The sequence below is a fragment of the Struthio camelus genome, chromosome 4, assembly GCF_040807025.1.
Source record: "Struthio camelus isolate bStrCam1 chromosome 4, bStrCam1.hap1, whole genome shotgun sequence".
Taxonomy (NCBI): domain Eukaryota; kingdom Metazoa; phylum Chordata; class Aves; order Struthioniformes; family Struthionidae; genus Struthio; species Struthio camelus.
Window position 1 is genome coordinate 56,766,353 of NC_090945.1, and position 225,643 is coordinate 56,991,995.

Here is a 225,643-nt window from a genome sequence, read left to right on the forward strand (position 1 = left end):
GGAATGAAAACAAGGTAATGCTGCACTAGAGAGGAAAATGCAAGAAAGAAGTGGTCAATCCGGTTAGTGAGAGGCTACTTAAAATCTGATTCTAAACAGGAACTTGTGATGCAAAAGGAGAAGGAAACACCTCAAAAAGTATGGTCAGTCATGGCATGCACAGTAAAGATAAGAGCAACAAAAAGAGAATCTGTGCAAGGCAGGTGAAAGAGATCAGCACCCAGAAATGACCTTGGACATTTTGGGTGGGAGGTGAGGGGGAAACTCCCTCGCTGCTTCTCCTCTGCACAACTCACTCCAGAGCCTGGCTACTCCCCTGGTTCCAGTGCCAGCCCGCACCTCCCTCTGAAGAGTTGGTCTACCTCTGCCTCGTGTCCTGAAATCTCAGCAAGCATTTCAATAAAAACACCTAAGGATCTGGGAATTTGAAGAGGGACAGGAGTTGCTCCTGGCTTTACCAGGCTCCAAAAAAACAGAAAGAGGCAAAGAAAGGAATCCAGACAAAACAAGCTCAACAAACAAAATCCTAGGAGGAAAAAAAAAAGATTGAAAGAAATAAGTGATCTATGCAGTTGTTATCTGCCAGATTTAAGAGGTGATTTATGTTGGCTATTATCCAACTGATGTTGTATCTTAGAAAATAATGGAGTATGATTAAAAAAAAATTCCTTAAATCACCTGCCTCCGGTCACAGCCATGTAAACTGTTCACTGAACAACCGGCAAATGTGGGTTAAGAACAGCAGTGGGAGGAAAGAGGTATAATGTTGCTTAATTTCAACTGGATTTTCATACCATAATGCACAAAATCATATCTGCTAAATGACCAGATGCTAGTTTACTTTGCATGTAAGTATTGCCTCACGAATGGAGGGAGACCACATCTAAACAAAATGTAATGGGAACTAGCTCTGCTTCAGTAAGGCCCTTAGCGTAACAGCACAGGCATAGTGTTAGGCCTGGTTTTATTCATCATATTTCATTATTCATGATCTAGAATTTTACAAAAGAGTCAATTAATTACAGTTGTTGGAAAAACAAAACTGGAAGGTACATTGATATGCTGCTGCCAGTAGTTGAAATAAGGCAACTACTTCTTTGCCAGGAAGACTTTTTTTTTCCTCCCAGCCAAAATTACCCGTCGCTGGCACTGTCAGTTAGAGTGGTCTCCTGGCACAGCTCTGGACCCTGCCAGCCAGGCGAAGCCCTCCCTCGCAGCCCACCACCTCTCCCACCTTCACCACGCTGCCCACTAGCCTGGCTAGCTGCCCATCTGGGCAGCTTCTCATGGGGCAGTGGATAGGAGAGGTGTCCCAATGGCCAACTGGGGTAGCAAGTCGTGTAGCTGCCCCTGATCCGAGTCTGGAAATCACCAGTGTGGACATATTGAAGAAGATGCTTTGGCAGGAGCCGTTCTGGTAGCAGTGAGCATCTTCAGGCATGGCTGGATGTTTTAGCAAATCTCTAGTCACATTCGTGGGCATTTGGTACAGCAGTTCTCTTTATGGACTTCTCCACAAAGATAATCACTTTCTTCACGACAAAAGGCATCTGGACACCAGGATAAAAGGCATCACACAAAGGCTAGGTGAAAGAATAGTGGGAATTCTGAACTGTTTCTTTTTTTTTTAAGGTCCACAGGAAGTCTCTCAGTGCAGGTGTGTATAACGACATAGACTTATAGTTGTCTGTCATAGTAGCACTGTGCAGCCAACTTTTTACACCTGGGGTAAAATGATAAAATATATTGCAAAAACATTATTTTCGATATATCTGCTTGTAAGTGATGGAGTCTTTCTGTGGCGCTCCTGATGTTTGAATAGTCTTCTCGAGTTTATGTTCAGCTGGCTGGGAGGATTTGGACATTATTAGACAAAATGAACCATATTCATGCGGTATTTATAAAACATGTTTGCTTGTTATCTCCCACCACAACAGATGGTACCCAAAATAAAAAATGACCTGGAACCTCATTACTAACTGCGCAAATCTGCACAGAACTGCTCAGGGAAGTAGGCAGATATTTGATCAGCTTTGTTTTGAAGAAGCTCTTGCTTACTTTCAGTCGCTTATAACAGAAAGTTCATGGAGGATATTCATCACAAATATCCACTGTGACGCTAGGCAGAATGGAAAGTTAGAAGAAATGTCTAACCTCATGCTGCAAGGTACCAGCCACACAATCATTGCCTTGGCTTAGGAAGACACACCCCCACCATGAGGCGATTCCCAAACTGTGTGTTATGGGTGATTTGTCTCAACCTTCTCTGAAGCAGCTGATGGAGCTGTTGTCCAAGGCTACAACACTGCATGCTAGCATTAATTTTCCAGGCAAATGGCTAGGGGTCTCAAATGTAGCTAGGTAAGTGTCATAGTGTTATACAATACAACCATCCTTTCTTTCCAGCTGTGAGGACTCTCAAGGGATGCAGATAAGGGTAATTATCTGAAGATCCAAAACTCAAGAGGGTGTCCATTTCCAACACTTCCCTATATTTGGCATCGTGCGTTGTAGATCTCTGCAGTTTGCAGCAAAATGCACCGTCTCCCATTTCCATTTGTTTCTACCCCTGTCATGAGTTAATAGGGACAAGCACAGGCGCAAAGCACAAGGTTGAAACGGTGCCAAAACAGAGTGCTAAGTGCAGTAGGGTGCCGACAGGGAAGGAGCCTGAGACTTGGCAGTGGCCTTTGAGGACTGCAGTCATGGGACAGCCAACATCTAAAGCTCCTTGTTACCATTTGCGCCTGTGTTTGCCTGTATGAAGACTGACCACAGCCCTGCCTGATAAGCTTTTAGGCTAGATGTCTCATGTATGGCCTCTTTGTTCAACATCTAACACAGCAGACCCCATCCTTGGGATGGCCTTTATGGCTTTGCCATAGTGTAGGGATGAATGACCTTGTTGGGGGAGTTCTTCACTCCTGCAAAGCTCTGCTGTGTGCCGTCCCCGTTCACATTTTACAAGGTTTACAAGAAGCCTGCCCTTCCTCCCTTCCCTGCTTCACCAAATTGCAATGATCTTCAGCTAGGCTAGATTTAATAGGGCACACAACTGCCCCGATGCTGGATGCTCATCTGGTTTGTCGAGGATGATCCTTCCTGCTCTAGGAGGGTCAGCTTGGCAGGGGGGTTTGGCTTGGGTGCTGAAAAGCCTGGCCTTCCTCCTCTTCTTTCCACTTCTTGGCCTGTTGTGTGATTTAATATTTTGATATGAATTTGAGCCTAGACAAATGTTTGTCAGTATGTAATTCAGGCTTAATCTGCCAGCAGAAATATTGCGCTCTTTAATTCAAAATAACCATCTATCTGAAGGTCAAGCTATTCAGTAGTTATAACTGGAGAAAGATCTGTCCTAGAGGATAATAATATTTCAGCGTAGGAAAGTTGTTTTTGACTGCTTTCTAAAACTTCCACTGACTCCTGAGGCTGTTTTTTGTCACAGAGGAGAAACAAAACAGTTTTTGTTCCAGTTCCTTGTGCTAAGAAGCCGAGACGTTTCCTTCTCCAGCTGATATGCTGTAGATCAGCCTTAACCATATTTGCAGGTATCGCTGTGGTTAGGCTTGTACATAACCACAGATTACAATTCGGGTGCCAAACAATCTAGATAGCTCGTCATATGACTGCAACGATCCCACAGCGCAGAACAAGTGGGGCCCACCGTTTTCTGCACCATCTCCTTCGCGCTTGCACTGCGCAAATGGCGAGTTGGAATCTGTCACCTTTTCACCTCTATTCTCCCGTCGCAACGAAGAGGGCTGGTGGGCAAAAATTAGGCTCTGCTCCACAGTGACTTTGGCTATCATAAAAATAAACTTTGAAAAGACAAAGATTCTGCTCACTGAACACCGGCTGTACGTTGCTCCAATATTTATAGGCATCAGCTCAGAAAATATCTCTGGTGATATCATGAGGTTATTTCTTAAGATATTTCTCATATAATGTAGGTGGCTCCTTGGACTGCTCAGATGCTAGATGATAAATGAGAAGTTTGAAATTCTTTCCTTCCAACTGGTTAACAGATATTTTCTTCATTTATAACTTTATGCTACTACTGCACAATAAAAAATGCTTCAAACTTCTGTTAGGACCCTCATTTCTCTCTTCTCAACCCTGAACTAACGGTAGTGCATGAGAAAACAGGTGTAATGTATTTAGTCTTAAATCATTTTCTGCAGTGAAAAATGTGACAAAACATGGTTCTCCTTCAGCCTTCCCCTTCTTCCCCTCCTTTTGTTCAGGAAGTGAAGTTTTTAAACACTCACTGCTTTGAATAAATGATAAGAACAGGTCCAAACCACTGTCATATGGCCCTTCACACATGCGTGGCTCAGGGCAAAACTAACAGCCCCGGTTTGATCCCATGGAGGTAGATCAATTTATTATTTGTAAACACAAAAGTGCCAGGGCGGTGATGAGCACGCATGACTACCACATGGCCTGTGCATCTTAGGCAATCACAGCAATAGTTTATAAAGATGATTAAAGGGAGATTTGTTTCCGAGGCCACTGAAGACGAGGCTGAAGGGGCTCATATGAAAACATGCAGCCGTTACCATCAGCTTGCTTGCCTGTAGGACCAGCCTTTCTGAAGCTGCGATACCTTAGGAAGCAAACTAAGACAGCACAACGCTGGAGCTGAAGCCTGCCTTCTGCTCAAAAAAGGCATCTTTATAGGCAGTTTGCCTAAAAAATGATATCTTCTCCAATCTTGTATTGTTAGGCCTTAATAGAAAAATCAAAAATGTTAATCACAGCAGGGTCCTAGGCTTGTGAGGCAACTTTATTAAGCTGCAATAAAAGAAAAAGAAAAAAGTTTTACAGGTCACTAAAAAAATTCCTCTTCCCCGCTATTTTGGACAGAGCCTGTAAGGAAGCAGGTAATACGCTTCCTGCTGGGATTAACCAGCAGAGTAACACAGGCCACCTGCAAGGCCAGTCCTCCGGCTTAACTCCTACCACTCCTAGGGAAGTGTGTCTCCGGGGAAGCAGACTTCTCCCTGGCTGCTCTTCCCCGTGCCGGGGCTGCGCTCCCAGCTCCCTGTGCCCGCCGTGCTGCCCGCGCCGGAGCACCGAGCGCAGTGTGCTGTCCTCGTGCAACACGCTGCTCCTCCTGAAACACAGCCCCGCTTGCCCTCGCAGACAGAGAGCAGAGAAAACAATGGGACACAGAGTTGCTTGAATGAGCTTGCAATAATATTTTAATGGTAAAAATACTGGGTTGTTTTTTTTTTCTCCCACTTATATGGGCAAAATCAGCTTGGCTCTTTTTGCCTCAAGTTCACAAACAAGAGCTGAACGACAGCTGTCCTGCAAATGAGCCTGAGAAATCTCAGAAAGTCTCTAAGGAGCTGGGAGTCGAATGCTGGAGGGGACATGGGGACACCCTGCTCTTTGGGTGTCAGTCGTGTCCCCTGGGCTGCTCCTTGTCGCCAGCTGCACTGGCCATTGCTGGTCTAGGGCATCCCCAAATGATCAAAATCTCAAGCCTCAAAAATCTTAAGCAGCTTAACCATCAGCTTTTTAAAAGCAATTGTAGTCCGGAGGTTCTATTAATTTCCTTTGGGGATTTTTACTGGTACTGTTCATGTTTGTGTACTCTCTCCATGTCCATAAAGGCTAGAAGCTCCAAAGGAAGAGAATAAAACTTCCTAAATGATTTCACTACTAATTGTAGTGAAGTGATTTGATTTTATCCTGGTTAATTAGTTTCATCAAAATAGTTCAAAGGATGCTAACAAACATACTTTGCATACATTTATTTCTACTATTAAAAGAGAAGGTATTTTAAAATCTACTTCTGTTTCTTTTCCCTTTACTATCTCATTTTTCTCAGCTTGAATAGCTAAAGTAGGTTAGAGCAGTTTTACTCTTGTGGTGATTTCAAATCTTTTGTGTCAAACTATGAGGGGGAAGTCTGCTATTAGTTTTAACTGGAATTTAAAAATAAAATGGTGAATATATTTCTTCTGCCTTGAAGTGCTATAAATATAGCTACTTCTACAGCTACCTCCTGAGGCGTGACTGGTCCCTTCCTCTTCCTCCGCCCTGCAACATGCTATAGAGAATTTTATCTTCTGGCCATAGTAGATCACCTTAAAATAGAAGGCTGCAAGTTTTTGTGCACTTAATGGCTTCACCCCATTGGCATAGCAAAACAGCTGACTTCAAAATATTACAGAACTGGGACCTGGCTGGGAATTACAGACTATGAGTTTACTGAGATAATCTGGCATATCATCTCTGAGACTGGAAAAATCAAGAAGGGGGGAAGGGGATGAGGAAAGGTAGGGTGCCCAGGGAGAACAAGTGACTATGACCAATCCCTCTCGTCCCCGAAAGCAAAGCCACTCGCAAACATAGGGCTAGCATGCCAGCACCTTGGCAGTCCCCTGCCAGGCCTTAGCTGAGAAGGGATAGATCAGATGTTTCTTCCTTCACGGGCTCGGCCACGTGCTGGTTTCCAGCACTGGGGAGGCTCCGCTGGCTCTGCTGGACCCTGCTAAGTGCAGGCACAGCAGGGGCTGGGAACACCATCTCTGTGCAGCGCCCGGCTCAGCTCTCAGCTCTCACCCCTGCTTTAGCCATCAGCCAGGAGTTGTGCCTCTGGAGCCCGCCCCGCTCCCTGAAAAACCCTACCACTGCCCAGCTCAGTCACGTGGAGCTGTCTGAGCCTCTGATGTGGTCTGTCCTATTCCTCAGGGGCTTTTCTGATGCTCTTATCAATGTGGCATCTCCAAGAGATCCTCAAGTCACGCAATTAGTTACCGATTTTGGTGGAGCAATTGCCATCTTTGGGCTGCTCTTTCTTGCTCAAGGAGAAGCTGGCATGCGGTACGGCACTTTGCTTTCAGAAGTCGGTTTAGTGAAGTTCTAGCTACCAGAGTGAGTTGAAAAACTAAATCTGTATTGCATGGGAATTTTGGAAATTTCTGAATAATATTTAATCCTGGAACAACACGACAAGGTAATATTTGGTAGTTGCCTTCCAGCAAAAGAAGAAAGAGGCTTTTGAACGGAAAATGCTTTTGAACAGAAAATGACTGAAAGGAAATGCACAAAAATGTTTTCCTCTCATAAATGAATTGGAATTGTTTTGATATTTTGACCCAGAAAGGGAAATACAAAAATTAGCTTCTTTTTTTTTTGGGGGGGGGGAGGGTTGTTATTGCCTTTTTTTTTTTAATGCACTGAGGGGCCTGCAGCATAAGGAACCTCTTTCACTTCTTTTGTCCCTATACACACAGGCAAATGCATCACCCAAAAAGACCCCAGACATCATCTCTGCTGCATCCCTCATGAAATGATGGGAGCAGGAGGGGAAAGAAGGAAGGGAGTGTGCTTGGGGATGGAGGGGAAAGGAGTCGCAGCACTCCCTGTACACGGCAGCAGTACTGCAATGCTGAGCACTCAGTACAGCCTGCTTTTCATTTATTCATTTCATTGTTGGTGAGAGGTAAAGCAAGCAAGCACAGCTAGGTCAGGGCAGGCTGGGGTCCGCAGGCAGGTTACATTGTCGTGGAGCCATGCAGCCAGAGGCCATGCAGTGACCCAGCCGGCACTGCCCACCAGGCAGCCAGGCAGTGAGCATAGTGCCATTTGGCCACCCCGCTCAGCAGCCCTTCATCCTCTGGCAGGGACGTTTCAAACATAACAGGTCCTCTGCTGGAGATTAAATCTAGAGTATGTGCCTCCTGTGCCTTCTTCACGAGCATGTCGAGGTCACACACATCCCATACGCTCTCAAGGACCGAGCTGAAGCACACTGAGCAAAATGAGGGTGCCTCCACCATGCTGTCCCCGGGCAGACGTCATGTGCCAGGCAGTAGTTCCGTTACCAACAATGAGCGTGTAGGTGTCCAGCCAAGCCAAATTCTCTAAGCAACATCCTTTTTTGATGATCACACCAAAACCCACCTTATCAATTGCACACAATTCTTTGCTTTCAACAGCAAGACCCCCTGTTTAGTAATGATACTTAGATCATTCAAGAGCACTTGCAGTATAACTTGTGAATCAACGGCAACCAGAAATTTTTTGATGTTTGTTCTTCAGAATATACATATTTGCAGGACACCAAAGATTATTTTGCCCTTTCTGCAACTGGAGAGAACATAACTTGGATGACACACTGGCTTTCACTCTCTACAGGAAGTTTGCCTTATGGCAACCTGATAATTGGACAACATTAAACCTGCCAAGAGAGCCTTAAACACGTATCTGACACTGCTGACACCGCTTGGAGAGGTATGCGCATGCCAAGCCCCATAGGCCACTTAGGGTCAGCTTGTTTCTACTGCTATCAAAATCTAGCTAAAATGACTTCCAGGACAAGGACAGAAAATTAAGTCATTGGAGAAATCACTGCGAGTAGAGTAAATCATCTTTATTACCTGGTTGGCAGTTGACAGATGGAAATAACCATCAGAAAGAGTGATGGATAATCAATTTAAGAAATATGGACAATATTTCAGAAAACATAGCCTCAGAGGGACTTTTTGGAGATGAACTTACTTGTAGAGTTATATCTTAAGAAATTAGTGCTCAGGAAAAATGGCAATGGAGGGCCATCCGCAACCATTATGTATAGCTACAGATGCTTCTGGAAACCACAATAGAACTGTAGAATATATTCTCATATTTTTATTAGATTGTATTTTCAGTCCAAAACCGGGGACTAAAAAGTCTGTGCAATGGCTTATTGCCTTTTCTGGAGATACAGAACTGTATCTGGAGACACAGAACCCCCCACAGAACAAGTAGGGAGTTTTCTAATACACGTGCAGGCAGTGGGAAACTTTTCACTGTCTCAGTTTCAGACTAAAACACCGTACAATTCACAATGCTGTTGTCTGACTTGTGGAGTGACTGCTGTAAACATTTCAGTCTAGGACATGACTGGTCATTCCCTGGCAACTTGGTAAGGACCATCGTGTCTCCATTTACAGGCAACCCCACAAAGACCTACACAGGGTCCAGGTGTGAAGGAGAACCTTAAACAAAAAAAAATCTCGAGATTTGGAATGATCAAAGCTTGGGGTTTCGTCTCATCTCTTAGTTGGTTGGCCTGCCGTTAGCTATCAATTTTCCATTTTCATGCTGACATCTCTCTCTCGGCATCCTTTTGCCAGTTGTTCTTATACCCAGCATGCCTTACAAACGTCCCCTCCCGACCATAACATCTACCTTTGGCTGTCAGAGCCTACGAGCAGATGAACTTCATTTTGCCTAAGACATTCAGTTATGGGTAAGAATGACTTAACAGTTATTTCTGACCTGTTGGCTCAGGACATTGGATTAACTGAATTATTTTATTTTCACAGCTCTCAATTGTTTAAGAGAGAGATTCTAGGTAGACCTGGTCGTGAATTCATCGTTTCTCCTGCTTCCACTAAACAAAGATGATGTACCATATATACTCAGCACTCAATTTCTTACTGTATCAGTTAAGCCTCCAGTTTGCTGATTGCAGAACTGATGGTGGAGATGCATCTATAATATACTGCTCAGTAACTGCACATAAAGCATAGTGTTTCCACTATCATCTTCTCTCCCACAGAGCCTACAGCTATTTTCTCCTCTCACTTGTAAAGAAAAGGAAGACTCCTACTGTTCAGTAAAAGAGTGGGATGTTTTTTCTTCTTTTTCCAGTCAAGTGAATGCTACAGCTGAGAGTCCCCAAAGTCCCCTAGCTGATGGTCCATGGAGAGCTGCTGGTACCATGGTGCCAGTTTCTCTTTCTTTCTGGGTACAAGCATGCTTGGAAGACAGCTAAAATACATATTAAATGCCCTCCTGAGGTCCCTTTTCATGTAAGCAATTGCTTAGAGCTGGCACAGTAGAACGATTCGGTCACCATTAGGAAGGGAAAACGGTGTAGGTGACTATGAACAGGAATGGAGGCAGTAATCATTGCAAGCCTTGCAATAACAACATAAGAGAATTATTTTTTTTTCCAGAAGTTAGACAAAAAAGTGCTCTATACCTACTGTTAAATCATGCATCAACCAGGCTGATGCAAAGCCTACTGCAGCACAGGGCCAAGTGTGGGCAGATTCCCAGGAGAAATAAAAGCAGAGGGTCTCCCATTAAGATGCAGTGTAGCTGGACCAGCAAGGGAAGCATTACTTTTCCCGTTTATGATCCCCCCCCCCCCCCCCGCAACAACCCAAGTTTGCTGGGTGTATATTACAGTTGCTACTCATTTTTCAGTTTAAGCTTAATGGACACTTCTTCCAGTTTTCATTTCACTAGGACAGACATCCCAAAATGTAGGCCATTAATAACACCCCTTTATCAGTGGGAAAACAGCATGATGCAATGGAACTGACCCATTAAAGAAGGTAAATTGATAAAATTGCATGTTCTCCAAAGCAGTTTAGCACCCGAAAACACCTGCTGAAACGGGGCTGAGCTCAGGCTCAGAGAAGACTGCTCCCAGTGAAATGGAGGAGGCAGTTTTTGCAAGTGGTTCTGGCCCTGCCAGATTTTCCCACTGCACCTTGCCTCGCTACGCTCCTGGTGGCAGGTAGCACTGCATATGGCCAGCCAAGCACAAGCACTAGTGCCAGCGTACAGGAGGGCATAAGGGTGCGTGCGTGCATGTGTGCATGTGTGTGTGCATGCAAAGAGGGAATATTCAGCAGTACTGTAGTCTTCAAATGGCTCCAAGTGCTTTTAAGACCATACTCTTAGTAACATTTAGATATTTTAGTTCCATTTTAAATACTCTCATTCATGTCATACAGACCGCATCAGCAGGCTACTGGATCAGTCTTCTGGTTGCAAATTCTTCCAAAATAAAGCTGCACCCAAACTTCAGAGTATTTATTCCATACACTCACGGGTAAAGAATACTCATAAAGAATAAACATCGAGGTTTTCCCAGCACACATTTGCAAAACGTTTCAGATTTCTAAACTTTAGCTCTGTGTGGCCAGACAATGAGATTTTGCTTCAACCCAAGAATTTATTAAGACTTACATGAAAATATTCCATCTTAACATAGTACACAGCAGCATTTGAATACATATTTACAAATTTATTTGAACTTTTCTGAACTGCAATTCTACAACTGAGCAACATATCCATAAGTGTTTCATAAACTTTCAAACACTTACATATTTATACATATAGTTTTTGCATATATATATATATATATATATAAAAATATTTTTGAGACTCAAGGACTGAGAATAGTCAAAAGGACATTATTGCTACATTTCCATATTTACAAAAACAATGCATAAAACCATTCAAAACACCAAGCCATTGCAAAGTAAGTTTCAAAAATCCCCAAATTATAAAAATATAAATTTCAAGAACGAAAAAACCCAAAACCTCTTTCAGCTAAGTTTCCGTAAAGTACCGAGACATCTATAATTATAACAACTAGTTTGTCTACAGTTGCTCTGAAAGCCAACACACTACGAAAGAGCTTTTATAGCATTAAACTGAAAATGCTCAACAACAAGTATGCATAAGAGTGCCTCCAAACAACTGGCTAACTTTGGGAAGGTGCAACAGCCTAGGTAAGTTCAGTGCAAATGGCTAATTTTTGACTAGCTCTGAAAGACAAATTTCTGTAACAATAAACCAAATGCACAGTCATATAAAGAGTGTGGTATCCAACATAACCTAAAATATACTACCAGTGTGTGTATTTACAACTATCTTGCATTTGGGCAGTTAGTTACACATTTAAAATGAATGTAAACTCAACCAAAATCCTGGTAAAGTATAAATTACAGAGTGCTTAAGTGCATTGTAAATAAATAGGTACTTAACTAGTACTCTGTCTCTGAAAAGCTCCTCTCAATGCATTTCCTAATTTATAGGTGATGGAAACAAAGGAAGAAAAGAACTAGCAGTGTTTCGGATGGGAAGGAAAGGGGTTATAAAATACTTAAGCACAATCGTGGGCACAACACATAACTGACCCCAACGCCTCATGTCTGTAAAACAAGACTGAAGGTATACTTCGTTTTATCCTACTTAAAAATTCAATGCTTCCCAGTTAAGCTCCTCTTCTCCGTTATGGTCCCAGCGCTACGATAGAGCTAGAAAGACGAAACGACTGGGGTGTGGGAGGGAATAGCCCTTTCCAGTTAGCGCTATCCATGCCTGTCTGTGGGAAATATTCACCTGGGTACAAAAAGATAAACAAAGGGCCCTCAGGAGAGGATTTTCTGCTTCTGCTCTCCTTTAGATAAGATGACTCGTTAAACAGTCTCTCCTCCATACACGCCGTTTATTACAAACGGCCCTGCTGTATTGTGACCAAGCTAGCAGAGCCCATCTATCTTTGGTGACCACTTTTGGATACGACAATCAGCAAAACAAGTTTCTAAGCCCGCGCGCTCCCACGGTTGGGGCGCTGGCACGCTTGCGGGCTCCCGGCTCCGCAGCTGGAGGAGACCCAGGAACCGGCAGCTCCTCCTGAAGCCAGAAACTGGGCAGACAAAAACCGGGCATACCCCTGCAGTACGGTGGCAACCGGTCTGCACAGCTGACAGCACAGGTGGGATATAACGGCAAAGGTCCACACTGTCCTCCCGGCATCCGGTTCGAATCGCGGGGCGCCTGGGAGGGTTTGCTGCCGTACGGACCGAGGCGCTGCGGCAGGGATTCGTTCCCTTCCCCTGCCTTGCCCCGGTACATCCGGCACCCTCGCTGGCCTCCAGCCTGCAGCAATTGCCCGGGAAAGGTTCACAGGCATGGCTGGATGTGGAAAGGGGGTTGTACAGCAACTGGCTTTATATTAATTTACTTCTTAAATTCAGCACAATAAAACTAACTAGAAAATGACTGTATGCTTTCGAGGCACAGATCCAGAGCAGGACCGCTGCAGATTTGGTTTGATCTGTAGCCATCTCATTCCACACCCTGGCTCAGGATTTCTGTGTTTTTTTTTGTTTTTTTCCTCCTTCAGATCTGGCTCTCTACTGCAAATACACACAATATAGCAACATATATACAGCTTCAGTTAACATTGCAATGATGCCTGTAACCGTGCTTGGCAGATTAAGTTTATGTGTAACAGTGTGTGGTAAAGGACAGTATTACAACAACATTTCAGCTACACAGTGTAGTAGTAGTAGTAGTGAGTAAAAGTAAGAGAAATTATTGAAGTCATCCCTCTCTCACCCCCTGCAAAACACAAACAGCAAATCCATCTGGGCTCCTCTTCTTCCAGGCGCCAACTCCTCTTTCAAACATCTTCGCGTACCAGGAGAGGCTGAGTCGATGAAGCGCTGCTACCCACCGAATTAATCCTCACAGAGTGATCTGTAGCATTTCCTTGACTGGAAGGTGGAGTTGAAAAGTTTGCGTAAACCTGCAGAGCCCAAACACAGTTGTCAATATTGTACAGAGTGCTCCTTTTATATATACACTCCGAATGCGCTCCTTTGTTAGCAGTTTCCCAGTTCACACTATGTATATGCATGAGATATATCCAACTTGGATGTTTTCGCACAAATATAAAAAGGAAGTTTCAGAAGGTCTTGGGTATAACTGCTCTTTAAATGGGTCAAGAACCTCAGTCTCAGTTACTGAAAACACTGCAGCTTACAACTGCACACTAACTTTAAGTTAAGTTTGAAAAAACGCAGTCCAGGTTATTGTTAAAATTACCCCAGTAACATCACTAACATTTTCTTCACGTTCTTGCTTTTGTTTCAGTAATGCCTGCACCTGCCAAAAATATTCTACAGGATGCAATTGAACACCAACAGCTTTCGGTTTCCTCTTTTCTCAAATTGTCAGGAAGCCGTGTACTTTGTGCCCAAACACGGCATCTAGAATGTGCAAGGTTTATTTTTAAGCCAGATTTTAAACCTTATTTTTTAAGCCCAATAACGCACGGTGTTATGGTGAGAGAAAATCCCAGTCTCTGACATGCCCCGACTTTTTCTTAGGACAGTTTTATCCAGTTATCCTCTCAGAAAAGGTTTTACTAGCGAATGGCCCAAAGCACAGTGAATACAGAAACTACTTTGTCGCAACATACCTCCAAGGTTATCTGCATATAGCTAAGTGAAGTAACCAAGTAGTGACAGAACAGCAGAAAAAGCTCAACTCCTTTGTCCAGAAAGCTTTTCAAATAAAAGCTAAATAGTCTTAATTTCTGAGAATTCTCCCAGAGAAATAGAGGTTTTCATGTTTCAGGACATGATGAATTTATGAGGTACCACCGTATTTCGTATCATCAAAATTGTTGTGGCAGGTGTATTTCGAGTGTAAAACATCAAACTGTGCAAAGACCGTTGTCTAGCCGGTACCTGTTTCAGTGCATGGGCCCAGACAACTACTGACAAGAAATGGAGCAACAAAGCAGAAGTGAATAGCACAGGGATCGCTCCTGCCACCCAAACTTGCAGTGCAAAAGTACCGGAATAATAGTGGAAAACTAATGAAGTGCCTAGGACCTGTGCTTCCCTCAGCTCTAGTCTAACGTCTTGTTTGAAACAGTTTTGACCCCAAAAGAGTGATGAGCCGTATGGAGCCCACACTTACCCGGGGGGCATTATCTGAAAGCTGCTGCTCAATCAGCTGGACAATTTGTTTAAATGTGGGTCTCTGTAAAGGATCAGCATCCCAGCAACTCTTCATTATGTCGTACCTGCAAAGATACTAAAATTAAGTACTGCTGATGAGGAAATTCTGAGAGTCCTTGTCTCCCCTCTATTATTACTTGTAGAGGGTGAACAGACAGAAGTGTGTGACACGGCCTCACGATTTAACATGTTTAAATGACTTGTAAGAATAGAAATAGTACTGCTAACACCTACGCTTATGACAACAAAGGACTCAATACCAAGGAGAGGCTCTGGACACAGTTTCCTTTGACAGCTTGCTAAGCGCCAATCTGTTTACGAAACAGTGAGTAAGGGATGGCTCATAATGAAGATACGTGGCCAGGCTCCTTGCAGTCAGGACATACAGTACAAATGCAGATGTTGTACGCTTTGATGCTACATCTTCCTGACTGCTTTGTCTGAAATAAAAATGTTTAGTATGTTCTGTGACCTGTCAATACTTGAGAAACATGGAGCAGATGCCACGGCAAAGTGATCAGACAGTAAAAGGCGAGAGTGTGTTACGCTGTATGCAACAACACAGGAATGTACACTAGCTAGATTACGTGAGTTATTTAAAACGGGAAAGGAACTTAAAGACAACGGAGCACTGTGAAGAGTCTTAATGCAAAGACGGAAGCTTCCCCTCCTTTGCATCATCACTGGTATTTGCTGATTAGAGGTGCTGGCTGCTTGCTTACATTTCAGGTGGTGCACACTCGGGGCTGAACATCCTGTACCCCTCCTTGATCATTTTATAGAACTTGGAGTCCACGGGCATCCCTGGATACGGGCTGCTTCCTGTTAAGAGAACAAGTGAGCAATGTCATCTCCGCATCAGGAATAAAACCAAGATGAACATGAGTCTCCTAAACCACAGATCTCGAAGCGGCTTACCTAAAGAAAAGAGTTCCCACAGCAATATTCCGTAAGACCAGACATCACTCTCAAAGGTGTAAACGCAATTAAAAATACTTTCAGGTGCCATCCACTTCACAGGAAGTCGAGCCTTCCAGGGAAAAGGTATTCAGTAAGACAATGGACATAAAGGTGTGAAATGAACTTCTTACACTTATTATGGGCTTTAAACACTTGTTTAATTAAATAACAGAAGCATCCAACCAAAAATGGACATCTCCGCATTTTAGAGAGAAGCACAAGTGCTTCACAGTTACTGATCCATCCTTCTATGGTCGACCAAACTCGTGCAGTTCCTTGCACTCTGATTTTCTGTATACTCTGCGATTCCCTTTGTCTGGTTACAAGGGATGGCAGGAAATCAGAGCGTAAGAGTATGTATAAACATGGCATAGTTCCTTATGCAAACATACAAGTCTCCTTCTGTGGACTGCTATCATAGCTATCACTGAAAAGGTCCACATATTCAGTCAAGACATCTGCTTTAGCTCCTCAGTGTATCGGAAAAAACTTGAAAATTCACATGAAAAAGAATACATATTGACAATTTTCATACGTTCATGTGGGAACAGACATCCCTCAGAAATGCTAATTGGAGCAGAGGAAAGGGTAAAAAGCACAGAAAGCCTTTGGATTTGCTTCCATTTTCCTCTCCTTACTCTGTTGTTTTTCTTGTCTGACTGTGGGAGCCCGTTAAGCTTCTGCCCTAAGCACTTGTCCTGCAAGGGGAGAAGCTGGTCCCCTTCCTTTTAAGTGATCTTGCAATATAGGTGTGTTACAAACACATACATATCAACCATACCACAGGGAAGAGCCTTGATGTCTTGTAAGGGAAGGAGACAGATTTGGAAAGGAGGTAAACCGAAAAGGGAAGAAATGAGGTGGAGGAAAGGCAGGCTTTTTCACCAGCTGCCTACCGTTTCAGGTAAGAACGTGCAGCTCAACAGAGTGGCAACCAGAGGTCTTGAATAACACGGATAAGAAAGCCCTCTCCTTGGCCAAGTCCCCAGCTGCTGTCACGGCACTGCCACCCAGCAGTGTCTGGGCCAGCAATGCCCCAGTGCTCCTGACCTGGTTTAAGATCAGGCCATATGCTACCAGATGCTCCCTGCAGCCACTGCTTCCTCTCTCCCCAGGTGGCTGCAGCCTATCCTCTTCTGACCCTTTCAGGCCAAGTAAAATCCAGTAAATTTAAAGTATAGTCTAGACAAGTAAAACGTAATTGCTTACTGCCCACTTCCCTCATAAGCAGCTGGTCTCTACTTCCCAATCCTAGGTGCATTGCTTGATCAAGTAGCTCCTGACCTGACACCGAACCTGAAAACAGCTTTCTTAACACCAGGAGCCCAAATAATTCAGGAATGGCTCTGCTGGCAAAATATTCAGCGGCAGTAAGTGCTCCCTAACCTCAACTTCCAGGCACACAATGGCTGGCACCAACGCTGGTTTTGAAGACAACAAATAAAAACTTCCCTCTGCCCCCTGCAGCCTAAGATAGGGTTGCCCTGGTTGCCTAGGACCTGAGGGACGGCTGGGGGACAGCAAAGATATCTGAGATACCTGAGGTGCCGTGAACTGAGGTTAACTGAGTGTGGCAAAAAAAGTCAGTGAGAAATGCTCAAGCATGGGACTTTCTTTCTTTTTCAGCCTGACAAAAGCCCAGATGGGTAACCTGCGGTTTGTGTTGTCTGTGTTGTCAAGCCCTTAACGAGAGGTCAACTTCTTCTGACTTTCCAGCTGCTGAGCAATCAGATGGGGGCACTGAGGGGCTGCTTTGCTGAACACAGATCTTCATTTCTTTTAAGAACTGAACAAATCAAAATGTGTGTGCTCTGAAGGCAGTGGAGGGGTGCACATATCTGAAGTGGAATTAGAACAGTAACATAAACGGCAAAAATCAGTTTGAGATGCAAAGTACCTATGGGCAAATCACCTTCCCAGCACACTGCTCCAGCTTAACCATAGGCAAGCTTACTTTTCTTCTGCAGTAAGGCTCTTTTTACTGCTCTTGCATTTTAAAGGGGACTTCAAGCACTGCCAATATCATCTGCATCACTTCAAAGTGTCTTTGTACCTCTGCGAAGATCTAGCAGGTACTAGTGTAATTGATACCCTTCTGCATAGGAGGTTTTAAACCTTTCTCATCAAAATATTGTGTCCCATTCCAACTAATGTTTACCTATTACAGGGCAGGAACTATAGCTGCAAGTTAAAGCCATATATATTACATATAAAAGGCTAGAGTAAGTATACGGAATCAGAGAAAAATCAAGGCTTATTTGCTTCCCACCATGCCCTAACCAACAAAGTCACACTTCTAGAATCCTGTTTCTCTTGTCTGAGTAACATGCTATAACAAAGAAGAGGATGCAAACCCCTGGTTATTTAGATATTTCTAAAATACATTTTTTTCAGTAACAGACAAAAACAGCGATGCCCAGAGGAAAGGTCTCCAAATAATTACTCTCAGGATTAGCCTACCAGAATATTTCCCGTGGCAAAACTTACAAGTCTTCACAGAGATTTAAGTTTTAGTTTGTTCAGATAATAACAGAAAGGCTACACTTTATATTGGTGCAACAAAAGCATCTCCTCCAGTATAACATACATTCAGTTACAAGTGTGATTTTTCAATTACAAGAGCATGTATATACTACATATTTGTTAGCACACATATCTAGGTCAGGAACTGTCTCTCTTCACATTTCTCGCCCTGGTCAGCACAGATACATACCAGAATCGGGAAGTCTAGATACGGTCTAACTAAGAAAGAGATTTCTTTGCAAGTCAAGACAATATAGAGGAACTCTCCTAATGTAAAACTGGTGGATTAAGTAACATATATACTTACATTTCCTTTGACCACATAATTTGAATCATTCCTTATGTCTCTTGCCAGGCCAAAGTCACAGATTTTTGTTATTCGACCATGAGTGAGAAGAATATTTCTTGCTGCCAGATCCCTATGAATGCACTAAATAACAAACAGACAAACAAATGAAGTTGTTTTATAATATCCTTAACGCACTGCTGCTTGGTCACATGTTTTCTTAGCTATATACTTAGTGCATTATGCGTTTTTGGTAAGCTGAAAGTCATAATGAAGCCATGTGTTGAAAAGCTTAGTCAGATGATTAAAAATTCTTGCGTAGTATCTTTACTATCATGCCATTGCTGCATGTAGTTAAGGCTGTCTATGCATTTCTTTTAGAAAAGACCACTTGAAGTCATTTTACTTTTTCCAGCATTTCACATTTGCAGCTAAAGTTCAACATACTTGTTCTATGCTGGGGATAGAAATTTTTTTTGAACTTTTTATCAAAAAAATCTTTGACTTGTTTCCTAACATTGGACCAATAAGGGGGAAATGTGGTTTGATTTTAAAACAGTTCCAATCCTTTATTAAGCCACTGTTGTGACTGAGGAGGAAGCACTGAAAAGCCGAAAACAGGGAAGATTATGGTCCAATTTTCAAAGCACACAAGTTAGGAGACTCACTTTCAAACACACTCCTCTGGAAGACTTAAGTCACCACTTGCCTAGGAGAGCTTTATGAGCAGATCTAAGCCTTTGAAAATACCTGAAGTTTTCACATGCCATTATGTTTTAATGAACATTGTCATGTGTTCAATGACCTAGCTAGCTTACCTTCCAGTTTTCATTTGAGAAGTATGCACCTGTTTGTAACTACACCTACAGAAGGGTGGTTGAGTTTACCACATTTTCTGTCTTTGCGACTGTGGAGTGCGTTTATGTGCATTTATGAAAAGCGGTAGCTCTCTAACAGAACTGTCTTTCTCCATCTACTACAGAAAGTAAGCGCTTGCTTTACTGATCTTTTATTATACGCAGGACACAGCTGCCTATAAACAGCTGAAGATGCTTCAATTTTTCTCTTCATTTTTTGCTTAAAATACAAAATTTAAGTAATTCCATCCAAAAATGACTTAAAATATCAGCAGAGTTGATCAATTCAAAGTCAGCAAATGATAACTGCAGGCTGCATAAGCAACCTAATCTCTATCCTTTTGCATGCTTACACTGAGGAACTATCTTCAATGACAGTTACCTTCTCAGGGGATTCTCATTCAAATCCCAGTCCAACACATTGTTCACTTTGCATATGGATGCTAACAGCGTAATTGCACTGAGGCAGTAAAGTGAAGGAAGGGCCAAGTATCCAGTGAGTCTCTGTTTTACTCCTCCAAACGTAGCGCGGTTTTTATTGAATACAGACTTTGTCCATTGGAGGAAGAACTGCCTCGCGGCTTAGGCACTGGGCACTCATTAATGGAATCACACGTCCAGGAAAAACTCATATCCTGACTATCCTGACCCCCGCCCCGAGACACTTTAATGCCTCCGAGTCCTGATGCACAAACACACTGCAAAAGAGCAGCTGGGTACTCTGGGTACCACTGCTGGTCCGCATAGGCCCCCGTTCTCTGAGGACTGGCTTTGGTGAACCTGAGGCAACCTACGCACCCACCGAAATGACTGCGTGTTTACTAGTTGCTTACTTCAGCTAAGGGCATGTATGAACACAACAACCAAAGAGGACCAAACACAAGAACGTGTTACCACAGGGTAACTTAGTTTTGTGATAAAGCCCTGAATTCTACGCTGTCAAACAGATACAGAGTGTTATTTCCCAACCTCACTGTGATGTTGCACTCATTATTGCCTTTGCTACTCATTGCTACAGTGGCTGTTTGCATGAAAAGACTGTAAGGAAAACGTTCACCGGGAATGATGCACAGTGAATTTCTGGGGCTATTCTACCGGAAAATAAATAAAGAATATGTGTGCTACGCACCACCTGTCCTGAATAGTGAAAAACGCAGGAGTCTAGTGAAGACCATTAAAATCTGTAACGTAATGCAACTGCCTGCGAGGCCTGTTTTGAAGCTGACAATAGCTGAAAAATAAGCTAAAGTGCTTGGAAGGAGGAACAGCAGAAAAAATAGAACGCTCAACTTTTTAAGTGCCACTTTCAACATGGTCTTCTGCCGGAGCAGATTTAGGGCCACACTTCCCACTATTAACACAGGATCGCTGTATTACCTTATTTTCCTTAAACTGGCTAAGTTTATTTTTGTTACTGTATCCAAGATACACCTATACGATCCTGTCTCTACATTGGTTATAATTTTTATATGTTAAATGGCATTTTTCTTCACAGGAAGATCACAATTATGCAGTACAAGTACTGCACAAGTACCTTTCTGATATGCAATACACCTCCTGTGAAACCCAGAGAATGCCTATCACGCTCAGCATAGGCAATGAAAATCATTTGCGAGTCTCTAGACTAATTTTACCTTCAAAGAAAACGAAAAAAAACCAAGACGCATTCTGCATATTAACCCGTAACACTAAAAAAGCACATTGTATGGTAAGTCCCTTCTCTAAAGCAGCATTCTGCAGGAAATAAGTACTGACTGTGGCATTGCTTAAAACTTAACAGAAACTCAAGTTTTTTGTGCAAATAGACAGTTTTCCAGCTGTCTGCATACTGTTCTTTAGTTTGCAAACTCTTCAGAGGTGCCACAGAGAATAAATCTTAAACTTTCAAGACTGAATTGCTTTTGAAGACATCCACACATGTCTTCGTGTAGGGATCTGATTCTTTCATGAACTCCATCTAATTCCCACACACCAGAGGAGTCTCTGAAAACACAACTCCTTGGGATTTGTAGGGGTTTCAATGTCTCCCAAGTCATAAGGAGTTCTCAGGAGGCTATCTGCGTGCTCCAGGAAACAAATGAAGGGCTGAAGATCAAACCCGTAAGAGGTACCACCCAAACTAGGAAGGGTAGCTGCACCCGCTGTCTCCCAGCACATGACGCTATTAATCACCGGCGTTTCAGGGTGCAGCAAACATATTTCACTGCAATTTCTCTCATCTGTTTCCTCTCTTGACATCTCTATGCCCACTTTCTCTTCACGAACGAGGCCTGTAATCCTGCTAGCCTGAATGACGGATATGCGGTAGCAATGCTTCATGTTGACTACTGTATGCCCTGTGCTCTGCTTTACAGAAGGAAAAATCACTTTTTGCAGATGAGCACCTCTCAGTACAAAACTTCAAGACTAACTGAAGCTTCACAAATCAGAAGCAGCATCTCAGCGCTTGTTACAAAGAACACAGTGGAAATATTTAGCATTTAAATATATGGACTACATTAAAGTACTGTAAGTGATGCAAAAGGAAATCAGAAATCTAGATTTCTGTCCAGCTCTCAAAAATTTTCAACTTACTTACATTTTTAGAGGCAAGGAAGCTCATGCCCTTTGCCACCTGGTACGAAAAGCTTAGTAGATCTTCAACATCTAGAGCAAGTTCGTCATCTTCCAGCATAGAAAGGGTAACATCCTGATCCGTGTAGGATCCTATGCAATACAAACACCAAGAGCTTTTGAGTGGACTGTGTATAATCATATAGAAACAGATTTGTTTTACATTAAACACAACAGTGATCTAAACAAGAACCAGACTGGAGCTAAACAAATAATCCATTGCCAAAGACTGAAAAATAATTCTGGTACTCCATATAACTGTGGAAAAATACAAGACATCATTGTAACTTAGCATATCATTCTTTTCAGTCCTTCTCATACAAATGGATTTTAATTGTCCTCATCCAACAGAAAAAAGTATTTTAAAACTGAAAAAAATCCATAAAGGACTCCTTTCTACACTCCAAGTGGCAGACAGGATTTCTTGATATTGTACTTACCAGACTTAACTGGTCTTTTTTTATCAGCTTTTGGTGGGACTGCATACGACACTCCTGGTTTCATGTCCATGTACTCATTGACAACATCACTGTAGAGGCAGCAGACGAAATGAAACATCATTTCGTAAGTAGGTCTCAAAAAACACCCGAAGAAAAAGCCAACACTAAGCCAACATTCTGAATATGCTCTACAAATTAATAATACTGTAAAATCATGCGTGTGTAGAAAAGATGAGAAAAGGCCTGTACAGGAGGAGAGGATTGTCAGTAGAATTTGCAATGCATCTCAAAGTTTGGAGTTTGGCTCAGGCAAGCAAACAAAACCTTTCACACATACACCGCTTATCGAGACTACAGTCTCTATAAATTAATGGCCAGATGTTCCACAGGCTCTGCTCATGCTTCCCTCTTTTACTTAGGCCAACTTTGATCACAGTATTTCAGCAATTCAAGGGTCATTTGAAAGAAGATAAAATGATTAAAAAAGAAAAAGTTAAATTCAGAGCTTTGTGTGTTGGAAAGGGGATTCACATATATTCCAAAGAATTAGCCAAGGCTTGGGACAGCAATCTGCTACGTTTTTTAAGTTTAAGTTTTCTTATTGCTTATTTTCTCACTTATAATTCGTCTGTACAGATTCTCATACTATATGGTTCATAAATAAAAAGCTAGGCACCTTTAGAAACAACAGATACAGTAAGGCCTCTCATACAGTAAGGCACTGTTTTTGTTGTAAAAAGTCACTTCTGAAGGCAGGAACTTACGAGAGCTCAGAATATTAACGCCACAACACTGGGGGAATTGTCATTCAAGCTGCTAAATAAGTGCTGCCAACGACTAACAGTAATGATAAACACAAAAACATATTAACATTAGAGCCAAGGAGTTGCGTGAATTAACTGCAGGAAATTCGATAAAGAAGTCAAACACATAGTGCATACAATGAATTGAGCTCTGTTAAGACTAAACCACCCACTGTACAAATGATCTTTTTAATTAAATTGTTTTCTTACACAGCAAAGACTCTCCAAAGCCTGCGGCAGGAAAGGTTTCTTCAGCTTTCCTGTCACTAATAAACTTGGATATCCCCTCCTTCTGCATTTTCTCGAAACGCAGGTACATTTCAGCAGGTCATACTTACGCTGCAGGCTCTGCCTGATGCAAAAGGTTCTCGTAAACTGCCGTTTCTGCATGTTCTTCATGTTTTGGACAAATAAACGAATCTCGTTTCCGCCTCAGAAAATTTAAAAGATCACCGTAACAGCAATATTCTGTAATCACCAGAGTGGGACCTGTAGAGATATATGGCAGGTTGAGAAAGCAGGTGAGCATTGTTTTCAAAGCCTAAAACCGTATATAAAAAATAGCATTCAGCTAAGCACACAAGCTGGAGTATTCAAAATCACACTACCTAGCACCATCTAGACTTGAAAAGTTATAGAAAAGTAACCACCATATCCTCCCTTTCACAGATCCGTAACTATTGTCCAGCTAAAGCTGTGTCACTCCCAATTAATTTTTCCCTCCTCAATAGTATTGCATTATACAAAAATTAAACAAATAAGTCTTTTTCCCTCTCTTCATGTGATAATGTTGCTGGCCAGACACATCTGTTTGATTTTGTTCACTTCCTGAAGGAAGTTATTTGTTCCAAATGTTAGAGTAATTCAAGCTTCAAACATTAATCCTTTTGATTCACTTCTGTTTACAGTAGAGCTTCACACTCCTTCAGTAATGTTTTGGAAATGATGTAGAGTGTTATATTCTGCAGTATAATAGGAAAAATCATTCAAACAGAACAGCCTGCTGCGACAGAAAACTACATTGCACAAGGTCTTAGAATATTAAAATGAAATCTAAAAGGAGAATCAAGTCATCTCCAGTGCGGATGTTTATAGATCAAATATACGTTTTCTGAGTGAACGACTACAGCTATGACACTTGATTATGTAATCATGCTGAATGTTATTTCTTCTGTAAGGTTATTCTCTGCCACCATTTCCTAACCTCTACAGTTTATTTCTATTTTCTGCAGTTAATAATTATAGGTGTTGTAATCGCAAAAACAGTGTTTATGTCAGGATTTTCTTAAAGAGTCCTCATGATTTTGCAGCTGTCTGAAACACATACGGACTTAGGCCAGTGACTCTGCTTTCTTGATCACTTAAACAAAATTGCTTCATCCTATTTTTAAACCATTAAATGTGAAAGGGAGAAATATTGTGCTTCTGTCTAAAGCACTGAATTTTTATAAGCTTCTTTACTTGGAAAAAATGAAATAAAAACTCGGAGAGCAAACATTTGTGCAAGAAACAATGTCATTTTGTTATTAAAATGCACATAAATTAAAAATGAGTGCTATGGTTCTTAAGGAACAGGGCTGTATCTACTCTGTATCGACATTTCAGCTGTTTCTTAGCTTTTATTATATCAGAAAATAAACTTATTAATGTTAATAATGTTAATGTATAACGTTATAATGCTAATGCCAATATTCTTAAATATAAAACATTTGGGTTCTGCAACACCTATTTTTTTGGGAAATTCTTTCTCTCAACTTTTTATTGTTTAGATTTGTAACTTCAAGGGTGCATTAACAAATACAGGGTTTACGCAGAACACTGGAGGACAATACAGGATGAGCCTGCAGACTTCATCTTGGATGCCAACAAGCAACCAATTCATGTATCTTCTCTCATTCCTGAGAAACAGGGTGGTGGAGGAAAAACTTAAGCCATACATGATGATAGCCATGACGATCTGTGAACCAGCTAAGCAAGTATTTAAGATTTCTCCACTTAACAGTACTGGGTTCTTCTTCACAAGGCTCCTCCTTCTGACCACAAACAAAAAAGGAATAGAAAAGAAATCAACATGCTGTTGATAACCGTACCTCCAATAGTGCAAGCTCCAAGCAGATTCACAATATTAATGTGGTTACCGAGGTAACTCAGAACTTTAAGCTCTGACATCAAAGCTTCTCTTTCTGTTAAATGGGCACTTGCTGCAAGGCAAAATACAACGCTCAGTAAGTAAGACTCCTACCAGGAGGAAGTCAGAAATAAATTGTACAATATATTACAGCAACTTACGTTTCAACATTTTTACTGCTACTGTCATAGCAGCATCAGATTTAAACAGACCATAAGCAGTGGCTTCAACAACCTTTCCAAAAGCTCCCGCACCAAGAGTTTTACCTAATAAAGCCAAACAAAACACTTCTTTACAACTCGGAACACTTCTTCACAGTAGGTTCAACATTTTACTTTATGGTATCAAGGAAGCTATTCTACATATGCCTACTAGCTTTTTCTCTCAAGGTAAGTACGAGCAATTATCACTACGTGCATTACCGCACAACATCTTTTTGACAAAAAGTCTGCTGTGTTTGACCATGATGTCATTTTATGAGACCTGAAGGCTTCACCTTACAGATGAAGGTAAATAAATCTAAACAAACCAAAACTCAGCCGGTTTCTTGGAAATTCCCATTTGTGATCATAAGGAAGTTGTGTCGGGTCTATGTAAACATAGTTGTTTCCATTTATTTCTTCAACAACTTTCCACTGAACTTCGTATTTGGGTTTCTGGAAAGGAAAGGAAACGGTTGTCACTACTAAAGCATCTGCAGTCGCTTCATACGCTTCAGTAACTCTGGCAAAGGAGCTTCGGATTTTACCTGCAAATATACGTACACCAGAATCATGACTATGATGCACATCAGTCCTGCGGCTGCTCCAAATGCAATCAGTAAAGGTGTGAAAAGGGTATGGGTACGGATTTGTTCTGGAAAGAAACAGAAAATTCCGCTTAAATACTGAATAAGAAAAACAGTATTAAAAACAGTCAGGAGAAAAATCTTTTCCTGATTCTTCCGTGTTGAACAAGGTTTGGGGTTTTTACTTTCCCAGGTGTGCTCCAAATATATCAGAATCCCTTTCTTGAGTGACCTCTAAGGAGGCATAGAAACCATGCAGTTTGTTTCTTCACCAGTCCCAGCTTCGTCAGGTCAGAAGTCATGAAACCAAGACCAACCAATGCAGGGCTTTCGCATGATCACAGTCAAGATGGATTAAAGACAGAAGCTTATGAGTGGGACTCTTCTTAAAATCCAGTTTTCACACTTTTTCCAAGAACGATCTCTACAACATATTTCTGGCAAGTAGAGGTTGTGCAAAGTAGCAAAGGAATATCATTGTAATAAAATCAGTACGCCCCAAATCTGGCTTAATTGTTTGTGTGTTATACCTGCATGTAACAAAACGCAGGGAAAAAAAAAGCAGAACATTTGATTTTGCAAAGAAGAGCAAATATTTACAAACACATTTCAATTCATCTGTGTTCTAGTGTTTTTTAATTTTCGCAAACCCACAAATATTGCTTTGGATGACAAAACTCTTTAAGTGCTTTTGCAGTACGCTGCTGTTACTTCTTTTACAAGATCAGGGCCTTCAGGCTCCAGTCAAGATTGAGACTCTATTTTACCAAGACATCGTAAAAACAGAAAAAAACGCCATCTTTCCTTGAAAGAGCCTAAGCAGTCAATACGGACAAAGACAGGAAAAAAAATGGGAGAGAGAGATAATGTAACCTGCTGTAATGCTGCAGGAGGTTTGTCTCTGTGCTAGATCACACTGCAGACAGAAGAAGATCAGCTAATGTTCATGCTGCAGTTCTGAAGCAGTTAACAGATTATACCACAGCATTTACTGAAAAAAGAAAAATAATGCTTTGGCAAACAGAAAATGTAGTTTGGTAAGTTATCGTGCACTCACCACCGTACCATAAGCTTTATCACAGCAAAGGTAACATACTGAAAATATTAATTCTCTTATCATGGAAAGAGCTGAATGGCACCAACATTAACTGTGGTTTACGCAGTAGTCTCATTCGCTCTAGCCATTACCTTTAATAGCAAAGTTGAAAAAAGCCGAACTTTTGTCACCGTTGCTGGAGGCCTCGCAGCACACGGTGCCAGTGCTCCTGAACATGCTGACGTTAATGGTGCTCTCAACCAGAATTCTTTCAAAGGACGGCACTGAGGAATTGGTGTCACTGATTTTCACGTCCATGGGGGATATCGTTGGTGAATCAAAACACCTGCCAGAAACAACACTGACAGTTACCTGTTCTGAATTACTATCTGGAACGAACGACAGGTCTTGCTGTTAAGTTAGACGGTCCCTGCCAGATCATCAGCTAAGTAATGCTGCTCCACAAAAGGACTGAGCTGAAGTTCTTATCCTCGATGCTCAGCCTACTCAGGATGTCTCATTTTCTTCTGCCCAGTGGGTAAAACAGATACAGGAAACCTGACCTAAAGGGACACCACAAGTCCTTACGTTCTCCTTTCGCTAGAGGTTGCAACAGCTACAGGTCCGCAAGCCCACTATGGCCTTTCTGCTGTTGAACCTGCACCTTCAGCTCCAGTTTCAAGCAGTTGTGGTCTATCTCCTACTCTTGAACACTTGCCCCAAGCATTGTTTTATTACAGTGCAAAATATCCGTGACCTACATGTAGCACCATCATGCCTATATGCGGCCAGAAAATGGCCGGTTTTGTTCTTTCAAGCTGCTGCCCACCACCTCTTTTTCCTAAGAAACAGCCCATAAACTAGTTACAAGTATGCAGGTATGCAACCTTCTTTGTTAAAGTAACAACTATATGAGCACACAGTTAAGATAAAAACTGTACGGTCTACTCAAAAAGCTATGAAAATAAAAATTATTTTAGGCGTTAAGATAAATTAGGTAGGTGGGAAATCTCTGACTTGCTAGTATGAGATCTTGCAACCACAGTGGAAGTCAAAGAAAATCTTAAAACATGTTTTAAAGATATTCACTTCACTGTGAAACTCTACAATCTTTCTCGAAACCTGGTAACTAGACATTAGGTTTTATTCTTAATAACTCCAGACTTGTTTACCCTGTCATATGCTTCATGTGAATAGAAATCTAATTACTTTGTGTCTTGAAAAATTACATCATTATACAATAAAACAAAAGATAACAGCCATATTCACAAGTGATCCTGTAACTGTCATTCCATGAAATTACACGTAAAATGTGTGTCATGTGGGGCCAAACCGATATAAACGTTTCAAAGTCAGTTGGCATACAGCAGAGAGAAAGTTTGGCTTTTGCTTTTCCACAGCAGAAAATGTTGATTATTCCTCCTTCAAGGAGAGAATGCAATGAGGAGTAATGAAACATACGCCTCCTTTCCCCTCAAACCACTGTAAATAATGCAATACCTAAAATGATGAAAACGGTGATGCAACATTTGAACACACCTGCTACCAAGTTATTTTACGTTCTTTGTTTTCAATTATAAATCGGGTGTGTGACATCTAGAATGATTCTGGAGACTCTAGTTACTTAACTCACCTCTGTTCAGTTCCTGGGCAAAAATACCAATAGATGGTGGGGGCTGGAAAGCCAGCTGCTACGCACTGGAGAATATCATTGCTAAGTATATCCAAAGTGAGAATCTCTGGTTTTGCTGCAATAAACACAAATGACAGTCATATATTAGGGGAATACAAAATTTGCGTTGCCACTTGTTCTTCACCTCAGCAACTTGTGTGCGTTACCATCCACGGGATTACTGAAGTGAACCGAGTTTTACACATTCAAGGGTGCCTGGGCCTGAAATGTCTCATCCGCGCCATTGCTGCCAGCAGTGACTACCTGCAAATTTGTGAAAATATATTCAAATTCTTATACTGAATGCTTGGGTGGGGTTTCGGAAGAATACTTTACCTCCACTATATATTGGTTTGATGAAAGATCCTAAAAAGGCCCAGTTTAATATACCGAAGAAGTATGTGTTTTTGAATGATAATGCAGTTCCAGTTCCTGTGTCAGGTGACTTTACTAATAAGTATTAAGGATAGTTTCTTCACAGTTGTAAGCGTACTAAATCTATCAAACCGCAGCGCCCCTACATCTGCCCTTTTTGTTAAACACTACCACCAGAGCCAGAAAAGGAACTAGTGCTACGCGACTAGTGCTTGTACAGATTCACCGTACATCCAAACACGCTACACGTTCCCACAGTCACGGCCTGTCCCCATCCCCGCAGCAGCGCCCGATGCTGGGGCTGACCCACGTCCCAGGGACATACCGCTATGTAAATGCCTGACTGACTAATTTTCTGAAACGTTGCATGTTCAGGAAGCGAATATTTGGAAGAACATATTGGCTGTCTAAACTGTAATTCATGACTGCGCTGCGAGTCCACAAAACAACTCGGCCAGCCGATTGCCCACCCGGCGATGGGACGCTCTGCTTTACCGCATTGGTGCTATTGCTGCCCTTGTTTTAGGAGCTGACGTTTTGAGTGAGACAGGAAAACAGAGCAATAAAACAGACTTTACCGACACTCGTCCTACGGCACAGACCTTTAGGAAAAACAGGTGAACCAATATCACAGTTGTGACCAATATTAGGAAGATTTATTTCATGGAGAACTTGAATTAGCAGCCTGATTTCCCAGAACTGTCTTAGATTACTTTCAAATTATGAAAAATATACTAATGGAAGAACCAGACTGTATTCCAACGGTATTGTGCAACTGACAGGTACAGATTAAAAGCTCATTATCAGTTAATGTAACTTTACAAAAATGTAAGATCAACTTCTAATGTCCTGGAAAATTGTGGAGCTGCACTGACTACAGTGGAGAAAAGCAGATTTACCTCAGATAAAATCTGCATACAGAGGCTTGTTTGCACTGCGCGGGTGAGTTTTTAACAAAACCTCTACTTGCTGATCAAATTAGAGGCAATAAAACACGCATACATTCTCAATCACGTACCATCTATGTCTATGCATGACTCATGTTACAGGAACCAAATGTTCCTTCATTTCTAAATCTGCATGTTGTGTTTTATGCAAACCATCAAGAAACAGACGTTGCTGCAAAATGTTGAGATGGATTTTCCCCATGACCCATCAGGGGCAGCACTTTCGACAACGCACATGTCAAACACTGTGAGAGCCCACGCGATACGTGTACGCCGACCTTCTGAAACTCGGATAAAAATGGCTGAACTCTGCAAGTTTAATTAGCCTGTCTAATACCCTCGTATGAACGATTACTTTAGGTCTGTGCTATGTAACAGGCAACGTAACAACCCCACTTCACTCGAGAAATGAGAGAAATCAAAGGTCAAACAGGAGAGAAAAATTAAGTCCTGGGAAAATATCATGCCAGATCGGGGCTGCATCCAACATCTCCCGACTCTGAGCGAACGAAACCAAAAACCGCCCCCACCAGCCAGGCGCTTTGCCGCTGCGAGAACCAAGCGCAACAGAAGCCCTGCCGACGCAGTCCGAACGAGCGGCGCGAGAGCGAGCGCGTCGCGCGGGCACGGGTCCACCCCCGAAAGCCGCCCGACGGCAGCCAGCCCCAGAGCGAGCCGCCACCGGCCGCGGAGGGGAGCGCGGGACGGCGAGCGCGGGGCCACGCTAACGCAGCCAAAGCGGCTCCCGGAGCACCGGCAGGGAGAGCTCGGCGGCGGGAAGCTGCCGAGCACGGGAAGCTGCTTTGCAGAAACCTCGTGAGGGCAGCTGACCCGAGACCGGCGTCCCCGCTGCCATCCCTCGCCAGGGGCTCCGATGCGCCGAGGCGCGTGACGAGCCTCTCCTCGCCGCTCTCGCTAACCTCCTTGGCTAAGGGGAATGACGGGATGCATTTTCACTTGTAGCCGCAAAGAGCCCAGCTGAGGCATTACTCAAGCCAAAGGAGGAGGCTGCTACCTGGTCACCCCAACCGGTGCCGTTTGCCGGCTCAGGCCACGCACAACTCGCTGCACCTGCACCAGCAGCGGGGACTCGTCCTCCCGCTACTAGCGCAGGTGCCCCAGGCGGAGCGGGACCAAAGACGGACTAGCGTTGGCAACCTGAGGTGCAAAGCTGCCACTAAATGATCTCCTCTGAAAGAGATTTTACTATGCTAGGTTTTATGATTTTCACTGCCTAATTGTCCCTGGTATTAGACAGGCCCTTAATGACTATTCATTGCTTACTGCTCTGGCTTTAACCCTTTAAATATTTAACGTTGCATTAAATTGCTCAGTATATATGCATATTCCCTTCCATAATCAGGCATTAGATGCCTTAAACCTCTAATTTCATTAAGCTTATTAACTGCTTTTCAGCATTTACTGGTGTAGAGTATGAACGAAGCAAAGAGGATTTTAAGAGGCTGCTCCTATTTTAACTCAACGCTCTGTTCGATAACGTTGTTAATTTAATTACTTTTTATTATCAATTTCCTTTTTTCATCATTAACATAGGGAAAATAAATGCCTAAAAAGTAACATTTAACTGCTCTCGTCTACCATTACAGTCAAAGAGAGGCGGTTTTCTTCCTGGAGCTACATTTTCCGGATTGGAAGGAATCTTTCTATAACATCACGGTGACTTTGCATATGTTCACTATATATTTCAATGACAGGAAAAATGCTGAGTTTGGCTTCAGGTGATCTATAATATTGCAATTGTTCTTCTCTTTGCAGCACGAGCCTGAACTGCATAGATAATATTCTGTTGATTATAATTAAGCCCAGATACTATTTTGCACTAAACTCAGATACTACTTTGACGAATCCTCCACTAATTGCTAGATGCACTGTCGCTTGCCACTCTGGAGATTTCTACAATTTCTTGACGGTTCTCAGTTCAGAATGCTGTTTGTCAAGTTGTAATTTTATTTTTGGCTCCTAATTTTAGAGCTCCTTCCTCGCTTACTTTATGTCACATTTACTGTGACTATTTTTTTTTTTTGCAATTTAGTATTGTTTCAGATTAACATAAGCAACTGCTAAAGGTCTTTAAAACCAAGGCAAGTATTTCTGCACAAGACTTCAGCAAATGCTTAGCATTGATTTTTGTTTATGTGAAGACAGTCTCCTCCTGATTAAGAATCCTGTTTTACCTGTTTGATTATCTTCTGCTGATTACTTGCAAAAGCCAGATGTGTAAATATCAGAAGCTACATCCCGCCAGCTTATGCAAAATCCCTACTGACTACAGTACCAGGTCAGGACACACAATTAGATCAGTATCTGACCCACCCACACATGACTCGCCTTTGGCAGTTACTCCGCTATCTCAAATAATAGGCTATGTTGTTAGGCAGTTTGTGTTTTATACCTAAATGATGAGCATCGTATGAGCCACTGAAAACAGGAGGATATTTTTTTTAAAAACAAAACAGTAGAAGGACCAATCTATTTCACCTCCTTTTTCAAAACCAAAAAATATTTGCAGTTGTTATAGTTAAAATGCCCAAAGAAACTGCTATTGAGTCAATAGCATCAAACTATCCATTTTAGCAATGTCTGCAATCCATCCAGGGATGCAGTGCATGGTAACCAGGGCTCTACTGAAATGGCTAAACGTCCTCCTGCCTTTTACGACTGAGCCCGTACTATTTACAAGAGCAGTAACTGAAGGAAGAAGGGAGACGTGAATACTGCTGATTGCCAGCACAAACTGTTCAGGAAAATTAATTCATTTACGCTCTCTCCTGCCTCGGCTGTTCTGCTGTATCATGCTGTTCCTAGTCTGGTTTGCTAACCACGACCTACAGGGATTTTCTGCTTTTATCAATTAGCAGATTCCTAAAAAGTGGCAAGAAGGACCTCTGCACAGAGAACTGATACCTGAGGACGGCAAAACTGCTTTTCTTAGTTATCCTCCCCAGACCGCTCCCAAGCAGCCTGCAGAGCCTGGGAGAGCTGAGACGGACTACAAACCACCCGTGGCACTCAGTGCCCGCAGCCCTCGCTGCGTGGACACATATGAGGCCTCAAGGCAGAAAATGCCATCCAGTCTCAGGGGAGCTGATGGCCCCATTGGCAACTACTTGCAATTCTTCTCATTCCTTCCCAGAAAATAAACTCTTGTATCCTCTGCATAATCCCATACCCAGAGAAGGATATATTGCTGCTGAAGTGCAACACCGTGGAACTGCATTTGCCGCATATTCACTTATTTCCTATGCGGTTCCTCCTGCCAGGCTTGAAGGCATCACTGCCTGCCTCACCTTACTTTCTCCAGCTTGCTTGCAGGCCCCTCCTGCTTTAATTTTTCTTAAGCTTGGCCTTTAGCAGCTACCAATATTTGTCTGCTGAGAGCATGAAATTCTCTTATGGGATGGCTTTTCTAAGAAGGATAGAGATTCCTGAAGGTTTCACTTCATTTATTTTGAAGTTTAGCTTTTGTCTTGAAGAATGCTGTTTGGAATTGATACTGACGCTCCTCTTTTAAAAGCATGTCCTAAAGATGACAGCCTGCTCATTTCTAAAGCTATGCTGACTTTATAATGCAGATCTATATTATTGTATAGATGTATTCAGAGGCCAAAAGGCACAAGTGAATAATCCTCCTGACAAGCTTTCAAACTCTGCATTCAACTCAGACAAATTAAAGACAATTAATAGCTTAACTTGGCTGCCAAAAATGCAAATTATGTATCTAATCCCTGTATATCCTGCTCCACCTTAAATGATCAAAGGTTTTTGGTACATGCTTATTTTTGAGACTATCCTTTTGGGTGCTACAGTTTTTTCCCCATATAAACTATCTATCTGCTCTCCAGTAACCTCTGGAGCACACTTGCTAAAACGCAAGGTCATGCTGGATAGTAGGCGGATCTCTGTAAGTACTCCACACTTTTATATCCTGACATTTAAATAGTTTTACAGAGCGTGCTTCACGTCAGATATCTTCTCATATGCTGAACCACACTGTGACATCTTGTGCATACATTATGTTGTATAAAATACAATGACTGTGATAATGAAATATTTCAGATTGTTCACTTTACTTACTTTTCACATAGACATTAAATGTTACAGAGGAGCTGGCATCAGAATTGGACACAAAGAACGTGTAAATGCCTCCTTCTGTTCCTTTTAATCGGGTAAGGTGAAGTTCACTTGTGTAGCTGCGAAGAAGGAATTAAGCATTACTGATGCTCACAACTTGCAGTGAACATATCAGCCCAGCGTACTCCCACAGAGAAAGCTAAGATGTGAACTATTAGTGTGCTGTCGTCTTCTGCACACATCATCCGTGCAGACACTCCTACTAGGCATTATGGCTGTCTTTGTTCTGCAGTGTAGAAGAAGTGTTCCCATACCTAAGGTCCAGCTGCGTGGGCTGACTGTGTCACAGCTCTGTACCAGGCTGGGACTGCAGGCATACACCACTCCTGTTCCTTTCCTTCCTGAAGGGGTACCTAGACACACCATCCAGGCCACACATGCTATGTGTTTCACTGGATTTCTGGAGGACCAGGACTGAGAAGAGAACTACAGTGCACAGCAGAAATAAAAACATAAGCTTTTGTCCACAGCATGGCACTCTGGTGGTAGAGTGAGTCTCCCCACATGAACAACTTCAAATCCGCATTTTTGCTTATTGGGCAGCCATGTCATCATGTGGACAAGTCATGACGTATATGGTACGCTGGTCCCTGAAATGGTGTGGTTAGTTTAATGCTATTTCAAATCTAAGTTAGCTGACTTTGCACCACGCTTCATGCGCTAAGCTGCATGTACTTCAAGATCTTTTAGACTCAAACCTCGGCCTTGCACACCCAGATGCACAAAGAGGGAACCAAGCACAAGGAGAGCCAAAATCTCTGCGCAAACCTTAGGGCATGCACGGCAGACACTGGGAGCGTACCCAGCTGGGTGCAGAAGAGTAACACAGCCACCGCTCAGGCACAGACTATACACACAGACCACAAAGGGCATAATTACACCTGCCCTAAAGAGCAGCCACGCTGCCAAACACAGTCAGACAGCACCAGGGGCTGATCCTGGGCCAAAGACCCAAACAGGGCCCTCTAACACACACGGACTCAGACCTTGCGGCCCGTCTTTGCGTCTCTTCCTACTGCATCCAAAGCATTTCTCTGGCATGTCGCTCCCTGTGTCTCAAACTGAGGAGGAAGGAAGCAAGGGAAGGAATTACAGCTTCTTCTCCATCGCCACTTTAATCTTTCCAGAGCAGACTCTAGTTTGCTGTTCCAAAGTGAAATCAATAGCACTTATAATCATTCTTATTACCTGTTATTGCTCACAGTCTTGAATTTGACATAATGATCTGATGAATTCTGCAATGTTTCGTTCATGTACATCCACACTTCTTCCTTCGGTTTTGGATATGCCTCATATTCAACTGTTAAATTTCCATTTTGTCCTGCATTTATATCTATTGTGGTATTCATTGTGGCAAGCAAACGGACAAATCCTTTAGCTGATGGTCATAATAGGGAGAAAAAAAAAAAAAAAAAGAATATCAGAACCATTTAGAAGACTGTCAGTGCTCTAACCACATTTGCACTACTTCAAGATCGTGATCAAACATCCAGCTGTGAAACAGGAAACTTTATCTAGGAAGCAGAACTTGAACTCTCACCTGCTATAACCAAGACCACTAGCTAAATATAGTAAATGAGGCACAGAACTTAAAGCAGCCTTGAGTGCTTTAACAGAAATAATTCCACCTTCTGCTGACAAACAGCCTTTATTTGCTTTTGGAAAAACGCAAGCACGTGCTTGACTCTTCTCCTGTATTTTAATTTTTCCAAAAATCAGAGCCACTGACTGTATAGTAGGAAAGAAACACTAAGAACAAAATCAAGATAGATTGATAATGTATGCCAATATACTAGAGTATTTAATATTTCTTTGTCAAATGTAGTTAAGACAGACATTACAAATGAAGCTATTAAAAACTTTCATTAGAGAAAAATGTGCTAAGTCCACAGGCCTGTATACCAATTGTCTTAAACTAAGGCATTTCTGTTCACCTACTGCTGGGTCTTAATTTTTTATTTGGCAGATACCATTTATCACTGTGTACTTCCATTCCAAAATATCACGTGGTGCAACATCCTTACTGCAGTGAGTTTAATTTCATTAATAAACTTCAGTCCTAGCTTATTTGAAAGACAAATTCTTCAGTCCTACACAAATTCCCCGGAATCACCAGTTTGACACACAGACTGGAACTACAGGGAAACACGTTTACTCAGAGATCTTGAATTTAGACCAAAATCTCCACCTCAGACCTCTGCCTCTTCCCACTTTCTAGTAATCAAACTGCTGGGGCCAGCTAGTCACCTCAGCTCGTGAAAACTACAGCCAGCAGACCTTGGTGAAAGCACATGGAGTTGCCAGAGCACTTGACAGATGCTTCGGAGGAGGATGGAAGACATTAACTCACAGCAGGCAGGTACGGTCTAAAAAAACCTCTCCATCATTAAAAAAAAAAAAAAAATATTTAAAATCTGGAAACGTAAGATTTTTAGTCCCTTTGCAGACCTCTTTTCTATATGCTGTATAAACACCGAATTTCCCACTGAACCTAAAACAAGATTGTAATCAAGAGCCTGCAAACAAAATTTTACGATCATGCTATCAGTCCTCAAAACAGAATTTCAGAAATTGCTTACGGTTAGATAAACCAACTGTTAAGAAAAGTAATTAGGAAATTTATCACAACACCCATTATTTCTCATAAACCTTGTGGCTAACATTAAAGCCACAGTAATTTAGAATCTGATACAATCTCAAGGATCTCTCCAGTACGTTCTGTATACCACTTTCCATGATTCTGGGAGCTGGCACAGTTAAGATAAATATAGTCAATTTGACAACGAATGGTGGAAGGAGCAAAGAGAGATGGTTTATTTTATTTTAGGTGAAATGTAAGAGGGTTACGGGAGACAATTATCATGAAAATGAAAGACTTCAGCTTTTCTCTGGTATTTTTTATAAAACTGAAACTTGGAATTTCACTACATACAAACTTGTTAATGCATTTTCTATTTTTTAGAATGTTATGCTCATTATATTTTAGTCATCAGGCTTTCCAAAGTGATTCCTTTTTTAAAATCGCATTTGCATACGTAGTAGTTCTAAGAATCTCTGCAGTGAAGAACTCTTCCCTTATAATAGAAGCTTTCACATTATTCCCCTTGGATAAAAGATTTTCTTTAATACTTAACACTGTTTCACTATTTTACATATGAATTTAGTCTCCTCTGTAAAAAAAAAAAAAAAAAAAGAGGAAAACATCACCAATGGTATGAGCCTTAGCGCCTCAAATGGTATAGCACTCAAAGCACTTGCGCACACTCAAACCTCTGAAGCTGTGCTGAAGATCTACCCACATAAGTCAGATATATCTGTTTTCTTTAAATTACTAGGCAAAGTTGAACAAGCAATCGTGAAGGAATATTTTTGCAATAGAAGAATAGTTTTGAAAAGGAAAAGAGTATAAGGACCACCACACAGAAACCCAGCAGTTTCACAGCTACACTTCCCTCAGCTTCTAGGTCCTTGGAAGATGAGGAACTGAAATAGCTTTAGCCAATTACACAGACTTGTCCAGAAGTATCCAATTAAGTACATCAGTATGTCCCCAACTGGTTTAACGAATTATCACTTTTTGGCGGCTTTTAAAAAGCAGTGTGTGTCATACAAGTTAGTACATAGCAGTGAGGTCCACATGAGCCTGCTATTAAACAAGAAGAGGAAGGGAGCTCGCTCTTTGTTAAGGGACATAATCCAAAACCTACGGGTAGAAGTGATGAATAGTGGACTTACTACTGTGGTGAGCTCTGGAGCAATTTCATGCTGCCTGTGCATACTGCAATGCTGCTCACAGTATTATTTTAAATAGAGATAAATATGCAGCCTCTCCAACACAAAAATCACTGACATGTCAACGTCAGTGAAATTTCTCATGCTTGGCATGCAGGTATTAAAGATACACTTTGTGCTTGTGCTGCCAAATTACTTAAGCCAAGGCATAATACCAGGCAAAGGTAAATTACTTGCTTCATTAAGACTGGATTAAATTTAAAATTAAACCAAGAAGGATGACACAAACCAGAGAGATGGAAACACTGCTAGGTGGTTCTTCTAATATCATATTCCATTAGCGTGCAAGGGAGTAGAGAAATTAAGGCAGTTGTACACACCACAGCACTTGTCGCACCATTCCAGTGCAGTACCAGTCAGCAATAACCTTTTAACAAGAAACTTTACTGATTCAGGTTTTCGGGAAAGGAAAGAGAGGGAAAGGAAGGCTACCCAGTATTCTCATTTTCCACCTCCCATTCTTAGAAATAGTACATTTCTACAAGAACTATTTACCTAGTGCTTTCAAGGTTACTCTGGCATTGGTTTTTCCAAAAGGGTTTTCTGCTTGGCATGTGAATTCTCCAGAATCATTAACTCCCACTGAACGGATGTTCAATGTTAATTTCCTTTCGTATCCATAATCACCCAAATTTCTGCTTTTGCTTGTAACAATCTGTCGGTAAAAAACAATTAACATCTAAAATACTGTGTATGCAGCATCTTTCCTAGATAAATTAAAAATAGAAGTAATTATAACTTTGCTATATTAATATTCATAACTTTATACTGGAATAATAAGCCATCATGACAAACCTGTCACTAGAATCTCTCCACGCAAAACAAGTATATGATCAGCTCTCTTTGAGCGATAACATCCTTTCCTAAGCTGTAAGCCCTCCCCTTAGCCTTTATTGTTTTTCCTCCTCAAAATCCACTCCAAAGCATTTATTCTGCTGCATTTCACTAACCAACTGTCCAATCAACCACCTGGCTTTTTAAGGCATGGAGCTTTTATTTGCACTAACAATGCTTCCAGCTGCAGGGCTTGATGCAAGATGTCCACAGTGCATTGACTTTGATAACGTTCAGAAGCTACAGCTAATGTAAAAAGCGGCTGTAACCCTGAAGTGTGGTTCATCACTCAGGCAGGGTGTAAAATCACAAAACTCTCCAATGGCTGTAACGGTTCCCAGTGAATTTCAAGAGAGAGAGAATTTAAGGTGCTGGGGCTTAGCTTTAAAAAGGGTCATTCTATGCCACAACTCTGTGGCATTTCCTTCATTGCAAACACGTGGTAGAGAGAACTGCTGGTGACCTGCTTTACATGGCATCCTCCTGCTGTTCTCCATCCATGACAATCCAGATTTATCAACCCTACAGGCAACTGGAAATGCCATTCTGTTCCCAAAGCACTTAGTCTATGATGATTATGTCTATGTATGCATGCTGAAATTAAGGAAAAATAAATGCTTTGAGGTCTTGACTTTAGGTTCTGTGAGAATGTTCAGTTTGGTTGTAAAGACTGATAAATCTACACCGATTAATCCAAACACAGACCTGAACTTGTTATGATTTCCTAGTCTTGAAGGTGCCAAGAGGTTCTAGGTAAATTTCATCTGCTCAACACAGTTTTGATTCCTTGTGAACAGTAATAATCACAAACAGAAGTTTGTTTTGTATGGATGTGCTTGCTTATAACAAATCTAATTTTCAAAAGCAGTAATAACTTCTATCATAAAAGGAGAAAGTAAGCTTTGTTTTGGGGTTTTTTTGTTTTTTTTTTTTTTAAACTTTGACCTATTCAGGACAAAATGTAATTCTGCTTCTATTTAAACATTAATTTTATGTATTCTGTTTCAGTACAAAATTTAATTTGATACTCGATATATTTAAAAGATAGCATCCCCTGCTATTTACCAGAAGGGACAGAAAGGTCAAACTTATTTGGTCAAAAATATTTTCCTCATGCCTTTTACTCATAAAATGAAAAGTGATAGAGCATAAAAACCGAAGGGAAGACTCCAACTTTACCACACTGTAACAACGAAAAGGGAGTAAACAAGGGAAAAATGAAGTTTTCGAACGAAAGATTTATAGCTGACCTTGGCACAGGACCAAAAGCCCCATCTGCAGGTCCCATACTGCCTCCATGTCATTTAGACCTCTTTAACCCTTGAAGCTGCGAGGTGGGATTTCTCGAGCAACGAGCACTTAGCGAGAGAAGCTACGCCAGAGCCGACGGATCAGCTAAGTATGGCGTACTGAACCCAAGGGGACCAGTCTCCAGTTCGCTATTTGCCTGAGGATATGTGATTTATCTGAACATCACAGCATCACAGAAGCCTTTTTCCATACACACATGGACTGCAAATTATGTATTCCAGTCATTACCATTAACAGTAAAATACCAGCCAATTAGCATGGGAAGGTATATGGCAGGAGTTACTAACAAGTCCTCAGAGGAGCTTTTAATTCATTTAAATTCCATGGTATACCCAGAAGACTAAAAAGTGTTCTTACAAGCAGACCAGTGTCTGCTGCTGTTTGGGCCACTCTTACTATTTTTCAATACAGAGTCTGCATTTCAAACACGGAGCTGGCAGCGCTCTGGGCGACCAGGGCAGGGGATCGCGCTCCCTCTCCCTTTTCTTCAGAATAGCTACACTGTCAGTAACAAACACTCCTGGAGTATTTAGCTTGCCAATAGTTTAATTCGGTAATGTCAGACAGTAACTTAAGCTATCATTACAGACAGAAGCCAGTTCATCGGTTTCATCGGTTCATTTTTGAGAACGTTCCCAGCTGGTAAGGCACACCGTGTAATTTAAGTGAATTAATCATTCCTGTGAATGCTTACTACTATTCCTGTCACATACAATCCCATGCTAATTAGCAGGTATTTTACTGTTAATGATAACAACTAGAATATGTAATTTGCAGCCCATGTGTTGATATTTGCAGCTCCCATTGATTGCAGTGTGATGTGTAGGCACTCCGTGCTTTCATATTCAGGCAGCCCCACAGAGGTCACCCAAACTTCACATTGAAAAGCCTAACTTTAATTTCTACAGTTTGGGAATAGCAGCCAGGCAGACACTGTCCCTCCCAGCCACGTTCAACGATGCCGCAAGTCCACCTTGGGGCACAGGAAAGTTGCTGCTAGCCCCTCATCAGTCTGTAGGATGCTGAACTTGAGGAAAGAGCAAATCGAAACGGACCCGGTGTCAGGCATGCAGGATAAGCACGCGGATGCTTAGAGGCACACTTTGTATACTGTGCTCTGGAGCATACAAGACACAGTTAAAGGAACTCACCCCGCTTTTGTGAGAAATCCAACTTGCTTGTACGCTGCTGTCCACGTCCGTGATTATGCATGTAACCTCAAATTCTTCCCCTTCTTTGAGAAGCTCGTACGTTTTGGATAAGGTAATGACTGGAAGAGTTTTGTGAACTGAAAAACAATTCAGAAGTGCATTACTTCTCATTACCTTCAGAGCTTCCAAGGGGATAAAAAAATCAACCGTCATTATCTTTCCAATAAAATATCAGGCCTCCAAGAGGTATTCAAACTTCTTTAACAAATTACAAGCACACTTTATAACAAGCACAATTCTGCTTCAATTCCCCTTCAAAGTATGCTTAAAGTTAGATAATGCTTATTAGAGCTCAGCCACTTGCATGAATAAACTTAAACAATATTGAACCATCAATGAGACCACTCATTCCGTGACAGCGATTAAAATATTGCACTCTGTAACTAAAAATATAGTGACAATCAGTCACTGAAGAACTGCAGCCTAAAATGAACTGCAACTTCTAAGATTTAAATTCTAAAGTGGATGTCACATACTGTCTGAGAGGTACTGAAAAGACCCTGACGGACAACCTTGAAGGCCCTAGGAACAGTATGGGATTTTTGAGCACAGGAACAGCTCGGGGATTTCAGCACGCCAGCATCTGAAAGCACAATGAACTTTGCTCATGATGATCATTCACAGAGAGGCAGTGGTGGCCAGAGCCAAGACCGTTGACACGTTCGTCACTCAAGACGCAGGCGGTTACAAGCAACCCAGCAGAGCCTTCGGGGATATGCCACAAAACTAAAGTGCTGCGGGCTTGCTACATCACTCTTCTACTTCATGGTGTCTTTTGGCAATAGACAAGTAGTGCTGGCTTGCACTATTTGAGCACTGGGTGGCTACATGTCTCATCTCAGCAAAGGTCTTTAAGTTATTCCTTTGTTCCTGCCACAGTTTGCTTAGTTGTTTTCTTAATCCTTTCTTCAAATTTTCCTCAGGTATGAGACTCCAATTTTGTCTTAATAGAACTGAACTTCCCACTAGGGTTTTTATGCAAGATAGATCACTTTCAAACTGCGAATGCAACAGATGATTGAAATAAGGGATTCCAGACTCTCTTCCTGCTTCTGACATATAATTTGGAGTTATCTTAGGTAAACTAGTTAAAACTTAGGAAAACGCCATGCTGCTCAGCTATTCATCTTTTAACAACAATATTTTCTTCATTTGGCTGCAAAGAAACGTTTGCTTTCTTCAGACATAAACGCTCACATAAAATCACACCTGGGCATTCAGCAGTACCCGAGAAACACAAGGAAGCTGGTGCAGATTTGCCCTGTGTCCTCACCCACTAAACACACATAAGGACCGTCACAAAGCCACAAAGAGCCTTGCTGTTTGGAGGAGGGTTGTAACGCTCTCTGTGTTACAGAACTGGTGCACGTCTGAGCGTGTGCTCAGGGGGAGGCCTTGCGGTGTTCCCCACTTCATGGATACCTGTTCTGCAATTCTGCACCAGAAGCTCAGGCATGGGGGGCCACAGTTATGATTATAAAAATATCATCTCTCAAAGGTGAACCCAGTCTCCAATATAACTAAGTCTCCAGCGGAGAAAAGATGGAGTTTTACCTGATGAACTCAAGGAGGTTTTAAATCTGCAGCACAGTAATTACAGCACTGAGGGTGACAATGTTGTGGCACTGTTTTACTGTTGATTGTCTTTGGCAAATGCTTCCAGTTACAGCACACTTCCCCCAAAACGGAGAACATGGAGAGCACACCCAGGGCACAGGTCCCGCATGCAGCCGACTGCTGTCTACAGTCAGGAGGCTGACGGATGTCAGCTCATCACCCTCCCATTTGAAGGCATCACTCTTATTGAAGCAAGCACGGACTTCACCCAGTAAAAAAAAAAAAAAAGCTCAATAGTCCGGTACTACAACTGCCTTCTCCCACATGAGAGAAAAGCCAATAATGTCAGTCAAGCATTAAACTGTCTCTCTCTCTTTGACCATCCCTGACAAAGCACTTGGAAAAAAAACTTGTTACAAAACACCAGAGGCAGCAAGAATGGACTTGATCTTTTTTAGTCAAGGGAGAATACCAGAGATACCTCTAGTGCCTGTAGTTCTCTTCCCATTAATTAAAGTTTGCTATTATTCATTAAAATTCTATTAGAATTCCCAAATCGGCAGGAAAGAGATTTCTTCGATTTGGCACAACAAAATGCAAACTTGACGAAGGCTTTCTGTTGCCCGTGCCCTGTCCCACCACCACCAAGTGCGCCAACGGCACGTCACACAACCGAGCTGGGGGCAAACACTGAAGCTCCCCCTCGGCAGACTGCTTAGGAGCCACCTCGCTCACAAGCACAGAGCAAAGCTCCCAAGGGTCCAGCCTCACTCTGCTCCTAACAGCACCCACAGCACGGGCAGGAGGGGCCAAAAATCACACCAGCCTGCTCTCCCAGCCTGGGCGAGCCCCCTCCTCCAGCAGCAACCTTTGGTAGCACCGCAAGCACCTCACCTATAATGACCGGATGCTCCTCTGGAAAGGACAGAGCTGACCGCTACACCCTGCATCAGGCTTTCACCTCAACACGGGGAAACTTCAGTCCTTACAAGCTGGCCGGAAGAGCAGAAATGCACTTGTAAGCAACCAGAAGCACCAGACAGGTAACCTGCACGTGGAAAGCGGAGGGAGACTCTCCCTCAGCAGCTCACTACTGCCTTTGCCCCATGCACACGCGTTAGCGGGGACACACTCTTGCTCTTAACAAAGCAAGGCATAAGTTAATGTGAAGGGGCCAGGAGCTAGCTACAGGGAGAACAAACTCATTTCCTTGCCCCTGGGGAAACACCAAGCTAGCCTGGCTTGCTAAACCGCTCCCTCCACTCCTCTCCTGAGTATTTCCACCGTGGATTAACAACACACAACATAAACCGTATGCGCCGAACCGTCCAAACAAAACCTGTTGTCAACACGCTCGGCAGCCACGAGGCTGGGCTGCTTCTCCTTCCCAAACCCACTTACCACCCTACCCTAGGGCACGAGGTCCCGGCAGGTCAAAGCTGAGGTTTCGACAACAAGCTCCAGCAACCAGAGGCGCAGAGCAGAGGTAAGCCGTACGTTTGGCAGCCCGGCCTGCAGCACCCTCCTCCTCCAACCTGGCCACACGCTTGCCGTCCTGACCGTCTTCACCCAGCACGGGACAAACAAGGGGCCTCGCGCGCCCTCAACGCTCTGCCTCTCGGCCAAATCCCTCTTCTTTCACACCCTTCATCACTTCCTCCCGCTGGCGCTCTTGGGCAACGGACGTGGGAGACAGGCACCCAAATCAACAGCCTTGGCTGCACACATCTCTCCTAACCCCAGGAGCATGGCTTTCTCCTCAAGGCCTAACAGCACAACCCGGACTTCTTAAATGGGGAAAGGAACGCCTCAAAGACCCCACAGATGGGAAATAAAACCGATCATGGCCAACCCTGCCCAACACCGCCACAACACAAGTCTCACGAGACTACCTGCTCCCCCACACCACTGACCCACCACAAGCTTCCTACACCCGTCGCCCTCCTCTGCACACCTCGAAACGGCCACGGACGCCACAGAGCGCTCCCCTGCTTTGGGAGCAGAGCTGCCTTGGAGTAGAAGAATCCAAAAGCCCCCACAGCAGACCGTCGGCTCCAGCCTCCCCAGCGACAGCACTGGCAGGGCAGCACACAACAGGAGCCGTCTGTTCACTGCACCTGCCATCAGCTTCCTTTGCTCAGAAGCCTTGCCCGTCTACCCGGTGGCGAGAACCGAGTGCTACCTGGCCTCACGTTCAGGAAAATATGTTCCGAAATCTTCTCCACTCCATTCTGCTTTGCCAAGCACTGGTAGCACCCCCTGAACGACCGCTGTACGTTCTTTATAACGATGCCTTTCTGGGGATTGGGAATGAACGTCATGTTCTTGGGGAGAGGTTTGCCATCACATTTTCTCAGTGTGAAATTTGCCACGTCTGGATCTGTTAATGGGCACACCAGCAGGATGTCATTGTCTTCTTTTCCATATATCAGAGAATCAACAAGGAAGAGCACATTTGGATCTGGAAGAAACAAAGATCTGTAAGAAAAGCTGATATTGCATGGGGGCCTTCTCATAACCCTCGCTCTGTCACTGTGCACTTTTGTCAAAGGAAGCTTTACATTCAGCCAGTATGGTTACTCTTTCTTGGTATACATGAACTGGGTAATACCATATTTTCCAACAGTCTAAAAGTGCAAGACAGAAGCGTTCAATAATAAGCACATTAAAGAATCATGTGCATTAAAAATAACCTTACTGGTTTTTTATCTGAAGAATTTTTTGTCTTGTTTAGCTCCAACCTGTGCCACGCAAACAACAGTAAACAGATTTTCATAGACCATTGGAAATAATTTGTCTTTAGGTAGTGGCAGAGCTGTATGGTTTCATGTTCACAGGAGGATTTTAAAGAAATTTATGAGCACATGGTAGTCGAACAGCACCTAAATTACGGTTTTCACTTCTGTAAAATATGTAATCTAAATGAACACAGATTGCTGCCAGAGGAAGCACCAAACAACTTCTCTTTGTCTCCTCCCTGAAAGCATGGGGCTATTTTTAGGCTCTTAAAAAACCCTAGGCACACAAACAGCACATTTGTGTGAAAAATCAAAAATCAGCACAAGATAACTTTTCTAAAAATTTTTTTTCTCAGTCAATCACAGCACACAAACTCACAGTATTTCAAATACTTCTACAAAGTTGCCCATGCTAGCTGATGACTTTGAAACGCTAAGAACCCGGTCGTTAATAGTGAACACAAAAATAAAGGATAGTGCAGTGGCAAACAGTCTGTATTAGTTTATTTCAGTTCCCATCTGCTCTCCCTAAAGAGTAGTATGAATCAGAAAAATAGAGAAGAAAAACTTTTCTTTCCTCTTGTAAATTGGCCTAGTACCACCTGAGTGATAGAGATCTCCAGACCATGACCTAAGAGGAAAGACTGAGAGAAGTAGATTTGGAGGAGTGATAATGCTGTGCATTTGGTTTGCACTAAAATGAAGCATGAGATGTTTAGGGCACAAGGAAACGCTCTCTCATTTGAAGGTTGTTCATCACTGAACTGAAGGTTACATAGCAAGCTGCAGAACTTTTCCTACTTGAGAAGTTAGTAACACTTTAGACAGAGGGCCAAGAATATTTCAGGCATAGCTGATCCTGTTGCAGGCTGGACAGACAGACTGGACAACCTTCAAGTTGCTTTCTAGTCTTTTTTTTTTTTTAGGGCTTCTATTATTTGCATATACTACTGAAATGCTGAAATCACACGTAAAACTTGTAAAAAATAAAGAGATTCAAAGAATAAGAAGGAAGCACAAAAGCATTTCTTTCACGCAAGTAAGAACATAATTATTTTTTACTCTTTTTTTTTTTTAAGTTGAATGTCAAGAAATCTGCAGTCAAAACCAAAACAAGAGAGTATGTATGCGCACTGCGCTGTTTGTGAAACAACATCACAGCACACAAGACACGGTTTCCAGCTTGGAGTAAGAATGTAGTCGTAACCGAGTTCGTTACTGTTGCCCCAGAAAGCCCTCACAGACTAAAACCTTCTGAAGGGTCAGTCTAGATATACAGAATGGAGACTCCTAACAAACGCATAAGTAAAGTGTGTCTGAACAGAATGAAAGGGTGATGTTTTGAACCTGGAGATACATGGAGCTATATTGTGAATAGCTGTCAGTCCTGAGCTGGAAGAGCTCATCTAAACACCCCCGCTGACTGGGACTTCTGATTTGTTTCCTCACAGTCCACTTCCTCTCAGACATCGAAAGAGCCAAGATATCTTTGCTCTACAGAACACATGGCTCCCTAGGAAAAAAAGACATTCTTGAAAAGGGAAGAAAGGAACAAAGACCAATTTAACCAATAGCTGAAATCAGAGGGAAGGCCTTGTGAGAGTAAGCAGAATTGCTAATGTGCAGCCCTCCTACCTTCCATCACACTTGGGAAGGGAGACGTGATGGTGAGAAGACATGAAAGGATTTCCCAAGGGAATCCAAGCACAAGCAAGGCTGCTCATAGTCACAGCTTTCTGCTCTAGGTACGTCTTAGGAAGCACTTGCCTCCTGGGCGCACCTGCGGTTTCCAACACAAGATGTGTAGGTGGTTATCACTGCTGCCTGCTAGCCTGCCCCTAAGAGAGCAGCCTTGAAAAGTCAAATCCATTAGCTAACCGCCTCAATAAATTAAGAGCTTGAGGCTAAACCTTACACGACTCCATACTGATGGACAGCATGGGATTAAAAGGACATTTCTCCACATACTGTGTATTTCCTCCCAGTACAACTGACTCACACGACTGATTTGGGTCACTTGAATGGCTCCTAGAAAGAGAGCTCAGGTATCAAACCTCACCACAGAACAATAGGAGTGTAAAAAGAAATTCATCTGCAACTTTGCTCTGGTGACAAAGGCCTTTGAAAGTAAAGGCGGGAGTAAGTTTTCTTTCTACTGAACAGGAACGATTTCTCCTACTGGACTGTGCTCTTCCACACCTCACATTCATTCCCTTCCTAGGACTTACTGTTGTATTATTTTCAACAGGAAGTAACAGCCAGGAGGATTTATTTTCTCTTTTTCATTTCAAACTTTCACTCTTTCTGGGCTTATCTGACTATCTATGAAATAACTTTTGAGTCTTTCTGTGCTAATACAGTGATTCCACATAATGTTTCAAGCTAATTTTAAAAGCATTATTTCAGCTTCCGAGCATTCACAAGCAAAGGAACATCCAGTATTTGCCCAGGCCCAGCCTTCTGAAGATACCCCCTGAGAATGAGAAAGAGGAGGAAAAAGTCAAAAAAGAAAAAAAAAAAAAAAGCCTTCCTTCATATTTACCTTTGACAAAAACATAAAAAGAGGTGACAATACTCCCTTTGCTTTTGCATATGTATCTGCCTGTGTCTCTGGTTGTTGCATTTTTGGTGTACCACTCCTTCTCATTGGAACTCCTTGCTTTTGCCAATGGGTCAGAGTTCTGAAAATTCCAAGTCACGGGTCCATCCTCGTTGCATTTCAGTCTTAATTCCTCTCCTTTATTCACAACAAGTGAAGATTCTTCATGCGGCAATGAACCACCTGAAAAAAAAAAGACAAAATTCAATGTGTATCAATACAACACGCTCTTTTTTTTCCTGCAGCAAAATCTTTATCAATGATTGCATATGTGCAGTTAACATTTTTGGGTTAGCTTCTTAAAAATACCAAGCTGCAATTGCATTCATTTCATGCAGCTCTACAGACACCTTTTGGCTTATAAGACCTTCTGAACACAGAGCAAATAACTGGCCTTTAAAAAAACATTTGAAACTAATTTCAGATACAGCAGTTTCCGCAGTGATTTGGCTTTTGAATGGGAACAGACCCAAGCTATTTAAAAATTAAATTCAAGGCTGTATGAGCCTGATTCTATACGGTTGCACTCTTAACCATTCTTTGCCATTTATTCAGCATGTTGCCAAGAATTACAGATCTCTTGCTCTTTTTTAACTGCTCTCTCACGCATTTAGAAACTCCAGTCACACTGTAAGAATAGAAGTGTCCAGTTTAATGAAGGCATCTGCACATACTTTCCACAGCATGGCTTACTTTTTTAGTTGAAGTGGTAACTTGCCATTTTTTAACCAAAAAAATAATTACATGCAAAATATCCTTCAAGCTCCCATCCCAACACGACTAAGTTATTGCCACTGGGATGCCCATCTCCCAGTCAGCAAAGCCACTTTAAATCTGTTCTTAGTACCTCTTTCACTTAACATGCCATAACACAACTTTTTAAAAGATCTGAGAAAATAAAACTGCATAAATTTAATTAGCAGCCTCAGCTCACAGTTCCCAACCGTTTCCCAACTTACATTGAATACTTGGGAAAAAAAAGCACATTCAGGTTTCTCCAGCTCCAAACCCCGATATGAAAGTCTTAATGAACCTACAAAATGGAGTTCATAGCTTAAAATTCAGAGAAAGTCTTACTATGGTGGATCTGCTTGTACATCAGACCGATGTACACAAATACTGAGGTGGTCTTGAAGGAATAAACCCTTCCCCTTCCCAAGAGTAGCTCTTTAGTCCTACAAGTAACCCTTAGCTCATAATAACTGTGCCGTTAGCTAACGTCACTCTCAAATGAAGCAACATTGGACTCACTGTTCAACCTCCATGCGTAGCAGGAGAGTCATGCCACAAAAAAGCAATACTATTTGCATTCAAAAACGAGTATTGGAGTTTCCTGTCAGAGGCTGAATTTGCCTACCCACAGGGATAACAACAGATACAACTGCAGAACAACTGGATAATTAGTTGGGACAAGATTATATATTCCAGACTTCATTCACTTATCTCACAGCTTTAGTTGTTTTTAAGGAATACAGTGGATTAGGACGAGCTCAGGTAACTGCTCCTCTTCTGGACAAATCCAACAACAGTGACAAAGGAGGAACCAAAGGACAGTCCGGCCACCCACAGAGCCTAATTACTTTGTTTGTGGTCTGGACTTTGGAGAGAACCTCTGTTCTCACACCATCCTCCTCTGACTAAAATGTATTTATCACTGTCGAACCAAAAAGACAGTCATTTTTCCAGCACTGCCAGAAATTTTCCACATGAAGAACACTAACCCTGCATATACCCTTCCGTGACTGAACATATAAACAAGCATCTGAGAAAATATAATTGCTAGAAAAAAGTAGAAAAAAAAATCACATTTCAAATTCGCCATATCAGAATGCAGATGCAAGCCTGAAGCGTGACACAACTGCTCAGTTGAGTAGAGCAAAAGCCCAGCATCTCAGGATCTAAAGTCCACCCAGCAGTGGCTTTGCAGACAGGAGTAGGGCACGAAAACCCCACAACCGTGGGCGGAGGAGCACCTAACGGCAGAGTAGAGACAAGGAGACCTCCGCATCTGCAAGCCCCTCAGTCACAGCCAGCACCGTTCAGCAGCTGCAAAGGCATAGGGCGAAGACACAGATGAGAAGACCTCTGTGCTGCTTCTCAGAGACCACACGCTGTTTCCAGTCACGAATGCCGTCAACTTCATAGAACGGTGACAGTGCAAATCTGTTCCCCCGCTCGGACACTGAGTCCGCAAGTGAGTCAGGAAGGCCAAGAAAGGAGGCAGCAGGCATATCCTCGGCTGGAATAACCCCCGCGTCAGGCGCCCGCCTGCCCACGTGCGAAGGTCACAGCCACTGCCACGAGGTGAGCGACTCTATGGTCTCATGGGGAAGGGGATCCGTTCCCCTGCCTTGCCCCACCACCGCCGAGTGTGGCAATGGGCACATCACACGACCAAGCTGGGGGCAAACACTGAAGCTCCCCCTTTTCACAGCACACAGCAAAGCAAGGCATAAGTTAATGTGAAGGGGCCAGGAGCTAGCTACAGGGAGAACAAACTCATTTCCTTGCCCCTGGGGAAACACCAAGCTAGCCTGGCTTGCTAAACCGCTCCCTCCACTCCTCTCCTGAGTATTTCCACCGTGGATTAACAACACACAACATAAACCGTATGCGCCGAACCGTCCAAACAAAACCTGTTGTCAACACGCTCGGCAGCCACGAGGCTGGGCTGCTTCTCCTTCCCAAACCCACTTACCACCCTACCCTAGGGCACGAGGTCCCGGCAGGTCAAAGCTGAGGTTTCGACAACAAGCTCCAGCAACCAGAGGCGCAGAGCAGAGGTAAGCCGTACGTTTGGCAGCCCGGCCTGCAGCACCCTCCTCCTCCAACCTGGCCACACGCTTGCCGTCCTGACCGTCTTCACCCAGCACGGGACAAACAAGGGGCCTCGCACGCCCTCAACGCTCTGCCTCTCGGCCAAATCCCTCTTCTTTCACACCCTTCATCACTTCCTCCCGCTGGCGCTCTTGGGCAACGGACGTGGGAGACAGGCACCCAAATCAACAGCCTTGGCTGCACACATCTCTCCTAACCCCAGGAGCATGGCTTTCTCCTCAAGGCCTAACAGCACAACCCGGACTTCTTAAATGGGGAAAGGAACGCCTCAAAGACCCCACAGATGGGAAATAAAACCGATCATGGCCAACCCTGCCCAACACCGCCACAACACAAGTCTCACGAGACTACCTGCTCCCCCACACCACTGACCCACCACAAGCTTCCTACACCCGTCGCCCTCCTCTGCACACCTCGAAACGGCCACGGACGCCACAGAGCGCTCCCCTGCTTTGGGAGCAGAGCTGCCTTGGAGTAGAAGAATCCAAAAGCCCCCACAGCAGACCGTCGGCTCCAGCCTCCCCAGCGACAGCACTGGCAGGGCAGCACACAACAGGAGCCGTCTGTTCACTGCACCTGCCATCAGCTTCCTTTGCTCAGAAGCCTTGCCCGTCTACCCGGTGGCGAGAACCGAGTGCTACCTGGCCTCACGTTCAGGAAAATATGTTCCGAAATCTTCTCCACTCCATTCTGCTTTGCCAAGCACTGGTAGCACCCCCTGAACGACCGCTGTACGTTCTTTATAACGATGCCTTTCTGGGGATTGGGAATGAACGTCATGTTCTTGGGGAGAGGTTTGCCATCACATTTTCTCAGTGTGAAATTTGCCACGTCTGGATCTGTTAATGGGCACACCAGCAGGATGTCTCTGTCTTCTTTTCCAAGATTAAAAACATAGCAAACATACAAACTACAGTGTAGATTTGTCTGATATACACACAAAATTGTGATGCACGCAAATGCTGAGGACATGCAGCAGCAAGAAATTCCCCCCGTTCTAAAGAGCACTTCCTTGTCTTCATCTCATGCCACTCTAACATGTAACAGAGTATTGCACAGTTGGACCTGATGTATAATATCCAATTATACGTGAGGAAAATACTTCACAAAAAAACAGTACTTCTTGCATTGAAAAACACATACAAGGGTTCCTTTCAGAGGCTGAATTTCCCCACCCACAGGGATAACAACAGACATTCAAGCAAAGCAATTGGATAATTAGTTGGGACAAGATTAAATTCCAGACTTAATTCACTTATCTTATAGCTTTAGTTGTTCTTATGGCATTTAGTGGATTAAGGCCAGCTCAGGTAACTGTTCCACTTCCTGACAAATGCAACAGCAGCAGAGTAGGAAGCAAGGGATAGTCAGACCCATAGAGTCTAATTATTATGTTTTTGATCTGGATTTTGGAGGGAGTCCCCATGTTCACCACATCTTCCTCCGATTAAAATGTATTTATCAGTGCCCAATCAAAAAGGCAGTCATTTTTCCAGTACTACTATAAATTTTCCACGTGAGGTCCACTAATCCTCTATACAAATTCACATGACTGCACCTAAAAACAAGCATCCTAGATATAATAATTGCCAGAAATATTAAGAAAAACATAATTTCATATTTTTATGCCATGTTTGTGATTTTTACCTACTCTTTTCCCTAGCAGTGCATCATAGCCATTCAGGTCGGCAGCTCACATTTTGTGACTTTTTAAAGCAGACTACAAGCTCTCTGCACAAGAATTTCCAAACTAAATTAATGCCTTGTCCAAAGGATTCTCACAACCTAAAGTTTGTCTGACATCTTCTGAAAACAATGTAGTATCTTCAAGAGAAGGGGATATGGCAGTGTAAGAATAATAGGTGGTAAAAGTAAGGACTACTAGATGAGTTTAGTATTATGCACCTAAATATCTCCTGTCTTTTAAAAAGAAGAACTAAAACAGTAAATGGTGCTTAGAAAGATGGGAATGACATTGCATACATGCTTTCTGGGAGAACAATTAAGTAACCAAAATCTGAGATTTTTACCAACAATTTGTAATCCAGTCTACTAATCCCCAGTGTCCATCTGCTATGTCTTGATCTTCTCTCAGATTGCTAATGCATCACATCAGGGACTGTTCTGTTTGTACAGCACCTGAGATGTAACGGGGTTTCTCCGGGTCCCCTATTGGTCTTGCACACTCCAGTAATAAAATCATAAACCAAAAAATCATAACTATAATTGTTAAGGCTAATACCTTGGGAATCAGGTCTGAAGGCAGGGGATAGTAAGAGATCTCCAAGTGGGGAATCTCATGGGATACGGAGTCAGTGGTCTCCTCCCAGGACTGCATATTCACCTCTGGCACGGCCACGACTTCACTACCAACTACCCGTCACCAACAGGATTGTATGCTCTCTCGGCAAGAGGATGGAGGAATCCATGGCTCTACCTCCACTGAAGATCTCCAGATGTGGGTTTGCATCCCTGCTCCTTATCCTGATCCACACCTGGGCATGCTCCCCCCTCTACCTCCTTACACATGGAAAAGCAGGTGGACCACAACCTCATTATTTAGCTGTGTGTCCCAATCTCAGGGAAGCCCACCTGATCACAGGTCAGGACATTGAGAAGAAAGGAAACTCAGCCTCTGCCTCCATGGCTCCATTAATAATACAAAAAAATGCCTATAAAATATTATGCAAAACTCAGAATTGGACAACCCAAGCCGCATTCTGGATATTCTAAATTTGTGTCCGGCAGCTGAAAACAGTCACTTCCGCTACCTTACTTTCTCCTTGTAATTTATCGAATTTTAGTTAAACACTACATCACTGGTATCACTTGTGAACAAAGCTGTGTAACTGACAAAAGAAACAGAATATATGAATATACTGCAAGCAGCTTCCTAAGCCTTAAAAATGGAGGGAGACGGAGGAAAAAGGGGGAGTACAGCAGTGGTGTCTTCGGCAGCAGAAGGAACATCTGGAAAACTGGGCTGAAGGAATTAGAAAATGAAGCGGCTCTAGATAACACTGATAGGAAATGCAGGTCAAATTGCAGGGATATGATTAAGGACAGCAGAATGTTCCTGTAACAATAAGGGGATGTGCAAACAAACAAGCTCTGGCTAAAGAGTACACCATCCTGGAAAAAAAACCATTTTCTGTGGAATGCTGGTCTGCCTCAGCCACCACACTGCTGTAGCACGGAAAAGCATGTCAGGTGCAAATCAACACTACGCTCATAAGCAACTGGAGTTTGTCTCCCGCTGCCAAGCAAACGAAGGACATGAGACCGCCACTGAATAAGACGAAGAGTCAAGCGATGTGGCTTTTATTCCCCATTCTGCCACAGATTTCCTGCACAACCTTAGGCCAATGGCTTAGTACCTCTGTGGCTGTATCTTTTTTCAACTCTTAGCTAAACATTACAAGCAATAAGAAGCTTGTGATAACAGAACAGATTACTTTCAGAGATGACTTAAAACTATGCCTTATCCAGCTCCCTTCCATGTTACTCTTATCTCAAACACCTACCAAGAAAGGGGCACAGTTCAGCTTCACAGTACAGCCACCATGCAGAAATACCTCCTTGTGAAGACCCCTATTTCTTTGCCTACGAGCATGCTCTGTTTTTGCTTGAAGAGCCCCAGATACAGGTGTGGACACCCTGCCCCTCTACTGACGTGCCAGAGCGGCGTGCAACGGACCAGGGGACGCTCCCGGGGCTGCGTGGTGGCCGCGTGTGGACCCGCTGCCTGTCCCCATGCAGTGCTGTGGTGAGGGCTTCCCACCTCCCACACCTAACCCCCCTCAGAAACTCCCAGACACCAAGGAAATCAGAGGCAGCTACGGCACCAGCACTGCCAGCATACAAAAAGCAGTTGCTTCCCTTGTCCCAAGGCCTTCAAGGGCTACACTAAAAAGCACCTTCACCTTCAGCGCATAATCAAAAGACAAGCCTGGACAGAGGTATGAAGATCACTGCCGCACCTGGGCTCCCGATGCCCCCTTCTCTGCCAAGCCCAGGGGACCGGCGGTGAACTGCCAGCAGGTTCATCACTACCCAACAAAAATAAGTCCCTTCTCCCAGCGCAGCGTGATGCTAGGCTGCCCTCAAAGTGCACGGCACGTCCATGAGCCTCTTCCTCATGCTGTTCTCCATGACCCTGATAGTCCCCATGGAAGCTGTACTAATCCTACACAACGAAAACAATTCTCTGTTCATCATTTCCAAATTATCAGTCCTGGATTTCTTGAGTTACGAGCACTGAACCAGTTGATGTCTCCCTATGATGAATGCACTTAGGAGCTAAGCTTCAAGGGACAAAATATTTCTGACTTTCGTGTTAAGGCTGTGCTAAATGGATGCAACCAGAGAGACTGCTTTAGTTTTGGTCCCTATTCATTCTGGGCACTGACTTCATTTCAAGGGATATCACACAGACCTTACTCACCACATTTTTCAGTTTCTCATCTATAACAACACAAGAGAGCAGAAACAAGAGATATGCTTTATCAGTTAAAGTAGTGGTACTGCTGTAGATGCAAAGGACCAGGGATATCAGCAAGGCCTGGCTTGCAGGGAGGTAATATCCTCTTTTAGCATACCCAGTACTGCTGAAAAAAATGAACATGTTTTCAGACACACAAGTCTCCTGCAGGTCTGAAAAAAGAGCAGAAGCAAAAGCTGCTTCTTTTACACAAATGCAGAAGTCGTAACCAGAAGCTTGCCTGTTTTTCTTTGCAGTATTAGTTGATCTAATTGAAGAATATTACCTTCCCTTACAAACTCTGTCTCCTATTTGTTACAGCCGCTATGCACTTGACATATGTTACAACTGAAGCGGAATTCAAGACCTTTTCAATTAGATTTTCTTTGTCCTCCCATTTTATCCCCAAGGAAACAAATAAAGTGTAAACCTCACATTTTAGCCACACTGAGGCAATTTTAATTTGCTTTGATGTATAAAATCTCCCATCTCTTTCAAAGGAGAGATGCTATCGTAACGCTTACTTGCTTTGTTCCACTTCGCCGAACAAGACACTCTCCCTTATACTCGATGAAAAGTTTAGCAACGGCAAATGTCAATTTTAAATAACTTGATCTGAAAGCTACATCACATAGCATTTCAGCTATGCTGCGGGGAAAAATAAGGCAAGCAGTATAGCCTCTTACTTTGCACAAACAACCCATCCACGCCAACATCCAAGCTAGCGTCTTCCTCAGAGACACAGACGCACTTTAGTGAAAGCCCAAAGACAGAATTATCATCCACAAGCATCACAGGGGCTCAGCACAGATGAACACCACACCTCCATGTTGACAGAAATGCTGACCTGCCTCTCTGCCCCAACTTCCTCTTGGAGACTGAAAAATAACTTAACAGTCATCACCCACATACTATAGGAGCTAAAGTGATTAGGCTTCCCTGCAGAACTAAGCGTTTTGTTTTCTAACTCATCTAACAGAGTCAGTGCCATCTGCTGACCGACTGCCTCTCTTAAATGCTGTATGTATTTCAAGGGGAAATGCAATACTCCCAAGCTCCTTGTACTAATACTTGTGCTGAAGTTTTGAATTCTCAAAGGCTCCAAAGTTCCTACGCAGAAAACAATGGGATGATGTTTACCAAGCTCCGATGCCAGCAATCACTGTCTCCTGACACAACTGCCCCTCTCAAACCTGGTTGGGAAGGTAAGCAGAACTGGGAGGGCAGCAGGCACGAGCTCACAAGCCCAATGCTCACAAGTGACAGCCTAATCCACCTCTTCTGTACACAGCGTAGAGGAGAAACGGGTATCTCCCAACACAAAGAGCAAGTGTGGAGCCAGCCTGCTCCCACCCATGGCAAACTCAAGAGAGGAAGTGGAAGGAGCCTGGAACAACGGGTTTCTTTGTCCTCCGTGGTGGCCTGAGCATGAGGAACCGCAGAGACAGCTGGAGCTGTGCTGTGGCTGCGGGACACCCCTGCCATGCCACCGTGCTGGTGGTGACGTTCCACATGAAGGTTTCAACTCCACAGTTACGGAGTGCTCTTATAAGACCTGCCTGCCTCACTAAGCAGCTCATGCCCTGGGAGGGAACGCCACAAGACAAGTAATAAGTGCTTGATATTTGCCCTTTCCAGAAAAAGCAGGGAACAACATGCATTCTCGCTGGGAGCTATAGCAGTTAAGTCCAAAGGACAAAATGGCTCAGACAACTAACCCTGCTGAACAGACACCTGAGGAGGGGTTATGCATCCTTCCAAATGAGATATGGCTAAGCAGAAAGAGCATCTGAGCCAGGTGGCAACACAGGACTGGGCAGGAACACAAATCCAGCCAGTATGCTAGTCCCCAGCAGATCTCACCCTCTAAGAGAAACATTCACAGGATCTTCAGGCAGGACAAGCACGAGCACCCTGGATGATCCCCTATTTGTGGGTGGAAATCAGCAGGTCCTGCTGTAGCAATCGGCTAATAATACTTTGCTTACTTTAGAAGCAGGCTTAACAGACAAGATTCTGCATGTGACCTGTAAAACAAATACGTCAGAGCCGGTTTTATGTGTTAATGCAAAACTCAGGTAGATGTCACTTACCCAAGGCAAAACGCTGGAGGAAGTAACTGTACTTCCAGAGAGAGAAGACTATACTCCTTTTCCCCAAGCTGCTTTGCTTTTCCTTGCTAGGAAACTCAAGACACGCGAACAGTACACTTTTCCTGTCTACCAAGAAGCTTGTCCTTTCTCACTGACAGGACTTAACTCTGCTATAGAGGCATTTTCGCAAAAGCAAGCATGTAGCTAAAAACCATTCCGGTTTAGAACACATACTAAACAATCACAACAGGATTAAACTCCATGCTTTTTTCCTTGGTTGGATATGATACATTTCTGAATCTTCTTTTCCTGGGAAGTCATGGTTTTGGAGTATTCTTGGTTTGGGGGTTTGTTTTTTTTGAAGGAGTATTACATACACTATGAAGCACTACGAGCAGCAACATATTCCTGGTGCACAACTCACTATATTACAGCATGCTGATACGTTATGGTTCCTTCTACCAAAACTTACTACCGCAGAAGGACTTTACAAGCAATGTGTTAATGAACAAAACAAGATCCAAAGCAGGACTGATCTACAAGGGTTTTTTTTAACTGAAATATGTTCTGAGCTTAAAACAATAACTACTAACTCTTATTCAAAGAGAAATACACAGTATGGATAAATACATATGCATACACATATATGCAGTACTTGCACAGAGTACTGCTGCTACAATACTTGTCAGCTTTGAGATAAGTCTTTTAGACTGATACTTATTCCTGCAGAACTATTTCCTTTTTCCTTCAAATTTCCAAAATTGCTTATTAACCAGTTGTTCCCACAACGAGTTTTTGCAGCTGTTGCACACATAAATAAACAAAATACAAGCAAATATAGAGAACAATTAAAAGAAATCTAAAAGTGTGCTAACGCATATTCAAATTCAGCTGTCATTCATCTTGTCTATTTATTTAATGGCTTTTCCTTCTCAGTTCTCTTTGGCGACATTTACATTAAAAAGTGCAATATCTTTTCACTTCCACTTTAAAGGAACGTTCCTTGTAATGATTAACATGGGCTTGAAAGTATGTTTTCTGAAAAATCAGTAAAAAGGTAGCTTTAATGAAGATAAATGAGAAAACTGGAGAAAAGTGAATCGTTTTGCCATCTGAACTAATGTCTAGTTGGAAAAGGCTCAACTGAGGAAGGAGATGTAAGACTTTTGGCAATGCAAATTATAATTATTTCAAGTCTTGGCAGCAATTTTATCAAATAGTAGCAATTTCATTAAAAGGTGCACTGGTAATCATCTACATAAGGCCTCCAGAGGGGAAAATATACCAATAATTGCACAATTATTTTATCATTGCTCTTATGATGGACCACATTAAATACCACGAAGAGGAGCAGTGCTTTTTACTTTCTCTAGATATTTAGTTCAGTTCTTTTTCCTAGAAGATTACAGCAATAAATAAGACTTTCAGATTAAGATCATACACACATTCACCAAATTTTGGAAGAAGGGACAGTTATCTTTTATTACTTTATTACATAATACTTTGTATTCTTTCTCCCTCACTGAAAGGACTGACAGATTCACGAGAATCTGGTAATGAGGTTCTAGCAATAAGGTAGCTAAGGCATTCACTCAGCTCTATTACTGAAATATAAGTCATTGCAATCAAATGTAACGCACCCACACGCCAGTAAGTTTTTGAGTATTTCCATTTTTGCCCATATAAATGAATTTTATACATTCAATGTTAATTAGCCTGTAACAAGTTAGATTTGCATTGTCCAACTACTGCACAAAGTTTGCTGCTAATTAGAATGCTGTTACAAATTTCTTGTAAAAGCATTAAGTCTTATAGAGAATAATGTATCTCATAAATGTGTTTTCAATGGAGACATATTTTCTGAAACTGAAATGCAAAGATATTTCTCCAATGCTGTGACTAGGAAAGACTGATTGGCCGGTTCTTCAGAATATCCCACGGTGAACAAAACTACTCCCATGTAGTCATGCTAATACCCAGTGAGATCTGTGAAAAGCTCCATCTTGGATGCGCCCTGAAGACAGAAGTTTGCATGCATTTCTGACGAGCTGTATTTCTGTATACATCTTAAAAAGAGATACATAACTCGCCCTTTAACTTCTCTCCAGAGTCAGCAGAAGTCCCAAGGGGTCATGTATATATTTTGCTTTCAAATTTTATTTTGTAGTTCATTACTACAGCCCCATCATGAATTGCATATACATGGCTCATATATAGGTAGCTGCTACCTGAAAAAGCTATTCTTACTGCCCCAGGGGAGATTCATGGAGAGACGAGAGAGGGTATCTTGTTGTGCGGACAGTCTAAACGCCTGCCTAAGCAGGGAATCCCATTGCAGCATCTTGTATGATGGTAACTAGTTTACAGGAGGAGACCAGATAGACAGAGTTTACATCTGCTCCTTCAGTTTGACCTCTTTTACCATGCTGCATACCCCAAATCCTATGTAGGTGTGACGGTATTAGCGTTATTGCAAAGTCAGCAATTTTATGTAGAATAGCTGGAAGTCAGACGTGTTACGGAATAGGAAACTTCAACAGCTAGTGTTACAATGAACTACTTCAGGGGGGAAGCTTTTATGTTGTTGAATATAGCACAATTTCTTCTCCAAGGCAAAAAGTTATGCTCATCCAGGCACAGAAAGCACTTCCACGCTATACAAAATAGCAAGCAAAGAGTTCAGGAGCAAAAGTAAAGAATTTGGCAGTCACCAAGTAGCAAAAAGTGAATGTGTCAACAATATGGTGCTAGTGCATAAGAGCATCTACAATTCTCAGGCATAGGAACACAGCCATGGCAGGTTAAGTATAGCATATAAAATGCGTATTTAATTTAAGATTATATTAAAAGTAAAAAAGTAGTATTTTTATAACTTAAGCATATTTTCCTTTTTAAAAATAAAAATACTCAAAATTCAATTTGAAAATACAATAACAAAAATTAAATCTTATACCTCATTTAATCATTAAAAATTTAAATGCAAAATATCACTCAAGCAGAATGTTTGCTGCCAATGTTTTAAAGACAATCAAGCAACTAAATTCATGGAGGTCAGGAGCTGAGCACCTCTCTCCAGGTTGCACTGCAGCAATGAACCAGCCTTTGCCATTTGGAGTCTCCTAGCAGGTGCAGAGAAAATATCTTCTTCATTTCGGTTCATTCAGTACAATTCAATAACTAACTAGTCCATTCAAAGAGGAGATACTGATCAGGAGTTGAAAAACATGAATGCTTCTTTCCTTTTTCGTTCTAAGAATAAAAACTTGATAAAAGAGGATGAAATCTACTAGTCCTAAAATTTTTGCAGCATGGTGATTAGATACCACTAATTTTGATTACAGATAGGCCTTTCAGACATTAATTCTTTATTTCAAGATATTTCTCAGTAAGTTTTTTCTTCTGAAGTGGCTATCTTCTCTGCGGTGCTATTCCTCTAACAGAACACTTTGGAATTCCAGTTTCCTTCATTTTAATCGACGCAAATCGTAAGTAAAAAATTAATTATCCAATACCTAAGAACTGTCAACACTTTCTATTTTCATACTAAAACAAACACATGAAGAATCAGAATAAGCGTACATATAATAAGCTACGTAATTGCTTAAATACATGCAGAGTGATTAATCAAACTAAGTATAACACTAAGTGGAAAGGCTATATTTAATTAAAACTCTATCTCAATGGTAATAAAGGAGGTTAAACCTTTCTTTACTAAATCATTAAGTACAAATGCAAAACAGTTAAAATGAGGCTTACGGTTGCCTGATTTAAATCATGATTAAAATCGGATTTAAAACGCTTTGAATCAAATCGGGGCACACTACACAGGCAGGCACCCATTTTTTTAAATCTGGCAGCACTACGCTTCTCATCTGGAGTCAGGTGTCAATTTTACACATCGTACCTCAGGGGAAATGCAAACAAGCTGGTGAGGGATGAGAAGAACAAGAGGAGAAAGAGTTAGAAAAGACGCACCAGGAGGAAAGACTGAAAGAACGGTTTAGTGCATTTTTTGGTCAGCACAAAAAAGAGACGCCAAACATGTGGTGTTAGCTGTCAATCAGGAAAATGCTGTTAGAAAGAGGATGGTGATCGCCTGCCCACTCTATCCACCAGAGCTGGGCGAAAAGGAATGGAATTCACAATGGCAAGGGAGATTAGCTTAGCTGTCAGAAGGAGCTTTTGAACTTTAATAATTAGTTAAGCACTAAAAAAATGCATGGTAGAACCTCTGTTCTAAAACAGACTTACGATAGATTAAACACAAATCAACTTGGGAAGGTCTGCTATGCCTGACCCCATTAGGCACAAGCTGACTAGACGGCCTGTGAAGGTCTCCTCTAGGCTTACTCTCACAGTTCAGTGGGAGCTTCCTAATGTTTGCACCGTTTCTCAGAGACCCAGCTGCTGGAATCAGGCGAACGTGTGAGAAAGTCAGATTTCATTCAGCAAAGTAAGTTTCCAGTCCTCTGAGCTGCAGGCAAAGCTTCAACGTGTGATGCTGGTGCACCCATTAACTTCTGAACAAAAAACAAACTGAGAGCACTAAGTTTCTAATCTCATGATACTGTCCAGTAGGAACCTACCAGTTAATTATTTCAGAATGATCTATGCGAATACTTAAAACACTCCTTACTATTTTAGAGTTCATTCAGCTCTTTTTCTGTCCTCTAAAACAACCAAGGGCAGGTTCTGAATGACAGGAGGACATTTGTGAGGTTTCCTGCAGAACCAACTAGTAGGATTTATTTTTCCAATGTGGCCTTTGCATAAAGCTCTTCTTTAAAAGTCATGAAGAACGTGTTCACCTAGCATGAGTAGCATGGGGGAAAAGAAGGAAAAGTAGGACTAAACTGGCATTTGCCAGGCTTCCAAGGAACTTAATGCCCGGAATGCATCTGTCCGTCTTTCAAATTTCCCTTCCGTTGTTTTTTAAAAGCAAATGAGATGTCTCTCCTCTTAACTTAAATCAGCCTTCATCACTGAGATCTACAACTGCTGGTACCTAGTTAACTCCTGAATTCTTCTCGGTATCAGATATTTAATAGTTGTGTTATACGATTATGAACTCAGCTGTCCTAAGATATTTAAAATCGTAGACATTTAATGTTGTCAAACCCCAACCACAAAACGATCTGACCACGTTACTAAATAATGCTTAATTTGAGTTATGGTCTCCATTTGAGTTATGGACTGATAATGCAGCACAGAGTTGCACAGCACGTTAGCAGCGTTAGAAACTTTTCTATTATTTACATGCCTGTTCACTGTAAAAGGCAATGTGACCAAGAGCCACACATGCTGTACGAAAATTTCTCCTGTGACATTAAAAAGATCATTAAAAATCCATTTAAAGGTATATCTGAAAACCTATGTTTTTAGAATAAACCAATATAATCCCCAAGAGCAAATCCAGTAAGAGATTAACATTTACTGTGCTTTCTAACTGGTATAACCTAGAAAATACGAGTTGCATTCTCTCTTCAAACACTGATGTTTACATTCCTCTTGCGCTTTTATCACTAACTGCAGCAATCTTGGCCAGTGGACAAACAATACACTTCAGTTGCCATTATGTTTGGCAACAAGCCAATGAAGCTACTCGCATGCGTAAAATTACGTTCATTTATGACTGTTTGCAAGTCTCATTGTAATAGAAGGTCACGCACCTTTTGTAAAATCCCTTCTAGTTTCCTAAAAACCATTTAAAAAGCAAAGTGCAATACTTCTGGAATGAAGTAATATAGAAGAGTAACAATAATTTAAAAAATTCTCTTTATATCAAGTCCTAGTAATTTGCATGTGCATTCTCTTCAGTTTCTCTTTAATAAATGTCCAAAACATATAACATACGGAAATCTGGGTCACCACTTTCTAATATGCTTGGCCTTTAGCACTAGATCTTTTTTCACAATGAACACCTAAAGTCCTATCAAGACTGAAGAGACTCAACCAGGGGACTTGAATTTCTGACAGACAGAAGTGAAAGTAGGTTATTTCTTGTGCAGGGGAAGATTCAGAACATTCACAAATTACAAAAAAGCAAATGTTTTCACTTAAAGTGAGAAGGTACTTACAGTAAATGTAATGCATTAGGATATTAGATCTCATTTCCTCCAGCCATTCTTTAAACAGCTGAAAGAGACTTAAGGAAATGAGTCAAAATCCTGGAAGATGTTTGTACTACATTAAAAAGAAAAAGAAAACAACATCTGCAAAATAACGTGCGTGTAACACAGAGCAAGACAATGTGCAGTGGTTGATATCTGTAATGGCATTTATATTCATGGACAGAGAGAAAAAGACAGCCGAAACGTAGCTTAACCTTGAGCAATTACTGTCTCTCGTTTGCAAGACCAGTATCAGATTAGATTGGCTGTCAAGTACTGCAGACAAACATATATGTTGTTAAAACTCTTTGATGCTGTGCTGTTCCTGCTTTGTCCAGAATCCGTCACTCCTTACCTTCAGATTCCTTCAGTGTTTACTGTAAGTTCAGGCTAGAAAGAAACTTTCCTTCAAAATAAAAATACACAGTATTTGGTATTTGGTCTGGCAATTACAGATTTGCCTTAAATTCTTTTGAATAGCTTTCACTAACCAAGAATTACTGTTAATAACACAGCAGCATGAAATGCAAAGACAACCAGAGGCATCACTAGAGTCTCTTAACACAGATCAGAGAGAGAAAAGGACAAGCGGTACAATGAGAAACATCGACTCGGATGTGACTCCTACGATCTGCCCTAGCCTTTGCTACTGGCCGGTATTGACATGTGGATAAGACATATCCGTGTTGATTCCACCTGCGTACTGGCGTACGGCCCTTTGCGAGGTGAGTCAAGATCCTCTACTCAATCTGTGCACCTGCAAAGAAGCGTTATTGTTTCAACAACCAACAACAGCTTTCTGAGAATGCTGAAGTGAAATGAAAAGCCCATGGTGAGCCAGCGTAACCAAAGAGTAATGCAGCTGGGCTAATCTGTCAGTGAGAGGCACTCTGCTGGAAAAAGAGCACATGGAAATGCTTCCAGTCTCTATGAACAGTACTTAAGCTGGATGCAAATGTGCATCTCACTCTTTGCCAAATTTATCACATCATTATAAAGCTTGAAGAAAAATCACTTACACACTCGCTCCGAAAAGCTTCCCAGTTGTAACGGAAGGAAAAGAGTCAACTATTGAACAATCCTTCACATTTCCATTCTGCTCCTGGCAGTGGCCTTGGGCCACATTTATGCACAGGACAATCCGCAGGGCTGCAGGGGAGGGAGGAAAAGACGCAGGAGACAACAGGGACAGGCAGAACAAGGAGGCCCAACACAACAAACGGGGGAGGAGGGAGGGCGGGATATCTGAGGGGCCAAGACAGCGACTCAGTGACAGCAGTCAGAATCGTTATCCAGTTCTATCTTCCGCCTTCAGTCTTCCTCCCTCCAGGCTGGCAGGTACCGGGAAGCAAAATGAACACAGACATGCTTCCCCCCGGGGAAGAGGGAGAGCCTCCCATTACCCTGCAGCTCGCTGGGAAACGGTCAGGAGGGGCAGTGAAAGGAGCCACCAGGTCCAGCCTTCCTCGGCTGCAGGGCGAAAACCCTGAAAGAGTACTAGGGGCGGGGGGGGGGGGTGAGCCTCGCGGGAGGATAGGGAAAAAGCACAGAGAAAAAGCTTATTCCAGAATATTCCATCAAAGGAGGACTAGGCAACCCTCAAATGGATGGAAAAGTGCAAGCATGTGTTCAGAGACAAGGGGAAGGGGGAAGGGGGTGGGGACAGAGAAGAAGAATGGGTTCCTCTCCAACAAGTTACATTCAGCTCTGCTTTCTACATTCTCCCTCCTTCCTTGGTTGCAACCAAAGGAAAAAGCTCTTGACTTAAAGGCCAAAAAAAGATACTTAATATAAGCTTGTATATGAATAAACAACAAACACGGCAGGTCTGAACGGGGCCTGCAGGAGATCATCCAGTCCACGGGTCTGCACTGCGGCAATCCCAAAAGCAACATGGGGTCAAGCCAGCTCCAGAAAAACCCAGCACAGCAAAGCAGGCTCTGTCAGGCCTGTCGCTTTCAGTGTGCCCAGCGCCCCTGCCAGGACATGAGCCACCTTCTGACACCCCTTCCAGCACAAAGCTAGCCCTGAATTGCCCTACACCTATGTGATACACAGACGACATACGGAGGGACCTACAGACCCTTGCCTTTTGCAACGGCAAGTCATGGGTGCCTATGACTACACTATGAATTTCTGTCAACACAAGTTTGCCTAATGTGCCACTGAAGGGAAATACCTCCCACAAGTGTCTGAACCTAGAATCAGATGAAGGATCGAAGGGTTCCCACCTCCCCTTACCTCCTCGCCCCACAGTAGTCTAGAGCATGCACCTGGTGGCCTCCACGAGATGCGGACAGTCTGACGTGTTTCCCAAGCTTTTCTTAAGGACAGTCCAATTGGCAGATGAAGGATAAGCTTCAAGCGCAGGGCAAAACAAGTATGAAGTGGAGACGTTTGTTGGGATATTAATCACTTCTATATACTTTTTAAGAAATTCCAGGGAATAACACATTGTTAGGAGAGTTCTGTATCTCTGTGACTACTGCACTAGCATTTGGATAGTCTGTGGATATTCTGGTTATGTGCGGATATATCCCTACATGTGGATATTCTGAACAGCAAAGTCCAAATTGTCGGGTACGGCGCTCTACTGGAACTAATCAATAAACAAAAGGGAACAAAACACAAATGTTACCAAAAAAAAAAATTTAAAAGTGTTAATAAATCAAATACTGCCCTTTCTCACATGCCAAAATAAAGTGCTTACAATAAAGAATCATAAATTGTCACTACTGTTCGGTTTTTTTTAAAGTTTTATTTGCTTCCAGCACGGGAAAACTATGGCCCAGAAGACTTCCACAGCCCTCCCCTGTCTCCTCACACACAGAGCACTCTCCAAGTCTCCTCTCTGTTGGTGGCAGCACTCACAACACCTAGCAAGTGCACTGCTTCCCTTAATGCTTAGCTTTCTCCTGCAGAAGAGTAGGAAGATAACCTTTCAAGTTGTCCACTTTCAAATTTTGGTGCACTGGTCCAAACTGTGTGCAATTCCACAAACACTAACAGCCATCTCCCTGTGGCACCCGCAGACACCCCCCCCCCCCAAAAAAAAAAAACTACCCCGTTTCTTAACCCACCAAACAGCGCAACTCGAGACACGGCGGCTCCAAAAGCCTTGCTCGAAGTTATCCAACACCGCAGCCGGATGCCGCGTGGGAAACCGCCAGCCCCGCGCGCGAGCACCAGCCCCACGCAGGTGGGGCCACTGGCACCTCCCTGGCACGAAGCAAGCGGCGGGCGGCCGCGCACCGACCAGCGCGCACCCCACGGCCCCGCTCGGGTCCGGCCGAGGGCACCGAGCCGGCGGCGCCCCGCTGCCCTCGGGGGCGCTGGGCCCCCGCTGCCGGCGCCTCCCCTGCCTATTGTTTAGCGCGCACCTCACCGCGGGCACGTTTTGTACCGATTCCGAGAGTTTGTTGGCAAAACAGCCCAGCCCGGGCAGCGGCGGGGCGGGGGCGCCCTCCCGGCCCCTCTCCCTGCCCCAGATAACCGCCGCTTGCAAACAAAGGAGTTTTTTTTTTTCCCGGCGGAGCGTCCCGCGCAGGCGGAGCGGGGCCGCGCCGGGTGCCCGGCCCCGGGGTGCGCTCGCTGCCGCGCTTGGCAGGGGCCGCCCGCGGCCGCTCCGCGCAGCCCCCGCGCCGGCGGCGAGGCTGGCCCCGCGCGGAGGGCACCGCACCGCACGGCTCCGCGCCGCTCCGCCCGGCCGGGACGCCCGCGCTGGCCGCCAAAGTTTCTCCGCGCCACCGCCACGCGTGTCCCGGCCCCGCCGCCCCGCGGCGCTCCGCGCCCGCCCGCGGCTCCCACCTGCGGGCAAGAGGCTCAGCAGCAGCACGGCGTGCGCCAGCTCCCAGGCGAGGTACGCGCTCTCCATGCCGGCCCCCCCCCCGCCCCGAGCCCGGCCCGGCGCCTGCTCCCGCTCCCGCTCCCGCTCCCGCTCGCACCGCCCGGCGCGCAGAGATGCCCGAGCCCCCGCGGCAGGGCTGCCGAGTACAGCCGGCCCCGCCTCCGCCGCCCGCCCCGCGCCCCGCCGCGCCGCGCCGCGCCGCGCCGCGCTGCGCGGCCCCCCGCGCCCCGCCCCGCCCCGCCGGGGCTGGCGCAGGTGAGAAACTCTCCCGCCTCCTTCCGCGGGAGGTGGGGGGGGGGGGTGCCTTCGCCTCGGTCTGAAAAAACAAACCATCCCACGCACCTCTCCTTCCTTCCCTCCCCCCCCGCCCCCTCCCCCCCCAAACAAGGGAAAACTGGAAAAAAACCCAGTGAGCAAATACGCGCTCAGTGCCGCCGCTAGAAATCGCCTGCGGGCCGCGGCGGTGCCCGGGGTGGGCGCTGCGCGGGGAGCGCAGCTGGGGCCAACGCCGGGGTTGGCAGGGCCGGCGGGGCTCGGCGCGGAGGCAACAGCCCCGCAAGGACAGGTACAGCCCAAGCCGCGGGCTCGTTTCTGGCTGCGGGAGGTGTCGCAGCAGCCTCGGCGAGCCGCGGAGGTAGCGCTGCGGCCCGCGCAGCCCAGCTTTCCCACCGCGGCCGCTTTGGGCAGTCGCGCTTTAGCAGCAAGGGAAGGGCTCGAGTATGCCCTGTGACACACAAGGAAAGAGTGAAAGAACGGGCTAGTTTGGTACGGAAAAGAGAAGGCTGACAGGGATCTTAAAACATGGAAAAGGTTCCCACAAAGAGGGTTGCGAGCAATTGTTTTTCATGTCCCCCAAGGGCAAGATAAAAAGTAATCCATTTAGTTCTCAGGAAAAAAAAAACTTAAATGTTAGGAAAGCACTTGCAAAGAGCAAGGAGAATTTATTCTGCAAATGCATCGTGGAGGGCAGGTTGTGGTATCCCGTATGGGGAGATTTGTAAGCCCCGATGAGGCAAACGGTTCAGCAGGAGGATCTGGGAGCACTGGCTTCTGTATCGGCAGAGCGAGAGGGAAGCTGCCCGTCGGGCAGAAATAATACAAACTGCAGAAATAATTCTGAGTGCAGAAATGTCTGTCTTCAACTCTCCTTTGTGTCACACACAGCTGAAGGGAAAGAAAGTTGGATGTAACATGTGATACTGGATGTTGGAGGCAGAGCAGTCGTACATGCATTCCCCTGCTGTGCTCTGACCAGAGAGCCAAGGACAACACAGTCTTTTAACAGGCAGATGGGGAAAGGACGCATAAACTGTCAGAAAACCCCAAACAACGCTTTTTCAATGTTCATAAGGATGTAGAGGACTCATGGCCAAACTCTTACCAGTGGAAAAGCAACCAGAATAAATGTAGACTTTTTGAAGCACATCAGTACAGATCAGAAAAGTTATTGAAGGCAAATTATTCATTTTTTTTCTTCATCTTCTTTCTTTGCTTTTTCAGTACTGTCAGTTTTTTTCCGAGGTTAATAGCACTGTCCCATATGGTCCAGTGTTAGATGAAAGTCTTGTCTTATATGTTTAAAATGGCTCTCCATTTCTTTACTCTCTTTCATCTCCCACAGCTAGTCTCTTTTGATGGGTGAATCCTTCCTTTGCCTGCAAAGCAGAATGCATTTTTGTTAGCACACTGACAATTTCAAAATCAAACATCATTTTCAAATCATATTTCTCACTAGGTGTGAGCCTCACCAAATTAATTCTGGGTAGAGAAAAAAAACCAGCTAAAATACTTAAAATTTTAGTGCCACCTAGATTTTCCAGGTGTCTCTGTGCTTCTTTTTTTCAGGAGAAAAAAAGGGGCTTGGCAATTTTTTTACAAGGGCTTAGAGCATTTACAGTTTGCGTTCTTAAAGATGCAAAGGAGTGCACAATATGCTGCAGGAGGTTTCCACTGCAACATTATCAAGGAACATGTGATGTTGCTGTTATGACAGGTTTCTCCCTGTTCTTTTTGATTAGTGTTATTTCAGTTAGTGGCCTGGCTTTATGCTCTGCACATCCCTGATCACATGCAGCCCAACTGCATTGCCCTGCATCTTGCGCCTTTTTTTGCCCAACCTTAGCTGAATGTTAAACATCTCAAAATCAGAATGGCAACAATGTGCTTTGGCAACATGCACTTTGCATGGCTATAAATAGCTGCAGTAAGTGGGAGGCACAGGTGAATTAGGTGTAGCCTTGCCACTTCATTTATTTTTAATAATCATAATGACAAATGTAGTTCTGCTTTGTCCAACATCTTGCATTGAAAACTGCATGTAAGGCAGAGTTGTCTCGTCCATATTCTGTTTGCAGTATAAAGGGAAACAAGCGTTTCCCCTTAATCAGTGAAGAGGACTCCCTTGGGTCTTTTTACTCTCTTCCAGAAGATATGACCATATGACCTTAAGCCAAAACAGGTCTATTTTGCATTTGCAGCCAGACAAGGTAGCCCCTCACATGTTCCTGTGTTCAGTTACTGTGGTACCATGGCAATATGTTAGGATAGATAATGCCATTTCTTCTGATTGTCTGCTTGTACCAACTTGCAGCAGTTTGACATCTGGGGGGGGGGGGGGGTGAAGCTCCGCAGACTCCAGAAACAATGGTTTTGAAGATAAAAATGATAAGCTTGGAGAAATATATGAAACCTTCTATTTGGAAAACTCACTTCAGTTTGAAATCCTTCAGGTGATTTAACCATAAATATGGACTGGCGCCTTTAAACAGCCAATTCAAAAGACTATATTTACTGTCATCAGCGGTCTTGTCCACATCCATGGAACTGCCTACTGGAGTAAACATTGTATAAATCGATAATATTGGTAAGATTATGCTCATGTCATTGAACAACTGCTGAACTAATGAAGGACTTGCATAATTTCTGTATCTGAATGCAAATGCGTCTGGAAATTATCTCAGCTAGTTTGAGAGCATCAAACGCTGTATTCGTTAGGTCTGTGAACACCTTTCTATACTAAATCTTTTCAGTATAAATAATCTGTGGAATCTATTTTATCTCTGGCAAGGTATATCTAATGAGAAGAGAGGAAAATACTCTTCTGATACAGCCAGTCAATGCCTGCTAGAATTCCTCCTGATAAACTGTGTGACGATGAATTCTTCTATAAGACTGCACTCTCTTTTTCTAAATTGTAGACTAAGAGATATTACTCTAGGACATTCCTATTCCATAGAAAAGGGAAGCCCCTGCAATCCGGATGACTCTGGAATTAACTCACCTCTAATACTTGAAGGCTTTGAGAAACTATGAGTCTTTGAAACATATATTGATTTACAAGTGTTGTAGTTGCTATCTCATCATTGCCATAAAAGTTTGTTACAGTTTGTAAAAGTGAAAAGTAGTTAAATTTCTGCTTGATGCATTCATCGAAAACAGCAGTTCTGAAGCGCAGCCATCAGGAATGTCATATGACTACCATGCAAGAACACATACTCATCACTGTGCTGTATCTTAATTTTAATCGACAAAACCGTGACTATGAGTTTTCTAAGCCTCTTGTTTACTAACACAAAAAAAGGGAAATCTGCTGGTCTAGACTTGGTATGCCAAGGTGTACCAACTGGAACCATCTGGGACTGTTTCCTGCAAGGCTTTAGGTTTCAGGACATCCCTTTGCCTTTATTTTTATTAACTTTGCAGTCTCCTGCATCCTCCTGCTAGAGTAGAAGGGGGATTGGGTGGAGACAATTGAGGGTATTTGATAGACTTGTATCTTAAGGTTTCATCTGTAAATGGGAGGATTTTAAAGTCTTCCATGCAGCTTAACTGAAGAGTTTTCCATTACTTTTAACAGGAATGACTCTAAAATTAATGCAGATAAAGTGGACACCTTTATGTTGTTCCCCTCTAGAATATGAACTTTCAGATGGACCATTCAGTCTTACTAAAGTGGAAAGTATCTCTTATTTCCTTCTAATCCAATTTTGTAAAATACTCACTGAATCCCATTGTGCCTGTGATCTTACATCACTATTGCTAGCCTAGTTAATTAAAGAGTTTTCTAGCATCAAATGTCAAGAGCCAAGATATAATTGCCATTGAAGCTTGAAATATTACACTATTTTTAAAGATATCTCGTGTTATCACATGCATAGCACACTATTGTAAAAACTGTCTTATCGGTGTAAGCTTAAGTGGAAAATAAAGGCTCTAATCTTCCTGATAGCATTTTTGTTAGTTTATACCCTACAATCTTGCTAAGAAAAGAGATTTGTCTTTGTGAAGTGCAAAGTACTGTTCTGCCCTTTATCGCTTGCTACTTTACTTGCAGAGGCCACTGTTGAAGGCCGGAGCTGCAGGATTCAATTTGTAAAAGTTCTGTAACTCCATTCAGTGACTTAGCGCTAAAGGGTTTTTTTCAAGTGGGATTTTTCTGGGTCTTTCTTATTTTAGTTTGTTGGTGCGTTTTTTTTAAGCAAAGCACCAGACAAATTTAACATTCCAGAATAACTGTAGAGACACATCCGACTTGGCTTTCTCAGGAGTGTTCTGCTACTCTTAGCTAGCTGCTTTTTGCACTGTTCCTCAGTTTCTCATGAGTGGTAGCTGTGGTCGTCAAACCCGAAGACCTCTGCTTTGCGCTCTCTGTCTCCTCTGAACAGGATATTAATTCCTTGGTTGCTGAAAACATATCGAGGCTCTGCATCTTGTGACAAGAACTAACTTTGCTTTATGGCTCATGAAGAATTCTTCTGTGTTTTCTCACAGTACTTTGCCATATCTGAAATCTAAATAAATGACTAGAGAAAGTTTTTGTCAGGCATTTTTCTTCTGAGGTGATTAGCCATATGAGAACCAGCTGACTCCTTCGGTATTTTTGTAAGCTACAGTATTTTCTGAATTAATTAATTTGAAGGTCACATGAGAAGACAATTCCACCTGCATATAAACTGAAATGAAAGCAAAAAGAACCCTCTTGACGGAGGTGATCTTCATCAAAAGTGGGATTTGGAGAACAGGGTGTTTGTCTTGCCTGTATTCTCTGAAAAACTTGTTTGTTTTATCACCTCTTGTTTCTTACATCGCCTCTCAAAGTATCTTCTTAAATGTATTTTAATTTTATCATTATTTGACTGGGTCGTAATTTCTTTTGATCCCTTTTAGCATTGCTAGGCGTCTTCAAAGTTTTCTAGGTCCTATTTGTTTTACATGTTTGTGTAGTTTGTAGAAATGTATCAGTTCCCCTTTATGCAGCTTTAATCTTGTTACTAACCTGGGTTGTAGTTTATGGGCTAATTCCTCTCTGACTCCTTCTCGCAGTGCTTCGCTCACATGTCTGGCCCGAAGCGCTCGCCCTTTGTCTGAGTGGGATCATATGAGCCTCCTGCTCACTCCAAGTCCCATCTTCGGGGCCTTGTCTATCAGTCTGCTTGTGTCAGATTTGTCACAACCCCTCAACCTTGTACGGAACAAGGATATCAGTGTCCAGCCTGAAACCAACTGTCATTTATTAGCATCAAAGGGCTTCAGAGGAGGCAGTTCTTAAAATAGCAAAGAGGCTGTACATGTGACCAGTTTACTATCTTTCATAGAAAGACCAAGACGTCTGGTCTGGTCCTCCTAGCTCCCCTACCACAAAGCGTGTCCGTGTCTCAGTTCCTGCTTGGTTTTGTACAGTTCCCAGGAGAGTGACAGGCAACTAAACTTCTTAGACGCCAAGGTGCTTTTCAGTTAGTGTATAGGCCTTTGGGCTGGTAACTCCCAGCTTTGGTAAAACAAGGCTTGAAGTTTGCTGTAGGCAGATGAAGTATCCTCAGAGCTAACAGCTCCCCATCGCCTCTCAGTTCTGCCCCTCAAATTTTTTGAGTAACCCCTCCTAAATTAAGACGTTATAGGGCAGTACTGTACATATTAGTGCCCTTCTGTACGTGCCCTTAACAAGGCAATGTTGCAGTAGTCTTAGAAGACGACATAGCAGGTACGTACATTTGTACGCATTTATTGCAATCTGTCCTCACAATTCCTGGTAACCAAAAGCCTCCTAGAGAGTATTTTCCTGTCAGTCTTATTCCGTTTTCATACAGCTATCTTGTGCTGCCAGAGGCCTTTTGGGTTTTTTTTTTCAGCTATGCATGTCTCCTAATACGGTGTGTATTATAATCCCCAAGCCCACATTGCTGGTGCACAGCAGCCCTTCTTGATGGACAAACACACGCACCACCAGCAGAGTAAGTGGTAGTCACAGGTGCCTCACCACTTGGAAAATGAGGCCCATCATGTTTACCATCCAATCCTCTAATCTTTTTACCTGTAGAAGTGCTTTTCAGCCTGTCTGATATGTGCATCCATAAGAGTTTTCCAACTGAGATGCAGTCACCTTCAGAAATCTCCATATGCAGCCTGTTATTTAGTGCAAGTGAAATTTTGCAGACACTTGCAACCACCTCTCCAAAGGATGTAGACTGTGCCGGCCTTCTTTGGAAGGCCTGGAATTATACCCTGGTGAATTTGCATTTTGATGACTTAGTTTGTCTTGGCTGGATAACCAGACAGAAAAATTTAGTTCATGAAGATGCTGAGGAATAAGAGTGGTATTTGTCATTATGAGACAGGTGTTGTAAAGCCTGCTGATATTAATGAAATCACCTAGTTCTAGAAGGCTTGCGAATTTGGAATTTAAGGGGTAATATTCTATTAAATAGGATGGCCGCTTCTTTTTTTCTTCCTGTTCTGAGTTTAAGCAGATTTAGTGGAGCCACGTAAGTTTAGTATGCTCAAATTCAAGTCAAAAGAGTTTTAAGATATATTTTCTGTGACCATTTTCCTATTTTATCTCAGTTTTTTTAGGGTCAGTATTGAAATGGTGCATTAACCAGGTGTGCAATGTTTATCCAGAAGCTTTTGCATTTTTTCTGTATGTATCTGTCTGATATGGAATATAAACCACTGCATTAGTGTAAACAATATATTCTGAAGACGATTTCTGGGTTTTTTTCTCTGATATATTAGTTAGTTCCCTCTTCTTGGAGGGAACATACATTAGGCCACGCGCTGGCTTCCATGTTAGTTCCCGAGCTCGAAGGACTCTGCTTTTAGGGGGTGATCCTGAGCTGCTGCACCAAGTTGTGTTTTAAGAGTTCACCAGGTCTTTGCATTTGCAGTGTAAAGGTCCGGCCTTCAGTCCAACTTGCCTTAAACTTGACAGACGTTTATATGTGAGAGCCTCCCTTCTCTGCCCCAGGGTCCAAAGCTTTTTATAGACCAAATATAGTATATAGAGTTGTCCACCACAGCTGCCTTGGAGGAGGAAGCTGTTGGCACTTAGCACTGCAAAGAACCAGTTTGGGACAGGAAATTCTCCAGCTGGAGCTGAGAGTTAGGATTCTCTGAGGTTCACGTAGCAAAATGGAGTGTCCCTTTGCCATGTCCCCCTTGTTGGAAATAATGCAAATGTAAAAGTAAGCATATGGCCTTTTATGCTGAGGGCTTGTGCATCCACTGGGAGCAGAATTTTAGAGTTCACAGCCAGGTTTCTGTGTTTGCCTCCTTTCTCAGCTCCTGTGCCATTGAGCCCCGTGTGTCACATTGGTTTACAAGGCACTGGCTGCAAAATAGGCTTAAGAAGGTCCTGGCCCTTCTCTCCCTAATTCTGTTCCCTGCTGTGGTACTCAGGCTTGCTAGTTCTTGGTTTTGCTGCTACGGCTATTCTGAGAAACCACAAAAAAGGTTATTTTTCACCCCTAATCAGGTCTGTGATCTCGTTTACTGTGCGGCCTTGCGAACAGTCCTACTGCCACGCTGAAGGAGGAAAAGTGATGAGAACGAGCAAGTAGAAAGAACTTTTTAAACTGGCTTGCTGCCCAAGCCAGCACCTCGCAAAAGTAAATCCTTTTACTACTCAACAGGAGTCAGCCTTTTAACACTAAAGTAAATATCTTGATACCTCTCTCTGAAGCCAGGTGTGAAGGTACTTACAGGTGATTTCCCCTTTCTGAATTTACATCTAAATAGCCAGGGGAGCTTAAACAATGCAAATGCGGTAGCCAGCTCTTCCTAAGTCTGGTTGTCTTGGCTGTTCCATAGCTATTGCCCTCATGTCAGCTGGCCAATTGTTCTGTGCCCAGTTCGGACTACTGCATTTATTTATCCTTATATTAAATGCTATGCAAGATGTCAGTTATAGGTACAACCTGTTAAATGCATGATCCCTGGTGTGTTCTCAGCCCCCTCTGGACAGACCACATACGGTCCATTGTTAACACAGATGTCAAACCAGCAGCAGCTTGCTTATCTAGCTACACCTCAGAGAACGGGGAGTTTTCCCCTCCTGGCTTTTGCCGGAGTTCATATGTCAGGAGGGCATCATCTGTTTGGGGCTTCAGGAGTGAAATTAGTATACCAGTTAGAATGTGTCTACAGCAAATGTCCACTCATTAGTCAATGACAGTGTGCACAGGATTTATGACCATGACAAGAAGTCAAAATAGCATGGTAGGATAGGTCCTTTCAAGGATAAATTTAACAGGTGCTGTTCACTGAATTTGAGTCAGTCTTGACCTGGGGTTAAATCTTGGGGCATTATTATATGTCGAACCCTGATGACATGTTACTAATTCTCACTGCACAAACACTGCACAGTTGATAAGCAGAAACATGCAGAAAATGTTGTAAATAGTATTTAGAATTCCTCTTTGATCTTCTTTCACAGGTGATTTCTCAGTTTCTCTAACATGATCATATGATGAAGCATGTGTCCTTTTGACCCTTGAGAGCCTGCAAGAACATTAGCATCTCAAGTTTTTTCTCAAGCAATTCAGAAATCCTTCCACAGACAAACATTTGGAGATGTCCAGAGCTAGCAGCACATCACAACTCTTGGGTTAATAGTTGGCTGATGGTATCAGCCACTGGTAAAGTAGAAAACTGTAGCCTAAATCCTAGGCAATAACAGGAATCTGGATCAGTACATCAAATACCCATTTGTTCTGTAGTCATGACTTACTGCCTGGTGGTCAGCTACATGGGATAAAACATTACTGACTGATTGACAGCTCATTGAGTTTTACTTCTCTTAGTCCTTTATTGAAGACAGGATCCCCATTGTAAACAGGTAACTATATGCCTTCTATATCTAGTGCAAAAGTAGAGGCACCTCAGGAGTGATAGGCACCCAGCCCGGAACAGGTTAGGTGAATCCCCCTCTGGGGATGTCTTTCTCCTCCTCAGAGAAAAACTAGACAACTGGTTTAGACAGATATCTCATTTTTAGGTGGCTGAAATTACGTGCAATGGATCCTACTCTAAGTTGCATATGCTTTTTAGTCTCAAAGGTTACCAGTATGTTCCTCTAGATGCCTAAACACCCAATAAAGCGGGCGAATATGGCCAACAAGGCGTTTCCTCTGTAAATAAAGCCAAAATAGTACTACAACATATTTAGACGTGGAGACTCCTAGTTCATGACTAGCAACGTATTTAGACATGGAGACTCCTCGTTCATAACTAGCACAGATCTAGATCTAGATCTAGAGGTATTACCCTACCAAAACAGTTACTGAGCACTTCCAGCATGCCGTGCTGTGCATGCCACGTTCATTTGCAGTATACTTTTGGGCCTCGCTAGCAGACTTGTACTTTCCATCTATGTTCCAACTTGTATTCCTCCTGAAGCTCCTCTCCTTTCTTTGCATCAAACCAACATAGCGCAAAGGCTGCAGGTTGCAGACACCCTGCCACTCAAGTTGGTTTCCCACTGCTACTCTACCTGAACTTTCGTCCTTCCTTTAACAAAGACGTGGAGTGAAGAGTATTGCCTGACACAGTCAGCAAGCTCAGCAACTGTATTTTTAGGAAAACTCCTCTGTTGGTACATACTGCCATGCTTAATCCTCTAGGAGTACTTGTAAGCTAGTGGAACAGAGTGTAACTGTGTGTTTGTAAGCTGGACCGGATGCAGCAGTAGACACCAGAGCTTTTTGTTTCGCTGCATTACTAAGATATCTCAGCAGTACATATTCTCAAGCTGGCTGTGCTGTCCTGTCTCCTATAACTTGTTTGTACTCCCCTCTAGCCGCTCCATTGTACTAGGGGAAGGTGTGTGGCCACACGATCTAGTCAGGGGCTCAACTTAGCTGAAATGTAGCTAGCCAAAATAGAAAAAAGGGTGGTGGAGAACAGGGCTGCCTAAGCTACTGTCAAGCTTAAGCACTGTCAAAGAGGTGCATAGTGGACTGCAGCCTAGACAATTGTTTTCTAGATCTTAGTTATTTCGTAGAGTTCACAAGTTCTAGCCACTGCCTCTATTATGTTCAGTTCCTTTAGCCAGACTGTGGTTCCACATAGATTTTTAAATTTCCTTCTATCAAAGATGTTTGAGATAAATTGCATCTCTTCTTTCGTAGATATATTAAAGGAGAAAGGAGACACAAGAAATACTCTTCTCAGCTCATCTGCACTGAATCTCCTGCTGCCAGCAAGTGCAAAGCATCCCCGAGCAGGGATGGACTTTGGGGGCTGTGGAATGGGGGATGGGGGTGGCTCCCCTAGCATTTGGAAAGGGCACTGGACTACCTTTTCTACAGCTAGAGCAAGGGTCTGATCTCAGAAAGCTCTGCCCAACAGACAAGGCGCATTAAACATTTCAAAGATATATTTTTTTCCTGGCCATAGCTGTTCAACGCACTCCAACATATGCCCAAAGCTCCCACATGCATATTAACTCCCTGGATGGCTGGGAGCAGAGGCTTTGTTCTCCTGCATTGTCTGCCTGATCCTCTTTGCAGGAGGTATTACCAGAAAGCTGTTACCCACGGTTGTATGACCTATGCATGCTGATGTCACTACATTAAGTAGCATCATCATAAGTAAGCCCATCTTGGAAGACAGCAGAAAGGAACCATTTGTGCACAAATTGCTGGTAGACGTTAGTACATTCTAGGTATAGTGTTTTCTGAAAAGGCCAACCTATACGTTATGTTTCCCTGAGGCAACTTTAATTCATATGCATTCATAGTTTTCTTGCACTATTTGATTGACTGCAGGTGGAGAAAAAGACAAGTGTTTGCTAGCTCCTTTTTAGCCAAATACGCAAAAGATAGAAGAAGTATTTCAATTTTAAAAGCAGCCATATCTTTACAGAGCATCTTTTTGTTAAGTAAATTATTATAGATTTTCTTAATCTATAAAAGAGCAGTTTTACTGCTCTTGTGATTCTTTTTTACTTTTATGATAATCTGAACATTTATAAGACAAGATATGGTTTAGATGTTCAAAATAGAATCTTATTTTTGGACCATGACATCAGTTTTTATGCCATTTCACTCTATTTTGAGCTACAATTAAAAGTTCTTTTTTAAACAAACTGTATCTAATTTCTGTGCTAAATCAAACCAGGCAGCAGGGAATGTTTTTACTTTTAACTAGAATGTCATTAGAGTCAAGACATGCAAGTACAATGCAGAATTGTAAGACATCTCTGCAAAAAATGAATTCACTGCAAAGTCTTTGTCTGCATTAGAAGTGTTTTTTTGGTGGAGGCACGCTGGCAAACTCTCCAAAGAACCACTGCTTAAACCAAAATAAAGTGATTCCCCAATGGGGCTTGTTCCAGTTTTCTAAGCAGAATAAGCAATACCAAAGACAATTTTGCCAGCCAAGCAGCATTTGCTGGCATAATTGTGTTGCTTAGAGCTGCATATTATTGACTCCTCCTTGACATAATTTTCCCAGCCAAAATTTTGGACCAGGCTAACGCTACGATTAGAAGCTTAAACCAACAGAATTGTTGCACAAGTTACCCTAATTTTTACACATGCAAAGAGTATGCAGAAAATGTGCAACAAGTTTTTTTTTCTTGTAGAAATTTAAATTTTTAAATTGATCATTGTTCCAGTTATTTTTACAAAACTACATGCTGGGCCTAAGCTCCTTTACAGTGTGCTTTTGAAGGCCACACATTGCATATGTGCAGCTTTGCTATTTCTTCAGACGTATCATTGTTCTCTTTGCGCATACTGCCTATCACAAAACTGAAGTTTTGAAAAGCAACTTGCTTTTTGGGTTTGCTAGACAGAGAAATGTCATATGACTTGTCTCCCCTGCTGTAAAAAGCACTACAGTTTTCAAACTCAGCTAGCACAGAGTGATTAAACTGCATTTAGCTAAAATCCTCCAAAAATTGTTTGTGCAGATTGCTCAGCCATTGATGACCCAGGTCGAAAACTGATCCCCTGTGGAAGTATTGTCTTCAGCATAATGCTAAGACCTCAGGGCCCAAAAAACAGTTAAGTGGTGAATTCCTCCCCCGCATGGTATTAAAGAAATGGAGCATTACCTATGACCCAGGGGAAGGCAGTGACAAGCAGTGCTGGCAAAATCTGGGACTTTGATGTCTCTGGTACTAGTCAATGTTGATTGAAGAGTGGATATGAGCAAAATGAGAGGCATATGACTGTGCTCGGGCAGCTGTAGACAGGGTCAAATATTCAGGGCCCCAAATTATAGTCTTAGATGTCTGCCATTAATTCTGTCATCTATGACTCATGGGGAGTCTCTCAGGGTCATTGCAATCTCTCTTGCATTTCCCCAGGTCTGTCTCGCTGCGGAAATACATCTCATGCTGAGTTTGTCTATAAAAGCTTCTGCTGCCTTGGGCTCGTGGCGTCTGCGGTGGAGCGGGACTGACTAGCTGCCCCATTGCTGCCCTGCCTGCCCTGCCGCTGCCGATACCAGCGCCAGCCCCAGACGCAGCAAAGCCACCAGCTCCAGCACCAGCTCTTTCTCTCGGGGGTCACCTCGCACCAGAGGGGGGGCTTCCCCTGCCGGCAGGCTTGCTCCCCTTGATTGCTTGGACTTACCCGTTCCTCTGCTCCACTGCTGGCTCATTTTATTTTGATTTTTCTTGTTGCCAGCCTTCTCCTTGCCCATCCCCAACTTCCTACCCACTTCTCCAGCCCCTTCTGTCCTGTTCTTTCACCAAGGATTTTTTTTTCTCATTCCTTTCTGAGACAGCCGTGAACCCAAACCTATGTTTAGGCAAACATAGGTATCAGCAGTCCGGTCACAGACATACCTTGTACTTGCCCCTGAAAGCGGCACCACTGCAATTACCAGTTAGCCAGGGTCAATGAAGCGCGATATCATAATCAATAATAACTTTCAAAAGCTGGAAGTGGTGATGATTTTTCCCAGGTTATTTCATCTCCTGATAAATATGAACAGTCCTTTAGGCATTCAGGGCTGGATGCTCCTGTGAGCTGAATATGAGAGACTGTTCCCCATCCGGACTTGTGGTGTATGTCCAACTAGGAGAAAGTAAACCTCTCTATTTCTTATATTCCTAGCAAATTTGTATTTCTACTAACCCTAGAAAATGTCTCCCAGACAAACGTGAATTCATTTCTTTGTTGGACTGATTTCCTATCTGTTAAGTTTCCTATCCTCTGGTTTCTTTTTGGTCTCTTTCATCTTTATTTTTTCAGTTTCTGTACTCCATTAAAAATAAGAATTTCATAATTATTTCTAATCTAACCCTTGAAAAGTTTCATGTGATTATGACACAGTAAGGAAATGACAGAAGGAAGATATATTTGTGAATTGATCCGGTTACCCCCAGGTTCTGAAGGGGGAAAAATTTACGTCTAGGCAATCCATTTCTGAAATAAACACTTCAGTCACATATATCTGGAGCCCCCGTTAGTAGAAGAACAATCTGTCATAGCCTCTCCCCCTAGATGAGATGCTTTGTGTCCTTGTTCTGTGAAGAAAGAGTTGTAAAACAGGAGGTGACTATTAAATTAACAGAGGGAATCTCTCTTTTCTTTTTTTTAATGCAAGAAGGAAACAGAGGTTTGTTTTTATTGATATCTGCAAGATTAAAAACCCCAGCTATTAACTCTTGAGATGATAAATATATTTCCTTGCAACACGAGATGTGTAATTCCATGGAAACAAACACACAGACATAAATTGCAAAATGCTAGGGGGCATTTTTAACTTATCAGCATAGGAAAAAGGGAGAGTAAGTATAAATGTCACAGAAGCTATAAGCGAAATTAAAAGAGCAGGCATTGTGTTTAAATCTTACGGATAATGTGCTGAAGATTAAGTTGCATACTAATAACACAGCACACTTTAAAGTGGTAACATACAAATCTGATGAAAAAGAACAAAATATAATTTAGGAATATAATATAAATTATCATCGTATTGATATAGATCTGTATCTGGTGAAATTCCTGCTCACATTATTAGGAGGCTGTTAATTAAGAAACTCCGGTACGCTTTAGTCACATTTTTGTAAATTGCAAACAAAACCCGAGGCCGCAGTTGTGTGTGAGAAGGATTTAACCTCTGCAAAATCCCGCTGGGCACTTCAGACAGCCAAAGTTTACTAAAACTGATGTCAGATTATAGAAATAATGATTCTAGCAGATACTCTTCTCCGTGCTTTGGCAGCATTGTTTCATTGTTAGTATCAGAGGGCAGAGTTGGAGGAACTTCCCTCTGGGAATCCCACTGCAACCTCAGATATTAGCATAAACAGCTGAGTTTCTGCCAGGTTTGGTGACCCTGCAAAGAACGGCTGCAAACTCACTCGAGCTTGGAAAACAGCGCTGTACTGTAAATGAGCTGCTGAGTGTTTGTGCTGGCCTTTCACACCGCTGAGGGAAGGCAGGAATAAAGGAAGCTAATAATCATATGTACTCCTGCAAACGTGACTGCGAAGCCTGTGGGCAAGCGTATTGCTTGCAACTCATTTATTCAAGTGCATTTAAATTGGATGGGGCATCTTTAATGAGTAGGACTGGTGGCTGCTGACAAGAGCATAGATGCATATATGTGAAGTAATTACTTGGTGTATTACTTCATATGGAACCATGCAGGGTCTTTCCCTATTTTTCTCTTTAGTCCTGTACTGGAAAGGCCACGTTTTGAGAGGCTTCCCAGAATTCCTAGATAGAAACTACTGAGGAGAGACTCTTCCCAAAAAATGTCAGCCCTTCTCGGAGCTTCAGCACAAGCGAGCCGGTGTGGTGCTATTCAAAGCTTCCTCTGCTGGGTCCCTGGGCCCTGTCAATCTTGCAAGTAAAGCATTCCATTTTCCTAATGGAAAACGGAAAACTCCTAAATTTTATGGCTATTAAGCTATCGTACATCCTGGGCAGATTGATTCTGCAGCGTGTGTTTCTTGCAGAAAACTTTTAAGAAGCTTGAACGTCAAGTTACCTTTCTCCTCCACTTGTCCAGAAAAGGCACTGAGCTTCTGACTCAAACCTGTCCAGCATTGCAGTGTGCAGTGGAAGATCCTCTGGGCACTCGCAGCTTCTTCAGGCGCTGTCTGTCATATTTGGATTCAGATACGCCGTAGTTTATTAACTCTTCCCACAGCGTTTGTTGTGTCTCCAGCAGACATCATTTTGGAAGAAAACTTTACAATACTTTTTGGCAGAGCTTTTCTGACAGATCCCTTTAAAATAATAAGACACTTAATCAAAAGAAAGTGATTGTGAAGGAAAAGGTGGGAGAAAAGTGAAATTTCTACAAAGTTCAAAGTGTTTCCAGCAATTATTAGCACTTTTCCAAAGCCTGTAGGTGTTGCAGGAGGAGTTATGTTTTCAGGCAGTTTTTGAGCCTTCACAATACAGATTTTCAGATATATTTGTTTATGACTGAGGCTTACTGCATAATACAAATAATGTAGCAATACAGCAAGCATGAAGCATGACAGAAAAAATACGATTAATGTCAAGCTCACAAATCCAGTGTCTGCATGATGCGTCCTCAAAGCACCCTTCGCCTCTGAGTTACACATTTGAAATCAGGAAGACGTATCCTGATTTTCATTATCTTCGGATGCTCAGCAGTGTTTAATATGAATGAAACGTATGCAAGCATTTTCTGAGAGAGATCAAATCTCACTTGGGGAACTTGATAGCTTTTTGTGGGCGGCTCTTATTTCTTTTGGCAAATTAGCAACTGAAGAACACATGGCAGTTGTAATTTGAATTAAAAACAACAACAACAATGTTTGATACAGTGCCTTATTACTCTCAGAATTGATTCAGATTAGCTTGGACGTAAAAATTGTTATGCAAATTGAAAACTGAAAATCTTAAGCGTAACCAATCCAGACATTTATAACGCTGCCACAGCCAAAAAGCCTTTCCTCCTCTGTGGGAAAAACTATCCGGAACACAATAATTATTTGTTCGTAGAGCTGTGGCCCTGGCACAAAAATTCAGGACTTTTCTCAAAACTTGTACGCCCTGTAACTGATCTATACAAGCAGTCACAGTATGGATTCCTATTCTGATGAGTTCAGCCAAATTAATATTGCCTGACTTCTTGAGAGATCTAGATTTAACCAGGATTCTCTTCTCTGACAACCTTCAGGTCTCTGCCAAACAGATTATTTTTATTCACTTTTACTGCTATTTCAAAATCCCGACATCAGATTCCTCTGCTTGATCCGGTATGAGTTGAATAGCATTATTGCTGATTCCATTTATGATTAGTATAAATAAGTAAATAAAAATGTGCAAAGGGTGCTGGCAATGTTTAGGGTTATTCTTCTCTGCTCCTGTCTACATGCCTGAAGAGAAGACCTAATTTTCAAAGGAAGAGCTTTCCCAGCAACCCCCTTTGAAGTTTGCTAAGGATACTTTAGAAATGCAGGTATTATTAATCATTATTATGTCACTGGACTACAGAGCATTTTCTGCATCTCCAGAGCCTGTGGCAGTAAGGTTCAGATGTTCTTCCAGTAGCAATTATGCCTCTAGTTAAATACACTTCATTATGAACATATATCAAATTAGATATACGTTTTCAGGTATAGTTGTTTACGACTGTGATTTATTGCAACGCAGTAATCATGACCTAAGCCCATAAAAGAGGTATTCCTTACCTTTGAAATATCTGAAGAATTACTCAACCCCAAAATCTGTTGTCTAACTCTTACATGTTCTGTAATGTAAATAAACAAGGCAAGAGGTTAAACAGATAGTCAGTGCTCCAACCTGCCACGGGGTGCAATGGGGCAGATCTTCCCAATGCCAGGAAAAGGGCAGGTTGCTTTTAACAGACATACAGTGACTGATATTAACAGCTTGCATTAAAGAGGCTTTAGCTAGAGAAAAAGGCTGTTTTATCTGGAGAGGTGAGAAAACAAACACTATGTTCCTGAACAAGTATCCTCCCAGACAAGAGAGGAAGAGAAGCTGTCAAGAGGACAATACTACTGCCCTTGCATTGTAAGGACAGAGACCAAAAGGGTCTGCTCTTCCTGAAATTGAGAGCTGACCCTTTGACCTCCAGAAGTAGTTCAGGGCATTAACTCCCCCTCTCCCCCCAGTGCCCTTATTCGTATTGGTACAGGATGCGTTTGGTGAGGCCGGGCATGGAGCCACATCCTACCCCCTGCCCATCTGGACACCTAGCCTGGGGTCAACCCACTTCTACTCAGATCAGGGATGATGCTGTCTCAGGAAACTGGAGTTTGTTTATGACTGTGTGATTTAGCAACAAGGAAGGGCATTTATTAGTACCACTGACTGAAGTGTGTTCAGCGGCGAGAGTCCACATGGGTGAGAACCAACTGTGGGAAAAGTTACCCATGTGGTTTATCCCAGTTTGCATGTAGTTTGAGACTTGCTGGGATCAAGACTGTATAAACCTGCAGCCTTTGGTGCTTTCTATTCCTAAAGTCTTTGCTGCAAGGCTTGGAGGAAGGCTTTGAACATGGATTTTTCCACAGCTCTAGTTTGTATCGGAAGGGCCTCATTACACAGAAGCCCTTTGATGAAAATGTTTTGGCTTGCTGGCTTGGTGAGGGCAGACAGTCATGCATTAACTCCGCCTGCACCCTGGGCTGGCAAGGCACAACCCAACTCAACTACCAAGGTCAGTCAGACATCCTCTAGACTCTCGGATGGACTGGTTTGCTCAGGCACAGTCCTGGCTCTGCCGTTGGGGCTGGAGCACTGGAAGGGCAGTGCACTGGCCCCGAGGTGCCTGATACACCGTTTATCTTCCATGGCTTCCTCCATGGCTACAAGTGGTTCATGGACCGGTGGCAGGAATCAGCGTGCCTGATTCTAGATCAGTGTGCTCTGGTTGGAGCAGGAGCTCGGTTTGATGAGTCATGGCAAAGCAGAAATAATAACTTGCTTCTTCCTCCCCTGCCTTTCCTAAAGCCTCCCCAGTGATATTCATTTTTACGTCTTTCTGTGAACACCTTCAGTCACACTTCAGTGATTCTGGTCTATGGTTCTTAAGCTCTATAATATACAGCCTCTTTGATGTGCTACTTATATAATGGTATTTGGTTGAATAACTTGCAAATGTGGACAAGAAGTGCATTATAGCTTTATTGCAGGTGACAAACCTTATTCGACATGGTAAATTTCCCTAGCCAGGATAAGGCCAGCTGCTTATTCTCTGTAAGTACTCAATAATGCTTACCATCACCAAAATTCAGTTGTCAGGCCCAGAAATGTACCTACTGCTGATCAGCAACATCCAAAGCCGCTTCTGTACTGAAAAACTTTAATTGTCTGTCCAAAAATTTTACCTGCCATTTCCAGCACTGAACAAGCACTTCGCTGTGCTGACACTGGCTTAGGTACACTGAGGATACTACCTGAAAGACTCATCCCTCACATCCCAGCTGAATACTTCACCCACTTGTGGATGTCTCCTTCTGACCTAGAATTTCTATCCTAACCCTAAATGATCTTCTTGCCCTGTAAGCTGCCATGAAAAATTTCCGTGTTGATGAAGCTACATTTTCTCATGAGAAACTGCTTCATCAAAACATTCCTATCAGCTCCTGTTGTGTTTCACTTCAAAGGCAAACGATATGGCAAGACCTGCATGCTGGGAAATTTTTAAGTCAGATGTCTTGTCTAGAATGTTAAAAGGAGCTATTTTTTGGTTTTGTGCATAACACTTAGTACCCAGCATTAAGTATTTGAGGTAAACCACATTAAATTACAGTAGCATCGACAGCATGTAACATTAATCATTGCCTGAACTATGACCCTGAGCCCTGTTGTTTCTTCTCTCATCACAGACTATAGCATCAACAAAGTGTTTACTGATGCTTAAATGCACATATTTATTAAGTTCCTCTCGTTTACTTGCTAGGGAGGAGTAGTTCTTCAAATGCTGGTTTGTTAACATATATGTCTGACTAGAGGCAATGCAGAAGCTATTGAGCTGTCTGGAAGCCTGGATGTGGCTCTGTTCTGGACACGTGCTGGTTCACTATTCGTGTTGCAAACAGGGCCCGGCCGTTCGACTGCAGAAGCAAAGACAGTCGCGTGCAAGGTTGCCCGCGTCCTCACTGGGTCCTAGGTGAAAGTACACCTGCCAAGGTAGGCATGAAAAGCAGGTGGGGGAAGCACGATGTCGTCAAAGAGGGTAGAAGTCAGTGAGGTACCCCTCACTCCAGATCAAGGCAAGCTTTTCCTGTTTTCATTGGCATTTAAACACTCATTGAAAATGTCTACTCAGAGCTCACAGCTTTGTGGCTGGAGACAGCTCCAGAGAAGACAGTCTTTGGACCATAAAGCTTTGGGTACGTTAGGGACATAACTCTTGTACAGCTTATCTTCAGGAAAAGCTACCAGGATTAACACACTGACATAAGCGTGAACTCTTGAACTCTCACACTTTTCCAGAGTACTCAGGAGCAAGTTCATTACCAGTGCTGAGATAAGGATTAGTGTCCCTCGCCGCCGGAGTTAGCACCTGAGTGTGACTGTTTAAAATTCCTCTGGCTTCTCCAAGCAGTTGTTCAAGGCTCCCTGCAGATTCAGGCACACATCTATTTCATATTCCTGGGATTTTCTCTCGGCTTTCACGGCAACAGGTTTATTAGCTTATAAAAATGAAATACGATACGTTTTGAGGTGTATGTGTTGCTTTAGGTCTGTGTACCAGCGCAATTTGAGCCCTCAGAAATAGTGCTAATCCTTTTATGTCTAAAAGGGTCCCTCTGATAAAGGTATGAGGAACCTCTGATAAAGCTTTTTGGTCTAATCTGCAATTGTATTAGTTTAAATATGGTGAGATCACAGCTCTGTGTGTGGATTGTCGTTCCAGGTATAAAGCTAGAAGACATAAACCAGCAGCTACTAAGATTAAGCATTTAAGATCAGTAGATCTGAATAACCTGCACCTGTGATTTTTAAGACAGCCGACTGAAGAGAGCTCTGAACCAGAAATGGTGATTTTGAGCATCCTGGAAAACTTCCATTAGTTTCCAGAAGACTGGAAGAAAGTCAACGGCATGTCAGTATTTTAAAAACCTGTAGCAGGAAGCATGGATATTACAAGTCTATCAGAACGATTTGGAACCAAAACAAAATGTTGTATAGTAAGTATAGGACTTGTCTAAGGATAGAAATAAACCTGATGCCAATTAAAATTAGTTTATGGAAAACAAATCTTGCAAATTAAAATAATATCTTCTTATAGTCAGACAACTGACTATTGCTGGAGACAAGATTTTCTGATTAAAATTGTATGGCTGTTCTTAGGATCTCAGTTGCTGCATGACCAATTTTGTTTGCTTGCTTGTTTGTTTGTTTGTTTGTTTGTGGTTCTCTTTAACAGTGAGGGTGTGAATGATTAGTTCTAGGTTTATTATTGGTATGGAGGTTATCTATGTTCATCATTCTGCATGGCATGAATGCCGGGACTGCGTTCACTGATAGGAGCAAACTGCTTCATGCTAACCCAAAAAAATGCAACATCCACAAACCTGGCAATGGCTCCCTAAGATTTCTTTTCAGATTAAAATGCATCCTTAAAATACACACACATTCAAACTATCAATTATACCATTTGTTAAAGTAAAGGGAGAAGGCATAGTAGTACTATTTTTACAGAAACTATAAAACATCAGATATTTGACATTTAGATACAAAATACAGAAAGAGGATACAAAAAGAGAAATAAATATCTAAAGTGCTTAGCCAAAACATATGATAATAGTTCCTAGGTTCCAAAATGACTAAGCACTTCTGATAAAACCTTTTCTCCTTAGCTAGTGATTTTAAAACATAAGAAACAGTATGATCTGTATTGCTCACCATATAAATAATTTTTGCATAAATGAGGCAAAAACTAATGATAGCAGGATACTGATGGCTTTGATTTTTACTGAGCAGCTCAAGTTATGCAAATATACACATGCTGTTTCAACAGATGAATAAAGGGCAGTGGCAGGTAAGTTCACCAGTAAGCCTTTGTTTGGTATATCCTTTCTCATACAGTCCCTCTTAAATAGTCAGGCTATGGCATTACGCTCCAAAATAAATACAACTTAGTCATCCGCTGCACATAGCAATATGCACCAGATGTTGGAAAGCTGTGAATACATTTAAAATGCCGTTTTACAGTGTCTGATTATTGGATAGGATGAAAATTTGGGCCTCCATGCAGGAAGCAGCAATGACTATCTTATCTGTGAAGGACTCATTTAATTTGTGGGAGAATGGCTGCTTTTCTTCCTGCCTGAGAAAGTGGAGGAAAAAACAGTACAGGCACGCTGCTACTAGAGCGCATGGGAGCAAGGCTGTGTGTGTACATTCACAGAGATGTAGGGTGTACATTGGCCTGCATTCACCAGGCCTGTAAACTGAAAAATCCCAGGATGAGTGAATCCATATTAAAACCCTGTGTAGACATTCCCATTTGGGACTCAATTGGTCTTAGCCGCACTTTAATGCACTGGTGACTGGAGCAATCACCCCTCAGTCTCAGCTGGGAATTTTCACTAGCGGATATCAGTGTTTCCCATCGTGGATGACCCTGTGAAATACAACCAGGGTCAGATGAGCACAAGGGATCAAATAATCATGTTGTAAAAAGTTACTGCTCCTTGACTGAGAGCTGCCCGCACGAATGTGGGAGACGCATGCAGTTCATTTCACCTTTCAATGGTCTAGAAAGACCAGGTGTAGGGTGGTTGCATCCCCAGATGCTCTAATCACTGCCAGCTGCCATTGAAACCCAACCAAAGGGCCCAAATCTGAGATCTGTACAGGTACTTGGGCAGCTACCTCATGTTGACATCCCATGGTGTTGCTGCAAACTGGAGGCTGACCTGACTCACCTTCACTGGGGATAACTTCTTACCTATGAAAGAAAGGGTTTACTAACATAGCTATACCAAAGCACCCAGCAAATGGCTGTATAGATACAGCAATGAATGCTCGTAATAGAGTCACAACTTATATTGGAAGAAAGAGAAGCTTTGCCAGGATAGCTTAACTGAATAAAATGACGCATAATTGCCACAGGACCCTCCTGGTGATCTCATCTCTTCTACGTAGAGGTGTGCCCCAGTGCAGCTTGTGGTGCAGCTACACTAGCATTTCCGCTCAGATCAGGAGCGCACTAAAAGCACTGCATATCTACACAAATGGTGTGTTCTGTACGAGGACAAATCTTGGGAGAGGGGCAAAAAGAAAAACTCCTCAAATGAACCCTGAAATAAAATGAAGGCAATAGAGCCTAGAGGTACAGGAGAGAGCAATAAAAACCCACAAAGGAGTCCTCAGAGATAAGTCTTGAGTCTCAGCCTGTGGAGCCTTTTCTGCAGTGGACTTGCTTACTCCTCTCCAAACTCCCAAAATATATGACTAAAGGAAGAATTTTCTAATGCACTGAGGGAACTGGGTAGGTGGGTGACAAATGTAGCATCCAAATCTTCAACAGGAAAATGGAATTTTGCATGAGAATTTTTTTGAAGAAGCGTCTGCTTCAAAAAATGTCAGCATTTTTTGGAAGGCTGTAAGTTTGAGAAGACTCATGAGATTTTCATTTTTCAGAAGTTTTCAGCCTACGATCAGTTTAGTGCCTAAAATCTGGGAAAATTTTTAACCAGAAAACCTAGCATAATTTCCTTTTTTTTTTGCTTATGCATAAATCTTACTGGGAACAGGGTCTATGTTAAAAGGAAACACAGAAGGTCTGTTCTAAAGTGCTACAGTTTACTACAACTGCCATGAAGTAAATTTATGGAATTTTTTTAAGAGCAAAAGGGGAATGTGTGAATTTAGATCCAGAGGTGAAACAGAAATGGAGGAGGATGCTGGCAATTTTTATTCCCCTTTTGAAGTAAAAAGGAGTGATTTTTAATTCACATTTTTTAACATATCTAGTTTTTAAAAAAACACATCCATTGAAAAACAGAGAGAAAATGTGATGTGCTTCCTGTGTGATATACCTAACTAAAATCTAGATGCATAAATGCAGAAGCAAATGTAGAAATACAAGATTTAGAGAAAGCTAATTGGTGAAAACCTGTGAGGACATCCAAGTGATGTTTGCATTCACCTACATTTTATTAGCTGATGGATATGCAATGAAAATTCAGCAAAGAAGACAATGCAAAATCGAAAGCTGTCATTTCTGACTGCTGTCTACTTTTTGAGCAGGCAGGATTTTGCCCATGGGCTGTTCCCTTGGCAGACACAGAAATCCTTTTTGTTATATTTTCTCTCTCGCCTGCTTGCTGCTTCCTGTCTGCATGTGATGATGGGATGTCACATCAACGCAGAGTGTTGAGGTGCCTGACAACAGCCGCTAAAACGGCCTCCTCTGAGCTACTTTAACTGCCAGAACCTGGACACCTTGAATACAAAACCGTTCAACCCATTATGTAGCAGAGAAAAATATTAGTTCTGCAGTCCCTGTTCTGCGAGCTGCATGGCCCCATGGATACAGGAAACCACCGCAGCTTGGAGAAGGAGGAGGCGCAAGGCTGTGAGCTGACATTGGCCATGCAGGTGCAGACGGTGCGAAGCATATAGATATTGAGGTCTTTCCAGCTGCAGCGCAGCATGAGAAGTTACGAGAGGGGTCACTCATACTGCCTCAGAGTGGCAGGACAGTCCAATGCAGAATGCAAGGTTTCTCTTTTTTGTCAGGCTGTAAAGGTAAAGGCTTCCACTAAATTCCTTGTCCTCAGCAGTGAGGGGATGTGGCAGGATGAGTACGTACAAGATCTCAGTGCATGAGAGTGCTGCAGGATGCCCAAAGTGGCGGGGAGCAGGGGACTGCTGTTCCAGCTCTAGAGGTGCGGTAGGAGGCAGGAACCTGGGTCGCAGTCTGTGGGAGGTGGAATGCGCAATATAAGAAGGGGTGCTGGGAAGGTGTGGGATGCCTCTGGTAGGGGGAAACGTGGGTAGAAGTTCTTGCAGACACCTCCTTTTCTGCATGCCATGCTGTCCTACTGCTCTCGGGCTCTTGCTGCCAGTGCTGGTACCTCAGCAAAATAAACCTGCCCGTGGATAATTAAACTCTTCAATGTCCATTTTGTCACTAGGTTATAGTGGAACCTCTGAAGAGCTGAAGGGACAGAGCCCGTCTTCTGCAGTACAACTGGAGATAGAAAGAAACTTGAGAGGTCATTTAGCTCATTCTGCTTTCCTAAGAAACTTTTAGTTCTCCCTAAACCATTCCTCAGGGAATTCTGTCTAGCCAGCTTTTATAAGACTGCCAATGCTAGTGATCCTGAGTCTCCTTTAGCAACGTCTTCCAGTGCTTCAACACTGAGAAGAGTCTTCCTATGGCTTCACATAAATCCCTCTTGCTGCAATTTAAGCCTCTAAACTTATTGCCTCGGCCACCATAAGAAGAGTTTAGTCTGTCCTCCTTCTGGCTACTTCTTACATATTTGAAGACTGTTATTATGTCTCCTTTCCATCTTCTCTTATTGAGGCAACCATGACAATAACAGTATTCTTTAAGGTTTGCAATCAATAGACAAGGAAAGAAAAATCAATCAGATTGACTTCTAGAGGTAAGTAAATACTCTGACCTACTTTATAACAATGAAATGTCATGACTGACCAGAGTGTTGCTCCATGTGCAGGACACGGGGAGGTGGAAATAGTTCTGGGCTGTGCAATTTGGGAGGGGAAGGAAACACTAGTGGGAAAAATATCTATTTACCTGTGGGGGATTTTTTATGGCACCTGTATGTGGCAACTGAAGAAAAGATTCTCAAAATTATTTAGCTATTAAGTTCAAAAAAAAAAAAAAATCACACACAGACACACATACCTCAAAACAGGTAAACAAACCACACCTCATAAAGGACTTAAAAGTGCTCGAGCGTCTTCAGAAATCTTCCCCTGCATGCTGCTTTTCTCAGGGCCTCTAGTGTGAAGCCACACGTCCTGTTTATGTAGGACAGTGCTTGAAGGAAAGATATGGTGATAGCACGTTTCAGCAGATCTAGCAAACCAAACCGAGTGTCACCCAGGCTAAGATTCTGGCTGAGTCGAGGCTGCCAGCGCAGGCTAATACATGGTCATCCCAAACTCTCAGAAGCATTTCATCAACCGTGAAAGCCAGCACAAAGTTACTATTAAGAACTTTTAGTTCACTTATAGTGAAATATTTGATGCTTAAAATGAAAACTTAAAAAGAATAATGTCAGACTGCAACAAAAGCCACAGTGATAAGTGCCCATGAAGAGCTACAGTATAATTAGCATTAGGTTGTGTTTAATTTAAGAGTTCTTATTATAATATCGTTGCTCAATAAACAGAGATTTTATATGGATTGACGTTTCAAAGATCTTGCTTAAATACTGGATTTATTTTTTAACTCAGTCATTGATGAAGATGACATCTGCTGCCAGGCTAATCAATTCCTTATTCTATGCGACTACCAGCAAATAAATTAAAATATGATTAGTTACATTATGTTAATACTAATACGAATGTATTCACTTTCATTAACTTGAAATAGGGTATAATCGAGTAATTAAAAAATAGCTTCTGGATATTAAAGGATTTTTAAAGAACACAAAGACAGTACATTCTGGAGACTAAGTGATGGCTGTACAGCTCACAAGTGCAACAGATCTATTAGCAAAACAACCAGCTTTTCAACTTACTGTTGGCTATAACCAATGTGCTTCTCAACTGTAATGCAAGATAAGAACACGACAGTTATTAATTTCAATGACTCATTAAATAATACAGAACAAGTACATATAGCTTTATCTCATCTCTATAACCACCATAATCAATGTTCCCACAACTAGAAGGAACACTCTGTTGTCAATGACTGTCAAAATAAGCTACAGCTGAGAACTGGCTAGGTTTCTGATTAAAATAATCTGCCAAACGGAAACAAATTAACCCTATAGAGAAAATGATGCAGTCACACCAATGAGTAAAAGTGGCTTGTTATGTGTTGCAGTTAGTGCTTAAATAATATTCTGCAGAGCAACACAAGAATAAAGGCCACAGCCACCATCACCTTTCTGATGTTTTGAAGAATTGCAGGACATGTGATTTAATTTGCTTTTCTACACACACATTCCCCCCACAAAAATAATCTGGGAAATGCTCACTGAATCTATTTCAAAATTACTTTCACTGGGAACTATAACGTTTTTTTCATTGGTTTCACTGAAAAATATTAATATCCGATACTGCAACAAATTTGATTTATGAAGCTTATGGCCCACTGAAGCAATATGGTAGTATCATAAGTCACAACAATAGCATAATCTGCCTGTTTTAGCAAGGAAAATATAATCCTCTGGCAACATACAAAATATTTTATTTTTCCTATGTCAATTAAGAATGTATAACAAAGAAGAAATGTATCCCTATAGTATATGTATATGTATAGCCTATAGTTAGGGCTCTAAGTTGAGCTTCGGCAGATTTGTGCTCACTTTCAGCACTGACAAGTTCCTTAATCTTCCTGTATGTGTAAAATTGTGGTAATGCTACTTTCTACCACTCTTTGTCTCATGTGCTTGGACTGTAGCTCTTCAAGGCAAGCGCTGTCTCTTTTTATGTGTAGTACTGCCAACTTAAGATGTTTTTCACATGTCTCATGATATTTGATGTTTTCCCCAGCTCTTGTCATTATGTGAGAATCTCAGCATTCATTTAAAATGAAAAGTTCCAGTCCTAATGGCTTTAGATAAAAGCTCGAGTATGTGCCATGCATACACTATAAACCTCAAAGAACAAAAATAACAGGACAACAAATAACACGAACCCTTCATTTTTATAGCTAATAGTCAACCAGTGTCTGTTTGCCTGCTTTTAATTGATCATTTGTGAACCCTTGGGACTGGGGGTGCCTCCTCGGGACGTGCAGCACAGAAGATGAGCGGGTTCAGATCTTTCGAGACTGATGCCATAATAGAGGAAAATCCCTGCACTGTGAAAATGCTGGAGACCTTGGTCCTGCCTTTGGACATGCTAGTACCAGCCCCATCCACTGGGACTATGGTTCCTGGAGTCAGTTCAGCTCCACAGGTCTCCATAATGCTTGGAAAAGATAATGGTTATCCTGTGTGATCTGGTGCACTGCAAGTAAGGGATGTATGTCCCTGCTTTGCTCATACACGAGATTCAGAACTAGCATCTTCTCAGCTCATTTTTTCCCTTAATTATTTTTCTCTCTCGGTGTGGATTATTTTTTTGTGGTAAAATTTGGCACCACGTAGACTGTCTGCAGGCACCTACTTCTACCACTGGTCCACCCCTAGCAAGTAAGGGTTGCTCCAGCTGATAGAAGAGCTGTTTGCTCTCCACTTTGCCTCTGAAGGAAGCTCTTATGTCAAGACTCACTTGCAAATTTATTCTTGCAAGGACAGCATCTCCCTTCAAGGCAATGGCACTGCTCTCAGGTGGCGCCAGCCTAAATGTAGGGACCCCCCACACACACTTTTTATATGTAGAGATTCAAGACACACTTCTCCAGCAACACTTTGCCTTGAAGAAAAGTACACAGAAATGCAATGGAAATCCAGAGGGAAAGGAAATCCAGGGAGGAAGGAAAAGAAACAACATTCTTGCTCAAAGAAAAATATCCTTCAGTACCTGCCTGCTGCATCCTTAAGAAATGAAAGAGGGGAAAAAGCATCGTTTTGTTTTCCTTTAGGCCCCACTTTGTTCACAGTAGCAGCTTCCTTTTCCCTGTCTGTGAAAAAAGCATACATCTTATATGTACCATTTGGACCCTTCTGAAGCTGCAGCTAATATTTTCCAGTATGACTTTCTCTTGTGGTGGATTGTCTTCGCCATTATGCCTCAGTGACATTGTTTTCAGCAGGAGATATGTATTCTTTTAGCTTTTTTGCTACTTCCTTTCCAAAAGACCACTGCAAATCTCAAATAGCTGCAGCACCTTGGATGCCTGCATTTTTGGACTGCAGTGTGACAACTGACTGTGGTCTGCTGAAGAGCATGATTATTTCTGTGATTTCTGCAGGAATGTAACCATCTCTTTGTGCAAGCTTTGTTTTAGATTTGCACGATCATCATAAATGAGAAATATGGTTGTTCCTTTTTATGACTGCAGTGCAGTACTTCTTCTCCGTGCAGCTCTCAAGCTGGCTATCTAGTATGGAAATGATGTCTTTAGCCTCAGTTTCCCTACCTGAAATTACACTTAATTTGCTATTTTAAAGTAGCATGAGATCCTCTGAAGGACTGCACATGCACCTAATGTCTTACAAGTAAAACACTGTTGACCTGTTTTGATTTTAATCAGCATAAATTCCTTTGTGTCTTTCTCATATTGTCTGTTTCTTTGCTCCAATATAACATTTACAATATTATTTGAATGAAGGCTAGGAAAGTGTGTTGTGTTCAATGCCCTAATAAATTAGGACATGGTACCCAATGACCTATAGCACACGTGTTCCTTTGCAGGAGTAGCAGAAACAATGGAAGGATCCTGCATGAGTCCTACGATCTCATTGTTTGCAAGATACATAGTACAGAAGATTATGTGCAGAACAGCAATACTTATTACAGGTTTCCCAAACTGTTAAAGAGCTTCAGCCACTGGGGTACACTCCTCTCTCATAGCATTGAGCATCTACAATACAGTGTGTTCCTCCTGGCTATCTATTGAGGCATCAACAGATAGAAAGAGGCATTTTTAGGGAGAGAAGTATTCCTCAGAAGTATTGTAGACATCTGCTTTAGAATAAAATGACTCACACCCCAGAAGTGTTTCTTTCCTTCCAATGAATATGCTAAACAGCCAGCTCAGATAGAGATGTTTTCACCGCAGCCATCTAGATTGTATTAGATAAAGTCCACACCAGTGGACTCATTGCTGATATAGAAGGTTCTTTAGACCCCACAGATGGACCTTTACATCCACAGCCTCTTCAAAACAGCCTTCCCATCAAACTCAGTTTTGGCAATGCTTCAAGTGGAAAGCATTATCACTTCCATTTTATCATTACGATCTTTATAATGGCTGGGGAAAAAAGACTCATTATAAAATGCAGATAGCAGCTATTCCTCTGAGATTTTCCCTTTGAACTGTGGCTGTGGCCTGCTTGGGGTACCATTTACTGTGATTTATGCTGAAGAAACTTAAGCTTCTCCATCTACATTTTGCAACCTTCACCACGTGTGCTGTTAACTGCAAGTTAACCCACCTGGTTTTGCATTGGTCTGTCAGCAAGATCTGACTTTCTCTGGACTTCCATTGGGATTGGACTAGACTACTGAGACTCATTACATTCCTAGAAGCAATGCTGGATGTTTTCCAAAGTATAATAACCGTCTCTATATTTTTTAAGAATGCAAGCCTCTTGTGTTATGAGAACATGGTAGCAGAACAACAGCAGCAAGGAAGGATGATAACAGGAAATCTTCTTAAACATATTTCAGCCACCTGATATCTCTCACTTGCAGTTCCAGAAGCACTGCTTAGGGATTTTAACAGGGATAATACGCAGCTCCTGCAAGCATGTATATTTTTTAAATGATGTGAACACTAGCAGTGTAAACGAGGCATTTTCCAGTCTTTGTGAAAATTAGATTAGGTAGCAAGATATAGAGATGAGTGTACCAGCAACCTCCTCCTTGCTCATGCTTACACTCAAGAGCCTCTTTGTCTTTCTTAGTTCAGTGATAACCCTCCTTCCCAAAGTCCAAGACACTGCCCCGTTGGTAGCTTGAATCCCCGTACAACTCCTAAAGGGACGGGTAGAGCCTGATATTGCAACACAATGGGTCCTTCATGGTTCTATGTCATTTCTGTTCTAGCTATATGTGGCTCATTTGTAGCATCTTGAGTAAAGGGATGACAGTTCTTTCCAGTTTTTCAGTTTTGACCTTGCAAAAGTCAAATGAAACCTGCGTGACATCTACGGTTCCCCGTAAGAAAACTATTGTAACTCAGAATTGTTATTCAATCAGAATAACAAAACTCCTCTCTGGGTTGCATCAAGACCCAATGCCACAAGCGCAGGCCAGAGACAAGACTGCTCACAGCTAGGTAGGCAGGAAGAAGGGTGTATGCAAGTACAGGAGGTGGGTTTTATTCTGGGGGAGTTACAAATCTCTTACAGCAATAGCCAAAGTAACTGGAGAAGAGTTGCAGAGAAGCCCCACAGATAGCACTGGTTGCACTCCCCTAGTAAAAGCACTGGGAGAGCCCTCTGCACTGGCTGGAAAGAGGATGGGACCTGCCAGCACAGCAACAGCCTTCTCACGTGTGATTCTTCCACATATGGCTCAAGGAAATGGTAATTATATGCAATCTTTATAGTAAGTACAGCCACAACAAAGAAACGCCTTATTCCATGGTCCGCTCCTTAGGCTGGAATCAGCTTTCAAACATCTGAATATTGGTAGATGACTCATTTGAAAAGAGCTAACTAAATGATTGCACTCTGTATGTTTTTATCTCATGTCATTCCTGATGAAATGACTGGGCACACAAAAGCAAAACTGTCAGGGTAAAGAGACTGAGGAAAAGAAAGTCCTTGGTATTCAGGCAATCACAAGATGAATATAATCAATTAGTATGATGCAGCCAGAAAAATACAGATGCAACTGTGGGATGCCTCAGCTCAGTATTTCTTGCAGCATGAGAGGTGCTCCTGCCATTATACAAATGACTGTTACAATCTGATCCAGACTACCTTGTACAACCCATACTCAAAAATGTGAATTCAAATGGGAAGAAGTGCAATGAAGGGCCACTAGAAAGAAGAGAGAAATGAAGTATCCAGATCACCAAAACAGAATAAAACAATGTGGATGGTGTAGACTCAAAAATGGAATTGTGATTGTTCTGTATAAATCTATTAAATGGCTAATCACCATGTAGCCAAGAATTATTTAAGTGAGAAGACACCACTGACACAATGATAAATGATAGTAACGTGACCATGAGTAATTTTGACTGGGAATCAGAGAGCAATTTCTCATCCTCAGAGGCCCTAGAACATATTTCCGGTTGAAGTAAAGAAGCAAAATCTCCAAGTATTTTAAGACAGGCTTGTTGTGACTAAGTGACAGTAGACAGCTTCCAAGTATATCCTGCATTTGCCCTTCTAAAGAATAGAGGCAAATGAGAAAGCCCAGTGTTTTGCTGGCAAGAAGGTCCTTGTCAAGGATGGAATACGTAACCTGTTGCTCAAAGAGCAACCATTCATATTGAGAGCCTGGAGACAAGGACACCCTCCTTCAGCTGGACCCCAAACACTTTTTTTTTTTACCTGAAGACCATCTGAGAACCATCTGAGGCCAGATAATTCCTTTCTGCTTGACTTTCACATAAAATCTTTGCCATTCATAAAATGTGCAGAAAACAATCTAAAGCAATTAGCTGATGGGAGGAGCAGCCCTCTTACGCTAAAGTTGGTGCTATATTCATTTATCCTATTGCCTGGATGAAATCCTAGCTTCGAGATGAGTATTGTCCTTGATTTTGATGGAGTTAACCTTTTTTTCAGCGTTTCTGACACTCACATTCATGCTTGCTATTAATGACCACATCTCAGAGAAGGAGGCAAAAGCTGGCAGGAGGATGGAGAGGTATTTATGCTTTAGAAATAGAAAACCTTCCAAACAAAAATGATGGCATTAGAATGGGGCTCTAGGAATTTTTTTTATGGCAGTACATTAAAAAAATATATTTGTCTATCCTTGACACTGTGTATTTAATTTCCCTGCAAAATATTAAAATATTCACTGAGCAACACTTCCTCTCAGTTTTTTTTTTACCTTGTTCTTCAGCCTTCATTTGTACCCTTTCACCTTCAAATGTTCTGCTTGTTTAGAGTTTTTTTGTTTGTTTGTTTTTATCCTCCCCCTTCCTCCATTCCCTTTATGTATTTGGAGTTTGATGTCCCTGGAAAGATGAAATATAAAGAAAAGCACCAGGTAATTCATATGAGTTTGAATCTTTTAATGTCCTTTCTAGTTTTAAATTCTTTAGGGTTTAGCCTCCTTCTTAAAAAGACATTTCTGATTCACTTACCTGAAATTATGCAAATTGCTGCTGAACTCAGAGCAGCAAGGGTTATTTCCCTGAATAAAATTAGCAGACACTTAATAATAAGGCCCATTTACATTTGTACAGTACATTTCATCTCAGGTGATCCCAAAGCACTGCTGAAATTTAGTAGTACTTTGAAACTGAGAAATATCCTTGATGCACTAATTCTTCTCTCATTCTCACTGGCTTAGCCCATTGACATTTATGGAGTTATTCTGACTTTATACCAGTGGAAATCAGAGGAGAAGCAACCTATAACTTTATCCAATCAGTTACCAGTCAATTAATCAATTAATCCTTGGCCCTTTATTTTCTGATCATGAAAGATTTCTGCACGTTAAACTCTTTTCTGCAATTGCCTTCCTCCATAAATTCACAAAAATATATGATCAAAAAATATTCAAGATGGGCTTTCAACCTCCATCCATTTTGTATATAGCTGGCAGCATATAACTGCTCATTGTAGACTTGCTTTGCAGTCTGCTTAAGGTGTGTCCTTAGCAAATCTGTATTTCCCCTCTTTCTTAAGGTTTTGAATATGTCTGCCTCTATGTGCGTTCCTAGAACTAGCTTTTCTCTTCTCCATTTATCACTTAAAAATAGCTAGGACCCTTAAAATTCCACCTCTTAATTGGTGGGTAGGTTTTCAGCATTTTTTCTGTCTTTAAAATTATTAACAAGAACTATTCTTCTGTACTTTGAATTCAGCCTGTTTCGCCCCTCTCCATTTCCTCCCTACTTTCATGAGCACTGGCTCATCTGAACCTGTCCTCGTCCCATCTGCTCGTTGAGATCCCTGCCTTTTTCTTTCCACGTCAAAACTGTCCTGTAGAGGGGTTTATTACACACACACCTACATCTACCAGCTGTATATCGGACACCTTATTAATCATATGTACTAATGTAATATTTTTTAATACAAATTAAGTCTACACTCAAAAGAAAGACAACAGAAACATCAGAAGCACTCTGAAACATCAGAAGCACAATCATGGCACTCCCAAATGGAGATAAATACTTATATAGTGGGCTTCCAACAAAAAGCAAAAAATCTGCTCTTTGAATAACTGTCGCTATTTCTTAGTGAGATCTTGCTTTTGTTTGTTAACCACTCATTTCACTACCAGACCAGCCTGGGGACCAAGCGACAGCAAAGCAAATTTTCAAGTATCTGTCTTTTTTAAATGCAGGAATATTATCCTGTAGCCTGGAAATAAACACTAATGCCCTCATGACGTCTGATTAGCCAGATTTTGAAACTGTTTGTCAGAGATTTCAGAGAAAAAGCTAAAATCTGTTGTAGTAGAATCTGTTGTGTCAAATATTCGGGTAAAATGACTTAAGCTGGATTACTGATATACCTGTCTGGTTTCATTAACATTCTTCTTCCAGTTGCCCCTGCATTTTCCTGAATATGTGCATTAGACTCAGAAAATTGGCAGACAGCAAAGCTTTCTGATAAAGATGTAGGGCTTGAGTCAAAGCCAGATGTCAGCAGGGGCCTTTTTATGGACTCCAGTAGGAATTGGATCATGCCTCACTGGCATGAAAATGTAATATAACACCCAGCAAATTTGGAGCTCTTATATTAGAAATCCTAACAGAAAAATCATCACTCTTTCTTCTGCACGTAGAATTAATAGTTGTGGATATGTGGTCTTTGTTGTTAGTACATCCATGAGAAACACCTAATTAGATTAGGAGGGCTTTAAATAAGAGAGCCCTAATCGGCTCAGAAAGCCCCATGCAGACCTGCTGGTGGGTGAAGAAAAGCAACTTCCCTTGCAGTTACCAAGACTACAAGGAGCTTTAGTGGGTAAAACAGAAGAAGCAAAAACTAAAGTACAGAATTGAGTTCCAAGATGGGAATCAGGGCCTTGGAGAACTGCATATCAGGACAGAAAGTATCAGCTTTTTATGATGGCTAATTTTTCCTTCAAGGTCCCACTTGTCACTGAAATCCTTTCTGTCATTTCGAAGGGTAAGATTCAGAAAAGAGAGGCAAAGTGTTTTCCCTTGAGCATCTCAGTGCCTCTTTCCAAAAAGTAAAGAAAAAGTAAGGAGAGGACAAGGCGGACTGCCCCCTCGCTCTGCCCTGCCTGCAGTCGTTCGCCCGCTGCGGCCGTGGTGCCGCGCTGGCCCTCCTCCCACGTCGCCCTGACGCGAGGGGCTCCACCGAGATCCAGGCAAGAGGCAGCCCGGAATAAAAAAGTCCTTAATGCTCTTCCCAGCTTTTGCTGCTGAGCTGCCCTATAACTGTAGGCAACTGCCCCATGCCTCAGTTCACCCAGCTGAGAAATGAAGAATAATATTCCAAGTTGTAGTATTCGTTGTTTAATGAATGGAATAAGAGCACCTTACCTGTGGGTAACTTCGGATAAAGGAGAGTGTTTTCAGAAATGTGGGGCGGTGCTTTTGGAGCACCCACGGTCCGGCGGGAGCGGTGGCATTAGGGCTCTGCCGGAGTCGGCAGAGGGACGGAGGAGCACTGGGAAGCGCAGGCCAGCAAATCTCCCGCTGGGCGCCAGGCTACGGGGAGGCAGCAGAGAGGAGATCAAGTCAGAACAGTTCAAAGCGTTATTTATCATAAACACCCTTCATGTTCAGTCATGAAATGAGAAAGCAGATACGAGACAAGAAACTAGAAATGCTAATGCCATTTGGAAAGCATGAAAAAAATAAACACTCTGCTATTTGACTGCGGCTAAACATCAGCTCGCACACATCTAATTAATTAACATGGCAGTTAATTAACAGGACAGTTTTGATCTGCAGTAGCAAAGCTTTGAAATACAGTGACTCGCTAAGTCATTTATTTCAGTCAAAATTAAAAGCAAATATTATTTTATTGGCCACTTGCAGCGCTCCATATTGCCCTAATGGAATCAGCATGGCATCCCAGTCATCTGCATCCAGCCAGAATTAATCTGATATTACAAAAGGTAAATACAGGTTGGTCCAGAGCAGGGAGCACAGAAATAGCCAGAAGACACCCCCAGATAAGCTGGGCCCTGGGTAAAGTGCAGCTGGCCTCTCACAGCCACTGCTTCCCTCTCAGAAGTTCAGGGCAATATTCAACAAAAGAACAAACAAAGAAACAAAGTGAGAAGACCTTTAATTATTCTTTCATCCCTCAGCAATGTCTGATCTAACTTGGGGTCCTGTCTTTTTTAAAGGACACACCACTAGCATAGCTGAAATCCTTAGCTAGCCCAGGTTCCTGTGACCCTGCACAATAGTGATAAGGTGGTTTAGAAAAGTGAGGGAAGGGCTCTTGCTGTAGATTGCATCTCCAGGCCAAGTGGCTACAAACAGCCATTGAAAGCCCCATTCAACTGTGAAAAGATTTTCTTACTCTGGGCATGATATGAGATCCCATAAGAACTTCTTTCCATCCTCCAGGCTCAAGGACTGGGACCCAGCGGAGAGGAGTAGACGCACATCATTACGGGATTTGTGAGGCATCATAATTTAGAGAAAGTCCCAGAGCAGGCCAAAACCAGCAAGGCAAAAAAGATGAAGATAAAGATTTAAAAATACCTTTGCCCTTTCAAGGGTTTTGTGCTGCACCCACCAGAAGTGCAGAACGGAAGCTCCCCTTACATTTTAATCAGTCTTTCCCTCACTTAATTTTAATCTGACCCTGAATAATGCCCCCTAAGAAGATTCATTTAGAACTAGATTACAGCATCTAATTTGCTAATGATGAGGCATCATCCTCAGAATCACAATCTTCAGTTGCTACTTAGTAGATGCATCAGGAAATAAGATAAAAATGTCATGCCCCCGTCGGCATTGTCTTGTAGCTGGAGTGCTCATTCATACCGTAGGGTTCATTCATTCCTCAAGGTGGGAATGGCTACGTGTTGGCGTATGTACAGTTGATTTACTGGACGACAAGAAATAAGCAGGAAAAGCCTGGATAAGGACATGTTTGGGCTGGAGTCCTGTGGGGATAAAAAAAGCAGTTACTGTAGCTTAGTGCTACAAGACAGGTGCACTCAGGTCAGCATTTGGGTACACATCACAGCAGTATGGCTCAGCGGACACCTGCTTTTGGGAAACGTATTATGGAGCAATACCAGTTTCCTACATACAGATTAGAGAACAAATGCTCCCAGGCTACAGCCAGAGTGAAAGACAGCAGGTTTTTCATCAGGTTTCATGGTCAGGCATATGGGCAAGATTTTCTGGAAAAAGCAAAGAATCATAGGACGCCCCTGGGGTGTGAAACGGGGCATGGAGTCTTAGCCATTTGCAATGGGGTGAAGAAGGGAGGGAAGGGGCTTCAGAGAGCTCCTCACGTTTGGCTCAGGAAGGATGCTTACACAGTAGAGATGATGTCAGAAAATACAGAGTATTCTCTGTGTTCTTTGGTTATAAAATATAATTGGTTATAGAAGATAACTTTGGTTCATTATTATAACCTGATTCAGCTTAGATTCAGTGTAAGACTTGAACGTTTTTCAATTTCTAAAGGGTAATTTTGTGTGATGAAATTAATTCAACTGGTTGAGGAAATAGGAGACATGAATGGAAAGAAATACATTTAAGCCAAAAGTGCCATAGTATCCAGCACTTTTATTCTAAGCAAAAGAAGATCTTGTAGCGAGGGGCTCCAGACTAAGCAAACTGAGTCAGCATCTCAGAAGTTATATTAAGAGTAGCAGAGAGCTCAGAAGTATTGCAAAAGTATTTGATCAGCAAAGAAATCTGTATTCAATAAAAGAAGTATAGCCAAAAGTCAAGCTGAGTCAGACCTGCAAAGGGTATTAAAAGAAACAGTAAAAGGTTCTCAGCTGCATGAAAGAAATAGGAACAGGTAAGGAAGAAGGCTGTAATAGTAATGCAAAGATCCAGAATTAGCTTCTCAAAATGTCCTGGTCATCTGTTTATCCTTCCTGCCCCCAAAGAGAGGGTTGAGGTTTTTTTGTACCCTCCTGCATCCCGTAAGTCTTGCCTGCTTCAATCACTAGGGTGTTTGACCCATCATCTCTTTGGGCATGGGTGGTTATTCTGGTTATGCTTTCCCCGGCCCTCTATCTCTTCTGCCTTAGCATGCTGGCTGGTAGCTTTGGCTGGTGGCTTTGGCTTCCAGAACCCTGAAGCAACTGCCCTTCCCTTTCACTGGAGCTGCAGCTGCTGCGCTCCCAGGCTATGGCCAGACAGACCAGGGAAAGCGAGGTCAGACCTGGGAAAGGGAGCTTCTGGCTGGAGGTCGCTTCCTCGCAGCTCCACAAGCAGCTGCCAGAGCTGGGAAGTGGGGAGAGGCTGGCTGCCAGAGCAGTGGGTCCAGTTGGGAGGTGGTGGCATGATGAGGTGAGGAAGACCGGAGAGGAGATGGCCAATTAGGCCCTGGATGGTGAAGAGGAACCTCCTTGGAAAGGTAACTGTCCCTTTCCCCTCTTCAGAGGGAGATGAGAGCTTCTGCTCCAGGTCCCACTCTCAGTGCTGTGCTCGGGAGATGGCACCCACGGCTCCATGCCTTGGCTTTTGACTGAAATGCTTGGGGTACAACCAGACCCCTTCTGTCCCGTTGGGCTCTCAACACCAAATCAGCTATGCATTTCATCCAGAGACCTTCTCTATCTCCTGTTGCAGCACTTCCCACACAAGGGTCCTTAGAGCCCAAACCCTGTACACTCATCCCCTACATAGAGACCACAGACATTTGGAGAGTGACAGTGGCTTCCCCATCTCACGGCAGACCCACACCACATGCCATACTATGCCACAGCTCCCTGCCATCTTTCCCACCAAGGATACACAAGCTTGGAGGGCACACACCTTAAAGCACAAGCTTGGAGGGCACACACCTTAAAGCAAAGGCTGAAAATCAGAATGGGGGAACTCCTACAGTCAAATATAAACAGGTCAGTAGAAATGCTCCAACAGGAAAATCCCTCACCCTGGGCACTACTATAGTCCATAGTTCCTAAGGAAATGAATGGGAAAGGGGTTAGGAAGGTCAACGTGGCCTATAAACTGAGAAACAGGGGAAGAGCTGCCACTCTCACCTCTTTCTCCAGGCTTTTTGCTAGTCTGGCATCCGAGTCAGCCAGGAGCTGCTGCCAGCCGTACAGGAACCTGCACCTTTTCTACTTCAGCTTCCCTGGCCTCTCTCCTCCCTCTCTTCTCCTCCCTCTCAAGTCCATCCCACCCTGAGTCCTCTTGCCAGGACATCCCAGTGTGCACCTACTTCTTGCCTGCTGCAGCACAGGAACCAGGCACGGAAGGGAAGGAGGAGGGTTTCTGCAGCCTCCTCTTCATTGGAGGAGTCTGTGGCAGAAGAAGACGCAAACCCAGCAGTCCTGTGAGGATACACTGCACTGTTCCCTCCAGTGGCAATCCTCCCTGCAGCCCCTGGTCATCAAGGACAGAGCTTTCTGGGGGATGACTGGAATAAGTCCATTCTTTTGAGGGGCAGGGGGAAGCCCAGCTCTGAAGGGGGAAGCTCTCCAGGGGCTGGTATATTCTTCCTGTGTCATGGCCAGCACTGTCACGCAGGAAATTGCATCTTCTGTGACCTGTTCACCTTTGTGGCAGGGGTGTGGGGAAGTGGAGATTTGGGGCTATGCAGGGAGACCAGGAGAGGCCTCTCCAATGTGATGCCTTTTTTGGAGTCTGCGCTGACCAAGAGGTCAAGAATCTCCTGTGGCTTCCAGTGCTGCAAGGGTATGAGACTTTTCAGGACAGCAGGGACATCCCATCAGTGTTTGCCATGAATCCCATCTGTGCTGTATTACTGGCTGTCCAGCCTGAGAGCTATGAATCAGAGCACACACACTTTGCACAGTATGCAGCAAGCTGCCTCTCCACCCTGCCCCCATCACTGGACAATCGACTGGAATTTATTGATTTAAAATTTGCCTATTTCCCATTTCACTCCAGGTAGCAATATGGCATGATGTGGACTCAGCATTCCCTTAGGTGCAATGTCCTGTCAGCAAATGTGACAGAGGGAGCCCAACTGCAATAGAGAGTTGAGGTCTGGCAGTTAACAGCAAGTAGAGAAGTGCATGTGGCTCTTGGTCCTTGTTGCTCTGTAGCATGTGCTGAAAGGTGTCAAAGGAACTCCCAAGGACTTGAGAGCTTTCTTGTGGCGTATGCATGTTACCTACATCCTAGAGGATCTCATGGTCTTCACATGCGGACCTAGGAAAAAATGATGCACCAAATGTTAGAATAAGTTTGAAGTAAAGTTTCTCATTTAATTTCCTTCACGTGCACCAAAACCACTTTAGGAACCAAAGCAACACAACATAAATGGGAACAATCAGAGGATTCAAATCAAACTGCACTATTACTCTGAATCAACCTCCTAAAGCAGATATGGCTAGGAAGTGATGGAAGTGATGACATCTCTCCTCTAAAAGAGGGGAGAGAAGCTGATCCTCAGCAAAGTGAGGTTCTCTAACTGCCTCCTACAGCAGCTGAGCTGTTTGGAAAAGGGGAACTACTTTCAACATGGAACTTTGCAAGTTTCTGATTGTGATTATGTGATTACAAGAAAATTGATTAAATGATTCAGGCATCCCTTCCTGTTCTGGGTCCGGGTTACAATTTATACCAACACCAAATAGTGAGAACCATTGACATCAACTGACCCCATTACTGGCTGCTGAAGATGGTTTTCACTGTTCTTCAGGAAGCCTCGTTGACCATTTACTAAGCCAGGAGTTTGGACTAGATAAACAGTGAATCTGATCTAGTTGCTAACCTGTAGTTAAATATGAGCTGCAGCTTGGTTTTTAACCATTTGGTTCAAGTAAGTAACATTCCAATGGAGAAAAGCTGATGTGTTGATACCTAAAGGAATCATCACATGGCCTGAAACTGTACGGCATGCAATGAAGGACACTTGGCTGACTGCTATGAAAATAGGTAGAACAGTTTTGAACGTGAAGAAATGTGTTGTTTTTGGAATTCAACAGTAGATTAACAGATATGGTTGAGCTATTAAATATTCATGAATGCCATTAAAGAGGACCGTCAAAGATCTCAGTTTGTGCTTTAGCTCTACATGTGGAACTACAAACATTACACAATACAACTTTGCTTAGGAATACAGATTGTGCATGTGCAACAACCAACTACTTAAACTGAAGGAAAAAGAGGAAAAGAACACAGAACTTTCTTCAGTTAGCCACGTGCAAATAAAAATGGCTTATCATATAATAAACGTCAAGATTCCGTTACTGAAAAAGTCATAAAAATATCACATCTATATTTCACCAAAATAATAAATTTGGGTTGATATGGAATCTTTCATACACAGAAAATTCTCACAGCTTCACATGATGGCACATGGTGCTGATCAGTTGGTCTATAGCAAACTGAGTTATAACACGTTCACCCATCCTCACACAGACATTTCAGTTTACAATACGAAGGAAGAAATACACAGTTAGGCAGAATACCACATTTAAAAGCCTATCTTCAAATTTCTCCCCTAGAGAAAGTCATGAGCTCTTCCATATTAATTTTTGTCCCTTCCTTTTGGAGGAAGAAGGGCGTTATGGAACAGAGTGTAAGAAACCTGGAGCTGGGTTTGAACAAACTGGGTCAGCCAGCTGAGACAGGGCAAGAGGAAAATTTCTCCTCTATTATAATTAAATGGGGCATGCTTTGACTAGCAAAAAATGAACCAAAATTACATGTTGCATTTGGTGTTAGAGGATAACCACTAATTAAGGAAAGGACATTCAAAAGGAAATGCTGAAGAAGTTTCAGGAAGAAGATAGAAGCACAACACTACATATTTATTTTTAAATGATTCTTTGAGTTCACACAATAGCATATAATGTGCACATGAAAACTAGTCTAACCCACTAAAGCTATTTAAGTATCCAGCGATTCTTTTTTAAACAATCATTGAGCTGTAAGGTCAGTTGTGATCATATGGCCTGGCATCTTGTGTAACCCAAACTACCAGATTTTTTCAAGTCAATTCTTGTTTGAACTAGAGTATGCCTTTCAGAAAACAGTTACGCTTAATTAGGAAAAAGAAAAAACTTATGACTGGATTCATCACATCCTCTGGCAAGTTTTTCTAGTGGTTAGTTGCTTTCACCTTTAAAAATTTGCACACTATCTCAAGACTTACCAAGTTAAGCATCTATGTCCTGTTACTGAACTTACTGCACGTTTGACTACTATGTTGAAGCCCATTGGTGAAAGTCTCATTCAGCTTTTGCGAGTGCCCCATTTCCCAATGGCCACGCATAACTCTTCAAAAGTTGCCCAGAATCAGCCCTAGTTCACAGCAAAATCCCAGCAAGTGTTTCTGCACAGCCTCTCCTCCCTTGTCTTGCTTCATAAGTAGTGGGATAAGTAACCCATAGATAATGGCAAGGAACATAGCTTTATGTTCAGATCGGCAGTGAATGAGCCACTGCGGCACTGGCTTCAAAACTCCACCCTGCTGGAGATGAAACAGAGACATGAGCCCACATCTCCCACCCTGATCGCAAACAAAGGGTCTCTGGAGCTAGCTTTGCTCAGCCTCTTCCACTAAAACAATTGCAATTTGCACGAAAAGAGTGAATATACAGGAGGCCAGGATGCCACAGATGGGATCTGTAGCCCTGTGGCAAGGGTACACACCTGCCGAGGAGGCTGGCTCAGGTCCTAGCCTCAAGGATGTAAAACGTACAGTTCCTGCAACTGTTTGAAGCGGTACACGTCAAACCCGGCAGCTGCAACTAATGTTTTACACCTACTGCAACACTGAGACGAGTGCTGCGAGGTGGTTTAGCTCCTAGGTCCTCTTGGCAGTCCCCCCCGGAGGGCCTCTGTAACCACTGAAATAGTTGGCCAAGTGAAAAATTGCTTTACTAAGTTAGGAGACGAAATGGAAAGTACCAAACACCCATGCACAGTAGCTTTAAAGAGTTCCTCTTTAAGCTCTTAGAGGGGAGTCCAATAACAGCCACAAGCAAATAAGTCTCCAGTACTGCCATTTATTAAAAGCAAGAAGCATGAAGTTTTCCAAGCCAAAATCAATCTGCGGTGTGTCTGTCTGCCTCCCGCTAATGCACACTTACCAGTGATGTAAATGGCCACGACACCCGCAAAGCCTCTGGCTACCCGACGTCCCAGTGTGATAGTGTCCAGCAGAAGAGACAGCCCTTCCTCCCGAGGGCCCGGGGCCTGCCGCAAGGGGGACTCATGGCCAGCATGGGTTCGGTCTAAGAGCACGATGAAAGCAGATTGGAAACTTGTTTTGGGTCTCGGGAAAGGCCTGGGATTTGATTACCACGCTGAGCACTGTGAAGCTTCAGTCTCTTTATGGATTTAGCCCCATGTTAATTCAGTGTTAAATTGGCCACAGGAAATGTACTTTTGGAGTAAACACTGTGTTCCTTTTGCCAAGCCAACAGCACAATGCTGTAAAGGAAACAGAAATCTAACAAATAGTCTTTTCTCAATATGTGGCATAAAATCTTTCCTCACATATACAACAAATATTATTAGAGCAATTTAACCAGGAATAACATTAATCCACACACTTTCTATCTTAACTCCTGATTTTATGCAAATATCGCTGTATAATATCTTCCTCATCCTCCCTCCCTCCCCCCCCCCCACTGCTGCAATGCTCATTGCTTGCTCTCTGCAAAGTAAATATTGCTTTTTTTCCTGGAAATTTTGGGAATGCAGGACCTGAACCCTACTTCCCAGGCACTTGCTCTTCCCATCAGGTGGGACTTTGCAGACTGCATGCTGGCTTGTCAGGAGCAAGGGGAGGGAGGGCATGCTGCTTTTTGCCCTGCTGATGCTGGTGTCGGCACAGAGCACAGCGAGGTAAGGAAGCGCCAGCCGGCAGAGACTAAGGCAGGAGCTGCATTCGGTGAAAGGAAAGACAGACAGAAACGACTGTGGATGGGAGAGGCAAAAAGCAGAGCTAGTAAATCAGAGAAAAGGACAGAAGGCAAAAGCTAACAAGGAGGGGATAGAGAAAAAAATGTGAGTAGAGCACGCTGGCAGGGTGAGCAGAAGCTTGCAGGGATGGTAGGAGAGATGGGGCAGACGGGGATATACAGAGATATTGTAACCCCATTGCCCTCCTGAACATGAAATTGAATCTTTTTCTGTTACAGAGATGCAAGAATGGAAGGCAAAATATGTAAAAATGTAAAAACTTAATGACAGAGGATAGAGGATTTGCTATGGGTCTAAAAAGATCTCAACCCCACTAGTAAAAGTTAAGATAGAGTCACATGATGGAATTAATTTTTTTCTGTGGTTTGTTTTTTTGAATTTTTTTTGATGGAAAATAGGAGATTGCTTTTTTTTCATTACCGCATTACTAGAACGTTAAGAGAAGAAATTAGGAACCGACAAGATTAGGAGTTTCTGGACAGCCTTCATTTGACTCCCTTTATGCACATACATTGTAGCTTGGTTTCTACAGCACTTTCTTTTTACCCCATGGGACTTGTTTCCCCTGTTGAAGATGTGGGAAGGTTATGCTGTGAAGGAAACGGGAGAAAGGACAGGCTGAGAGCTGAGGCAGTTGAATGTTGCCCTAGAGGCTTGGGAACTGAGCCTGCAAAGGATTTAAGCTTTGTTCTGGTTGTCACAGCACTGCCCAGCTCTGCCACAACATTCCTGCAAGATGCTAGCCGAGTGGTTTCAGCCAGACTTTCAGCGTGGTCCCTGAGAGACGTTCCTCAGGCCACAGGCCTGGTGAAGTCAACAGAAGCTACGCTTCGGGCATTTCAAGTGTTAGCAGAACAGCAAAAGCTCAGGAAAGTCACAGACTAGGTGTGGGCACTAGGTGTGCCCTGTGACTGTGGGCATCTCTAACCTGCTAACCTTGTCCTTCACCTCTGGGCTTGGATGCTTGTGCTCCCTTGGGGCTTACCTGGAGCCTTGGAGAACATCTCAGTGCCCTGTGCCAGAGGCAGGTGGGGCAGCGCCAGGATTTCCTTCCTCAACAGGATCGCCTGTTTGCCAGCAACCAGCAATACCAGCCCCCCTGTACACCAGCACCACCCAGTGCCCTGCTCTCAAAACCTTGGCTGAGTGACTGACGGGGCACTTCTGCTTCCTCCTCTCTGGCAACTCATTGCTGCTACTGAGATGCTACTCCCCACCTTCTCTTCTTTCATCCAGGCTCACCCTGCCTTTTAAGTATAAGACAAATTTTGGAACCTAAGGCTAGGCTTTTAGGACTAATCACTGTAATATGAGACAGAGATTCCAGGATCAAATAAAAGGTAAACACAGTAACTGTTTCGAACTTAACGAAAAGACTATCTGCTTGGCATTCCAGTATCTCTCACCCAGAAGTTCCCCAACATGTCCTGGCTGTGAAGACGGGAAACAGCTTTTCCAGAGCCATCTATCTCCTGTCTTCCCTTCTCCCTGCCTACCCCGCTCGGCTGAATCGTGTATCTCTGTCCTAGCCATTATATTACTCTATTTTGTCTTGCTACTGCTAATTGGCTTACATTGCAAATGTAAACCTAATGATTTGAACTTTGTAATCCCCTTGTGTTAGTATCTCTGCCTAGGATAAGGTGACATAACACACCTTTTGAAACCTTTATTAAGTTGTGATCCGATTTAGCATATAACAGTGAAACATATTAAATGGAGAAACCATCTGTTAATCTATGAGTTCCAGCCTATTCTCAGCTTTCTAGAGAGGTCATATATCATCCATGTGGACTCAACCCAGATGCAGTGTCAATATGTTTTGTCCACACTCTCTCTCCTTCTTGTCAGTTTAAGGATTTTGACATCACAGCTGCCACAGTAGACTGGGAGTAGAGATAATTTTCTTAGGAAGAGGTGCTGTAAAGATGTATTCATTAATATTCATTAATAATTTTCCATGAGGAAATTAATAATTTTGTATTCACAGCAGTCTGAAAGATACACAGTAATTAAAAGATGGAAAGGTTTGAATACGTCCCTGCCTTTCAAAGAACACTGAATGAGAGTTGGGTTTTGTAGGAAAAAATACATGATATCATAAAGACTATGATGATGCATACTTGCAAGAAGACATGTTATGACTGCCTGAGGTGCCTTCTTTCAGTCCTTTTCTAGTCTGTATTTGATTACACAATTTTACCATTCTTCTGACTTAGAAGTAGCATAGAATGGGTTCTGAAACATTTATTTCCAGGAAAAGAACATTTAGAGAGATTCAGGTGCCTAAATGTAAGTGCTGTCTAATGTCATTTCAGAAGTTCTGAGAATCCCATCTGGCTTGCAGCTGCTGCTCCAGCAGGGCAGAAATCCTTCCATAAATCCCGTTTCAGAGCTGCCAGCTCTGTTAGACGACTCCAGCAACTGCCATGAAGGCAGTTCATAGGCATTATCTTTAGCTACCTGAACTTCCCTGTTTAGATTACATTTGAGCGCTGAAAACAAAGAGGCCTCAGATAAACTCGGATATAGCTTCAGCCAGGTTTTCATAGCCACAGTGCATGATTACTCTAATTTCTCTACCTCAGCCATTCATGCTTAGTTTCAGGTTTATTGCCTCCCAGGGGTCTCTGGCCAATTTTGGCAAAGTGGCTGACAAATCAGTATTGGCTGAACGCACGTAGTCTGAGGAAATGCTTGTCTGCATTCAAAAACTGGCAGACGTAGCATTCCCAGTCAGTTTACTAATCCTCATATAACAGGAGTTTAAAGTTAGAAACATGCAAGTTTTACTTCTTCTTACCCCATTTCCTGGTTTAATATGCTGGGTTTGGATTTTTTTCAATAGAAATTCATCCATGAAGTAGACATTGCTTGCAGTGACAGAGAGGGGAAAATATTTCTGGAGTCTTAAGGCAGGAATAAGAACATGCAGAAGAGATGAAAAGTCTGGGCTGAGGCTATGCAGGCACCTGCAATATTATTCCTATCTGGTGAGTCTGGTCTGTGATGCTATCTTCAACAGGATGAGCTTTACTGTCCCAAGATGTCTATGTGGATTCTGGAAGAATATTGCAAGTTCAAAACTCACGATATATGTACTGTCAGAAGATTTATGGTCTCCCAATGAATTTCCTGAATTTTGAAGTGTTCTGCAATCTCTACTTTAACTTTATTTTCTGTTTGCAGAAGTAACTTTTAGGATATGTTCTTTTACTGACATGTGAGAATTTGCAGATAGAAACTACGCTGAGGCCCTGATCTGCAAAACTATTTCCTATCTAATTTCACTGGAGTTAAGTACCTAGACATCTTTATCCATTTGGCTCCCAAACCCTGTTTGTACTAGCAAATATTTAGTATAGTTTGGTTAGGGCAGTACATATTTTTTGCTGTGAATCAGCTTGTATTCAGAAAAGAGGCTTTGTCTCAGTTGCATTAGTTTGCCAGTCAGAATAAACTGCATTAGCAGAAAGACTATTTTGATTGTAGGCTTATATCTATAGTGCAGTTTTCACCACTATAGCGGTGTTAGGGTATGATTTTTTTTCACGGTGCTATTTTACAGCTGTTTGGGCAACACACTGTAAGTGCAGAGTAGACCAAACTGAAGGGTGAACTTTGCTCAGCTTGGTGAAGTGTTAACACCATTGGTAGCATTAGGCATGAAAGAAGTGTCTTCACTGCTGATAGACATGAGAAAGCTGGTGAGACATGCTGAGTTATTCCCGACCTGGAGACACATTCAAGCCACTCTGACCATCACTACCTTGTGAAAAACAGGTTTACTTAAGGTATCTCTACCTGGATTCTCTAACAGAGAGACACCCCACATTTCCAACCACTTTGGAAAATATGGGTCAGGTACAACTTAGAGGAAGAAATGCCATGTTCTGACATTTTTCTGATTTAAAATGTGTTGTCTGTAAATGTTTTTATATGCTCTAAATAACAATAACACTTCCTTTCCCCCATGCTCTCGCTGCCTTGTCTATTTAGACTGTTGGATCCTAGAGCAGGGTCCATCTTTTGTTGTATTTTTTGGGCAATGTGACCTTTAACTTTAGCTGTGGCTCTTACACTCCACCATAAAGCAAACTTCAGACAAGAAGATCAGTGTAAAGAAGAAAGAAAATCTGCCCTTGTAGGAACTGTCATCTCCCTCTACCAGTCTTAAAAACATACGCATACCTCAGCTCATATATGCACCAGAGCTAAGAAAGAAAAAAATGCTCAGTTCCTAACTAGTGCCATTAACATTTTTAACTTGTGGTTGCCATGGTAATTATATGCTTAACAAGGTAAGTTATGGTCTGGAAAATGATGCCTGCAGAGGAAAAAGTAGCATCCCAAAGTCACAGAACAAGATGCCCAAAGACATAGATGCTTAGATTTAACTCTTTTTTTATTCCTTTATTCCTTGGTATGTCTTTAAACTAGCGTTATAAACTCTCTGTTAAGAATATTAAACCATGATAGATCTCTCTCCTTTGCCTGTTGTTCTAGGCTGGCTGCAGGAGGTCTGAAATTAGGGGAAGGACTTGGGAGTGCCAGCGGCCCCATTCCTGCCCCAGGCTGTGAGAGGATGGCAGGAGAAATAGCTCTGCTCTGACCTCCCTTAAGGAAGCACCAATGGCTTCTAAGAAACCTTGCTCTGCTGCATGAAACTCAGATTATTCTGAGAAATGATATAAAAAGATAACTCGTTATATCTGTGCATCAGATAGTGTTATTTGTATAGCCGTTATCTGGCATGCCTTCCCCTGTTGCTCTACATGGGTCTTTCACATAACAAAAAAAGGGAGCTGAAAAGAGACTTTAAAGAAAAAAAAAAGGCTATAAAAACTCATATTTAACAATGGGATTCAAAGGAAGGTGAGATGCCAAAATGCTTAAAATCTATTTGTTTTAATCTCTCTAGCTTTCCTGACACAGATCTTTAAATAATTATAAGCTGCATGACTTTTTTGTCCTAAGATAAGAGCCCAGATTTGGTGACTCTGCGATGCCCGGTTGCAATGAAGCTGTCATTCTCTTTGTGTAATCACGAGCTGCACAAAACCTAACTTCAGTATGTACAGTATTTTACGACGTTTTCTTATCGTACCTATATATTCTTTCTTTCAAGTCCCAAATTTCAAACATCATCGGTATGTTTTGATAAGAAAAACTTGAAACCTGTAGAATCCAGGACACGCCTGACAATATGGCAAATAGGGCCCTTTCAATAGCAAGCAGCATCAGCGGAAGAGAGCCAACAAAAAGAGGCAAGGCCTGTACTGCAGGGGCCAAATCTGTCCACATAAGAGCCTTTTGACTTCTTACTGAAGGAGAACTTAGATTTTGCTTTTCTATCATAACTCTCCAGCTGCGTTTCCTGTACCATTAGATTTCTGTTTTACCTACACTATAGGTGTAAACTGCTTGGGAACGAGGGTCACCTTGTGTCATATGCTGGCGCAGCATCCAGCTTGAGGGCTAAAGGCACTGTCACTGCACAAAAAAAGGTTAGGAAGTTACAAGAAAAGCTCGCTGAAACAGATGTGAAAGGTGAGGGAAGCAGAACAGCCCTCTGCCTCTTTTTACGCTAAGGACAGAGGGGTGCAAACTTTACAGTCTCTATATTTGACCTTTAAAAAAAAAAAAGAGCTTGTCTGCATGAAGAATCAAAACTGATCCAGGGAAAAACAGCTATTGGAAACTGAGGATTTGACCTTGGTCTGGCATGCAGTGGAGAAATTCGCAACACTAACAGTCATTTGACTCCTGTAACACACCACACTGTGTTCACAAAATTATCCTAGATAAGAAGACAGTCTCCCCCTTCTTGTTGCTTCCCTTTAATTCATTCCTTTCATCTTATTTTTTGCCAGCCTCTCTAACATTGTTGCCTATTCCACACTAAATGTGCTTTAATGAAATGGAAAAGAGAACTGCAAGAAATTGAGGCTGAACTTAAAATCCACTCATTTCGTCTTCTCGGGACTGAATGGAATATTCCTATGGCAAAGAACTCTTTAATTTGCATTAATTTCTTCAGTAGCACTGTAATGGCTGATCAATTGTAGTAGTTCCTGACAAATACACTTGGAGTAGGCAAATTGGATTTGTAGAAGAAGTAGAACAGACATCTGAAATCCAAAGGAGAAAAGAAAAAGTCTAATTCCTACTTATGCATCAACAGGATGAACCTGAGCTCAGATCAAAAGCGTTTCTGTGACTAGGCCACTTTTGAAAGAACACAGAGATTGAGGCAGAAGGTGGGCAACCTACTGAGAAATATTTCCAGAATGAAACAGGTTTCAGAATCCCAAAGATTTCTTAAGTGGACAATAAAACTAGTCTGTCCAACTGGTTTCACATCCGCTGCCCAAGTGCCGAACAAGACAACCCCATGTATTGACCTGCTGCTTTCTAACCATCTTGGGTCCTTTTCTCAGTCAGTTTACCACATTAATGACATGGAAAATTGAAAGGTAACTGAAATGCGCCCTATGAAAACGTAAAACAAACAAGATCTCCATTGTACTTATCATTGCAAATATTTCTCTTTAGTTAGCTATTGCAACTAGTTTTGAAAATGTACCTTTGTAACTGACATACTATTTTTCATATGAATAAAGAACAGAACTTCATTAAAAACCTCATGAATCAAGCCTCCCAAATCCCATCAAACTGACCTAACATCATGAAGTTTCTTTAAAATAACACATTTTGGAGTCTTTTTATTTGCCTTTTAGATCTGATCTTTTAGGTGCAATCGCCTCACGTTTTACATTTTAAAAAAGCTGGAAATGTTAAAGAATCTTTATTTCAAGAATGTGAGTTTTAAGAAATGCATCAAAAATCATGAAACTTGAAATTAAAACATGAGACTTGGCAGCAGCGGTGAAGTAATTCACTCTTCCAAGCACTTCCTCACCCTTTCGAATAGAAATTGCTAATCATGAGAGAAAAATTCATAAACGCAAATTTGTAAAGCACAGATCAAGCCAGCAACATATAATTAGTTCTTCTCTCTCTTTTTTTTTTTTTCCACATTTAAAACCAAATGTAACATGAATGCCACTGATCTATCTCCAGTTTCCCAGCACTGGTCTGAAAATATATGTAGAGAACAAGTCTGGCTTAGCACCACAGAGCCCTTGTCTTGTACAAATATCTGTAAGTTCAACAGCAACAGATCGCCTGGCTGTTTGCATACAAATTGATCCAAGCCTATTGACTTCCCTCTCTGTAGTTCCCTCACGTGTATTATGCAAAATTCAGCAGGCAGATATTATAATCAGCTCAGTCACTGAGCAGACACCTCCAATTTCCTTGTAGCCTCCCAAAGTCGCCTTCTGTTGCCATTCTGAACCTGGGGTACTCAGCCGAATGGGTGTGTGGTTGTGGGTGTAATGAACCAGGACAACATGAATACGCTGTGCTACTACGACATATAACTTCTGCTGCTATATGTACATGCTCAGGTGCGTGTACATATACCAGTGTGTTTATTTGGACCCTTTGCCATCTGCAACGGAGGAAAAAGTGCAAGCTGTTCTGGAGAAACCCCAAGTCAAAGGAGAGTCGTTGAACAACTTCATTTGTTGGTAGACAGATGTCCTCTCATGGCCAGTGCAATTCAATCTTTCTAGTGCAATTCAGCCTTGCATTTGAATGACTAAACCACACTGAGTAATATCTTTTTCTTGCTCATATGCTCCGAGACTTGCTGGCAATGTGCAAACTCAGAATCTACGCATAGCTTTTGTCAGAGAGTTTCATTCGGAGAGCGTAGGCATGGCAATAGCTGAAACTCCAGCACAGTCACTACTTCAAGACACGACCACAGCACTCACCAGTGACTCCCAGGCGCACGTTGCTTCAGTAATTTTCCAGAGCAGCCAGGAGAATTGCAGACAGGAGAAAGGAGCTTACAATGCTGCAAAGGCAGGGGCTGACCATTCCAGAAATTTTGTAAAGTCTGTTTCTTCCTTCCCTTACCAGACACGGATCTTTCTCACTGGCATTGGGAAAACTTCCCCCTGTCAGCTGGGTTCTGGTGCACATGCAGAGTGGTGAATCATCAGACCTACAGCAAGGGTTTGCTGCTGTCAGAAGTGAAACATCATCCAATGGCTTTCCCTACTGCATGCACAAATCCAACTGCTCTTTCCTTTATGGAGGCACTCTCCAAATACGGGAACGTTGCTTGCCCCAGTTACTTCTCATGTCTCAGAGATGCTTTTCCTCATCTCCAGCAATGATCTTTCTTGCCAAGAAAAGAACAAGAGCTGAGCCCTCACTCTACTTTCTGCTTTGGTAAAAGTACTGGGAAATGGTGCCATATTCTGGAATTGAAGGATTTGCCTGAAGGATCCTGGCAGTATGACTAAATCCTTCAGGGTCTCTAGAAGCAGACACATATTTTTTCAACATATTTCAAAAGCTGCATCACCTCAAGACCTGTAGGCTAGGGATGCCTACGTAGCGTGGGATCAGTAAGGCTATGCCATGGTCCTGCAGCAACGCTGTGCCGCTGGGTTGCTGGCCAACCCTTCACGACCAGGAGGGTCGCCAGCCCCACCACAGTCCAAACAGGCTGGCTCCTTACACTAGTACAGGGGCAGCCACTATAATATCTCACTTTTGCCATTAACATGAGAATATTAGGTTCTGTTTCATTTCAGCTGATACATTATCTCAACACTTTGTTATGCAAAAGCAGAGATCTTAGGCAATGTTATTAAAATAACAACAAACATACCCTTCACGCTGATTAATACAACTAAGAATTTTTTCCAGTGGCTATTCTCCAGTCTAGAGCCCAATCCAAAACACGTGAAGAACTCCATTCAGTTTTAGAGACCTTATCTTTTCAGACAAGCTGAAATACGTATCTTAAGGTTAGCCACACTGATCCGAAACTTTGAGCTGGAGAAATCTGTCTGAAAATCTCCTACATTCAGACTTTATATTTTATCTAGATTTCTGATACTTCCTGCTCTGTTCCGAGCAAAATACCATAAAAACCACTTCTCTTCCCTTTCACTATGCCTTTTCCACTGCTAGTCAAAACCAGGAAGTATAGAAATGAGAAAATTACGGTGTGGGGACCGTGAAAGGTTGAATTCTTCTGTGTATGTTTTGGTCAAAGGTTCAGACATGTTCCCTCCTTACGAGTTAATTATTTCTTCTTTGGCTATTATTTACAAATTTGCAGGATCTCGTCCTCAAGAAAACTTAGAATCAAAAAGCCATTGCATTCTTTGATAAAATGATCCTCTAACATCTTCTGTGTGAGTGAGTTAACTCTGAACAACTTAAGAGTGTGTGAGCCTTTTCCAATCTGGTTTTCACTTAACTGAAACAGCTACAAAACATTTTAGATTCTGATGAAGACTTACATGTTTTCTTTTGACTTCTGCAATATTTTGATAGCATAGATGGCAAAATGTTTTAGTGTAGATAAATGTGACTGTGGGTTTGTGACTGTACTAAAGATCATGAGTCAATAAGTCTCATGATACCTACAGTAGCTTGTTAGATAAAAGAATATGCTGATGCTTATCTCTCCAGAGAGATATAATAGCTGAAAAAGTTTATTAACGTTGACTGTGTCTTAGCTGTGCATTGTTTCAACTTATGGCAGGTCAGTTTAAAGCTAAATGTACATCCAGCCGCCAATATCTGCAAATTCCTTCCTTCTTCTCGGCCGAAAAAATTCTTTCTGAAATGTCCCATGCTACTGTCTCACCAGACTAAATATTGTCTGGTAACTTGATCCTAAAGAGAAGCAGAAAAGGAGTGCACAATTATATATTTTTTAAACGTAGCAATATTCCCTTTTGATTTTTACTTTTTAGGGGCAAAATGTTAGCTCTGGAAATCTGCAAAAATAGGCGAGTTAAGAACAACAGATGTCTTTTAGCATTATCTTTTAGCATCTGAGAGTTTGAAGAAAGCTGGGAGGAGAAGGTGCGGGGCATTAAGTAACTCTAAGCAGCTTATACTACCTGACATTAATTTAGGCATGGACAGGATTAGCCATGGGCTAATTAAAGGAGGCTTTAAATAAAGGAGGCAATCAGGGACTCTATGGAGTAAAGCAGAAGGTGCTGTATAACCAGCTATACTGCACTTTTATGGGTATCTGAGCAACATCTTGCCATGGTAAACAGCTTCACGCGTTACTAGTCCTGGAATAGTGCATTGAGGTCCTGGACACGGGCGCCGGGGCATTCGACACCTGTGGACTTTTGGGAATTGGGGCTGAGAGGCTCCTCTGCGCAGCAGGGAGACATCCTGGCTCAGTGTGTGAATCAGCTGCACCTTGGGGAGCGACTTTGACTTCCTCAGGAGAATAGGAAGAGAGTCTGCAAAGGCAGCAGGAGACTAGGCGAGAAGGCAGCTGGACAGGTGGTGGCCTGCAGTTGCGCCACCTTAAAATAACTCACTGAAAATGTACCCCGAAAAAACTGCATATACAGCAGTTACTCAAATCCCTTCTCTCTAATTGCCTCACAACGGCTGTCAGCTTCCCACAGCCTGGGGATTTGCATACTGTCCAGTTCTTCCACAATAACCATCTATCTAGTTATTATGCAAATCAGATACCCTTGAAGCAAAGAGTAGACAACTGCTGTTGCGGAGTTACAAACTATGGTTATGACTCAAGAAAAGGGCAGTCTCTGCATAGGGTGAAGATAACCCTATTGCAGCATGATGGAAACATCTCCTGCAGATACTACTAGACGATTCAGAAGGCTCACAGTGGAGATAAACGAAGCTGATCTGCAGAGCAGGAGCAGGGCCAGTCCAGCTTGTGTTGGACTAAATCGCAAAATTTCCAGGAAATCTGGCAGGAGTGTATTGCAAATCCAGCCATATGAAAGTATCACAGAGAAGAAAAAAACAGGAAACTTTATTTCTTAGCTGGCCAGAAAGAAAACTAGCTCATTTTATATGGAGATCTTTATTAAATTGTATAAACATTTTCTGGAATCTCCTAACTGTTGATTTGCTCTTGAAATCAGTCTCGTGGTGTTTAAACTGTTCTATCTCAGCACTGCACAAAATGCTCAGACCAGAGAGCTGATGGGGGTGTGCCACGGTTCTCTTTTTGTAAGTTGTCTTTCCTTGACGATATGCAGTTGAAATGTGTCAAACTAGAGAAATGTGACTGGCAGCTGAGCTGTTGCACATTTTCCAGGAGCTCTTTTTGTGGCTGTCAAAGAGAAATCACCTATGAGCCAGGGAAAAGATGCACGGAGGGGAGCTACCAGCAATTTCAGGAGGGATGTCTTTAGGCTTGAGAAGAGCCAAAGAAGACCTTTTCACTTTAGCGTTCTTGGGGTTCTGCTTTCCATATGCAGGCCTTGCTTTGGGAAACTGAGGAGAGAGAACAGAGTGTAGGACCTTTTTGACTTTTGTCTAGAAACACCAGAGGCATTTTCCTCTTGGAAATCAGACCTCGATGCGTTCCTGAGAAGTTTAAAAGCATATCCTCCTTATAAACTCTTTTCATGTGGAACAGTGGTTTCCATTGCTGACCCTGATAAATTTCCCAGTGGAGGTACTGATCTCTTGACAAGTTTAGCATGCCCAAATCGATAGCTACCTCATATGAGCTAGCTTCGCCCAGTCACCTTGCAAATATTTTACAGCTATCAATCAGGTTCCCAGACTGGAGCAAAAAACCACTGTCACAGCGTAGGCTCCTCAGTGCAGAAACGCCGTTGGTTTGGGTTTACCCGGCTTGGCAGAGCCATCTAGGAAAAGTTGTGATTTCTGCCACGTGCATGGGGCCCTGCGCCACCCCTCGCCGCCCGCCGTGCACGACTGACCCTCTCTGCAAAAACAGGGAAACAGGGGGATTTTATACAAATAATCAGTACGGGTTTTGAAGATTTGCTTCCCAGACACTAGATGGAGCTAGGCAATTGAGGTTCATTTTTAGCCTCCTTGCACACTGCGATTGCAGGATCAGTGCAAAGGGGTGGCAGCCTTGGTATTCCCAGTATCCTGGAAGCTGGTTAGAGGGTCCCTTAATAAGTTTTACTTTCTTTATTAGCAACAATAGCCTTATACAGCAGGGCTAGCTTCATCCTGACATTACATGAAATAGGTCACTATTTGGACAGACAGATTTATTGTGCAGTTTGTATTTAGGCTTAGCGGTTAAAATAAATAGTTCTTTTCTTCTCTTGGGAGCTGATGAGCCAGACTCACTTCCAAACAACTGAAGACTTCTGTACTTTTTGACAAACACAGTTCTCCAATTAAGAACAGTAAATAGGATTATACAGGCTGAAAAGGCTCTTTATCACTAGAAAGTTTGTATGTGGGAAGTGGGGGTCTCTCTTTAGTGTTCATTGTGATTCTTTTAAAATACAAACTTAATGATTTTGTCACATCCAGAATTCAGGGTTTTCAAAGGCAAGAGCTGCTTAAAGGCAGCCAGCCTTCTGAGGGAGAGATCTGCATCTGTATGACTAATTCTGTAAAATGTACACAAAAATTTTGTAGAGATATATAGATATACATATATAGAGAGTAATCCAAGTCTTTAAAATGTAGTCTTTGCTTTAAACCACATGAAGAAATAAATCATTTATTTTTCCTTCAGGAGAGTTACCGTTGTGTGAGGTTGATATATACACATATCTCCCTTTAAATTAAAGTGGAATAAATGACAGGTCAGAAAAGGTCAAATAATTCAGCAGCATCAGGAACACAGTATGGCAGCTGCCTGCCAGCTGCTCAAAGGTGCCTCAAAGCTAGTGCAGAAGAGTTATAAAATAAACTGTTAATAAGAGAAGTTTAATTCAAAACTCCAGTGGTGAGTACCTGGCTAATATCATACAACATGAGGATTTCTATCCTATATCACATGGCTGCAGATGTTCATACTATGTATATAATCATATAATCTCTCTTGACCCTGGAACATCTGTGACATAAATTAATTATGCATTGTATAAAGACAAAGCATGGTGATTTAATTAGTTTTGTGATTACAGATTTTCAGTTTCATTGGCTCCCTCTCTTGTCCTTACAGTATGAAACAGAATTTACCAGTTTATTTTCTACATTTTTGTCTTCCTCTGCAATGCAGCTTTCTTACCAGGACAGTTTTCCCTGTACTCTTACGATTTTTATCACTCCTCTATGCCCCTTCGATTTCTGCTATGTCTCTTTGAGATGAAGTGCCTGAAATGTAAATATTAATCTAGGTGGTGGGGATACCATGTGTTTCTATGTCGTTATATTTCCATATTCTCTTCCTGATGGACTTCAGCAACTGTAGCTTTTTTCATTCCGGATACAAGCAGAAAGATAACCTGCATTGCAATATCCAGAGCATACAATGATGGCAATATTATAAGACAGATAAACGATTCCTTGGTCTTGCTACAGAGTAGTTTAAACTGACGTAGACTGTATTTATGCCCTTTCTGTCAGCATCACATATTTCCACCTTTTTTAAAGCATTCCTTAAAAGCTCAAATAGCTTCTGTAATTTTGTCGTTTAGCTACAATTTTGCAAGATTTTTTTTTATTCTCTGGTTCTATTCTTTCTCTGGGGACAGGTATGCCTCTTAGAGCCTGTTTTTAGGTGGTTTGACAACCTCACTTACTCCTGATTTAGACCCAAATCAAACTGGCTTCTGTTTGTAAGGTGCCTCAGGTCTGCTGGGCATTGAGATGGAGTGGTAATTCCCATCTTCTCTTTACAGCTTGTATGCTGAGCAGGCTTGTCTGTTCTCCTGACCCTGATTTCTCCTCTCAGAATGTTTTGAATTGTTGGGGTCCACTACTCAGGTCAAATGATGAGTGGCCACCTCAGAGAAATTAAAAGTTCAAAACAGGAAGAATCAATGTGGATTAAAAAAAATAACCAAAATCCAGTCACTGTTTAATTTTGGTATCTATGTACTCCTCCTTGACCTCTCTGCACTTCTGAGCTAATGGGGAGGGATCTGCTGAAAGACCCTCTGGTCTAAGCACTTTCATTGCTCATCGCGTGTGTGGGAATACATAGATTCTCAGCACTGAGCAAAGCATCTGCACATACTTTAATGGAGATTTCATTTTGCACTTTTACTGTAAATTCCCCAACTTGCTTGTATTTAAAATGCGGCCTCCTTCCTAGATGAAGGTGAATGGAGCCAGCAAGGGTAGGAGAGTCGAGCTCAGTGTGGAGCACGGCACGTTGCAGCTGCGTTTGTTGGAAGTATTCTTTCAACGTCCTGGCCTGATGCCCCTGTTTTCTTGGTGCCCAAGGCAGTTTCACACATTTCCTAGCAATCCATCTGTGAAAGCTAGAAATGCAGCAACAATGCTCAATGCACAAGCATCAGCAAAGCCAGACAGAGGAAGAGCTTTTACTCTCAGTGCCTGAGTGCCGTAAGACACTGAGAAAGTCATTCAATTCAGTTCACACATGCTGCAGAGCAAAAGGATGTTTAGGAAAAAAAGCTTTACAACACCCTATAAAACACACATCTGCAAGTAACGTTAATTGCTAATGTACCTCTGCACCAATACAGATGCGTGGAGAACTAATATTTTGAAAGAAAGGTAGAAGAAAAAGGGATGGCTCACTGCAGGACAAATGTTTGTTTATAGGCATCATATGGGATCAGAAGACGCAAAGTTGAATTTTGAAACCAAGGAAAGCCACTGCTACTCTTAGAAGCTGAATTTTCAATAAATACGTCCTCAGTGACCATCAATTGGAACATTTCAATTTTACCTAAAAGCTGCATGGTAAAATATTTATTACCACCCTGAGGGACACAGGATTCTGCTATTTTAAATAAATAAAAAAGTGGCAGGCTGGCTTAGCACCCAGTACTTACTTTTATGGATGAGATAAATCATTGTCATCTATAATTAATTCCCCCAGTGCCTTTAAGTTTTGAGAAGCATGAGCTATAAAAGAACGGGATGTTTTGTTTAATTTCAAACTCTAGCTCGAAAGCGGCTCAAGGTACATTTGTCTCTTTGAAAATATTGACAACTCATCAAGTACTTGGTATATTGTAGTAAATGCATACTAAGGCCAGGTTACTGTGTAACACTTCAGTGTTTATATTGGGCTTTCTGCTTTTTTGCTCTGTGGAACATGACACAACATTTGAAATCCATTGGCTTTCGATTCCCAAAGGGAAAACTTAGCCAGGAGGGGGGTTCTGCATGAGTCACCAGGGCTTTTACTCTAAATAGCTTCATGGTAAATCGTGCCTCACCGTGTAACCCTGCAAAGAGGTGCCTTCTGGCACGACTCGGAAAAGAGACCATACGGAGCCGCAGAATCCTTTCTCTTTGCATTTGCCCCGTCCCGCTGCCGGGCCCAAAGGAGGCGCCCGGCTCCATCACCCCCGTGCCCCACGGCTGGAGGTCTGGCGCCCCTCCAGCTTGGGTGCTGCAAGCAGCAGGCGTTTCTCCTGCACAGGGGTGCCCGAGGGAGGCTTTGCACGCTAGCAGAGGGAAACCCCGCTGCAGAGCTGCTGGGCGCAGGCAGGCTTTCGCTCGCACCCGCATCACGTCAAACAGAGCTCTGGGGAAAGAGCTCACACAGCCGGGCGGAGAGGGGAAGCAGCCCCATCATGAAATCGGGAGTGTTTGACCCAAATCTTGTGGCCGGTTTATTGCCCCTGTCTTTCAGCTGAGATCAGCCTGCTGCAATGCACATTTAGCTCGTGAGCTAAGCGGAGCTGAATGCGAAGCGCCTCTCTCCGCCGGCGCCCGCGTGTTGCCCTTGGTCAGGGCAGCAGCTGAGGGATGCTATGCCACACAAGCTACGTGTCCTTCCAGGTAGGTTTGAGGAAGTGTCTGAAGTCTGCACAGAAAATTCAGTTACGTACACGAAGTAGACTTCTGTTTTGGCTTTCCAGGAGTTTTGATCTCCCGTAGGCCCTAGCTTACCTGGTACGTAGAGAGCCAGACTCCCACTCTGGCTGCAGACGGCCTGGGTGGGCCTTGCTTATTTTAGTGCAGTTTTCTGAGCTGTACAACTCACCTATATCATGTGGAAAATGCTGCCCTTTTTGATACAAGGCTCATGCTCCATAAAAAACATGCTGTTTCCAGAAGGCAGAAAAGTTCAAGCCTGGAAGCCCACGGACGCTGAAGCGTACCAAACCTCTCACTCTTGTTATTTTTCCAAACCTGAACGCTGTTAACACAAAGGCACATCGGAGGATGATATTATCAGGGCAAACACTCAAAATTTACAAAGATCTACTTTGTCTGTTTTAGTTAAACTGAAAGCCCATGTGCAGTGGGCTTTTCTAATGCAGCTAGAAGGTATGTGCTTAAGTGGTGTTGCGATTCAGTATGATGCCGGCCCCTTAGTGGACAAAAGCTCTTACGCAGTGTCCAGTGTGAAAATATGTCCAAGATTTTGGAGCCATAAGTAAGAACTGATATTAATATTGGTGCATAGAAAGCATTTTATTGTTGCTGCAAGTTGAAAGGCCTTGGTTAGATATTTTCTACTTGACCATGAAGATCCAGGAATGAGCAGAACATTCAAGGTTATTAGCTCCAGTGAACCCCGAAATGAGAACATATTACCCAGTTTACAGTCTCCTTCTGAAAGAAGTAGCCCTTCTTTCCGTTATAGCTCTTTCTGCCTCTTTCTGAATTTACTTCCCCCCCACCCCGCATTTCACCCTTTCAGGTTTTCCTCGTTTAAGTAACAACATTGTGGCAGTAATTAAAACTGCTCTTGACAAGGATACTTCCTTACCAATGTAGCATGCTCGACTGTAAATCAGGCTGCCTTCAGATTTTTATACTTGCTACAATAGGCTGTTTTTGAGCAGAAGCTATAATGTTATTAACTTCACAACTTGGAGTTCCTGAAATATCCATTTGTTGTGCTCTCCCAGTTCAGCAATTCCTTATGCTCCGGGGACAGGGGAGGAACTCCTTTTCTATCATTTGCATTTTTGATGGGCTAGAAAAGCCCTGGTGGGGGGGTTATTGTAATTGCAATGCATTTACCATGTCACAGAATTATGGCTAAGGCTACAAAGGACAAAGGTGGTTTAAATTACGGCTGTATGACTGTGGTTTTATGTCTTTCAGGCTGGCAGTGTGTGCAGGTACAGGTCCGCCACCAGAACTGCTAATATTAAAACACTTTAAATTCAAATTAACTTGACTGTGAATAGGAATACCAGGCTATACAGTATCATATGGATTCCCTGAGCCTGTAAATGTTTTCCCCCTCTTAAGCAAGTTTCTCAGTATGATTGTTTCTGGCTATCATCATAGACAAGTTTGCCAATGAAGTTAGAGCAGAATGCCAAACTGACAGCTAACGCTATCATTAACTTGAGCATTTGCTGTGATTTCTTCATTGACAAACATGTTTGTTAGAACACATACCGGGTGGAGACATCTTAGAAGTGAAGCAAGAACAAGGAAATTAAGACAGCTTGCTTGACATGCAAATTATCATCTCAGCTCTAACCAGCTTCCGAAAAAGATACACGCTATAAAAATGACACACACAAAAGAATATGCAGCAGCCTCTTTTTATATTCAGGCAACTGCTGTTCCATTTTTTTACAGTATTTAAGGTAAAACTCTTCCTTTCCTTAGTATTATTCTGGATTCTCTTTAAACACAGTGGCATTTCTCTCCGTGGCTGCAGCTTGCCATCTTATTCACCTTTCTTCTCTCACGCCTTAATTGAATCTGTAGGGCCTACTTCTTGTGGTACCGTAATCTGGCATCAGGGAAACGCTGAGCCAGCCTAAAGAAAACAGATTCTGAAGCTGGCAGTCATCAAATAGTGAGGAGGATATTTTCTGAAAACAAAGGTTTAGAACTCTGAGACTTACGCAACGATACAGAAACAAGTCTTTTGTTAGCAACGCCTGGCACGTACGCATGCTCATAGCGGTAACATCTTCCCTCATGGTTTTGCATCAATGAAGACATGGACCAAATGCTAGCAGGGCTGATACAGGTACTCCCACAAAACAAATTTGCGCAGAAATTGAAACTTAAGCAGCCAGGACTATTCAGGGTTAACAAAAGTCTGATTAAATTTGTTTGAAAAATACTTGTTTTGGGCTAAACTCTGTGCTACTCAAAAAAAAAAAAAGCATGGAAGATGAATTTCTAAAGTAAATCTATACCTTCTATGAAACGGAGCTGTAATAAAAATGCCATACAGTTGTATAAAAGCTATTGTTTCACAAAGAAAGCGGTTTGATTTGCATTAATACAATGGATGAGGCTACAGCTGAAGAAAAGAATCACAAATCAATGACTATGCCTTTCAATAAATTGAATCTTCCATAGCAGTGCTTTTCATACATACATATTAGACTTCATATCAGGAAGCAAACCTGAGCACAGACAAGGAAAAATCCTGTATTCTTGCACTATAATCTTAGTTTTACATAGCTGTAATTGAATTGCACAAATAAAGCAAAAACTACATCCCTTTAAGAGTACGAATGCAAAACAGCAATTGCAAGTATGAAAATTTGTATGCATATCAAAATAATACATTCTGTGATGAAAAGATGGTAGAATTCACTGAAAGTTAGTGTGTCAAAGCTGGTTTTACTGGGAGATTTATTTATACTGAATAAAATTTTCATTAAAGGCCTTTTCTAGCTAAAAAAAGCATTCCCAATTCTTTATTTTCTGGAGACAGCTGCACCCAACAGCTCAACTCAGAAATGAGTGTGTCTTAATAGAAGAATTTCAGCTATTGAAGGTAACCTGACTTAGAAAAGAGCCTTTTATCAGTATCTCCCTGTAGTAGCAGGGGGTATGCAGGAGTGGGACTTATTATGGAAACTTTGCATCATTTGCACCCATAATGTATCCACGCTGAGCCTCTGTGCTTTTCAAGTGATACCTTAGCCTTGTAGTTGAGGAATATCAGGCAAAAGCCCGATTGCCATGATTTTCACCATTTTTTCTGTGACCTGCAAGTAGCAGTGGCACCAGAGTCATTTGTGCTCATTACCTGGTCAGCCAGTGCAACGCAGCACAAGTCACCTCAGCCCCCGGCTGCTCCGGGGAGCTGGAAAGGTCCGCGCTCCCGCACCTTGGGAAGTGGAGAGACGATGCTGTGCCTCTATCTGGGTCTAGCCCTTGCGACGTCTCCCAAAGCCACTACGGACATCTCTCAGCCTAAGCAGAGGAAAGATAGGATGCCATTGACATTTCTGTATTCATTTTTATAAAATGAGAAAAGATGTCAAAAAGGAAAAAAAGAAAAGAAAAAGCCCATGGGACCCTCCATCATTTTCAGGGACATTGCAACGGATGGAAAAAACAATTGAACATTTTGGCAATCTGAAATACAGGCTACCAGAAAACTTATATCCACCCTCGTGATTTCCATTGGAAAAAAAGCCTCTACTTTGTTTGAAAGTGAAATGAAAAGTCTAATTATTCAAACTGATATCCCACAGGACCTCTTGTGAAAACGCAGCTAGTTCAGCAGGTGAGCAGAAGCATACCTGCTATTCACTTAGCAAGGTTAGACCTAATCCTGTCCAGCTGAGGGCAGCATTCCCAGCTGGGTGCTGTCCCTTTTAGTGAGAAGTATTCATTGGTGGTGCTTTCCAGAGCTGGCTCTTGCAACATTCAAATTGCCGTTGGTACCTGCGATCACAGTTTTGGGATCCTAGTCTTCCTTTAGTGACCTTGGGGTGAGTTTTCGCTGTATCTCGGTGGAAGCGGCAGAACCTAAGTGATGCACCTGGCAGTAGATATCACTCTGAAACTCCAGCTCACATTTGGATGCTTCCATTTACAGTGTCTTTTCCATGCCAATGATTTGATCCACATCCACTGGAGTTAAGAAACTGGCACTGATAGGGTGCTTTTCACTTTTAATGCTTTGAAATAACTGTGACATGCTATTCAGGTCACCCTATGTCAGCATCTCTTTTACTTTTGATATTTTAGATACAGAGGGGTAATTTTTGCAGGCAGTACTTATGACTAGGTGCAATTGATATGAAGTGACCATTAAACATCTCCTTATATCCACATATCAAGCACAGACGTGCCTAAATGGTATTCAGTGTTCAATGCTTGATTGTGGACATAACATCTATGGCTGTAATTAGTTTACTTTCAAATTTTATGCAGAAAATAGATTCTAGGATTTAAAGGTCTCGCATTCAGGTTTTTCTTTTTCCTTGTGTTTTCTTTTTTTAACTTTCATTTTTGCCATTTCCTGTTCGGGCTCAGGAGTATTTTCATACATAATGGCAAGCTGGCTTTGTAATCTTTGCTCATGTTATTAATCTCTGTGCAATGTCACATTTATTTTAGTATTGCTCACAGGTGTAAGGTTTTTGCAGGTTTGGGCTCTTTTTCAACAAAAGAGAAAGTAGCAGCCAGCAGTAACCTTTTCCCAGTGCGTAAAGAGAACCAAACACTTTCAGGAAGAACATGTTTACTTTGGAATATGAAAAACAAGAAAACAAAGTGAATAGACCTGAGGTGGCCACAGACAACAGCAGGCAAATGATTTTTTTTCAATTCTTTCAAAATGTAAAGATGATGTCCAGGAGAAACAAAGTCGTAACACGTACCCTGCCAAATGTAATGCCAGATGTCCTCTTAGGAAGCTGTACCCCTCTGATGCTGTGGTCAGAGCAAAGCATGAGCTGTGAAACTAATGGCCTATGTTTTCCCACTGAAGTTTTATTGTAAGCATTCAGATAAAAGAAGAAAAAAGAATTGTAGAGAAACTGTTAATAAAACAAGGGTTCTCTCTCTTACCTGCATTACTAAAATTACTCTCCTTTTCTACTAAAGACACGGTAGTGCTCTTTATATTTTCGACCTGGATTGAACGTGAATATTTTCCCCAAATTGGAATAGCTGAGTCCCAGAGATACGCTCGTTATGGTTACCTCGCTTGTCAGTGAGGTTTTTTTCAGCTTCTTTTTAATTCTTTTTCTGCTGTGGCACCATGCAATTCCAAGTTTCCTCTCACATCTCCCTGGCAAGCAAACCAGCACCTTAAGGCTTTTAGGGATAGTTACTCTCCTGTGGAAGACGGACTGACTTGTCCATGTGTACTGGCTTAAAGTCACTCCGATAATGTTACTAGGGGTATTTTATGCCAGAGCAATGTCACCGTAGCAGTGTACTTGAAAGCAATTGCATCTGCCAAGGGAAGGCCCTGCAACATGCAGACTAAGGTGTACTTTATTTAATATACTTTCTCTAGTTACTCTACATGGTCAAAATTCAGTTACAAATGCTGCAAAGTCCTGATTCATTCCTGCAGTCCATGTTGAAGCAAAACTAACTGTTCACTACCAAGGATGGAATTAATCAGTGAGGTTAAATTTGTTGTGAGTAGTAAATTCTAGGTTAAATGAATGAACGGCTTGCAAACAGATTTCCTGTATTTCTTAAATACATGCTGGTGTGTAAGGCTGTGCTGGGTCCCTTCAAGGATGGGCCATGGGGCTCCCGGGCAATCCAGTAGCAGATCCCTTCCACGGTTCCCCGTTGTGCAAAGGGCTTGGCCAGGCGAGTCACAAGTGCTGCTTTTCCTCCAGCCTCGTAGGTCGAGACAAGCAATTTGATATGAGCTTGGCAAACAGCAAACCACTATCACCAAAGTGAGCCTTCAGGCTTTGCGAGTACGAGGCATGAAGGGACCATAACCATTTCACACATGCAATCCCGCACTGCGTGGGCTGCCCTCTGCACATCATGGTGCAGCAAATTTCATGTCATTTCATGGAAAATATTCAGAAATCGGTCCGTCGTCTATCCAACTGGCTTTGCTACTTCTCCTGTGCTTTTGCTTGGGAGGCAGGGAGGAAAGGGGCAGTGGGCATGCAGCTGAGCAGATGATACTGACTGAGAGCAGATTAGTCCCCGTGAAGCTCTACACTGCCATGGCCAGACCATAACTCGTTCACTGTAGGCCAGTACCTACCCCAGCACTAACCTACTTTCTAGGTAATTAGGAAAACCCTGTATCACCTTCTCCGTTAAGTTCCTCAGTCCTCAGTATAATACTAAAAGAAGCAGTTTCCTTCCAGTTTTAACAGGAAAGATTTCTCACCAGTGAATAATGAATGTGTGATACATTCAGAGTTGCTTTTCGACCACCTGTAACTTCACCCTAAGGATAAGTAGTTGCCTACTTTCCTTAGACTTCATGCTGTCCATGTCAGCTCTATATTACATAGGATTAACCCCTGCAGAAAAAGCACGGCTTCAGGTCATGGAGGCCCCCTTGTTGCTGGGGACGCTGGTGCAGGCTGGATTTGTTTGCATTTTGTGTATGCTTGGAGCAATGGCTGAGAAATAAGTGATAAGTAACAAACCTCCTGCACAAGTCAGCCTCTCTGTATGTATCCAGCTAACTTTAAATAATGCAGTGTGGAAAAAAAAAAAGTTTATTCACCAAATACTATTTCCAAGGGAGCCTCTCTGGTTTGTCTGCCTTTTTACATACACTTTAAATCATTTGGGTTCTGTTAGGCAGTATTATTTTTACTAAAATGATATTTTGCATTCCACAGCTTCCCGTTTCCTGTTAAGGCCAATGGTCTTAAAATATGCACCTAAACCACTAAGCCACAAGCAAAAAGTAATAAGCTAATGTGTAGACTGTCTCCACTTGTATGAGCGGAATTAAAAGAACAAACAACAAACAAAAAGTCACAAAGTTGAAGTGAGAGGGGGCATAGCCTCCCTTCTTTCACTTCATAGCCATTCTCAGTTCCAAGTGTCAAGACGTACAAGACGATATGCTGGGCAAGCTTTTGAGCTCACTCATCTTGGTAGAAGTAGTCTTTTGTTGCTTGCATAGATTTTCTGCCCCTGAAATATTTTCTCCCAGAAAAGTGGTGTCCTTTCCTTTCTCTTATTTGATCAAAGAACATTTCTTGCCGGGACTCATTTGGACAAAATGGACCCTGGCCTGCTCTGAAGCAAGTCTCCTCTTCCGGCTGCGTGGCATAAAGGCACGGTGTAGGCACCTTCACATACCCTAGAGCAGATGCGATGCAAAGACGTGGGAGAGTTTAACCAGGGTGCAGAAATGCCAGCCAGTGGAGGGGCTAACTGCAGACAAGGTGGCATGGTAGTGTCTGCCACGAGGGTGCAGCACCAAGGGGACCGTGAGGTCCTGGGTACCAGACTACTGCTCTTGGGAAGCAGTGTGCAAGGCACAATGTGGCATGTGGGACTTGCATGGCAGCAGGACGGGAGCTTTTCCTCACTCTCATAGTAACTCCCAAAGCAGCTGGTGAGTGCCCTGGCCGCCGGCCAGGCAGCTGCGGGCATGGGCTTGGGGAGGCACCAGCCCAGGCTCTGCTGCTGCTCCAGTGCAGCCCCCTGGTTTACCAAAGAACCAGGGCTGGTACCTTACCAACATAATACCTTGGCCATGGGCTGCAGCCAGCGTGCTTTAGGTGTCTTGCTGACAAAGTAGAGAAAAGACAGGCTGCTGATGTTTCCTATGAGATAAACGAGCATTCACACTGAACCATAGGCAAGGGATACGGGATTGACCTCATCTGCCTACCTTTGAGTAAGTGTTGCGAGTGCCCTTGCGTGACCTCAGATTTAACAGGAGATAGCTTTGCCTCTCCAACCACGGTTGAACTACGTGTTCATTATCTCCTTGGTGTATCGCTGCCTCGGTGTCAGCGATGACGGAGGTGTGGTTCACGCTGCAGTTCCTCTGATAGCGAAACTAGCGGTGAAGGCTCTTGCCCCAGCTCCTTCCCACCAGAGCGCCTGTTCCTCTAACAGCGTCTTCAGATAAGATGCAATATGCGGCTGGGCGAGTGACCTGGCTAAGCGCTGCACGCCAGATGAGGGCTGCTGCTGCTAGGTTATCGCTAGCTGCCTCTGGAGAAGACCCCAAGTCTCCTCTGCAGTCAGCTCGGTGCAAATCCCTTGTGCAAACGTGCCCCTGGGAGCTAGCATGGGCTCGTTCCCATGTGGTCCACAGCACGTTGCCCTGTGCGATGCCGGCGTGGTGCCGCTATAGCAGAGCTATGCAGGGAGGCTTCTACAAAGCTAAATATTCAGTGGGGGAAAAAAATACAGCCTAAAATAAAAGTTAAAGAAAATTCACCTACTGTGAGGCAACCTCTATTTTCCCAGAAAAAACTAGGGACAAAACCACATTGACCGGCAAAGAGCTCGGCCGATAAAGTGGCAAATTGAAATGTGCAAAGACTCGCATTTCTAAGGGCTCTGACCAGCCCGAAGAGCAGCAGTGTAATCTCTGCATTCACAACACCTGGACGGAGCCGCTGGGAGCTGGGACAGCCGCCGCTCGGGGGGCAGGACAGAGAGGGGGAGAGTACCGAGGTCGTGGCTGTTTATGACCGTAGATTTTGTTCACCAGGAGCTGCGCTGCGACTACCGATGTATTTAACAGAAGCCATAGAACACGCATCAGATGGCGATGACTTTATCGTTTATTATCAAGCCGTACTGGAACTGAAGTTGTATTCAGTGAGTCACACTTGTCACAGTCTTCTGCAGAACTCTAGTTGAGGTTGGCACATGATCGGCATTTGAAAAATTACTCCTGACTTTTGCTGGTGCTTGGGTTTATTAATCTTGAATTTAAAGTCTTTTAAGGACTTTAAAAACAGTCTGGGCTGGAGTACCTCAGACATCTCCTCTCTGTTCGCGACCACCTATGATAATTGAGCTCGCTGGCACTGTGGTAGGTACTGCTGGTAACCAGAAGGGTGGTATTTTCAGTGCTAAAGTGTAGGCAAGGAAACTTCCTATTAGCGAAGCTCAGAAACTAGAAGAAGAAAAACAAAAAAACAAACAAAAAACCCCCCATGAACAAGCATATCCTGGAACTCAAGAGACTGTTTTTTGTCTCATGCCTTCTATTTTGCTATGGCTTTTGCCTTCACTGATTACAGAACCAGCCTCTTGATTTTTCTGACATTTAGATGTTGTTTTCTTTGTTTGCTGCTCCTTACACATGGTTTCTAGCTCTGAATTTGTCAAGCCAGGCATCTCAGAATTTTTTTTCACGTCAGTTGCAATTTCTACGTTGCTGGCAATTTCTTCTGGATTTTCTTACTTATAGCTTTTGCCACTGCTACAAGATGATGAGAATCTGAGCAGTATCCATATTTCCTTTCTCTCAGATATTAGCTTTGAGGGTTCTCTCTAACTGGAAACAACATTTTTCCTGCTTTATAACAACAGTGAGATAAAAACATAGTATTATGTTTTCAGAAAACAGTGAATGCAACAAAAAAGCTTTCATATGACTTGGACATACAGGCTGGTGTTACCAGTGGGGTCTGCAAGTCCTTTGGCATCCTGGCAGTCATCTGCATAATTGCTGAAATGAGACTGAGATTGCATGAAGGAAGAGCAAAACAATTGAATTCCTTAGGAAGACTTGTGTGAAACCTAGAAAGTGACTGATCCACAGGGAATTTTACAGCTCTGTTTGCCCAGCGTCCTTCAAGGCTGGTGGGGGCTCTGCAAAATCAGCTGTCTTTGGATCAGGCCCCTACTACCTTCTTGCCGGTAAAGGTTTGCAAGAAGCGAGAAGGGCCAAGTGGCTACGCAAACCCATCATTCGCGACAGTGTCTGTGTACAAGAAGCAGAGCAGCACCCACATTGTTTGGGGGTGGGGGGGGAAGAACTGTTCTGCTCTGGGAAGTTAGCTTAAACTGGCTTTTTTTAACAGAATTAAAAACAGAAGGTTTTTCTAACTTCAAATATTTACATGAACAAGAGTACTGTGCTATATCAATCAAACACTCATGGACTGAAGAAGTGTTGAAATCCGTGTACCTGGTCTCTCCGAGAGCTTCATGAGCTGCTTGGAGCTAGTTTATATTAAAAAAATCCCTAACCTGAATGACAATACCAGAGCTTGTTAGTTCTGTGTTTACACTATGTGAACTTAAGTTACCAACACTACAGGAGAGGATGTATATTTTAGATAACACAATCTGGTTTCTATCTGTTGTATTTTTAGATTTTAATCCTATCAGTCTCTTAGCCAAGCAAATGAATATCAAGTTTAACTATTGTTGTAAAAGAGGGGAAAATCCCAGCTTATCTTAAAAACAAAAGGTTGAGTACAAAAAAAAGTTAAACCTAATAATTAACTTAGAAACTGAGTGACATTTCTCTAACTCCTCTTCCACTTAGTGAAGCTTGCTGTGCCAAAGTAAAAGGAAATGGACTTCCCAAATTTTGGCTTCTTTTGCCTGCCCTTTTTTCCTTCATAAACAGAAATCGGCTCTGAGAACTGACTTCCGCAGGCATTACTTCTCAAGGCTTTTCATAACATCTCCGCTAAAACATGCGCTTTCCTTCTGCCTGCCCGGTAAACACGAAAGCGAGGGCCGCGCCGGATCCCCGCTCCCTGGGCAGGGCTGCCCAGCCGGCAGCGGCGGCGGCAGCAGCGGCGCAGCCCGGCATCCCCAGCGCCGCATTCATTTGCGCCTCACTCCTTGCTGGCCCTCGGCCTCCCGTTCTCAGGAGCGACATGTCACGTTGACGATATTCAAAAGCCGTCTGGACACAACCCTGGGCAATGCGCTCCAGGTGACCCTGCTTGAGCAGGGGGTTGGACTAGATGTTCTCCCGAGGTCCCTTCCAACCTCAGCCGTTCTGTGATTCGGTGTGATTCTGTGCCAAATCCTGCTCTAGTCGGGAAATTCAGGGCCTTGGGGGATTTGGTAGCCGCAGCCGAGGCAGCCTCATGCTGGCACTGGAGCTGAGACCGCTCTTCGCAAGCAGCGGATGGAGGTTTTGGAGGTAGTTACCTGTGGAAACCGCTCGGTACCATACGGTGCTAATGACTTGCTGAAACCTCCTGGCACCAAACACGGGACTGATAAGGAGCCAGCGATGCACCTAATCACCTTCCGCTGGGACAGCATTACCTGCTGCTGGGGAAAGGTGCATCGTTGCATGGCCTTAAGGCCACCTCTGCGCCTTTGAAAGCCGTACTGCTGTCCTGGGGAAACGGGCAGGTCCTCCAGGTAGCCTCAGCTGTTTGCACCCAGGATTTGGGAGCAGGCTGTGGGCAGCCAGTTTGTCAGAGCCTTCCTCGCTGCTCCATCTGTATCTGTTGTGATAGACGCTAAATAGGCTGGGTGAAGGATAGTTTGCCTCAAGGAGGTTAGCGTTGCTCTGTATATGCAGGTCAGAATATTACACAAGTTGGTTTCCACCAAAGCAGGCAAAGCCAGGAAGCAGTAGGAGCCACAGTCAAGGAGTGCCTGGTTCAAATAAAGGGGGATTTGGCCCAACTAAGGTTTGTAGCTCAGGCCTTTAATGCAAACTAAGTCAAGAAAAATACATTTGATTCAGCACTAAGCTAGCAATTTTAAAAGCTTTGAACAACACCTCTGATGTGACTGACCTTGAAGAAATTTGTTATTTATGGTGCTGTCAGCCAAAAAGGTTTGAATTCCTACAGAGGCTTTGCAGGGTGGTTTCCTAGGAAATTTTTAGCAGTGGTAGCAAAAGCAGAAAAAGCAATTCAGATAAGCACATAAGTAGATCCAGAACTGCATTTTTCAGTGGATGTAAAATACAGAGCCAGAGAAAGAACAGAAAACTTCTGGTTTATATAAAGAATTGTGCTTATTAATAGATAATATATCATTAACACATGCTTAATTTCTAAGGGACAACAGATAGCTTATAACTATAGTGTATAGCCATCTGAAGGAACTTTTATTGCTGGACTTTAATTTGCCTGGATCAACGAGTAGCTGTCGCAGTGCTGCGTCGTCTCTCCCCGTGCCGATGCATTGCTCTGCTCCCTTTGCTCTGCGGGGCGACCCCTCCGGCACTTCCCGCCGCCCCTTCCTTGGCCACTCGCCGCCTCTTCCAGTAGGGCTTGGGGTCGCCCACTCCCGCCTGCCACTTCATGACATACCCTTGTGCAAAGACCCGCTGAGAAATATTTTGATTTTGGTCACATCTCTGACAAGCTTTGGAAAAAGGATCTGCAAACACCGCCGCTGCAAACACCGGCAAACCCTCCTGGGTTCTTCATCCGTACTCATTCCTAGCCATGTGTTTATTCCTGTTCCTCCTGCACAGGAGCGTCAAACCTTGGTAAGGTCTTGCAGAGCCCGGGAAGATTCCCGAATGTTTGCTTTTCGCTTGCCTTCCCGCTCACCTCCGGCGGCCACGGTGCCTGCCGTGCTCGGTGGGCCTGTGCCTGTGGTGCGCTCGCTGGCGCTACCTGATGAACTGATAAGCGGCTCAGGAAGCCCTGAAGAAGATTGAATTCGGATCGATTGTGGGACTCCTGGACACTTCAGATAGTTCCCTAATCTCACCGCAAGTCTGAGCTGACTTTTCCTCTGGTGTTGGCAATGCTCTGTACTCCACGCTACCGTTCCCTTTTCAGCCTTGTTATTTAATCTATAGGGTGATTTATGATCTTTACTCTATTCAACATGACGAGCACAACTGATAAAAGCATAGGGGTCTTTTAAAGAGGTCGATGATTACAGCTGGGGCCCTGTGACAAAAGTCTGAAGACAACTACTCCTCTCAAGAACAATTTGGATTTTAATTATATAAGTAGGGGCAAATGTCATATAAGGAACATATAGACCTAATCAGTTCAAGTTGTACTGTCAAAGAAAATAACTACCTGGCACTTTTCCTCATATAGCACTAAAAATGCTTCATATTCATGTTTAATATTTATATTTATTCATATTCATTTTCATATTTTCCTATAACCCCATATACTCATACCTTCTTAACATTAATAAATACATTTTGCCTCCACAGTTACAAGGCCTGGCAGCATTTTCCAACTCTGATGTTTTGGTTGATCTTCAAAATCCTCTAGGTATGGTGTCTGCTTGGAGCACGCTTTAGATTAATATGGCGTATGTAAGGCATGAATAGGAGATGCTGACTGGATGCTCGAAACGCAGCTATCTGGGTGCCTAATTCCCCTTTTAGCATTTAAGCACCTGCTGGTTTCAGCAGAAGTTTAGGCACTGAAAGAGAAGCCTTAGGGGAGCCCAGGCCAGGGCCTGATACCCAAGGGTGTGGGGCCACGGGCCATCAAAGCCTGGGTTGTATCCCCACCTGAGCACCGCCAAGCACCTGCAGCAGTGCAATTTGCAGCTCTTGGAGAGGGCTGTTTCCTTGGGAGTCTTAGCATGGCCACTTTGGAGGAGAGCAAGTGAGCGGTTGTTTAGTAACCTTAATTTTCTGCCAGTTTTCATGCACATCATTCTCAGCCAGTAGCCAGGCTTTTATTAATAACTCATATCACCATGAAAAGTTGTAAGTGAATCATATATAATCATATGCAGAATCGTTTACTATCTGCAGCTCACAGGTAACGCTGTCCAGATTCCCCCAGCTTTATTCAGGTTTTAGACCATTCGCCCTGAGTGACCAGTCCCCTCCATCGCCTGTGTCCGGGCCCAAGGGCCATCCCATCCTGATGCAAGTGCTCAGTGAGGTTCCTAAAGCGAGGCCAGGCATATCTGAGGGGCAAGGCTGAGAAAGCCAGCAGAAATGCTTGAGATACAGGCAGGTTGGCATACGGAAAAAGAAGGTATTTAAGAGGAGAAAAACAAGACAGATGAATCATGAAGTGAACAGCAGCACATGCTCTTCCTTTTCATACCCCACTTATAAAAGGATGTGATTTTCTGGTGGGAGATCATGGAACAGAACAGGGGCTAGCCAACAACTGAATTTCATAAGCTTATACTAAAGTGTGTAATGCCAAAACACTATGTTACAAGGATACTAGAGAACAGTTTTAATAACATATTCCAAACTTCCTGAGGTTGTTTATACCTTATTTCAGACTGATGAAAAGCTTTTTCTTACATGTGGACTTGTGTGAAATACCTTTTAGCGAGTGCTAAAAGATCTGTGGGGAGAACACAGAGCATACTTTCTCAGCTAAGGACAGAAGAATTGCTTCTATACCCCCCCCCAAAAAAAATCATAATTACAACATTTAGGTTTTATTCCAAAACCTTTCCTCCTATAAATTAGCATCTCAAACAGAAGATTAGCTGTTATTTTTAGAGTAATTTCCTTGGGTAGACATTATTCTGTAGATTTTTTTCTTTCTTAGACATTACAATGGTTCGTAGGGTCAATGATGAGATGTGGAACATCACATGAAAATCGCTAGTCTGACTAGAGAACAGGACCAGATTCACCTCTGCACCCCAGATGTTTGCTCATGTAAATCCCACTGATAAAAGCTTAGGAGTGACAACCATGAATCAGACTCAAAGTCATTACAGATTAAAACTAGTTACTAATGAATGGCTTGTTTGGTGAGCCATATGAAAAAAAGATGGTGTTTTCGGTACAGATCCCAGAAGACAGATGTCCACATTTCAGAAATTACTTTCAAACTGGCACTACTTGGCACTCTCAGAACAGAGAGAAAAGATTTAAAAGAACACTCTTAAGCTAAAAACATATTTGTGTCTGAACTATATTTACCCACTATGGCCTGTGAGCTTTTGAAGGAAAAAGGACTCTCTTCTGTGGTTGTATAGCTCCAAGTACAATGAGCTCCTGGTTCTGAGTCTCTAGACCTCAGGACCGTGTTAATGTATCTTATCTGAACTGATACAAGCCAAACAAGCAAGCATCTATTTCTAGTTCATCTTCTTCTATCAGATGTCACTCCCTTTTACCCAATTCTCCACTTGTTTCCGGCTCTTCTAGTTTTCTGAAGTCCCCCAAAGTCACCAGGTGAGGACTCCAGTACAAAGGATTTTAAAAAGTCTCCACTGCAGGCTCAGGCTTCTTAATCACCTTTTATCGTCGCCTGCATAGCTCATGGACCTGGGAAAGTCTGCATGCCAGAAGGGGAACCCCACTGAGCTATGGGCTAGGGTGCATATTCAAGGTGAAGGAAGTCTCGGTTCTGTCTTGCTTTCCTCTGTACAAGGAGACTTGCACCTGCATCGTTTCCCCAGGATGCTGCTCTAGCCTTGCAAACTGTGCTGCAGCACAGAAAGACTTCTGCTATCTCTTCTCTTGATGTGGTCTCACTTTGTGTACTACATTTAAACATGAACAGTGCAAGAGAGAGCATTGCAGTGCAGTGATTAGGGCACCCAGGTGGGAGCTGGGACATATGGGAAAGTCAGCTCTGATAAGTATTTAATCTTTGTATGCAAAGTCTAACAGTTCAACAGGAGAGATGCTGTGCCTGATCACCCAACTCAGCCTAGGGTCTACTGGCTGGAGTACGCTTCAGGAAAGTCAGGCTTCAAACAGATAGCAGAGTCAAACTTGGATCTCCCAAACCATAAGCATGTGCTTTAGCCAGTCTGCACATTCAACCCAATTAGTGAATAGTGTCAGATTATCCATTATTATGGATAGATTATTATTTTTCTGATAGTAAACTATTGACGGAACAAAAGAAAACATCTTACCCAGGTTCGCTGGTTAGTCTTGCTGCTGATCACTGCCCCACAGCCAGCGCAGTGCCACTGTTTCACAGCAGTCACTTTGTCCTGATGTCAGCATGCATCCTTTAGACACCCGCCGGAAACAAAGCATGAAACTGGAGACAGGAAATTGTATAATGACAGAAATCAGCAAAGACAGGTGTAATCCTCAAGCGGCTTTTAACTCATTTTGAGAAACAAACAGGTATCGGTCTGACAGCACCCCTTTAACAGGTGTAGCTCAAGATTCCCAGGGTAAGATGTGGGCTTCCTAGAGGGAGCAAGGGAACTCTGGAAGAGCCCGCTCCTCCTTTTGTGGGTAAATAGAGAGGACCAGCTTTACTGCACCTGGGGTGGCAGTTTCTGAGAAATCAGCTTAGAAAAGTGTGCTTTAAATTCAACTTTTTCCACCTTTAACATCACCGTTAAATGACCGCTATGGTGGAATACAAATTGAAGGAAGTCTAATAGTATCTGCCCTTGATTTCACAACTGCTGTTTAGCCACCAGCTTTGCCTCTGCTGCTGCCATTTCCTTACCTACAGCTGCTCCTTAGCTGGAAGCTTTGGGCCAGGTTTAACTTTGATCCTTTTAATCTCCAGCACCTTCCCTGTCTGGGGACTTGTCTCTGCTCTTTTCCTGCCTCTTCTCACTAGTCTAACAACTGCGGTTTTTCTTCTCAGTTCTCTGTTCCTCTTTTTTTCCCCCCTCAAGCAGCAAGTAGTGAAAACAATTATACATTTAAAACTCCAGGAAGTACCGAATTTAAACCACGGAGATGATTTGTGTTTGAGGAAGAATTTGAGGTCAGGTTCTTCCAGCTTCTCACACTCCCGTACTGCTTGTCGTTGCCTTCAAGAGCCCTGCGGCCTCGCTGACAGCTCCACACACACACGCATAGGGTCGCTGGAGGAAAAAAAGAGCAGACAACACCCCTCTCCAGCTGCACATTCACATACACAGACAAATCGTGCTAGGAAATGACAAGGAGCAGCCAGAGGAAATGGACTTCAGAGATATGAAATGCTCATCTCTGCTTCCCTAGGAATGGGTGAGAGGAAAGAGAAAGTATCAAATCCAAAGCAGACGCCATATGTACACCTGCAATCGCGTACACACATCACTTCAACCTGCAGAAGACAAAAAGCAGACAAGCAACTCAACCTGATAAGGGAATATGTGTATTTATGTTATTACATGCTAATGACTGCACACAAACCAAAGTATACAATGGCCTTTGTGAGAATGTGGGAGATAAGTTAATCACACTTTTCTTGCACTTCTGCTTTACAGGTGTGAACATTTGAGACTGAAGGCAGTGCCTGTGTCTCCGATAGGGTATAACCCTTGAACTTTCCTTCAGTCCTGTTCAAATTACTGCTAATTATTACAGCTTATCCAGGCAAACTGTAGTGCTGTTTAGTAACAGCTTCTGGGATTCTCATTTTACAGAAGTTATTATCAGATTGAAAAAGAGGAGAGGGAGGACTTTTTCTCTTGTTGAAGCACATAACTCTGCACATAACATTATTAAATTGTCTGAATGCTGGTGGTTTTCCCAGAGAATGAAGTTTTGGAGGAGGAGTCCCAAAATCTTCTGCAAACTCCTTCTGTGGACTTCCGTGCTGGCAGAAAGAGAGTTGGATTTACGACGAGCTGGATTGCCAGGGCAATGTCTTGCATTACATTGCTTTGCAATGACTTTGCAATGGATGGCTTTTGCTGGAAACACAATTTTTTCGCTTTCATTCGTACGCAGTGTGTTACTAGCTTTCATGATCCCAGATAAACATCAAAATGCGAGGCAATGGCATCCTGAAACTTCACCACGTTTTGTTTTGTTTTTAAACCATATCTTGGAGGATCAACCTATGATTTTTTTGCTACTGGGTACAGTAATAGTTCAAATCTTTCCTGAGGGCCTTCATCATTTTGCTCCCTAGGCAGCTATCAGGGCTAATAAGTTCAGCCAGTGAGGAGTATATAGGACACTACCAAATCAAGAAAGACTCTGAGTCAAATTCCTTTTACGTCAGTAGAAATCTTTCCAGATCAATGCCAGAAGATGTATAGGGGTGAAACACCACATGAGGTCATTTCTGATAGCCCTTTGGGTAACCTGTTGGAAGTAGGAAAGGGAATCGACCCGCATTTACGAAGGACTGAAGAGTCATGAATTCGGGTTCTGGAGCTGGAATCAAGGAAAGAGTGCATATTGTCCATTTATTGTTTCAATCATATTATTTTGCTGCCTTTTCTTTCCCTCCTCCCATGGGGAGCCCTTACATCAAAATAGTTATTTTTTAGAGAGAGGTTCTAACTGTGTTCTGGCCAATCACTCATATTTAAGTACCTTTGAAATCTATAGGTTTTAAACCCAAGACCAGGCTATGATTCAAAGTATTGCAGTGAGCATACAGCAAAGCATCTGTGTCCTCAGGAGCAGCGTTCCGGAGAATGAGTCACAGCACCTGCAGGGAGGGAAGAAGGAGTCAAACTGATTTTCCGAAGTACTGACCACTGACATATCAGGGGGGAGATGTGGCCTTAAGGGAGGGGAAGGACAAGAAAGGAGAACGGTACCGCTTTTTTATGTCTTCCACAATGTTTTATTTGCAGTGTTAGGAGGGAAGGGGGGAAGGCACATATTTACCAGCTGCCACTTTCTGGCTGTTGTGTGCTAAGGGGACTTTCTGCCACTCTCTTTGCAAAAAGATCACCTCTTGCTGAATGCTAAACTAGTTGTAGTTGTATTGGGGCAGGACGTGTTGGCAGCAGGGCACAGGCAAACACAGTCACCGCACAAATAGTCCCTGTACCTACAGCTCCTCTAGGACCATTTCATTACCTTTGTTTTTATTACTCCATCCAAAACAACATCTTCAATTTCATGAGAACAGTTGTCTCACCAAAGAGAAACTATAGCCCTTTTGGAAGGACTTTGGCAGACGTATAGCCATACATCTATATATTTAGTAGAGTTTATTTGTAGAGTTACTTACAGCGTGCAAAGGGTGATATGCTGAAACTGCATGTTTAGATTTTTGACAAAAATTCAACAAAATCTTTTGATGTAGTCATCATAATGAACTGAAAAGTTTAAAAGAAGCATAGCTTTTGCAATAAACTAATATTCTCTTATGCTTTGAAGTATTAATACTCGTGTCCAGCCTTTGAGCATTTCCAATTGTAGAACTACTGAAGCGAGAAGAATTCAACTGGTTAGCAAAAACTGTATGTCTTCAAGATATGCCTTATCTATTGAAAAGATTTGATCTCAGCTTAGGCTCTGGCTCATATAAGATAGATAATGGTTGATTTGTCATTGTTGTTAAAATGTTTTATACAATTTCTTTTTTTACTAAATCAAACCTTTTCTTCTCTCTTCTCATCCTGTTTTTTTCTATATTCAGGAAAAAGGAGAAACTTCCAAACATTTGCAAAACTTTCTGGTTGGTATTTTAATGAAATAAAATGTAAACAAAATGTTTCTTTTCATTTCATGAAAGAGATAGAGTACATTTTTCAATGCACAAAATGATCAATATTTGGAATGTTTGACTGTTCAAAGAGAGAAGAAGCTACAGGCATGTATACGTTTTCAGAAGCATGAACAATCCAATCTCATCACACCACATCACTTTGAACAACATAAGAATATCATAAAATCATAATTTCTCAGTACTTCTGCTACTGCGTGACTAGATGACATAAAACTATAACTAAATGGCAGAATGGGTGGTTTGAGGAGTTGATAAGAGGATATACAGCTTGTCAGCTGTTTGAATCCAGCCCAGGTTGCCAACAGAAATAATAACAGTAATGGAAAGTCTTTACCATCTGACAGCTGTTTGGCTTAAGTGAAATGAGTCAGTGGCCTACTCTGATATTTTTAGATTACCCATCACTCCAGTTTCTAGATAGTACCATAAAATCTCTCAGACCGCTCTGTAGAGGAGAGGTGTCAATGCACAAAACTCAGCAAGGATATCTTTAGTGATGGTAAGAAACTTCAAGACAGATGTAAAAAACCCTCTCAGTCCTAGGGGAGCCTCCTTTAGTGACTATACTTACAATTTTCTGAAGTTCTCCTGGTGATATCTTCAAGGCTAAATCCTTAACAGTCCCTATGTCTCCCTACATGATCTGAGAATATCATTCTTTAGGACTTACTGTTCTTTGCCAGATCTTTGTTGAGTGCTCCGGTATGAATGAGAACAGAGGTACTTTGCCCTGGGTCAGGGTGAGAGCTTTTAACTGCTGCAAGGCATATAGCCTCATATGCATCAAGGCATATACCATCATATAACATATGATGACATTTACCCTGTCTCTCAATTCAGTGTTTACTCCCACATTTCCTCTATGCACAACCATACAAGCGTCCCTCACCAGCAGCCCATCCAGCACCCCCCGCCATTGCTGCAGGTGCCAGAGCACCTGGGCCGGAGCTGGAGATGCCCATGTGAAGGTTCATCTGGGGGCCTGGCAGTTCCCCACCGAGAAACGCCAGAAGCATCCCCAGGATACCTCAGTGAGCCATAACTGTTTCGTGGATCAGCAGGTCCCCAGCCCGCTCAGGGCAACTGTGCAGGAGAAGCAAAGGCAAGACACCCAGCCACATTAAGATGCAGGCATACCTCAGGAAATGACTGTGGGTGCCCATTATAGCCACGGGTCATCCCTTTCCCTAGCTCCTACACCACCATTTGCTGGGAGATGCTGGTAGATAATGGCATGAGTCAGCCTGGTCTCAGGCCTGTAGCCTTGGCATGTTGGGGAACCTCTGCAGGCATCTGGGGACAAGATACATCCTGGCAGTGGGAGGACAAGATGGCGTGATTTGTCATGAGTTACATTATTGCTCTTCAGAAAATATATTAGAAAACAGATCTCTTCCTTTCTGTTAATTCAGCACCTCTCACAAGCCCTATGTTCATCCATCCATGTATGAAAAGAAAAAGAGCTAAGCAACATTGCAACATAAAATTTGGTGCTGGTGCAGTAGAGCTCCTGTAGCTGAGATGCTCTCAAGATAACAGTGAGGCAAGATTGAAAAGCAGAGGTGATATCTTTTATTAGGCTTACTGATGTCACTGATAAAACAGGCAAATTACATCAGTGAACCTAATAAAGTTTATTAACTCCTCCTACAAGCCTTACTCCATTTACAAAACTCAAGATTCAGACCACACACTCTCAACCACCATTTTTTAGGCCTCCGCTGTGTTTTTTCCTAGCTGGTGCTGTCAGCATCGCTGGCCTATGTGAAGCAGCGAGGCAGTGGTAAGATCTGGACCCTTTCCTCTCTTATTCCTGGAGTCAAAAGCTGAGGGTGAGCAGGCATGTGCAGGCACACAAGTGGTGCTGTGTCCTTGCTGCTGCTTGTGACCCACTGCCGCAGGGCGCTCCCAGGGAAAGGATGTTCCCGTCAGCTCTCAGGAGTCACTGTCACAGGGCACAGCAGAAGAACAAAATGCATCTTTCATGCCCAGAGAGGTTGCACAGTGCCCCTCTCGTCAGGCTGCTTTTGTGCAGCCTGTAGCCGAAACACCAGCAGCTGACAGAGGTGGCCCGGGAAGGGAGCACGGACGTCCCTTAGAGGGGCTGAGCCACGGGGAGCTGGTTAAAGTAGATTTCAACAGAAAAGTCAAAATCTTTCTGTCGATATTTTCCATAGTGAATGTGGCACTTTCAGGAGAAAATATGATTATCAAAACATTTGAGCCAAAAAATAAAGTTTTTAATTTTTAGGTGTGCAGGGCAGGTTTGGGCTGCTCAGTTTTTGACAGTAAAACAACATACATTCACACTAATTTTTTTTCCCTTTTGCAGAATGCTGACATTTTGAAACCCATTTTCCTTCGAAAGCCAGTTTCTCTTGAACATTTTCAACAGCGCTCATCACAGGTTGCAATTCTGAGGGTTGCTCACTGCTGAGGGAACAGCCAAGGATCCAGGGAAGAGAGCTGTGGCAGCGCACTAGCTACTCAAGCTCTCAGAGGTGAGATGCCGAGGCGCTGGTCCCCTGGCAGCCCTGGCCTTTGGCAGCGACCGCTCAAGGAAGCGGCAGAGCTCCTGGCCTGCTTTGCCAGGGGAAAGCTGAAAATGCTGCGTGGGAGGAAAACCAGCCAAGTTAAATGCACTGTTGAGCAAATCTTACCATCTTAGCAAGGTGGCAGAAAACGCAGAAAATGCCGTGCCCCAGCATCTTCCAACCGATCCTGCCAAGGCTTCACCTACTAACCTCGTAGCCAGTGGGTATGCTCTCTCTCTTGGGAGAGAGAGGGAAAATGTTAATGTTTAACTGAAATCACCCATGTTTTCTTACAGAGTGGAAATGTTATATATCACTTTTTTGGCTACGGGCACCTTTTTGTGCTTCAGACCAATCCCCCTCCACTAACTTCAAGCCAGAGGAAGCCCTGTTGCGTACACAGAGCATCGGAGTATCACACAAACATAACCAAAACTGCCAAAGACAGAAATGAGAAACTGAACTGAAAATGATTGAAATATGTTGATGAAATCCAACCGCTCCCCCGTTCATCCAGCCGATCAGCCTAGAAATGATGGCTAACGGGTTTCTGAGCTCCTCTAAGCAAACAATGTGGAAATATAAGTTTTGGTTTGGGGCATGCCTGGAGTGTCAAACTAATAACACTTGTCTCGCATGTAAGCAGCTGCAAAACCTGATATTTACACAAGGATTCACAGAGATGAGAAAAGACTGCTTTTTTTTTTCTAGATGACAGGCTCTGGTTCAAATGGGAATTAATTTGGGAAAACCCTCTGGTCTGTGTCACACAGCGTGCCAGGTTAGATGACGATAGTAGACTCTTGTTTTCATAACTGAAGATTGGCTTGAAAGTGTTGACATCCTTCCCTTATCAACATAGCAGCATTTTTACCTACCAAAGCACCCTTCATTTTGCATGTCAAATAGATTGTGAGCAAAACAAAATTCTACCTTGGAAAGCAATCTATCAACAAGCTGACAAATGCACTTTGTATAAATACAAATACATCCAAATACATTTGCTAGTTGTAGCCAGTTTTTTGTAGAGCTGTCACTGGTAGCACATACACATTTGGCTTACCTTTGACAAGGTTGCTCAGATTTCAAAGCTTAAAGCCTTCTTTAAATAGGCATTTCCAAGACTCCGGCATTGGCTGACACATACTACTGCTGGCAACACAATGGTTATTATCTCAGCCACCCAGAAGTAAATTTGCAATGCTACTCTTTTCAAATAAATGTGGAAAGAAATTGTTGTTGTAGTTGTGAAAGTCTGAGGAGATCAGAAAGGCAAGGGCAGGCTTTGTGGAGAGAATTGCTGTCTTTTATTAGACTAATTAGTAGAGCTGGAACATACAGCCAAGTTTTTAGATACGCAGACTCTACCTCAAGTCCCAAAATGAGTTACTTCTAGGCTTTTTCTCAGCGGTATCAGCTGGTCTGACAGTCACATTCCTCTCCTTACAAATCTTTCATCAGTTCTGTGGGGAAATCATATAGAAGGTGAGGTTTCTCCTGACAGAGTGCAGCAATGCTAATGCCAAAATGGATATTGAAATGTGTGATATATCAGTACACTGCAGGCTTTAGAATAGTTTGCAAATTCATCCAAAACGTATTTGCATAGTTTCTGGAGTATCACAAAGGTTGCCTCTGGCCCCTCAGCTCTGGAGTGCTTCTGGCCCTTCATCTAATGTCACCAAAATACTAAAGCTACAAGAGAATAAATCTGGAGGCAACGGAAGCAGTCTCAGTTGAACTTGGGATAGCTAAGGTCTCACTGCTCCCCCTTATGTAAAATCACATTTTATTCTAAAACCCCTCTGCCTCCACTAAAAATAGTTTTTCTGAGGCAAAAGTTAGTGTGTCCTTTAAATTCATCAGGCTGGTGGGATAGCATGGCAATTTCCACTGAAGTTTCTGTCTTTGCAGAATTTTGGCTTTATACTGTAACACAAAATCAATAACTTTCGCCCAGGTAAATCCCAAGCAACTTCACTGACTTTCAGGACACTGTTTCAGTTTTCTGTATGGTAAGAGCAGAACTGAGTATGTGTCTTATTCCTACACAGGAGTGTCTACTCCAGGTCTTATCCAATGGAAAATTATGGTTACCATACACAGATTCAAAGTACTTCCAAAAAAAAAAATTTGGATATGATGGAAAATATATGTATTGCTTTACCTCCTATTTCTATAAAGGATCCCAGCTGCTTTGCCTCTGCAGTGGCAGCACATCTGTGCTGCTGCGGAAATAAAAAACAGAAAAAAAGATGAGGAAAATAAGACTATTCGATGGATTTTTGTCTGATGCTTCCATCTTGTGGCCAACTCAGAAAAGCTTTGCTCCTTGTGCCATGGGTTCAGCAATTCTTAAAAGATGTTTAAAAGCTTTTTTTGTTATAGTAGAAATAATACTACACATTAAGAAGTAAATGTGTTACTGTAATCTATCTACCCAGTTCAGTTAAGGTATTAATAAGTGTAAGAAAACCTCAGAACTTTTAGAGATCATAAATCCAGTGTCTCAGACATTTTTTCCTGTTATTGGTATGGGGCCGTTTGGGGGTTGGAACTTAAATGAAATTTTCCATCTGAAAGGTGTTGAACCTTTCAAGGGGAGAAAGGAATTAAGATTCAGAAAAAAAAGTTAAAGTTTTGTTTTTTTCTGATTTTCATGTTTGTTTTTTTTTTAGCAGAAAATCAACGATTTTGTCAGAAAAGAAATCCATTTTCCAGTTACACGGCTGGATGAAGGCTTTCCGAGGCAAAGGATTCCTGCAGTCATTCCAGAGAGATCTCCCCTGCTCTCTTCTTAGCAACTCAAGATTCACCAAGGAAGATGCAAGCTAGATTTTAGGAAGAGCTTTAGCAGCAAGGGTAGTTCCAGACTGGAGTAGATGTCCTGAGGAACCCCGGGAGCCTCTGTCACGCCAACAGGCTAAAGAAGTACCGATGAGGAATAACCTAAGTCCCAGTAATCCTACCTGGGCAGAGGAAGGGGTTAGATGTCTCCTCAGTTGCCCAACAGTCCTGCTGTGTTGTGGCCCCATGACAGCTGGCTGTCCCCCTGGAAGGGATGGAGGACAGAGACGTGGCAAGGCTGTCAGATCCGCGAGTGTTGAGTTTGACACTTCCCCACGGAGGCTGTGGGCATTGGCAGTGGACTACCATGGCCTATGGACTCTCCCTCCAGCTGCCGGTTTGGTGAGCTAGTCCAGGTCCTGCGAGGTGGCTTTGTCTCTTCTTCATTTCTGAGCACACAAAGGGCTTACCTTAGGTTTTTTTCTGATTTTTCTCTGTGAACTAACGTTTCTCCTGAAGGGGTTATCCCAGCACACAGCTCCCATAGCCATAAACCTTCTAACCTTTTGCAGGACTTATAACAATCCCAAAGCTGAGCTCTAGGTCTATTTACCTGCATAAGCTGAAGTCTCCTGCCAAGGGCCCATGTAAAAAGCTTTTCCCCACCTTTCCCTGTCATATGCTTGGTATGCTTCTGTTCAGCAGCAGCCCTTGCTGTCTCTTTTATGCTTTCCTTACAGCTTCTTTGCATTTCCGCTGCATTTTTTGTCCTTAGGTCACAGGGTCATTTTTGGCAATTGGCTCCCAAATGGTTCACTGGTGCGTTGCCCTGCATGCTGCGGCTCACACCTTGTGATAAGCTGCCCCTTCTGCACGCTGACAGGTCCCTCGATCTGTTTTTGCATAGACCTTGAGACAGGGAGCGAGAACATAGGAATGATTCCTGCAAGCCACATGGGCAGCATTTTTTGGTGCAGTGAGGGCTCAGGTTATTTGTACAAAAGGCATCCCCTCCAGCAAGAGGGTGTGACGCTTCCCATACACTTTCCCCTACACATGCACGGGCACACCAATATCTTACACACCAGTGATTACACTCCTGTTCTGCAAAGGGAAAGAAGTGGCTCAGAGAACCGAACCCAAGCTCTGTACCCAAGGTGATGGCTCCGGTGTGGAGAGGGATTTTGGTGTCGCCGCCATTTATCATGAGCAGCAGTAGTAGTGATTCTACGGGTTTTCATGTCTCACACAATTGCTGATCTTCCAGAGGAGCAGCCACAGGGCTGAGGAGGACAGAAGTGAGGACACCAGCACTGCCATGACTCTTTCCTGAAACCCTGGGGTGATAGGAAATGTAACAGGTCCACGCTGTATTACAGGATAAAAAGTCCACTTTGCGAAAGAGAGGAAACCTGTTTTAGCTCATATTTAAGGCATGGAGGCTGCTCCAACCTATTCAAAGTGAGGAGAGGCTTTGCTTTGCAAGGAGCTGATGAAGGAGAGAGAGGAGATAGACAGAGCTCATCTCAAAGATGTTTTTTTCAGATGTGACCACTCCATGACCAGGAGATTGCTAAATTCACAGTATTTTTCTGCAATGAGCCTTACTTGGCCCCTGCTGGCAAAAAGGGACAAACTGTAATGAAGGTAGTACATCTGGCAAGTTTAATTCTGTTTTCATGCTGATATCTTGTGATTCTTCTCAAGCTCGCATGCAATTATATCCGCTAGGTTAAATTAATTACTGTAGGAGCACAGATTCTTGAGAGAAAATCCAGTTCGATTCATAAAGAAAGTGAGCTCAGGCCAGGCTGAAAAACATGTACCGCTGTAGCCAGAGAAAGAGAAACCTTGGTCATTTAAAGCCATGATCACCTAATCCTCTGTATTCATCAAGAGACTTAGGCTAAAGACCCTCGCTTGCCACTTTACACCGTTGCTTTTTAAAACAGTCTTTGGATAAAATCCTTTATCTTAATGTATATTGTACTACAAGAGGCAGAGAGCATACAAACCTTGTGGCAGCTTCCGCCTAGGCATGCACAGGCACGGGGCACAACCTTTCTGTTTGCTCACCATGCCCCGCTTCCTCCACGGGTGCAGCCAAGCAGGAGGCAAACCTACTGGCGCTCACCCTGCCGCGGCCTCGAAGGGCTGCCGTCTCGCGCCGGGGGCTCAGCACCCAGCGCGCCGCACGCGCTCTGCACACGGCAGCAGTCACTGCAGTGCAGCGCCTGCCACGTTCTGAGGGACCCCGCGGCCCCCCGTGGACATCGCTCGCTACCCAGGTCGTTTGCTCACATGCGCTTCTTCACTGCATCCACCTGAAGGGCTCCGAGCCCTGCTTGCCCTTTCTGTCCGGCAGCTTTTCAGAACACCCCATTAACCAAAAACACCTGCAAAAAAAAACCCAAGCAAGACTGATTCTTTAAAATCATCTTTCAATAAGTGAGTATAGACCCCTCACATATCCTTAAATTATATATCATTTATTGAAATATAGAGATCTTAATTTACAGGATTTTTTAAAGACAAAATATCAACAGGGGCATTTTGTAATACATTTTGTGCCTACCATCACTCAGGCCAGTTTGCCCTTCTTCAAATATTTCACAACAGCCACCGTTTTGGAAACACTTCCTTTTTTATTATTCTAAAATATAACTTCTGGACATTCAAAGTGCAACAGTTAACGTGCCTGTGGAATATATCACAGTAAAAAAAATATAAACAAAAGGCAGTGATATAGCTGTCATAAATGTTTTGGCAGTATTCTAGAAGTCTATATAAAAATACTTATATACATATTGATGTATAACATCACCATATCTTACGTCCTTCATCATGTAATAGGACCATTTTTTACAAGTTGCAGACCACACTGTAAGGAATTGGTTGGCCATTCCAAATCGCAAGCTGTGTTTCATAGGCTAATGCTGATTGTCATTATACAATTACTCTAGAGAAAGAATTGGGAATATGTCTTCCAACGGCTTCTCAAAAATAAAGCCATAAAAGAAAAAATCTGTAATACTGAAAATATCATAAAACTAAATGAATCATCCTCTCCCACTATAGTAAATCCCCTCTCTTCCTCTGCTTCTCATTCCCAGTTTCTAGGCTAGCTTATCTGATTCCAAGCCTGAAATGAGCTGGGTTGGGCTAGACCCTTGGCACGGATGCAGTTTGTTTGCATGATACTTGTGACAGGATGGAAAACTACCGTTACCAGGGATTAGAAAGTAAGCCAGTTCTGGTTCACATCTCCAGTTTGGGTCTAGAGCCAACATACGTGGTGAGATACTGGATGAAACCAGTGAGAGGAAGGGGAGACCACATGAAAATGTCTTTATATTCCAGTACCTGATATAATTAAACATGCCGGGCCTGATTTTCCAACCATGAAGAACACGAGGCCATGTGCAAAAATGCAGGTGAATCCACTTGCCCAATTTGAGTGTGTAGTTGTACTGACTACACATGCAAATTAAGGCATACGTGACCTCAAGCGGCCATTCAGATAGCTGGGATATCCAGTAGATCATTTGTGTTTCCCTAATTTATACTTCATAGTTAGAGGGAGGCATCATCTCATCTGTCCTGGCTACATCAACAGCCTTTAAATTTCACAGTTATCCCTGTACAGAGCTCAGTGACATGTTTTGCCAAAGCACTGCTTCCAAAAAGACACTTGCTCTGTTGATTGCAAGAAATGGAGGATGTGCCATTGCTCATGGCTCATTCTTGACTGTTAGCCATCCTCCAGGCTGAAGATCTCTGTGCCTCGCTTCAAGTCATATTTTCACATTTGCGGTACATTTGTAAGTGGCCTTAATCAGATGACATTTTTAATCCAGACTCAGTTGTTTGCCTGTAACACTGACAATATTACATTTGTTTTCATCTGAGCCACAATCCTCCACAACAACTGAAGTCAAGGGGAGTTGTGTAGCTTTTCCGAGGGCCATTTCAAGTTGAATTTTAGATTTGTTACTCAGAACCCAGACAGCATGTTCTGTCCGTCACTGCTGGCCCATCTTTCACCCTTCCCAGGAAAATGCTGCAACACAAGAGTGAGTTTGCACCGCATTTGCATCAACTGTGTCATGCCAGACGGTTAGCATTTCGTTTGAGGTGCTCATTGCAATGAATTGTTGCTGAGTCTGAAAACTGAGCACCAGAAAGGATGGGGTCCATTGTGGTAATGTACCTTTTTCATACGTAAGTCTTCCAAAGCATCGTATGTCGATAATACATTGTACAGTGATAGCAGTAATCATAATACTTTGTTCATATAAGTGGTGTCAATAAACAACTATTGCAGACTGAGAGTGGATTCATTTTCATGCACCTTCCTCCAAAAAAAAACACTTGGAAGCAATCACCGTTTGTAGTTACAGTCTGCAAAGATAACAGACTCAGCGTTTTCTGATGCTATTTAAACCTGAAAACTAAGACGAGTATATTTGTTGCGGAATTACTTCTGCTTATTTAATCGGGAGTTCCAGGCTAGGAGAGATGTCTTTGTTCCTTGACCAGTTCAAATATCAACTCAATTATTCACTGTTTACCCCAGGATACGATTTCTTTTGAGTAGCCATGAAACACTAATAATGGGATGTTGCTGGTGGTTTGTCATATACTTCCACCCTCCAGCATCTTGGAAATGTGGCATAAATTTACATTTTAGAAAATTTAAAATGTTTAGAACCTTTCTAAATCAGAGGACAGTAATGGCTTTTAGTATATCTGATTAGAAAAGCTAATCAGCTCATAATAGAAAATGAAATCTTAGTACATTAGAAGATACAAACGTTTCTCCGTGTTAAAGTAGTTTTAACTAACCAGAGCGCTTACCATACTGCGTGTAGCCAGATAAAATGATTGTTTCATAAACACTTTCAGGTCATAAATCTTTCTCCTGCTTAATGAAGTTTCTTGAAATTGTGCTTTTACTGAAGGACAATGAATTATAAAATATACACTTAGTGTTACTGAAAACAGTAGTAGTATTATTATGAAAACAGCTATCTTCTATAGTTAATAAAGACTTACTAGGTTTCTAACACCTATTATAGACTGTTTTTTAATTATTATTATTATTATTCTCCTTTACTTGCATTAATGGTAAAAAGTAACAAGTTTTGTAGTACCAGTCAGTCCCTTGTGGTTTTAGACCTTTGTGGTCCAAAAGTGGTTTTTGCATGTTCTTCAATTCACATGATAGTTCACAGCAGCTGACACTGAGATTGAGGGAGGAAGTGCACAAAATTCATGAATGATCTCTTCTAAAATCCATAGAATATGTTCAATGTGCACTTCAAAAGATCCTTGAGTGGACAGGTATTTACACAATTACAATGGTGAAGTATTGCTGCAGTGGAAATCCTATCCGTCAAAGTCATATGAATGCCCCTGAAACACACAACTGGTCTGTTTGTGGCCTTTTCCTTCGTCCTTCTACCAGTTCAAATGGCAAACAACGCTGAGATGCTACTGAAGTACTGCAAGAAGCAACACTAAAAAAATCCATCCTCAACATGTCTCTTTCATTCTTAGTCAAGCTGATTCCCATGACCATCACTGGGAGTTTCTCTGTACAAGTCCATCTTCTCTTCACATCCTTTACAATGCAATAAAGTGGTTTTCTCTGTGGAGCAGAAGTCTATAGACTGCATGGCAAGCTTCCCCTTGTGCAGAGCTGGCAGGTGTCCGTGGCTTCCGGGGGGTTACAGGAAGCTGTCCTCTACCAGGTCTGAGGAGTCAATCCCGATGTCATCCATCATGTCAATGTCCTCAATGGTCTCATCCTCTCTCTTGATAAAAGTAGAGCTACTGGAACCAGTTTCGATGGCACTTTCTTCAGATGTCTGGGAACTGGAAGAGACAAACCTCTCAGAGCTAAAACACACAGCAAATGCAGCTAAGTAAGCATAATAACCCAATTTCTAATAGTACTGAACACAGTCTCCCCACACCCTTTCTGACACACAGAGCTCTCTCAGGTAAGTCTGACTACCCATTTATTAGGATATGGCGCATCCTACTTCTCAAGGGTAATGAAACACCTCAGAATTTAAAGGAGCAGGTTGTTTGTATGTTCCTCAACACACTTTCTTCCAGAGATTCACTAGAGAAATATCAGACTAACTGGATATTACTTTATGACAGTGCTGTGAAAGTAGGTCACTTTAGGCAAATCTGGGGAACTCAGGTGACAATAAGATGGCATAACAGAGAGAGGGCATAAATATTAAACCAGAAGCAGTAAAAGGTTCTGGATACCCCGCTGTCAATTCAAAAAAAAAGCCAATGAAGTTATTAAAAAAAACAACTTAGCCTGAATTTTGGAGCTGGTCTCTCAAGGAACAAATCAATCCCTTGAGACCTCACACCCAGCTCCATGCCATTCAGCTATAGGGGGAAAATGTATTGTGAAATGTGCCCAAAAAGCCATCAGCAGCTGCCGTGAGTGGGCCAAGCTAGCAAGAGAATCTCCAGGGCTCACAGGGAGCACCTTACCAGCAATCCCCGTCCCATGCAGTACCCAAAAGAGGTCCACATGAGGCATTTCCCACTGAAAACACTATGGCCATACTTACATGGGATCTTCCTTACAATTAGCTCCAGCAGAGCCAAGGGAACTATTTGTGTGGTAAGGCAGTGAAAAGTGTGAATGCATATAGTTTAATACGGCCCAGAATGAAGACTATGGGCTATAGACCCCACCTACCTGTGCCTATTCCTTTTGCCAAGCTCATCTTCAGAAACAGGGTCAATATCAGGCAGGGGGATGATGTATCCACTGTCAGCACTCAGTCTCTGCTCATCAAATCCACTCTCCCTGTCCTTTAACTTATCTTCGTTCTTGTAGGTGACACCAATGTAAGCATTGTCACAGTCTCCTCTCATGCGTGTGACAGCCGGGTGATCACTTTTCAGGAAGTCCAGATGAATCTTCTCGTAGCTCTGAAAACAGTTATTTCAAACCCCTCATTAGATGCTATTCATTCAGGCCTCCTTTCTTCAGCCAGATAGTTGTGATTCACTAACCCAGCAAATATTCTGCCCTTTGAGCAAAAGTACCACACTGTTGTCCCAGGGAACATGAGCACAGGGTACATAATTTAGGGCCAGCAACGCTGGACAGAGAAGCCCAAATCTTTGAGTGACTGGGAATTTGAAGGGAGAAATGACAAGCAGATTTTGGAAGACGCAGAAGTGAGTGTGGCAGCGCAGAGCAGGCATGTAGATGTGAAAGAGGAAAAGGGGTGAAGGCAGTTAGGGAAATGAAACACTAAATGATAGAGCAGGCAGAGCTTGTCCAGAGGTGGGTATTAGAAGTATAATAGGAAAACTTGCTAATAAATGGTGTCAAGGTCCAAAGGGAGATTAGATATGTGGGTCAAGTATTCCTTTTTCTAGAATTCTTCTACTGCCTGGAAAACCCCTTTAAAATATATAAAACCCTTTCTCCAGCAGAAATATTAACTCAATAGGGTTTAATTAGAAATGGAAAGTTCTGCTTCCCGGCTAATATTGCAAAGCTGTTTTTCTCAATAACCTTAGTTTCACATCCCTGTCTGAATCATTTAATTTACACAGCTTAGGATGTGTTAGTTCAATGCTCATGGCTCTGACGGTCAGAATAACAGTTACAATTCCCTCTGAAAATATGTGCAGAAAATACAGAGGAAATTCCACAAAGCAAACCTTTTTGTACTCCCCAGGCAACAAGCTCTCCACAATTTCACTCAAATGGTAGAAAGACGGCCTTTTCTCTGGTTCACTGTTCCAGCACTTCACCATGATCTCATACCTGCGGATAAGACAGAAACCAATTTAACTGGTTGGGAGAGGAAAACACGTAACCAAACAGAAGCTAAAGCTGAAATTGTTCAGAGGCAGACCAGGCACTGGAAAACCAAATGCACACATACACTTCATTGGTAGCATGATCTGGTTTTGCCATTCGGTAGCCACTCTTTATCTTATTGTAGAAAGTAGAATCAACCATCATGCCAGGATATGGTGTGCCACCTGCAAAAAAATAAGAAAAAGACTTACATATATATTTTTAATACTTGCAACCTTGCAATAAATCACAGCTTATGATATTAAAAACGAAAGTTCACAAATCCACCAACACCTGCTAATGGGTGTTTGCTGAACTGTATAAAGAGGCTGAACCACGGAAAACTGCACAGTCCTGTTCTCTGCTTAATGCTCTACTGGGGTAAATTTTAAAAGTCTTGGAGAGTGCTGAGGATGCACATGAATGTAGAAAAGTGAGAGACAGCTGGCTTTGCAAAGTTGTTTTAAGAAAGGTTTGAAGGTCAGAATACCTCTTCCGGATAGTGATCATTTTATGTTTTGTGATGTACCAAGAACTGGAAACTCATGGTAAAAATAATAATTAACAAGTATAGAAGCTGTGTTTTGCATAGAACTGCATTATAACTCATTACTTGTAATGTGAAGTGGCCCTAAATTAGAACTTGCTTATAAAACTGAAACTTTACCCTTGTGCTGGGAGAGCAGAATGACTCTCTGCAAAGAGTGCACCAAATACCGTCTTGCTGCTCGTGTCAAAAGATGTTAACATTACAGTTTAACATGCCATCAGAGTTAATGAAACTGAGCTAAAGCTGGCAAAAACGAATAAATGAAGTATACCGTGTGATGCAGCAGCGCAAATTATTTGTACTGATTGCCATCAGTCAAGGCCATAGCCTGCTCTTCCGCTGACTCCTCTACAACAGGGCTAGTGGGAGAAAAACTACTCAGCACTCGACAGCCCAGCAGCACCTGGGCTGTCACCAACTCACAGCAGCTCTCCTCAGCTTTCATGTGGCCCACTGGTGGGCTACCGGGCGCCTTGAGGAAGTCATCCCACAGCGTAACATGCACTCTGCAGTGTTTACATAAAGTTTCCCTCTCTGGACAACTAGCTTTAGACCACGGCTAGCACGTAAGGAGGATGGGTAAGCTTAAAGTTTGAACTCAGCTCCTGAGCTAACATTGTTAAGTGATTATTTGGGGCCATAGCGCACACATATCAGAGCACTCACACTCAGTTATTGATGATATGTAAAAGCATCATTAAAATGGAAATCAACTTCACTGCAAGATATCAAAGTTGACATTCTGAACAAACTCGGCTTCGTCTTCCAAGAAAGAGCAGCTTTGTCAGGAGCAGGCAGATATGCTATAATCTTTACCTTTCAAAAGCAAGGTTTTCACCTAAAACTGGGCTTCAGACCTCCCCTTACAGGCAGGACAGTCAAGCACAGACCCTACTGTGCTTGAGTTCCCCATCTATACACTGGCAGTAAGGTGCTTCCCAGAGAGGCTGCAGAAAGGATGTCTATAGGCTCCCGTGATGCTCAGAGATTACAGTAATCAACAGTGTAAATAATGATGCAAATGCTGCTTTCTGAGAAGCAGTTATATGACAGCTTATTCTAGAAAATAACATCAGGCTTGGGCCCATTGTAGAGACCGTCCAGGCGTGATGAATTCTACTCAGAGTAAATCTTGGCGACACACGCATGTAGCAAAACAGACCAGCCACCCGCCCGGGAGGCAAATGAATCAGGCTGATCCCAAATGGGAACCATACCATGCTTGTGACTGCTACGCATTGTCATAACCACTATACATTGCCATAAACCAATTGTATGAATAGTGCTGCCCTGGAAATGAGAATTCAATGTCCAATGACATTTGTTTTCATTTTGTAATGGGACTAAAATGGGATCTTCTGAAACATATGTGAAGAGACCATTTCAGAACAGCCACTAGGCTCAGAGGCGGTCCCAAGGCTCCCTGTTACAAGGGAGGGCCCTAACCGTCAAATTGTAGGTTAACTGAGAAAACATATTCCTTCTCATTTTAGCCAGAAATTCCTTTCTGACCTGGAGAAACCAATACTTTTCCACAAAAACGTTTCACTCACTGCTTTTGGTTTTCTAACAAAAAAAGTATCTTGCAAAAAAGTACAAACAAGAACTTGGGGAGAACTTTTTATTGCATACCTAGCATTGTGATCTGGAACCTCGTATAGGAGAATAACTAATAATTACTTCCATGCATATATTCTTACTGGAGAATTTGAAATACTTTATGTAGGACAGCTTGAACTGAAAAAGCGTAATTATTGCACTTAGGAAAGTCACAGTACATACCAAGAGAAAATATTTCCCACAGCAGAATGCCATAAGACCAGACATCGCTTAATGTTGTGTACAGATTGTCAAAAATGCTCTCAGGTGCCATCCATTTTACTGGAAGGAAAGTCTACAGCAAAAAGAAATAAACCCAAAACCCCACAAATTAATCATTAAAGAAATGTTTCCCACTACAGGAGTTGATTGACAACAAGAATTAACTTCTCCCTAATGAGAAAATATGTGTTACCCTGGCTGGTATTTATTTTTAATTCCATATAGCACACTGAGGTTCTGGAATTATAAGCAATGATACAATACACCCCCCAGAAAAACTAATTAAGACATAACTTTATTCATTTTACTACTAGCAAATGACCAGGCTGATTGAGGACATGATACAAGGCTGGCACTGTTGATCTAGATTTGATATGTCATTGATTGATGTGTTATTACTTTGTATGTCACAGTGACAGTTCCTTAATAATTTATCCAGTCACATAACTTGCCAGTTAAAATGTAAGCCTGTAACGTACTAAGTGTGGCCAAGCACTTTTCATCATTCAAGCCGGCGTAGGAAAGTTACGTGAACTAATGAAGTGGAGAAAAATTGTTCTCAAGAGTTTGCATCCCAACTGTCAGTTAGCATAACCAATACCGAATGGCAAGAGCATTAAACAGCACTTAAAACTGACACTTCACATTTCAATTAAAAGAGAGCTCAGGAGATCAAGGAGTACATACGCTGCCCTTGGAGACATAGTTGGAATCATGCATGATGTCTCTAGCCAACCCAAAGTCGCAGATCTTCACAATTTTTCCTTGAGCCAGAAGGACATTACGAGCTGCCAAGTCACGATGTACGCACTATATGGAGAGAAATTAAGTCATTCAAGGACATGTTAATTCCATGAGGGCCATTTCCCTCACAAAGTTCCCTGAAAAAGTCCAGATTTGTTGACTTTCTGGGCACGGCCTTAACAAAACCTTCTACGGAGCAGGCACCTGGAATACAGCACCAGCAGGGGCAGGGAGCCACGAGTCCTCAAACACAGAGGGGACCAGTGCGGAATCTACTGCAGTGGGGAGCAGGTAGAAGCAACGCAACGCCGTCCTTTCCCCGCTACCCATTATATGCTAATGACACAGTTGTGTTTCGGGCCAGACCGGCCCTGTGGTGGTACACACCCTCCACCCAGATCCTGCTGAGATGGGCCATCCAGCCCTATCTCTGGCACCCTGACTCGATGAATGTCGTGGGCTGCAACGGGAGAAGAGGACCACCGCTTTGATTTTTCTGACTGTGGTGATCTTGGTTTCTGGGGAAATGAGAAAGTCACCTAGGACCCTGAAAGACTGCTATTTTGTGTTGTGTTTTCAAAATCTAATTTGAAACATATAGTTGGAGGTGAAGCTGTTTTGGCACTTTCTTACATTTTTACTTACATTTTACTTACTTTTTATTTACTTACATTTTTAGAGGCCAAGAACTCCATTCCCCGTGCAACCTGATAGGTGAAGCTCAGCAAATCCAATAGGCTGAGGCCTTCTGAACTGTCATCCGAAAGAAGGTTTTTAACTTCTGATTCTGTTGAAAAAGAGAGAAAAAATAGTAGTTTTGTGCTACAAAAGTAGAGAGTATGAAAGCAACACCCATTTCACTCTACCTGTCATGATTCTGAGCTGATGGCTTTAACAGATTGCCATGACCGAAACAGTCTTTTCATAACAACCAACCACTTTTCATGTCTGCATCAGCCACTGACAAATATTGCATTCTTTAAAAAAAGTTCCAATATTAAGTAAAGATTTTGTTTTTTCTTCTGTCTATAGCTTTTCTTTTTCCAGCGAATCGTGGGAAAAAGTGGAGATAAAAAAGCCCACTAAAGTGTTATATGGGTTATTTATTATATTCAGCATGTGGTTCAAAAACATTTATTCAGAGGTGGTAACTTCATTAGATTTTTGTGCATGTATGTACATTTTTTTCCATTTACTTTTGCTGAACACTGTTATGTTTCCCAGCAAGTATTCACTGGTACTAATCCAATACCAGCAAAAAAAGGGTCAGGAATTTTATGGCAATTTTTTTTTTTTTAATGAAAGATGTCAGCAAAAAGCAGTCAAAATTCAGTGATTCATTTATCCCTACTGTCCCAGGGCAGAATATGAGTACATTAGTCTGCCATGTAAATCTGGCCCTGGATATGCTTCAGTTCCTGAGGCCTAGAGCCAGAAGTGACTGTGACTATTTTTAAAGCAAAGCATATCTATTTTCTGAGAAAAGGGACAGGGAATGGGATGCAGCCATTATCTTCATTACATAATCCAGGAAAGTATTTGGGAGTGTTCTCCATTTGGTAAGTGTCAATTAGTGTGAAATATAAGTGGAAACAGAGCAATATAAAGTATCATTATTGCTGAAAATCTTGCAAAACACAAGACAGTAATAAGACCCCTGCCTCCAAGGACCGTGTCTATAGCTGTATTGTATAATATAGCCACTCTGTACTTCAGTATAGATGCAAAAACATAGTGCTATCCCTTCTCCTCCAGAAGGAGTGTGTGCTCCTATCATCAGAGCATGATGAAAACGAGGCATATAAGCTTTTAGCTCATAGTTTATACTCATATAGTTTTGTACTCACATTTTTGCAGCACACAGTGGTTTAAGCCCATATCAGAGAAGGCAAAAATAAGACATGCCTCTATGCAAGAATTATTGGCATTAATGACGAATGCAGAACAGACAGTTCCATTACCTGACATAGATTTTTTCTTGTACGAAGCAGGCCGGTCATACACAGATCTCTGGATATCTGAGTATTTAGAGCCCTCCTTCCTTTCCAGCATTGGCACGTACTGAGTTGTATCAGCTTGTTTCATGTCCATGTATTCTCCAGTGTTTTCAAAAGATAAAATCACATAACTGAAATTGGAAAAAAATCGTGTTGACCAGGATTGCACAGGTGGCTTCCCTGCCACCCCTATGCCAGTGTATCTGTATATTACAGCACGTGCATTAATACCTGCTACTATGTATCACAATGGTCAAATACAAATGCCTAGAAGGTGTCTTTTTATCAATAGCCAAATATACAAACATATATTGTCTAGCTTCTAAAAATCCTCCTGAATTTAGCTATGATGGGCTAGGACGTTTATTTCAAGGTATTCCAAACGATACAAGTAAACTATTTACTCAGTTTGCATCAAGTCCAACGCTGCTAAGCAAACCCACAAGTCGGTTGGTCTCTTTGCCTAGGTGATTTTTTGAAAAAGCTCTATGCAACTTCTAAATTTTATCGCTGATTTGCTTGAATGACAAGCTTTCTCTACCATCATCTAGAAAAGGTACAGGATGAACATTAACCGTAACAGAAGTGTTGAGTCTGGCTAAGCCATCGGTAAGTAAAGGAGAACATCAGCTTAGAGAGCACCAGGGTGCTGGAAAGGAAGGAGTTTTGGAGAGTGGAAATTCCCCAGACTGAGAAATAAGGAAAACAGCTGGAAGTGCTTACTTTTAAAACTCTGATGGATGAGTAGAGGCAGGAGGACATTTAGACAGAAGAGAGGAACACTGAACAATGTTTTCTAACTACAAATGCTCTTTACAGCCTCAGGATCAGCTCAGGAAGAAGGAACTGAGCTGTAAGATGGAGAAGACTGACTCAGTGCTCCAGAGCAGACACTGTAAGGAGGCAGGTGCAGGACTGTGCGAGTCCAGTAAGGATGTTAGCTAATGCAAATAACTGGGCTTTCCAGGAGAAAATAAGAGGCAAAAGAACATACAAATTTTGTATGATTTTCTCTTGATCCGTATATCTCTCATGCTCCCTTGGGCAGAGAGGAATTTGGAAAGTCTGCAAAATCTGTATGTTGTGTGCTCCCACTAGTATGTGAGTTTACCAGAGTTTAGAGGGAAGCCTGCCGAGCAACTGGTGTGTCTTTGGCAGATGAGAAGGGCTCCCAGGGCCACAGGGTGTCCCTGCACATGGGAAAGAGAGGAGAGCCTGGATCCGGGACCCATGTCAGGAAGAGTGAGTTAAAAGTGCTGAAACCCTATGAAACCTGATAAATAAAAGTTTAACAAGAGTAATTATTGAGTGCTATGGCATAAATGATAGGAGGGAAGGAATAAGAGTTAGCAATGACACGCCCTTAAATTGCAGGTCGTACAAATTTCTGTCCTGTTTCCCACCTTCTTGTGCTTTCATCAGCTGGGTTCATCCCAAAGATGTCCAAATCCTTCTTTGGCTTCTCCGGGTGTCGGCTCAGGAAATTGTCCCTGTTCTTATGCAAATAGTTCACCAAATCGCCATAAAAGCAGTATTCAGTGATGATGTAAATAGGGCCTGATGAAATAAAGCAAAATAACTTATTGATGAGTTTTTAAAAATCTGAAGAATAATATGTAAAATATACAGAACATTAGAAGCTAGTATATTTCCATTTACTGTTATGACTGTAACAGTTGTGGTTATGATCATAGCTGCTATCAGAAACCAAGTAAGTTTGCAAAACCTTTTATTTACATTCATTTTTAAAATGCTTTGCCTGACACTTCTGTGATTGTTAAACAGCGAGCAGTGGCTCCACAGCAAACCTCCGTTTCGTGTCAGCCAAACCCACCTGATTTTGTACAAGCTCCAAGCAGATTCACAATATTCAGGTGGGGGCCAAGATGTGTCATTATCTTCAATTCAGACATAAGCGCCTGTTTTTCACTGGATCTAGCTGTAGCTGTTGAAAGAACACATCAGCCACTCAGAGAGAACATTCACCTTTTTTACAAAAACAAATGACGTCTATTCAGCTAAGCAATTTTCAGAAATATCGTTTGCCTAATCAGAATGTTTACGCCATGGTCTCTTGAACAAGATTGTGTCCTTTATTTGACAAGGAAATTCCTTAAGACTTGGGAAGGAGTCACAAATCACCAGTATGGGTCTTGTTCAACCCAGCTCAGTAGCTGACCCAGCTCAGGAGCTGTTTGCCCCTTTCCGGTGGGCACCCCAGGCACCAGTTTGAGGGATGCTATTTTCCCAGCGTCAGTGGATTCCCAGGCAGCCCAGAGCCATTTTGCAGTCTGCTCGTCTCCACACCAGAGGGTGGTTCCTGGGCCAAGTACTTCAAACTGGCTCCTGTCTGTGCTGTCTGTAGTGTCTGGACCTCGGCAGAGAATATCTAAATTGTGCCCACCATAGAACGTGCCCCGGGTGCAAACTGATTTGTATTCTGTCTGATTCATCTGGTGATGGCGTGACACTGAGAGCAACTGGCTTGACAGTGTAGGTGCACATAAGGCAACCCACTCCTGGGCGAAGGAAGGCTGCTCAGGGAAAATGACCACAGCTGGGTAGCAATACTCCCTGACGGCACCTCATTGCTGAAATGACTCCTAGCAGACGAAATAAAGTAGAGCTGCCCTGTGAACTACTTGACTTCATGCTGCAAGGCTAATTGGAAGCTGGACATTCAAAGACCTGAGGACCACAAAGTGGTTCTGTCAAATGGCTCAATTCTTTTGGCAATACCTGGCCCAGCCTCTCTTTGTAGCTTCTTATGTGTACAGGACCAATACTGTCCTCTTCGCAGTATAAAATATATCCGAGAAAAGCCCAGAATTATTTATAGTGTTACTTTTATCTTATTTATAGCATTACTTTTATCCACATCTCATCATGTAATATTTTTCTATGTTTGATACTCATTTTGATGTGGCTTATATCCATTTCGTACTCCCTCCAGAATCACTACGGCAGATTCTTAGCTGTGATAAACTGGGTAGTCCTCAGTAGACTGAAGGGCCTCACTGAAGAGCCTCACATGAGACCTGACTAATTCTACTTTGCTATACTGCTTTAATTTGATAGCAGAAACATTCATGGTTATTTTATCTTTTTCTGAACTTGCTGAGTTACCATTGCTGTTACAGCCCATACGGCTACAATCAAACCTCCGAAATTTTCAGAAGTCTGGACACTGTCTGAAAACATTGCAAATGTTGTGAAAAAATCTAAGGTGTAATTTCAAATTCAAATCATTCTGTAGGTTATTTTCAACTTCAAACAAGGAGAAACTGTGTATACACAAGCAATGCTTAAATAACCTGGTGGGAACATGCGCTACCTAGCTTGGGAAACAGGACGATGGTAACTTACGTTTCAGCATTTTCACAGCTACTTTCATCACTGGTTGAGAGCGACTCAGTCCATATGCAGTCCCTTCAACTACTTTTCCAAAAGCACCAGAACCAAGGATTCGACCTGAACACAACAGAGACCGTTGTTTATTCCAGAGATAAACAGCAACTCCTCTCGTTTCCTGCTGCCATTCCTCCCTCTATGGGTCGTGATTCCCTTGTGGAATGAGCACACTCCTTTACTCAGACCATGCGTATTATTATGATTACTGTTGTTGTTAGGCAGAAAGGCAATATGTTTTAAATAAATGCCGTCATTAAATGCAATTCCTGAACAAAAACAAACAGGCAAACATCAGGAGCACATCTGCACGTGGGAGCCTGTAGGAAAGCACCTTTGAGAAACAACTGCTTTCATTCAATTTTGTCTCCTACTCTGCCCTGACACCCTCACTTTATCCTTTCTAAACACTAATTCTCTCGTGTTTAATTTGACTGTCCTGCCTCAGTCAATATCCAACTACAGCACAGTTGTGCCCTTTACTTAAGATCTGAATTGGACCCTGTAGCTGTACTTTTAGATTGTTACACCAATACATCTAGCAGTAAGGCAGACTAAAGAGAATCAGCAGCATATTTAGGAATAGAAAACCAGGACCATCAGTGATCTGCAAGAAGTTGAAATACTTATTGATCGCATATGAGGGGAAACTCCTCTGAAGTGTAACGTACAAGTGTGTTTCATATGCTTGAATAAATTTTATACCAAATTTCCCAGTGCTATAATAAAATAGTTAATATTTATACACACTTTACTCTTCCCACAAATCAATTTAGACAAAAATTTTGGATTAGCATATCCTGTCTTCTGTTATGGATACAGTGTGTTGAAGAACTGTGTACAGATTGAGCCAGATTTTAGAGAAATATGAACTGCACAAACATACTCCAAAATAATATATTTCATAGGTTCCATATTGAAAAGCAAGTTCATTAAGGCAACGTTTATTCAGTGCACAAACCCATTTATAAACTCCAGATGCCAGGACTTTATCATATTCCTGATGAGCTTGCTATTTTATTTTATGATTTTTTTTTTAACTTCCAACACAGGGAGACTAGGTAGTGGTTTTTATTACGGAAAAATATAGCGTTTTGTCTTTGACGTTTGTATGCAATTTGAACTTGCCATCTCCTCACATTTCTGAAGGTGTTATCTGGCATGCAATACCATATGTTTCTGTTATCTTCAAGCTACAGTCCACACTTTTATCATATACACACTTTCAGCAGGATGTTTTCAGCCCCCCAAAATCTGCGTCATTACCAGGCACAAGAAATGGTTGAAGTATGCTTAGCGGTGTTAGCACTGAAGAACCTCTCAAAGATTATGACACTGTAGTTTGTCATGCACACAAAAAACTATGCAATTTCTTTTCAAGATTCTTGTCGTCCAAGGTTACTTTTCCCAGTCAGGATGTGAGAAAGCTTCCCACTAAATTTCAAACTAATTCAAACAACCTGAGTCTGAAATTTGGCCCTTGAAATTGTTCAGAGCAAAGATCTGGGAGCCACATGGCAGGATGCAGCTCGGAATGTGATGGCATTTGCTGAGGCTCCTTGATCTCCTTGTCTTCACAAGCCAGTTCCTCCTCAGACCATATTGTCAATCGAGCATGAGACGCACTTCTCCCTCCCCAGCACCTCGGCTATGTCTGGGAGCATGTGGAGACGGCAAGAGCGCTTCCTGAGCGGCAGGCAGCTATTATCGTTATTTCCCCTTTTCACCCCTCTCTGTATACTTAGGCCTGGCCCCACATGTTTTACACTTGAAATTTGGAGCCAGGTGGGAGCTGACTGCTCAAGAGTTGGATGTGTCTGTAACACAACTAGCTCCATCGCATTCATGATATTGAGGCCTTGACTGGTAGCCCAAAATTATACTAAGTTGTATTTTTCTTAATATAAAGGCACCACCCTTATCTGCCTGTCAGAGAACAGTGCTACTGTAATGGAGGGACTACCCAGAGACCGGTAACACCAGGCTTCTTAAACCGTACTGGGAATTATTTTCACTTGAGCCTCTACATCCATCCACAGAGCTACTCTGCTGAGATAGCCAGAGGGATGCCATTTTTCTGTCCTGGGGAACGCAAATATAAACCTGAAGTCTGTGAATTTGTTCCAAACATAGCCTTCTCAAGTGGATGCTTCTCTGGTTAAAATGGAGCTGTGATGATCAGCCCATTTAAACAAGCCTGCAAATTCAATCATTACTCTCTTGGTCAATAGTAAAAGGCAAACAAGTAACAGGCTTTATAACCTACCTCCAGTTTCTAGACTCATGAGAAATTGGGTATCACATTGCTAAATGCTATATAACTACTTAAATTGCCCTTTTACAAGCTGCAAATGGGGATGGGTCTGATCCCATCTGTTAGACCAGGGTTTCATTTTACTAAAGCTGCCATGACAAATGGGTGGCTCCCTGAGAAGCAAAGGCAGCAAGTCTGCCACCTTTCTGCTGTAATTCGAAAATCTGGGAAAACAGTGGGGAGGGAGTTCATCCTCGAAACACCCTGCCCTCTGCCGTCCCACCGAAAGAGGTCCCACAAGGACGGCGGGACACCCCACTTCAGCGGGGCAGTCCTCCCAGGAGGAGGCAGTGGCCTACAAGCAGCTCACTGCATTACAAGATTTCTTACTCTTAAGTGTCTCCACATCTTGCACCAGTTGCTTAGTGCTTTAAACAGCAGGCTACTACATACATTGTGGAGGAAGGATAGCAAAGGGAAATCTGCAGCGTAACCCAAATGTATCTATTGAAACTGCAGCTAGCCAATGTTCAGAGCTGGCACTTAGCGCAGCACTGCACTCCAGGCACTACTAGTTAGGGAAACAAAGCAACGCCAGCTGGCTTTCACAGCCACGATGGGAAGTGCTCCTCCGAACGAGCCAAAATGTTTTTCTATCCTGCTTCAGAGCCCCTCTGAGCTAAAGGTGCAATTCCTTTGCTGTTATCTCCCGCTTCAATAGCGGCAAACCAGAACCATCAGACCCAGAAACAAAACAGCCTGAGATGAGGCATTACATGTGGCAAAACTGCCCAGGCGATGTGTATCAACTGTGTCAAGAAAAGACTCTGCGCAATCCAGACTGCTAAAAGAACGTGTCGCTAGTTTTTGAAGTAGTTACTATTGTGAATATGATTGTAGACATGAAGGCATTGAAGTAAACTGGTCCTCACGAGTCAGAGGGAGACAAAATCACGGTGGTGGTCTATTAACAACTCAGATCTGACAAATCCTGTTTAGGCATGTAATGAAAGTCCGGGTTGTAATAAAATAATGCCTTTAAATATCCACCCTCTTCTAGTTTTCAATTAGCAATTGAATTTAAGTAAAGGACATTGTTCCTCAACTGGAAATTTTTGTGCCTCTTCTTTCAAGAATTAACATCAATTCTTTCTATATGACAGGAGAACTACACCAAGGGAACATGTTCCTTAAAATATATAGAACAAAAACATCTTTCAGTTTTCTTCTTCTGTACTTTATGGGTATAGCTTGAGCGCGGATACATGCTGGAGAGGGTTGTCATAAGCATTTAAAGCAGTACCTGGAAAGACTGTTACAATTATTTACAATTATTACAGTTATCTATAACTTTCAATTGATATAAATGATAGACTGGGCCAGCCCTGGAGAATTATTAACTGAATTATATATGAACTACAATGCAGGAACAGCAAAGCAAAGGAGCAGAGGGAAAAGGAGGAAGGACAGCATTCACAAAAATAAGATTATGCAGTTACTCAGCAATGATACATGCACTTCATGGATTAATAATTTTAAAAATATTTTTAATAAAACTGCATAATTGTTTCCAGACCTGACTTGCCCTCTACATATAAATACACAAATGTCTTGCAGACAAAAAAACGCTGATTCACTTCTTGTCAGTGCCTCAGCAGAAGTGAGTCGCAAAGCTGGAATTTGGTGGTGGGAGGGCCCGCGTAAGCCATTTTGGGCAGGCCTGATACATGTGGGACATGTGGAAGAAAGCTGGAGTGGAGGCCCAGAGGCACCAGTACATGGGGCTCAAAGCCGACCCCACTGCAAGAGAGGAAGAGGCAAGGGGTGATGTAAAGTGAGATGCTCTTAGACGAGTAGGAAGAGGCAGAGCCGTGAAGGCAGACTCAGGGTACTTGAACCTGATGCAGTGAAGCAACGGTGGTCGATGGAAAAAGGGAAAGAAAGGACTATTTGAGCACATCTAGATGGCTCAACAGAAAAAGAGAGAGCCTTCCTTGCCCTAAGACATAAGACAACAGCAACATAAGCCAGATAGTGTCTTCTGCTTCTCAGCAGGGCTCACTACCGTTGTGTGCAGAGCCACGCTCATAGCACTTTCTGTTGCTCCAGACAGTGCTCCATGACATGGCATGGACATGTCCCCAAAGAAGCACACATGTACTTAGAGGTGACAAATTAATCTCCACAGCTGCATTATCTAAGCATTGGAGAAGGGCTGGCAGAGAGGGCAGAGGGAAAGAAGTTAAAAAAGGAGATTATCAGTAGTAAATAAGAAAGTATTCCTCCTTTCTGGCAAGAGAGAGCTGCTGGAAACATAGAAGAAGCTTGAATGTGAGCAATTAAGTAGAGAGAGGAAAAAAGAGGTGTAAAGCCCAGGTGCTAGAGATGGCAGACTTGTCAAATGTGGAAAAGAAAAGGAGAAGAGAAGCTATGAGAGCAGAGCTAAGATGAACGGATAGACACAGAGAAACTCTGGACTTCACAGCCATGAGTTATATCACGAATCCTGGTAGCAGAGACTTCAGAGTTGCCCTTACTTGTCCTTCTCCTCAAGCAACTGGATTAGCCCCTCAGAAGAAACTTACCTAGCACTAACCCGTCTCGAGGAAACTCCCATCTGGAGTCATAAGGCAGTTGCATTGGGTCCACATAAATGTATTCATGGCCGTCGGGGCTGATAGACTCAATGACTCTCCATCTTATCTCATACCTGGGCTTCTGCAAAGCACAATGATTGCAAAACCAACATTTAGTCATGTGCCTGATTTCAGAGTAGATCAAAAGCCAGGTTAGCTCCGAAACATTTTTGTTTCTACATTACCTGTTTCCATATGATGACCAGCACAATCAGTGAAATTATCACAATCACTAAAAGTACTAAGACTGCGGCAGCCACTGTTAGTTCTGATCGCAAGGCTGTGGAGTAGAAAGATAGACTACATTTGCCTCTTGAGCCATGAGGAGCACAACACATGCACAAGACACCCACCTCCCGTACCACGGCAATTCTTGTGTCCTGCAGATGTGACAGGAGCAGTGACTGTAAAGTCATTCCCAGCCCAGAGCAACTCTGCCTTCCTGTTTCAAGACCAAACGCAGAGGTTTTCTAGAAGAACCTCCCATAGCGAGCGCTAATAAAATGTTAAAAGGAATCATGGAACCGCATAATAAGTGGAAAACAGATGCCCAGTAAAGACCTGCAGAATGCCTCATTCTCAGATGTCCCCGGGTGGAAAAAATCCATTTCCATTTCTTTTTAATTGCAGCACATCCATGCATTTATTTATTTGTGCTCTAACCTCACAGAAGTAACTAACTTAACTCACTGGGAGCCACAAGCTTCAGTTCCCGAGTAACAGCACCAAGGTCGTTTCTTGCCATGCATCGAACAGCCAGGGTTTCCTCTACCTTCTGGAAGGTCACCTGACTTTCCACCATGTTTTTCTCATCCAGATGAGCTTCCATGTGTATATCAGAGATATTATTAGTCAAAAGAGTCCATGAAGTCTCATTGCTGCATCTGCAGAGAAGAATAAGAGTGGAAATGGATATTGGCCTTAGGTATGGATATAAACAGACTTCGGTGCTACTATATATCCCATAGAGCTTTGCACTGAATGTACCTCTATTTTTCCCAGACTGTATCACGCTAAACCCTTTGTGCAGCACAGGCCTCCCTGGGGCAGGGCTAGGAGGACAATCATCCCACTGGAGTGTGAGCAATTTTAGCATAGTAACAGCAGAACACAGCTGGGAGGTGCCCAGGGCTTCTAGCCTCATTTCATGTGTGGTCTCCCTCTCCCTGAAGAAAGGGGTACAGGTGTGTAATTTCCCAGTGAAAGTCCAGCTTCCCAAAGGCTATAGAAGGGGTCGGTCTATAGCTAGCAAACATATGGGAATAATTACTCTGTATGTCTGAAGGACTTTGAAGGTGAAAAGTATCATTTGGGGGGAAGTCAATTAAAAAAGTGAAAATTTAGAAGAACACAAGCGTGTTAATGAGATAGACTGGTCTGTCTGTGAAATGATGAAAACTCCCTGAATGGAGAGACATCTACTCCTCTAGATCCCTATTCAAACTGGGACTGTGAAGTCTGCTGAGTTCACTCATTGAACACAAAACTTCTAGAGAAACCTGCTGAACTGATGCTTTGTGTCCTACAGGGTACAATCAGTAGGAAGGATACTCACAACCTCTCTCTAAGTATAAACAGCTTGCCTCTAAAAAGACAAATCAGATTTATGCTTTACTGGCCCTTGATAAGGAAAGCATAGTACGGCAACTAACAGTATTAGCTTAGTCAAGGACAAAATCAGTCACAATTTGAGATAACAGGGCGCCTGCTCTTCTTACTTTTTAATGTCCTTGCAAACCAGCCATTCCACGTCAGGAAGCGGGGTCCCTTCTGCCAAGCACCTCACCGTCTGCCCCCCTGCTGAGCCATGGTGATCATCCACCAGGTCTAAGATCAAGGCTGGAACTGGGAATGAATCAAGAGTGTGTTAAAATATTTGGCAGGGTCTACGAAATCAGCTTGAAATTTCAAATAAAGCAGGACAGGTGTTGTTTAACCAACTGCTTAGTAACAGCAAGAGACCCAGACACAGCTCAGGGAGCAGATCCTAGATTAGAGCCATGCAGAGGAAGTGCTGCGGCTATGCCACGTCCACATGTCACACTAAATGAGCTATCATTCCCACCGTCAGCTGGAATAACTTAGACGGGAGGATAAAGTTTCTTTTTGGCACAAAGCCAGCGCAGAAGTCAAAGCCAGGATCAGTCTTCAAGTGCTCCAAGGATTCAGCACGCACGCACTCCTCCGGACACACCAATTCACGCCCCTCTTGTTTCAAGATTCCAGGCAATCCAATATTCAGTGTTTACCCCATGTTTAAGCAGATCAAATGTTTGCCGTGTCCCATTAGTTCTGGTGAGCGAGGCTTTGGGGATCCTTACCTTGTATTAGCAACGAGAAGGTGTATCTTTTACTCTCATCCTCATTTTCAGCAACCAAAGTATAGTACCCACTGTCTTCTTCCTTGGCCCGGATCAATTTTAATACACTTTGAAACCTGCCAAACCAAGAGTTTTTGTTTATATTTTTAAGGTAAACTTTAAAAAAAAAATCCACTTCAATACAACATATAATCTAGCTATGTGAAGTTTATAACATGTCAACATTTGGCATTTCTAGCCTGTCGTTACTCTAAAATCATTATTCGAACAGTAAATGGCTGCCAAAATACAACTGAAAAACAAGTGAGCATTATTATATGCAGTAGGGATCTGACAAAGCACCTGATATTATTGGAAATAGCTAGAAATTGTCGGAATGGAGACATTATGGAGAGACTGAAGAGGATTAGTACCCAAGATTTCTATAGTTTGAAGAACTTAATGGTATCAAGGGGATTAAAGGAGGCAGACTAGGCATTACCCTTTAGAACAGAAAATAAAGAATAGATTTGTAATGCTATTGAGGAAGAAACAACAATTTGCAGTGGAAAGAGAGCAGGAGTGCTGTCGCGGTTTCTGGAGGAGAAACTCTCAAGTCAACAAGTGAGATTCATAATAGTATTTTTTACCTTGTCTCCTGGACTCTGTTTGAACTGGTTACAATTTCAGTAAGATTTTCGATCAGAGTCACGTTATCCTTCAACCAGTACATTTTTGGAGCTGGATATGCCTGCACATCGACAACAAAATTTTTGACTTCATGTAGATTGACAGCCTCCAGAGAGCTAAAGTGAGGCTCCAGATGAATGAACCCTTTGTCTGTAAATGAGAGACTTGCATAAATAATGTTGTGCAGCATATTTGAAGAAGGGTATTTTCCAACATGTTAATAATTTTTGAACACTAAAAACAGACTATACCATGTACTGTAATGACTACTTTCTTATTTTCCTTAACCTCCTTGGTTGCATGCCGGGCAGTACATTCATAATCCCCTGTGTCTTTCACTGAAGCCTCAGGAATGGTCAAGGTGTAAACCAGCTTCTGCGATGGGACTTTGATATCATCAAGTTTTATCAGACCTTTTTCTTTCTGTAGTTTAAAGAAGGAAAAAAAAAATCTTGCTTAAGTAACTGAGCTGAAAGCACAGCACTGAGGATTTACCATGCCACTGCAGTGAGAGCAATAATCTAAACCCCATATGGCAGAAGACTCGCTTACTCAGTTGGGGTTATATTTTCAGGCACGGGCACAAAAGGTATGTCCGTAAGAATACAGCCTTTTGGGGGCAGCCACGGGGTGGACAGCCTGAAAGAGCATTTTATTGCTTCTGCTACCTTCTCCTCAAACAGAAGATAGGTTCTTATCCTGAGTTTTCTTTGTTTAAGTTCTCATGAAGGTGGATTTTTATGCTTTCCACCAGGCAAAAAGTGGCCAGTTGCTAGATGCTCTAGATGCTATGTTCTGTCTGCTTTCAAAATGAAAATAATTTATTGGCATGGAGAGGACTCTGGTGAGAATAAGGATGGTGAGAATGGTAGACAAGGTTATTATGAGAGACTGGAATAAAAAATGTGCTGGGGATAGTTTTGAATGGTGGCAAATAGCAGAGACTGCAATGTGTAATACAGAAAACAGAACAAAACCTTCTCAAATCTTTCTTCTTATTGGTCTCTTAACTCGTTTAAATAAAAGCTATGATTTGGGATCACAATTAGGTAGGGGCTTCAGCTACTCCATCCCTTCAGTTATCAGGCTTTTTACATGGAACACGCTGAAATTCTCCATTGGCAGGGGACCTGGCTGGCTCTAATCAAGCCTCACTGAATAAAAATTTTCGCTGTAGAAGAACGTTATGAAAGTTTGAAAGTTTGTGCGAGTCTCCAAAAATTTTCAGATTTTCTTATTAGGAAGATCTCAGTAGTACCTAACAATACTGACTGTAAGAGTCATTTTAATTTACACCTGCACAATGAAGAACACTTAAGACTATGATTTTGATTCCTCATTGTCCTTTATTATGCCCAAGAATTCAGAGTTTAGGAACTTCTTTTTAAAGGTTCAGACCTACACTTCAGCAGCAGAGTTATACGCAGGTGTCATACACGTTTCTAAATCTTCCTATTTCTACCGCATTTCCTCTTTTGTCCCAGAAAACTTTCTAAGGGCAAGACCTGAGAGACAGCATTCCTCCCTCGGCACATGTACTCTTAGTCACATCTCACCGTCCTTTCATCCTTTGCATACTTACTAACAGTGAATTCTAGCTTTTGGTACTGACTTTCTTTTGAGACAGCCTGAAAACAGAAGAAATCATTTTGTTTTCTCTTGTCGGCTGTCCTTGTTCAATCAGAAAGGAGAAGACTATTTCACAACCCTTCCTTCTTCCCCAATAAGTAACAGCAATCAAAAGAGATATTTACCACTTTCCCAGGATAATTCCACTGTAAATTAACCACCTCATTGTCAAAGACCACGCAAGTTACTACAATGGTCTCGCCTGTTTTGTAGACAGTTTTAAGAGCTTCAATTTCAACCGGCAGCTGTGAAGTAGCTAAGAGAAGAGAGAGAGAGCAGATTTAGTTTAAAACAGCATGCGGTTTTTGTACAATGTGATTTCAGGGGTAAATCTCCATTTCACTTCCTCTACTGAGGAAAGACTCTGGAAAATTCAGTAAAAGCGTTTCTGATTTACACTGACATAAACAAAAATAGAGGATGATCCCTTCTTAGCTATTTTATTAACAATTACTCAAACATCGTATATTTAAGGCATAAAGTTTGTGGGCATCGAGTTCAATCCCACAAAGAAATGATCCATGGATAACAATTCAGTTAAAAGTTCCTACCTCGAAATGTAGGTTGCCCCTGTGAAAATGCACTTGGTATGAAAGCAATTTCCCCTTTTGCTAATCAGTGACTGACTTTGAGAATCAACTGCTGACCAATAAAAACCTTGCTTTCAAAACATGTGAACCATGCAGTTTTTCAGACTAGCCAAAGACATGAAGCTTTTGAGAAAAAACAATCTTTTAAGTGTCATTTCAGCAAATAGGAGGAAAAGACATGGATTGCAGAAGACTTTTCCTGCAACAGTTTGGGAGATGAGGTGAAGTTAAGGACATTTTATTCTCATCAAAACTGTACGCAACTGCTGAGATAAGGTTTCTTGAGTCAACTTTCAAAAGTGATTCAGAGTATATCTGTACTGCAGCTATCATGAAGACAACCGTGCTATAGAGACATCTACACAAGCTGGCTTGAACCTGACTAGCTCAGGCACTACTGGCAATATCAGCACAGGAGCAAGGTGCTCGCATGGGGGAAGCATCTCATACTCAGTTTCCAGGGAAGATTTTGAGCCTACACTGAATCCTGGGATGCTGGTGCTTTTGTGGTGCCAGCAGCGTGAGAAAAGAACCGAGATGAATTTTTTTTTTTAAATGAACAAAAATAAGTACCTCTTAAAATATAGATGAGGAACTCATCGGATTTGAACTCCGTGCCTTTAACTGTTGTTTTGCATGTATATGAGCCTGCAGGAAAATTCCCAATGAAGCCTTGTTTGCTGTCATATAAGGCGTAGACAGCCTTGTCTATACTGTTAATTAAAGTCACTTGAGCATTTGGGTCACTCGTACGACAAGGGATAACGGTGACATCACCTTCTTCTACTAGGATGAACTGATCTTCTGGTATGGAAGGCACAAAAGGCATGTCTGGATCTGTGAAAAACAAGGGGTGATTTTACACTGTCTTGTTCGTAGCAGGTCCATATACAAGAATAGGGATATCAATGACCAGTTATAGATCTTAACTCAAATTAGCACAGTTCATCACACCACATCTTCAGAGACTGCAGTTAAGGCATGCTAAACGGTATGTAGCATCTCGTTTTTGCTCTCTAATGTGACGCAGCAAGACATTCAACCTAAGCACAACACAGGAGAGGCCTCCGTTGTGACAGTTCTGGAGGCAAAAGGAGAACTGCGAAGGACTCCAAGAAAAAAAGCTAGGAATCATTATTCCCCTTAGACCTGGTTCTGATATATTCCCATAGTGAGGGCAAAAGGCTATTAGGTGACAAAAAGCAAGAATATCACTAATGGGTGTGAAATGTTTGTGCAATTATTGAGGAATAAATGAATAAAGATGAATGCCCTTTCTCTATCACAAACAACTCTGTCAAGATATATGCGCAACAACGATTTTAGGGCAGGATTTGGACTTAAACATCCTATTTTTATGATACAAGATTTTGCATTCTGGTGTAATATTCACTGCATTCAAAATATATATTAAACAAAGATCCTGCCTTTTATTGGCATAGCTCATTCCTCTTCTTCTTCAGTTAGATTTTTTTTTCCTTTGGCAACATTAGCTGTCCCCTAAATGGTATGTAAGCACTTCTAGAAAAGAATCATTTTTAAAGTGAAAAAATAGAAATCAGTTTGAAGTTGTTTCTGGCTAACACTGTTAAAGCCCCATTTCATCAAAAATAACTTCAGGTACTTACCTTTATGCGTTTCTAACCTGCCCAACATTATGGCTATGAGGTATAGCTAATAATGGTCATAGCACGTGGTTTCCAAAATATGATATTCAACCATAAAAAAGCAAACAAACACCTGCTGCTTGTATTTTTTTAAAAAACAACCAAACAGATGCCAGCTTTCCTACCCAAACAACCCCCATTCTGAGTTTAAAACACAATCGCGTAATGCATCAAACTTTAGAACTACGCACTTCAAATTATCCAAATTTGGCTGTTTGAAATGAACAAATAATCCCTGCTAGCCGGAAGCTTCTGAGCGAAGCTTTATAATGAAATGTAGCAATACAAATCCTTCCAACAAGAGAATTTGTGCTGCCCTGGCAGGCTCTTTGTAGCACTATCCCAAACACAGCACTCCCTCCCAAACACTCTGCCAACCCCGTGCATTTATTTTCCCAGTATAATTTGAAACAGAGATGGGATTCACCTAGTTCAGTGTTATGTGTGCTTTTTAGTGAAACTGGGATACTGTGTGAAGTCCCAAAGCAATCCTCCTTGGCTACAGAGGATTGCTGCCACCCATTGCCCTCCTAATTCATTGCAGGAAAAAAAAAAAAACAGTTGTAAAGACAGACTTTACAGTGGGAACAGAAACATTCTCTATAATTTGGAGAAAAAGATATGTTTCTGCATTTACGACATCTTGATGTTTAGTGAGCAGAAAAAAATTACAGGGTGTCTCTGCCCTGCAAATCTGGTAGGCTGAAATCCAGAGGCATGTAAAGCTTGAAGCAAAAGAAAAAAAAAAAAAACATTCTTCTTGAAAGAATCTTCTCTCTCGCCTCTATATTCCTTTGTTATGTGGAAACCTCTGAGGTAAGTAAGTTACAAGACTGTTTAACAGCATCAAAATCTTGTGGTGGCTTGTTTAGAGCTGTTTGGAAATTAAGATACATGTGTCAAAGCCTCTGCAGCCTCTGCTGAAACCTGTTATTCCTTCAAGGACGAATGCTAACACTTCAAGCTCACGGTGGGAAACGTAGAGGAAATCTTGGAAGAATCACTTCAGTCAAATCACACACCATGATCTGCACAAACTTAATACCATGGCAAGACAGCTTTAAAAGATCCCTTAGGCAGGCTCTGCCTTTTTCCCTTTCCACAATCTGCCTTATAGTTTCAGATATCATTTCCTTCACAACAGATCTAACCTGTACAGGATAATTTGCAATCTCTTCTTCATTCCTGCGTTTCCTGTTCAAAGTATTTACTGCAAATTCACTAGCCTGATCCGTTGTGATCCTGCACTTCTGCTACTCGTCCCCTGAGCTCCAGCCAATGCCCAGGAAACACCTAGATAGTACTTTACAAAGGCAGTCAGCTATGGCTCAGCCTGGTGCCTATCTCAGCTACAACAAAAAAGATTTTGATCCCATCACCAGCACAGAAAGCCGTTAAAGGAATTTGCAATTGGAACAAAGAGGTGGGAGGGCAAAGCTGGTGATCAGTACTGGTGAAAAGAAGGGATGCCGTTTCTTCTGGGTCCAAGAGATTTTCCACACTAAAGGGAGAAGTGGCATGGGGACAAGGAAGGCTGCGTTTGCTGTGAAAATTATAGGGCACTGCAAGAAATGATGCTTGGAAACACCATATTTTTAATCTTACATCAGACTGGCCAGCAGTAACATTTCTTGTTTTGACATCTTTTGTGACAGCTACCCCAAAACAACTCTGTTGCTTTATTTATTGCCCTGAGTCCTGCACCCCGTGCACATACGGGTGCTTTCCAGCAAGTATTCAGTCAGAAATTCCTTCTTCTCTTCTGACAGTCATTTCAAGTCAAGTTCAGGTTAAGAATGAGAAATGACCTTTAGCATCTGGTGACTGCTTTAGTGTCAAACGCGATAACTGGTTTGGTCCATACAAGTCCCAAAACGTCCACCAAAGCCCCTTCAAAAAACCCAGCATCAGCATTACTCTGTGGGGAATGGCCAGCGCAGGGGCCGGGCCCCAGGCAGATGCAAGGTCTGAATATGCTCCTGCAGAGCTTCTCTAAGCTGAGCTGAGGCTTGCCCTGGACACCACGACCTATTTGTCCAGTGCTTGGTGGTCAGGAGACTTTAGACTATGAGGTTGCGAATTCACTCCTCTCCTTGAGTATTAAAAATCTTACCAGAGAAGAGAAAACCAATAGAAAGAAAGAGGAAAGTATCCATGTACTCAGAAGGGCTGCTCTTGATTTACATGTTAGAAAATGGCCATGGGGTTTTTTTATCTTCCCCTCACAGCAAACTGCCGCTATTGTGTGTCTTCTAAACATCCACGTTACAGCCCTTCTGTAGGAACCTGTGAGTTTTCCTGTGGCCTCCCCCACTTACCAGGCACATAGATGTAGATGTCCTTCCCTTCCACGTCCCCATCTTCCACTTGAGTATGATTGTAATAGCATATGTACAAGCCAGTATGTGCGGCTGAGGCATTTCCTACTTCGAGCACTGTCACGAAGAGGCCACTGTTGTTCTCTTCATGTCTGATGTCTATCCTGTGGCTTCCCTCAGTCACTGGGTACTGCCAGCTCACTTCGCTGTCTCCAGAGCATTTCAGCGTGAAATTGGAATTCAGCTGTACGACCATTTCATTTCTACTGGGAACAACAGTCGGCAGAAGAAGCTGGCAAAATGTTAGAAACGGTCCTGCAAAAAGAATGGAAGAAATAGCGCATGAACACACAGAACATCCTCGGCACAGGGCTGTGAAGGGAAGAAAAACAGATTCATAATACACACTTTTGTGACCATTTCTAACATACTGATATCTCAGGACATTTGCCTTTGTTAAAAGCCAGAGCTCTTCCCAATGAAGGGCAAATGGCTTCCTTTGAAATGCAAAATAGAGAAAAGTTTGCTTACTGAGTTTGGTTTGGCAAATCAAGAGGTGAAAGACAGAGGTGAAGTTAGAGATGGCTCACAATCCACACCTCAGCTTCCCAGCCCCAAATGTGGGCGCTCCTTTGCTGTAGGCCAGTAAATGCCAGCCAAGGCTCGCGGTTCCCTGGCATTTTACAAGCTGGTCTGCAGATCCTTACAGTAACAGCCAGGAAATCAGCAGTGCTGTGAGCCTATGGGGAAGCTTACAATTGACGGTGGATCCAAAAGTTAGAAACCACTTCTCTAGACCAACACCTGCACTTTACATCTGCCTTCTGTGTCTGTAAAGGGCTGGAGCAGGAGCTCAGCTTCCAACTTTGTGCATCAGGTCTACCCCTAGCCAAAATGTGCAGAAGGTTTATAGCCAAATAAAATTGTAATTCACTGAACTAGATGTTGTAGATGGCATCGCTTTTTGGATGCAGTCTGCATTTATAGGGTCAGATTCTCAAGTCTAGGTGATTTGTAGGTGGGCTGTTACAAGTCCAGCTTCCAGAAGGAGAATTAGAAGATCCCCATCCTAAGCCCCACAGAAGGAAAGAAAACAGAGTATTCACCAGGGAGACAGATTTGCTGTTTCAGTTTATCAGATATCCTACACAAAATCAATATGGTAGTGTATGATAAAAAGGCATTTAGGCCCACGGTGTGAAAGTGGGGTCTGTGCAATAAACTGGCTGTAGGCATCCAGACTTTCTTTGAAACCCATTTCTCACTTCTGCACATGTTATCTCAGCCTACAGGCCCTTTCTATATTTGGCACCCTGTGGCCAATCCTGCCCTCCTCTCCTACCGCCATTCGCTCGGCAGATGTGGCCGAGTCGACAGGCAGCCCAGCGAGTGTGGTTATGTGGTGTGGAGTGGGAGGATGCAGGGAGCCCACACAGGCAGGCTCGTCTGCACCATGCTGCTGGAGAAGCTGCAGCGTGGCGGGGCTAGGACAGCTGTAGGTACACAGGCCCATTTTCCCTGTGAAGGCAGGTAAACCATGTGGGAGGCTGTAGGAGCTGTAGAGGTGCCAAAGTAGTTGGCATGGGCTAGCAAAAGTCCTACTGTCTTCTCAGTAGTTCCTGTCCCAGCTACCAAAGACAAGGCCAGAAGAATGGAGGCTGTAGCCAGTCGCCAACCATTTGGCATTTGTTGTGGTAGATGCAATGAAAGCAAACTTATAAACATGGATTTACCAAGGAGTAGGGATGAAGGGGTTTAGAGGACTGAGAAGTATTACCTGTGAAGAAACATCCCAGGATCAGGAATGTCCTTGGGGAAGTACCCATAGCTACCAACCGCTGAAACAAAGAAGAAAGAAGCAGTTAGTTAACAGACTGGTAACAGATGTGAGAGTTTGCAGCGACTCTGCTGCTGTGGTGCCCTAGGCTGCTGTGGTGTCCGTGCACTCTGCAGAGCGCCACAGAGAGGAACGGCCCTGGCAACCTGGCCTCACACCGCAGCACTCCCGCGAGGTGCACAGGGCCATAGTCAGACCCCTGCACGGGGAGTGCAGCAGGGCACCACAACCTCTTCTCTCCATTGACAGCGTAAGGAGCCAGGTCCTGCCCCTCATTCTTTTGAGCCTGGAAGTTATGCTGGGCACAAAGCTGAAGGGAGGTGCCTGCAGCTGCGACTAGCTCTGGTGCCCCCACAGCCTCCAGGATGGAGCCTGCCGAAACACCTCTGCACAGATGTGGTATCTCCAAACAATGGCTTTGTGCAATAAGTTCTGACGTTTTAGCTGCCAGCTAAATTTATGGGGGAAAAAAGCATATTTAAAAGCTACTTTTATCACAAACAGTACTATTATTGGTGATATTCCTTTTGCCATTGTACATATGCATATATATAGTTTGCTATATACAATGCAAATACAATAGTGTTTGCTTCACATTTAGCAAGAACATCCTTGATCAAGAGATATGCTATCTGAAACTTACACTGAAATTTTCTAAAAAAATAAACACATGGCAAGCTGTAGGCCAGTGTTACCATTCACAGAGCATCTCTTTCCCCTAGCTGTGTGAAGAGTCATAGATTATATGAGATAATTTCAGCTTTCAAACGAATAATCATAAGGCATCAGCCTCAAAGTGGCAACAACGGAAATAAGCATCTGTGTAATTTTTGTGCCATCTAATCACATTTCTGCTCAAAACACTCAATCAATCTGCCAGGTAATTTCCAAAGGAAAAGCTCCTACAGCCCCTGCTCCCATTGAAATCAATGGATGTGTTGTTAGTGGTTTTAATAGAAACTGAATTTGGCCCAAAGCCAATATAGATTAAATGAAGACTGTACAGAAGAGCCTCTGATCTGAAACTCAAATCAAGGAGTAAATAAAAGGATGATGTGCCAAGACAGAGACTACTTTTCAAAGGTCCTGGACAATTTCTATTCACCCTCTGGTATTCAACTCCTTATTCTGAGACAGGAAAGCACGTAGGTGCATCTCATTATTAAGACTACACCAGCAGTGCTGGATAAGAGTTAAATGATTATCGAATGCCAAGGAGTATTTCTGACCTAGTCCCTCTTTCCTCATCCAGCATGTGGAATAGGCTGTGGTCTTTTGCAAAGCAAAGTGTTTGATACTACAATAAAATATGAAGGTCTCAGAAGCAGGATTAGAAGACTTACAAACTATGAGCCCAAAAAAACATTTACAAACAACTTCAGAAATTCGGCTGACAGCATTCCAGCAGAGACAAGCCATTTTGGCTGATTCTTCAATTAGCAATAATTGCCTTGTTTTTATGTATCTGTCTCCCATTGATAACAGACTCTCGGACATCAAAGAGGTCCCTTGGCTTCAGCCTCCTTACTCATTTTTATCACATTTATATTTTGTAATTTTTCAGATAAAATAACCCACTGTAAATTGTTAAAGAATTCCCATGGCCTGCTTTATCGATCTGGCGGCTAAGCTCCAAAGATCCACAAGACAATCTTACCCTACTGTCTGCCAAGTTTCCTTCTGCCTTTTCTGTCTGTCTGAAAAGGCAGATCTCTCCCCCTATTGCATTGTTTTTCCAGAGTTTTCAATGCAAGCCATGCGACACAGAAAGAGAAAACACAAAGCTAACTCGTCTCTTACACAACGAGCAAGTTTGGAGAAGCACTGCTGAAGTGGCCTTACGCTGTCACTGTGTGAGTACAGGGGATCTGAAGTCCCATGAATATACTGACGTAAATACCAGCGATGGCATGTATTTCCAAAGGGCTGCTTGGAATTTACTGACTTATTCAGGCTGCCATAAAAATCAATAAGAGCTGAGTGCCTCAGTCTACTGCTGCAGTTTGAAAACATAAGGACTTACTAGATTTGCATTTTCCAATGGTTATTCTTTTGGAACCCGTAGCTTTGATGTTTCCTCAATGACCTATTAATCTCAGCAAGTCTCAGAGCAACACTTACCCACTGTGAAACACAGAATAATATACTAATGACTCATCATTATCCCAGTTCAAAATCTATTTGAACTGGGTTTAATTACGTTGAGGGTCCGACATTAGCAGGCTGGAAGCCTGTCTCCAGCGTCTCCTGGCACACTGGTGCTGAAGGGTTAACAGAGGTACAATTTCACACTGCTGTTCTGGGCAAAGGAGAGCTTACTCACTCCCACAGCAGCAAGCCTGGAGCACCAAGCAGGTATGCTTACCTTTCCTTGTTTATTTACTATCACCTAATTCTTACATTCACTGATTTGGCTTTTTTTTTAACCTTCCTTTTGATGGAGCAGCCCTCTTTGTCCCAAATCACCCAAACCTCACTTGAATTTAGCCCTGAGTAAATATGCCAGGTTCAGTTCCTAACATCACCCCAACAAATCATAAATTGGTGTAAGCTCACTGAGGCCAGTAGGCTCATGCAACCTGAAAGCCCAGCACTGGTAGCACACATACAATGTAAGTATGATCCAGCCTTAATTCCTTGCATACCTTGAACATTACTAGTTAATATAGAAACATGGGAGTGTATTAAAAAAGGAAAAAAAAAAAAGCTAAATCATGCCATGAAGGGTTGCCAAACTCTGTGGAAGCAGTTTGCCCAGGGTAAAACAGTCATTGCATCCACTTTAACCATAGGATTTTGAAAGGGTCTGACTGAGATTTTGGTATCTCGGTTGCGTGCTTTAATGATAAAAAATTAGGAAAAGAACATCAGAACTTTTACTGGCAAGGAGCCAATCTCCAAACCCTCATTACCAAGCACGGGGCTTTCTACCAAGAGTGATTTCATTAACTGCTGTTGAAGCCAAACTAAGATCTATACCCAGAATGTCAATGGAAATATGTGTTTAGAAAATGTTGGTATTCCTATTACCTGAACTAGAGAGAAATCATTGTGATGAAGGGAAAAGATTTACTACTGTAAATCAAACAAAGAACTCCTTCAAGACAGAAAAATATCGCATCTACCAGAAGACTGGAGACTAGCAAACTCATTTCCTGTCAGCTACCTAGTCACTACATTTCATCCTCTTGGCCACAGGATGGCAATGTTGATCCACGTTATTGAGCCAAATGTCTTGTCCTAGCAAAAAAACGATAGAACCTAAGCTAGGTCTCCTGGATCAACTTAAAATATAACTTATATTTTCATTTTATGCAAGTTCCACTTTTTTTGGAAGAAAAAAAAGATCTTTATTGCTCCATGTTTACATAAGTAAAATTAATGTAGTTGGAATACAAATCTTGTACCTAATAATGCAATTATCCTGGTTATGAGAAGGGCTGGATACTTTCAGCGGCAGTTTTGTCTGTGTGGCAGTCGGTCTTTCTGGAGAAACTGATCTTTCCCAGGAAGACTTAAGGCCAGCCCAAGAGGAGATCGTTTCCTCCTTGTGATATACTTTACTAGCTGGATTTAAATGTTCAAATGGGACCTCTTGAAATTTTTCTTGGTTCTTAATTCCCTTCCTCAGAGGACTCCACAGAAGCAGAGCTGCCCTGCACAGCGAACAGGAGACTCTGAAGGTTTCAGTGGGGAAAGGCAGAAGAAGAAAAGAAAACCTCTTCATACTTTGAAAAAGACTGGCCCGAGTATTTTCCTAAACTGAGGTTTCTTCCATATCCCTTTCTAACTGTTTGCATCCAGCATAGCCTGCACGCCTCTTCTGAGCCATGTGGGAATAACTAGAGCTATGCAGGAATACGTAAGTACGCAGCAAGCCTAGCACAGTGCTGGGCTCTTGCAGGGCACTTTGTGCTGTGCAGGGTGCAGCACAGACAGCTGCTCTCCTAAGAGCCTTCTAGCCAAGAGGCCAGACTCCACCAGTCTGGGAGCTAAAGGTGGAAGGGTATTTGCAAAGCCTGAATTTCCTTAAAGGACTTTCCAGAGTGTCAGCAGTCAAAGACTGGCACTTCCGAGGACCAGTCCAGATAAGGACCTTCAAAGAACGCTTCACATCGCAACTGAGGTGCTCAGAAGCATTGCATGGAAAAACCAATCCATCTCTGTTGACTACAGGACCTACGAAGCCAGCCCTTGTGAACCTCTCTGCTGGGTGCCCATGCGAAGTTTTTTTGACTTGAAAGAGGTGAATCAAGCAGGAGAGTGAAGCAAGAGGGAGAGAAGGGACTGCTTACTTCTTTTAAAGTATCATCAATTCTTGTCAGCAATAGAAAAATGACCTCTCAGAAGTCATGCCCTGGTCTTTAAAACAACTGAAGTAAACATATCCTATTAAAGTTTTCGGAGTTCACATGTAGGACTAGTGCCATTGCGGCCATGATGAACAAAGGATACAAGCAAGGCAAGACTTGTATAAAATAATCCATTTTATGTTCCATTTTACACCAGGTGATGTAGTTGGCAATTACCAACAAGGTCTGTAGCATGCAAGTCTTCTTTGGCCTATATAAATGACACCCAAATCCTAGCTTGATACTGTAGTATTGTGGAGAGGCATTTTATTCAAATATTTATTACTTCCCGCTTTCTTGAAACCTAATACATGTATATTACTCTCAACAATCTTCCATATATCGAGCAGCAAATAACAAGAAAGGTGGCCCCAGTGCCCAATCACTGCCAGTGTGGCACACCTTCTCCCCCTTGATGTCTACAGAGCACTACCAGAACAAGGAGTCTCGTTTTAAGCGACGAGTGACTGCCTGCAAGCTGGGAGAGCTGTTTTACTTGCGGACTCCTAAATCCCAGTGCTTTGTATGACCTCATTTTTCTTTAAACTTTTTTTCAAGCTCTGAGAGGAAGGTTAACTAAACCACTGTTTAGCAGAGGGCCTTTCTAAAACGCCCATTGTTTACTGGAAGCTAAAAGTGAAGTCCCTTGCTGGGAGATCTTCCTCTCACTTCTAGACCCATAATTAAAAGCCGGATCTGTACAATTCACATTTTGCTCCAGCCGCTGACAGAGGAACCTTTGATGCTTGTCCCCTCGTTTTGCCAGATCCTGTCTCTTGCCCCGTCCAGGGACGCCAAGTCGACACATGAAGGCGGGAGCCCAGCTGGGCTCTATCAGCCCTGGACGGGACCTCCCTGGATGCCTCGGGGTGCCTGAAGGTGCCCCCAGCCCTGCTTGGCAGCACAGGGGAACCAGGGGAAAGGTGGCAAGAGGGGAGCAAGGCTGGCCCAGAACAGCGGGTCCCGCTGCTCCAGCACTCCTGCCTCACAGCCGAGGACACCCAGGCTATCAGCCTGCTCAGTTTGGGAGCGGGTGCATTCACGCTCTCCAGCCCCCACCGTGGGGTGTCGATGCTTGCCAGCCCCAGTCTGGCTCGCAGAGAGCCAGAAGCCCCGAGGGAGCGGGAGAAGTGCCACTTCCCGGGGCCTCCTGGTGCCCACGGCTCCTCGGCTGAGCCAGGCTCTGACTGCTTACACCGTGGGTGACTAAAGGCTGCCTGGGACACCCAGCAAACCTAGCAGAGATGGCAGCTCCCAGCCCACCACTGTTTGTCTAGGAAACAATAGGAAAGCCTTTGCCAAGCTGGAGCAAATTTTTTCACATGAGGTAGCCAGGAAAAAGAAAAGGGCGACAGGGATAAGGGGGGAAGGGGAGAGCAAACATGCGTTTCCCTCCAGAGCTGATTAAATATGGTTGGCACTCTGATTTGAGGTGAGCTCCGGGCTTCTTTTCTCAGCTCTCTCCATCAGGCAAGACACGGACCTTCCTGCACCCTCTCGGAGGACTGCACACACTTGCCCGTGGGGTCCAGGGGCAGCCAGGAATCGCCAGGGGCACCGTGTCCGTCAGGCCTGACCCAGCCTGCGGTGATGCCGGTCCATGCCGGCTGGTGGAGTCCGGGTGCCAGCGGTGTGCCAGGAGGCTGCAGGATTTGCAAGAGATGCACCAAAAAGGCCGTCAAGGGGCACGGGAAGCATGCGCAGGGCTCAGGGGGTGGCCAAGGCACTCCCGCGGTCCTCCGGGATGTGGGCAAGCCGCAGGGGCTGGCTGCTGCAGCTCGGGGGCTGCTGCTGCTGCCTCGCGAAATCTGTCGCTGCTCGCTCCAGAAAAAGCTGTCCAAGTCCTGTTCTCTGGAACGGCTCCTGGGCTGCTGAATCGCCATCCAAAAATGTTGAGCAATGCTGTGGACAGCCAAAAAGCCATTTCCTACTTGCTCCTAGGGCTTTCCAGGGGACTCCAGCCTGGCAGAAGCTGGCAAATTTGCAACCTCCGCGCTTGACAAAATCCAGACGGTGGCCGTGAAGACTCTGCCCTCCCCTGGGTTGCAAGGCGGTGGGCTTCGGGAGTCTGGTAGGGAGGAGCGGGGCTGGGTTCCCGTTGTAAGCGGGGCTGTAAGCTGGAAAGCCTCCAGGTACCAGTCGGGCTGCCTGAATTCAGCATCTTCCCTTCCGCCGAGACGTGTAAAAAAGACGGGGCGCGCCAGGATGGAGATGGGCTTGCCTGGATGGGGGGTGTTTGTGTGTCCCCTCCTCGGGGTCTCAGGCTCTTTAGACTACCCGGTCGGAGGGACTTAGGCAGGGAAGGGGGTTCTAAAGAGGGGAAGGTGGTGAAAAACAAAGGGTGGGGGAAGGGACCGGAGAGCAGCGGGGGCGAAGGAAGCAAGGGCAGAGGTGGGGATTAAACGGGTTGCGAGAAGAGAGAGAGCGGCTGGCCACGACCCTACCTCGCTTTGTCGGTGCTTGTGGCCCCGTCCCCGCCGGGGCGGGCACCGCAGCAGCCCGCGGAGCCCGTCGGGGCGCTACGGCCCCCGCGGCAGGAGCGCGGCGCGGTGGCCCCCGCCGCCCCAATGTGTTTGTCATTAGCGCCGCCCGCGCTGCTCGCCGCCCGCGCCCCGACGGCCGCGCAGCGCCGGCTCCCCGCGCCCCGCGCAGCGCCGTGGGCCCCAGCGCCCGCCGCCGCCGCCTGCGCCCCGCGGGAAGGCGTCCGCCGCCCGGTCCAGCCGCACCGGGGCTCCGCCGACAGAGCATTAAAAAAGCCCACATAAATACACATAAATTACGGGGGTGGGGTGGGTGGGGGGGAGAGGAACATAAAACAACGACAACAGCAACAAAGAGGGAGAAAAGATGAAAAAAAAAGTGGGAAAATCCTCCCTCACCTCGTACCTTCTCCTTTGTAATCCGCAGTTACAATCCTGCAGATTGTAAAATATCCAAAATATGTCCACGTCTTTTGTGACTTTCCCCGCTCCGCCGCGCTCTTTCCCTCCCGCTCGCCCTCCCTCCAGATCCGACTGTAATGGGCTCACAAACCGCGTCCCGTAATTGATTCAATGTTATAGTCCATCCTTCCAAAACTAATCATTTGCTTTAAGTAAATAGCTGTCAGGAAATTAAGCCCCCTCCGGCCCCTTCAGAATAAGAGCCGCGCTGGCGCGCTCGGCGCCCCCAGCCCCGCGGCCGGAGGCGGGCGTGCCGGCGGCGGGCTCTTACGCAGGCAGGGGGGCCAGTCTCAGCCTCCAGATTTCACCAGCCTTGCAGAGGAGGGGGGAGGTTAGCCATATGGCAGGGGCGAGGGGGAGGAAAGGGGGAATCGGAGAGTTTTGCACTGCAGGGGGAAAAAAAAAAAGTTTCATGAAAACTCAGAGTGTTCCCAATGTCATGAATGAGCCTTCCTCCTCAGACCCTCTAGGAAGGTGGGTCGGGCGCCGGGCTCGGTGTCCGCGGTCACAGTGTGAGTTTATGGATGAGGAGTTTGATCGGGAAACGAATGTGCAGCTTCCTCATGTCCTTTGTACACTACTGAGCATGGGCTTGGTAGAGAGAGCTGCATGGACGGCTGGGTGGCAGCCAGAAGCAGGAAGCACTGAGAGAGGGAGAGAGACGAATCTCTAATATTTATGAATGAAAGACACAACGAAAGGTAACCTTCACAAGGAGCCAGCCACACCAAACCGTGGCGCTTTGGCGGGATCGGGAAAGCTCTTCTACTCTTCTCTTCCTTTGGTTTGCTCCACGCAAACAAAACCCAGTAATAACCAAGCCACGGGGCACTGCCGAGGGCTGGAGGTGCCTGTGGAGGCGAGGGCTGCGCACGTTTGAGTGGGTCCTGTTTGAATACGCTCTGGGCAGAGCTTTGATCCCCGCTGGGGAGAGTCGGGTATCTCTTCTTTGTTGGCTCTTGCTATTTGCTGCCGATAAGAGGTAGCCGTGGGAGTTCACAGGGAGCTGCTCTTGCCTTTTTCTGGAGAGTCCGTGCGAAAAGCGGCGCGGCGCCGGTGCTGGCGGCGGGGCGATGCGGCGGCCGCGGGCGAGGGGGCAGTGCAGCCCCAGGAACGGAGCGCGCCGCGCCGCCGCCGCCGCCGCCGCCGCCGCCGCCGCCGCCGCCGCCGCCGCCCGGGGAGCCGCACCGACGCCGGAGCTGCGCCCCGCGCTCCCTCCTGCTTCCCCCCCATCCCGCGGCTCGCCCACCCTCCCTCCTGCGCCTGCTTTTCTATTTATTTATTTTTCTTCCGTTTAGCGTTGCACAAAAGAAAAGTTTGTTCTCAAAGTCAAGCAGCAGGATCCAGTGCTTTTTTTCTCCTTCCTAACAGAAGGAGAATTAAGCCTCTGAAGCGCAGATTCCCTGAAGGGAATGGGGGCAGAAACGAGAACCAACTCCTGTGAAAAGCATGTTCAAGCTGAGGTCCCAGTGGCTGGGTTTGCAGGGTCCCCAGTGGTGCTCACAGCCTTTTGCGTGCTCTCCACTAGTGCATCCTCAGCCTGGTGAGTGCACAACCCCGCTATTGCTTCCACATGTTCCTCCAGGAAATCATCGGAGTCAGATCTGTGAGCAGCCCCTTGTTCGGAATGCTAACAGGATACCGTAATGCTTGTGAATAAACAACAGGCTCCAAGCGAGCAAAAAAGCAAGGCAAAAAGTCACTGCACCTTGGAATTATCTACCTCGGGGTGCAAGCAAACACAGCAGCCTCGACCCCGGTAATTTGTGGAGGCTGGAGGAGAAAAACCCTATCATTAATTTGATCAGGGCTCTGGGTTCGCGCAGATTTAAGCGCCACGAAGATTTAAAGTTCAAATCGGTTACAACAACTCCCTGTGAGCGCTGAGGACATTCTGCACGGTCGTGCTTCGTTTGGTTGTGATTTATCGGCGTAAGTGTATCTGGTTTAAGGTGCAAAGCGATGAAGGTGATTCTTGGCGAAGTACCGTCAGGATCAGAAGTAATGGGAGAGGAACTCTTGCAGAAAGAAAGGAGGAAAAGGAAGGGGAGAACGCGCCTTCTGGTTGCAATTACCTGCCTCATTTGAATAATGCTTTTGTCATGATCATTATCGAGCATTCGTTAACGGCTTCCATGTGGCATCTCACAGGACCGAGCAAAAAATACAAAACTGCAAATTCGGGACTGGTAAAGCTGCCTGCTAGGCCAGCCTGGCGCTGCGGGCGGGGAGCCCGCCGGCTCCCGCAGGGACAGGGGACGGGGCAGGCGGTGTCCCCGTCCCCCAGCCCCTCCTGGGCCGGCGAGGACGGCTCCGGGGGCAGCGCTGACGCTTCCCCCGACGTGGCTCCCCGGCCCCGCGCCCGCCCCCCCGAGGAAGGAGGAGGGCGAGGAGTCCCCCGCCGCGGCCGGCAGACCCCGCAAGGCGCAGGGGAGCCGGGGGACGGGCTGGCGGCAGGGCGAGAGGCTGTGCCCCGGGCAAGGCGGGCACTGGGTTTCTCCCAGTGGAGCGGCAGCGGGAGGGACCCTCGAGCCCTCCCCGGCCCCCGGGGGCCTCGCCGGGCTTGGCCCGCAGGCAGCCCCCGACCGTGGCGTCGGGCGAGGGGCCGCGGAGCCGCCTGCAAGGGCAGGTCGGCCGCAGCAGGAAAGCAGCTGGGCCGCTCCCCCCCCGAAGTGCTGGCGGTGCCTATGGATTGGTCCCGAGCAGGGGAGGTGGTATTTCAAATAAACGCGTTTAGGACGACTCCGGAGCTAGCTCCCCCCGCCCCGTGTGGCCCAGGGGGGTCCCGTCCAGGGAGGCGCGGGGGACTTGGGGTTACTGAAAGGACAGGCTGGGGGTGGGGGATTTTCACCACTGCTACCCCCAAGTCTGTCTCCTCTCCTCTCCTCCCCCCATAGGGGGCTGGAGCGTAAGGCATCCTGCTAGCGTGTGTTTATGTGGCAACAGATGGAAGCTGCACGTCTTAAACAAAACTGGCGTCCGGGCTAGAGCCGCTCTCGCCTGTTTGCGCTCCCAACGTGCCCTCCGGGGTGGGCGCGGGCCGGCGGGGCAGCTCCTTCCCCCAGGCCCAAGCGCCTGCAGGGGTCCGGCCCGAGGGCAACGACGGGGCCGAGGAAAGCTGCGTTTTCCCCCTTTTTCCAGGGCGGTTCTTTGCCGTCTCGGACTTTTCCAGAGGGGCTGGGAGCCTGCGAGAGGCCTTGCTCAGCCCCTCAGGAGGAGTCCCAATTTGCTGCGAATAATGAGCCCCTTCCTGAAGCTCTCTCCCAAGGGTGAGCTGGGTTGAGTTTAACTAGCTGCAGGCTATTAGGCAGGCTAATAGGGGGTTAATTTGGACCCCAAGCGGCCGCGGGAGCGGCTACCTCCTTCTGCAGCGCGCGGAGTGCGGTGCTGCCGTCCCGGCCGGCGGGGTGCCCCGGGCCCTGCAAAAAAGCCCCGTCGTGGGGACTCAGCCTTTGTGGTGGTGGGAAGGAAAGTCTGGTTTTGATTATTGTTACCCATGTTCAAGCCTTCGCAGCGTTCACTTTGATGCGCGGTGCTGAAACCGCCTGCCAGCCCCGGCCGCCCGCACCCCGCCGGGGCCGCCCGCCTTGCACCGGGCCGGGCCTCGGCCCTTCCCGGGGCTCGCTCGGCTCTTCCCGCCTGCCTTCTCTAAGGTCCGTGAACGCAGGGCTGCTAATCTGGACCCGTAAAACGCTGAGCTTCCCTTATGGTGTATATACATTGAATAGCCCTATGCTGGCCAGGCTGTATTTGCATGGGTCATCCACGGGCTGGTCACCTTTTTCACTTTTTTTTTTAATGTCTTCCTCCCCCTCTCCCCCAAAAAAGTTTAGTAGTGTTTTCTTCTTTAGCAGAGGGCAAAGACTCTCCTGCCTGCTGATTCCTGCAAGCTCCGGGGAACGAGCGGCTCCCGGATGCGCAGGGAGGCGGGGGGGCCACCGCGGCAGGGGGCATGGAGACCCCCCGGCGGCCCGCCTGTTCCCCCAACACCAACACAAACCAAAACAAGCAGCCCCCTGCGTTTTCAAGAGTGGCTCCAATCTGGAGCAGAAACTCATCAAACCCCGAGAGAGGGAGAAAGCTGCGCGGCCTCTTCTCGCTTGTCACTATAAATCTGTGCACACGTCTATCGGCGAGGGAGGAGAGCACAGCAGCGAGGGTTTCCTGTGGCAGGAGGGGAGCGAGCGCGGGGAGGGCCGAGCCGAGCCAGCTCCGGGCCGGCAGCCCCCGCGGACCTGCGCGCGTTCACAGGCCCCCCCCGGGCTTGCTCTTGCTCTCTTTCCGCAGCAGCAGCTCCGCTCATTCTGTTTGCTCAACAGAATTTGGCGCTGAATAGCAGGGATCTCGTGTCACCGGGAGAGAAGTGAGCCAGACAAAAGAAATTAACGGCTAGCCCCGCGTTTCCCAGCCTCCCCTCCCCTACCTTTATTTTGATTCACCACACGGTTGTTTAAGGTAGTTCCTTGCGCCGGCCGTTTTCCCACTAAGGCCGCCGATGCCGCAACTTCGAGCCGCAACTTTTGCTTTCATTGCTGCATTTGGCTCTTGACATTAAAAGATGCCAAAACAGCCGTGGAAGCCTTATTCTCTGCAAACAGGCTTTGTTTTCTTTCTGCTGGGTTTTTGACTGGGGCAGAATAAACAGGCTGCTGTGGTCCAGAAGCAGCCCTAACCCGGTTTAGGGGTGAGGTAATACAGCCCAGAGAGGCAAGGAAAAACTGATTATTCCTGCAGCCAGCCCTGCACCAGGCCGTACTCCGCTCTGTCCTACCCCCTCCCCCCCCCCTCCCCGGCTGTGTCGGGCAGGGGCCGCAGGTGAGCGCCGGGCACTGGCAGCCCCAGCGGCGGCGCGGGGCAGTTTCGCTCCCCCCGGGGGGCCCGGGGCAGCCCCTGGCCGCGGCCGGGAGGCGCTGAGCGCGCTCCCCGCCGCCGGCCCAAGGTGCCCGGGGCAGCGCCGCCGCCTCGCCGCGGCCCGGGACACTAGAGGGCACCGGAGCCCGCGGGAGGAGCGAGCCGGCCCCGGCCCCGGCCCCGGCGGGGCCGTCCTGAGCCTCGGCCCCCGGCAAAGCCAGTCCCCGCTCGGGGCACGCGGCGCGCTCCTCTTACGCCCGGGTAATTTTGTCCTTCTGCAGCCTGTTTTCCCCCAAAAGATGCCGGCCCGCTCAGTCAGGCCGCGGGGCGCGTTTGCGTCTTGCAGCTGGGGGCGGTTATTTTCTCTCCTAAATATAGTCTGCAAGCAGTCATCGCGCCCGAGACAAAGTTCAGTGCGCCGCGACATACCCCGCAAACATTCGGCTTTACTGTTCTTAATTAAGGGATCAACCGGTTTCGGAGCGCATCTTGAAGTGGGACCGTGTTCGCCTCTGCGCGAGGCCGCAGCGAAGCTCGTCCCTGCAGGTCTACCCCGCCACGGCCCCCGGCTGCCCTGCCCCAGCCCAGAGACTGAGGGGAGGTGGCAAGCAGCAAGTCAAGCTCAGAGACAATTCCTCCCCTGGTGCAAATGAGAAGCCTTCCCTCTAAAATCAAAGGACCTCCTCTGCTGATTCAGCCCAGGTTTGATTTCGATGCTTAACTACTGAGACCATTATCTTTGCCTTTGTTCTTCCAGGCTGTAGCAATTAATGGATTACAGCCCCACACAAACGCAGTCAAACCAGGCTGCTTTGTTTCTGTGACTATTTACTATCACTACCAGCTTTCCCCCCTTGGGCTGCCTTGCCAGGAAACCCAGCCCTGAGACCTGCAGGGGAGAGCCGGCTGGTGCACAGGCCACCCTCAGTGTGGCAGCCACCGTCACCCCTGATGTGATGGGCACAGCCAGCCTCGGCCTGCTTCGGTGTCAACCCCAGCACTCGTCTGGACTGGCTTTGTCCACCACAAATCTCTCCCATGGGTGCAGAAGAGCCAAGGTAGGCTGAGCATCATGAAGCGCCAGACTGAGGAGTGACCCAGCACATGTGCTCACTGGCTATCCTGAATTGCCCATACTCCACATGTGAATTACCATTTTTCGGCTTCATCCCACAGCAGGTTTCCCTCTGGTGCTTAGGGATTAACAATACATTCCCTTGGGACAAGCCACTGTGGAATAGCTGGAGCTGTGGCCAAGGTTTCTGAACCTGTAATCAGCTTTGCAAATGGTTCCCGCTCTGCCCCGAATGCTTTACACTCCAAAATATCAAGACAAACAGAGCACCGCATCTCTATGGCATGGGTCTCAGCCACACCAAGGGTGAAGAAGAGGGAAAGAAATCAATGCCTCCTAAGAGCTTGTAGAATTTGGGTTTGTATGGAGATGGTGGAGGTTGCAAGTTTCACCCAATATTTTCCAAAAATGATCAGTCCCAAACCCACCATTAGGAATTGCAAGAGTCAGCATCCTTGTTGGCACAGTCAGCAAAAAGCTCCAGATGAGGAAATTAACGTAACCGTTCCTCTGTGTACCACCAAGGTTGTGCCGAGGTGTATGGGCAGGGATGGTGAAGCTCGTTGTCTGTCTTCACGCAGTGCTGTGCGTTTCCTGCGCTCAAACACAAAGCTAAGGTTATTCAAATGGTCCTGTTCTGTGATGGAAGAAATCAGACAGGCACACAGTTGTATCTAGGGTCATGCTGAGAGGTATCAGGGTTAAACTAAAGCTCTCATGATCAGTTGCTTTCTGTAGCTGGGATATAGGTGGCACTGGCACACTGAAAAGTCGGGGGACCTCTCTTCCTCTCTTTTCTGCCACTTCTATAAAAGGGACCTCTGAGACAAAACGTGCTTTACTTTGTCTGAGGTCATCAGTTTTTAGTTTGTACCTCATCAAATTTGATAGGAAATACTTTCTGCTTCAGTTATATGTTTATTTGTCTGTTCATTATTGACAGTCCTTTAGAGAATTCAGTTATCTGCCCCTCAGCTGAGTGAAGTAGTTGCAGTGGGAGAAATGGAAAAGTGAGATGGGAGGTAAAATGTAGGCCTAGGACAGTTCCCTACAGCCATGAATGTGACACTACAGCTATGAGCTTAGCTCAAACAAGAAAGCTTTGGTAGGACTCAAGGACAGGGGATACGGGAGGTTGTGATCTGCTGGCCATTGACTGCTGGCTATTTTAGTCAGATTCCCCTCTTTTTAACCTCAATTATCTTTTGAAAAAGTGTGGAAACGGGGCCAGATTCTTCATGGTGTAAATCTGGTGTAACTCTAACTTCAAGGAACTTTCCAGATTCAGTCTGGTATAATTAAGATTAAAAATTGGCCCTGGAAGTCTTTTCTTTGGCAATAAAGTTAGAGAAGTACTGTGAAGAAAAATAATTCAAACCAGAACATAGTTTCAGTTCTCTTTAAAATAACACATGCTATAGGCGCTTTGAAGGCATTTGTTCTCCATGGCAGCAGTTTTTTAAAACTTTCACTTTGGTTCCACTAACCAAGTTAACCCTTGATAAGCAAGGGTGTTTAATATAGGTAATATGTACATAAACTTGTCACTTTTCAGGAGATTCTCCAAATTATCAAGAAGAAATAAGTGATCCAATAAAATAATATAAGTGTTGTTGTAGCAGCATCAAACTTGCTCTTGCTAGTGGAGCCACGCATTTCGCTGTTCTAGCCAAAGGCCCATAGGTATTGCAGTGAATCTGAGTTTCTACCTTACTTGTCAACAGTGTTTTTTTTCATGGCAAAAGCTTTTTTATCCGAATGGTAAACTCTATACACTAAGAAGGAACAATTTTCCAAAGGTAATTGTTTAGTATCTCTGGGAAGCAAGCTTCCGCATGGAATCCCTAAAGGAATGCTGAAAAAATGAAGACCCATAAATTACCAGACTTTTTTTTAGCTTCCAGGTATCAGATGACAAGATGTCATTTAATAGCTACTCAGTCCAACATCACTTCATTTGTTAGGCCTATGTCTTTAATAGAAACTACTCCACCATAATTTGATTGTAACTGGTGAGAAGGCACCGGTGCTTGCCCTCATGTAGCTGGCAATTTTTCCAGGCCTGGCGTTCAGCTCCAGTGAAATCACAAGGAGGTTTGTCGTTCTCTTTAGTGGTCCCACATTTTCACCACAGGTTAATCAGATCTTTCTTAAGGGTGTGTAGGAAAAGAGAGGAAACATAAGATTCAGCTGTGCCTGCCTTTGATTCCTTGTGGTACTTGACTTGGACCTGAAAAATGTGTTTTGCTCTTTTTAAGTGAGGTTGGGAAGTAGGAGGAATTAAATCCTGCTTGTTATTTCAGAAGTACAGAAATATTGAGCCTTGTCAACCCTGTTTTGGCTGGAGGAGTCCCTGCTGAACCAAAGAAGAAAAATGTTTGTGGTAAAGCTGACTTCTTCACCAAGAAGTCTTTTAACCTGTTTATTGAATATCAGGACATGATAAAAAATTAACAAAGAGTTTCCTGAGCCAATTGCCTTCTCATGTCTTTGCACCATTGCAAACATTGCACTGGTACAGCAGTACCAGTTGTTGTAGATTGATACTGTTCTTGCTTCTGATAGCAAAAGCCCACTACTTACCCCAAAGCTTCCGATAGCAAAAGCCCACTACTTACCCCAAAGCTCGCTGTCAAGAAAAGCTGGGGTAGAGAAAACTCAGGTTTCAGGTTTAAAGCACAATTACAAAGGTAACATTTTAGTTTTCCTCCTGAAGTTGACAAGTCACAGCCAAAAAAATGAAGGCAATGTACTCCGCAGGGTGCATGTGGGTGCACTCTGTTCTACAGTGAGCTTATCCACTCTCCTTCCCATGTCCTGCATAGGTGCATCGGAGAGGGGCGGAGAGGTAAGAAAGCCCAGAGTGCACCTCTAAATGGACCTTCCTTCAAGAATCCGGAAAATGGGGCCCATTCCAATTTTATCCATTTGAGGTTTCTTTCAGAAAAGATGAACAGTGGGCTAACGCCTCACTCTTCTGGCTCCTATTCCCATCCATGCTTTGCCTCCTCTGTCCTGAGCTGACCGGTGAAGTGCTGAGTAAGTGCTTTTTTTTCTGGCTCTCTCTATCCACAAGTGGAAGACACCAAAAAGAAGGAACATGGTAGGGATGGAGTTTACTCTATCCCTATTTTCTATCTTTGTAATCCAAGGGAATAGAAAAGTACTCTCCTCATTGTCGTGAGAGTTCAGAATTTACTTTCCCTGTCTTTTTTGCAAGGGGAGAAAACATCTGTAGAGCCAAAGTAAATCCAAATTCATTCCTGCAATTCCCATCCATCAAAGAACTTATTTCCTCTTCTTAGTTATTTATTTTTCTCCCAACATATCTTAATCTACTATAAGAAAAAGGTGTTATTTAAATCCTTACCTCTGTGAAACTTTGTTGGGAACTTCTCATTAAGAAAATTGCAAGCACAGACTGTGGTGGTCCAAACGAATGTATGATGCCTGCTATGATTGTTCTTTTCTAAAACATAGTAGGATTTTGTCAATTTGACTAGATGAAGGGTTTGAAGAAATGCTTTACTCCAGAAACATCAGCAGCTGTACAGCTGGGAAATGATCAAAACAGTACTCAGAAGTACAACTGTAGACTCTGTCATTAACAGGGAGGTGAGGGGCAAGCAGTTCTGCTTACAGGAGGTTAAAATATATAGGCAGTCAGACAGTTTGAGTGGACAGAAGCCATTGTAAATATCTGAAAAGTCGAGTGTCTTTTTTCTGGGAGACAAATGGTCCCACAGCCCACTTAGCACCTGCCAGTGCCTCTCTGTTGCCCTTTGCCCCATGGGGCTGCTTGGTCTGCCTGCTTCTAAAGCTCTCCCTGCTTCAAATTCTTTTTCCGTATGTTGGTTTTTTTCATTGCTGCCTATCCCAATATTGACTTAGGAAAGAAGGAGAGTTAAAAATAGCTAGCTCCTTTACGGTCTAACAGACCTTCTGCCTAGCTTTGCTTTAGTCCCTTGAATCACAAACATTGGCTTAAACTATCATTAGCATCTGAATAGAGATAAAGGTCACAAGAGAAACTAAGAGAGGCAGTTACCTTTTACAAATATCACCCCTCATTATTTTGAAAAGTAGAAGAGAAGCAGGATCACAGAGGAGGAGAATGTTTGTGTCCTGTTCCAGCAGCACACATTATTGGGCATTAAGAATGTAACAGATTTGCTTTCAACAAACATGCTGGATCCCTCAAAGAGTCTACCGGCACCTGAGTGAAGGCTGCTGTCATTTTCGGTAGCCTCTTTTCCTCTTTTCTCCTTGTGTGCCATCCTACCTGCTAAACTGTCCTGCCTGGCCAAAATCAGGAGGCAGCAAGAGTACAGTCCCAGGGCACTGGGGTGAATAGAGAGAAGTAGGATGTGTGAGGCATGGAGGGGGGATCTTACTGCAGTGGGTGGCACAGTTTTACGAAGGTCAATAAACCTGGGCTCCATCAGACCACCAGAGAGAGTGGGTTTCCCAGCTGGAATCACTCAGACATGTGGCCCTGCACGGAAAAACACCCTCACTCCAGTCTCCAAGAATGCATATCTGCAATGGTTAGTAAAAGTACCCAGAATATCTCAGCATTGCATTGTTACACAAGCAGAGAGCCAGACTCTGAGAAAGATGTGTTCTAAATTGGGATTAAAACCAACTGCTGGATTCCCACCCAGAAGCAAAAATAAAGTCAGCGGAGGCTGTGAGCACAGACACCATGGGCTCCCTCACCCAGCTCCACAGGGCTGGTAGCGCTCGCCTTTGCCTGCTCTAGAAATTCTGTGGTGTCTCCAAGATCAGCAGCAGAAAAGAGACATCACGATAGTCAAATCCAAAGTACACTGTAGAGAGGTATCTTTCAGGGAGAAAAGCTTTCAGATCTCTACAGAGGTTAAAAGCAGTCCAAGAGTGACTGCTTTAACCCCGTTTTGATTCTAAGAGCAGCTGGCAAATCCAAAAATACTCCAGCACTGTGGCTTTCTTTGGCAAGGAATGAGCACTAAGTGAGGTCTGATGTCACCTTGATGTCAGAGCTTGAATTTGATACAATGATATGGCAATGTAATGACTAACTTACTTGGATGGGGCAGGGGCCCCTATCATCTGCTGAAGAGGCCCAGCCCTGCCACACAGCAAGCCTGCAGAAGTGACCACAGGGTGAGTACAGTCATACACTCAAGGACACACTTGCCAGCATGCCCTGACAGCTCCATGGCTCTCTTCAAGGCAAAACGTGGATGGAGGGTGTGAAGACACCAAGCACACGGTACGTGGGCTGCTCTTGAGGCCACTTTGCCTTGCAGGATGCGTGTAGCTTAGGAGCCTGGAAAGGGGCATCCCTGGGGCTCCCTGCATGGAGCATCAGTAGGATTCAGCTATTGCTCTGGGGACCACAGGAAGAAGGGAGAAACAAGGAGGGATTGTACAGAAACTCTAAAACAGTCAAGAAGAAATTTGACATTTATGTTTTGCTTCGTTGCTTAGATTAACAAAGGAGGCAGAGCTGAGGCTGGAGCAAGTTTGGGCTGTATTGAGCTCATATGTTGATCATCTCTTCACAGCAGGCTGCAGTGCCACTGTTTTGCATCTTTTGCTGGGAGAAGAATCAAATATCCTCTGCAATGTTAAGGGAAATGGGTGCACTAGTGATGAGATGGCAAAAATCCACCCTCCTCAGTTCAGTGTTCATTGCTATCCAACACTTTGCCCACCCTCAGCTCCTGGAAAGGGGTGCGCTAGAGGTGCTCTGTAGCCTGACAGCTATCTCCAAAGGCTAATTCTGTCAGGGAAGAGCCGGGCATAGTCTGCGGTCTCATAAATCCATGGATTAGGCAGAGACCCTAGAACCTGAATATGACCACAATTTAAGAAATATTACAACCCATGAATGTAGGAAGATCGTGCACCATACTAGTCCTTAAAGAGGTGGTAACAGGTCTTAGGACCGCATTGTAATAGTCAACTATTGAAATACATTGATGTCAGGGCTGATCAAAAGGTGGGATTCTAAGAAAAGTTTCTGGTGTTTTCGTCTCAGTCATTCAAGCTATGTCAAGAACACCACTGAAAGGACTTTGTTTTGGAAACACACAAAAAACAGAGCCAACTTTCCACTTTCAGCATCTCCCGTTCAGAAGGAATGTGCAGAAGACCTTGATATGATATGAATTAAAATGATTATTTCTTTGCCAGCCCTAAATTCCAGGAAGTGAAACACACCATCTTCAGCTGCCATTGCAGGGAACATTTGGTTTTACTCTAGCCTAAATACCAGACTGTTTCCTAAATCTCAAAAAGTTGACCGTTCACTTAGATTCCTCAACCTTTCACAGCAGAGCAGCATGCTCTAAACAGGCATTTCAAACAGTCTTGCATACCGTCCAAAATCGGCTCCTGCCCCTAGGGATTTAGAGGCGCCTCTGGAAGAAAAACAATGGGATTCCACTGTGCACAGAGTTGGTAGGACACACAGGCTCCACGGAGGCCCCCTCGATGGCAACGCGTAGAGTGATGGGGCCAGGAGATCCTCTGCTGTTTGAATCCCTGCTAACATAGCAGCTCGCAACCCTGCAGGGAAGAAGGTTTCATAAAGCAGATTCAGAGCTTCATAAAATCCTTCCATGCCCTGCGAGGGCTGCTTTCATTCCTCTGCGTAACGTCTTCCATTACACTGCTTTCTATGCACAGACTGTGGGCATCCTACCCACCTAACACATACATGTACACAAAAATGTGGAGAAATTCTCTGGCCTGGGTGGGCTTTTACATGTGTAAATCTGAACGCTTGGCCACCTCTGTGATCCCACAGATCCCTTGCCTTTAACTCTTACTGGGCATACTTCTTCGCCCTATGGGAATGAGAATAGCTATTGGATTGACTGAAGTAGGAAACAGAGCAGTAGGCTTAGCAGAAGACAAAAAAACAAATGTTTCTGCTCTGCCACCCACAACAAGCAGGCAACATTAGCATGACCTTCCTTGGAGGTTTTTCACTTTCTCAAAACCCTGAGAGAAGCAAGAGGCGGGGCAATCTCCCAGCTCATAATCCTAATATGCTTCATTAGACCTGGGAGTAAAGGTAGAGGAGCTAATGTGAAGAGATGCATGGCTCAACAGCCCCATGGTCCACAGAGATGTCCCAGGTCTGTGGTTAGCCCTGTCATTAGGCAGTGCTCCCCTGCCCCACGCCCTGCCACAAGCAGAGCAGGGCATTCACTGAGAGGGCCCATCCTGAGATTTCCTCCTGCCGGCCCTCAGCCCTGCCATCTGAACTGATGAACCATTATCTAGCCTGTCCCTAGCTCTCCGTGACTACACTAATAGGCTAGGAATGTGGAATGCATCATGTTAGCAACATCTGAAGATCATTCTTACAAAAAGGTTATACACTGCATCTGGTGAAGATACTGGATTTACTGTGCTCACAAAAAGGAAGGATGCAGACAAAGAGAGTTGCACAATCTCCAGACAGTTATTGAAATGCAGAGGTCTTGATCTTGGGGACAACAAAATTAATAAAAAATCTTAATTTTCCTTGGGATCCCTCCACCTTTCGTATGCTGATAAGCCACCGCTCTGCCTGCTTCCTGCTCCTGTCACCAAATGCTGCTGGCAGTTCAATCGCAGAAGCACAGAACTGGGGTGGAATCACACAAAAAAATGAGCAACTCTGCTTGCACAGAGCTCTTGCTTGCATCCTGGTGTATGGGAGTTTCTCCTGGTTTCACTGTTGTAAAAAAAAAAAAAACCTCACAAAAAAGCTGTGACATACTAAGTATTTCGTAAAGTTGGTGAGGGATTTAAGTAGTGAGCAAATGGTGATGATACTCAGAGCTAGTGCAGTAGCTTTTCATCTTGAAAAACAACCAGTTAGGCACAACAGCATTTTTTGGCAAGCATTCCTCCTTCCTAGACTTTAAATAATTTATTGGTATGGTACTAACTGCATAAGAATTAATCAGGGACTCCAGAAGCATTTGATCAAAAAACATGCCTCTGCGTACAGCACAGGAAAGTCTTTCTGCTTAGCCGTACTACCTGGGGCCTAGTGAATATACCTGGGGCCTGTATTCCCCAAACTTACTACGAAATTGTTAGAAAACTTCAACATGCTGTTCATACACATACATAACCTCATATCAGAGGTCCTCTTTCTGCATCACTGTAGAAGACACTCAAGAAAGTGAATTAAGGGTAGGAGGGCTGCTTCCATCCAGAATCCCGCTGTGGATAACAGGGCAAAATCACAGCTCAAAATAGGCTCCTGACAGCTGCTACAGTAAATGTAAGAACTTCAGCTAGCCAAAACAGCTCACTGCTTGTTGTTGAGAAACTCTGAAAAACCCCTGTGTTTTTTTTTTTAATTTTCCCCAAGAATCCTCTTTTTTTTTTTTTTGGACAGAATTACAAAGGCTCAGATTCTAAAACAGAAAAAATAAATTTAAAAAATTTTTAGGCTTTCCTCCTCAACATTTTTGTATTAATTTCCATTTTTTCCCTTTTTCTCAGATTATATATAGAAAAAAAGAAAGAACGAGAGAGAGTAGAATGGCAAAATCCCCTCTGCGTGATGACTCTCCCCAGTCAGAAAGCTGACTCTGAACGCCAGGGTTATCTCAACTATATACTCCGGTTGTGCTTGTTTACTACTTTGTGCAATGATGCAGTCGTGCTGGCTTGCTTTCAAGCTGTTGCAACAGACAGCCACATCCTGAGACTCTTCCTCTGTCTTTCTTATTTCACACAAAGGCACGTTAGTATTTAAGGGACAGAAAAATTGGGTCAAAATTAGACAATGATGTGACACTAGCTCCTCTGCCTCTCTGTGGCAAAAGCAGCAGCCAGGGCCAGTGCTAAAGGCCTCTGACTTGCCCAGATGGCAGGGGCAGGCCAGATGCTTGATGCCGTTCCAGACTGGGGTACAGAGCTGAGGCAGAAGGAGGCTGGGATATGCCCCAGTCAGCCTTGGTCAATAAACAGTTTCAAGACTTTGCTAAACTATTCTGGGAGTAGAGAGTGGTGAAACACAGGGAGAGGACAGAAGAAAGTAGCAAGTAGCTCCTTTTTAGCCCCCTTTCCCCCCTGCTACTGGTATAGAGCTGAATGTGCAGCCTGTGGCTGGATGTGGGCTTGAAAGGCAAAGTGACTGTAACCCTCAGCATCCCTAAGATGCACCAAAAGGCAGCAGAATTTGAAAAAATTCATGATTTGATAAAAATATTGAGTATTGTGAAGTATACTGACTACCTTAAGAAAATGAGATGCAAAGTATTTTCAGTAAAGCACGCGTATAACAAAAACTTACGATAAGAGCATGTGACTGCACAAGACATTTAGGTTGATTTTTAACTTAATTTGACAACTGCTTTGAACAGAAAACATTTTAGAGAAGATTTTTCATTTCCTATACTCCTATCAAGAGGATTTAGAGGTTCATAGGCCATTCATTTTTCTAAAGGGTGCAGTTCTATAGCTGTATCATGGTATTAAATTTGCTATGTTACAAACTTTGATCACTATCAGATTGTTATGATTCCTATTGGAGAAAAACTTCAAAAAATTCAAGTCCTGATAGCACAGTTTTGAAATACTATCTCCAGTATTCTTTTAAAATCCCTTTAAAATATTTTGTCACAATATTTGCTTTTGCTAGCTTGTTTTCCTACTCTTTGAGTTTTCTATTTTTCTAGGGTCTTTTTAGTGGGGAAAAAAGTGAATAGCTCCCTCATAGGAAAGAAAAAATGTGGCAGATTTGTTTAGTATACTCTATATTACTTACCGCTGTGATAAGTACACATTTTGTAAGCACAAGTATAATTTTAAGTTGGCAAAGTCACTTTAAACTTTGATTTCAAGAATGCTATTGTAGTAACGTGACCTGACAGATTCCTGCAAACTAGCAATGTTATGCAGTGTTCTCCCCGTGGTTTTCATCCCTTTGCAGAGATCTTTTTCTTCAGAACAGAGGGGCATTACAGTGTTTCTGGAGCAACGTAGATAACTTTACAAGACACTTCTTGTAGAGAAAGATTATTGTAATCCATTATTTCCTTCTCTAACTAATCCAGGAAGTATCAAAAGTGGCTTGATTAACTGTCTGGAATAAACAAATGGAAAAAATGAAACAACACAGAGAACCACATGAGTAAGCTACATGCAGATGTAACTTATTATTATACTATGCACATGTATATGTAAACACACTTTTTCCTGCAACTTTCTTAATTTCTCTATGTTTTCCCTTCACACTGGGGCTTTTTGTTTGTCTCTAATAATTGCTTATTTGTTATTAATAGTTTGTCATTTATTTTCTATTACAGCAAGTACCAGTCAAGATCAGGGCTCCGCCATGATGGGTGCTTTGTGTACAGACAAACACACATACACACACATACATACATAGCCAAAGCCCGTCCAAGCATCTATAGTCAAATATATATGACAGACCAAGCAGTGGCTCCATGATGGCCCTTGTCCCTGGCTCCCCAGGACTTGCCCTTGATCTCAAAGAAAATCTGTGGAGCTTAGAACTAAGTCTGCTGCCATCCAGACGCGACGATGTTCTTGCTCTCATATCAGTCAACGCAGAGGAGCTATCAAGGAGTGACTGTCACTGAACCACGAGGAGCTAAGGGGCTCAGGGTATGCAGTGGCGCTGGGTTCAGCACCTAAAAATGTTCCAGACAGATAGGCAGATTTCGCAATGAGATTTCAGCTAAACACTTGCAAAAGCATCTCAGAATGTTAGCGTTAAAATAAGTCAGAAGAAGCAAAATCTGTGACTTGTGGCCAAGATAAGCCTAGACAAGCAGCTGTACTGAGTCACTCCAAAGGTCCATCTTGTCCTGATTATGGCTAGTAGTGGATAGTGTATTAGCAGAGGCAAGGATATAGTCATACTTTCCTAGAGCATCAACCTATACTACAACAATTCACATCTCAGAGACTCCCTGAAACAAGAGGTAGTTTCTTTGTGTTTATTAAGTCTCAGTGGATTTTCTGTCCATGACTTTGCCCAGCTGAGCTTTGAACGCAGGTAAATTTTTAGCCCTTGCACATCCAGCATGAAGGAGTTCCTTGGAAAACAACAGCAGCAGATGCTCAGAAGATATGAGCACCACTGGCAATCATTTGCCCCTGGCAAGGTCTGAGAGACTCTCAGACAAACTCAAAATGGGGAAATCAGACTCTAGGGATACCAGTAAAGACAATCATAAATTACAGGAGGCATAAATAAGGAGGAAATTAATAGAAATCACCATCCTAAGTTTTGAAGAGAAAAGTACTAAAAGTTTAAGTAAGGGAATCTTTACCTATATCAGAAAGAGGATCTCATGGAAAGAATCTGGGAGCTCACTGGATCACTAAGGATCAAAGGAAAAACACATAACAAGCACGTTGCTGAGAAGCTAAGTGATTTTTCTTCATCCATATTGATCATCAAAAAAGTAGAAAGATGCCTACCCTGAACCTGATCTTTTTATTTAATAAATATGAGGACTCTTGGAGATGAAAATGTCAGAAGAAATCAGGGTTTACAGAGCAGCAAGTTGCCAGTTCCAGATGCTGCTTATCTAAGGAAGCTTCCTCTAAGTCTGAGGAAGCTCAAGGTTGAAAGAGATGAAGGGCCAACCGTGGTACATGGATACATGGATACAGGAGACTGAAGGACAGCAAAGGTCACACTTCCATTCCCAAAGCACCTCCAGAGATGGCACAGGAAATAAGACTCTGCTAAAAAAGTGCATTGATACAAAGTTGGAAAGCGTCATCAATAGGCAAGAGGAACAAGACAACAAACAAAAAAGATAAAGTTAAGTTTCTATCACTTCCATCTGAAGTGACAGAAGTGAGATGAAATCCAGTGTAACAAAATATGAGGCCATGTAATGATGGACTCTTAACTATTTTTGCTGTAATGGTGGAAGAAGAAAGACTGCACACTCATAGGATAGTTTTGAGTTTTTAAACATGTTATGAGCAGGAAGAAAAGGCAAATAGATAATAGGACACATCAGAATAGGTATTTACAGCAGAGAATTGTAAGAATAAATGCTGTTGTACAAGGCACTGGATAAAAACTCAGCTGAAATACTATGTACAACTGTTGTCATGCATATCCAGAAAAGGCAAATCCAAGGTACCGGAGAAGGTCTCCCTTGAAAGAGAATGGGTAAGAGGACACCTAAAGAGTGTGGCTATGTCAGCCTGGCAAACTGAAAACTGAAGAGATATAAATATCCTGTAAATGTATCAACCACCAGGAGGGAGAAGATCTATTTAAGAAAAAGGGCAGTAATAGCACAAGAATAAATGTGTTAACAGATATTGGTAAACAAAATAAGAGTAAATAAGTAGATATTGATTATGCATGCATTTAGGCTGCTAGTTCAAAGGTTTCCAACCACCAGGGTGATGAGTTCAGAAAGAGCCCTTTAAAATGGGTAGCCAAGTCACTTAGTAACGAGGAGCCATGCAACGGCCTGGGAGCGGTGGAATCAGAGCCAGAATAGTTTAACCTGTGGGATGAGAGACCTCTCATAACCCTAGTTTTAGAGGACCGCGCTCTGTGTAATCCTGAAGATCATTTATTTTGTCACAAGGATAGGACAGCAGAGGCAACTGGGCATCTGCATCTTTGAGCTAGTATATCCTAGCCCAGCTTTGGGGACCAAGCTGTAAGCCAACAGCTCCTGTGATGGAGAACAGGTGTGTCCCTCACCAGTAGCCTACAATATATACACACCAGTTCTTCCCTTGCTGATGGCAGCAGTAACAGCAGTCTGATTTTCCAGAACCTTTAAATATGTAGAACAGGAAGAGATTGGTGCATGTTGAGAATTAATGCTGAATTATGACATTCCACAAACCGCTGTAGTGCAGCAAGAGAGAAATCTCTTTATTATGACGTTTAAAGGTCCTAAATAAAAGGAAACATTAATTGCACTGACAGTTTATTAATTGGCTTGTTAGAGATTTAGCATTCATTCAGGATTTCCTAGGTTGCTGGCCAGGTCATCAGAAAAATTACTCTTTTCTGAAACATGCAGTAATTAGCTACTAGCTACAGTTTCTCATGAGTACTGAATTAAAATGCTGGAGGAGGAGATAAAAAAAGAACAGGATTGCACCAAGACTGCAACCTGTTAACTTCCCTGGGAGCTGGCACTGCTGTCTTAAAGCAGCTCAGCACATTGTATGCTGTATCAGTTTCTGAGATCTCCCTTCTCACTGTACAATCCTTTAGAAGTTGGCTGGAGATGACAGCATATCGCAAAATACCTTGACGATGTGCTGAATTATCTTATTACACTACCAACAGTAAAGGAAAGATATTAAGTCAGGCATAGCTGGAAGCTGTATTTCCAGAGTGATCTGGACCTCATGTTATTTATATCTGTAAAGCGATTAACCTTTGCACTCTTCTTTCAACACCTCAGTTTTATTTTCTTTTTGAAATGATACAGTGATCTAAGTTTGTGCATATTTCTTAAGCAATTCTGTATGTAGCTGCCATCATTACTTGCTCTTAGGGGTTTCTCTGTCTTCAGCACTCAAGTCTAAGTTTTTTCAAATAATTGTGTATAGGGGCTGGTACTGTGCCAGTCTCCTCTCACTGGTGTATACTTGTTGCCTCTTGGTTGCTGAGAGACACAGAACTGAGATTTCCCAAGGTGCTGGGAAATATTTCTTTCTGTTTACTCAGACTCACAGGGCAAACGCCACCCTTGCTTTGTAAGTTTACCTTGTCATCTCTCTGTCTTCCCTTTTTCTCTGCCGCTTCCAGAAATAAAAACATTTTGCCTTGGACCAAGCTTTCTTCTTTCCACTGTTGTTTCTGTGAACATTGTAAGTGAAATGCCGGCTTTTCTTTACTCTAGCAGTCAGCCAGATATTTTTTCACAAAGTTTTGGAGTATATACCTGGGCAGGGATGCTGATTCACATCTGTGGGTGTATGACTCACCTTCCACCTCTGGGGAGACAGTCTGTGACTCAGGAGGCAGAGACCTGTATTTTGAAGCTGCAGGATGATACTTCTGTTTCCACGCTCACAGCTGTGTGAGTTTTAGAGATAATTTATGTCAACTGCGTCCTGAGTCTGTGCCACATGGCTTCATGAACATACCCCAGAAATCCATTAGAAAAATACACTAGCTGACCGCATTGATTTATGTTGTATGTTTCATCTGGAGTGACAAATTCCAGCATTAACCAATGGAAGATGAGGTCTCCGTATCAGCATGCATGGAGGCAGGAGGGGATTAGAGTCCTTTCAATAATCAAAAATGTGTAAGGTTAAGGCTTGATTCAAAGCCTGAGTCAGAACCCATTGAATTTGCTGGAATAATTCCAAAGGCTTCAGTAGGCTTTGGATCAGCTCCAGGTCGCAAAAAATAAATAGGTGAAATTTTGATATCCTGAGATATATGTAAGCATACACTAGACGAGCTAATAATTTCATCTTGGACCTCAGTTCTGTGCACCTTGTGAAGTCTGAGACTTTTTTAGCCTTTTTAAAAGTTTGAGCATGAATGGTCTGAAAAAAACACAGAGTAGACATCCCCGCAATGCAATGGAGCATGCTACAGAGACCCCAGAGCCACTGCTGACTGCTCGTTGTCCCTCTACTGCATGGCACTGTGCCCAGGCTACTAAGACCTGCTGTGGGACGGAGTTTGTTCGCCTCACAGCAGCCCGGCTTTTGGAGCTAAACTAGCATCTCAGCCCACAGTACCATGTGTAGATACATTGCTGTGTTTAGAGCTGGCTCAGGACTGTCTTGGGCAGGTGTTACATGTTTCCTTCTACCAAGAGAGATCAGTGACCTTTGCTCAAGTCACAGCTTCTCATCTCCTCTACTCCTTGCACCCGTTAGGAGGCTCCACCAGTTTCTGTGCGGATATGAGGGCTTGGCGGGGGGCTGCTGGGACAGTAAGGACGCACAGCTGAGCCACCACCTCTTCAGACCACTCAGCTGCCACCTAACCTTTTACCCCAAAGTGTTTACCACAAAGAGTTTACACCAGAAATGTTACTGCACTCTCTCGTCTAAATATGTCTATGCCTTTTTCTCTGTTAAAAATAATGGATCATCAAATCATCAGTCCCTTACTCTAGCCAATTCTTGCAGCCTTATATAACTCAAAGCCTCTCAGACACTGACACAAATGTTTTGCTCTTGAGCAGACCTGCAACTCAGCTCACAGGCAGGATTTTGGGAGTCAGCACGATACTGATAAACAGGCACCCAATGCAAGTAGAACATATAAAAAAATAGAATAAATAAAAAATAAAAATCCTTTACATTTTCCTTTTGTCTCATTTTAGAGATAGAAGAGAAAGCAAATGTAAAAGAATGATGTTGTTTCACCTGCTGTTGGTTTTAAAACAAAGAAACTTTCCTGTCATCATAAACACACTGACACCGACACAGTAGGATAACATTTTTCTCAGGATTTGTTCTTCATCAAGAGTCTTATTCCCTCTTGAGACTGTTGATTGTTTCTATGCAAAAAGCAAGCCTATGATTGCAGAAGTTTTGCAAATATTACACATTCTAAATATGAGAAACCAGCAGTGGCAATTTCACTGAAAGGATATTTGGTATGTCACATTTTCCCATCGTGCATTAAAGATGCTTTTAAAATGGAACGAATCAATGCTGTTTTCCAAATTATGCTAGAAAGAGCCTATAATTCTTCAGAGCTCTGGAGAAATGGAAATAACAGTTGGTCATTTTACTGCAAAAAGCAGTATTACTCTAATAATGAATCACCTGAAACATTCACAGACCCCATTATAACAATATTTTAAATCAAACTGCAAGGGAGTTAACCCCATAAATCTGAAAATGGGCTAAGCCCTCTGGGAACAATATTACTTTCTTGATAGGCCGGATTCTGCATCACTGAAAACAAGAAAGATCTTTATGTTCCTGGAAAAAGGTGTAAGGAATTTATTTATTAAAGTTCACCACATCGAACTCCAACTGATCACCTCCAACTGCGCATATTAATTATTGGATTATAGGCATTTTTTCCTGATCAGTCAGAATACCTTTCTGAGCAGTTTAGCAGAGTGTTCATCAGCTAAGCATAAAATAAATTTCAGTCTTATCTAGAGAGGTCCAAATCAAGAGGAATGCCATTGCACTAGCACCACAACCTCACTGCAAACCTGATGTGTGAGAAGAGATTCAGGTAGGAGAAAGAAGCAGGTGAATGCTACCTGCTATTCCTTATAAACTACTCCAGGAGATTTCTATTGACTGGAGACACTTCTCAAACTAAATATCTGTTCACAGTAATTTTATTCATCCATATTATATACGGTTGCATACACACACACACACACACACACACACACTTATATACGCATATAAATATATAAAATACATTTTATGTTATATGTATGTATATAACTGTATATAAAATGCAGCTTCCTTTTCATTTAAAAAGGCATCAGTCTTGCCAACTCATCACAAGAAAGGTTCTCTCATCATCCCAGCCCTGATTTCTGGCATGTGGTGTGGGTTTCCCAGCCTTGTGATGCTGCAGAAGTGCTACAGGAATTAGCAGTGTTTAGGAAGAGGAAGCAAAGAGCGCCAAGGAATCCTCTCAGTTTGGAAAATATACCAGTAGATTAACTCTGAGGCCCAGCGCAGAAACTCAGAGTCTTATAAAGCTGACCTGACACTGAGGTCAGCATTAATATAAATAAGTAATGTCATTAATAAAAGTGAATTCAGCATTTTATACTGTAGATTCTGCCTCCGTCTAGAACTGCTCTATATCACATGAGAAGGTGCTTCTAGATAAAACCTCACAGAAGTGAATGTGTACTTGTAAATATTACATTATTCCAGTACTACGCACCTTCTTTTTTCTTATAAAGCTGTCAGAATAATTAAGATATAAATTAAACTTCTTTGGATTTGGCCCAGCCTTTGCCTCTCTGCATGCTGTCTGTTCATGGCAGCAGCCTCCATGCAGGTGAGACAGTCTCCATGACAGGCAAGGAGCACCCTAGTTAGCTCCCTCACCAGGGTGCAGCCAACACTGCTAGCCCGGCAGTGGGAAAACCACCGAGCTGAAGGCTGTAATTCTGCCTTGTACCCAAAGGAAGCTTCCACAGTTTCTTTCCACAGACACGCAAAGGTCAAAAACAGAGCTGCTGTGCTGAGATCACAGGCCAGGTTGCATGTGCGGTGCTCCTTCAGCAGCTCTCGACTCCACAGTGGAAGAGAATAGAAAATCCCACCCACTTCTCTTCCACTACATAGTGCCGTACATCGCATGGTACTGCAACCAGGCGTTGTGTGTGGCAAATTAGCCTGTCCCACATGCCGGCAGTCATGACACAGAATGGGGAGGAGCAAGGGGCACGGCACCATTTATCCCACGCTGGCCCACCGCTGGGTTTCATTTCTTGCCTTTCAAAGTACTAATGTCTTACACACAAAGTGTTGGCCCAGACTGCCTCGGTTTCTGCCCAGAATCGCTATTCTTAAGTCAAAGGTATTTCAAATTTTCCCTCTCAGACCCCCTAGTTCAAAGGGGAGTCCTTGGAGTAAAGTCCCTTTAAAGAATACTGTTCACTCTAAGGAACAGTCTTCTCCACATAGACCCACAGAAAGATCAGGAGCAGAGGTGAAGGTAAGGATACAGACTGAGGAGATGGCAGAACCGCTAATAAGGCCTTCCACCCATGCCAAGAAAACCCTGCAAATCCTCCATTTGCTTGTCTCCATGTTCATTCCCACCTCTTACTACACCACCACCCCCCCTGCCCAAGTGATGCAGGAGCAGCCACATACGAAAATCTTGTCTGTGCTGTAAAGTTTGGCCTCAGGTTGCCTATGTGTGTTCCACTTCAAGATGGAGGAGTTTCGGAATTGGCAGGGATTACATCCATGTTTGGTTTTCTCCCCAAATGTTAAGGGTTAACATTAGTAACAAGCAAATAAACATGGACCCAAATAAGCAAGGAAGAAAATTGCTGCATAGTTCAGAGCCATAACCTACTGTACCAGAACTTGCCCAACAGTTATTCTAATACTAGTTGGCATTAGCTTTTTAAGTATAGATCCAGACCTACAGAGAAAGACATTGGTTGATGGAGCTCAACATATATGAGCAGGAAATGGAAAACTATCCAACCTTATTTTAGAGATAGATCCACCAAAAAGGAACTCAGAGGGGCCAGTTCTAGCCATCTACATGTAGGTCTCCGGTTATGCTAGTTGCCTCTATATTCAATGGAAAAGAAAGGTTTCTCCAGAGAGTGATTCAGGAAAACACTTCCTCACATACTTAACCTTAGAAGTGTAATTAAATGATATTGGACTCTCTAGTTAAAGGATGTGCCTAAGTACTTTTCCAGTGATATAGCGACAGTGATCACGAATCATAGAGAGGCGAATCAATAAACACAAAATTTTAAGAGTGTTAGTGTAGCAATCCCTTAAGTTGTAAACTGTTTGCAAGATTTCTCTTTATAGCATACACATGTAACCATTTAGCTAACTACAGTCTGGATCTGGCCTGCTTCAAAACTGGAAGTCATGCTGTCTACTTGAGTGGAAGCAGGATCAGATGTGTGAAGAAGAAGTCAAATAAGAACGTCTTTTGATTCAAAGTACTGTTGGACATAGTTCCCAAGTGGAAATCCCTGTATGCTGATGAATGGGATTAACAATAGCACTGTCAGCTCTTCTAGTATATCCACTATAGCACCTCCGAAACGATTCACTTGGAGCAGTATAAACAAGACGGCTCTTTGTGTTCCAAGCAAGAGAAGTGTTTGCATATAGTTGAGTGTCTCTCTCTCTCTCTCTGTGTCTCTTTCCCTGTTTTTTGAGTACTTCAAGCTGAAATCCTTATGTGGTGTAATCAATACGTTTCTCAAATACTTTAGAAGCACTTCTGGGTATTCTAGACACCTTAAAAAATAAAAACAGTCCCTTGACAATACTGTATACTTGACTTTATAACAAAAAAAAAAGATGTATGTAAATGCCTAAGTATACTCACAATGTTTTATAATCAGTATTTAGAGCAGAGGATGGGTAGGAGGGTTGTCTTTCACGGGTCTTGCATTTCTGCCATCTAAGCAAATGCGAAACAACAGGATGCTCTGACAGCCTGTAAAATATATAACACAGGTAATTCTTGTACTTTCAGTTTCTTGCAGTCAATAAGAGATCCATCTTGCCCTGCTTCAGACATCCAGTCTTATCTAGTTATCTAAGAACTCTAGGAAACTTTCCGTGGAGGAAGATAAGTGTACTGAAGTGGCCTGTGACTGTATTTTGTACAATTTATTTCATTTGCCCTTAGGTTGTCATGCTTACAGCAAAATTGCTTACACATCTATGCTTTAATTATTGCTATTTAATTTTAATAGAAAATTATGTGAGTATATATTTCAGCTGAAAAAGAAAATAAATAATGAAATTTCTGCCAAAGGTGCCTTACTATCTAAAAACATACTCATGTTTCCTTTTTTAAAACAATTTGTCACTGGCTTAAATGCCTCACTGTCCTCAGAGTAAAGACTACAAGGTTTCACTCCAATACCAGATGAATGTATATGTTTCTAGATTTGCAATAAAGCTTTGATAATATTCCTGGATCTCCAAGCCAATTGCCTGATGGTCACAAAATTATGTTACTACCTAATGTACATAATGATTTAATGTAACAATTCTCTCACTGAGTGTTTAATAAAGCATATTGGTGTTAAACATAAAATCTTGTTAGGCATAGATAAAATGTTCAATCTGAATATGCAGGAATTCTGAGAATAATGCATATTTGAATATATAGAAATAGATCACTTCTGTGTTAATAAAATCTAGGTTTTATATGATAAAAGTTCTTATGTTGGTAAACATTACTGTACAATCTGATCCTGCAACCAATGAAAGTAAAGAATACTTTGTCACTTACTTCAGCAAATCAGACTCTGTAAGAGTAGTCATTTCTCAAGGCAGACACTCTATTCTTTCAAACTTATTAGGCAATCAATAGGGAGATGTGGAAGACCGCAAGTTGGAATGACTATCTGCTAAATGCAAGCTCAAGGGTATAGACAAATGCACAAGCACTCCTTCCTAATTGAGCTGATCTTGTTCTCACTCACTGAATGATGCTGGAATGAGTTACCCAGCTGAGCTGTTAATAACCTTAAGTAATCCAACTGACCTTCATAGGACAGCCTGGAATAGTGTGCCCAGTGGCGTTCCTAACTTTCGGTCTTTGGTCAGCAATCTGCTCTCAGTGGTCATTTACTTTCACTTTCCTCCCTACACATGAGAGTCAAGCACCCCTATGATTGCTCTCCAAGCATCAGGTCAGTGAAAGTACTATCAAACAATTCTTCCTACTGCTATAAGAAATTGATAGTTAATTAGATATAGAATCTTAAATAGAAAGTTCAGTGAAGGGAGTGTGAAGCAATGGTTAGAAGCCATAGCACTTTTTAGTAGAGAATTATTTTGAATTAAGGTGCAGTCTGGACACAGGAGTTTGCTCTGAATTGTAAATACAGTGAAGTGCATTGATTCTTCAAGGCTTAACATCATCCTAACATGGATTCTAATTGTTTCTCTCTGTAAATGCCTCTCATCCTCATAGCACCGAGAGATCCTTTTATCTGTATGCATGCAACTCAAAAATTTACTTGTAAGAAAACAAATTCCATCTATCAAACATGCAGAAAGAGTAGAAAAAAGGAAGCCAACAGAAAGGCTCCTACATCCTTTCTGCTTTGAGGTTGCCCACAGCAACCAGTGCCTCCATGGCTTTAACTCTCTTTGGTCCAGTGGCTCTAAAGGCTTTAACTCTCTTTCCTGCGGGTATCTAAAAGCAATATAAGCATCAACTTCTTCAGATTTGCGCTCATATATGAACCTTCACAGTGAATCCATCGCAGTACAATCAAAAATCTGCATCTCCTGCCATTTTTTAATCTGGAAAATTATTTTGCCTTCAAATAAATGCAGTTGCATTTATTTCAGTGCACAGCATTTACAATATATTCCTTCTATTCAGAATACTGATAATAGATTTAAGATGAGATCACACACACATGGTGGGTGGTTTTCAAATACCACATTAATAGAAGGACAATGAGGTCCTAAAAAAGACAGCGTTTTTAGATTATTAAGTACCAGAAAGTACTGAAAAATACAAATGAGTGAAAATAGCTGCATCATCTGGCAGAGATAATCCAAACAGAATTATACAAATAGCCTCTGTGTTAGATGCAAAACTTAACTGACCCTTAAAAGTGAAGCCATTATCCATGTCATGTTGTTATCTTTAATCTGAATCTTTTACTCAAAAAGCAATATGAAGTATTTTATAAACCTAATCTTACTATAAGTACCTCCCAAACTTACATTGCTAAGTAATCTTGTAAGGTGTCAAATACATATATAGGAATCACACATCTTTAATCAAATTTTAACAAACTCTCCGTAAGAAAGGATAAGCTACAAAATGTAGACAAAAATAGAGCATTAAAGAGCTGGATAATCACTCAGCTGGAGAGATTTTGCTTTCACCCCAGCCTGTACTTTCTCTCTAGGACTCAATCTTGTTGTGACTTTGGCTTTAAGACTTAGCAGCCCAAGGGACCTTTTAGATTAAACTGTTCAAAGAAGTTTTTTCCTTAAGCGTATATCTGACTGTGGCTGTCTTTCACTCCTGAATTCTAGTCCCAGCTCACCTCTGACAGGATATAAGACAAGCAAGCTCTACCTACAAATCAGCAAAACCTTCCTGTGCTTTCCCAGGAGAAAGCACAGGAATACGGATATGGATAACAACCTGTAGTGTTTCAGGCAAATATTATCATTATGGTTCATTTTCTACAACATTTTCACACCATACACTGCCTGAGCTAGTTGTGTGTGAGCAAACTCCAGTTTACACACGCAGATCCTGATCTTGGTGTGCAAGCACAGGCCTGCATGGACACTTTCAGGTTTGTTTCCACATATGTGAGGCAGGCACACAGTTTGAAATGCTTGGCCCTCAAACTTTTCTACTAATAGAAATAAGCACAGCACAGTTTAGACAAAAAGTCTACTTTCTGCAGTGCTCTAAGTGACTGGAACAGGCTGATACAGCAAGTACTTCCTTAGCCACTGTAACATCACTATCACAATGTTATAGAAGAGTTCAAAGAAGTAGGTCAACATCAATCTAATTCAAGTGGAAGCTTCTGCTCTTTACATATGCGTAAGTATTTGTTAATGCCTGGTTCCTTGAGCTGTGAGCATGCAGCACTTCTTACACAGAAGCTGTATGCTTCCACAAAATAAAGAGCACAAGGGTGTTAAGATATCCCAAGAAGAGCACACAAGATTACCCTATTAAGCCTGTAAGGAGTTAAGCTGGTGCCATTGCCGTTCTCATTTACAGTCGTTGCCACTAGAAAGGATTCACGTTGTGCCATTTTCCATTCTGGTTACAGTACAAATGAGGTTGTCACATCCCTGGCCATTCCTTGGTTTGATGGTCATTCCTGCACCCCCCTTTTATAAAGTTTGGCAGCTTGAACAGTGAAATCTCCAACAATACAAAATACTTACTTTCGTAGGCAAAACTTTCGTTCTCCACCTTCTCATTTTCAATTTTCACCTTTTCTCTTCTCCTTACCTTGCAAAGAGGGCCCAGGACAGAACTAGCACCCAACTACCCTGACTAATCCTAAAATCTAACCCTCTTGCTTTGCTAAACTGCCCTGTGGTTGTTCAGTTTTTTCATTAAGTGGCATTAGTTCAAGTGCCCTCTTGCACAGCAGATTGGTGGCTGGTGGCTGTCATCCAGCCGGTGGCTGGCCGGACCCTGCCTTCTTGTTTCTCTCCTTGTCTCAGTCCTGGATCTCTCCCATCTTCATGGCTGTTAATTCTTTAAGCTTGCCAGCAGCCCCTGCCAAAAACTTGTGATTTGCAAACGTGTACGGTTTTTATGTGTAAATAATCTTTTAAAGCACACAATTTCCTATGATTTTCTATAACTATTTTCAGTGGGTTGAAAGGACTGTGCATGTACTTATAAGTTAAATAGAAAACATATGTATACAACCAACAAATGAATGATAAACTAGTGTCTGGTATGTTAATTGTTTGCAACGTTATTCTACTTGCTTTTAAAGGGTAAAGTTATTAGAAAGTGAAAGAGAAACAAGTGCTTCCTTATCTTATTTTCCAATGATTCCCAAAACAGCAAAAGGCAACAAAGCAAATCAAGCAAAGCAAATTGCTTTTGTACTCTTGTTCTGTAAAAAACAGTGTTATATAATAGAAAGTCTAGGATATAATACAGCCTGCTTTCTTCTGTAAAAAAAACTACTTTTCTTTCTGTAAAAGGTGACCTAAGAGATTCCCAAATTCTTTGAAGATAAATTGAAATCTGAATAAGATGAAATGAAAAGGCCAAGGTATATGAACAAAGAGAGTAAGAAATGCCTGCTGAGGACTGTTTGTCACAGTTCCTGGGGAATCTGAAGTTGAATGTTATAATGACAGGAAATCAGAAATAACTTTCAAGCATTTGTAATTCATGTCTATTTTTAACACTAAAATTAATCTTCAGTTTCAAATATTAGATTTCCTCATATGCCCGTGAGCTTGCCTCAGGAAAAAAAAAATCTAACAAAGAAAAAACAATAGATCTCTTCCACTTCCCTTTGGAAAACAAGGCTAACGGGGAAAACAGAAACAGCAGATCTGTGCTGTTCTTTGCTCCAGACATGCAATATGTTTGCTTTCTCCTCTTCCTGCAACGTTATATGCAACTCTTTTCTTTGCAGGTCAGAAGCCCCCACTTATCTCTTGAATTATGGCTAAGCACCCACAAAGTACTGGAGGCCAGCACTGTGGCTCCAGGCACTGTGGGTTTCTGTTGATATTCCTGTGCCTCTGGCATGAGAGAAGTCTTCCTCCAGGAAAGCCCATTACAAAGGCTGCATTTATTCTGAAGATTTTTTAAAAGATTTCAACTTTGACCTAGCAAGTGAGGCAATGCAGTTTCTGCCAGCAGCTGATACTGCACACCTCGTTTCCTAAGGAGATTAAACTTAGGAGAGCAGTCTGCCTGTCCCTCTCCCTGTCCTCTCTCAGCCTTGTTCCCCCACCCAGCTCCCCTGTCATTTTTGAGTTCACTAGCCAAAGACAATTAGGAGAGGAGTAAAGTCTTAAAGATACGCTAATAGTCCCACCTCCCATGCAGGTGCAGAGCTGTAAACAGGACGACCTGGTTACCGCTTCTGCTTGCATGTACTTCTCAAGGGACCGGATGAAGGCAAGGACACAAGTTTCAGTAGCAAACAAGAGCAGAGGATGGGACAGCTCAGAGAACTAAAGGCAGGGAAGGACCGGAGGCAAAGACCATCTTTTCCAGTGGCAATATTGACTTCCTAAACTGGTCACGGGACTGCAGCATAAACACAGCTGGTTTTCATAGGCCTGGCAGTCTGTTTGTTGTCATGTACTTTCACATGGTTTTCCTCAGAATAAGAAAAAAGCATCTTTCCCTTTCCTTTTCTGATGGGTACAGTTGCAGGTTCCCTGAAGATGGTGAAGAGCAGAACTGGGTAATCTCAGCATCACGGCCACAGTCTCAGACTTTGGCACCAGGGCCAGGCGGCTGAAGCCACCACACCTTTACTGTAGATAGATCCTTTGCTATATTACATATACAGATGATCTCCCTCCGAGTATCAAGGAGACTCATCCAGTCTTCTTCCCAAATATTACTGAGAAGGTGAAGTCCTGCATCAAGGTTTTTGAAGCATTCAGTGCCTTTTTTTGTACAAGGTCTTCGTCTAACTCAGGTTTTCTTTCTTCTCACGCTCATCTTTAATGGCAGCTTTGACTAAAGGTCTGAGTTGCTTCCCTAAACCAAATGTCTAGTTTAAACTTGTTCTGAAAATGAAAAGGTCTGATCATTTTATCACAAATGAGGCAAGTCTTGAGGGGCCAGCCATTGCTGAGGTACTCTAGCCTAGATGGACTTTCATTTGAATTTTCTCTTTGCTGAAGAAAAATCTAAAACTTGAGAGCTACTTTCTGTGCATGCAATCGCTTACTTACATTTAATAGCAATTGTGAAAAAGAAAAAACTTTGACAACTCTATTGCATTTCAACAACTTTTACTGAAAACCCATGGACTTAACTGCCAAATTCTATTAAACCGTACATCATCTAAGCCCACTCAATCTTGTAAAGGCAAAAGAGATTTTTTAAGATGTTTATGGAGAGAAAACAAAGGAATATAAAAAATAAATCAATCCCATCTTGTGATCCTTTCTTAACAACAGCAGCATTTTAACATAATGACTTAAGATTTGGTATCTTTTGCCTGTGAAAAATTGGCAGGTCCTTCTATCTGGAAAAAAATAGAAATTTCTGGCTAGTCATTAACTCATTGAAATCTGTGTTTCGTTTGATTGGATAAAAAGATTTGCAATCTCAAAACAAAATTATGGGAACAGGGGAAAATGATGCAAGAAACATGAAAACTGATATTGTTGGCATCAAATAGGATTCATGTTTTCTGTTAGTCTCCCAGCTCCTTCTCAGAGATATTACAGTTTTTAGCACAATCAAAATTAACTTGTGATCACAGTCCCAATGAACTCAGTAGAGATATTCATATGTCTAAAGACTTGATGGTGTCTTTAATATTAATAGTTTAATGAAAGTCAACATTGGATAACAGTCTATCCACTCCAGAACATTCATCCAAAATCCAAGCCCTATCCATCAGGGTAACTGAAAAAAAAATGCAACTGCACCCCTCCTTTACAGTATCTAAATAGTGATATCTCTATTTGCTTTCCTGTATTGAGACTATAAAGCCATGGCTGCTCTGATAACTGTTCTAGAAGAACTGTTAAATCTAAGCTCACTGGTGAAAATCAGATTTTTTTTTTTAATTCAAATGCAGTACATGTGTTATTCCTAGTATACTTTTTGGCTCAAATGCCCTTTGCATCTTCTGCATGCATTGTGGCCTCATGTTCATGCTATTTTGAGGAGACTGGGAGCACTTGTGGCATCAAAACCTTTTTCATCGTTGCACCCTTCTACAGAGGGAAAAGGAAAGATCCCCATTCAGGTCTATGTATTTGTGGCCAGAGTTCAAGACCTTATGATCAGTTCTCAGTTCTGTGTACAGCGGTATGTAACTCTGAACAAAAACTAATTTGCTGTTACAAGAATTGGAATATTTAAAGTAAAATCACTATTACATACAATAAATTTCTTGGACAGTTTTGATTTTGGAGTATTAAATTGTTTTTTTTTTAAATACAGACTATGGCCATGTATATATTATGGCCGTTGGCTTGGGAAGATAAAAATGAAATACAAATAAATTTTTGGGGTCAATTTTAATGCTACTTCTCCAGTATTTTGTCTACATTGGCTGTCAGTCAGTCTGTTCTAGGAGCTGGTGCCCCTCAGACTGTGAAAACTTTTCAGCAAGCTCACAGTCAACTTCGGTTGGGTCACAATGGAGAAAAAAGTAGGAAAAGGAGAATACTTAGAGGAAATTGGTGGCTTTGCTACCATATTAAACCACAATTTCACTTGGCTGTCGATTGCCAAAGTCTATTCCTCTCTCCTGTAGCCTAATAGGGAGCAGCTCTACTCCCCTTTGCATACTCCACGGGTGCAGAGGCCTGCAGTTATTTCTCAGGAGGTTATTGGATATTGGCTGGTGCTCTGCGAGGGTCTTCACTCCCTCGGGAGGGCTGCGCCGGCCTGACACCACGGAGAGGTCCCTACCCCTCTGCCACCACCCTGGGGCCCCCAGGGACGGCCTTCCCTGGCCTTTCTCCTCCTCCCACTTCCCCTCACGGCAAATAAATAAATAAACAAAGGGGGCCAACACACACATACACACACACACAAACATGCCTGACACCCATCCCAGCACTAGGGTTGTTTTCTTTCTTTCCTTTTTTTTTTTTTATTTCCCCTCCTCTTCGCACAATTAATATATTCGAGTTTGCTCCCACTCTCCCAATGGGCTACCAGCTGCAGAAGTCCTGAATAGCAAGCTTAATTGTGTTTTGTCATGCAGAATACCTCCATTTTCTATAGCAGGTTGGCTACAAAGGGGCCCTTGGCCGACGTGGCGGGCTCCCCCGGCGGCGGGCCCTGCCCCGGCGGCCCGCAGCACCTCTCCGCCCGCCCGCCGGCCAGGTAGCGCCCGCCGCCGCCGGCCCCAGCGCCTCTCGCCTCCCAGCCCAAACGCCCTGCCACACGCCGGCTCGGCCCCTTCGCACGGCTCAGGGTCCTACTCTCTCAGCCAGAGCTTATTTCCGAAAAGATCCGACTTTGTACTAAAACTTGCCGCTTAGCAGCGGATCTCCCCGTTTCTTAGCAAACCAGCGTGCGGAGGGTTAATCGGCAAACGCCGGGCTCGACGGAGATTTGCCATTATAGGCTAATCATACATTCTCTATATGATATAAATAGCATAGAGCGTGGGGTGTAGATATTCACTGGGAATTACAGCTAATTATTATTTGGATACCAAGCTACTACTTCTGCCCGTTGATTGGCACTGTTGCCTTCAGAGTATCTTTTTTTCCCCCTTGTTTCTTGTTTTGACAGTTTAAATCCAGGTCTATGTGACATAGAGAGCTAATAAAATTCTCATTTCATTGTTAATCTGATTTCATCGCAGCATAGGTTTTTACCCTCACACCTGCGTAGCAGGGTGTAATTCCATTAATAGTAAAAAAAAAAAAAAAATCAACATATTCATTGCATGTCTTTTCCCTGATGATATATTGTGAGCAGTGTGAGTTGAAAAAGAGCCATTTATTCTCACCGTGAATGAGTCTGCCTGGAACTGAAGACTTCACCTGCCTCCTCAGTCAATTAGGAATGTATCGAAAATTCTACCAGAAAACGAGTTAAATTAACCGTTAGCTAATTTCCTTGTGTCCCTCCTACATAATCCCCCCTTTTCAGCTTGCCCCAGAAATTACCACATGTTGCAAGGTTCAAATAGTGCCTAATGAAACAGTGACTAAATGGTTCTCTCAAACCCACAGTGAAGCCCTTTCGCTGTGCCTTCAAAGCCTGTGGGTCTGCAACGGTCGGGGGTCCCTATCTTAAAAAATACTTGTCTTTGGCACAAAAATCTAACCCGTCAACGGCTTTGCCCGGCAAACGGAGCCCTCCCTCCCCACCACGCACACGTCCACAGCCCCGACGGGCTGAGCCGTGCCCAGGCTGCCACGGCGGCGCAGCAAAGGTGTCCTCGCAGTCAGAGGAGCCCACCAAGCGCAGCGAAGCGGAGAGGGACCCCGGTGACAAAATCGGCAAGAGGCAGCGCGGCATATGCCTGTGTCTACCCCGACATACGCACGACCGCCTGGGAGTATGTCGAGGATTACATACAACTTTATTTTCAAACCCAGTTCCCCCGGCGTGTTGGGCTTTTCTCCAAGTATGTAAAAAAATGATTCAAAAATCCGTGCCCCTGTATTCGTATTCACAGCACTTGCAGAGACGCAGCTTTTCTTGCCGGGATTTCGAGAAGCAAACTTTCCGCACCACCACTTCATGGTTACTGCTGGAGCCCAATTATTTTAGCTGTTTTGCACTGATGTCCCACGTAAATTCTAAACCCTGATGTTACCGAGCTTAATCGGTTGAGGACTGGAAGAGAAACAAGCGCGGGGTCGGCACTTGTCTTTCCAAAGTCCACCAGGAGTTTTCCCTCTCGGTTACAGGTGCTTGTTACTGCCTAAAGTAGCCTCACTGAAGTGTCGTCTACTAAATTTGGTGAATTCCGTGAAGGGAGTAGAGTCACTTATTTGAAACGGTGAGGCTAATACAAAGTCATCAAAGCACTATGGTTCTTGTCTTTAAGTGACAGCCCTCTTCATTGAACTGTTTGAAATACGCCTCCTGCTTTTCAATGTCTCTCTATCCATCTTTGTCTACTCTTCAGAAAAGCAGACAATATAAAGCAAAGCCTGGCGAGCTCCCCACGCTCTGGCTTGGGCAGTGCCAACGTTAGCCTTGAAATTGTCACTCCTTCATTAATCTGAAACTAGTTATTTTTGCAGAGCACACAGCACACAC

At 43.2% G+C, this 225,643-nt stretch overlaps 2 protein-coding genes and 3 long non-coding RNA genes across 11 annotated transcripts; all 5 read right to left on the bottom strand.

The window, feature by feature from the left end:
- Positions 1–12,927: 12,927 nt before the first annotated feature.
- Positions 12,928–67,663, bottom strand: KIT (KIT proto-oncogene, receptor tyrosine kinase). 2 transcript variants are annotated; one of them, XM_068942872.1, is made up of 21 exons: positions 64,723–64,861; positions 48,126–48,365; positions 45,028–45,306; positions 41,229–41,365; positions 38,428–38,587; positions 35,329–35,518; positions 34,084–34,199; positions 28,628–28,742; positions 27,147–27,340; positions 25,920–26,026; positions 25,701–25,827; positions 25,333–25,437; positions 25,134–25,244; positions 23,382–23,532; positions 22,241–22,329; positions 21,766–21,893; positions 18,352–18,474; positions 15,480–15,591; positions 15,284–15,383; positions 14,521–14,626; positions 12,928–13,339 (listed from the first exon to the last, which is right to left on the bottom strand). In XM_068942872.1, exons 3-21 carry the CDS (start codon positions 45,164–45,166, stop codon positions 13,214–13,216), a joined length of 2,436 nt encoding a protein of 811 aa, XP_068798973.1. In that variant the 5' UTR covers positions 45,167–45,306; positions 48,126–48,365; positions 64,723–64,861; the 3' UTR covers positions 12,928–13,213. The 2 variants fall into 2 exon arrangements, with proteins under 2 accessions (XP_068798973.1, XP_068798972.1); XM_068942871.1 differs by lacking the exon at positions 64,723–64,861 and adding an exon at positions 67,511–67,663 and having other exon boundaries at positions 13,079–13,339.
- An 880-nt stretch (positions 67,664–68,543) lies between these two features.
- LOC138067213 (uncharacterized) lies at positions 68,544–84,522 on the bottom strand. The gene is made up of 3 exons (XR_011141061.1): positions 84,460–84,522; positions 82,779–83,019; positions 68,544–69,205 (listed from the first exon to the last, which is right to left on the bottom strand). It is a non-coding gene; the product is annotated as an uncharacterized lncRNA (long non-coding RNA).
- A 1,111-nt stretch (positions 84,523–85,633) lies between these two features.
- LOC138067212 (uncharacterized) lies at positions 85,634–142,840 on the bottom strand. Of its 4 annotated transcripts, XR_011141060.1 has the most exons (12): positions 142,730–142,840; positions 142,176–142,306; positions 137,655–137,993; positions 134,287–135,531; positions 129,736–129,902; positions 126,757–126,912; positions 119,497–120,515; positions 106,060–107,015; positions 103,686–103,807; positions 102,222–102,389; positions 99,587–99,713; positions 85,634–95,528 (listed from the first exon to the last, which is right to left on the bottom strand). It is a non-coding gene; the product is annotated as an uncharacterized lncRNA (long non-coding RNA). The 4 variants fall into 4 exon arrangements; XR_011141058.1 differs by lacking the exons at positions 119,497–120,515; positions 134,287–135,531; positions 137,655–137,993; XR_011141059.1 differs by lacking the exons at positions 119,497–120,515; positions 126,757–126,912; positions 134,287–135,531; positions 137,655–137,993 and having other exon boundaries at positions 106,982–107,015.
- A 156-nt stretch (positions 142,841–142,996) lies between these two features.
- LOC138067051 (uncharacterized) lies at positions 142,997–148,501 on the bottom strand. Its single transcript, XR_011140722.1, has 3 exons — positions 148,354–148,501; positions 144,544–144,661; positions 142,997–143,096 (listed from the first exon to the last, which is right to left on the bottom strand). It is a non-coding gene; the product is annotated as an uncharacterized lncRNA (long non-coding RNA).
- Positions 148,502–153,484: 4,983 nt separating this feature from the next.
- Positions 153,485–190,741, bottom strand: PDGFRA (platelet derived growth factor receptor alpha). 3 transcript variants are annotated; one of them, XM_068942875.1, is made up of 24 exons: positions 190,696–190,741; positions 190,549–190,577; positions 183,251–183,311; positions 181,474–181,788; positions 178,062–178,325; positions 177,024–177,154; positions 175,521–175,692; positions 175,230–175,419; positions 174,601–174,716; positions 173,998–174,124; positions 172,970–173,163; positions 172,465–172,559; positions 172,229–172,361; positions 167,348–167,452; positions 165,816–165,926; positions 165,385–165,538; positions 163,946–164,112; positions 162,656–162,771; positions 161,928–162,050; positions 161,202–161,313; positions 158,955–159,054; positions 158,728–158,833; positions 157,748–157,983; positions 153,485–156,891 (listed from the first exon to the last, which is right to left on the bottom strand). In XM_068942875.1, exons 3-24 carry the CDS (start codon positions 183,297–183,299, stop codon positions 156,744–156,746), a joined length of 3,264 nt encoding a protein of 1,087 aa, XP_068798976.1. In that variant the 5' UTR covers positions 183,300–183,311; positions 190,549–190,577; positions 190,696–190,741; the 3' UTR covers positions 153,485–156,743. The 3 variants fall into 3 exon arrangements, with proteins under 3 accessions (XP_068798976.1, XP_068798975.1, XP_068798974.1); XM_068942874.1 differs by having other exon boundaries at positions 190,542–190,577; positions 190,696–190,735; XM_068942873.1 differs by having other exon boundaries at positions 190,549–190,696.
- Between the last annotated feature and the right edge of the window lie 34,902 nt (positions 190,742–225,643).

What these genes read in the sequence shown, in the direction of transcription:
- PDGFRA (XM_068942875.1), bottom strand. Translation starts at nt 183,299, where the DNA reads ATGGGTACTTCCCCAAGGACATTCCTGATCCTGGGATGTTTCTTCACA. An exon ending in GGAATTATCCTGGGAAAGTG is followed by an intron (nt 175,693 to 177,023) that starts GTAAATATCTCT and finishes TTTAAACTACAG; the next exon opens with AAAGAAAAAGGTCTGATAAA. An exon ending in GCTGATGAAAGCACAAGAAG is followed by an intron (nt 164,113 to 165,384) that starts GTGGGAAACAGG and finishes TTCCAATTTCAG; the next exon opens with TTATGTGATTTTATCTTTTG.
- KIT (XM_068942871.1), bottom strand. Translation starts at nt 67,577, where the DNA reads ATGGAGAGCGCGTACCTCGCCTGGGAGCTGGCGCACGCCGTGCTGCTG. An exon ending in TTTCCTGAACGTGAGGCCAG is followed by an intron (nt 41,366 to 45,027) that starts GTAGCACTCGGT and finishes ATTGTTTTTCAG; the next exon opens with TTCACAAAACTCTTCCAGTC. An exon ending in GGATTTCTCACAAAAGCGGG is followed by an intron (nt 38,588 to 41,228) that starts GTGAGTTCCTTT and finishes TTTTACCGACAG; the next exon opens with ATTGTTACAAGCAAAAGCAG.